Source organism: Macaca mulatta, chromosome 20, assembly GCF_049350105.2.
Source record: "Macaca mulatta isolate MMU2019108-1 chromosome 20, T2T-MMU8v2.0, whole genome shotgun sequence".
Taxonomy (NCBI): Eukaryota; Metazoa; Chordata; class Mammalia; order Primates; family Cercopithecidae; genus Macaca; species Macaca mulatta.
This window is the reverse complement of record NC_133425.1, coordinates 1,961,518-2,235,514: the sequence shown is the minus strand read 5'-3', so window position 1 is coordinate 2,235,514 and position 273,997 is coordinate 1,961,518. Positions and strand designations below refer to the sequence as shown.

Sequence of the window (273,997 nt, the reverse complement as noted above, 5' to 3'; positions counted from 1 at the left end):
GGACATCGTCACGCAGGGACAATGCTGGGGTCCGAGCGGGGCGGCCTTTGAGGGAACTGCCCTCACCCTTGGTTGAGTAAATGAAAGAACACTATGTGTGACGGGCAACGGGGTCAAGCAGATGTGGGGTGTCCCTGAAAGAGCGGCCGGTGATGTGAGACGTCACGGAAAGATGCCCCCAGGAACCGGGGCCGGAGCAGGAGGCAGGGTGGTGGGAGCATTAGCCCTCCCTGCTGCTACGGGCTGAGTGTGTCTCCCCAGGGGTCCCAGCCCCCGGCAACTGCACGTATTAAGGACAGGCCGTTAAAGACACAATTCTGTTACAACGATGTCTTCCAGGGGACCTAATGAAGCCTCAAAGTGCCCTTCCAGGGAGCGGAGGGTTGGAGACGCGCACGCAGAGGAGAGGCCTGTGGGGACCTGGGAAGGAGCCATCTGCGAACCAGGAAGAGACGGCGGGAGAAGCCCACCCTGGTTCACAGGCTCCAGTGCGGTGAGGGGAGCGATGTCTGCTGTGAGAGCTGCCCTGTCTGTGGTATTTTGTTTTGGGTGCTCCCAAATGCAGCTGCTTTAAACAACTGAAGACCTCACTGTCTCACACGGCTTCTGAGGTCTGAGGATCGAGAGGGGCTTGGCTGGGCGGAGTGGCTTAGGGGGACGTTGCCATCAAGCGGTCAGCCAGGGCCGAGGTCACCTGAAGGCTGGACTGGGGCTGAGGGAGGCCTGCCTGGGGTCCAGCTTGCCCTCTTCTCTCAGTGCTGGGAGTCAGGAGGTCTCAGCCCCGACGTGTGGCCCCCACACGTGGCCCCTCTATGGCGCTGTCTGGGTCCTCCCAACATGGCTGCTGGCTTCCCCTGGAGCAGGAGGCAGGGGCCGAGCCCCCTCACAGCAGTTACCCGCCTCGCGGGACCAGGCCTGACCGGGACCGGGACCCTCCTGGTGCTACCGGCTCAGGATCTGTCCCTGCCTCTGACTTTGGCTTCTTTCTGCCACAGCCGCAACCGGCAATTACCAAAGAGAAACCACAAACAACTGTACATAATCTCCCGAATCCCCAAAGCAGCACAGGAGGGCTGGCGGTCTCCAGGCAGATGCCATCACAGCCACAGGCTTCTCCTGCCCCCCACGAGCAGCCCCGGGCAGCCCCTCCACCCTGCCCCCCACGAGCAGCCCCGGGCAGCCCCTCCACCCTGCCCCCCACGAGCAGCCCCGGGCAGCCCCTCCACCCCACGGCTTTGGGATTCCTGGCTCCCTCCTGGTTTGGGCGACTCCAGGATTCCGGGATCATCCTGGCTGGGAGGCGGTGGGTGTTACCTTGGAGTGGGCGAGGACGGAGTGGGCCCTTCTAATCACCAGCGTGCTGAAGACCCAGCTCCTGGACACGGGGGTGGGGGCAGGGGTTACAGGCTCAGGAGCTGCCGAGCACTGTCCACCGAGCACTGAGATGAGTCACGGCCATGGGGCCACTTCCCCGCATGGCTCTGCCCACCGCTGCCTAGGCTGCTGGACCCACACACGGGGCTACTGGCCCCTGGGGAGTGACAGCCCCGTCCCAGCTAGAGTGTCTCCCGTAAGCTTTGAGGTTCCTGGGTCGGCGAAGGGGCTCCCTGGCAGAACCCCAGGTAGGACACCCTGGGCCAGAGGCCACACTGGCCCCCGGGCTGCCCACGGCACACACAGGGAGAGTCCCCTGAGGAGCAAGGGACAGATCAGGGCGGAGCCAGTGTGGGGAGCACCCTGCTGGGGCGATGGCAAGCAGGGCCCCACGGGCGCGCTGGACCACAGGGACATGGGACAGCGTGGGCCGCTCCTGGGTGCTGTTCAGGTGCAGTTCATTGCCCTGGAAGGGTGCAGTGGGAGAATCACCATCTGGGGGTCTCTGGAGCTGAAGTTGGAGCCTCCACCAAGGCCCCTCAGGGACAGAAACCACAGAAACCCACATCCGGGACAGGGTACAGCGCCAAGCTCCCCCGGGCGGTGGTCCCTCACACCCCTCCCTGGGGAACCCCTCCTTCAGGGGTCCCTCAGCCTGGAGGGGGAGGAAGAAGGGCTTCCTGGGTCCCTCCCCACTCCCAGACCCGCAGAGGAGCAGCCGCACACACGGACAGTGACGGGCAAAACTCGCTTCCCGCTCCGCCCCGTGGGGCCCCACTAAGGGTCAGACCCCGGGCAAGGCCTCAGTGCCAGAAGCTCGTTTGCAGGGGAGGAGGGAGCGGCGAGGAAGCTGGCCGGGCTCCGTGCACCAGCTCCCAGGCCCTTCTGGTGACTCAAGGGCACCTCAGGCTGACAGAGCTCCTGGGGAGTCCCACTGTGCCACCCTGGGGTCTCTTCCCGCCAGGCCTTGGTGCCCTGGTGCAGGGGCAGTGACCGAGGCCCCAGTCCCAGGACCTCAAAGCAATCCCATATGTGGAGCCCCCGCTAGGCAGCCAGGCACACAGGAGGCACCTAATAAATGCAGATGCTCTTGGGGTGGGGGCAGTAAAGAAAGTAAAGGAAGTCCCCACGCCAGCAGCACGGGCAGTAAGAGCCAAGTGCAGACCCGCCATCACTGTGGCCAGCGTGCCCTCCCTGTGTCCACGACTGGCCTTGGGCGGTTAATGATGGTGGCCGTGGGGTCCTCAACCCCTCAGGCTCTTCCCCTCCCCTCCTGCCCACTCACCCAGCTCCTGACAGGGCCGCGTTGTCCACTGAGGCCCACGCAGGGAGGATGGGACATAGGCCACGGCCCTGCTCAGTGGCACCCTGGGCTGGCGGCTGTGGGGGCCTCAGGACAGGGTTCTGGCCAGACCCGTCACCTCCACCTCCTCAGTGGCTTCTGTCCACAGCAGTGGCATAGGCCAGCTGAGAAGGTGGGCTCCACCACTTCCCACCTGCATGGCGCCAAGCCTCAGCTTCCCCCCAGCACCTCCGGGGAGGTTGGGAGGTGAGAGGTGCTATGTGGCCGGTGCTGAAGTGGCCTAAGGCTAACCATGTGTCCCCTCCCTCCCCTGGCCCTCCAGAACCCAGGAGCCCTTCCTAAGCTATGGTTTCAATGCTGCCTCCCTCCCCACAGCCCCCCAGAACCCAGGAGCCCTTCCTAAGCTATGGTTTCAATGCCCCCTCCCTCCCCACAGCCCCCCAGAACCCAGGAGCCCTTCCTAAGCTATGGTTTCAATGCCCCCTCCCTCCCCACAGCCCCCCAGAACCCAGGAGCCCTTCCTAAGACATGGCTTCAATGCCTGGCAGTATCCTCTGGCTCCCCATTCCTCACAGTCCCCAGACTGGCCCCTCCAGACACCCGAAGGTCACTTCTGTGGTCAACAGCCTTGGACCCCCAACCCTGCCAGCCCCATGAGACTTGGAAGAGAGGCCAAGACAGGGTCAGAGGGTGTCGGTCACTGCACCCCAGGAAGTGTCTGCTTGGGACCAGGCAGCCCCAGGACTCTGCCTGTCCATCCCCTCCCCAGAGATTCTGCCCCTCCTCTGCCCAGCCCCACACTGGCTTCCAGGGCTTGGGCAACTGGGCCATGTGGGCCAGCATCTCAGCCAAGCCCACCCGCTCGCCACCCAGGCGGCACTGTGCCCTCAGGCCCCAGCAGAGCCCCAGGCTAGGACGTTGCAGGCACAGGGGAGCTACCCCACCTTGAACCCCCCCACCCTGGCCCAGCCACCTCCACAAACCCCAGTACTCCCATCCAAAAGCCTGTCCTCTGGAGTCTGAATCCACTTGGACCAGCAGTCATGTCTTCCCTCCCTGAGCCTTCCCCATCCAAAGGAGGGCTGAGTAATTAGGTTGCTATAAACTGGAAATGCTTTTCAGCTGCAGTGGCAGGAGCCAGTAGGTCCAGTCTCCCACCCAGGGCTCACAGCTGCAGGCTGGGCTGCCTGCCTGGTGCCGGCAGAGAGGCCAAGGCCCTGGGAGGAGGGTGGACTGTGAGGGCCGGGGCATGACTGAGAATCCCCTCCCCTCCCATTCATTGCTTACCAAAGTCAAACATGTGAAGGGATGGACAGATGGACAAATGGACAGATGGATGGATGGGTGGATGGGTGGATGGATGGATGGATGGGCTGGTGGGTGAATGGATGGATAGATGGATGGATGGATAGATGGATGGATAGATGAATGGACAGGTGGATGGATGAGTGGATGGATGGATGGATGGATGGATGGATGGATGGATGGATGGACTGGTGGGTGGGCAAATGGATGGATGGATAGGTGGATGGACAGGTGGATGGATGAGTGGATGGACAGGTGGATGGGTGAGTGGATGGATGGATGGATGGATGGGTTGGTGGGTGGACGAATGGATGGATGGATAGGTGGATAGACAGGTGGATGGATGAGTGGATGGATGGATGGATGGATGGATTAAAGGATGGATAGGTGGATGGATGGATGGATGGATGGATGGATGGATGGATGGATGGACTGGTGGGTGGACGAATGGATGGATGGATAGGTGGATGGACAGGTGGATGGATGGATGGGTGGACAGATGGATGGGTTCGTGGGTAGACGAATGGATGGATGGATAGGTGGATGGATGAGTGGATGGATGGATGGGTGGGTGGATGAATTAATGGATGGATAGGTGGATGAATGGACAGATGGGTAGATGGATGGACAGGTGGATGGATGAGTGGATGGATGGATGGATGGACTGGTGGATAGATTAATGGATGGATAGGTGGATGAATGGACAGATGGGTAGATGGATGGATAGGTAGATGGATGAGTGGATGGATGGATAGGTGGATGGATTAAAGGATGGATAGGTGGATGAATGGATGGATGGATGAATGGATGGATGGATGGATGGATGGATGAATGGATGGATGGATGGATGGATGGACTGGTGGGTGGACGAATGGATGGATGGATAGGTGGATGGACAGGTGGATGGATGAGTGGATGGATGGATGGATGGACTGGTGGATAGATTAATGGATGGATAGGTGGATGAATGGACAGATGGGTAGATGGATGGACAGGTGGATGGATGAGTGGATGGATGGATAGGTGGATGGATTAATGGATGGATAGGTGGATGAATGGATGGGTGGATGAATGGATGGATGGATGGATGGATGGATGGATGAATGGATGGATGGATGGAAGGACTGGTGGATGGATGGTGGATGGATGGACTGGTGGATGGATGAGTGGATGGATGGGTGGGTTGATCAACAGTTAACAGGGCCTGGGAGATAGTGTCTGGGATGTGGGGTTGTCTTGGGGCAGAACCCCCAGCCTGGGAGCAAGCCGGTCCTTGTCCATCACTGGAGTGGTCACGAGAGGAGTCACCCTGGCCCTGCCCTTGGACCTGGGGGTGGTTCTACAAGGCACATCCCATGTAACCAAGATGCTGGCTCTGGCCTCTTCCTGGCAAGGATTTGGAGGTTGGGGCAGCTGCCTCCATCCCCCAATGCTGAGGACGATGGGCAGCCATCCAGCCCATCTGGAAAATCAGTGTGGACTCTAGTTTCCCTCAGCTAGAAGTCAGCCCTGGGCCCTGCCTGTGTGCCCGGTGGCCCTGGGCTCAAGGGTGGCCCCCAAAAGGCACATCATCCAGGAACTGTGAAGGTAGCGTTGTTTGGGGAAAGGGTCTTTGCCGATGTGAGTACATTAAAGATAACTAGATGAGACCACCCTGGACTGGGTGGGCCCCAAATCCTCATACGGTGACCTTGTAAGAGACAACAGTGGGAAAGATGCAGACGCAGAGAAGGCCATGTGAGGACAGGCAGGGCTGGGGCGATGCGTCCACAATCCCAGAACCGCCAGGATGGACGGCAGCCACCCCAGGGAGCCACTCCCTCAACCTGGGGGTGTAGGCCCCCACCTGGGCATGTTTGCCACCCTAAAGTCCACCACAGCCTGTGCAGTCCCGGCAGCCGACGTGGGGGCCGCTGTGCCCACAGTCCAGGGCAGGTGGTCAGCCCCACACTGCCCACCGAGCACTGCATTGGGTAGCCGAAGCTGGGCACCTGACCTCTCTGAGCCTCAGTTTCCCTGTCTGTATGGTGGAGGTAGTAACTGCTGGAAGCAGAGCCTGGAAGCTGCACCTGAGCCCAGCACCTGGCTGGCACCGAAGACAGCAGCTCCCCTCCCTGCCCTGCTCAGCCCCGGGCAGTCCCCAGAGAGGTGGGCTTTGTGGGAGACCAGGGTCGGGGAGGCTGAGACCCCCTGAAATTGTCTCAGCAGCATCAGGGCTCCAGCCCTGGCTCCCACCTGACAAGGAACAGTGTCCCAGACTCTGCCAGGTGACCAGTCTCACCCTCCGATGGCCGTGATGGATGGAGGCCTCACTCTTCCTCTGAGCCCCCATCAGGGACCCCCAGCTTCTCCTGGTCTACAAACCTTGGGGAGGAGCAGTTACCTGGCGGGTCCCTGCCTCAGAGACCACTGTTATCAATATTGTTATCCTGTCAACGGGACGCCACTGGCTCCCACCCGGCAGTGGGACCACAGCATCTGAGCCCACTGTCCATCTGGCCGAAGGGACCACAGACACCCTCGGTGAGTCCCAGTGGGTGAAGCCCTCACACCCAGGCCCTGGCTGAGTCCTGCCAGTGTGGCCTGCAAGGTGGGCAGCCCCAGGCACCCTCCGGCCAGCTCTCGGGTCCAGGTGGTGGGAGCAGAGCCCACTTCCAGCCCCAGCTCATGCCCTTCCGACAGACCCATGCCGGGCAGCAGGGCCAGGCACAAGCAGCACTGGGCAGTGGCGACACTGGGACCTTGTGATGCGCTGGGCACTCAGGTACCCTCACAACACAGATCCCTGAGGATGCCAGGCACAGAGCTCACGGAGCAAGCCCATGGTGTGGGGACCCCCCTCTCCGGAGCCCCCTGAGCGCCCCAGGCCTGCCAGCCGCCCCACCCTCTGAGGTCATTTTCCAGCCGGCCCACGCCCACTGGAAAGAGAGCCCAGAACCAGGAGGGCGCCCGCCTCGCCAAGCCGGAGGGGAGCCACGGGGGGCGGGGGAGGCAGTGGGAACCCGACCAGGCGGCAATTTAAACAGGAGGCGCGGCGGCCGCCGGGGAGCGGGCTGTCGGGGGGCCTCATGGCAGGGTCCTCAGGCCGGGAGGAGCCAGGGGCCTGGAGCTGGCTGTGTCAAGGACAGGCTTCCTCGGAGGCCTCACTGACACGGCGGGGGTGGGGTCTGCGGCGAGAGAGGCCAGCCAGTGCCGGCAGCAGCCCTGAGCCCTCCTGTGGCCTCAGTCTGGGCCCCTCCCCCACCCCCTTTTTACAGATGCGGGAACTCGTGCACATGGAAGATCCCAGCTGTGGCGTGACCCACATTCAAGCCCAGTGGGCTGTGCCCGGCTGCATCTGTGCACAGGGCCAGCCTTGGGGACCGACCCGGAGCCGAAGTGGCTGGGCCATGCATCTGTCCTGGGGCTGCAGGGACTGCGCCCCACGACAGGACGCCTTGAGATGCCAGAAATGCATTCTTTCTCCGCACTGGGGGCCGGAAACCCCAAATCAAGTGCTGCTCCGAAGCCTCCTGCGGCTCCCAGCTTCGGGCGCTGCCTGTGTCCCAGGCTCATGCTCATCACTCCGGGGTCCTCGGCCGGCGTCTGCCTGTCTCTCTCTCTTCTTCTTTTTTATTATTTTTTGAGACGGAGTCTTGCTCTGTCGCCTGGGCTGGAAGGCAGTGGCGCGATCTTGGCTCACTGCAAACTCCGCTTCCTGGGTTCACGCCATTCTCCTGCCTCAGCCTCCCGAGTAACTGGCACTACAGGTGCCCGCCACCATGCCCGGATAATTTTTTGTATTTTAGTAGAGACGGGATTTTGCCATGTTGGTCAGGCTGGTCTTGATCTCCTGACCTCGTGATCCACCCGCCTCAGCCTCCCAAAGAGCTGGGATTACAGGCGTGAGCCACCGTGCCCAGCCTCTCTCCTTTTCTTCTAGAGACAGGTCCTTGGAGTTGGGGCCACCCTGACCCCGCACGCGTGCCCCTGCCTTGATTACGTCTGTGAAGACCCCGCCTAGGCCGTGTTCTAAGGTTTTGTGTGGATGTGGATGTGGATGTGGCTGTTGGGGGCTCAACGCAGCACTCCGGGAGAGCTGGAGCCCTGAGGCCTGGGGCCGGCCCGCTGTGGGCCACATCGGGAGAGCAGGCAGTGTCTCCTGGGCCTGGGTGCACAGGCTGGGGGGAGGCAGTAGCCCGGGGTCCCAAGGCTGGACTGGAGTCGAGGCACCTGGAGGGCAGTGGGCTGCTAAGCCCAGGGTAGGGGGAGAGTGGGCGGGACGCCCGCAGCCCCGCAGCCTCACTCCCCGCGCAGCCCCGCAGCCTCACTCCCCATGCAGCCCAGCAGCCTCACTCCCCGTGCGGCCTCACTCCCCGTGCAGCCCCGCAGCAGCAGCCCCCAGCCGGTGCTTGAGGATTGAGCGGTGCCCGGGGAAGGGAGCAGGGAGGGGGTGGGGTGGGTCCTGGGGTCCCAGCAGCAACACTCAGCGCCAGAAGGTTGGGGAGGCAGCCGCAGGCCCCAGAGGGGGCGGCCAGGAGAGTCTGGGGACAGTGAACCAGAGTCCGGAGTCGGCCTCCCTGGTGACCGGCAGCCTCGGTGGTGACCAGAAACAGCCAGGTCCACCCTCCCAGTGGTGAGAAGAGGATGGGTGGGGCGGGGGCTCCACTCTGGGGAGGGGGCCGAGGCCTCCAGAGGCCCGTCCGGATGGGCTTGGGCTGGGGCAGGGGCTGCGTCTGGCAGGCTGCAGACGTCCTCCCGGGGCTCCACAGCAATGGGCTGAGGGGAAGCAGCAGTGCATGCTGGAACGTGGCCCTGGGCCCCGCACCCGCACAGAGCATCCCAGGACCCCGGTCCCAGGCTCTGCAGGAAGAGGGGCCATCTGTTTTCTGTCGGGCAGACGGTCGAGGGGCCGCCTCTCCCAGGTGGGAGGCTCTGCAAACCAGGCGCCCACCTCGACGGGAACGTGAGGAAATGGCGGGAGCGGGGCCGGCAGCCCTGAGGTCAGGGCGGGTTCCCCTCCATCCTCCTCGGCTGCCCCCATGGGCACAGTCCACATCCCCGCCCTGCGGTCAGGAAGCTGAGCCTTCTGGCAGGTCCCAGGTGCCCGTGGCTCAGTCCCAGCCCCCACTCCCACCAGCCACACCAGCCTCTCAGCCTCGCCTCAGATGAGCTGGTCCCTGGGCAGGGTCTTGGATACGGCGTCCGGCGGCCTCTCAGGGGCCCCTAGGCCCTCCCGCTCTTGCTCCGTGGTTACTGGGAGAAGAGCTCGGTGGGGCGTCCTGGAGGGGCCAGAGCTTCCATCCAGGCAGGAGAGTGTGGGGGGTGGGGTAGGGGTCCCCAGCCAGGGTTGGGGGGCACGGCTCCAGGGAAACGGTGCAACCGCTGTGGGACCCGCTTGGAGTTCCTCAGACAGCCGCGCAGAATCTTCACACGTGTGGGCGTGTGCCCTGAGGAGCTGAAGGCCGACACAGACACCGCGATCACCGCAGCGCCATTCACAGGAGCCGGGCCGGGGATGGGACTTCATGAGAAGGGAAATACCAGCACAGAGAAGCCAACCTCCCAACAGGACCCAAGCAGCCACAGAAGGGCTTCGTTTCTGGAGGCACCTGCTGCTTCTGTGGGAGGTGGGGCCCGCCGGACCCCCGGGGACCCTTGGCAGCACCGCGCCTGCCTCTGCCACCCAGTGTCCAGTGGCCAGGCCTGCTCTGGCCAGCGGGGCCCCAGACCAACCGGCCCCACCTCCCTCCTCCCCCGAGAGCAGGCCGGGGTCTCTGGCTTTCGGGAAGGGCCTGGCCCAATGTCCTCACCTTGCCCATCCGTAAAAGAATACAATAGCTGACTTTCTTGTGTTTAATAATTATTATAATGATTATATTTAATAGCTAATAGAACGCCAGCCACCGTGAGAAAGAAGTCATTCGCTACGGTGATGTGGTCAACGGTGCCTGGCCTGCGTGTGCTTAGGGACAGAACGACGCCACCCTCCCTGCTCCCACCACCGTCACCGTTGTCACTGTCATTTGGAAACTTCCAGAACTCACAGCCCACAGGGGAAAAAATAGCGCAAGAACAACTGTTCCCTGAGGCAGGCGTTGATATCTGAAATAAATTTGCATCCGTGTTCACTGTAACGCGTTCCCAGAATGGGAACAAAAGGGAGATTTTCTGTGATCTCCCGCCGAGGATTTTGAGCGTGTCTGAGGGTGGGTTTTCCCTGACACAGGCTGCATCCGGCTCACCCCCAGCCCCCCTCCCCTGCGGGTGGCTTTGGGCCGGTGTCTGGGCCTCCCAGAACCTCCGTGGTCAGGTGGGAGATGAGACTGTGCGGCAGGTCCCCGGGCCGGTGGGTCACTCAGGGTGTGCGGGTACAGAGAGCCGTGCCACATGGTTCGGGATTAGTGAGCTCCAGCGGTCGGGATGGAGGGCGGTGTGTGGCCTGAGAGGCTGTTCCAGCCATACCCAGGCAGCATCTCCAGGCGGAGGCGCCTTCCTCTCTTAGGGCTGCTGTGGTGAATGACCACACGCTGGGTGGCCTCTAACCACACAAATCCCTGCTCTCCCAGCTCCAGAGGCTGGAATCAAAGCCACAGCGTCGGCCGGGCTGTGCGTCCTGCGAGGTTCCTTAGGGGTCCTCCTGCCTCTCCTCGTTTCTGGCGGCTGCCACTGTCCTGGGCGGTCCTGGCTGGTAGCTGCCCCGCTCCAGTCTCTGCCTCCATCCGCGCTTGGCCTCCCTGGACCTGTGTCACCTCCTCTCCTCCTAAGGACCCAGTCACTGGATCCACGCCCACTCTCAGCCAATATGACCTTAATGCTACCAATTACGCCTGCGAAGGCCCCGCTTCCGAACACGCTCACGTCCACAGGCACGCTGGGGTGAGGGCCCTGGCACGCAGCAGCACCCATCCGTGCTCACCCGGCAAGCAGAACAGAAGCCGCCCCCACTGCTGCACCTGCGCCGCACCGGCCCCGTTAGCTGCCGCGGTGCAGGGGACCTGGCGTGGGGACCGGCTGTGTCCTTGGTCCGCTGGGCAGGACCCCCTTACCACTGCCTTGCAGACAGACTCCAGCCTGGGAGTGGCGCTGGCAGCCTGCGGGGCGGGGGCCTGTCACCACGGCGACGAGGGAGCGCCCCCACATTGCCTGAGCGCTGTCAGGGCCTGGAGCAGCTCCACAAACAGAACTCCAGCCACGAATCCCAGCTACGTGGGGAACTGCGAATGTTCTGGCGTCCACACCGAAGACGATGAAATAGAAGACGTGAAATTCAAGTTCATGCTAATATTTCACTTCGCCCAGTTTATCCACAGTGTTATCATTGCAGCGTGCCATCAATATAAAAATCATGAATGAGATGCTTACATTTTTTAAACAACAGCCCTGTTGCGATGTGATGCACACAGCACGCCACCCAGCCACGGAAGCACGCAGCTCGAGGGGCCTTTACCGTATTCGCGGGGCTGTGCAAACGTCTTCACGGTTGCTTTCAGAACATTTTTATCACCACAAAGAGAGTCCCCCCACCCACCAGTCACTCCCACCCCTCCCCAGCCCCCACCAACCAGCGGGCTCCGTTCTGTCTCCGGACTTTCCTGCTCTGCATCTGTCGTGTAAATGGAGTTGCCATGTGCGTCCTTTTGTGTCTGGCTCGTGTCACCACACGCCATGTTTCCCGGACTCATCCGTGGGGTGTCTGTACGTCTTTCCCTTTTATGGCTGCGTGATACAGCCAGTCGGCCGCGTCCGTGGGCTCCACTTTTGGGGATTCCACCAACCTCAGATGGAAAATATATCTTTCGGTGGACGGCTGCGTCTGTGCTGAACACGGACAGACTTTTTTATTGTTGCTGTTGCCCAAGCCACAGTGTGGGAACGGCGTCTGCGCGTGTGCCTGGCATCGCGGTCCGCAGATGATGTAAAGTGCCGGTTGCACGCGCAGTCGCACCCTCCACACCAGGGACCTCAGCACCCTCCACACCAGGGACCTCAGCACCCTCCACGCCGGGACCTCAGCACCCTCCACGCCGGGAACTCAGCACCCTCCACGCCGGGACCTCAGCACCCTCCACGCCGGGGACCTCAGCACCCTCCACGCCGGGACCTCAGCACCCTCCACGCCGGGGACCTCAGCACCCTCCATGCCGGGGACCTCAGCACCCTCCACGCCGGGACCTCAGCACCCTCCAAGTCGGGGACCTCAGCACCCACCGCAGCGGGGACCTCAGCACCCTCCACACCGGGGACCTCAGCACCCTCCACGCCGGGACCTCAGCACCCTCCACGCCGGGGACCTCAGCACCCACCGCAGCGGGGACCTCAGCACCCTCCACACCGGGGACCTCAGCACCCACCGCAGCGGGGACCTCAGCACCCTCCACGCCGGGGACCTCAGCACCCTCCACGCCGGGACCTCAGCACCCTCCACGCCGGGACCTCAGCACCCTCCACGCCGGGGACCTCAGCACCCTCCATGCCGGGGACCTCAGCACCCTCCACGCCGGGACCTCAGCACCCTCCAAGTCGGGGACCTCAGCACCCGTGGACCCTGGTGTCCTCCTGGGTCTGGAATGGATACTGAGGGACGATGGATGCCGCCGTATTTTTTTTTTTTTTTTTTTTTTTTTTGCATTTTGACAGTTTGTGGAGACCCTGGCCGGCCGCATTGCCTGGTCTCAGCATTGCGGTGGAGCCGGAGCTGTGTGAACACCCAGGCAGCACGGGGCTCCGGCCCGAGCCTCAGCAGGTGATGGCTGACCCCAGCAGTACCTTGAGGAGATCGTATTGCAGCCAGGAAGAGTCAAAGCCTCTGGCTTCCAAGAGGAAGGAAAGTGTGCTGCCCTGCAGAGACGTTTCCTAACCGGCTACTCATGTATAGTTTTTTTTTTTGTTTTTTTTTTTTTTTTTTTTTTTTTTTTTTTAGACGGAGTCTCGCTCTGTCGCCCAGGCTGGAATGCAGTGGTGCGATCTCAGCTCACTGCAAACTCCGCCTCCCGGGTTTACGCCATTCTCCTGCCTCAGCCTCCCGAGTAGCTGGGACCACAGGCACCGCCACCTCGCCCGGCTAATTTTTGTATTTTCAGTAGAGACAGAGGGCGGTTCACTGTGTTGGCCAGGCTGGTCTCGAACTCCTGACCTCAGGCAATCCGCCCACCTTGGCCTCCCAAAGTTCTGGGATTACAGGTGTTAGCCAGCGCACCTGGCCTTGTGTGTGGTTTTCTAAACAGAACGAGCTGTAAGGTTTCAGGGAAGCATGGAAGGAAACATTCCGGATCTTCTGGGGTGGCATAAACACCGGCCCCGTTAGCTACCGTGGTGCAGGGCCCGGTGTGGGGACCGGCTGCATCCTTGGCCTGCCCCCTGTGCCCTCGCTGTCCCCTACCCGTGTTCCTTCTGTGCTGGGCAGTGGCCATCTCCATGGTGACGACAGGGCAAAGGGGACCTTCTCAGGGGTATCAGGCGTCCAGGGCTGGGAGCTGCTGTCAGCTGAGCCCCACCTGTGACGGGACAATGTCACCTATCGGGTGGCACCCGCTCCTCTCTTGGGGCCCTGCCAGGGAGCAAAGAAGGGGCAGCGGTGGGAATCAGGCCGGAGCCACGTCTCCACCGACAATGGCTGGCAGCCGTGCACTGCCTCCTCTGAGCCCGCAGCCGGACCCCCAGAACACGAAGGCCTTGAGGAATTACCCTCTCCCTGACCCCCAACGATGTCTGTGGCTGCCAGTGGGGGCCAGCCTGGGCAGGAGCCGACTCGGCTGACATCCCCGTAGTCCTTTTAGATTGTAGATGCCGCCTCCTTTCCAGACAGGGAAACTGAGGCACAGAGGAACAGACCATTGTTCAGGGTCACCCCGCCTGAAAGGGCAGGGCTGGGGCTCCCCCACTCCAACTTCACAAGTGTGACGGTTCATCACACCTGGGGTGCCTCGAGGGCCCGAACCCCGAGGGCGCTCCTCCCGCTCCCGTGGCCAGAGTGGACTGGCCGGACAACCAGGCTCGGGAAAGTCAGGTCCTCTTTTCAGCCTCTGCTCATGGTTAGAAGAACCTACGCTTTGGAGCCGGGAGGACTTAGAACCCGAGACTGGGATTAGCTCCAGGGACTTAGAGATTTCTGACCACCCCAGTTGGGTCCCAGACGCACCTTCCTCCGAGGCTGCCTCCCTCAAGGGCCACCCGACCACGGGGACGCCACCCAGAACGGGAGGAGGAGCCAGGACCCGGGGTCTCGGGGAGACTGTGCTCTGGGGATAGACATGGGCAGAGAACATGAGTGGCAGCTCCGGCCTAAACACACATCCAGCCGCCTCCTAAACCTGTCCGGCAGACCTCAGAGCCAAAGCCCACGCCAGCCACACGGGTGCCAGAGGCCCAGACCCCGACTTCTCTGGAGGGGCCGTGAGTGTAACTCCAACCAGCAAAGGCCTTTCTTGCTGGAAACTGCGGCATCTTGCTGTGACCTGAGGGACCCGGGGGGAGTGGGTGTGGTGCTCAAGATCCTTTCTCCCGCCCTGGCCCAGATGTTTTCCCCGCCTTTCACAGACGGGAAACTGAGGCACAGAGGCCTGGCCGCTGCCGCAGGGTCTCCCCAGCCTGGCATCGTGGGGCTGGGACTTGGACCCAGGGTTCTCCCAGTCAGGTCTTCTCTGCCTGCCAATTAATATTCGCAACATCAGTGCCCGGACCCCTCCCTAGGCCGGCACCGCCCCCTGTCCCCTGCCCCCCTCCCTAGGCCGGCACCGCCCCATGTCCGCTGCCACCCCCCCAGCCTGGCACCGCCCCGTGTCCCCTGCCCCCCTCCCTAGGCCAGCACTGCCCCGTGTCCCCTGCCTCCCTCCCTAGGCTGGCACTGCCCCGTGTCCCCTGCCACACCCCCAGCCTGGCACCACCCCAAGTCCCCTGCCCCCCTCCCTAGGCCGGCACCGCCCCGTATCCGCTGCCACCCCCCAGCCTGGCACCGCCCCGTGTCCGCTGCCACCCCCCCAGCCTGGCACCACCCCGTGTCCCCTGCCCCCCTCCCTAGGCCGGCACTGCCCCGTGTCCCCTGCCCCCCTCCCTAGGCCGGCACTGCCCCGTGTCCCCTGCCCCCCTCCCTAGGCTGGCACTGCCCCGTGTCCCCTGCCCTCTGCGAGGCCGAAGTAGCGGCTTCTGCTCTGCCCACTTCACAGACGTAGGTGCTGGGACTCGGAGGAGCAGGAAGGGGTCTGCCGAGGACACCAGCTCGGAGGTGGGTTCCAACCGCACCCCCCTCCTGGCCCCCGTGTCGGGAATGGACTCGGTGGACGGGGACTTCCCCTAGTTGTGATGGGAAGGACCCCACGGGGACCAGGAAACTGAGGCATGGGGGGAGGGCGTGGCCTGCTCTAAGTCACTCCCCACCAAGCCTCAGCTGGTGCCGCTCAGCCTGCAGCCCCCGGCAGCCCCACCACACCTCGCCCTCTCTGCCCGCGCTCGGGCCAGGGCCCAAGACTCTCCAGGCAGCTCGCCCACCAGGCCCAGGAGGCGGCCTGAACCTGAGCCTCTGTGCCTGTGTGAGACTCGGCACCCGTCAGACCCAGACTCCCTCAGGTGGAGGCTCCCCCAGCCGCACTGTCTTCTCCCAGGAAGCAGGAGCCAGTGTGTCCTGGCCTCGGGCACCTGGGTCCTCAGCCCGTCCCAGCTCCGTCTGGCCATCCCGATAGGGAGACGCCACAGCTTCTCAGGGACTCCGGGCGTTGCCCCAGGGATCCCGCCTGTGCGCCTGGGTGGGCCCGGCTGACCCATCACGCTGGAATCGGAAGGAAGCTCCTTGCAGAGGTAGCTCGGCTGCTGGCCAAGCGGATTCCAAGGGTGTTTTCCAAGCAAATCAGGAAGTGGGATCGGCACCTTCATCCAGCCCCCAGGAGGGGCCCCACCTGGCTCCCTCCCCTCTGAGAGAACCGAACGGCCCCCAGCTGCAGGTCCCACAGAGCAGCACTCAGGCCTTCCTCCCCTGGTCAGCCAGCCCTGGCCAGCTCCTCAGAAAAGAAAAACCAGCCAGGCGCGGTGGCTCAAGCCTGTAATCCCAGCACTTTGGGAGGTCGAGGCGGGCGGATCACAAGGTCAGGAGATCGAGACCATCCTGGCTAACACGGTGAAACCCTGTCTCTACTAAAAATACAAAAAAATTAGCCGGGCGCGATGGTGGGCGCCTGTAGTCCCAGCTACTCAGGAGGCTGAGGCAGGAGAATGGCATGAACCCAGGGGATGGAGGTTGCAGTGAGCCGAGATCGCGCCATTGCACTCCAGCTTGGGCGACAGAGCGAGACTCCGTCTCAAAAAAAAAAAAAAAAAGAAAAACCAGCTTACGCTTCACTGGGGTCCCTGACAGCTGGACTCCGAGCCTGCAGCCCTCACAGTCCGGCCACAGGTGCCCAGGGGCTCCGGACAAGCCCGGGACCCACCTCAGCTGGGGAGGGGACAGGAACGGGTGCCATGGGGGCGCAGGAGCAGCTGAGGCTGTGCTCAGGTGTGGGAGGGGCCAGATAGCAGGGGGTGCTTACACTTGAGGTGTCAGACCCCCGGGGTGACGTGTGGAGACCCCCGCTCTGTAGGGAAGACAGGGACCCAGGTTGATGTGTGGAGACCCCCACTCCCTAGGGAAGACAGGGAACTGGGGTGAGCAAACCACTGACGTGTGGAGACCCCCACTCCCTAGGGAAGACAGTGACCCGGGATGAGCAAGCCGCTGATGGGGTCCAGGACCCAGCCAAGGGGTCGAAGCCACTGTGAGTCCAATTCCAGGACTTGGGCCAGGAAGGGCTGGGCCGCTGGCCAGGGTGGGGACGGCTCAAAGGCAGGTGGACCCCAGAGTCCTCCTGTGGCCTGTCGTTGGCTCTCAGCTGCTGCAGAGACTCCCCGACCTCTCTATGTGTCCAAGCACCGCCTCGAGCCCAAGGCAGGCCCCGGCTCCACCCGGACTGCGCCCCTGCGGCCCTGCCATGCCCTCCACGGCAGCCCCACCAGGCAGGCAGGGCCACCTCCGCGGCTGAGCGCATCATTCCAGCCAGGAAAACCCCACGTCCCTCCTTTGCCGGGGAATTTTCAGAAGCAGAAGTTTGCTCAGATACCTCGAAACCCCCGGCGAGGGTCACGGTGGGGTGAGGGCTACAGGGCTTTGCTCCCAAGTTCCCCGTGGGCCTCAGGAACGGATGCCTTGGAAGCAAATTCCGGGAACTCCCAGCTCCCAGGCTCAGAGGTGAGAGGAGCGTCAAGGCGGGTCTCGACAGCACAGCCCAGGTTTTCTTCCCGGGTGTGGGGACACCAGGCCGTGGGGGCAAGGCCGGGGGAGGCGGGGGCAGGCGCAGCCCCTGTCCGCCGTGTGACTTGGGCGAGTCACTTCTCCTCCCTGAGGCCGGGCTCCCGCCTCCACCTGGGTCCGTCTCCCAACTCACGGGCAGCATCCGCAGGGGCGGCCGCCATGCTTCCCTGCACCCCACCTGCCCGCTGGGAGTGGGCCATGGCCTTGCTAATCTATCAGCCCCTGGCGTGGGCTGGGACGGGGCTTCCCCCGCCCCTGCCCCGCTGGGCCGTGTCTGGCTCCAAACAGTCAAGGAATAATGGACGTTCGCATGGAGCCGATAAAAAGCCCCTCCTAGGATGACCCCTCATCAGGCGGAGCCAGGGCCAGAGGTCAAACTCGTTAGCTCAGGAAGCATCTGCTGCCTCCACTCCTGTCCCCAGGACGTCTGCAGGGCCTGGTGCCCGCTGGCTTTGTGGGGTGACCGGAGGTGACAGAAGGGACGTGAGAAGTCTGGTCCCCCCCAAGGCTCTCCCCCTGCCATGGGGGGGGTGAGCCTCCCCGCCCCCTGCCCTTCCTCCCCCTGCCTTCCCCCCACCCTCGTGGTATGAAAGGCCCCCCCATCCGGGGCTGCTGCCCTCAGGCCCCTTAGCCTGCCTGGTTCCCCTCTCCCCCCAGCCCTGTGAGCAACACGCGCTCGCACGCTTCCCTGTGTGCCGGGACGGTGCAGAGCTGCCAGTGGGCTGCAGGTGCCCCCAGAGAGACGTCCCTGTGCCCCACAGCCCCACACATCAACCTGGGTCCCTGTCTTCCCTGGGAATACCCCACAGGTATTCCGGGGCCCGAGGGCAGCCAGAACGGGTCCTGCAGGTGGAGAGGGACTGTGGGGGATGCATTTTTCTGGGAGGGGTCTGCTGGTTCCTGGGACATCGGGAAGCCGGCCACTGCCCCAGAGGCGGCCTGGAGGGACCTTCTGCAGACAGCTGCTCTGCCTCCCCTGACTGTGTTCTCGCCTGCAGATCCCGGAAGGGGCAGCTTACAAGGCATGGAGTCAGCTCCGCCCGTGGTCCTCACGTATCTGGCCAACAGGCGAACCCACAGGGCTGTCACCTCTGCTACCCGATGGCCCGACAGGGAGCTCTCGGCCGTGTCCCGGCCAGACCCAGCGCCTCCAGACGCCAGCAAACAGCCACATGCAGCCCGGCTATCAGCCACACGCGTCTGACGCTCTCAGACCAGCCTGCGGAGCCTGGGGAGAGGCTCCGGGATCCTTGCAGCAGGAAGCTGGCCAGAAAGGCGGCCCAACAGAAAGTCACGGCTGCCAGACACCCGAAGGCACCTCGAAAGAGAAAGTCAACGGGGCAGGGCCCAGGCATGTTGAGGGGCCGCAAAGCCCAGCTGCACAGTGGGGCCCCCGTTCGCGAGGCCTGCAGGGGCCTCTGCCCTCCACCGCCTTCCCTCGGGGCTCCGATGGGTTTGCCATTTCCTAGCACGTGGATGGGAAAGGGCCCGTGGGCTGGGGGTGACCGGATGGTGAGGGGTCAGGACATCGCCTGTGGGGGTGGCCTTCCGGCTCAACTCAGCCGAGACGCCAGCGCAGGGCCAGGGCTGCTGCCGGCCGGACACCCGCGCTGTGAGGCACTCCTCGCCCCGGGGCTTCATCTGCCCTTGCCGGAGCCTTCCCGGCTCGCTGATTTGTGGCAGACTTAATCCCGCACTAATTAGATTTCTGCACTGGTGATGAAAGGGCTCCGTGCGTGCCAGCCCGCTGGCCGGCCCAGCCCACTGCTTGTTTTGCACAGAATTTTAATTGTTTCCAAATTAATCCTCGGAATCGAGTGAGCTCAGCGCAGATAAGCCAGCCGCAGGGAGGGCAGAGTGCCGCGTTCCCATCTTCCCAGCCAGCGCGGCCGCCGCTCCCGTGGGGTGGCACGGGGAGGCCGCCTTCGGACATGACGCGATCGTCCAACAATGTCCCGCGCCTCTTCCCGCTCAGCGGCTCCGAGAGCCCCGCCAGGCGCCCGGCTCTCGGGGAGTTTTCCTTCTGTTTGCTCTTGGCTCAGCTTCCCTCTTAATCCTATTTTCGCCAGTTTCTATCCAATTTAAGACAGCTCCTGTAAGTCAAAATTAATTACCCGGTGTGCTTCCAGCCCTGTGGTCTCGCTGCTCACCGTTCCTGCAGCTTGGGGCTGGGCTCCAAAAGGAGGAGGGGAACACGCCCCCAATGTGAGGGGGGCTGTGGGGCCCCACCCCCGAACCAGACTGAAGGGGAGAGGTCCCCACTCCACATTTCGAAGGACCAGCCTCCTCCATCAGGAAGTCCTCCCTGACTGCCTCAATCTTCCTGAGCTCCCCTGACAGCTAATGTTGGGCACGCTCTTCCCACCACACCTGTGCCTGCCCATGCCCACATCCACACGTGTGTCTACCCAGCTCACCAAGGGCCTGGGCTCCTTGCAAAATGTGTTCAGCCACATAGAAATGAATAAAGGCCAGGCACAGCGGCTCACGCCGGTAATCCCAGCACTTTGGGAAGCCAAGGCAGGGTTGTTTGAGCCCAGAAGTTTGAGACCAACCTGGGCAACATAGCAAGACCCCATCACTACAAGGAATAAAAACATCAGCCGGGTGTGGTGGTGTGCACCTGGAGCCGTGACCACCCGGGTGGCTGGGGCAGGAGGATGGCTGAGCCCAGGGAGGTCGGGGCTACAGGGAGCGGTGATGACACCACCACACTCTAGCTGGGGGAGTGACAAAGGGAGACCCTGTCTTGAAAAAGAAATAGAATAAATAAGGATACCAAAAGCAACAAAAGGCAGCACAAGATATAGAGAGATACTTGAAGTTACAGACTTTTTGTGCCTCACAGGCCACCATCAAGAAAGCAAAAGGACAACCCACCCAGTGGGGGGAATATTTGCCCGTCATTTATCTGATAAGGGTATATTTAAAATCCATAATACATAAAGAGCCCTTGCAACTCAACACTAAAGCCCGGGCGTGGTGGCTCACGCCCGTCATCCCAGCACTTTGGGAGGCCGAGGTGGGTGGATCACCTGAGGTCAGGAGTTCAAGACCAGCCTGACCAACATGGGGAAACCCCGTCTGTACTAAAAGTATAAAACTTAGCCGGGTGTGATGGCAGGTGCCTGTAATCCCAGCTACTCGGGAGGCTGAGGCAGGAGAATCGCCTAAGCCCAGGAGGTAGAGATTACAGTGAGCCGAGATGGTGCCATTGCACCCCAGCCTGGGCAACAAGAGCAAAACTCCGTCTCAAAAAAGAAAAAAGGAAAAAAACAAACAAACAAAAAACAGTAAAAACACAAGTCACCTGATTTAAAATAGCAAAGGATAGAAACAGATATTTCTCCAAGAAGATACACCAGGGGCCAACAAGCTCATGAAAAGATGCAAAGATGCTCCGTGTCACCAGCCACCCGGGAAACCCGGATCGAAGCCACAGAGAGAGGCCACGTCACACCGGTGAGGATGCTTACGGTCAGGAAAACCAGGATGTCGGTGTTGGTGAGGATGCAGAGAAACGAGGCCTCGCGCACCGCTGGTGGGAATGGAGAGTGAGGCAGCCAGTTTGGAAAACGATGTAATAGTTCCTCAAAAGTCGGAACCTAGAATTAACCCATGACCTGGCAATTGCATTCCTGGCTGTCTACCCAATATAAGTGAAAATATATGTCCACACACAAATTTGTATATGGATGTTCATAGCACAATTCACAATGGCCAAAAAAAAAAAAAAAAAGGAAAAGCGTCCCAAACAGTCACAAGCAGTCGAATGGGTGGATGGGGTACAGGTCACCCAAGCAACGGGACACTAGCCTCTCAGAGGAACGAGATTCTGACCCTCGCTACCGGATGGATGAACCTGAAAAACGTGAGCTCCCTGGGCAAAGCCAGACACAAAAAGCCCTACATTGTGTGACCCCATTTACGTGAAATGTCTCGAATAGGCAAACCCGTAGTGACAGAAAGCAGATTGGTGTTTGTCTAGGGCTGGGGGAATCAGGCGTGGGAGGCCCCGGAAATGATGGCTAAAGGTTCTGTGATTTCTTCTGGGAGGTGATAAAATGTTCTAAAATGGATCATGCTTCGTTCGCACCGCATGCCGGCATCAAAACCTCCGATGTGCCCCCTAAATGTAATACCTGCTGTGTATCTGCAAAAATTAAAAAGGAGATAAAATCGATGGTGATAATGGTTACACAATCCCAGTACATTTAGTGGGTGTGCTAAAATCATTGAGCTGTACATTTTAAAATGGTGACTCTCATGTGAATTATGTCTAAGAAACAAAATTATGAAAAAATTAATAAAGAGCAAACAAGGAAAGAAAAAAAATGCCAAAGAAACTACGAAATTCAGAGACTGCCCAGAAACCTAAAGAGAGGCAGCCAGTGCCAGGGCAGTTAACACTCTGCACAGAGCTTCCTGGCAGGCAAAGCAAAGATGGAAACACCCACACTATGGCGGGCTGTGGGGTCCCATTTGTTGACGATTCACTCCACTGAGTGTGTCCAGGTGTTTGTCAGGTGTCAACTCGGCTAATCCCAACAAGGTCCAGGCAGGAGGAGGGCTACGTAGATGGGGAAACTGAGGCAGGCCCAAGGTCACCAGTTGATACATGGCAGAAGCCAGACCAGCGCCTCAGTGATTGGGATTGGAGCCTTTGCTCCCAGCCCTGTGACGTCTCCCCACCCCACCCACCTGCCTGCTTCACGGTCTTATTCCCTTGGAGGTAGATGTCACCCCCCAGGATGTCACCCCCTGCAGGGGCCACCACATGCCCCCTCTTTCCAACCCGGGGCCCTCTGTAGCCTGTTCTTTCTTTCTTTCTTTTTTTTTTTTTTTTTCAGAGAGAGTCTCGCTCTGTTGCCCAGACTGGAGTGCAGTGGTGTGATCTTGACTCACTGCAACTTCTACCTCCTGGGTTCAAGATTCTCCTGCTTCAGCCTCCCGAGTAGCTGAGATTACAAGCACTTACCACCACACTCGGCTAATTTTTGTATATTTAGTAGAGACAGGGTTTCACCAGGTTGGCCAGGCTGGTCTCAGACTCCCAACCTCAGGTGATCCACCCGGCTCGGCCTCCCGAAGTGCTGGGATTACAGGTGTGTGACACCGTGCCCGGCCTGCAGCCTGCTCTTAAGTTCAAGGGGACGCCGCTGTGGGTGACCCTGTCAGACCAGGCCTGCAGAGCTTGGGGAGAGGGCTCAGGGATCATTGCAGCAGGAAGCTGGCCAGAGAGGCCCTTTCCAGCAACTACCACGGCTAAAATCTGAAAAATATTTCAAGCCTCAAGGATTTTATGAACGTGAGGGCCAGGAATGGGTCTGGAGCTTGTTGGTGGCCTGGCTGGGGGGACCCCGGTCCCCCATGAAGGCTGTATAGGGCGGAAGCATGCGGCCTGCGGGTCTGGGCACACGGCTGTCCCTCTGGGGCCAGCTGCTGGAGGAGGCCTGTCCCTGGGTGGACATCAGCAGGAGGAGACGGCTTCGAGTGACCACAGTTCCCAGGGCCAGCCCCGCACGGAGGCCCCTCAGACCCACAGCTCAAAGCGGAAGGGCGCGGGGTCCTCGGCCAAGCCCCCTGCTCCCTCAAGTACAGCCCCGCCCTGTCCACCTCTTGTCGGCTCTTCTGGAACCCTCTGTAGTGGACTCTACACGATCCTCAAACACCAGCATCTCCCAGGGCCTGCATGAATGTGCTCCCACCGGGTCAGCTGGCTTAGACTGGGCGACAAGAGTTCTGTGTGTGTGTGTGTGAGAGAGAGTGTGTGTGTGTGTGAGAGTGTGTGTGTGTGTGAGAGTGTGTGTGAGTGTGTGTGTGTTTGTGTGTCTGGGGATGGGGACTGAGGCCTGGGGACTATCTCGGGGGTGCTGGGGCTCTAGAGATCCACGGGAAACCGTGGGCTGGACGTGCTCTCCTGTCCTGCTGCAGGCCTGAGGGCTACAGTCCTTGGCGAACTTGGCACCAGCTGCTGGCCTGCCTTCTGCTCTAAGCAGACGTGGGGGTGGGTGGCATCTGGCCACGGAGAGTGGGCCGGACCCAACACACACAGCCTCCAACCCGGGGCAGCCTCCCAGGAGGAGCCACCTCCGGCCCTCGCCACGTCACCTCCGGCATCGGGACTGGCCAGGCCACATCCTCTCCGGACCTGGCCATCCTTCGCTGGAACCTCGGAGAAGCTGCCCTCCTCCTCACCAGGCAGCACCTGCCCTGAGGAGCTCTGCGTCCCACTCACCTCCAGCCTGGCTGGGACAGGGAGACGACTCCGGGCCAGGGGAGCTGGCCCTCCCCGCACAGGCCCTGCTCAGGGCTGGGAGGGAGGCATGGCTCTGTTCTCCCTTAGGTGAATAGGGAAGCCGGCCTCGGGCACTGAGTCCTCTGGCAGGGCAGGCCAGCCAGCCAGACGGGCAGGTGGACCCATGGAGGCCACAGCCCACACTGTAGGAGGCCCCCTCGGCCAGCATCAGAGAACAAGTCCACCCCACTCCACAGACCGGAAGACCGAGACTCACAGGGGCCTGGGGCCGCCCCTCAGACGCCCATACCCAGAGCCCTGGCACTACAGACACGGCTCACCCAGTCAGCTCACAGGACTGAGCCCAGGAGGGGCCGAGCGGACCTGGAAACCAGGCCTAAAATCGAGGTGTGAGCAGAGGTGGGCTCCTCTGGAAGCCCCAGGGGAGGGTCCTTCCTGCCTCTTCCAGCTTCTGGGCCCCTGGCCATTCTGCCCTGCGGGTCTGCCCCTGGCCATTCTGCCCTGCGGGTCTGCCCCTGGCCGCTCTGCCCTGCGTCTCTGCCCTGCCGCTCTGCCCTGCGTCTCTGCCCTGCATCTCCTCTGTCTCCCTTCAGGGAGACTCCCCCAGGCGGGGCTGCTCCTGCCTGCTGGACCAAGCCCCGTGCCCACAGCCCTGACCTGCTCACTGCCGGCGCTCCTGGGACCACCCTGGAACCCAGCGTAGGATGCACTTGTCCAGCGTCTGTCTCCCCAAGTGCCTGGAGACCAGCAAAGCCAAAAGCCTGTGGCAAGGTGTACAGACCTGAGACCACCTGCCCCGCCTGCCGTGCGTCTCTCAGGCGTGGGGGTCTCACTTTGCCACAGACACCGAAGCCACAACAGTGCAGGGGAACCTGATCAGCCCTGTCCCGGGACGGGGCCACGGCCATGTGGACACACAGCGGACGGCCCCCGAGTGAGAACAGCCTCAGCCCGGGCCCGTGTGGTTGGAGCCACCGGCATGGCCACACACTGCAGCCCCTCCCGCCCGGCGGGTGCCGCTGGGTTCCATGTCACAGCCACACACGTTTCCACACATTCTTCCGCTTAGGAATGGGCCGTGCCTTGCACTATGGGGTCACTACCGTGTGGCCGCCCGGGCCCTCCACTGCAACGGAGCATGTCCTCCAGGGCCCCTCCGAGCCTGCCGCTGCCTCCGCCCGGCCTCCGACCGGCCGCTTTTGTGGGCTCACAATCACAGACGGTGGCTGTGACGCCCGGCCCCTCCCCCAGCCGTGGGGAGGACTTGCCGAACAGGGGGCCGGAAAGGGGCCCTGTCTCTCCTAGAGACGCCGGGAACGCAGCCTGGCTTCCCTGTGGCTGTGCCTGGGCAGCTGCCGGGTGAGGAAGCAGAAGCAGGTTGGGACCAGACGCCAGGCTCCCCACCTGTGCAGTCGCGTCCCTCTCCCTGCCGCCTTTGCCACAGGGCAGTGCTTCCTGGTGGCCTTTCCCCACAGTGCGCCCCACACCTCCCCTCAGGCCAGGCCCCTCCATCCGCAGTGGACACAGTGGCCTGGGAGCGTTGGGTCCCCCACTCAGCTGAGAGGCACAGGGAGGCCCAGGACCCTGCAGAGGCCCCCGCATAGCCTCTGCACTGCCTGGGGTACCCTGCTCAGCCCCAGAGGCCCATTTGCAAGCATCATCAATGTGCAAGGCTGGCCCGGTCCCCGCCCCGCACGCGGGGTACCCCCTCTTCTCCTAGTCCCGGCCCCCGCCCCGTACGCGGGGTACCCCCTCTTCTTCTAGTCCCGGCCCCCAACCCGTACGCGGGGTACCCCCTCTTCTCCTAGTCCCGGCCCCTGCCCCGCACGCAGGGTACCCCCTCTTCTCCTAGTCCCGGCCCCCGCCCCGCACGCAGGGTACCCCTTCTTCTCCTAGTCCCGGCCCCCAACCCGTACGCAGGGTACCCCCTCTTCTCCTAGTCCCGGACCCGCCCCGCACACAGGGTACCCCCTCTTCTCCTAGTCCTGGCCTGTGCCCCGCACGCAGGGTACCCCCTCTTCTCCTAGTCCCGGCCCCCGCCCCGCACGCAGGATACCCCCTCTTCTCCTAGGTCCCTGTGGGATTTCATTGCTGGCTGGGCTAGAAGGCCTCCCAGGCCCAGCCCCTCCTGGTGTCCTTGGCTCCTCCAGACCTGTCTCCCATCTCCCTCACGTACTGAGTTTCAGGATCCGTGCACCCCATGCCACTTCCTGGGGACTCTGAGTGCCCCATCGCACCGCAGAGCCCCGACACCTGCTCCTCCCCCAGCACTGGCGCCGGGCTCCGCTCTGCTTGCAGGCTGGGCGGTCGCCCGGCCTCCTGGAGACGCTTTGCCTCCCTCCAGAACAACCTGCTGCTCTCGTTTTCCGTCCCAGAGCCCGGCGCGGCCTGGGATTGACAGGCGGGCGCAGATGGGAGCTCTCGGGCTCCTGCCCACTCAAATTCCTGGAGCCTGGGGCAGCTCCTGGGTCAACCAGCCCTGCCTCGCTGGTGTCTCCCTCTGCCAGCCCCACGCTGACACTTCGCCTCCTCTCAGCAACGTGCTTCCTGCTGGCATCCTCTGGGCACCTGCTGTGTGCAGGGCCTGACCCATCCTCCGGGCCTGGAGTCTCCCTGCGTCATTCCCCCACACACTCCCTTCCTTTATTTATACCGATTCTCCTGCCTCAGCCTCCTGAGTAGCTGGGATTACAGGCGCCCGCCACCACGCCTGGCTGATTTTTTTTTTTTTTTTTTTGAGACAGTCTTTCTCTGTCCCCCAGGCTGGAGTGCAGTGGCACGATCTCCGCTCACTGTAAGCTCCGCCTCCTGAGTTCACGCCATTCTCCTGCCTCAGCCTCCCGAGTAGCTGGGACTACAGGCGCCTGCCACCGTGCCCGGCTAATTTTTTGTATTTTTAGTAGAGACGGGGTTTCCCCGTGTTAGCCAGGATGGTCTCGATCTCCTGACCTCGTGATCCGCCCGCCTCGGCCTCCTCAAGTGGATTTTTGTATTTTTAGTAGAGATGAGGTTTCACCATGTTGACCAAGCTGGTCTCGAACTCCTGACTTTAGGTGATCCACCCGCTTGGGCCTCCCAAAGTGCTGGGATTATAGGTGCTCACCACTACACTCGGTTAATTTTTGTATTTTTAGTAGACACAGGGTTTCGCCATCTTGGACAGGCTGGTCTCAAACTCCTGACCTCATGTGATCCGCCTGCCTCGGCCTCCCAGAGTGCTGGGATGACAAGTGTGAACCACTGTACCTGGCCCCTTCCTTTATTTAAATCGCAGCCCAACGCCACCTCTCAAAGCCCAATTCCAGCTTATCATCCGGCCTGCTTCATGGACGCTCAGCCTCTTACCATCCCCGAGACCTCCAGGTCTCCTTGGCAGACACCTACCTGAGGCAGCAGCCCTGACCACTTTTTTCCAGTTCCCTGTGTTCTCCAGCTCCCTGGGTGACCCCCTAAAACCAGATCACTCCCACCAGTGTCTGGGGGTCTCCACCTGTGACAGGTCCCCGGTGTGGGTGAGTCTGGGGGCTCCCCCATCTCTCTGAACCTCAACTTCCTGAACTACAACTGGGCGCTGTAGTGGGTTGAACTGTGTCCCTCAAGACTCACGTCCTCAGAGCCTCAGGACCTGCCTTTATTTGGAAATAGCGTCATGGCAGGGGTAACTGGTTCAAGGCTGGGGTCAGTGGGTCTTAGCCCAAGTGCCCTTATAAGGAGAAGAGAGGAGAGGCTCACGGGGTCCCACGGACACGCAGGCAGAGCAATGCGGCCGCCAGCCAGGGAGCACCAGCAGCAGGTGCTGGCAGAGGCCAGGAGGATCTTCCCCGGGGCTCTCAGAAGAAACCAGCCCCGCCAGACGCTAGACTTTGGCCCTCTGGCCTCCAGAGCTGTGAGGGGCACACTCTGTTGTCCTGAGCCTCCTAGTTTGTGGCACTTTGTATGGCAGCTCCAGACACAACCACAGGTGTCCTCATCAGGGCCACCGCCCTGTGGGTCCTCACTGGAGACTCTCAAAGGCCATCCCCTCCCACAGGCCCCAGGTCCCTGCCCTCTGTGCCCCTGTCTGTGAAGCAAGAGGTTGGAAGATGAGGTCATTTCCAAAACTCGGCCCAGCTTGGCGACTGCCTGGTGGGCACTGACGTCCACCCCCATCCATCACCCTGCTAGGTCCTGGGGCCTCGGCCCTCACGGTCCCCCTTGAAGGGACCTCCTGAGTCCTCCAAGGATGTCCTAGTTTTCCTCTGCCCAACTGGGAAGCCTGGGCCCCGGGACTTGGTGATGAGGAGAGGGGAGTGAGGGGTTGGAGCTCCATCAGGGATAGAGATAGGGTGTACCAGGAAACGGGGCCAGGGGCCGTGGGGTCAGCCAGGGGGGTTCAGACAGCAGGGATCCCTGCTAGAGTTTGGAGGCCCAGGTGGGAGCATCCCAGGAGCCCCCACCCCTCCCGGGCTGTGGGAAGGATGCTGCCTGCTGGGAGTTACAGCACTTGGCACCAAGCTGGCCAGGTTCCCCTCGAGGGCACAGCAGAGCCAGGCAGGAGTGGGAGAAGGACGAAGGGCTGTAATGGGGAGGGATGGGGCACGGTCGGCTCCTGGCTTCTGGGCCAGAGAGTGTGTCGCTGGGCGGGGTCCCAGTTACCTGGAAGGGCTGCTGCAGCTCTAGCCACGTCCGTCCTGCAGGGCATCCACACCCTCTTCCCTGAGCTGGATGCCCCAGAGAGCTATTTCAGGCGCCTGGTGGAGACATGACCTGTCTGGCCAGACCTAGGCACGGCCGCCACCCGTGGCCTCCCCTGTGTGCCCCAGTGACTCACACCCACAGGACCAGAGAGGCACTGGGATCCCCTTAGAGCCAGGAGCTGCCACCTGGAAATGCCCCCTCCAGCCTTCACTTGGCCGCACCCCAGAGCGCTGAATAAATACCTTTGCAGGCTCCCAGAGGCGTGAGGACCCCGGGTGTGTTCCCTGAGGACTGGGAGGCATGACTTGGTGGACTGGCTACCAGGGCCTGTCCTTCCATGATCCCGGGGCCCAGCCCTCTGCCCCCCAGCACCAAAGCCTGTCCCCATCTAGAAGAGGGCATCGGACTCGCTGCCCACCGCCCCTCCCGCCTTGCTCCCCTCCATCCTACTCTGGGAAGGCTCCAAGTCCTCACAACCCACAGCCACGGAGCCTTGGGGAACCCGCTGCCCCGGTCTGGAATGTGGAGCAAGCTCGGGTGACGGTTTCCGTGGACAGGGCCGACGGGGTGGTTGGATCCCCTGCTCAGCTCCAAGCTCGGGTGACGGTTTCCGTGGACAGGGCTGATGGGGGGGGCTGCATCCCCTGCTCAGCTCCAAGCTCGGGTGACGGTTTCCATGGACAGCGCCGACGGGGTGGCCGTGTCCCCTGCTCAGCTGAGGGGAGCTCTGTCTGGGAGGTGGCTGCAGAGGGAGCAGGAATGTGAGGCTGGACTGGCTGACGTGCTGCAGGAACAGGACAAGTCCCAGGACGCATCCAAGGCCCAGTGACCCTTCTGTCCCAAGAGCCCACATCAACCATCCCAGGACAGAGCCCTCCCCTGGCACGGGGGGCTGGGGCTGAGTGGTGGATGCAGGGGGCGTCCAGCTCTCATAACCCAAACCTCACCCTGCGTGCCCAATCCCTGAAGCTCGGCCCCAACCCGCTCTGAAGTCCCATCGGCCTTGCGATGCCCGTGGGCCAACGCCTCACCCCATTCCTGATGGGGAGGGAGGCAGGGGGCCCAGCTCCCGGTGGATGGTGGAGCGTGGCACGGACCCCCAGCACCACCGCCTCCCCTCCCCACACCGTTTCCAAAAAACAGAATCAGCACACAATCAAGAAATAAAATCATCACTGCCCACTTCAGATGGAAATTCCCTTTTACCCCCTAATTTTCTGGTGGCTGGAAAGTAAGTTTTACAAATGTCTTTCTGTAAAGGACTTGGTTTGGGTGAGGGTTTTTTGTTTTTGTTTTTTTTTTGAGATGGAGTCTCACTGTGTCTCCCAGGCTGGAGTACAGTGGCGTGATCTCGGCTCACTGCAAGCTCCGCCTTCCGGGTTCACGTCATTCTCCTGCGTCAGCCTCCTGAGTAGCTGGGACTACAGGCGCCGCCACCACGCCCGGCTAATTTTTTGTAATTTTAGTAGAGATGGGGTTTCACCGTGTTCGCCAGGACGGTCCCTCTGTTCATAGAAAAGTCTAGAGCTGCCTTCTGTGAACAGGCGTCCTGCCCCCGGGCGCTCAGGGCAGGTATTTCTGCATGAAATACGTCCGGCGGCCGGGCGCGGTGGCTCAAGCCTGTAATCCCAGCACTTTGGGAGGCCGAGACGGGCGGATCACGAGGTCAGGAGATCGAGACCATCCTGGCTAACACCGTGAAACCCCGTCTCTACTAAAAATATAAAAAACTAGCTGGGCGAGGTGGCAGGCGCCTGTAGTCCCAGCTACTCGGGAGGCTGAGGCAGGAGAATGGCCTAAACCCGGGAGGCGGAGCTTGCAGTGAGCTGAGATCCGGCCACTGCACTCCAGCCTGGGTGACAGAGCGAGACTCCGTCTCAAAAAAAAAAAAAAAAAAAAAAAAAAAAAAGAAATACGTCCGGCGGCAGGGCGTCACTCTGAAGCAAAAATGCAGGCAGTAAATTCTGAGGAGGGATTTGTTGAACCTGTCACCCTGCGGCAAAGCGTGGCGCTGCCTGTTCTGACGTACTCTCCCGTGTTTTCATAACGCTCGGCTTGGCCGCCGTGGATGCTGGAAGAAAACCTGCCAATCGGGGCCTGTGGGGCGGGTTCACTCCTCTCCGGACAGAAGGAGCGCCGAGTCCTCCTGGGTCTACACCGCACATCCATCCGCCCATTTTCCCATTCGCTCAATTGTTCACAGCCACCTCCCTCGCTAGCCTTGCGGGGGTTGCTGGACAGGACCACAAAAGCTGGCGTCCAGCCCCTTCCCCAGCACGCCTGCCCTGACACGGCGAGGGGCTTGGTCACACGCCCAGCTCTGTTGCTCCAGACCCTGGGGGCACAGCTGAAGGAGGAAGAAGGAATCAGACACTTTGCCACACTCCAAGCCACCCAGCCCCAGCACAGGAGGCCTGCACAGGGAGTGAGCTCTCTGTCTCAGGAGGTAAGCAAGAAGAAGCTGAAGAGTCTTTGGGTTCGGGATGCTGTGGAGAGAGCCAGCCGGGCCAGGGGAACCTGGGGTCTCTCCAGGAACACCCCCATCTCTTCTTCCTCTGTCCCCTCCCCCATATCTACCCCCTCCCCATCTTTTTTTTTTTTTTTTTTTGAGATAGGGTCTCACTCTGTTGCCCAGGGTGGAGTGCAGCGGTGTGATCTCCGCTTACTGCAGCCTCTGCCTCCTGGGCCCCAGTGAACCTCCTACCTCAGCCTCTGATTAGCTGGGACTACAGGTACACACCACCACGCCCAGCTAATTGCTGTATTTTTTGTAGAGATGGGGTCTTGCCATGTTGCTGGGCTGGTCTTGAACTCCTGAAATCAAGCAATTTCCCCTCCTCGGTTTCCCAAAGTGCTGGGATTACAGGCGTGAGCCACGGTGCCCAGCCCCCCTATCTTCTCACTCCCCCATCTTCACCCACTCCCCTGCCTGAGTGTCTCTATGGATCCCTGGCTCCAGGGGTCTCTCTGGGCAGCCTCCTGGGGCACCCCACCCGTCCCCCTCACCACGGGCAAGGCTGGAGCCACCTTTCCTGAATGAATATTGACCCAGGCCCAGGAGTGGGGCTGGGGCCAGGGCCAGGCTTGCCGGTCACTCCTGTGCCCGCCGTGCTCTGGGCTCCGAGACGCGTGGGAAGCGTAGGAAATCGCCTGGGCCTCCTCGCAGGGCGCTCACGCTCACCTTGGGAAAAATAACAGGTTTTGGTTTTGTTTTCTTTTTATTTTTCGTAACCACAAAACACTCATGGATGGTTCTGCGGGGACAGGAAACCTCAGGACTGAGAGTTGTCAGGAAATTGAGCTCCCGGGGCCACACTCGGGGCTGGCGCAAGCCAGGGTGGAACGTTCCAGAAGGGCTGCTCCATCAGTGCCACCCACTGCCCCGTGTGCTTCACTCCCAGGGGGTCCACACAGGCCAGCAGAGGGTCCTCGGGCCAGGTCAGTGGGTGACCTCGGGGGGGAAGAGCCCTCCAGACCCCTGAGGGGCCCTTGGGCTGGTCCCTCTGTGCCTGCCGCGGCCCCTGCCTCCTCCGCTAAGGACATCAGCCTGTGGGGTCGCAGACCCTGTGTCCCTCCTCCTCTAAGGACAGCAGCCTATGGGGTCGCAGCCCCCCGTGTCCCTCTTCCTCCAAGGACAGCAGCCATGAGGGACTGTGGCAGCAGGTGGGGTCCAGCCGTGTGAGTGCAGGGTCTCTGGGTCTCTGGACCCCGCCCGGTTCCCCATTTGAAGCTCAGTCCCTGGACATGGCCACTCTATGGGGATGCCAGGATGCCCCCTGAGGCCATGGCCAAGGCGCTAGAGGCTGGGGACCCCTCCTGTGGCCTGTATAGCTCCCTCTTACCCAGCACCCCCTCCCCATCACTCCATGCCAGCTGCGGGGAAGGCCCCCGGGTCTCTCGACCCAGCCCTGGCTCCAGGATCCCACCCCGGCGGCCCACCCTCCCATGGGACTTTCATTTTTCCAAACTTAGAGCCGCCCCCGGCCAGGGAGGGTTGAGCCTGCGTCCCCTGCTTGGCAGAGGAAACGTCTGCGCTTCAGGCCTGTCCCGTGAGCTGGATGAACACCGGCCCCTCAGCACTGCCCTCCGCCGTGGGAGGCCACTGTGGTCTTGAGGCTTCTGGGGAAAGATCAGGCTTGTCTTTAAGCGACGTAATGCCAGTGGCCTGGATGAGTCACCCCTGAACCTGAGTCATCTCGGCTGCTGGGAATCTTCCAATTCTTTGATTGAGGTGAGATCCACATAGCATAGAATTAGCCGTTCACAGCATGCGGTACCATGGCATCCAGCAGAGCCGCAGTATCTTGTGGCCACCTCCCCCTGTCCCGCATCTCGTTCCAGGGCAATTTCATCCGGAAGGAAACCCCTCGCCCCTTGGCCGTCCCCAAAATCCAGCTCTCGCCTCTGTGGACCTCCCTTTCTGGCATTTCCGCAGGTGGAATTGCAAGTGGCCTCTCAGGCCTGGCTTCTTCCGCTCGGCATGTGTTGAGTCCGTCCCTGCGGTGGCTGAGCTGAGGCCTCCCCTTTTCGTGGCTCACATTCCACGGTAAGGATGAGCCATGTCTGTGGGTCCCTTCATTTGGGGATGGACCTAAGGCTGCAGCAGGTGCACAGGTGTGGGTCCCTTTCTCCGGGATGGACATCGGGCTGTGGCAGGTGCACAGGTGTGGGTCCCTCCCCGTGGGGATGGACCTCAGGCTGCAGCAGGTGCTCAGGTGTGGGTCCCTTCCCCTGGGGATGGATATCCGGCTGCAGCAGGTGCACAGGTGTGGGTCCCTTTCTCTGGGATGGACATCGGGCTGTGGCAGGTGCACAGGTGTGGGTCCCTCCCCCCGGGGATGGACCTCGGGCTGCGGCAGGTGCACAGGTGTGGGGTGCCACGGTCCCACAGTCTTGCTCGGTTTACCTGTGTGAGTCCTCAGGTCACCACCAGGAATTCAGCCTCTCTCCCCTCCCAAGATTAGTGGAGTCTCAGGGAGCCCAGAAGTGGGGCTGGGCCTCCCTCCCGCCACATCTCCAGCTCCGAGGGACCCTGAACTGCGCCCAGGTGACAGGGCCCCCAGAGCAAGGAGCTCTCCACACACGGCTCACCACCAAGAACTCCCGGAGGCGTCAGCTTCCCGCCGGGCCAGGAGGGCAGCAGCGGCGGATCCGATGTACAGTTTGGACAGACCCCTCGGGCAGCAGAAGCCCCTGGGAGACCCAGGGGAGCACTCCATGCCCCCACCCCCAGGGCTCCCTGGAAAGGCACACGGTGCCCTGGGAAGAAAAAACGCTCCTGAAAATCTAAACAAGTGAATTCGGAAGCTCAGGTGTCAGAGCTGGGGCCCCATGACAGGCCAGGGGCAGCCATCGGCCCCTCTGTGGACATCCAGGGTTCCCTGGAGAAACGGTACAGGGCAGTCGGTGAGAACCTGAACTTCACCTCCATGGTGGCGATGGGAGGTGTGGATGAGATGACGTTTCAGGCTGAACGGTGTCCACAGCTGACCCTGGAAATCTGTGACTCTGGCCTGGTTGGGAAGTGGTCTCTGCAGATGTAATTGAACAAAAGATCTTGCAGTGGGGTCATCCTGGGTTATCTGGGTGGGGCCTAAATCCCGCGAGGGGTGTCCTCATAGGAGCAGAGGAGAAGACAGACGTGCAGAGGAGACGGCAGCGTGAAGCCGGGGCAGAGGTTGGAGCGATGTGGCCACAAGCCAAGGGGCACCTGGAGCCACCAGGAGCTGGGACAGGCAGAAAGGATCCTCCTCTGGAACTGTGGGGAACGTGGCCCTGCCCAAGCCTCGATCTCAGACTTTTGGCCTCCAGAGCTGTGAGACGACAGGTTTGTTTTGTAAACCACCCAGCTCTTGGCACTTTACCCGGGCAGCCATGTGGCACTGCCACACACCCGCAGCCAGGCCCTCAGCTCCAGGCATCTGGAACCGCCCACCTCACGGTAAATGCCGAGCTGAGGAGGCATCTCCAGGCCACCTGGGCCCCAGGTCTGGGGGCCCTCAGCGCTCCAGCCAGGTGCTCTTAGCTGCCGTGCCCGGGGGCACTAAGGCAGGGCCCCACCCCGCCGAATTGGAGGGGCAGCACCTCCAGACCTGAAAGGCCAGCGCCTGGGGAGCTGAAGAGGGGAGACCCACCGTCTACAGGTCTGCCTGGGACTCTCCTGGCTTTAGCCCTGAACGTCCCACAGCTTGGGGACCCCTGGGCCGAACCCCGACAGGCTGATCCTCAAGTGGACACTCCCCAACCTCCAGGCTTCACTTCACAGCCCCCATCTCTGCCCCTCACACCCAGCAGCTTTTCCTGGAGGCGCCACTGGGCAGCCTGCGCGTCGGAGCCAAGGACGCCGTGGCCAACAGTGGTTCGGATTTCACAGACTTTAGACAGCTGCAGGTGTCAGGGTCCTGGGGGCCTTTCCCGGCCACCCCCCCGAATGGAGCCATCAGCTCCCTCTCCCCAGTGATGGAGACAGCACTGCTATCCTTCCTTCTAGGCCGGGAGCAGCCCCTGCTGTGTGATGAGCTGGGATGTGTGTCCTCACCTGTGAAACCTGCTCTGCACGGCCTGGTCTTCAGGACAGGAGCAGCCCAGGTGGGCTGAGTGAGGAGCCCACGGCCCACAGCCCCTGCGCAGAGCCAGGGGCACGTGTTCCCTGCACCCCCACTCTGCTTGCCCTCCCACACCCCCAGCCCGGCTTCCTGCCGACTTTCCTGCTGGCATTCCGGGGAAAACGGAATCTCCTGGGGAGAAACTGCGTCTGTGTCCAAATGAGCTTTCCGAGTCCAGGTTCAAACACTTTGGGGAGCTCCAGGAGCGAAAATACGGTTTCGATTTTCCAAAGCAGGTCAAGATCCCCGAGTTTAACCCACATGGCCTGAGAAGCGAGGTTCCCACCCAGACCCGGGTCATCACCCAGCTGAGGCCACGGGGAGCGCACTGCGTACGCGGCATCACAGGGGCCTGGGGTCTTCTGACTGGAGGTCAGGGAACTGGGGTCCCCGTCCCGGGTCCCATGGCCAACAGCACTCCTTCCTCCGGCCCCAGCTGGAGAGCCAGCTGTTCGGGCCACTTTTCAAGGTCACTAAGAAACTTGGGCGGGAGAAGGAATTCATCCCAAACTTGGGAACCTTTCTGGGGTGGGGAGACACTGCACTCAGCGGCCTCCCAACCGGCACTTCCCAGGGACGGGATGCGGCCCTCACAGGGGGCGGCAGGTGCAGCCTCAGCTCTCCAGCTGCCGGCCCTACCTCAGTCTTGTCTGAGGTTAAATCGAGTCCCGGCCCCGTGCATCTTGATCCGGGGGCCCTGAGCCTGCGGGCACCAGGGAGGGCCAGGGAAGCACCAGCAGCTGTCCCAAAGTGTGGGCACCCCCGGGGGGCACGGCCCGTGCCACCCTCCCAGGCCAGGCTCTCAGAAGCCTCAGGGAGCCCACGCTGCCCGGATCTGCCTGGCCCCTGCCGGCTGGGCTGCCCCAGAAGAGCCTCCCTGCTCTTGGGAAGCCCTGAAGGTCCACAGAGCCCTACCCCACATCAGCCTCTGACCGCCGGTTCCAGCAGCTCGAGGGACCTGTCCTGAGCTCAGCCCAGGGCCAGGACATGAGTCTCCAACCCAGACTCCGGCCCAAATTCCAGCCTCCATTCACCCCTCAGTGGCTTGAAGTCGCTCAGCTGGTCACGGGGGCTGGTGAGCAGCTCCGTGTGCCTGGCATGAGGCACCAGGGTCAGCTGTGACTTGACGGAGGAACAGCCTGGGGATGGGGAAACTGGGACCCACACAGTCCTACCCCTCACAGTGGTTACTGACGGTGACCATGGCCCTGAAGGAGACCATCAGAGGGTTCCATCTGGGCCAGTTTAGGAGGGCTTCCAGGAGGAGGCAGCATGTGAGCCGAGAGTGAGAGGCACGGACAAGAGAGGCAGGTTCAGGGCTAAGGACACTCCAGGGCCCAGGAGAGTAGACACCGCTCCCCCTCCTCCCAGGAAGAGAAATGTCCCTTCAGGCAGCTGCTTCCAGGGGCCCCTTCCTCCCCCTGCCAGAGGCAGACACGTGATCCGACTCGGTTCCCATCCGGCCCCATGGGAATGCCCGTGCCGGCTTGCTCCGTGGAACCAGCTGGCTTTTCCTCTTTCCCCCTTCCTCTTTCTGAAATCTGGATGCAGTTTGCTGCGCGGCCCCCCTCAGTCCTGGCCAGGTGGTTCACCCTGGCTCCCATGCCGCCTGTCAGCTTCCTCCCTGCCTGCTTCCCCACCGGCACCAGCTGGCTGGGCCTCTGGGCCTTCCTGCCGTCCTCCTTAGAGAGAAGAACCTCCTTGGGCCTTGGAGAACCCCTACGCTCGGTGCACTCGGCCGTTTGTATAAATGGGCTAGGCAGGGGCCCTCACGCTGCCGCTCACTGGGTTCCTTCTGTCCTGCACCTCCCCAGGAGGCAGTCCCCAAATCTAGTTCACAGCTTCCAGCTGCTCCCACTGTGGGGCACCTGGTGTGTCCCCCCTGCCTGCTCCAGAGCTCCCAGGGCCTCCTGCGGGCACCGAGGGCACCTACGCCCTTCCCTTTCTGTCCATGGGTTCTGCGAGGCTGGCATCACTGCAGGTGAGGACCTGCCAGGGTCATGGCCTTGAACCCTGATCTGGAGTCTGAGCCCTGTCCAGGGGTTCTTGACATGGGCCCAGCACCGCCCTGGCACCCAGCAGCCTTCACGTGTCCCACGGGCCTGTCCAGCCGGCTCTGGGTGCCACCTGCCTGGTTCCAGCCACAGGCTCCTCTCCTGCTGTCTGTCCCGCTGCCCTCTGACACACCATGCAGGGGGCCCAGGGCGCCCATTTCCCAGACACAGTAACGGCGTCTCAGCCAGCTCCTGGCAGGCCTGGCCTGAGCTAGCCGGCAGGGACCACCAGGAGCTGCCCCACCTGGGGTCCCTGCACCCCTCCGACTCCAAGCAGAGCTCCTTCTGCCTCAGCATTTTTGGAGCTTAGGCTGGGGGATTGGGGGTGGGTTTAGCAGACGTGAGCTTCACAGATTTAAAATAAAGGAGGATTTGGGTGGGGACTCTCTGGGGGCTTCCTGCAAACCAGCCCCCGCGCAGGCTGTTTGGTAACCAAGGGCACCGCAGCAGTGAGGCAGGAGCAGTCCAGCGCCCACACGCCGGATCTGCCGCGCCCGCTGCCACCCACAGCCCTCCGGCGAGCTCTCAGATGGGAGGAACAGGTGACAGGGAGCCCTCCCCAGGGGAACCGCGCCCCGAACCTCACAGGCGGGCATGTGGAGCGGGAGGCGGGGGTGGGGTGAGGCCTCCAGACCCCATGGAAGATTGAAATGTCATCTGTCTCATTTTCAAAGGAAGCTCAGCTGGTTCCGTCCCTGCCCTGCAAGAAGATGACTTTTCTGCCAGATGGGAGCGGACGCCCACCTCCGCCACGCCAGCTTCTGTCTTCCTCCCGGTGACGGCACCGCAGCTCCCCTGACACCCCGTACATTCCTGAAGCGGTGAGGCCCGGGACGGCCTGTGACCTGCCTCCTCCCCTGGCGGGGAGCCGGGCGGGTATTTAACGAAAGGAAATGCTCCAGCCGGATGCTTCCTGCTCAGGTTGCCCGGCCTCCCTGCAGCTCCTGCCGCCGGCAACCTCCCGTGCTGGACACCGTGGAGGAGGCGGGCAGGCTCAGCACCCAGGGCCCCTGCGGGCACCGGCAGCTCTCAGAGGTGCCTGGTCCCTGGATGTGCTTGTAGGGCCCGGCCTGGGCAGCCATCTGTGCCTGTGGACCCTCCCCCTCAGGGGCCCAGGGAGAAGCAGGGGCTGCTCTGAGCCACAGACCCTCCTTTTCCCTAAGATACCCAAGGACCCTTCCCCGAAGGGGCTGGTGTGGGGCTGACAGGGCACAGGAGATGCTGCCCAGGCGTGTCCAGAGGGGAGACAGAGCTCTGGGGTCTGCGCTCGAGAGCCCCCTCCCATTCAGAGACACAGCACGCTCCTTTCTCCTCCCTGAGAGGGAGGAAGCCCCGTGCAGGGTGTGGGTGTGGCCCCGGGCGTGCTGCGGCCTTGGCAGGGAGCAGACCCTGGCCCCATCCCCACCACTCCTCTTCCTGGGCTTGGGCCCCGGCTGTGAGGGGCGGACTGTGGGTAAATTACTAAGAAGTGGAGTCAGGGTCCCTCTTCTGTTAGATGGGGTGAAAACTCGCACCAGCCCATGAGCCCTCTGTGCCTTTGTTGAGATCAAGCTGGGAAAGGGCCGAGCACCCAGACGCCCTCCACACATCATCACTGTCACCGTCACGGCCCCCATTCCCTTCCTTTCCCCTCTGCCCCCAGCCCTGACTCTGGGGTGCTCAGGGCCCCATTTCAGAACAGATGAGCACCAAAGCCCTGACAGAGGCTAAGTCTCCTCTTCCTCACAGAATCTTCTTCCCCTGCCAAGACATCTCTGGTGCTTAGAGAGATGAGAAACTCACCGTGCAGGGGAATCGGGTGGCTGCGAGCCGCCTCGCCTCCTCCCTTCCTCTTCACTCCTGCAGGTGCCCCCATGAAGCCTCAGGAAGTACCCATGACTGCCCTCATGGCAGTTCACCTGTTTGGGGGTATTTTATTCACATCTGCAGAGTAGAGAGGAACATTCTAGAATGTGAAGACTTCAGAACCTGGACCCTGGGTTCTGGAGAGAAGCTGGCCTGATTTTTAGCTGGAAGCTGGGGGGATATACCCACCCACAACTCAGTGGGAGGAACCCCAGCTGCTTTGGAGACCTGGCTTTCCAGTGGGTCTACATAGCTCTGAATTGATTTTGCAAGAAACTGACCTGAACTGTTTTTCTCACTACCCTGTCTGGGAAAAAAAAAAAATCACCTTGTAGCTTTATGCAAATGAGCCACCTAGCATGCTCCTTTGCAGGAGGGGCTCAGCATGCCTGCCTGGTTCCTCCTTATTACTGAGCTGGATCTCAGAGTGGGAAAAGACCGTAGTTTATCTACCCACTCTTGAGGGGTGTGTGAAAAGTTCCCTGTTTGAGATCTACAAAGAACCTTCTCTCCTGGTGAACACAAGCATGCATTTCACCTGGATGGACTTCTGGCGGCAGAATTGCTGGGTCGTAGGTCACTGGCATGCCAGCTCTAGGTGGGACCACAAACCATCTTTGGAGTGGTTGTGTAATACAAGCTTCGATCAGGAGGATGAGGCTCTACTTGCCCGTGTCCTTACCAGGACTGGATGTCTTCCCTCTGAACTTTAGCCATCCTGGTGGGTGCTGCATCTTTTAGAGAAATGAGCTTGACACACACTTCTACCACGTCTTGATAACTCAAGGTCGCAGTCATTAGCATTAACCACAGTCCTAATGATGTACTCAAGCTGAGCAGTCAGGTCTCCCATGTCATGCACTCAGGGACCCCCTGCTTAGCAATGACTCCACCTGCACAGAACCCACAATAGCTGCCAGATGACAGATCGGAGCTGCCTGGGGCTCCTGAGGTCTCTTCCATGCTTACCTCCCTGTTGGCTACCCCTTTGCCCTTCCTACCAGTGGGTCTCCTGTAGAAATTGCTCTCACCACTGGAGCAATTTAAAGAGAGCAATGATGACCCTGAGCTTCCTGCTGCTGCCCAGCCTGTTTTCGTTACCACTGAGCCTTCCTTTGGTTCAATGCTCCGTTCAATGCTCTGAAATATCTCAGAGACTTGACTCTGTTCTGTCTGGAGCAAACATTCCCTGTGTCACCTTCATTCATTCATTCACTCATTCACTTATGTGTTAAATCAGCAAATACTCATTGAGTATCTGGTCTGTGTTCAGGATAATTTAGGTAGTGGGTGAAGGCCAAGGACAGTCATGGCCCCAAGCTTGTTGAGCTCGTAAGGCCACCCAGGGACACATGGCTCATGTTGTGAGCCACGGCTCATGTTCCACCCCCACTCCACACCACATCCACAACACAAAGCATGTTCTTCTCCACAGATGGGCATGGGCAGTGGGGAACCTTCCATACCTGCCCACTAGATGATCACCCATCCTGGTTCTCCCAGGACTGAGAGGCTTCCCAGGACATGGGACTTTCAGTGCAAAAACTGGAAACGTCCAGACAAACCAGGATGAGTTCGGCACCCTAGTGCTCACCGAGTCCTGGGACCCACAGCTGTGAGAGGGCTGTATATGGAACCAGTGGTTCCGCCTGCCTCAGGCATGTCTCAGACCTGTTCCAGGTGTCTCCTAAGCACTACCACTCACTCAGGTTCAGAGAGAAAAGAGCAAGATGGAGTCATCCAGGTAGGATCCTTTAGACTGAGTGAAGAAATGAAGGGTGATGATATCTAACTGAGTGAGAGATGAGCTGCTCAAAGACAAGACTCAGTGGAAACTCTATCCTGGTGAACACAAGACTCACCAGAACCCTGCTCAAGACTCAGTGGAAACATCTCAAGGGCCCCACTTCCTCAGAAAGCCTCCACTGACCACAGGGCAAGTTGGGTCCCTGTGCTGGTTCTCATGGTCCACTGTACTTGTCCTGTTTTGCCCTTTCCTGATGTATTGATGGAGCTCAGGGCTGAGTCTATCTCCTTCTCCTTTAAAGCTCAGCACCTACTACATAACAGTCAAGGAAGGAAGGAAGGAGGGAGTGAATGGGTAGGTGGGTGGGTGGATGAACGGATGGATGAATGGGTGGGTGGGAGAGTGGATGGATGTGTGGTTGTGGTGGATAAATAAATGGATGAATGGGTGGGTGGGTGGATAAATGAATGGGTGGATGGGTGAGGGGGTGGTAGTTGGATGGATGGGCAGGTAGGTGGTGGGTTGATGAATGGGTGGATGAGTGGATTGATGGGTGGGTGAGTGGGTAGATGGGTGGGTGCATGGATGGAGGAGTGGGTGAATGGATGGATGGGTGGATGGATGGATGAATAAATGGGTGGGTGGATGGGCAAGTGGGTGGATGGATGGATGGATGGGTGGGTGGGTAGGTGGGGATGAATGGGTGGGTGAGTGGATGGATGGGTGGGTGGATGGATGGGGGGGTGGATGGGTGAGTGGGTGGATGGGTGGGTGCATGGATGGTTGGGTGGGTAAATGGATGGATGAGTGGGTGGATGGGTGGGTGGGTGGATGGGTGGGTGGGTGGATGGGTGGGTGCCTGGATGGATGGATGAGTAAATGGGTGGGTGAGTGGATGGATGGGGCAGTGGATGGGTGAGTGGGTGGATGGACGGGTGCATGGATGGTTGGATGGGTGAGTGGATGGATGGGTGCGTGGATGGGTGAGTAGGTGGGTGGATGGATGGGTGGGTGGGTGAGTGGGTAAATGGGTGGGTGAGTGGGTAGATGGATGCATGGGTGGGTGGGCGAGTGGGTAAATGAGTGAGTGCATGGATGGATGGATGGGTGAGTAAATGGGTGGGTGAGTGGATGGATGGGTGGATGGATGGTTGGGTGGGTGAGTGGATGGGTGGGTGAGTGGATGGATGGGTGAGTGGATGGATGGGTGGGTGGATGGGTGAGTGGGTGGATGGGTGGATGGGTGGATGGATGGGTGAGTAAATGGATGGGTGAGTGGATGGATGGGTGTGTGGATGTGTGAGTGGGTGGATGGGTGGATGGATGGGTGAGTAAATGGGTGGGTGAGTGGATGGATGGATGGATGGGTGAGTGGGTGGATGAGTGGATGGATGGGTGAGTAAATGGATAGGTGAGTGGATGGATGGATGGATGGGTGAGTAATTGGATGGGTGAGTGGATGGATGGATGGATGGATGGATGGGTCAGTAATTGGATGGGTGAGTGGATGGATGGGTGTGTGGATGTGTGAGTGGGTGGATGGGTGGATGGGTGGAGGATGGGAGGTAGGTGGATGCGCGGTTGGGTGGATGGGCAGGTGTATGGAGTATTTGCCACCATTGTCCAGCAGGCAGACTCTTTGCTGATCATATGTAGGTGTGAGTCCTGTCCCTGTGGCTCAGTGACAACTTCAGGTGACGTGTGCTGAGTGGCTGTTTCTAACCAAACCCCGTGCTGAGCACCTGACCCACCAGCACCCTGTGTTCCTGAGCGCTGTTGCTGGGGAGTTGGGCACCATTCTCCGCATTTTGCAGATGGGCTACTGAGGCCAGAGAGGCCAGCAGCTTGTCTACGGCCGTACACACCAGGGCGTTTTCGGGGAGCCGAGTGTCTCACTCCTTTCTCAGTCTCAACCCCTAGACACAGGATGCCACGCCTCAGGATGAATTTTGACCCTTCCTTGACACCCTTTTTCCTCTCAGGGGAAAAGGTACAAGACATGGGTTTCTAGAGCCAGTCCCCCAGGCCCTCTAATCACCTCTGTCCACCCCGTCCTTTTTTTTTTTCCGAGATGGACTCTCACTCTGTCGCCCAGGCTGGAGTGCAGTGGTGCGACCTTGGCTCACTGCAACCTCTGCCTCCCGGGTTCAAGTGATTCTCCTGCCTCAGCCTCCCGAGTAGCTGGGCTTACAGGCGCCCGCCACCACACCCGGCTAATTTTTGTATTTTTAGTAGAGACGGGATTTCACCTTATTGGCTAGGCTGGTCTCGAACTCCTGACCTCGTGATCCACCCGCCTCAGCCTCCCAAAGTGCCAGGATTACAGGTGTGAGCCACCGTGCCCGGTCTGTCCACCCCTTCCTTTAGCAAACAAAATCCCTGGGCGACCACAGTGACCCCAGAAATTGGAAGAGGGCAGAGACCCCCATCTTTGGAGGTGATGCGGAGGGTGTCCAGGCCCACCTTCGTCTCACAGGCGCACGCCCTGTCAGAGGCTGAGTGTCAGAAGCGATAGTGACACTGTCCCGTGGTGTCCAGATGCCCAGCAGTGCCCGCAGGATGCTCAGAACCCAGAAACAGGACCAGCCTCTGCTCTGTGTGGAGCCCACCCATCTCAGCGTCCTCTACCCAGGGACCCCCAGGCCCCTGCCCGCATGCAGAACTGTCCTCTGGGCATAGCAGCCCCCTCCCCATGAGAGTCGCGCAGGCCCAGGACTCGCATCCAGCAGCTCCTGGACATGGCCTTGCTGCCTGGCCAGGGCTCAAGTCCGTGAACAGAGAATAGCGCGTGTGATCTGCTCTCTCATCTGTCTCTCGGGGCTGCCCGTGTCCCTCTCCAGGACCTCAGTGCCAATTGCAGGAAAGGATGTTGGCACGGCCCCCGGTGGACAGGCCAGCCACATTAGGGGCTGCTGCGCGGCGGAGCCCACAGCGTGAATGTCACCTGCTCTTCACACCCAGCCTAGGAAGGGCTGTTGACTGGAGGCCGACATACCCATTGAGACCTCTGACGTCCCTATCACCCTCTAGGGTGGGAGAGGCCCCTCTTCCAACCTGTCTGGGGCCTTTCCCCTCCCTACAGCCCAGCTTAGGAAACAAATGCTCCTTCCAGCAGCAGACAGCTGCAGAGCTGGGACTCCAGGCAGCTTCTGAATCCAGCTCCCGGGCTACAGATCACAGGGCCAGGACGGGAGCCTCCCACACAGAAGCCAGACAGCAGGACCCCGGGCACGTTCCTCCACCAGCCTCTCCCTCCACCCTCCCGGCTGGGCGGCTCTGTTCTCGATGCTTCCTGATCACGGGGAAGTCTGCAGACCCACGAGAAGCTTGAAGCCTCTGAGTGGGAGAACCGGGTCTGCGGGGGGGCTCGGGGGACCCTTCTTCCCGATGACGTCTGAGTCACCATGGTGGCAGCAGCTGACGCTGGCCCAGCCTGGCTCCGGGGAGGGCTTCTCCAGATCCTCTGAGACTCCCCTCCCGTCTCCTCGCCTCTTCTCCCTCTCTTCCCCACACCCCTGCTGCCTGCAGTGTGCAGAGCTCCCCCACCACACCCCACCTCCATGTCTGCTCCCACGCTGGGAAGTCAGGTCCAAAGGACAGAACCACCTGCCCAAGTCCCCTCCACGTCTGAACACGCACTGCCGTGTCTGGACCCAGAAATTCATACTCGGATTTTGTCCGGCATTCCCACCCCCTGCCCTGCTCGGAAAGGCAGGACCACAGGTCTGCCGGCCACAACAGCAGCGCCACAGGGCCCGGCACAGAGGCCTGCTGGTCGTGCATACAAAGCACCCAGCGGCCATTATCATTCCGGAGCCGGCCAGAGCCTCCCGGCTGCATCTCATCGGTCATTCAGCAGCCCGTAATGACTTGTCAGTTCCTTGCCCTGCCATTTTCTGTCTAATTAATTCTTTTATTGTGCACCGGATAAAGAAAGACAAAGGCCTCACCGGCAATAATGATTCATTAAAATGCAGCGCCTTCGCCCATGCTCCTGGCCCAGCACCAACCCGGCTGCCCCGCCCCACTGTGGGCACAGCCGCCCGCGCCCCTTAACCCTTTGTGGAGTCTCCTGGGCTGGGTGCCCGGCCTTTGCCAGGGCCCTGGGGGAGCAGGGATTATGCAGCTGCCAGCTGCCCTGGGGAGAAGCCGGGCCTGGGCCCGTCTGGGCGCTGCCAAGGAAGGGGGTCCTGGGCGTCTATGCTTGTCCGTGGCAGACCTCAGTGGGCCTGGACCTGGGAATCCCGGACGGTCCCCTGGCTGGAGCAAGTCCCTCAGTCCTGGCCCTGGGCCCATGGGGAAGGCGGGGGCCGGGGAGGGTGGGGAGGAGCGTCTGCCACACACAGGACCCAGGGTCCTGGGACAAGTCAGCTTGAGATTTGACCAACAAGAGGGGTAGGACCAGCGTGCTGGCCACAGCCACACCAAGCCCAGCTCAGTTAATCCCTGGGGCAGCTCAGCAGAGCTCTCATCGCCTCGGGGTCACGGGGGAAACTGAGGCACAGGTCAACTGGCAAGCAGCCCATCCTGCCTTCCCGTGGGGTGGCTGTGTGGATGCCCCGGACACAGCAGGAGGCAGCAGGAGGGGCGCCCACTGGGTCTGAGTCCCGGGGCTGTGAGGCTGGGGAGGAGGCCGGCACTTCCTTCGCCAGTTTCACTTTGATTTTCTTGCTGCCAAACCCACCTTATTTTGCCGATAAGCAAAAGGGTCATCACGTGGCCCGAGGTGGTCATAATACCACCAAGAGCACGACAGCCCGTCAGGCACCTGGGGGCACTGCTGGGGGAAGGCCCTGGTCTCACCAACAGCACTACGGCCCGTCAGGCACCTGGGGGCACTGCTGGGGGAAGGCCCTGGTCTCACCAACAGCACGACGGCCCGTCAGGCACCTGGGGGCACTGCTGGGGGAAGGCCCTGGTCTCACCAAGCTCCCCAGAGCTCCAGGGTCATTCCCATCGTGCCGGTGAGGAAGCCCAGGCCCCGGAGGAGGCCATCTGCCCCAGAGCCGGAGAGCAGCAGCAGAAGACACAGGGCGGCCGGGCGCGGTGGCTCAAGCCTGTAATCCCAGCACTTTGGGAGGCCGAGACGGGCGGATCACAAGGTCAGGAGATCGAGACCATCCTGGCTAACATGGTGAAACCCCGTCTCTACTAAAAATACAAAAAACTAGCCGGGCGAGGTGGCGGGCGCCTGTAGTCCCAGCTACTCGGGAGGCTGAGGCAGGAGAATGGCGGGAACCCGGGAGGCGGAGCTTGCAGTGAGCTGAGATCCGGCCACTGCACTCCAGCCTGGGCAACAGAGCGAGACTCCGTCTCAAAAAAAAAAAAAAAAAAACAGAAGACACAGGGCTTGGCCCCACACTGCTCTGCTCCAGGACGGCCCACCCCTCTCCCCGGAGGGCTCCTGCCACCCTGGGAGCTCCACAGCTCCCACAGCCCATCCTGGAGACACAGTCGATGCTTCCTCTAGAACACAGGGGACAGCAGAATGAGAGGGGACGCCGGGGATGTTAGATGACGTCTCTGAACGCCAGATGGGAGGTGGAGGGACAGCCAGCTCCTCCTTCCCTTCCCTCCCCTCCCCTCCCCCAGCTCTTGGAAATATTGGGGTTCCCAGGTGGTAGGCCCGGGTGGGTCCCTGCAGCTCCCAGGCAGCCGAGGGCCAGTGAGTAATCAGGAGGCCATAGCCCCCTTGTCTGCAGTGGCCTCAGGACTGGGCCGGCAGAGCCAGGCTGTGGGGAGCAGGGGTGGGGCCTCTGGTCCCAGGAGAGAGAAGCACGTGTCGTCGCTGGCAGGGCCTGGGCAGCAGGTGATCTGAGCCTCTGGCTTCCGTCACCTGTCTGAAGCCCCTGCATTCCTGCAGGAAAGGTCCAGGCTGAGGCTTGGGTGCAGCCCTGGGTCCTGCAGGAAGGGCCCGGCTGAAGCTTGGGGGCAGCGCTGAGCTGCATTTCTTTTCCTCAGGGGTGCTTCTTTGCCCGAGTCGCTGGGCGGCCACCCATCTCCATCTGGGGTCTACACTGCCCCTGAGGGATTCAAACCAAGTGCTGGCTTCGCTGCCTGAGACTGGGTCCTGACTGGCCCAGCTCTGCTGTGAGCCCGGTGGAATGTGCCCAGCGGCCGTCCACACAGGTGACCAGGGCTTGTCTGGAGTCTGGGGGTCATGACGTCACCACCAGGAAGCACGACCCTCAAGCCTCCAGCCGCAGCACCAGCAGGTCCAGAGCAGCTAGAGATGGGGTCAAGAAAGGTCCTCTGTCCTGGGCTGGGGAGGCAAGACTGGGGTCCAGACAGCAGGCCAGGACCCCAGGTCCACGACACCCAGCATTCCATGGTCCTGACTGTGGCCCAACGGCACAGCATACCGAGCAGGCCCCTGAATCTCACTGCCCAGGAGAGGTGGGCAAGTGGGACCTCAGGCCCCTCCCAGGCAGCTGCTGGGAGGACACAGGCCCTCTTGGGAGGGAACAGCCACGCAGCTGTGACTCACACCCACACCAATAACCTGGTCCTAAGGCCGCTTCTGTCCTAGGAAGACCAGAGGGGCTTTTCCAGTCTTTTAGAATCCAGGGCGGATCACCAACGCCATTTCCCCTTTCGGGGCTGAACAGGGCCTTCTGTTCAGCTGAGATCAGAGGCAAGGCTCTCTGGAGGGTGAGGACATGGAACACGAGGAACTGTCCTGGCTGGCCTGCCCTGGGACGCAGCACTCTTGGGAGGACCGGGCGCAGGGAAGCTCGGGCTTGGGACGGTGCCAGCTTGGAAACAACGTCGTCAGCCTGGCGTTCTTGGAGGACTCGTCTCCAGCAAAAGCCCCACCAGCCAGAGACCAGGGCAGAGCGGCCCGACCCCCGGGGCACCCACTCCGGCCGCCTCTTCCCTGCAGCACGGGGGGAGGGGGACCAGCATCTGGAGACTCCCAGGGCCAGCGTCCAGTGCCGAAGGCGGAAGCCATAAGCCCTGCCAGACGGGGACCCACGGAGAGGAGGGATGGGAGGGGCAGGGACAAAGGGCGGGGCTGTGCAGGGGGAGGAGGTGTCGTGCGCCCCTCAGCTGGGCAGGGTGTGGACGCGCCAGGACAGGGTAGCACTCCCTGACCTTCACGAAACTCAAGATACTGGAAACCCACAGGACACACCTGGGACCCAGGACAAGGACGTGAGGTTTTCCTCCCCCAGGGCACACACCAGTGAGACGCAGGGCCTGGGCCCCCAGGAGTTAACTTGCAGCAGCCCTGCCAAGTTCACACAAAACTGGCAGGGCCTCCCAGCCCCTGGGAACCTGGCAAGCCCCAAAGCGCGTCCCAGGGCAGCCCAGGGGCAGAGCTGGCTTTGCCGGCTAGCCGGACGCTGGGTTCTCCCCAGGTGGTGTGTCAATGTGTGAGCTTTGAGGGACATGTGGGCCTGGACAGCCCTTGGCTGGACACAGGATGGGCTGGGCCGGTTCTGCGGAGGCCATGGGTGTCTGTGAACCTGGCTCTCGGCACCGCTCTCCCAGCCTCCTCCTCGCCTGCGGGGCTTGGCACACCCCACCCCCCAGGCACCGTCATAAATCCGGACAGCCCCTCCCCCGCTGCTCTTGGCAGGTCCTGGAATGGGATCCCCACTGTGGGGTGAGGGGCAGAGCGGCCAGGCGGGCGAGGAAACGGGTTGGGCGGCCCCCTACCCAGGCCACTCTGTTAAAATCGTAGATGCAGCTGCCTCTCGAATCCGGGTTCCTTTGAGCAGTGCATCCTCGAATTTGGGTTCCTGTGACCGAGATGCCTTGAGAAGCCGGGTCTCTGCACTCCGGGGGCAGCCCCCAGCCCTGAGACGCCCCCACACCAGCCTCGGGTGCCCGGGAGGCCTGGCAAAGGGACCGGCTGCCCCTCACTGGCTGTCACTCCCACAGCCATTTTCTCCCTAGAAACTTTCCTCCAACCAGACAGCTCTGCCAGCTCCTGCAGGGGCTGCTTTCATCCGCTCCCAGCCTGGCTCCCTGCCAAGGCCCGAAAGATGCCGTCGGCTTCCCGGCGTTGCACAGCCACCCAGAAACCAGCTCTGGGATTCGCCTGGGAGGAAAAACACAGCCCCGAATCGGGCCCATCTGGACCCGTTTTGCCTACCAAGGAGGCCCTCCAGGAAAGAAGACGAGGAGTTCACTTCCCAGAGGCCGCGACGGGATCCGCGAAGGACACAGGTGTTTCCATTCCGACTGAAGCCTGTTGACGCTTTGTGGCACGACGGGCTGCCCCTGCCGCTCGGGGTCCGGGTGGGCTTGCGGCTGCCCTCCTTGCCGCCCGGCGTGGAGGGCACTGGGGTGAGGCCAGCAGCCGTGTGAACGGGTGGCACGGCCTGATCCTGCCTCTGCTGGACACCTTTGCCCCGGGAGCCCCAGGCTCACACAAAGCGACACACAAAATGCAGCCCACGTCCATAAAAAGCACTTTGTTTAATTTTATCAAATCGATCTGTACAAAAGTTAGCGTTGGTCAGAAAGAAGCGAAGGCAGCAGGCGAGTGAGGGTGCGTCCTCCGAACGCGGTGCCGAGGGAGACACTGCATAAAACAGGTCTGCGGCGGCTCCCTGCCCCCACTCCCAGAGAAATAGAAGCAGAGACATTATTTTTTTTTTTCTACAAAAAGGTAGGAAAAGTAGAAAAAGTAAAAAGAAGCAACTTCTCGGGTGTATTTAAATTTACAAAGTTTAAAGGCACAAGTTTGCGTGAAGTAGGCGCTATCGTATGCTCTGTGCTCGGCACACGGGGAGCAGTGCAGGTAAATCAGATATTATTCGTCTAGAACTAAGGCCCTAACGACGTTTAGTGGAGAAGGTTTAGTTTCACAGCTTGGTACGTGGCATTGGTGCCTGCGAGCCAAGATCACTTCTGAAGCTACCACTTCCCAGGAATTCCTGTGTCCTGTGTCCTAGCACGTGGCATAGTCATGGGCAGGGACCCAGGAATTCCTGTGTCCTATGTGTCCTACCACGTGGCATAGTCATGGGCAGGGACAGAGTCCTGCTTCTTAAACCCCAAACTGATACTGGGTGCTGGGCACCCCAACCTGATCAGAGATGCCACAAGGCAAGTCCCTTCTCCTCCCTCGAGTTTTCAGCTGCCAAGCTGGAGGCATGAGGGGCCCCGTCCTCCCAGGGACCTTGGGACCTCCAGGCCTTCCAGGGCGGCCTCCCAGAAGCTGAGCAATGTGATGCCGGCCAACAGCTGCAACGCCACCTCCTGCCTGCCCTCCAGGGAAGCCTCCCAGCTTCTGTTTTCTCTTAAATTCTACTCTTTGCCCAAATTACCTAATTAATTAAAGATAAAATAATACAGAACATAAATACATCTTTAACAGCTTTCAAAAGAAACACATTTAAGCTTCAAAAATAAAAATTATCAAAAACATAAAAATAAAAGAGAGACGTGTTAATCCCAGCCAGACCTTGCGTGGGCGCACTCTGCCAGCAAGGAGACGCCTCAGATCTGACAGGCGGGTCCCGGAGATGCTGGAGCAGACGCGTCCCAGAGGGTCTGCAGACGGACACCCTGGATCCCGGACAGCCCGTGCAGCCGTCGTCGAGGGAATGAGGCCGTGCATGCAGGGGTTCTCAGCACCGAGGCCAGCCTGGACCTCAGAGCGCCCTGCAAGGCCCCTGCCACCCCCTCCTTTGGTCCTTGGGCTGCGCTGCCGTTTCTCCTCTACCGAGATGCAAACCGAAGGTGCTGTTGCCGCCAGTCCTCACAGAAGAGGCACCAAACGGCAGCCCTTCTTTGTGAAATCATCCCGCCACCTCAAAAAGAGAGAGAGAAGGGAGAGCGAGCTCGTCCGTTGGCGGAGGTGTGGCCATCTGGAGGCTGAGGGCCACGGGAGGCAAGCACATTTCCCTGCAGACTTCAGCAGGCACTTGACGGAGCTCAGCCACCGCGGCCCGCCTGCCCTGGCCACGCGCACTGGGAGGCCGTCCCTGCCAGGCCGGGACAAGGCTGCCCCCCAACGCCGGCGAGTCCCTCCCTGCAGCCGGGCCCTCAGGGCCTGCTCAGGGTGGTGTACACCGGCTGGTCCCAGTGACCGGTGGGGCTGTGGGAGGGCGGCAGGGCCAGGCTGTTGAGCAGGGGCGAGGCATAGGGCCGGCGCGGCGAGTGGAAGCAGGGGTACTGGTAGAGGCCGGGCGCGTAGCCAGGGTAGGCTCCGTAGTAGCTGGAGGCCTGCAGGTCGCCGTAGTCGCCCTGTGCGCCGGTGAAGGGGCCGGCGGGGGCGGCCGGGGCAGCGCTGGCCTGGCCGCTGCAGGAACCGTAGTCGGGCGAGCCTCGGGGCTGGTCGCCGTAGTGGCCGGGACTCGGCTGCTCTGTCTTGATGTGCGGCCGCGGAGGACCCGTCTCGGTGGGCGACGCGGAGGCTGATGGGGCACTCTTGTGGGCCCACACGGGGGACGCCCCGGCGTGGAAGTAGGCGCCCCCGTAGGCCTGGCCGGGCTCGGGTGGGGCGGGGCCGCCCAGGGGCAGGTACTGGTCGAACTCGTGGACGTCGAAGGCGTCCATGGTGCCCATGACCTCGCTGCTGAGCTCCGAGATGTCCACGTTGCTGAAGTCGATGTTCTGGCGCCCGCTGTCCGCCGGCCGGCGTCCCTCCAGCTTCAGCTCCGGCTTGGCGCCCGCCTGCTGCAACTCCGTCTTGGGGGTGGTGGGTGGGGTGGGCGGCCCGTGGGTCTGCCCTGGGGACAGGAGAGCAGGCTTCAGGGATGAATGCCCCTTCTGTGGGGCGGGTGGGGCCGGCCAGGCTGGAAGGGGAGGGACACCCGCGCTAACTGCCAGGGGGGATCAACGGCTTTTTGTTTCTTTACATTTCCCAGAAATTCCAGCAAAGTCAGACCTAGACCTCACTCCTCGGCCGAGAAAATTCCATGAAGCGCTGTGCTATGGGAAGACCTGAGGCCCCTCCCAGAGACCAAGGTGGGGGGAAGAAGCCGACAGGCCCAGCCTGGCCAGAGCTGGCGTTTACAGGGCGCTGGGGGACCACACAGACCCTGTTCCTCCCCGGGCCAGCCAAGCACTCTGAGGCTGGCGGGCGTCAGCCAGCCTGACCGAGGCCCCGGCAGGACTCCACCCTGTCAGTCTGGCCCTGAAGCCGGGGCTGCTGAGCGCCGTGTGGGCAGCGGCTCGGTGTGGGAAGAGGAGCCCACATTCGACTGAGTCCTGCTGCAAAACACCACGTCCCGGGGTCCCTGCCAAGCAAAGCTGTCAGCCCCTCAGCACTCGAGGCGGCTAAGCAGGTCCCTTGCGCACCAAAAACAGAGGTGGCCGGGGCCTTGGGAGGTTTTTCAGGGGACCCGGGGAAGGCCTGGTTCTCTTGAGGGCGCCTGCCCCCCTCCACCATCATGCACCCATCTCAGCCAGAAACCCCATGGTTGCCTCCCCCACCAGGGACCCTCAGATATGCCGGGGGTCTGGAGCCCACCTGTGTGGTCACCGTGGTGGTGCGCGTCTCCAAGCCCCGATTCGGCCTTGTACACGGCACCGCCGCCAGGGTGGGGTCCCAGCTCGGCGCCGGAGTCCGAGTCGCTCTGGCCGGCCTTCGTGCTCTTCCTGCGCCGTGGCTGGTACTTGTAGTCGGGGTGGTCCTTCTTGTGCTGCACGCGAAGCCGCTCTGCCTCCTCCACGAAGGGCCGCTTCTCACTCTCGCTCAGCAAGCTGCAGCACAGGGCAGAGGCAGGGATGGCCAGGGCGCCCACTGTGCCCTCGGCATGGGCACACACCACGGGGGGACCGGCAGCAGAGACCACGGCCGGGAGGCTCTGACCACGGAAACCCGCCTGCCGCAGGCTCCGGGGCCTCCCGTGGCACCAGGGAGCAAGCCCCTCTGGGAGAACCGGCTGGCGGGAGCCCGAGGCGCCTGTTTGGGGAGGTTGGTATGCTTATGACAGCCAAAGAACAAGGCCCACACCTCCCATCCTTCCTCCTTCTACTTCCCCCTATTCCGGGCCGGCTGTTCCCTCCCTCTGGGGCTTTCTAAGGGAGGCGGGGGAGGCGGGCAGGACCCAGCCGGCGGTGGACAAAAGCGAGGCTTCCCGGGAACAGTGCCGGCCTCCAGCGGGCAGCTGGGCTGCTGTCCCTCCATTCCCAGACACCCAGAAGCCCTGGCAGGGCCCAGGCGCCCGTCCTCACTGAGCCTCAGGACACATTCCCTGGGACTCTTTCGAGGCTCACCTCCAACCGCCTGTGCGGCAGGACTTGGGGGAGCAGGGGTCTGCAGTCTACAGCGCCCCATGGCTGCGCCCTAGATACAGACAGAAGGCAGGAGGTGCAGATACGCAAGCTCCAAGCTCCCATCTTCCAAGTGAGGAGCAGGATACAGGAACCAGAGCCCCAAACCAAGAGAACCATTTTAAACTCAACACTCGGTGAGGGCTGCCTGTCCTGAGCAACAAGTTCTTCACACTGCAGTCCTAATTTCTGGAAAACTGACCGGCTCCACCACGCCAAGGCGTGCACAGGCCGCATCCCATCATCTCCACTCCTGCCCTCCTTGCGTCGGACAGAGAGTGGCCAGGAGAGGGAGAAGCTGCAGGGAGGGTACTCGCAGGCAAACCTGATGCCCACCCACACGCCTGCCCCACTCCCTCCCCATGGGTGGTCCAGGAGCCAGAGGAGCTGAGCCCTGTCTAAGGCGGGCGCACCTCCAGAGAGCCGCATGCAGCTTGCACTCGTGCCGGGGGGCCTCCTGGGGCTGGGGCCACTGGCAGCAGCTGGAGGGTACCTCGGGGTGCCAGCCATGGCCCTCCTCAGGGTGTTCCCCGACAGGAGAACTGGCTCCAGAGCGCACCCGCCACGAGGGTGGATGCCCCAGGCGCTGCCCTCCGCGGACCCCGACTCCCATACCTGGCACTGGACCCCGGCTGGCCAGAGGGTGTTTTTCCACGGGGATCCGCCCTGACACCCGCCCCGGGTGCAGAGCCCGGAGCCTGCGTGTGGCCGCCACTTCCAGCCCCCGCTCACAGTCCGAGACCAGGGGCCGCCAGGGTCCCGAACCCCGCCCCCAGGGCGCAGGTACTCACCGCCACAGCTTGCCCAGCGTCTTGCTGAGCTCCGCATTGTGCAGGTGCGGGTACTGGTCGGCCAGCTTGCGGCGCGCCGCCTGCGCCCACACCATGAAAGCGTTCATGGGCCGCTTCACGTGCGGCTTGGCTTTGAGCGCGCCGCCACCGCCGCCGCGCACCGGCATGGGCACCAGGCTCCAGTCGTAGCCCTTGAGCACCTGCGACACGGCGTCGCGGATGCAGGCCGGGAAGCGCTCGTCCGCCGCCTCCGCCGCGTCGCCCCGGGCACCCCCCACCGCGCCCCCCGCGCGGCCCAGGCCCTCGGAGCCGGCGGGAGAAGGTGGTGCGTCCGAGTCCGAGTCCTCCACGTGCGACATGGAGCTGGCGGTGCCGGACGGGCTGCAGGGCGGCTGGGAGCGGGCTTCGCTCATGTCCAGCATCGGGGCCGCGCGCGGAGGGGCGCGCACCGGAGACGCGCACCGGGGCCGGCGCCCGGGGGTGCCCTGCGGCCGCTCCGGGACCCGAGGTCGCCGCGCGGTAGCCCCGACCCTCGCCCCTGCTGCCGCCGATGCCGCCGCCGCCGAGGCTCGGTTCCCGCTCCGGGACCCGCAACAAGTTTCTTTAAGCGGCGGCCCCGCGGCCCCGCCCCGCGCCCGGCTGCCCATTGGCGGAGCGCGCCCCGATCCCCCGGAGGCGGAGCCCGGCCGCCCCCGCCCCCCACCCATAAAGAAAGCTCCGCCGCTCTCGCCGCGCCCCCGCCCGCCCCGCCCGGCGCCGCACCACGTGGGCCCGACGCCCCACGCCTGGAGCTCCCCTCTCCGGAGCCCCGGGAAGGGAAGCAGGGCAGGGAGGCCTGGGGGGGGGGGGTCTCCGGCGCTCCCTCTCCTCTGCGGGCGCCGCGCGGCTCCTAGGAGTCCGCCCCCTGTCCCGAGGCTCAGCTAGGAAGCGGGTCATCGGGCCCCTCCCCCGACACACACCCACACACACACTCACACACACTCACACACACTCAGCCCGTCTCGCACCCGAGGTCTCGCCCGCAGACCGGTGGCGCGGGGTCAGCTGCTGCCTGCGGTCCAGGACAGGGTCGGTTCCGCCGCGCAACGCCCAGGCCCAGCTCGTCCAGAGTCTGCGGGCAGCGCACGTCCAGGTAACGCGCGCCGAGGGGCCGCGGCTCGGAGCTGGGAGACCCCGGGCCGCCCTCCCCATACGGGTGCGAGCGTGGAGAGCGCGGGCGGGGGCGCGGTCCCGGGGGCCGGGCCGTTGGAGGGGCGGGAGTGCTGGGCGGGGCCTGCGCTGAACCCGGCGCTGAGTCTCTGGGGCCGCCGGGCGGATGGCGTGGCCGGACGCGGGGGCCCCGGGCCTTCCGGGCGTGACCCAGGGCTCGGGGGCGGGGAGGCCTCTCCGGCGGGGCGGCCCTGGGTGGTCCGGCAGAGGCGGAGGCCGCTCCGAGCCTCTGAGCCCTGGGCGCCTGCGGAGGCGGGAGAGGGCGGGGTGTGCTGCCCTGGTGGGGGCCGCGGGGTCGCAGAGGGGACATTGCCCTCCGAGGCGAGCGCCCAGCCGCGGCTCCGGGTCCCCGCCCAAGGCCGCCCCCGCTAGTGGCCTCGGCCCGGCCGTCCCCGAGGGTGGCTCGGATCCTTTCGACCAGCGCGCTGGAGATGACGGGGCTGCGCCATTTCGGGTCAGGCAGCCAACGCGGAACACGCGCGTCTCCGAGGTTGCGGCCCGCGAAACTCGGGTGACCGACCGCGCCGGTGCCCCTAAAGCGCCCACGCCCGGGCCGGTGGCCGCCGCAGCCCCTGAGCCACGCGGTCTCCCCGGCCCGGACGGCAGAAGGAGCTGGTCCGTTACCAGAAAAGTCCAGATGCGAAGTCGGGGGTCGTGCTGCCACTTCCTGCCCGCGCACCGCACCCACCTGGGGCCGCCACCGACCGCGCAGGACTCGCCTCCTACCCCGACTCTGGCCTGGCCGAGAGCTGGGCTCCCCGGTCCGCAGACCCCGGGGCCGCTGTTGCTTTGCATTGGGAACAACCCGAGCCAGGCCCGGAGCTGAGGGGGCCAGGCCTTTGGAGGAAGCGTTGACCTCCGGGCTGAAGAGCAAGGGCCGTGCCACCTGCCGGGAGGGGGGTCTCATCTCTGCAGCCCCCCTTGGCCAGGTCAGAGGAAGCAGCTTTGGGGAGGCGGACTGCGCGCTGGGAGGCTCCACGCATCGTAGGTGGGAAGCTGGCTGCCAGCCTGGCCTGCCCACTCTTCTCCGCCCCACCGTCTCGCTTGGCTCTGGCACCTGCCTGGGAAGACCCACACCTCCGTCTGCAGTGCACCTTCCCTCTGGAGGCCCTGCCCTCCGCTCGGGGTCGCGCATCCTTCCGTGGCCCTCAGAGAATCGCCTGGGGCGCTCACGGAACTCATCTGTTAGGCCTGGGATGCAGGCAGGCAGAAGTGGGGTTTAAGTGGAGGCAGTGAGGGTGGGAGGTCCAGCCCAAACTGTGCCACCTTCCACCCCCTGCCCCTGGGAAAGCAGACACCGTCCACTCGGGCTCGCAGTGCTATCCGGGTGAGGACCTCCCTGGAGAGCTCCTCTTTGCCAAAAAAAAGCAAAGTTGCATTAGGTCTGTGAGCAGGCAGGGCGGCCTGTTCCCGGCTCCCCACCCACCACCGAGGCTTCAAGTCCCTGGGACAGAGGTGGGGGACTCCAGCGCCCCTGGAGGAAGGGAGACTGAGGTGGGGGGGCGTCCAGGGCCTGATTCAGGGGCAGGGTGGTCTGTGCAACCGAGCCCCTGCCCTGGGTTCCACCTGCTCCTTTCCCCAGGTTGTAGTGACCACCAGGGGAGGTGCCAGGTGTGCAGGCTGCCACAGGAGGGGTGGGGAGGTGGGGAGTCGCTGCGGTGGGAGGGGGGGACCTAGGCCAGCCAGCTGAGGATGTGTTGCTGCACTCCCGGCAGTATATGCGGGTGAGGGTCCCCATACAGGGTGGCGCCCAGAAGCCTCCCTTCCAGAATCGTCTCTGGTCCACCTTGAAGTCCCCAGGAAAATGCCCTTGTCCTCCGCAGGTGTGAGCCACTAGGCCTGACTGGACGCCAGGACGGGGCTTTCAGAGAGGGAGGTGTCAAGTGGTTTGAGTGTCGCCAGGTATTAAGTAAGCACTTGCTGTGTACCAGGCACTTTCCCACACAGGACAGAGCCGGACCACCCTCACAGCCCCTGTCCCGCAGACGCTGGCCTTGTGGAGGGAGGCGGGCAGCAGGTAGCCCCAAAAGCACCTCTCAGAGGTGGGGACTTCAGGAAGGATGGTCTGGTAAAGCATCTTTGGTGTCATTTAAGCTGAGCCCTGAAGCTTCTGGCCTGCAGGGAGACGCCAGCGTGTTCCCTGGGGAAGCTAGAACAGTGTCTGATGATAAGAGAGGGACCCAGGGGTGGAGGGGCAGCCATCGGAGCCACCTCTGACCCCACCTGATGGGCCCATGTCCTCATCCGGGGGGACCTGCACCCCCTCCTCCCCTGTCTCCCATCCCTGCCCCAGCCCTTCAGCTGGGGCTGGCTCTGCCGTGTCCGCATGGCCCCGCCCACCCTGACCTCACCACCTGCTAGTGGGCCTTGCAGTTTCAAGGGGAGGACCTGACGGGGGAACCTGGACCAGGGCTGTCCCCTGGCCATGAGTGCCGGGCATGGAGAGCTGGTGTAGACGACATTTGTAGCTCCACATACCCTGGCCAGGGTGCCAAGGGCAGCTGCAGAGAAGAATGTGGGTGGGCAGGCTCTACTGCCCACGAGATGGGGCAGGGACGGCCCGGGGGACACTTCCAGACGAGAGATGACCCCACCCCATCCGTGGCTCCTAGGAATGGCGACCTCGGAGGCGCATGTGTTCATGTGTATGTGTGTTTGGTGTATGTGTGAGGTTATACGTGTGTGGTGTGTGTGGGGGATATATGTATGGGTGCGTGTATAGTGTGTATGGTGCATGTATAGTATGTGTGGTGTGTATGGTGTGTGCTGTGTGGTGTGCAGGTGTATGATGTGTGTGGTGTATATGATATGTGTGTGTGGGGTGTGCATATGGTGTGTATATGGTGTATGCTGTGTGTGTGGTGTGCATGTATATGATGTGTATATGATGTGTGTATGGAGTGTGTGGTGTATGTGATGTGCATGTGTGTGATATGTGTGGTGTATGTGTGAAGGGTGTGTGTGTATGGTGTGTGGTATGTGGTGTGTGTGTGGTGTGTGTGTATGATGTGTGTGGTGTGTGTGTGCAGGGTGTGTGTGTATGGTGTGTGGTGTGTGTGCAGGGTGTGTGTGTATGGTATGTGGTATGTGTGTCATGTGTAGGTATGGTGTGTGGTGTGTATGGTGTGTGTGGTGTGTGTGTGTGGTGTGTGTGTATGGTGTGTGTGGTGTGTGTGTATGGTGTGTGTGGTGTGTGTGTGGTGTGTGTGTATGATGTGTGTGGTGTTTATGTGCAGGGTGTGTGTGTATGGTGTGTGGTGTGTGTGCAGGGTGTGTGTGTGTGGTATGTGTGTCATGTGTAGGTATGGTGTGTGGTGTGTATGGTGTGTGTGGTGTGTGTGTGTGGTGTGTGTGGTGTGTGTGTATGGTGTGTGTGGTGTGTGTGTGTGGTGTGTGTGGTGTGTGTGTATGGTGTGTGTGGTGTGTGTGTATGATGTGTGTGGTGTGTATGTGCAGGGTGTGTGTGTATGGTGTGTGGTGTGTGTGTGCAGGGTGTGTGTGTATGGTGTGTGGTGTGTGGTGTGTATGTATGGTGTGTGGTGTGTGTATATGGTGTGTGTGGTGTGTGTGTATGGTGTGTGGTGTGTGTGGTGTGCACATGTATGATTTGTGTATGGGGTGCGTCTGGTGTATGTGATGTGTGTGGTGTATGTGTGCAGGGTGTGTGTTGTGTGTGTGCATGTGTATGATGTATGTGGTGTGTGTATGGTATGTGGTGTGTGTGGTGTGCATGTGTATGATTTGTGTGGTGTATGTGTGCAGGGTACATGTGTGTGGTGTGTGGTGTGTGTGATGTGTATGATGTGTGTGTGTGTGGTGTGTGTGTTGGGCCCAAGGCCTGAGGAGGAAGCAGGGCTGCCGAGGAAAATGCCACCCTGGAGAGGCCCCTATCCCTCCCTGCCTGTCCTCCCTGTCCCCCTCCATCCCTCCCTGCCCATCCTCCCCTGTCCCCCGCCATCCACCTCCCAACCGTCCCTCCTCCTACGGCGGGCGGCCCGTCTTTTGTGCTGCCTGTGAGAAGCACAGGGAGGGCTGGGCGGGCGTGAACCCGCTGGCAGCCAGTGTGTGCACGGCCCTGGCCCGGGCCTCCCAGCCCCTGCATCCCGAGCACCCGTGGGGCAGTTGGCAGCGTCCTGGCACAGCCGGGGAGATTAATTGGTGCTTTTAATGACGGCTGGTCTGGCGAGACCACAGTGACTACAGGCTGGGCCGGCACAGGCTGTGAGCAGAGGCTGGAAAGGCCCCACCCCCGGATGGGTCTCCAGCGGAGAGGAGGGGTTCGCAGGGCCCCTCTCAAGACCCTTCGGGAGTCAGCTTCCTGGCCGCGCACACTTGGAGCTCTGGGCTGGGTTGCAGCTCCCTGTGCTTCACTGTCTCGGGTGCTGACAGTTCCAGCTGGGACACGAGTTCCGGTTTGGGTCAAGGCTGGCCTGTTGGCCGGGGTGGCGTCTGCCTGAGAACTGGCCTTGTCTGTGCCTTAAGCTTCCCGGCGCTCACAGGGCAGTGGAAAACCACTCAGTGAGCCTTTCTCGGCACCCTGCAGGAGCAGTGCTTTCTGGGCCCTTTGCGGCCAGAGCTGGCCCCGCTGCAGCTCACTTCTGCCTGCAGCCCAGACATCCTCCTGGTCCTCCTGATGCCCCCGGCCTCCACGGAGGACGAGCGTCTCCAGCCCAGCCCTCCCCATCTCCATCTTCCGCCCCCCCGACACACTGGGAGCCTCCTGATCCGTGAACCCGTGCTGGCGGGGGTAGCTACTGACTGCTGAGGACCCCTGCCCGGGCTGTTCTCACGTGGAAAGGATTCGGGGAGCGAGCGATGCTTAGCTCAAAGCATGGAGACCAGCGCTGCCCTCTCCCCAGTGACAGGTGCACGCTCAGATCACGGATGTGTCGGGAACAGCTGTGACTCCTGCTGCTCAGCGTCTGTCACTCCAGGCTGGGAGCGGGTCCCCAAGCTTCCGGCTGGGCCCATCCGTCTCCCCTCTCAGTGGTGGGTGGGGGGAGCGCCAACAGCACGCATTTGCTCTCCGCACTTCTCATCTGACAGTGGGCAGAGGGCCCTTCTCCAGCCCTAAAACATCCCCAGGCAGCGCCCTGGGGCTCCAAGCAGCCAGGGAGAGGTGAGTACCAAGGACCTCCCCACGGGCGTCATCTCCTGCCGAGGGAGGCCAAGCCTAGGGGCGGTGTCTGTGACGTGGAGTCAACACTTTCACTGGTGGCAGTAAATGCTGTCCCTAACCCTGCAGAATAGATGTGGGTTTCTGTGCCCTGTACAGGAGGGTGCTATCTGACACCAGACACCCAGACTACAGATCGCAGCCCCATTCCTGGTCCTTATGCCACTGAACCCCAGACCCCAGCCTCATTCTAGGCCCTCATCCCCTAGATCCAGGGACCCCAGCCCCATTTCAGCCCTTGGGCCCTTGTAGGATGCTAGGCCCTGGCTCCCCTGGGCCCCAGCCCCCAGTCCATCCCAGGCCCAGGCACCAGGGGGGCTGAGGTCCTCTGAGAAGGGACACGGGGTCTGGGGGGGCTCTCTCAGCCCATCAGCAGGAGAGGACTGACTCCAGAAAAATCAGCCTTTGTGCCCACTTAGGCTGCCAAGACCTGTGTCCGTCCTTCCACACTCAACCTTCAGATTTCATGAGGCTCCTTGCCCGGAATGTCCACGTTTGAAACCTCCCAACACCAAGCCCCATTTCAAATATAACCGGGAGGGAAAATGGTGCTTGAAATAAGCATGCCGCAAAGGAAAACCCGCTTTCTCAAAATGGGCTCTGGCTGCTCAGGTCCTGACCTCCCCGGCCAGGATGGAACGTTCCAGAGACCCATTAATGCCAAAGGCAAATTAAAACACACCCTGTAAAAATGTCTGCTGTCTCCCAAGTATTCATTTTTCTGAATGTGTTTCCTCCGCGGTCTCGGTTCAGATGAGAGCCTTCAGCAAAGCTTTGCTCTAGAGGCTCAAAGAAAGGACAGAGGGCACAGGCCCAGCTCTGCCTTTGCCCTGCCTTTCTTGTGGCCTGGGCTTGGGTGGCACCACCGGGTGACACACAACGCTGGGCTCCGACGCTGTTTGTTACGCAGCATTACTGTGGCCGTTGGTGACCGCTACACTGACTGACAACTGCACTGTGGGTAGAGCTCAGCCCGCAGGGCTCTAGTTTGTGGTCTCTGGGCCAGGCAACTTCCAAGGCTTCTTCCAGTGCAGAATATGATTCCTAGAGGAAAAAAAAAAAAATACATATTCGTTTCCTCACACAGGGTCCTGCAACCAGAGAACATCACCACATTGGGTGCTGTGCTTTCTGCTCTGCCTAGAAACCATGGCTTGCCAGCTTGCAGGGTCACATGGAGCCGCGTCTCCTTCTGGGATGCAGGGGTGGGAGCACTCGTGGCCTGTAGCTGAGGATGCAGGGAGAGGACAGGGTGAGCCAAGCAGAACAGCCGTCTGTGAGTCATGGTCCCAGGACAACCAGCAAATGGTACGACACCTGCTCTCTCAGCCCCCACCCGCACCTGCCAGCCTCACGTGGGGGAGTTTGGCCGCTGGACAGTCACGGCAGGATCTGCCCAAACCGACCACCCTTCCAGAAGGCGGCGACAGACGTTAGCATCGATGGGTCCTGGGCTCCCCTTCCATACACAGACTCCAGGACATGAAAAATTGGGGTAAATGAAGGGTGCACGATTAGCTTCGGGCCCACGCTGGGTTCCTGTGGGTGCCAGAGACAGCTGCAGCCGCATGCCAGGGACAATGGCCCTGATGCGGCAGGAGCTGCCAGGCCGGGGTGCTGGGGGACAGCTGGACGAGGTGCCGACAGGGGCTCATTCCTCCCTGAAGCGGGCCCGCAGCTGCTGGGAGCGTGGCCAGCCATGGGCTTGTGTGTGCCTGGGTCCCAGGGGCCGTGCTGGCGCAGGCTGGGATGGTGGGGACAGGGTCCCACCCAGGGCAGGCTTGTCGGTGGGTCTCTGGGGAGACAGCCCAGTCTTCAGCCTGCGTGCTCTTGGGGAGTCCCTCCCTCCCTCCCTCCCCACTCTCCTCTTCTTCTCAGCCTCTTCTTCCCCAGCACCGGGCAGCCCTGGGGTGGCCGAGCCTCATCTCCACTCCCTCAGGCCTCTTCTGGGTCAGCCTGGCTTTTTTCTTAGTTTTTGCTTGACAGGTCAAACTCAGGACGCCCTCCTCCTCCTCCCGCCTCAGGTTGGTGTGAGGTGCTCAGGGCAGAGCCCGGGTTCCTGTGGCCGCCGGGCGCTGAGCTGCAGGGTGGAAGGACCCCACCTGGCCGATTTCTTGGCCGCTGCAACTTGCTCTGGGTTTGCGGAGAAGCCTCTATTTTTAAGTGAAGCGCCTTCTTAGGGAATAAGACACACTTGTATCTAAATGTTATTTTTAAACTGCTAGATGCTGCTTAATACAGATGAAGAAGTAAGGTGAGTGTAAATAATACGATGTATTCCGACAGGTGACAGCGCCTTCCGGGCGATTCTGAAACACCAGTGCAGGGCTGTCTGTCGTTCTTTTGTTTTCATTTTACTTTTTTTTTTTTTGAGATGGAGTCTCTTGCTGTGTCGCCCAGGCTGGAGTGCAGTGGCGCGATCTCGGCTCACTGCAAGCTCCGCCTCCCGGGTTCACGCCATTCTCCTGCCTCAGCCTCCCGGGCAGCTGGGACTACAGGCACCCGCCACCGCGCCCGGCTAATTTTTTTTTTTTTCTATTTTTAGTAGAGACAGGGTTTCACCATGTTGGCCAGGATGGTTTTGATCTCCTGACCTCAGGTGATCCACCCGCCTCGGCCTCCCAAAGTGCTGGGATTACAGGCGTGAGCCACTGTGCCCGGCCTCATTTTGCTTTTCTAAAATTCGAGGCGAAATTCACATAGCATGAAATAAGCCACTTTCCGGTGAACGACTCAGTGGTGTTTAGCACCTCGCAGTGCTGGGCCGCCATCACCTAGTTCCAGAACATTCTCATCAGCCCAAAAGGAAATGTCCTACCCACGGAACACCCGCTCCCCATTCCCCGTCCCCAGACCTGGACCACAGAGCTCCCTCCTTTCCCGGTGGCTTTGCCCGCCCTGGACATTTCGTGTAAATGGGTTCACACAACATGTGACCTCCGCGTCTGTCCTGGCCCACTAAGCTTGATGTCCTGAGGTTCATCTGTGTTGTAGCATGTGTCAGAACTGGATTCCATTTTTTTATTTTATTTTATTTTATTTTATTTTATATATTTTATGTTATGTTATGTTATGTTATTTTAGAGACAGAGTCTCTCTCTGTGGCCCAGGCAGGAGTGCAGTGCTCAGTCTCGGCTCACTGCAACCTCCACCTTCCGGGTTCAAGCAATTCTCCTGTCACAGCCTCCCAAGTAGCTGGGATTATAGGCGCCCGCCACCATGCCTGGCTAATTTTTTTGTTTTTTTTTTTTTGTTTTTTTTTTTGAGACAGAGTCTCGCTCTGTTGCCCAGGCTGGAGTGCAGTGGCGCGATCTCGGCTCACTGCAAGCTCCGCCTCCCGGGTTCACGCCATTCTCCTGCCTCAGCCTCCTGAGTAGCTGGGACTACAGGTGCCCGCCACCGCGCCCGGCTAATTTTTTGTATTTTTGGTAGAGACGGGGTTTCACCGTGGTCTCGATCTCCTGACCTTGTGATCCGCCCGCCTCGGCCTCCCAAAGTGCTGGGATTACAGGCGTGAGCCACCGCGCCCGGCCTTTTTTTGTATTTTTAGCAGAGGCGGGGTTTCACCATGTTGACCAGGCTGGTCTTGAACTCCTGACCTCAGGTGATCCACTCGTCTTGGCCTCCCAAAGTGCTGGGATGACAGGCTTGAACCACTGCGCCCGGCTCCTGGATTCCTTTTTATGGTTGAATCATAACCCAGTGCACTTTTGATTAAATTCAGGCTGAAATGGGCATGAACAGAGCCGCTGGTCCACCTCTCCTCGGTCCAAGCCCTGCCCCCAGTGACCTGCTCTGGAGCCATTCTAGGCCGTGGATGGGACCCCTGTGGTCAGCGTCCCAAGAGAGCAGACCCCGAGGGAAACTTGAGCTCAGAGAGGACAGGAGCTCCCAGCAGACCCTTCCGCTGACTGCTCCCACCCTGGGCAAACGCAGAGCCGGAGCCCGGAGCGCTGGAAGCTGGAACAAGAGGCCCTTTTCTGCTCTGCACAATGCCCCATTGTGCCCTTTGCGGGGAGAGCAGCTCGGCCCGGCGAGGGGAAGCTGTGCACAAAGGCTCCTTGTGACGGCAGCCCCACCTGAGGACAGCGCAGGGCCACACCTGTCACAGGGCAGTCCTCTCGCCGTCCGTCTCCGAGCAGGCCTGGCATCCAGACAGGGCCCGCTCTGCAGGCGTAGCCCGAGGGTGTGGGGCTCCCTGTTCCCCACAGAGGAGGGGAACAGTGTAAGCTCTGCTGGCCCTTCCTAAACTGGCCCCCAGATCATGAGGAGAGGTATGGGTGGTGGGTTCTGCGGAGGGACCTGGGTGCTGGGCGCCTGCCAGGGCCAACGGCTCCTGCAATCCCCAAGGCTCTGAGCCCTCAGGCACACACTGTGCTCCCGGAGCCTTGGCCAGCATGTGGAGGATGTTTGCGTGTTTGCACCCATGGCAACATCTTTTACAGGGTCCCATTGCACAGCTGGACTCCTAAAGGGGTTTTCATAGAAAAGAAATGGAAACTAAAAATGAATTAAACCCTAAGATGTACAGGTATGCTATGACCCCAGCAACTCAGGGAGGCTGGAGGCTGAGAGGAAGCTCTGGCCACTGCTGCTCAGCCCTGGATTTGGGGACCTGATGTCCACAGTCAGTCCCTGCCCTCACAAGGCTCACACTACAGGTGGTGAAGATATAATTAAACTAGTTACAAAGACGGGTCATTTGACCATCCGAGTGACAATAATTTATATGCCAAAACACCAGGAACACTAGAGAGGCGAAAGACAAGAATACGTAAAAACAAAAACAAAAAGCCAGGACAAATATTTCCAATATACACAAAAGAACGATTTTTCATATGTAAAGAGCTCTGACGAATGAATAAGGAGAAACCTGCACTGCCACGATTTCCTTCCAAGTGCCCCACAGTTTATTCAATAACTCCTAGGTCTCCAATGCCTACTCTGGCCTCACACCCTTTCTTTCCTCTAAGGAATGCCTGTGACCTCAGCCTCTCCCAGCACCCACTTCGGATCAGCCCCCAGAACCCCGCTCCAGTCATTAGAATGTAGAGTTGCTGGCATCCTCCTTCAGGTTCTGTTTGGGGCAATGGGCAGTTAGCCCTTCCCTCTTGAGTCCTGAGTCCCCCTCTTCCCCCACAGCTTGAAGTCCAGTCCCAAGGGCTGGCAGGAGCTGGGCTGTGCAAAGGCGTAAGGCTGGGAGGAAGGGGAGGGAGGGTCCCCCCAGCATTCCAGGCCCAGCCCTGCCTACTCTGTCCCTTTCTGGCTGCGACGATCGCCCAGCACCCTCCGCGGATACTGGGAGTGAGTGTCAGCTGTGAGGCAGGGGCACGCTGTGGCAGTGGGGCTCCCTGTTCCCCACAGAGGAGGGGAACAGTGTAAGCTCTGCTGGCCCTTCCTAAACTGTGCAAGCCCACATTCTGCAGCCCACCTTCCCCAGGACAAGAGTTGGGAGGGAAGGCGCCTGGCTGGGGGAGGGCACCTGGGCCTCTGCAACGCGGACTGACGGAAGGCACGCGTGCATGCCCCAGTGAGTTCGGGTCGGGCGACGCGCACCACCTCCCAGGTACCCGGTCCCACACCCTACCCGCAGCAGCGCCCAGCGAGGACTGCGAGGGAGGCAGGCTCCGGGCACCAGGTCCGGCGCGTGGGCGGGGCCGGCTGGAGGGGGCGGGGCCTCCGGTAGTGTGGGTGGGGCTTTCGGCCGTGGGCAGGGCCGACCTGGGAGAGGCGGGGCCTCCGATAATGGGCGGAGCCCCCGGGAGTGCGCCCTCCCCGCACATGCGCCCTGACGGCCCAACAATGGCGGCGCCCGAGGAGTCGCTGAGGAGGCGGAAGACCGGGTACTCGCACCCGGAGCCTGAGTCGCCGCCCGTGCCGGGGCGTGACCCCGCAGTCTCTCCGGCCCACCTCCACGCGGGCACCTTCTGGCTGACCCGGATCGTGCTCCTGAAGGCCCTAGCCTTCGTGTACTGTGAGTGCCGGGCGGGCCCGGGACATCCGCCAGTGTCACCTCCGCGCCCCACGACCCCCGCCCTCCCTCGAGACTCCTCCGCGCGGTCCCGCGGCCGCGGCGCCCCCACGCAGCCCTCCTTCCTGCCGGGGCCGGGCGGGGCGGGGCGGGGCGGGGCGGGGCGGGCGGGGCAGGACGAGGCTTGCTGTCGCCGCCTCGAGCCTCCGACCTGGGCGCCCGGGCTCCCGGCTCCACCTGCAGCCCCGGAGTTGCTCGGCCGCGCCCGCCAGGACCGGCTCGGGGCAGTGCGAGGCGGGGCCGGCCCGGGCCCTGGCCCAGGAGCTCGCAGGCGAGCGGGACCAGTCGGGCGGCGGGTCGCCAGTCCGCGGGCAGGTCGGGGGTCTGCGTTCCGGCTGCGGGGCGGGGAGGCCTGGAGAGGGAGGCGCCCCTGCTGCCCCCGCACAGCGCTGTGCCGACGGTGGAGGTTCCCGCTCTTGCTGGGCCCCCGCACGCCGCATCCCCACCGCGTGCGGCCCCTGCCAAACTCCGAGGAGCCGGCCCGGGAGCCTCCCCCGCGTCTCCCGAGGGCTGAGGGAGGGTGACGGGCTGGTGGCCGGACTGGAGTTTCTCCTTGAGTGTTCTCGGCTAGCTCAGCCTGCCTTCGGGGGGATTCCCAGCGGAGGCCTGGGGGCAGCTCTGGAGCCTCATCTGCAGGTGAAGCCTGCGCCCCACTCTGGGATGTGGTTGGCGGGGTCTGCTGGCTGAGACCCTTCACCCCACAGCGTGCGCAGCCTGCAGGGCAGAGCTCTGAGAAAAGTCAGTTCGTGCTCAAAACCTCTGGACCCCCTGGCCAGGGGCAGCTGGCGATTCCAACTCCCACCCCCCCTCCCCAGTCCGGACTACGCACAACTGGTTTGGAAGAGAACGGTCCTGTGATCACAGGGACATTAGTGGACACACGGATACGTGTTTCATAAGCCCAACCTGTTAGTAGCAACGAAGCCCAAACTCAGGCTCTCAGATGAGCCTGGAAGTGAGGGGAGCGTGCCAGGCCGAGATGGAGCCAGCGGGGTGCGTGGGCAGCCACCCTTCCAGAGGGCCCCGGAGCCACTGGCTCTGGCGTTGTCCACGCGTGGTTGTAGGCCATGGACATTGGACGTCTCCATTTCCTTCCGTCGTCTACTTCCCTCACGCGTGGAAGGAAACGGTCGGATTGCAGAAGTTCTTGTTTGCACAGCTTTCGTCCCACACACATCACGGGAAGTTTGGTAGCCTGGCTGTGCTGGAGTGATGCTCAGTTTGACGTTTTGTGTGACGTTTGTGTGATACTTTCCACCTCCTGGTGCAAAGTGACGAGATGTGCTCATCACTACAAGGTTTCCTGTGGGATTGCAGTATTGGCTTCAACTCGGTCTCTCTCTCTCTCTTTCTTTAAAGCAATTATTTTTATTTTATTGTATTTTATTTTATTTATTTTTGAGACGGACTCTCACTTCAGCCCAGGCTGGAGTGCATTGGCACCATTTCGGCCCACTGCAACCTCTGTCTCCTGGGTTCAAGTGATTCTCCTGTGTCAGCCTTCCAAGTAGCTGGGATTACAGACGTGCACCACCACGCCTGGCTAATTTTTAAAAATATTTTTAGTAGAGACGGGGTTTCACCATGTTGGCCAGGCTGGTCTCGAACTTCTGACCTCAGGGCCTCCCGAAGTGCTGGGATTACAGGCGTGAGCCACCGTGCCCGGCCTGCAATTATTTTAAAATGTAGTTCTTCCCAGGTTGCTTTTCCCTCCACAGTATTAAACAGTCGTTCTAAACGTTGGTGCTGTCACTTAGCAAACGATGAAGCAGAGATAAAGCGAAGCTGTGAGGCTCTAATAGGCCTTCCACAGGGGAGCCCGAGATACAGCGGGAAGTCCCAGCGGCGTTGCCTCCTGAGCACAGCTTCATAAAACCAGCTCAGACTCTTTCAAACGAGCTGAGGCTCCTTTGATCTCTGCAGGGATTCCCTGTTCAATTCAGAAGGAACCACTTTTAAGCCACTGGGTCAAGCAGATATTTTAAGCCTGGTGCCCAGCATTGAACATTTCTCCTTGACATATGCATGTTCTTCTATCTTGTGAGTATGTTTAGGGTAGAATCAGTGTCTGTCTGCCGTATCAAGGAACCAGTTTCCCATCTTCCAGGATCTTCCAGGGACATGGTTTTCTGAGTGAGCTGGCCCAGGGCAAGCAGGCAGTCATCCTGTATTTATCTCCTTCTAGAAAGTTCTGGATTTTACTGGGACCGTGCGCTCCTTCCTGTTCCTCAGAATCCCAGGGTTTTTCCAAGTTGCCATAGGGGCTCTCCAAATAGTTCACTTGATAACTGAATTTTACAATGTTTGTAGCTATTGAACACTTGTAATTAAACACGTAATCAAATGTATTCTGTGGAAACTCCCCTTGTTAAAAGACATTGAACTGAGGCAGGCTTACCCTTAGGCAGATTGTCTCAGCAGACGTAGTAAAAATGTACAGATCAGGGGAACACAGAAACGCTTACTCTGTCGGCGAAGCTTCGAAGCTAGACACGGAGAGGCCGGCTGCCAGCGACAGGCCTCTGCATTCAGCCTGACTTTGCGTCCGTCCTGGGGCTGGCTCCTTCCCCCCGTGGGCCGGGGTGTTTCCGTGTGCTGCCATCGAGGTGTGTAGGTGCTGGGGGTGTGCTTACTGCACACAGACGTGTGTACCACGGGCATCCTGGGGTGTCTGCCATGCCCTGCTGTGCTGTGGGAGCCGGAGTGTGGTGTTAGCGGAAAGTGGCATTTTCACAGGGCTCAGAGTTGAAGACACACTTGTTATCCTGACGTGTGGACTCCAGTCCCTGGTGCGATTACTGTGTTGAGCAGATGCTGAAGTAGCACCTTGCCCGGTGCCGACCTCCTGGTGACAACGTCACTGCCCCCGGTGGACAGCGAGGAAGCAGGGTAGCCTCCGGCCTGGCTGTGCAACGAGTGTCCATCTGCCCTGGAGTTCAGCCCTGCCCTTCATTCACGTCGCTGTGCAGCCTGCGTACCCTGGACACCCGGTTCACATCTGGGCAGTGGCGTTCTCGGGCCGGGACGGCACCTAGGAGGACCAAGGCCGCCCGAGGTGATCGGGGACATGTGACACTGAGCATCCCCTCAGCCCAGATGCCACTCCCAGGAACGGCCGAAATCCGGATGAGTAAAAGCTCATGTGACAGGAGTTTCCGGCCTAAGCAGCGGGACCTGGGTGCTGTGTTCTTGGTGTGTAGGGGCAGTGCTGGCCGCCCATGGGTGCTGGTGCCTCCTGCACTCAGGCCTGCTGCCGTCTGGATATGCGATGAGGAAACTGAACCCAAGAGCAGGCACCATGCCCAGGGTCACTGGGACAGAGGGCAGAGCAGCCTGGTCAGAAGCCCTCGCTGTTTTATGGCAGGGACCCCCAGGGTCGCACACCAGCGTTGTGGCCCAGCGTTCCCCGCGGAAGATTGAGGCCTGCACTGGTCAACCCTGTAGTGCAAGGGCGTGTGTGGCAAACAGCTGGTTTGGAGCCTTGTCAACCAGGCCGGTTCCTTGATGCTTTGAAATCCCTCTCCCAGGGGGCCTGGGCAGGTCGGTCCATGGGTGGCCACAGGCAGCTGGGGCTAGACTCCTGGAATTTCCGGCAGCCCTGCGTCTGTTACAGCGCCAGTGGGTAGAGCTGGATCCCTGACAAGGCCGGGGAAGGACAGCCTCACAGGTGCTACTGAAGACGCCCTAGGCTAGAGCTGCCCATCCCGGCTGGGTTCTCCTGGACTGAACTCACGTTGGTTTGCTATTGTTGAGAGTCACATAGAATATGTACACAATGCATTTTAACTGCCTCAGAATTCAGGTGTTATCTGGAAACAGTGTAATTACAGTTGGTCAGAATTGGGTTGATAGCTGTTCACTGCAGAGAACTTTCTGGAAGCTTGTGACAGGTGGAAGTAGTGGGGCTCCAAGTTGGTGGGCCACACCTTAGCTATGTGGCCTTAGCCAAGTTGCTCATCAAGACCTGCCTGTCACTGATGAGACGAGACTGACCACTGGGCCATCCTGAGGCTGACATGGGATTCCCCGCCTGTGCACACTTCCCAGAAGGTGGACGGAGGACACGCTGGCGCGGGAGATGGCTCGCAGGCAGCCACAGAGTCTATCTGTATATCTGAACCTTGGAAAGGACCTTTCTTTTGAAGCTCAAACGTTTATGAGACACTGTTACAATTTGGAAGGGATTTGTGGGTGAAATGTGACATGGAGACTGGGTAATGTTGGCATTTGCAGACTGACTTTGTGACTGGCACTTTTCGTGGCTGTCATGGCTTCGGCACAGAGACCCTCCTGAGGGATTTGGTCTGTCAGTTCACGTGTTTGTTGGGTCCGAGTCCTGGACAGGCCCAGGAGGGAACTGCCCTGGCCAGGGCCGGACACTTGGCGCCTGCACAGGGCACGAGTGCTGGCGGCTTTGGGGCACACGCTCCCTGCTGCCTCTGGGGCAGATGTCCACCTGCACTGCTTGCAACAAGAGGCTCGGGCCCCAGCAGACGAGCCGTGGTGCCTGAACTGCTCCCGCTGTGTCCCTGCCACGTGAGGCATCTCTTCCTGACCACGGTCCTGAGACCACCTGACCTCTGCCTTCCTGGGGTTGAACTGTCCTTGTTCTCTCCATGGCTGCCGATGCCCTTCCGGTCTTCAGACTTAGCCCCCATCACTCGTGGACTCCTGACCACACCCAGGACTGACCACCAGAGCCCTGCTCTCTGCTTCCTTTGTGGCTGATGTTGTCCCCTTTCCAGTGTTGTTGTGCCCGTCTACCCTCTGGCTCCTTGCAGTCAGGGAGAGGGCTTTCTTTATACCTCTATCCCCTGTCTTCTAGGGGCATTTCCTGCTCAGTGAAATGTGCCTGACCTGTAGCAGGTGGTCTCTACCAGGGCTTAGTGTCAACACGGGGCACTTTTCCAGCCATCACCCCTTCCTCCCCCTCCGCCCGCCTCCAGCCCTGAGGTGTGGCCCAGCAGGAGAGAGACTGCCGCAGCCCTCCCTTGGTTGCGTTCATACTTCCTGGGCTGCTCGTGTCTCCGTTTGCTGGCGGATTCTCTTTCTGCTGGAGTGTGTCCCCAAGCAGCTTTTCCAGAAAGGAAGAGGACCAACTTGCCGGGATCTGTAATTCTCCGTCAAAGCCACTTTCCCTCCGAGCTGTGCAGCATCGAGGAGGCGTCTTCAAACATGTGACTCTCCTTCTCCCCGGAAGCTTGTGGAGTCTCAGTGCCTCGCCCTCCTGCTCTCCACCTGTGCTCTCTGTTCTGGTTATTTACTGAGGAGTCTCTGAGGCTCTTTTTCTTTCTGTCTTGTAGTGGCCTCGGTGAGCTCTTCAGCCTCAAGGCTCATCCTTGGCTCTGGAAGAGGCTCTTCTGGCCTCACCCCAATCTGCCCACGTGCTTCAAACACCGCACGCCCCAGCTAGGTTCCAAACAGGGCGGGTGGGGCCACTCTTCTGTGTAGCTTCCTAGCATGGGCTGGAACCCGGAAAAGCCTCTCCATGAAGCTGAATGGAGAAGAACATGGGTTCCCCAAGGCCCTAGGAGCCAAGCACCACACAGAACCCACCGCTTGACTATGATCCCGAGTAACGTGGACAGCCTGGGCTGCAGAAGGAACGCCCAACGCTGGCGGGAACGGAGGGGTTTTTCTTGCTCGTCTTTCCAGTTCCACATTGTCACGTTGGAGTCCTCGGGTGAGATTTGTGTTGAAAATCCAACCTCTAGGGGATCTCCGCGCTAGTTTTGTCCTTTAGGCGTGGAGGCATGCGTGCCGCACTGTGGCGTCTATTCTGTGCGCCCGCTCACCGCCCTTTCTTTTCCACATGGGGCAGTTTTATCGCTTCTCCCCTGCAGCTGCTCCAGCGAGGTGGGGCCGCGGTGCCATTAGTAGCGTGTCTCTGAGTCTCGCCGCAGCCCTTGTAGCTTGTCATCCTCCTCAGATGACACCCAAGGCAGAGTTGACATGGCAGGCAGAATCATTTGCACCCATATTTGCTAAACTCTCAGCTGTTCTTCAGAAAATTTGAGGAGAAAATTAAACCAAAAAGAATACTTGAAGCTCAGCTCAATTTGTTTTGTTCTGAGCTTTCAGTGGCTCTGAGAGCTCATGGGAAATGAGTTCTTTTTCTTTTCTCCAGGCCACTTGAATTCTAATGAAATGCACCACTTGGTTTTACAAGGTCTTCTGTAAAAATACTTCTTTGTTTAAAAAGCAAACAGCACTGCCCTACCCCAGAGCTCTGCAACACATACCTTTAAAGACAAAATACTTGAGGTCACTGTGCCAAGGCCCAGAATTTAACCATGGCCAGTACGAACCATCGAGAATGGCATTTCTGCATTTCTGGGATGACTGTTTTAATTTTACAACAATTTATCCAAAAGGAGAAAAGAGAAAGCTGATTTTTTTTTTTTTTTTTTTGAGACAGAGTTTCACTTTTTTGCCTAGGCTGGAATGCAGTGGCGCGATCTCCTCTCACTACAACCTCCTCCTTCCGGTTTTAAGCGATTCTCCTGCCTCAGCCTCCTGAGTAGCTGGGGCTACGGGCTCAGGCTGCCACACGTGGCAATTTCTTTCTGATTCTGAAGCAAAGTATTTGCTGGCCATGCCTGCTGTTGGCTGCTTGGGCGACATGGCTGCAGCTCCCAGGTCAGGCTCAGGGTCCCTGTGAGAGGCAGGTGGTCGCATGGCTGTGTGTTGCCTCCTGTGTGGGGCAGTGACGGGGCCTTCCGAAGCTTGACTGGTTGGTTAGTTTTGCTTTGAGAGCCTGTGATGTTTCAAAATTTTTGCTGCTTCTTTTTATGTAGCTATTTTTATAATGTGAGTAGAGGTTGAAATAGTTTTTTTTCCCCTGAAATCTCAGTTCAGTCTGTCATCCTTTTTCCTAATAAGCAGGAAGTACCCTATGCTTCTTGCCTTAGAATTACTGATTTAGGCTATTGCTTTGGTGAGGCCACATCTTGTTTTCCTCTGTGGCTCTGGAGTTTGCGCTGTGGTGAGGGGCAGAGCACATCCATCCTTCAGCCAGCGCCGATTGGGTCCCTGTGGGAAAGGGCCCTCCTAGCACCGATGAGGGTTGGGCCCTGGAGTGTGCAGTGGCTGAACAGTCCCCACCTGTGTCTCTCCCACCTGCAGACGTGCCAGGATATACGCACATCCCTGAACATGCGCACATACATGTATACATGTGCACACGTGCACAGACACATGCACACACCCCTGTGCACACATGTACACACAGGCATGTCATACCCACATGCACACACACTGACCTGAGCTCCTGTGGAAGCTGCTGGTGCGGTCCCTGCGCACGTGGCCGCCGGGGCTGAGGGTCCCTGCGCACGTGGCCGCCGGGGCTGAGGGTCCCTGCGCACGTGGCCGCCGGGGCTGAGGGTCCCTGCGCACGTGGCCGCCGGGGCTGAGGGTCCCTGCGCATGTGGCAGCCGGGGCTGAGGGTCTCTGCGCATGTGGCCGCTGGGGCTGAGGGCCTGCTGCAAGGTGTCCTCGATGTTGCTAGGAGGTCAGCGCTCGCAACTCAGGTCCCTTCCACCTGGAGGTGGAGGCAGGAGGGGTGTGGGGAGTCTTCTGCTGCAGCCCTGTTTCCCACCCTGTGTCACGCCCCATGTCCACTCTGTGTCCCACCTCGTGTCCACCCTGTGTCCGGCCCGTCTGTGTCCAGTCTGTGTCCCGCCCCGTGTCTGCCCCGTGTTCACCCTGTGTCCATCCCGTGTCCTGCCCCGTGTCCGCCTGTGTCCACTCTCTTCCTCCTCACTTGGAGCTGCCCCCTCCCACCTGCCATCCCCAGCCCCTTTAGAGGTCACCAGCGCTGGCCCTTTTGTCGCCCAGGACCCTGCGGTGCTCTGCCTGTGGCCCTGCTCCCGCTGCCCTGGAGGGAGGCTGCTCACAGCGCTTCATGCTGGGCACTGAGTGATGCAGAGTCTTCAAGAAACCTTTACTTTTAAAACTTTTTTTATTAAAAATAAAACTATTAGCTAAAACTGCAGCTTCTGTGGCTTTTCCACCCATGCCTTTTCCCAGAAAGTGTTGTCCTGGCGTCTCCTCCCTCCCTTCCTGTCTGTGACAGTCTCCCAGCCTTTCCTGTGTTGTCCGATCTTGGCAGTGTCCAGCCGGCCTGTCATGGTGTCTGTAGAGCGTCCCTCACGGTAGGTCCGCCTGGTGTTTTCTCGCGATTAGACTGGGTGTGGGTTTTGGGAAGATGCCCACAGAGGTGTGGGGCCCTTTCCGTCCCACCGTATCAGGGTCCTGACGTCCGCATGGCTTTCTGATCACCTGGCCGAGGTGTGTCCACCAGGAGTCCCCTCTGTCGGGTCCCTGCTTTCCCGCCCTTTCTGTCCTCTGGAAGCCACTCACTGCCCCCGCCTCCCGGAGGGAGTGTCCGCAGACATTATGTGGAATTCCTCTGTGAGGAAGATCTTGTTACTTACTTGTTTGTGGTCACTGATTTTGTCACTATGGACCTACACCCATTTATTTTCCCTCTGGGCTGTTATCCAGTGTTTTCACCGTGAGTCTGTGTCTGGGCTGTGATGCAGTGTTGTCATCGTGAGTCTGCGTCCGGGTTGTAATCCGGTGTTGTCACCGTGAGTCTGCGTCCGGGTTGTAATCCGGTGTTGTCACCGTGAGTCTGCGTCCGGGTTGTAATCCGGTGTTGTCACCGTGAGTCTACGTCCGGGTTGTGATCCGGTGTTGTCACCGTGAGTCTGCGTCCGGGTTGTGATGCGGTGTTGTCACCGTGAGTCTGCGTCCGGGTTGTGATGCGGTGTTGTCACCGTGAGTCTGCGTCCGGGTTGTGATGCGGTGTTGTCACCGTGAGTCTGCGTCCGGGTTGTGATGCGGTGTTGTCACCGTGAGTCTGCGTCCGGGTTGTGATGCGGTGTTGTCACCGTGAGTCTGCGTCCGGGTTGTGATGCGGTGATGTCACCCTGAGTCTGTGTCCGGGTTGTATTCCAGTGCTGTCACCGTGAGTCTGTGTCCGGGTTGTGATGTGGTGGGTTGTGATTCAGTATTATCACTGTGAGTCTGTATCCGGGTTGTGATGCGGTGTTGTCACCATGAGTCTGTGTCCGGGTTGTACTCTGGTGCTGTCACTGTGAGTCTATGTCCAGGTTGTATTCCAGTGCTGTCACTGTGAGTCTGCATCCGGGTTGTGATGCGGTGATGTCACCGTGAGTCTGTGTCCGGGTTGTATTCCAGTGCTGTCACCGTGAGTCTGTGTCTGGGTTGTGATGTGGTGGGTTGTGATCCAGTATTGTCACTGTGAGTCTGTAGCCGGGTTGTGATGCGGTGTTGTCACCATGAGTCTGTGTCCGGGTTGTATTCCGGTGCTGTCACTGTGAGTCTGCGTCCGGGTTGTATTCCAGTGCTGTCACTGTGAGTCTGTGTCCAAGTTGTGATCCAGTATTGTCACCGTGAGTCTGTGTCCGGGTTGTATTCCAGTGCTGTGACTATGAGTTTGCTGCTCACCTTCTCCAGCTTTGAACACTGGTGGCTTTCCTGTCCTTCCCCGCAGGGATGCTTCAGGCCCAGCTTCTGTTTCTCTGCCCCAGCCCTAGAATGAGCTGTTTCTCCAAGGAGCCCTGGTTCTCTTTCGGGGAGCACAGAAACTCTGATCTGGGTACTGGGAGGGCCATTGCTCCCAGGGTCTCATGGCTGCTGGCCCTCTTGCTGGGCAGAGCTAGGCTCTGTATGTCACTGTCTCATTTCACACATGTGGTTGCTTCTCTGTTGTATCCAGCCATCCATCCGTAAGTACACGAAGGTGAACCTGGTCCATGCCAATGACTCTGGCTCTCACCTGGCACACGGTGTATTTCAGCCGTCTGTCCTGACACACGGTGTGTTCCAGTCTTCCCTCCTGGCCCATCTGAATCCTCCCTCTCTGCTCGTGAGAACCTGGCTCCCCCAACTCGTCTAGCGTCTGCTCAGCCCTGGTGCACGTGTGAGGATTGTCCTCCCAGGCCAGGGGGAAAAGCCCTGGAGCGCAGTGTTTGTGTGCGGCTCCTTCTGGCCTTGCGGTCTCCACTCAGAACGTTTTGCGGAGTTGCTTAGGCAGCTCCTGCCCTCTGGCCAGCGTGGTTCTGATTTACATTCGTGGGTGTGGAGCCTGCATTCCGTCTGCATCCGCTGACCTCCTGGTTGGGTCTTCCCCCAGTAGTTTGTCCGCATTAAAGTTCATCTGGTGTCATGCTCAGTGCTGTGGGCTTTGCTCCATCACCGCAGCTCCAGCCCCTAAGTCCCTGTGCATGGGAGTGACCACGTCCCCCGCACCAGCCCCTGACACGTCCGGGTCCGTCTCCCATCCCTCTGATTTTGCCTTTTCCATTCCATATGAATGGAATCATGCAGTACGTAGCCTGTTGGGTCTAGATTCTCTTACTTAGCACAATGCACTTAAGATTCATCCGTGTTGTTGCCTGAACCAACAGCTCCTGCATTCTTACCTCTGATTATTTTTCTGTTGCACAAGTGCACCTCTGGTTATTTATCTACTTCCACCGTGAAAGACGTTGTCCTCGTTTCTAGTTTTTAGTGACTATGAACAGAGCTGCTACGAGCATCTGCACGAGGCTTCTGTGTGAGCACGTTTTCAGGTTGAAGGCCTGAGAGGCGCAGTAGCTGGGTTGTAAGGTAACCCTTCATTACCTGGGTCAGACGCCACCGTCTGCCGTCCACAGCAGTATGCCACAGCATCCCCAGCACAGCGAGGGCACTCCTGCTGTCCCGAACCTTCCACAGCATTAGGCACTGTCCATTTTCTTTCCTTTTCTTTTTTTTTTTTTTGAGATAGAGTCTTACTCTGTCGACGAGGCTGGAGTGCAGTGGCACTGTGTCGGCTCACTCCAACCTCCGCCTCCTGGGTTCAAGCGATTCTCCTGCCTCAGCCTCCCGAGTAGCTGGGATTACAGGCGCCCACCAATACACCCGGCTAGTTTTTATATTTTTAGTAGAGATGGAGTTTCACCATGTTGGCCAGGCTGGTCTTGAACTCCTGACCTCAGGTGATCTGCCCGCCTCCGCCTCCCAAAGTGCTGGGATTACAGACGTGAGCCCCCGCACCCGGCCTGGGCACTGTCCATTTTCAAACACTTTGGCCACAGTGACGCGTGTGTGGTGACAGCACGTTGTGGTTTTCATTGGCATTTCCCCAACGATGAATGATGTTGAGCATCTTTTTACGTGTTATTTGCCAACCGTGCACCTTTCCTGTGTCTGTTCAGATCTTGTGGCCTGGTGTTTTTCTTCACACCTTTAACGTTAAGTTGTTTGTTTTCTAATTATCGAATTTTAAAAGTTCTTTAAATATTCTGGATACAAATCCTTTATCAGATGTGTGATTTGCCAGTATTTTCTTCTAATCTGTGGCTTGTGTTTTCATTCTGTTAAAAGTAGCTTTTGACCGGGCGCGGTGGCTCAAGCCTGTAATCCCAGCACTTTGGGAGGCCGAGATGGGCAGATCATGAGGTCAGGAGATCGAGACCATACTGGCTAACAAGGTGAAACCCCGTCTCTACTTAAAAATATATATATATACAAAAAAGTAGCTTTTGCAGATCAAAAGTTTTTCATTTTGGCCGGGCGCGGTGGCTCACGCCTGTAATCCCAGCACTTTGGGAGGCCGAGATGGGCGGATCACAAGGTCAGGAGATCGAGACCATCCTGGCTAACACGGTGAAACCGCGTCTCTACTAAAAATACAAAAAAAAATCACCGGTAGCGGGTGCCTGTAATCCCAGCTACTCGGGAGGCTGAGGCAGGAGAACGGCATAAACCCGGGGGGTGGAGCTTGCAGTGAGCCGAGATCGCGCCACTGCACTCCAGCTTAGGCGACAGAGCGAGACTCTGTCTCAAAAAAATAAAGAATAAAAATAAATAAAAATAAAAAAGTTTTTCATTTTGATAAAGTTCAATTTACAGTTTTTAATTTCATAGATTATGCTTTTGGTGTTGTATCTAAGAACTTGTTGCCAAACCCAAGTCACATAGATTTTCTTCTATATTTCCGTCTACAAGTCTTATGCTTTTATGTTTTACTTTTAGGCCTATGATCCTTTTTGGTTAATTTTTGTGTAAGGTGCGAAGTGTGTTCAGGTCCATCTTTTTGCATGTGGACATCCATTTGTTCCAACATCATTGTTAAAGGACTAGTCTTTGTTTTTTTATTTACTTTGTAGAGACTGGGTCTCACCTTGTTGCCCAGGCTGCTCTGGAACTCCTGGGCTCAAGCGATCCTCCTGCCTCGGCCTCTCAAAGTGCTGGGATGGCAGGTGTGAGCCACCGCGCCCGGCCCAAGGCCTCAGCCTCCCGAAGTGCTGGGATGGCAGGTGTGAGCCACTGTGCCCGGCCCAAAGCTGCTCTTTGTCTGTGGAGTGACCTTTGAACCTTTGTCAGCATTGTTCACTCTGTGTGTTGGGTTGGGACAGCGGGGCTATGTCTGGGCCCTGTCTTCATTCCCCTGAGTTCTGCGGCTCTTCTTTAATCAGTGCTGTGCTGTCTTCATGTGGTCTTTTTTTTTTTTTTTCTTTTTTTTTTTTGAGACGGAGTCTGGCTCTGTCGCCCAGGCTGGAGTGCAGTGGCCGGATCTCAGCTCACTGCAAGCTCCGCCTCCTGGGTTTACGCCATTCTCCTGCCTCAGCCTCCCGAGTAGCTGGGACTACAGGCGCCCGCCACCTCGCCCGGCTAGTTTTTTTTTGTATTTTTTTAGTAGAGACAGGGTTTCACCATGTTAGCCAGGATGGTCTCGATCTCCTGACCTCGTGATCCGCCCGTCTCGGCCTCCCAAAGTGCTGAGATTACAGGCTTGAGCCACCGCGCCCGGCTTCAGGTGGTCTTGATTAGCTTCTTAGTAAGTCTTGAAACTGGGTAACGTGAGTCCTCCACCTCTGTTCTTTTCCAAATGATTCTGGCTATTTTAGTCCCTTTGCCCTCCCATATACATTCTAGAATCGGCTTGTCAGCCTCGGCAGAAGCACTGACTGGGTGTTTTGGTTCAGATTGTGCTGAATTTATGGATCAAATTGACACCTTAATGATTTTGATTCTTCCAATCCATAAACATGGTCTGTCTCTTCATGTAGTTAGATCTTGTTTCATTTTTTATATCAGTGTTTTGTAGTTTTCCATGTGCAGATTCCATTTATACTTTTTTAGATTTATAAAAGTACGTGTACTAGCTTCCTCCCTGTCTACACAGACAGCGCTCTGAACCAGCACGCACAGTCGCAGACGCGGACCCCAAGCCAGCTCCCGACGCGTAGTGGGAAGCCGCGTGTGCTTCTGGGGTTGCTCTTGTGGTGTTTTTATCATTGTGCAATATCTTCTTTCATCCCCGTGTCATTCCTTGTTCATAAATCGACTTTCTTCCTTTTGAGACAGAGTCTCTGTTGCCCAAGCTGGAGTGCAATGGCGCCATCTCGGCTCGCTGCAGCCTTCTGGGTTCAAGTGATTGTCCTGCCTCAGCCTCCCAAGTAGGTGGGACTACTGGGGTGCACCACCACACCCAACTAGTTTTTGTATTTTTAGTAGAGACAGGGTTTTGCCATGTTGGCCAGGCTGGTCTTAAACTCCTGACTTCAGGTGATCCACCTGCCTTGGCCTCCCAAAGTGCTGGAATTACAGGCATAAGCCACTGTACCCAGCCCTTAAATCTACTTTTTTTTTTTTTTTTTTTTTGAGATGGAGTTTTGCTCTTGTCGCCCAGGCTGGAGTGCAGTGGTGTGATCTTGGCTCACAGCAACCTCCGCCTCTCAGGTTCAAGCCATTCTCCTGCCTCAGGCTCCCGAGTAGCTGGGATTACAGGCATGCAAGACCACGCCCAGCTAATTTTTGTGTTTTTAGTAGAGGCAAGGTTTTGCCACGTTGCCCAGGCTGGTCTCAAACTCCTGACCTCAGGTGATCCGCCTGCCTTGGCCTCCCAAAGTGCTGGGATTAGGGGCACGAGCCACCATGCCCAGCTCTTTTTTTTTTTTTTTTTTTTTTTTTTTGAGACAGAGTCTCGCTCTGTCGCCCAGGCTGGAGTGCAGTGGCGCAATCTCGGCTCACTGCAAGCTCCGCCTCCCGGGTTCACGCCATTCTCCTGCCTCAGCCTCCTGAGTAGCTGGGACTACAGGCGCCCGCCCCTGCGCCCGGCTAATTTTTTTTTTCTATTTTTAGTAGAGACGGGGTTTCACCATGGTCCCGATCTCCTGACCTTGTGATCCGCCCACCTCGGCCTCCCAAAGTGCTGGGATTACAGGCGTGAGCCACCACGCCCGGCCCTGCCCAGCTCTTAAATCTACTTTTTATGATGTTAGTAGAGCCACTTCGGCTTTCTTTTGTTTATTTTTTTATTTTTATTTTTAATTTTTTTCAGCTATAGTGAACTAGATCCAGCTTTCTTTTGATTCACATTGCATGGTGTATCTTTTTTACTTTTAACCTACTTTTTCATTCTTCACCTTTACACATGGGAGTGTGGTTCTCTCCCCTGTCGTCCTCTCTGGGTAAACATTCAGTGTTCTTTTATTTTTTTATTTTATTTTTTTTTTTTTTGAGACGGAGTCTCACGCTGTCACCCAGGCTGGAGTGCAGTGGCCGGATCTCGGCTCACTGCAAGCTCCGCCTCCCGGGTTCACGCCATTCTCCTGCCTCAGCCTCCCGAGTAGCTGGGACTACAGGCGCCCGCCACCTCGCCCGGCTAGTTTTTTGTATTTTTTAGTAGAGACGGGGTTTCACCGTGTTAACCAGGATGGTCTCGATCTCCCGACCTCGTGATCCGCCCGTCTCGGCCTCCCAAAGTGCTGGGATTACAGGCTTGAGCCACCGCGCCCGGCCAAACATTCAGTGTTCTACAAACGCTGACGTCCAGAGGATGTGAGAGAGCCGGTGTGGGGTGGGCACCGTGAGACATGGACTCGGAGACCTGTGGATGTGAGCGTGCCGTTGTGGGGTTTGTGTGGAGGCTAAGCGTGGCTCACCTGTGGGCTGTAAGTGTCAAGCCCTGCAGCGTGTGCTGGGAGTGACGCCATTGTCCAGAGCGGGGTCATCAGGGTGTGTTTCATAATGGGGAATGCAGAGTGCCGTCTGGATGGTCAGCCGACTGTCTGTGTGCAGCCAGGCACGCCTTTTATACACACGTCTAGTTTGCGTCCGTGTGTGCGTGTATGCACACCCTACTTGCACACTGCTTGAGTCCGTGTGTATGCGTGTATATGCACGCTGCTTGCGTCCGTGTGGGTGCATGTATACACACACTGTTTGCACACTGATTGAGTCTGTGTGTATGCGTGTATACATACACTGCTTGTATCCATGTGTGAGCATGTACACACGCTGCTTGCTTCTGTGTGTGTGCGTGTATACACACCCTGCGTCTGATGCAGGTTGGGTTTTCCCATATTTCCCCCAAGATGTTGAGAAAGTACTCAAACTCCTGAGTCTGGGGTTTGGACCCCAAGCCGTTGGCCAGACTCTGCCTCCCCTTCCCTCCCCGCCTCACCCGGCAAGTCTGAGCCACACCCACGGTGTCCACATGTGGTTTGTTCCTAGTCACGCTTGTTTTGTCTTCCTGTCCTTCCAGTCGTGGCATTCCTGGTGGCTTTCCATCAGAACAAGCAGCTGATCGGTGACAGGGGGCTGCTGCCCTGCCGAGTGTTCCTGAAGAATTTCCAGCAGTACTTCCAGGACAAGACGAGCTGGGAAGTCTTCAGCTACATGCCCACCATCCTCTGGCTGACGGACTGGTCAGACACGAACTCCACCCTGGACTCGCTCGCTCTTCTCGGACTGGGCATCTCGTCCTTCGTCCTGATCACGGGCTGTGCCAACATGCTTCTCATGGCTGCCCTGTGGGGCCTCTACATGTCCCTGGTCAATGTGGGCCATGTCTGGTGAGTAGGAGGAACACGGCAGTGGGACCGCAGGGCTTGCTGTCACTTAGCACACATGCCGCAGGTCTCCTGGCACTTGGAAAGACTGGACGAGCATTCATCTTAAATTCATTCAGGAGGGTATCATCATTTTGCTGAGGCTACCTCAGAGCAGCCAGTCCACCAGCCACAGCCGCCACCCATCCTCAGGGTTAAAACCCCACCTCTTTGCAGTAGCACGTCTTTACTTAAAGGACTGCATTGCCATCCTGCTGGAGCCAGAGGCACAGAGAAAGGGAGGCAAAAGCAGCGGGTCCGTGTCTGTGTGGACATATAGGAGGCTGGTTTGGGGTCCGTGTCTGTGTGGACGTGTTGGAGGCTGGTTTGGGGTCCGTGTCTGTGTGGACGTGTCGGAGGCTGGTTTGGGGTCCGTGTCTGTGTGGACGTGTCGGAGGCTGGTTTGGGGTCCGTGTCTGTGTGGACGTGTCGGAGGCTGGTTTGGGGTCCGTGTCTGTGTGGACGTGTCGGAGGCTGGTTTGGGGTCCGTGTCTGTGTGGACGTGTCGGAGGCTGGTTTGGGGTCCGTGTCTGTGTGGACGTGTCAGAGGCTGGTTTGGGGCGGGTGTCTGTGTGGACGTGTCGGAGGCTGGTTTGGGGCGGGTGTCTGTGTGGACGTGTCGGAGGCTGGTTTGGGGTCCGTGTCTGTGTGGACGTGTCAGAGGCTGGTTTGGGGCGGGTGTCTGTGTGGACGTGTCGGAGGCTGGTTTGGGGCGGGTGTCTGTGTGGACGTGTCGGAGGCTGGTTTGGGGTCCGTGTCTGTGTGGACGTGTCAGAGGCTGGTTTGGGGCGGGTGTCTGTGTGGACGTGTCGGAGGCTGGTTTGGGGCGGGTGTCTGTGTGGACGTGTCGGAGGCTGGTTTGGGGCGGGTGTCTGTGTGGACGTGTCGGAGGCTGGTTTGGGGCGGGTGTCTGTGTGGACGTGTCGGAGGCTGGTTTGGGGCGGGTGTCTGTGTGGACGTGTCGGAGGCTGGTTTGGGGTCCGTGTCTGTGTGGACGTGTCGGAGGCTGGTTTGGGGCGGGTGTCTGTGTGGACGTGTCGGAGGCTGGTTTGGGGCGGGTGTCTGTGTGGACGTGTCGGAGGCTGGTTTGGGGTCCGTGTCTGTGTGGACGTGTCAGAGGCTGGTTTGGGGCGGGTGTCTGTGTGGACGTGTCGGAGGCTGGTTTGGGGCGGGTGTCTGTGTGGACGTGTCGGAGGCTGGTTTGGGGCGGGTGTCTGTGTGGACGTGTCGGAGGCTGGTTTGGGGCGGGTGTCTGTGTGGACGTGTCGGAGGCTGGTTTGGGGCGGGTGTCTGTGTGGACGTGTCGGAGGCTGGTTTGGGGTCCGTGTCTGTGTGGACGTGTCGGAGGCTGGTTTGGGGCGGGTGTCTGTGTGGACGTGTCGGAGGCTGGTTTGGGGCGGGTGTCTGTGTGGACGTGTCGGAGGCTGGTTTGGGGTCCGTGTCTGTGTGGACGTGTCAGAGGCTGGTTTGGGGCGGGTGTCTGTGTGGACGTGTCGGAGGCTGGTTTGGGGCGGGTGTCTGTGTGGACGTGTCGGAGGCTGGTTTGGGGCGGGTGTCTGTGTGGACGTGTCGGAGGCTGGTTTGGGGCGGGTGTCTGTGTGGACGTGTCGGAGGCTGGTTTGGGGCGGGTGTCTGTGTGGACGTGTCGGAGGCTGGTTTGGGGCGGGTGTCTGTGTGGACGTGTCGGAGGCTGGTTTGGGGTGGGTGTCTGTGTGGACATGTAGGAAGCAGGGAGTGCGCTGGCTCTTGCGTGCCCAGCTTGGTTCCACTCTCGATGGGACAGCCGGGCTTTGCATGGAGACTGAGGACGGCTCTTGTGTCTTTTGTGGGCGGGAGACAGGAGGCGGCCAGCTCAGGGCTGAGTGGTCGGAACCAGGACCCTGTCCCAGGATGGAAGGCTGCGATGGTGAGTTGGTGCAGGCAGGGCTCAGCCTTGGGCATTGGGGCCTGTGTTTTCCATCCTGGTCAGCACGGCTGAGCTGAGGTTGGAGTGTCTGGGGCCGGCTGTGCTTCCGGGAGCCTGAATGCTCTGCCTCCAGCCCAGCTCCTGTGGCTCTGGTGTTCCCCGGTCGGAGGCTCGGGTCGCTGTGATCTGGGCTTGGCAGCACAGCCCAGGCCCTGCAGGCTCATGCAGGGAGGGCTGCAGCTGGCATCGGGGCACCTGTAGGGAGGGTCCCCACTGTGTGGCTGTGCTGGCGTGGGCACTGCTGCCAGGTCCAGTTGCTGGTGTTTCCTCAGGTCTCAGCTACACTTGAGTGTGTCACCTCATTCAACAAGCAGGTCAGACAGTGTCACCAGGGCAGGGCAGGAGGCCTGGGGACGCCTTGGGCATCCACGACGTGGCTCCGCTTCGGGGCCCCTCCACAGCACACAGGCCTGACTTTGCCGAGGGCCCATGAGCTGTCTGCACAGGCTGAAGTGGTGTGCTGGGGTCAGGCGCTGTCACGGGAGTGCGCAGGGCTGGGGCAGGTGCAATGCATATGGCTGTTTGTGGTTTGCCCCTGAAGCCTCAGGCCCTGTGACGCACGTCCCCTACACATGTCATTGGCCTGAGCCGTCTCTGCGAGGGTGGCCTGGTGGGGGCTGTACTTGTAGGGCGTCTGGACAGTGAAGCGGCTTTTTCCCCTTCACCCCCTCGCTCGTGGTGAGGACGTCACTGTGCAGGCTTCACTGGAGGAGTGGGGTTCCACCCGCCTCTGGGGGGTGCAGGAGTCGCGAGCCCGCCTGCGCAGGAGGCTTCTCTCTGCTCCCTGTTTATCGTTCGCCTGAGCGTGGCTTGTGGCAGCGTGGACTTGCACGTTTTTGGTTTGGTACTTTGGGGGTCTGTCTTCTTGGTCTAGAAATTTAAACATCTAGGGGTTTGGCAACATTTATGACAGAGCGCCACAGCTTAATAACTGTTGCATAAAACTCTAAGTGACTTTAGAGAGGGACTCTGACTCTGCTCAGAGCTGGCCTTCGTGTCACATAAAGCCACTCAGCCTTGCAGGACGCTGGAGCCCTGAGCACAGCGTCTGCTGCAGTGTCTGAAGTCGCTTCAGCTTTTCCAAAACGCTGGCTCTGGCTCTGTCGTCTGCCCTTGGCTTTGGCAGTGGCCCTGCGGGCTGCTTTGCTGCCCTTCAGTACGGCAGCACCGCCATCCCTTCCCCACCGTCTCAACCCCAGAAGGAAGGAAAGATTCTCTCCAGGAACTTGGACCAAAGTGGGGACACCTCAGGGGTCCTCCTTCCTGTGGAGGGAGCTGCCCTTGGAGCTTCCTTCCTGGGCAGGAGGGATGGCGGCTCCATTTCAAAGAGTGCTGAGAGCAGCGCCAGGGCTGGAGGGGACGCTGGGAGGCCGCCAGCGCCCAGGGACACCGCCCTCGGTGCTCCATTTCTCACTGATGATTAACACATGTTTGGACTCCAGGACTTCGATGTAAGGAGGTTCCACAAGTACCTGCAATACCTTTTCCACCACCTGCCCCTGCGTCGCCCCGACTGGGTGAGTGGGGCCCTCCCTGGCTGGGCTGCAGCCAGTGTCTCTGTGTTAGCACATGGGAAGGGATCTGACAAGGCGTAGACGTATTTGATGGTAAAAGTGACATCCTCTTCATTTCACAAGGTTCAGGGACCCCGTAGTGGGAGGGGTGGCGGTTGCCACACAAGGCCAGGCACTGAGAGAGCCCACCCTAGGCGTCTCCTCTGTCAGCCGGGTCATGGTCGTGTCCTGCTTCCAAATGGCGTGGGAAAAGCCAGACCCTGGGTGTCTTTGTCTGCGGTGTCTGACTCCTGCGTAGCGCTCGGTTCCTGCCTGTGAGCTGACCTCTGAAACAACAGTTACCTTCCCGGCTAGACGGGATTAGTCTCCAGAGCCCGGCAGGTGGGTGAGCGTCTCTCATGTGGGAGCCTGTGTGTGTCTGCTGGCAGTCTCAGCACACAGCAGCCTCAGCGTCCCGGGCTCAAGCAATGCTCCCTGCGCAGCTTCCCAAATAGCTGGGACTGCAGGCGCCCAGCACCACACCTGGCTAATATTTTTATTTTTTGTAGAGATGGATGTCTCACTATGTTGCCCAGGCTGGTCTTGAACTCCTGGGCTCAAAGTTTAATACTCCTGACTCAGCCTCCCAAAGTGCTAGGATTACAGGCATGAGCCACCGTGCCCAGCCAAATATTTTCTGGGGTTTTTTTTTGTTTTCTTTTTTTTATGAGACTGAGTCTTGCTCTTGTCGCCCAAGCTTGAGTGCAGTTGTGTGAACTCAGGTCACTGCAGCCTCCATTTCCTGGATTGAAGTGACTCTCCCACCTCAGCCTCCCAAGTAGCTGGACTTATAGGCACCTGCACCACACCTGGCCAATTTTTGTACTTTTAGTAGAGACAGGGCTTCACCATGTTGGTCAGGCTGGTCTCGAACTCCTGACCTCCAGTGATCCACTTGGCTCGGCCTCCCAAAGTGCTGGGATTACAGGCATGAGCCACGGTGCCCAACCCCCTAATTTTTTTTTAACCTAACAAGAGATATGTATTTCTTTGACTCCAAGGAGTACATCCCATAATCATCAGGGCGCACTAAAGGGGCAGGGATGACGCTTGAGACGAGATGGGGCATTCAGGGCGCTGGGGCCGTAGACAGGGCAAGACTTAAGCAGGCAGCAAGGAGGCCAGGGGCGGACGTGGGGAACACAACTGACATCTGGCCTTTGCCCACGTGGGGTGGCTGTGGTCCTGTGGACTGGGATAGTGGGGCACACTGGCAGGGGCAGTTTGAGGGAGAGGATGTCTCACATTGAAACAATACTTTAAAATAAGAGATTTGTCTTCATGGCTTCCATGCCTGTCCATGGCGGAGTGGCAGGTACAGGACCAGCCTCCCCACTATGAAACCGTCAGCAAGTGAAATACCAGGTGGCACAGGTGCCCCGGACTGCTGTCCCTGGAAAGGAGATACATACAGCGTGGCCTTGGTAGCCCCAGCCTTCTGCCTTGAGCACCTTGTACACCGCAGCTAGGGCACCCAGCAGAACACAAGGCGTCTCCGAGCTCAGGAGGCAGGGGTCAGAGTTGAGGGTCGCTTGCGTTTGTGCGGCAAGGCACCAGAGTAAAGGAGCTAACAGAGGCATCACCACAGAAACCTACACGGGTTCCCCTAAGTTTTTGGGTTTGTTCTAAGCTATGAACATGGAGAGTGAGAGTCTTTGAGGGTTGGTGGAAAGCGGCAGGTAGGGAGTGGTGACCTTAGTGGTGAGTCTGAGGGTCCCACAGTGCTGGGAGATAAGCCTCCCCATCAGCCGGTCCGGAGGCGACTTGCGTAAGACCCTAGGCACTCAGCCCATGCCCCCAGAAAGGCCACATCTTAGGAAGAGGGTTCCTCTCGCCCTAGAAAAGCTCTGTTCTAGACTGACCCTAATTGAGCTTTTGGAAAGACCAAGTTTGTCTTCCAGTAGCTCAACTGCTTACCAGACAGACTCATTCATTCACTCTCCAGAGGAAGCAGACAAAATTAACCTCTCAATGATGTTATGATCTTTCATGATAGCTAGAATCAGAAACTACTTCACAGGGAAAGAAACAGGAAAATAGGGTCCCTATACAGGAAACTAAAGAGGTCACGAGAAACTGACTGGGATAGCCGAGAAAAGAGAAAAGAGGGTTTGAGGCCGCCATTATGGGTACACACAAGGGCTCAAGGGAAGTAGTCCTCTTTTTTTCTTTTTTCTTTTTCTTTTCTTTTGAGACAGAGTCTCACTCTGTCCCCCAGGCTGGAGTGCAGCGGTGAGATCTCGGCTCACTGCAACCTCCACCTGCTGGGTTCAAGCGATTTTCCTGCCTCAGCCTCCCAAGCAGCTGGGATTACAGGTGTGCGGCTCCACACCCAGCTAATTTTTGTATTTTTAGTAGAAACGGGATTTCGCCATTGTTGGCCATGCTGGTCTCAAACTCCTGACGTCAGGTGATCCACCCGCCTCGGCCTCCCAAAGTGCTGGGATTACAGGCGTGAGCCACCACACCCAGCCTAGTAGCAGTCTTAATGAACGAACACATGGGAAATTTAGCAGAGTCTCTGAATCTTTGAAGAAGAGCCAATTGGACATTTTAGAACTGAAAAGTACAGTATCTGTACTGAAAAATCTGTTGCATGGGCTTAATAACAGGTTGGAGATGGTAGATGAAAGCCTCAATGAATTTTAACAGAAATCTTTAGAAATTATCCAAGCTAAAGAAAAAACACAAAAAAAGATTGAAATGAGCAGAGCATCAGTGATGTGGGATAACACCAGGTGGTCTAACATACATGTGATTGGAGCCCCACAGAGAGAGGACACAGAGAATGGGGCATAACAAGTATTTAAAGAAATAATAGCTGAACTATGTAGATGTATAAATGCAAGAAGTTCAGCATACGGTAAGCAGTAGAAGTAAGAGAAAACCCTGTCTGGGCATATTGTAGTCAAACTACCGAACACCAAAGACAACCTCTTGATCGCATCCAGAAAAAAAAGACGTTACACTCAGAGAATAAAGATTCCAATACGTCTGGTTTCTTATAACCACTGGAGGTCAGAGGACGGTGGACTGGCATCTTTCCAGTTCTGAAGAAAAACGATTGTCAACCCAGAGTTCTGTCCAGTGACAATATCCTTCAAAAACGAAAGCAAAATAAAGACATTTTCAGATAACTGAAAACTGAGAGAAAGCTTTGCCAGCAGGCACACTGTAAGAAATGTTAAAGGAATATCTTCAGGCTGAAGGAATTATTGCTAGGCAGAAACTCATCTATAGAAAGGAGTAAAATCCACTGGAAATGGTAAAGGTAGGTAAATATGAAAAGTTCTCTATTTCTTTTTTTCTTAATTTATTATAGACACAACTGAGGCAAAAACTGTAATATACACGACATGAGCACAAAGGAGGGAGGGGATCCTTCCTGAATCTGTAACGTCACTGGCTCTCTAAATTCTACATGAAGCGGAAAATATTAACCCCAGGTCTGTTGTGAGCAGGCGAGAATGCCTATTGTTAGCCCTCGGGCAGTCACTCAAAGTAGTGCGAAGATATGGAGCTGAGGAGCCCGTGGAGTGACTGAAATGGAGTATTAGACACATTTGCTTATAGTAAGAAGGCAGGAACAGAGGAGCGGACGAAAAACCAGATGAGACTCTGAAGACAAAAAAATAACTAATCAGCCGTATCAATGATTACATTAAATGTAAGTGACTAAATCTTCCATTTAAAAGACAGAGATTTAGAATCAGGCCAGGCACGGTGGCTCACTCCTATAATCCCAGCACTTTGGGAGGCCAAGGCGGGTGGATCACCTGAGGTCATCAGGAGTTCAAGACCATCCTGGCCAACATGGTGAAACCTCGTCTCTACTAAAAATACAAAAATTACCTGGGCGTAGTGGCTCATGCCTGTAATCCCAGCTACTCGGGAGGCTGAGGCAGGGAGAATCACTTGAACCCAGGAGGCAGAGGTTGTAGTGAGCTCAGATCGTGCCACTGCACTCCAGCCTGGGCAACAGAGTGAGACTCCGTCTCAAAAAAAAAAAAAAAGGCCGGGCGTGGTGGCTCAAGCCTGTAATCCCAGCACTTTGGGAGGCCGAGATGGGCGGATCACGAGGTCAGGAGATCGAGACCATCCTGGCTAACATGGTGAAACCCCGTCTCTACTAAAAAATACAAAAAATTAGCCGGGCGAGGTGGCGGGCGCCTGTAGTCCCAGCTACTCGGGAGGCTGAGGCAGGAGAATGGCGTGAACCCGGGAGGCGGAGCTTGCAGTGAGCTGAGATCCGGCCATTGCACTCCAGCCTGGGCAACAGAGCGAGACTCCGTCTCAAAAAAAAAAAAAAAAAAATCAATTTGAAAAAATCAAGTATCAAGTATATGCAGTTTTCAAGAGATATGCTTTAAATATAAAGGTACAAATTTAGTTGAAAGAGGAAGGATAAAGATAAAGAAGGATAGACTACATAAACGTACTGGAAAGCTGGAGTGGCTGAATTAACTTTAGACAAAGTTAAGTTGAAGACACGGAGTATTACTGGAGGCGTGCAGAGACATTTTGTGGTAATGAAAGAGTTCATTGATCACAAAGACACAAAGGCGTCACATACTGGAGCTCGAAATGTATGAAGCACAAATTGCAGAAGTCAAGGAAGAAGTATACAAATTCACAATTCTGTTTGGAGATTTTAACATCAGTCACTTTCAATAATTGAAATAACAACTACACAAAGAAAATGAGGACACAGAAGATCAGAACGATGCTATCAGCCACTTTGACATAGTCGATGAACCCCTTTACCCCGAAGAACTTCCGAGTGCGTTCCTAAGAAGAGGGTTCTTTCCATTCCCGCAGGGATCCGCTGCAGTAAGTTCAACGTGGTTGCCGTTCTGTGACCGCATCTCCCGCTCGTTTTCCAGTTTGTCATCTGACCTAAGAATAATCTTCACAGCATTTACTTTCCAGAGCAGGGTTAGGTGCTGGGTTTAGTTGTCCGGTCTCTTCTGGGACGTCCATCTTTTATGACACTGATATTTTAAAGTTGTGCATCCCTTTAAATAAACGGTGTTCCTCTTCGGGGTCTGCCCGCTGTTTCCTGTGCTTGTCGTCCCGGGCAGGGTGCTGCTTGTGGGGAGGACCCTCCCACGCCACCTGCCTTGTCCTCCATGACGCTGGTCCCCGGTGGGTGAGCCTGTGCTTCGACGTGGTCATCCGGGAATGGAGATACGTCCACACCACTTCCCATGGCCTGAGAGACGCATGGCGGCCTTCCGCAGCCATGACAGTGACCACGTGGGGAGGCTTCAAATAAGAAACATTTACTCTCCCACAGTTCTCGAGGCCAGAAGTCCGAAATCAGCGTGTCGGCAGTGCCAGTTCCCTCCGAGTCTCTACGGGAGGGTCCTTCCTCGTCTCTTCCAGTCCCTCGGGGCTCCGGGCGTCCCCGGCTTGTGGGCACATCACTCCAGTCCCTGCCGCTTTGCCTCCTCCTCTTTGGTCTGTCTCAGGGTTCCTGGTACCTCTCTGTGATAAGGACGCCTGTGATCAGATAATCCAGGAGGTCCTCACCTCGAGATCCTTAATTACCTCCACAGAGACGCCCTTTCCAAATAAGACGGGGTTCAGGAATTAAGATGTGGACGTGTCTTTCTGGGGACCTCCTTTTAGCCCACTGCCTCGGGCTTCTCTGTAACAAAAATGGGCCCAGATGGCACATCCTGTTTTATTCCGTCTATTCACTTAATTCTTAAACAATTTTCATTACCTAGTCCTTATGACAATATTGGAAATAACTAAACTTTTTTTTACTTCCCATCAAATGGCAAGCATCTTCCCATCTCGCCGACGTTGTCTGACAGCAGCTTTGGGCAGCGTGTCCCGCTCCCGACAGAGGCAGAGGCCGCATGGAGAGCGGTCCGGGTCGCCGCAGAGACAGCAGGGCCAAGGCCTGGCGCTGGCAGCCTCAGCAGTGCACCGGTCAGGGCCTCAGATGCCACGCGCCCATCTGGATTTCCGCTGCTTGGCGGAGCGTGTGGTGGCCACAGGGCGGTCTGTTACATGAGTTTGCTCATTGCGCCAAGCCCACTGGCCGGCACGTCGGTGGTGGCTCCTGGTTTTTTACTGCTGGAAGTGGCGCCTCAGTGGCCGGCTTTGTGGCGCGGGGATATTTTGCAGGGTTGTGACTTACAGAGTGAACTAAGCTCCCAAGGTGGGCGGCTGGGTCAGGGTGTGCGTGGTGCCTGGTGGACGGGGTTCCGCCAGCCCCACCCAGGGCTGCACGCTCACGGCGGGGGCAGCGTGCTGTTGTCCTGTTCCCTACTCAGAACATCCCATTTCCGAAAAACCAGAGCGTTTGTAAGTGAAAATAATGTTATTTAAATACACATTTCTCTGCCAAGGAATTTTTCTTGGTTTTGCTCTTTTTTGTTTCTCTGGGGATTTGTGTTTTGCCTTTGCCGTTCCCTTTGGTGTGAACGTTCTTTGTTTATCCATCTGTAAGAGGCCCTGCTGTCCGGGAATTGGGCCTTTGCCTCCAGCAGAAGGTAAAGGCACGTGGAAGGTGTGAGCCCTCGGCCGCATCCCATTCTGCATGCAACGGACTGTGCTTTCCACACGGGGTTCCTCTGTGGAGTCCAGTCTACCGTCTTTCCCCATTTTCACTGCTGCCTTTGGTGCTGCGTCCAAACAGCCTCCAGCACTTTTTCCTTACACTTTTAAGGGCTATTTACATCCTGTTTTAAATTGCTCACCTGTAGTGAATGGAATATGTACTGTGAGGTTGGTTTTCGCACAGTAATGGGAGCACCGCCCATCCATCTGTTCGTCTATCCGTTCGTCTGTCCATGGGAGCCGCGCACGCACTGGGTGCTCCCTGCTCTGCCTGGCTTCAAAGCCTGGGTCCTCCCAACAGCCCTGGGACCTGGACTTCCTCTTGGCAGCTCCAGTAAGTGGCAACAGGCAACAGATGTTTGTGAAGACACCTCTTGTTATTACCATTTTATTTTCTCTGTTGTATGAACTTAAACGTTGGGGTGGCAGCAGTCATGTCTGCAGTGAGCCAGTTGCCTCACTGGTGCTGATGACCTGGTATGTGTGGTCCAGCCCCGCCCCCGCCCCCGCCGTCCCCGCGAGCCACCGTCCAGCCCCATCCCCGCGAGCCGCTGTCCAGCGCCGTCCCTACCGTTCCCGCGAGCCGCTGTCCGTCCCCGCGAGCCGCTGTCCGTCCCCGCGAGCTGCCGTCCAGCCCCATCCCCGCCGTCCCCACGAGCTGCCATCCATCCCCGCGAGCCGCCGTCCAGCCCCGCCCCCGCCATCCCTGTGAGCCGCCGTCCAGCACCATCCTTGCCGTCCCTGCAAGCCACCGTTCAGTCTAGCACTTCCCTGTGCCAGGCAAGCCATGGCCCTGCACAGTGGGACCCAGCGTTCCGACATTGCCAGTGCTAGCCGGCACCCCGTCCTGGTGACTGGGTGGGAGGCACAGCCGTCTGATGGGTGCTGCACCCCCTCCCCTGTGAGGTGGGTAGACATGGAAGCCCCCCAGCTGTTCTCACCCAAAGGTGCTGTTCTTTTCCTGTGGTATTTTTGTTGGTAACTTCTGTAAATAAATCCACACGTTTGGCCTTCACCACATGACAAAGACTTTAGTCCTGATGATGTGGTCAGCTGCAGACACAAGTCAGGAACCGGGCGTGGTTCAGGAGAGCATGGTTCATGATTAAGTTCCTACTACACACTTTCTAGACAGGCCTCCAGCAAAGTTCTTTGTGCTAGGCCAGAAGGTGGAAGATTTCTTACAAATTTACAACTAGCCTGCCCCAAAATGGGGAGCATAAAATTTAACAAATATTTACATGAGGCCTTTTTACAGATGATAAATAGCTGGAACCAAATGTGCTTTTAAATCAAAGGCTTCCTGTAGAAATGGGAGGCCTGTGAAGTGCAAGGGGGCAGGGCCTGTGCGGGGGCCGTGTGCAGCATCTGCAGGCCATCCGGGGTCTGGCTGCCTCCCTAGCACAGAGACCCCAACGGCCTGTCAGTCGGGTGTGGGGGCTCACGGGGGAGCAGGTTCCTGACCTCACAAGGCGGTCAGAGGGAGCGCGTTAACCCCGACCATCCAAAAGCAAAGTCTACGTCCCACCGTCCGAGGAAGGACTTGAGTTTCTTTAAAGAACAAAACAGCAGAACAAACCCCAAGAGAACTGCATGGAGTCGGTGTCTGCTAACGTAAGTCCCAGCTGTTGAGAATATAATAAAAGCTGTGAAAGTAATAAGACGTTTTAGTTTTTCATGTCATTGCCTTAGCTCAAACCTGCTATTTAAAGAATCTTTTATCAGGCAGCCTTGAAATTCAAAATTCAAAGCAGGTGAAGTGACAGAAGAATGCGTTTTGAAACACCCTCAGCCGACGTGAAGGCAGCTGCATCTGGGCTCACCCCTTCTCCACTCAACACTTGTATTTTGGTGGCACTGAGTCACTAAAACTCTTCCAGGCCTTGGTCCCTTCTGATAAAAGCGTGAGGCTGCATCTTTTTAGATCGGGTCTCTTGCCCTGTCGCCCAGGCTGGACTGCAATAGCAGCGCGATCTTGGCTCACTGCAGTCTGGAACTCCTGGGCTTAAGCCATCTTCCAGCCTCGGCCCCAAAGCCACTGGGACTACAGGCGTGCGTCACCACACCTGGCTAATAAAAGAGCAAAGCTTTTATTCTTTATGGATTTTAAAAATCAGCTCCTTTTCCTTTCTCTGTTCAACTAAGGTTATGTATTGGGAACATTTTGGGGATAAATTTATTTCTAGCATTAGCCAGTATGTATAGCGGCTGCTTGGAAGGTTTTGGTCATGGAAATGGGGGCAGGGAGTGCATCCTGCAGCCCATGGGGTGCACTCTGTCCCTCCCAGCCTCCTTCCTCAGCCCACGGGGTGCCCTCTCTCCCTCCCAGCCTCCTTCCACAGCCTCCTTCCACAGCCCACGGGGTGCCCTCTCTCCCTTCCATCCTCCTTCCTCAGCCTCCTTCCTCAGCCCACGGAGTGTCCTCCCTCCCAGCCTCCTTCCTCAGCCCACAGGGTGCCCTCTCTCCCTCCCAGCCTCCTTCCTCAGCCTCCTTCCTCAGCCCACGGAGTGTCCTCTCTCCCTCCCAGCCTCCTTCCTCTGGAGTGAAAAGCAAATCCAGACTTAATCCTCTTTTACCTATAAATACTGTGGATCTCTACCGGGTAAGGGATGGTTTAAAAAGACATCAGAGCCGCTGAGGCAGCCACACACCTGATGTGGTTGAAGAATGAGCCTTCCAGCGCTCTGTCCCCACCCACCTCCCTCACAGCTCAGATGTCGTTTGTCATGGCCTTCGCTGTGCTTTTATTGTAATGTCAAGGGGGCAAATCACAGACATATCCAAAGGTCGGATGGTGTAGGGAGCCCTGGGACGGGCAGTGGGCCCTGCGGGCCGTCCCACACCCTGTAGCCTTTCATTCCTACAGATTTCATTAGGCAACGTTGCTGCTTAATGTCTTCAGCGAGATGTAATTCACATACCGTAAAACTGCATTTAAAGCAAGCTTGTCCACACGCGGCTCAGGATGGCTTTGAATGCGGCCCAAAGCAAATTCATAAACTTTCTTAAAACATTATGAGTTGTTTTGTTTTTAGCTCATCAGCCATCAGTAGTGTTAGTATATTTTATGTGTGACCCAAGACAATTTTTCTTCTTCCACGGTGGCCCACGGAAGCCAAAAGATTAGACAGCCCTGATAGAAAGTGTACAAGTCAATGTACATACTCATGGACTCTGACGCCATCGGCACCAAGTTTAAAACATTCTGGCCGGGGCAGCTCACACCCGTCTTCCCAGCACTTAGGGAGGCGGAGGCAGGAGGATCGCCTGAGTCCAGGAGTTAGACCAGCCAGGGCAACGTGGCAGAACCTCTATAGAAAATACAAAAATTAGTGGGGCATCATGGTGCAGACCTGTGGTCCCAGCAACCCGGGAGGCTGAGGCGGGAGCATTGCTCCAGCCCAGGAGGTTGAGGTTGTAGTGAGCTTATGCACCACTGCACTCCAGCCTGGGTGATGGAATGAGACCGTGTCTCAAAAAAAAAAATTCTGATCAACCCCAGAAGAAACCTGGCGATCTACGGCCTGTGTCTGTGGACTGGCCTGTTGTGTACATTTCATGTCCACGAGCCACATACTGTGCCTTCTGCGTCGGGCTTGGCACTGAGCACCTGAGGCAGGGCTCCTCACACGGGCATCGGTGCGTCCTGCCCGCCTCTTGCAGGACCATAGGTGGCAGAGGGGGTTTCTTCTAGAGTCCAAGGGTAGGTCTTGAGGTGGGGTGGGTTAGAGAGGCCAGAGGCTGAGGCAGGTGTGGGATGTGTTGGAAGCTGTGTGTTCGGTGCATGTCGGGGGACTCCACGTTTGTGATTTGGGGTCCTGTAGACACGCGTGCTACTTGCCCGCAGCTCCGCTGTCTGAGGGTGAGAAGCCGGTCACAGCATCACTGAAGCCCCTTTTGGTTGCGATTCAGGCCTTTCCCAGCCTTTCCCACCAATTCCTTTCATTTAAGATCCATTTTCTAATGATCTGCGCTCGACGTCATGTGATGTCCTTAAATTTTCAGATTCCAAAGGGTGACATTTTTTGTGGCATTTAAGTGATGCTGCAAAAAAATAAGCATTAATTCACTCATCCGCAAAATACGTATTTTTAATTTCTGTGGGTACATAGTAGGTGTATCTGGGAATGTGTTTTGGTTGCCTGTTCTGGGCCTGCCTGTATGCGGGCCGTGGGGAGGGGCTGCTGTTCCCCTAATGCCCGGCGGGCAGGTCCCCCTGGCAGGATTTCCCTGACCCCACACTGTCCTGGGTGCCGGAGTGGGCTTCACTCAGGGGGGAAACTGGGTTTTGGTCGAGACAAGCCAAAGTGTTAATACACGTTTCTTCTTTCGTTTTTCAGGTACTCCTTCGGTAAGTGAGATGCATTTAGAGAAAGCTCTGCGAGAGTTGAGCGTTGTGTGTTTGGTATGTATCTTCACACACTTTTCCTGGCCTCTCCCGTTCCTTAGCCTCTGCCATCAGCCTTCCCAGTATGCACGGATGGCAGTGGTGAGCGCTTGTGATCTGATCCGTGCCTCCTTCCTGGATGTGGGAGCTCCTGGGCTTCCAGGTCCCAGGCACCTACAGACGGATGGCCGCACGTGTGATCGTAGGCATCTCACAGGTGTGGTCTCCCCACCGCTGCCCTGGAGCAGAGGCAGAGCACCCACGGGCCCATCCCCCGTGGACACTCAGGCTGTGTGCACCTCGGCATAGAGAAGGTTCATGTTGCTCACGGCGCTAACACTGGGGGGCACTTTGGCTTGTGCTTCATTTGGTGGAGGGGATCGGAGGTCCTCCCCATCCACACAACGCAGTCAATACTGGAGGACGGGAAGAGGGCAGCTGTCCAGTGGGCAGGACAGGATCAGAGGACAGTGGGTGCACCCTCCATTGGGCCCAGAGACCTCCAGAATGTCATGGGACACATGGTGGCTTGATAAGTGGACCTGATTCCAGGACCTTGGGAAGGATGACCACTCCCACCGCTGCCTTTCTCCCTGACCTCAGGGCGCAGGTGGAAGCGCCGGTCTTTGCTGGTAAAGGCCCTGGCCTGGGCCTCTCACTCAGGCTGTGTCTGCCCTGACCTCTCTGGCTCTCGGCCCCTTCCTAGGAGAGCAGGGGCGGCCTGTCTGGGCGTGGATCTCTGCCTGCCCCTTTCACTGTCTCAGGCCTTAGGGCCTGTGTCCTTGTGGTAGAGGTCACTGTCTTCATGCTTTTATTCCTCACATATTTTCATTCCTTTTGAGCACCAGAGATGCTGGAAATTTGGTTCGAATCAAAGAAAGGAAGAACATCAGAATCTGTTAAAATGTAAATATAAAAGAACCTTATTCCTGATTTTAATCACCTTAAAAGGCAGGTTCCTGTCATTGCAGAGGACCAGGCCACCTCGGTCACTGTCACTCATGGGTTTCCTGGCTGCTGGGTGCTACCTGGCTCAGTGTGCACCGTCAGGGCGTGCGGCTCTGCATGCTTACATCTGTTCGTTGTTTCCGTGTTTTTCTTAAAGCAAGAAGCAATGAATTATTTCAGGAATTCCTTTTCAATTTGCATAACACGACCTGGTCGGAACCAGCTGGTTCTGTGCCCTCCAGTTGCGTGGCTGCATCAAGGGAGCAGAGTGCCCACGAGTGTGGGAGTGAGTAGACGTAAGGAAGCTTGTGCGGCGGCTTGAGTCCCCGGGCTCCCCCAGAGTGTGTCAGGAGGAGCCAGTAGATGTAAGGAAGCGTGTGCGGCGGCCTGAGTCCCCAGGCGCCCCCAGACTGTGTCAGGAGAAGCCAGTAGATGTAAGGAAGCATGTGCGGCGGCCTGAGTCCCCGGACTCCCCCAGACTGTGTCAGGAGGAGCCAGTAGATGTAAGGAAGCGTGTGCGGCAGCCGGAGTCCCGGGCCTCCCCCGGAGTGCGCCAGGAGGAACGAGCAGATGTAAGGAAGCTTGTGCGGCGGCCTGAGTCCCGGGCGCCCCCAGACTGTGTCAGGAGGAGCCAGTAGACGTAAGGAAGCGTGTGCAGCGGCCTGAGTCCCGGGCTCCCCCAGAGTGCGTCAGGAGGAGCGAGCAGATGTAAGGAAGCCTGTGCGGCAGCCGGAGTCCCGGGCCTCCCCCGGAGTGCGTTAGGATGCATTCAATACCAAAATGCCCACAGAGAAAACTATACTCTTCAACACTTAGATAAACAAATCTTTTCTTAGTAAATTTTATTTATTTAAAATTATAGCAGGCCAGGAGCAGTGGCTCATGCCTATAATCTTAGCAGTTTAGGGGCTAAAGCTGGATCACTTGAGCCCAGGAGTTCGAGACCAGCCTGGGCAACGTAGCAAGACCCTGTCACCACAAAAAAACTTTAAAAAATTAAAATAGTAAATTATAACAGTACTATTTTTTCCCAGTTCTTATGAGCAGCGAAACCTTTAGGTCCTAACACCTGTATTTAGCAGGAGAAGTCCCTGCTGTCTGATGCTGTGAATCCTGAGCAGTGATGGCGAGACCCAGTCCTGTGAGGCCAGTGCACATGGCCAGCACCGCTGGGGCCACGCACAGGCGGGGGCAGGCTCAGGGAGCAGCAGCCCATGCGTGTGTGTTCCCCGTGAGCGGGTGGGCCGGGGCAGGCTCAGGGAGCAGTGGCTGAAGGTTGTGTGTTCCCCATGAGCGGGTGGGCCGGGGCAGGCTCAGGGAGCAGCAGCCCGTGCGTGTGTGTTCCCCGTGAGTGGGTGGGCCGGGGCAGGCTCAGGGAGCAGCAGCCCATGCGTGTGTGTTCCCCATGAGCGGGTGGGCCGGGGCAGGCTCAGGGAGCAGCAGCCCATGCGTGTGTGTTCCCTGTGGGGGATGGGCCTGCGAGTGCTGCCCTGTCTCAGCACCGAGGCCACAGGACCCATTGCTGAGGATGAGGAGGCCTGGAGCCCACCCTCCCCGTGCCCTCGCCTGTGAGGCCTCCTGGGGAACACAGCCTCTCAGTAGGGTGTGGGGGAAGCGCCTGGGGAAGTGGACTCCCAGAGGCAGTGCTGGAGCGGCAGAGGCTGTCCAGGGGCCGGGTGACTCTGGAGCCACCTTCCCGTGTCCCCAACCACTTGCTGAAGCAAAAGCAATGGGGTGTGCATGGGGGGTGGGATGTGAGCCTGTGGGGCCGCCGTCAGGGGCTGTGTTCGCGCTCCCAGCCAACGGAAGCCCATCTTCTGTGCCCGCGTCTCCCTGGGCGTTCTCAGGTGCACATCGCATAGTCTACCTGATTCTTTGCGTCTCCCTGGGTGTTTTCAGGTGCGCGTCACACATTCTAACGGATTCTTTAGTGGCAGGTGGTAGTTGTAGGGACTCAGAAGCGAATCGTTGACTCGTTAATGTTAATGTTTTCCGCCTGGGAGCCCTCGTGAGCCTGAGTTTCATGTTGTGTCTGACCCTGCAGCGGCTCAGCACGTCACTTTGGACTGTCGCTCAGAAATTCGAAAGACTCATAGTAGCTTCGGCAGAGCTCTCCCTGCCTTCCGAGCGGCCACGCGTCTTTGAACTCTCTTCCCTGATATTGGAGAACGTAGAGCTGCCAGTTACTGAGGTATGACGCTGGGCGCTGGGCCTCAGAACAGCTAAACCAAAGGCACTGGAGGTCAGGCTTCCTGACCTGAGACCTCTGGGGAGGCTCCTTCCCTGTGGCCTGTTCGGGGCGGCCTGGGAGAAGGCAGTTTGTGCCTGTGCTCCTCACCTCATCCGAGCCACGTGTGCTTCTGTGTCCATCTCATGCCGTCCTTGTCTTCATTTTGCACAGTGGGCTTTAGTGGAGATCAGGTGGCTCTGGGCATGGGGGGGTGGGGGGTGGGGGCAGTTCCTGGGACCCTGCGGCCAGGAAAGCAGCATCCTCCGGCAGTACGCGCCCCCAGGCAGCAGCCAGCTGGCTCCAGGTGGTCCAGGCTCCCAGGGCCCCCACCCAGCCCAGCCACTGGCACATGTTTTTACAATTAATTAAAGCTAAGTGAAATGAAAACCTCTAGTCTTTGGTTGCGTTGGCCGCACCTCACGTCCTCTGCAGATAGCTGTGGCTTCCCTGCTGGGCGGTCCCATGCCTTTTTTTTTTTTTTTTTTTGAAACAGAGTCTCGCTCTGTTGCCCAGGCTGGAGTGCAATGGCGGCAATCTTGGCTCACTGCAATCACCGCCTCCCAGGTTCAATTATCTGCCGCAGCCTCCCGAGTAGCTGGGATTACAGGCACCCGCCACCAGGCCCGGCTAATTTTTGTATTTTTAGTAGAGATGGGGTTTCACAATGTTGGCCAGGATGGTCTCCATCTCCTGATCTCAGGTGATCCGCCCGCCTCGGCCTCCCAAAGTGCTGGGATTACAGGCATGAGCCATTGTGCCTGGCCCCAGACCATTCTCAACCCAGCACAGTCTGCAGAAGCTGCCAGTCAAAGATCCTAACATTTCACCAGCAGCAAATCCTATCTTCTGAGGGCTCACGGCTGGGTGTGGGCTCCCCGGGACATGCTCTCATGATGCTGTGGGCGTGAGCGGGACCAGCCTGAAATACACACAGCCGCTGTTAGTGAAATGGCTGCCGGCTGGGGAGTCCGTACACCCCGCTTCGCTAGTGTCTTCCTTTTTCTCAGGATGACCACACCATCCACAGAACGTTTACGTTTCTTTTCTTTTCAAGTCAGGGTCTTGCTCTGTCGCCCAGGCTGGAGTGCAATGGCACAATCTCAGCTCCTTGACCTCCCAGGCTCAGGCCATCCTCCCGCCTCAGACTCCTGATTAGCTGGGACTACAGGCACACCGCCATGGCCAGCTGATTTTTAAACTTTTTGTCAAGACGGGGTCCCACTGTGCTGCCCAGGCTGGTCTTTGGGTCTCTGTTTGCATCTCTCTCCTGTTGTAAGAGCGCCTCCGGTGAGCTCGCCTGCTGCTGTCCTGGGCTTTGTGTCCCAGGGCCCTGCGCCCCATTCAGACGGACACGACTGCTGGGCAGGAGGAAGCCACATTCGTCGGGGCTGCGCTTTCCAGGACACAGGAAAACCACAATATTTGTTAAACCCCATTCTGCCGTCCGTGTTTCTGCTGGAGTTTAGATAGAGCTGAGCTTTGAGGGCTGCTGAGTTTGGTAACATTCACTTCAAAGAAGGAGCCTGACGGTAATGAATTCTGCAGCCCCAAGCGCGGCTGCTTCCTGCCGCCTGCGGCGAGTGCACCTTTTGATATTCAGTGAGCCTGGATCTGGGAGTCTCTGGAGCCTCCAGCCGCCCTTGTGCATTGGAAAGGATGCAGGAACCCGAGAGGACCCGCAGCAGTGGGTGGCGGGGCTCCGTGGGGCGGCTGCTTTCCCTCCAGGACCAGGCCGCTTTTGCCGGCAATGCACCGTCCCCCAATGTGTGGGCCTGTCCCCCCAGCTTGGCCCCATCCCCCGAGTGTGGGCCCTGTCCTCCAGCGTGGTCCCTGTCCCCCCAGCACTGTTCCCATCCCACATGGGGCACCATGCCTAGCGCCTGGTTCTGTGAGGAGAGCAGGCTCTAGGAAGGGGCTCCCGTCTGCAGAGTTTGGTGAGGTTGAAACAGCAAAGGCCACAGCCGCTGTTCTGGGACTGAGACCAGGGCCGGTCCGCAGTGCTTCTGGAGACACTTTCTGGCCCCTCCCAGGCCTGGGCAGCTGGAAGGGATGGCCGGGCTTTCAGGCATGGGCACGGGATGGGACAGCATTGTGACCCCACTGGCCGCTGGGATGTGACCAGGGGAAGGAGAGACTCATGGTGAGGGGTCCTGGAACCAGGGCGCAGCCTTTTGTGAGGAGGGGGCAGAGGCCACAGGGGCCGCGGCAGGGCAGGGCTTCCTCCGGCTCAGCTCCCGGGCCATTTTGCAGGGTCCTCGTGCCCAGATAGAGTCCCAGAGGAAGACCAACAGGTTCCCAAGGCCTTTGGAGTGTTTTAGGCCCCCAAAATGGTTTTGTAATTTATTTGTGATTTTAGCCTGATGGACTTGGGTGTTTGTAGGTGTCTGCCTCCAGGCGATCCTACCCCATCTTGCACCACTGGGTCCCCTGGGGGTATTAGGTGGGCTCGTGGGGTGTGGGGATGGGCTCGTGGGGCCGTGGGGGTGGGTTCATGGGGCATGGGGTGGGCACATGGGGCATGGGGATGGGCTCGTGGGGGCGTGGGGTGGGCACGTGGGGGCGCGGGGGTGGGTTCAGGGGGCGTGGGGTGGGCACGTGGGGGTGCGGGGGTGGGTTCATGGGGCACGGGGTGGCTCGTGGGGAATGGGGATGGGCTCGTGCAGGGGACCAGGCGGTTGGTGGTGACTGCCTGAGGGGAGGGGCTGGACGCCTTGCCCCGCTGCTGCCTCAGGGTGAAGTGAGGGTGTCAGCTGGGGACGTGCACAGGAGTGAGGGTCCTGGGATCCAGGGAAGGGTTCTGGAAGTCTCCACCTTCCCAGGATATTCCTTTGTAGGAAGTGGGTTCTGTTTCTTACTACAGTCCCATCCAGGTGAGCGCTGGACACGTCAGGGCCTGGGGGAATTTGGGGTCCTTGGAGTAAGAAGCTTCGTTGATGAATGACTGGTTTATCCTCATCTTCTGCAAGGCCAATGCCAGCTGGTCTGGGGCGTTCGTCTCTGCTGGGCCAGGTGTCCGCACAGACACACAGGCGGCCCGGGTCTCATTGGGACTGGACTGCGGTTAAGCTGAAAACACGTGGAGGCCGTGGGGGGACGTCCACGTAGCGGGTGTGAGGAACGACTCTCAGCAGCAGCAGTGCTCCTGTGTGAGCCGTGGAGGCGGGACCAGGGGCTGTCCCAGCGTCGGTGCCTGTGCGGGGCAGCGGCCGGGTCTCATTGCAGGTTGTGCTGGAACTCAGCTGTGTGTCGCTACGTTAGGAGGCTTTCCCAGTGCCCCGGGCCCCTCCTGGGTTTTGCTGCTGTGCTCTTGCCAAGAGGGAAACTTCCCCACCTCTCAGGTCTGCTTTCTGGGCTGTCCCCACGCAGGCCGAGTGTCGCCAGGCGTGTGCGGGGCCCCAGACACCCCAGACACTAGGGTGTTTTCCATTGCAGCAGCACCTCTCGCCAGCCGTTGTGAATTAAATGCTCCGTGTGACCCTTCACCCTTGCCGCTCTTAAATTCATGCTTTAAAAACAGCGTAATGAGGGGTTTACTGGCCCAAGTGGAAGTTTTTATTAAGCCCTATTAGTGCTGGAGCAGAGCCTGCCTGCAGGAAGCGATTGCTGGGTGAGCTCTGAGCCTCCTGGGCTGCGCCAGGCTCCACCAAGCAGCCCCAGTCCCCGCCATGCAGAGCCCTCCTGCCCCTTTAGCTGATGGCCCTTCCCTCCCCTTCCCAGCTCCCAGGGTCAGGAATGCAGTTTCTTTTAATTAAATTATTCCCTAATCAGTGGCAGCCTTGATGGTCTCTGCCGGGAACTGGCCCAGCTGCCAGGCTGCAACCAGTGGGCTGAGCCAGCCCCTCTCTGGGTCCTTTCCTTCGTACTCCTGCATTGATTTAATTGCACGGCCCCTCCCTGGGGGAGAAGCGTCCTGTAGAGTGTGGTTCCAGAGGGTTCCCGCAAACCGCGAGGCAGAGCCCTTCCCCATCACCTGGGGCGGGCGTGACTGTGGTCCTGCGTGTCTCTGGTCTCAATGTCTGGTTGTGTTCTTCATAGGAAGGACAGGGAAGCCCACTTGGGTGACGTTTAGAGCCCCCACGTGACATGAGCTAGCCGTGAACCATTTCCACGGGCCATTTCCAAGATGAGAAAGGGCTCTTGACCGGCTTCTGCTGCGTCCTCACCACGAGTGGCCCTTGGTTGGCATGAGAGAAGGAGAGGCTGCCCTCAGACTGCACTCCATCTCTGGAGGCCTCTGGGCCTGAGTCTCCGCCTGGATGCAGTAGCCCTTCTGGACCCTCCAGTGCTCTCCACTGGGGTCTTGGGGTCTTTCTTGGCTCCAGGAGTGGTGTTCTCGCCTGGTGGCTTCTCTGTCACTACTTGCCAGGCTGTCTGTCTTCTTGGGCTACTGGAACACCACCGTAGGCCCGGGGTGCTGCCTAGGGAGGACTCGGGGAGAGGAGAGGTGGCAAATGGGGACCTGAGGAGCAACTGGCATCCTGGCCGTGACCTGCAGGCTCCCTGGGGTGCTACATGCAGCCAGCACAGTGAAGGAGAAGAGGAAGCCTCTGGGTGGACGCCAGGGCCCCTTAGGGTGTGTGCCGTGGTGCCGGGTTCCACCTTCTTCACACGTGTGCGTGCACATCTGTGGTGGGCACTTGTTTTCAGTGTAGTCTTTTTTCATCTAATTTTCATCCACCCTATGTTAACCTCCTGTTCTGTCTGTCCTTATCTTTATGCCAACTCAGATTTGTACCCAAGCGCAGACATATGCAAACACACGTGCACACATGCACACACAGAGACACACGTATGCAGATCATATGCAAACACGTGCACGCATGTGCACACAGACACGCAGATCATATGCAAACACACCTGAATGCATGCACACACACGCATGCAGACCACATGTAAACGTGAACGCATGCACACTTATGCAGATCGTATGCAAACGTGCACACATGCACACACAGACATGTATGCAGATTATATGCAAACACATGCACATAGGTGCATGCAGATCATATGCAAACACGTGCACACGTGCACACACCCACACATGTATATCATATGCATACACGTGCACACATGCGCACAGACATGTATGCCAATCATGCAAACACGTGCACGTATGCACACAGACCCACATGAGGATCATATACAAAAGTGCACACATGCGCACACACGTATGCAGATCATATGCAAACACGCACACATGCACGCAGACACGTATACATATCATATACAAACACATGCACACACGTGCACACATTTGCAGATCATATGCAAACACATGCACACACGCATATGCAGATGATGTGCAAACAGCACACACATGCACACAGACATGTATGCAGATCATATGCAAACACATGCACACGCACACAAGGCACGTATGTAGATCATATGCAAACACATGCACACAGACACATGTATGCAGATCATGCAAACACATGCACACATGCAGATCATATGCAAACACGTGCACACATGTGCACACAGAGACACATGTAGATCATGTGCAAACATGCACACACGTAGACACATATGCAGATGCACACACAGGATTTAGGGGTAAATGTTCGCTTTACTCAAACAGGGCCATATTAGATACATTTCTTTCATTGCCTTTTTTCCATTTACTAGTATCTGATGGAAATTATTAAGTTGAACCTAGAAGAAAACGATGTATATATGTATATATAAATTATATATATATATATATTTTTTTTTCTGAGACAGGGCCTTGCTCTGTTGTCCAAGCTGGACTGCAGTGTCACAATCACAGCTCGTTGCAGCCTTGACCTCCCCTGACTCAAGTGATCCTCCCACCTCAGCCTCCCAAGTAGCTAGGACCACAGGCGTGAATCACCACATACAATTTTTAAATTTTCATTTTTATAGAGACAGGGTCTTGCTATGTTGTCCAGGCTGGTCTCGAACTCCTAGGCTCAAACCGTCCTCCTGTCTTGACCTCCCAAAGTGCTCCAGGGGATTACAGGCATGAGCCACCACACCCACCGAGAAAACAGATTTTAAAGTCCGTTTTGTCTCATTCACGTGAATGTTAACTTTTTGTTGGTTTTGAATTTCTCCCATCACATTGTTATCCATTGCTATTTCAAAGCCATGGTTCTCTCTTTACTATGCAGGATTCTCAGCTCCTGAGGAGCGGTTTTGTCGCTGTAATTCATACTTCCAGTCCTGAATCCGCTTGGGTGGCTTTAATCTAGAATCTTCCGCATCGCTTTTTAGTTGTTTTTATGTTAGACTGTGTGGAGGCCGGATGTTTGGTGGCATCGCTCTTCGTTCCTGTGGATTAGTGGCAGTGACAGTGAGCTTGGAGCTTCCTGTGTGGCCCTGTGGTGGCTGAAGAGGGCGGTTTCATCACCACCCGTTCTGCAGGGGGCAGCTGAGCCCAGCAGGCGTTCAGGGACTTGCTCCCAGCATCCCACGGATGAGGGTCTGATTCGCGCACTCCTCCCCTCCACCCTCCCGCTGCCAGCCACAGGGCATAGTCTGTGCGGTGGCCTTGCCGCCCCCTAGCAGGCCTGCGTCCGTTCTCCCGCCTGGGGCTTAATACTTGTTTCCTCCTTTTCCCCACTGCCCATTGCCAGAACCGCCGTAGATCATCCCCTTCGTGGGTCTTTTCAAAGAGCTGGTTTTATCTATCAGAATTTTAAAATATACTCGAGCTCATTAATTTTTGCCTTTTGTAGGTTGCTTGCTTTTTCTGGGAGAAAGGGGTTTATCATTTCCACTGCCTGGAGTTGGTTGATTCAGCTGTTTTCCATCTCTTCTTCTCCGCTAATGAAAGCCAACTGGAGGGCGGCCACCCTCTTCTGGCTGTGTCCCTGCCCCACCCCATCACCTGAGGCCCCGTGCTGCCCCGACAGTGGCCGATGATGTGGTTTTATAACCTTCAGCGCTGATGCCTTTAGACCAAGGACCACCTGCAGAAATGCTTCGAAAATGCCACACGCTCAGGGTTTTACAGGTGACCTTTTGTTTCTTAACTTTGATTTTATTACACTGTGGCCAATGTGGCCTGAGGATTGTTCTTTTAATTATTAAAAAAAAAATTCGGCATGTGTATGATTAGTCCAATTGTATTACCTGACTTATAATACTAACAGAAGTACCTGTCTTATCAGTTCTCAGCCAAATGCTGTTCTCCAGACAACCCTTTTATCACTTCCAGCACTTACTCCGGTATTTATCTGTCTTTCTGACTGATGGGTTTATATGGATTATTCTTCGCACATCACAGTTAGACACTGTGTATACGTGTCCTCTTATGAATGACAGGGATTGCCCTCACACACCCTAATGTTCTTCTCATTAGTAAGCTATGTCACAAATACGATTTTTATTAGTTTAATAGTCTTTATTTTGACTCTGTAAATATTGTGACTGCTGAGCCAAGTAGTGAACTATAATAACTTCTTTTCTAATAACGCTTCCTTTTTTTTGGAGTTCATAGTTGCCTCTTCTTTTTTGATTGGCTTGGTTTTTCATCGCTGATCATCTCTCACTAATGTCTTCCAACCGTACCAGTGCAACTGGTCAACCCTTTCCAATACTGTTGTTTTTACAGAATCAAACACATTAGACAATCCATCAGTTTTTTCTCTCCACTTTGTGAAGATTTCCACTCGGGACCTCATTGTTACTGCTTGGAGCAGATGCTTTGTAGGTCTGTGGATCTGGAGATTGTGGGGCAGGTTCTCTGCCAGATGGGGTGCCACTGACGAGTTTGTCCCTCTGCCCATCCCAGGGATCCTAAGATGGTTCCCCGGAGCAGGTGACCTCACTGCACTGAGGGTAAGCCTCAGAGTCCACAGCCCTTCCTCCGCTTCCTTCTAAAGCAGTGTTCTTATGGAGGATTTCTTTTTTTTTAGAGATGGGATCTTGCTATGTTGCTCAGGCTAGTCTCAAACGACTGGGCTGCAGCTGTCCTGCCACCTCAGCCTCCCGAGTAGCAGGGACTGTCCGTGCAAACCACCAGGATCCTTTTTAAACTCTTTGCGTGATCACATTTATAGAAAGACATGTAAAAGCAGCTGCTGAGATGGGTCCTTCTCTCGGCTTGTCCAACCGTGGTGGTCACTGTCTGGTAGGGTGAGCCATTGTCGTCCTCACACGGCCCTGTAGGGCTGCCCTGCCGGGCAAAGGCCTGTGCGTCCGGAGTTGTGCGAGCAGCAGAGAGGCCAGAAGCTCTTTTGGTCCCATCAGACACTGTTGTGGCCACCAGCTGGGGGAGACGCAGACACAGGTGCAGGTTCGGTGCATGGCCCCAGGCAGGGGAGACAGACAAAGATACAGACTCTGGTCCCCACGCCCTCTGCCGCCCGTCCTGCGCCCGCCCTGCTCCCTGACTCAGGCCCCACGCTCTCTGCCGCCCATCCTATGCTTCCCCTGCTCCCTGACTCAGGCCCCATGCCCTCTGCCGCCCGTCCCGCGCTTCCCCTGCTCTCTATGACTTGGGCCCCATGCCCTCTGCCACCTGTCCCGCGCCCCCCCGCTCCCTGACTCAGGCCCCATGCCCTCTGCCGCCCGTCCCGCGCTTCCCCTGCTCTCTATGACTTGGGCCCCATGCCCTCTGCCGCCTGTCCCGCGCCCCCCCGCTCCCTGACTCAGGCCCTGTGCCCTCTGCCGCCTGTCCTGCGCCCCCCCTGCTCCCTGACTCAGGCCCCGTGCCCTCTGCTGCCCGTCCTGCACTCCCCCTGCTCCCTAACTCAGGCCCTGCACCCTCTGCTGCCCGTCCTGCACTCCCCCTGCTCCCTAACTCAGGCCCTGCACCCTCTGCTGCCCGTCCTGCACTCCCCCTGCTCCCTAACTCAGGCCCTGCACCCTCTGCCGCCCGTCCTGTGCTCCCCCTGCTCCCTAACTCAGGCCCTGCACCCTCTGCTGCCCGTCCTGCGCTCCCCCTGCTCCCTAACTCAGGCCCTGCACCCTCTGCCGCCCGTCCTGTGCTCCCTCTGCTCCCTAACTCAGGCCCTGCACCCTCTGCCGCCCGTCCTGTGCTCCCCCTGCTTTGTGATGCTGCCAGACAACCATCTCCTGTTTTTGTCTTTCCAGCCCTGGATCAAGCTCCCTGAGAAGTCTAGTGGGGAAGGGTGTTCAGAGACCAAGATGTGGGTGCTGGGGTGCCTGTTGCTACTGGGGAGCTGCGGCTTCTCGGCCCCTCAGCGGGCAGAGTTAGGAAATATGTGGCTGTTCAGGAAGCCACGCGATGGGGAGGAATGAACTGTGGACAGCTTGGGACCCTCGCAGGCCACAGTGCGCCGTGCCGGTGTCAGCAGCTGCCGCGTCCTCCTCGCCCCTGCTCTGTTTTATCATGAAGCAGATTCCAGGCATCACATTCCCGCATTGGGAAACGTTCCTCATACACCTGAAGACAGGGCCTTTGCAACAACACAACCACCACCACATCACACCTGAAAACCGAGCGACTTTCTTCACGTCCATGTTAGTAATGCCTTTTCTCCGCTGTTTGTCCACACGAGGGCTGGCCGCGTTGGGTGGACGCCCACACGCTGTCTCCCCGCTTCAGGTCCTGCTGGGTCAGTTCTCCCGTGGCCACTCTGCCTGCCTGGCTGCCGGTCACTGTGGGCTGGGGGGGAGAGCTCACGGCTGGATCAGAACCCACTCTGTGGCCCCCTCGCGAGGTGGCTGCCTTCTCCCACCTCGCCGTGGAGGTGAGATTGTGCGGGGACCAGCGCTTCCCTGATCTGCCCGTGAGATAGCCCCTGGGTGGTTGCTGCCAAGGAGCATGGCTGGGCGGGACAGGGTGCCCCGGGCTGCCTGGACGTTTGGCTGGGCCCGCGGGACAGGGTGCCCTGGGCTGCCTGGATGTTTTCTGTCCAGGCCACCCCCCCTCGTCGCCTCTGTCCCATGTCGGCTGTTTGGAATGTGTCGCTCTGGACTTCATCTGGGATAAACAGCTGCTTCTCTCCCCTTACTCCTCAGCTGCGGGGGAACGCTGCTTTCCAGGCCTGCCCGCAGGGTTTTTAATGTTCCACCCAGACCTTGCTGACACCTCTCAGTGGCTGAGCCTGTTTCTGTAGATTCTCTTACTTGTGTTTTGTTTTTAAATTTTCTATGTAGTTAATCTTCTTTACATTTCAAACCTTTTAACCTTTATTGTTTTTCTCCTAAGAACTGTATAGTAAAACCCGCATAGGAACCGCCTGGATGCTGTGGGTTCTGTTTACAGGGTTTGCTGTGTCATTATTTAGTGGGTCTGCTCGCCCGTGACCCCCGTCCCTGCGTTGGTGCTTCAGCGCACGTCAGGGTGGGGCTGGCATCAACGCTTCCCCAGGTGCTTCAGCCTGCACATCGTTAGCTGGAACTCACCGCACATTGCGTCTTTCCCTTGATAAAAAACTTGCATGAGCCCCATCAAGGTATAGAGAGTGGCCGTCGCCCCAGAAATTCCCGTCATCCTCACTCGTCACCACTCCCATTTGTACGAAGATACAACTGTCTTGTTCTAAGGTTGAGTCCCTGTGAGCACTTGTGGAGCGTTTTGTCTCCGCACCCACACACTCCGCCGGGGGTTTGGCTTTGTACCAGTGCCTGGCTCGCAGGTGAACTTTGCACAGGGCCTGTCTGGTCAGCATCTCTGCAGGAAGCGCAGGTCCATGTGCCCACCCAGGAGGTTGTGGACCCAGTGGCCCCTCAAGAAGGGCTGTGGTGACTGTGTTCACCACAGGAGGGCTTTGCGCTGTCTGAAAAGGGGAAGAGACTGCCCCAGTGGAAGCAGATTTGTAGGTGATATTAGGGAAGCTTCCTCCTGTCTTCTACTTACCTGGACTTCTTATCATCCAAGGCATCTGACTCACAGTCTTACCTTGTTGAGTTACCTCCAGAAGAAAATGGTCCTTGTTTCACTGAGTGCCTTCTAAGCGCAGTCTGTGATGGGGCCCGTTCTGTCCTGTCCTGGCCTTGCTGAGCACTGAGACAGAGACCCGGGCAACCTGCTGACTGAGGCCAGCTCCCGCCACACCTGCACTGGGCCACATGTGCCGAGTTGCTTCCTCCTTCAGGCTCTGATGACACTGGAAGCTCCCCGGGGAGAACGCAGCGTCCTTTGCTGCTGGAGACGCCTGCAGATGCCCGTTCTGGGCACGGGGGGGCCCCTTGGGAAGGGTCTGCGCCTGGCTCCCTCTCTCCATCTGTCCCTTGTTTCCGACGGACAGGAAGGCGACGGTCATTCCTAGCATTCCAATGTAACGTGTTACTTTTCTCTGATGACTTTGGGGATTTTATCTTCGGTTGCCAGTTTTTTGACTACGATAGGCCTACTTTTTACCAAATTTGGATAATTTTTGCCCATATTTGGGGGAGGGGTTGCCCCATGTTCTGTCTCTTCTCCTGTGGCTCCGCCAGCGTGGACGTCAGGCCTCTGCCTGCCTTTCACCAGCTCCCGGGCCCTGTACTTCTGTTTGCTGTTTTCTAAGAGTCTCTCGTCTCTAGAGTGAGTCACTGGGGCTGCTGTGTCTTCATGTTCACTGCGTTTTCTTTCTGTTCTCCACGCTGCTGCTGAGCTCATCCAGGGCATTTGTGCTCTGGAGATTTTCGTTCTCGCTCTGGAGTGGGCCTGGCCTTCCTCCGAGGCTGTGCGTCTCTGCTGAGCTCTCCGGCCCGCCTGCCTAGCAGCGCGTTTTCCTCCACTTCCTCACCCTGATGCTTTCCTGCGTCCGTGTGGAACCGGTGCTTGGGGTGCATTGCTTAGAGAGGGGAACGTGGACACGCAGTGCGTGCTGTGGGGGCCGATGGGCCGGGGCCAGTGTGGATGCCTTGTTGTGGGCTGAGCCGGTGGGCCGGGGCCGGTGTGAATGTCCTGTCCAGCAAGGCCGTGGAGGTGGCGTCCAAACAGAGTCTTGACCAAGGCCAGAGGGATGGTGCTGGGGGCAGGAGCCTGACTGCCTGGAGGAAGGGTGTCCCGGGGTGAAGCCGTGCGGTGGGGACCCCAGCATGGGTGCTGGCTGCCTAGAGGAAGGGCGTCCTGGGGCGAAGCTGTGGGGTGGGGACCCCAGCATGGGTGCTGGCTGCCTGGAGGAAGGGCGTCCCGGGGCGAAGCCGTGGGGTGGGGACCCCAGCATGGGTGCTGGCTGCCTCACCCTTGCCCCCAAGTTCTGACTGTGGGTCCCCGTGAGGCTCCTACCAGGGTGGCCCTACCACCTGACGTAGCTGAAACCCAGTCCTCTCTACATGCCAGTGTTTCTAGCAAAACACTTGTGTCTTTCTCCCCAGTACCTCCAGGATGTGGGCCTGAGGACATCGCTGCCTCCTTCAGTTGCTGCTAACTGAGGCCCCCCAAGAGTGACCCACATGAGACTGCGGCCCAGACGCCCTTCCTGCCCTCAGGGGCCCACACTGTCCAGAGCGGGTCTGTGGGTGGGATGCCCACAGCAGCCTCCAGGCCCCTTGTCTGTCGGGCCTGTGCCCTGGTGCTGCGGGCACTGCTGTCCTCATGGGAGCACTGGAGACGTGAGCTTTCCCATGGGGGCTCAGCGGTGATGGAGGTGGAGCGGGGAGCTCTGTGTGTAGGTCCTGACAGAGATGAGGCAGAGGCCACAGGGCTGCCCTGACCCCTGCCCCGGGCATGTCGGGTGATTCCCGCCCACTTCCCAGGTGTGCCAACCCCCATGTTCCTTCTCTGAGTGTGTGAGCTCACACAACCCCCGAACACACCGCCGTCCACGTAGGGTGGGTCCTGCCTGCTGGCCACACTGAGCACAGCTGGAAATGCCGACCGCCGAGTGTCAGGGGAGGGTCTGGAAAAGCCGCGAGTGAAAACAGACCGTCCCCGAGACTGTGTGGTGAGGGGAACACCCGCTTCTCAGTCTGGGGGCCCACGCTGACACTCTGACAGCCCACGTGGGTGTCACAGCAGGGACATGGGCACTGCTGGGCTGTGAAGCTCCAGCCCAGGAGCCCCCATGGGAGGGGCAGGCAGATGCCGTGAGCTCATCCCACGGCTGCTCGGGAGTGAGACCCACATCCCACAGGTGTCTCTGAGCAGGTGCCCACCCCAGGACTGGCTGAGAGTCGGGGTGCACCCCAGGACCCCGGCCCCGCATGAGAGTCGGGGTGCACCGCGGGACAGTGGCCCCACATGAGAGTTGGGGTGCACCCCGGGACAGGGGCCCCACCCCAGGACTGGCTGAGAGTCGGGGTGCACCCCAGGACCCCAGCCCCACATGAGAGTCGGGGTGCACCCCGGGACAATGGCCCCACATGAGAGTTGGTGTGCACCCCGGGACAGGGGCCCCACCCCAGCCCTGGCTGATTGTCGGGGTGCACCCCAGGACACTGGCCCCGCGTGAGAGTCGGGGTGCACCCCAGGACACTGGCCTCACATGGTCACTTAAATTCACATCCAACTGAACCAAAGTTAAATGCAATGTCAAATGTGCTTCTCAGCCACGCGGGCTGCCTTTGAGTGCTTCAAGGCCTGAGGGGCCGGGGCCCTTGAGGCACGCTGGGACCAGGACAGCTCCGTGGGCACAGCGTCCCCGCAGCCCATGATGGCCAGCACTTTTCTGGGGTCTCATGAGTCACTTGGAGGCTCGGCATATTTCAGCCATTTTTCACTCCCAGGACACAAAAAACAAAGAAATGGTCATGTGTGGTGCCTGCCAGCCTGAGGTAGGTGAAATACTTGGAATACATTAATCCTAAACACTCTTTGCCGCGAAGTCTAATTTCCGTGGACGGGAAGCATTTTCGTATTTATCCAAAACCAATAAAGATAGCTAAGGTCGTTAGTGTGAATTTGTTTCCCGAGAGCTGGTGACACCTGCACAGAGCTGAGCCACGGGGACACCTGGGGCTGGGAAGTCTGGTTGTCACGGCAACCGAGTATGAACAAGCCGCGCGGCCGGGTGCAGGGGTCACTGAGGCCACTTCCTGTTTCTCAGCAGCGCCCACGGATAGCCTTAAAATATGTAACAGTCCACTAAACTCCTCGTAACTGAGAGTGTGTAGTTAACATAATTTTATCTAAAGCACGAAAGCCCTCAACCAGCGCTTTCGGAGATGTCTGCTTGCTAGAAAATGCACTCCCGTTTGCCATCTGATCTCTGGTTTAACCCAGCCAGCCGCCCCGCGCCACGGCCCGATGCCACGTCCCCAGCTCTGCACCTATATGTCTTGTGGGCAGCAGAATGGCGGCCCTCCCATGAAACGTCCTCAGGACGTGAGACGTGGCCAGCGGGCAGATGCAGCTGTGACAGCTCAGGCCGGTTCTGGAAGTTCCTGTGCAGAGTTTGGCTCTGGGTGACCGCAGGCCAGGGAGCTGCAGCCCACTCCAGACACAGCCTGGCCAATCCCAGAGGAGGGAAGGAGCCCACGGTCCAGAGGGGGCTGGGGGTGCTGGGTGAGCACAGCAGCACTCCTGTCCCCTGGGTCACCTCTGGGGTAGGGCTAACATCAGGACCCCCCAGCACCCCTGCAGACAACCCCGGTACAGGGGTGGGCATGTCTTCTGGGGGAGGGCAGCCCTGCCTGGTCATCTCCAGTGAGCCGGAGGGATCAGCAGGCCTGGCCAAGCCCCCAGAATGGCCCCTGCCCACAGTGCACAGGTGCGGCATTTCTTCACATGGGCTTGCGGAGCATATGCTTGGCGCGGCCACACCATGGCTGAGTGTTGCCCGTGTGCTTGGGGGAGGTGAGGTGGTGACGATACCATGGCTGTGTGTGGCCCGTGTGCCTGGGGCAGGTGAGGTGGTGACGACGCATCCCCATGGTACCAACATGAGAGTGGGCTTTGGGCCTGGTTCCCCACAGGATTGCGTCTGTGTGCTGGGCTGCGGATGGGCCCACACGTGTGACGTTAGCTCTGCCTTCAGGATGAGTTTGCAGCGTGGCAGCCCCTGGGTGGCGTCTCCATCCCCAGCGCTGAGCACAGTCATGCTCTCGGAGCTGGCTGCAGAGCAACCGCCGTAACAGACCCAGAGCCCAACACTCAGAGGGTCTGCAAGGGGACACCCGGGACGCAGCCAGCTGCCGGGAGAGGGTGTTCCTGACGTACCTTCAGCTGCTGCCGGGGAGCCAACGAGGCATCCCAAGGCCGCAGGCCTCAGTGGCAGAGCCTCCGCTTGTCCCTCTGAAGCCTTTTCAAACATGGTCATGAAAGATGTTTTCCCTGTGGCCGGAGACGTGGAGAAGTGGGGTCTGGGGCTCTGCATGTGGGTAGGTCACAGACAAGGCCACCTGGTGTCCCAGGGCCATGTGGGTGTGGCCTACCAGTGCCCACCCCCGCCACTGGCTCGCAGCCAGAGCCCATCTCCCCAGCCGCCATCATCCAGCCCCAGGGGTGTCTGTAGCCCACAGCCCTTCTGTTCCGTGATAGTGCAAAGTAAGATTTGCAGTGCTATTTCATAACTTTTCATCCTCAAATATAACCTGTGAAAACGAAGGAAACTTTTAAAAGCTCCCAGCTCTCTCTGGGGCCGCCATTAGAAGCCCCTGGGGTGGCAGAGGGCGGCCCGGCGCAGAGCTGAGTGACAGGCAGTCAAGAGGGAAGCGCTTTGCTCCCTCGTCCCAGATTTTAACAGCGAACTTAATGGATTTCCTATTTCTAACGTGGATGGTGGCTGTCATTTTTGAAGGATCCATCTGTGCTATATTTAATGACTCTCTCTTAGTAACTCAAATAGTTTCCACAGAGTTAATGAGGCCTCAACTGGCATTCTCTCCTACAGTGGCCATTGCAGTGACTTGCACCTCCAAAATGTGTTAAATCACGTTTCTTCCCTGGTCAGAGGCAGCTCAGCCCACAACCCACTGGCCCCATATCCCTCCCTGTGCCTGAGGCTGGCTGCCCTCGCCCTGCACACCTTCTGCACCCTCCGAGCCTCTGCCCCTCACCGGTGGCCGAGCAGCACCTGGTTGTCACCTGCCCTGGCCCCCCCACATCCCACGTGCCCCGGCCCCCCACATCCCACGTGCCCCATCCCCACATCTCACCTGCTCTGGCCCCCAGTGATGGTGCTCGTCTCACCTGCCTGAGGCACCGCAGTCATCCCACCCTGCATCTGTCTCGTCCCACATGACTGCTGGCCTACAGGACTTCCATCTGGAAAACCCCAGCTCAGGCTCCACCCCAGCGCTCTGCCTGGCCAGCAATGCACCGTGTCCCTAGGCTGGCCTGGGACTCTCCATCCTCTGATTGAGGTCCCCAAGGCTGGTGGTGCATGAGTGTGCTGCTGGCCGCCCAGCCTAGCCCTGCCCAGAGCATCCTCCAGGCATCTCTCCACGTGTTCCCACGTGCCCTGGGCTGCCAGGCACAGATCGCGCCTCTTGGTGGCAAATCTTCTGGTTCTTCAGTGGCAGAGGGTCCCTCCTCAACCTCTGATTCCCATAAATGGAAAAGGAATGTCAGCATGCACCTCTGCCTGGGTTTTATTTGGGGAGCAGGTGCCTAGGAGCTTAGCTGCAGACTGAGGGATCCCGGCCGTTGTGAGGATGAGGAGGGCTCTCTGCTGCACCCTGTGGTCTCTGCCTGCCCTCTGCCCCCATCCTGCACCTGGCTTCTCTGGTGGTTCAGACCCGTCCATACCCATGCCTCCTCACACCTGTGCACACAGGGCCCCCCCAGCCTGAATGTCCCCGGGAGTCGCCCCTCGGTCGCCCCTTGGCTCTGCAGAGCCAGGTCTAGGGTGAGTTTTTCTTTGGCTGTTTTAAAAACGGTGTTCTTAAAACAAGTAGCACAGGACCCTGCAATCTAGGAGGCGAGCATGGGACGGTGAAAACCGTACAAGCCCTCAGGCCTCAGGGGACACCCTTCCTGGGCCAGCCAAGCAGGCAGCAGCGAGGCCAGGGTCCTCAGAGCCACCGATTTAGGGCTGAGAGCTGTGTGGCCCTCTGCGTCAGTCACTACTTAACATTAATGATTCGCACTTGGAGATTTAGTTCAGAGAAACCACAGTTCCATCTGATTCCAGGGCAGTGAAATTGTGTCACCAATGGTCACGGGAAGGGTGGGAGAGAGTGTGTCTGGTTTTCCACTTGGAGAACTGGAGCGATCACGGGCCTCAGGGCCTATAGCGGTGTGCGTTCTCTTGTACGAGCAAGCGTCCGGTCTGTGTCCTGCAGGGCAGGAAGGTCGGGTGTGGGGAGCCTCCCTGGGTCTTGGCCTGCCCGGCCTCTACCCATTTGGGTCAGGGCTGTCTTCACAGGGTGCCGGAAGGGTTGGTACTGAAGCAACCTGCAGTCCCCCTTAAATGTGGAGACGTTTGCTCCCCTCCCAGGAGGGGTCGGGGCAGCCCAGGGCGCAGTGGTGGGGATGTCCGTGTTCCCGGGGCTCAGCATCTCGTGGGGCCTCGGAAGACAGTACGTGCAGCTGCAGCCGCCAGGCCTCGTGCCCCGTCAGCGATGGTGAGAACTGATTCCAAGTCTAGAGCTCTGGGGAGCCGCTCCGAGAGGCACCGTGTGGCAGTCGCCATTGTCTGCAGATTTTCTTTTCCCAGCATTTTGGGGTGCCCCACACCTCCTGTGGCTCCAGACCTGACGTGCAGAGCCTTCAACCCTAAACCGTCTCCAGCAAGGCAGTTATGAGGCTGCATCCTCGTTTCTGCCTGTTCTGATGCCCTGAGATGCCTATGAATGGCACAGTACGGTTACCTGCAGCGCTGGCTGGGCCTGCAGGCCACAGGCTCCTGCCTTGGGCCCCAGCCTGGCTGTGGATCTGTGTGAATCCTGAGCGGAGGGCAGCTGAGAGGCACCGGTGCCCACCTGTGCCTGGGTGCTGGGGCACTTGCATCTCCTCTGCACCAGCATCGGGGCATCTAGCAGGCAATGAGCAATTAATATGGTGCACCAGGCGAGGTGCCAGGGCAGGAGTGGGGCGTCGCACCCTGTCCAGCGGGCAGGGCTCAGGAGCGTCTCCCTGGGCCCTGCACAGGCAGCTTCTCTGGTGATTGGACCAGTGCTGTCTGTGTCACAGGAAGGAGAGCAGTGGCCGTGGAAGTGAACGTTCCCCACGAGAGCTGCTGCCCAGTTCCCCAGGCAGGGCGTGCCAGGCTCCTCCTGGGGCTGTGCTCAGTCTCCCGGAAGGCCCAACACAGCACGTGGTGGAAACGACGCCGGGGTAGTGGAGTGGAGCAGGGGCCCTCCTGGAGCCATCCCCCTGTTAAAGGGAAGGGAGGTCCCTGGGGAAGAGCAGGGCGTGCAGATGCTGATGCCCGGCGGGCAGTGCGTGCAGCTGCGCAATGGGAAAGGCGCCGAGGGGGCGAGGACTGCCCTCACCAGCAGCGTCTGCTGTGGCCCTGCATGTTGCCACCTCGTTCGGGTGCCTCAGGCTCGCTTCATACAGCGCTGGTGTTTGCTGGGTGAGAGCTGCCTGGAGAGCCCTGGCCCTGGCGCTGGCGCTGGCGCTGAGGCCGCCCTGGCAGCGTGCTGCTTATTGACTTTCCTGGGGACGCGTCGTCCACCACGCTGAGGCGGAGAACAATGGCAGCCCTTGTGCATGCCGCGCAGCTGCTGGAATTCCACAAGACCCAAGCAAAGAAAACAGAAGCAGGTGGGCCCAGGGCAACCCTTTCCTTCCCGGGGCTTTCGCAGGGCCCAGCCAGCTGGGCAGCTCTGGCTTCTGTGGGGAAGATGGGGCCCAGTGAGCCTGGGGCGTAGGCGAGGTGGAGGGGGTCCCGCTGCAAGACCAGCAGGCGTCAGCTTGGCAGCCTGTGCCCTCCACAAGCCGGGGCAGCATAAGGACTGACCGTCTGTCCGTTCAGAGACCAGGGCCGCGCTGCCTCCATGCACACCCATCTGTTTATTCAGTAATTGGCACACATCAGTGTGGACTTGCAGGCGTCTATTTTGTACTTTGGGTTACAATCCAGTGCTGCTGTAGCAGCTTCTTCACAGGCTTTTGACTTTACCATAATATCTCAGATACAGACGAGTTGCACCAATGGTTGGAGGAAGCTCCCCATGAGCCTCCGTCCGCTTCCCCTCCGCACTCTCCCATCCTCTGTGGTGCGTAGACGCTGCCCCCACAAGCCTCCGTCCGCATCCCCCCTGCACTCTCCCCTCCACTCTGTGGTGCGTAGACGCTGCCCCCACAAGCCTCCGTCCGCATCCCTCCGCACTCTCCCCTCCACTCTGGCGCGTAGATGCTGTGGTGGTGTGAGTCGTGTGATCGTTGTCATGCTGGGCAGTGGGTGGCCTCTGTCCCATCCGGCATCCTCAGAGCCCAGGAGGGAGCCTGGCCTGTGGAGTCTCCGGGCCCCTGGGATGTGACCTGCCATGGACAGACGTGAGCTGTGGGCAGTTTCCAGCAGCCACATTCATGGTGGCTTCACCTCTGAGAACAGCACTGGGATGGCGACCCACATCTGCATTCTTTTTTTTTTTTTTTTTTTTTTTTTTTTTTTTTTTTGAGACGGAGTCTCACTCTGTAGCCCAGGCTGGTGTGCAGTGGCCGGATCTCAGCTCACTGCAAGCTCCGCCTCCCGGGTTCATGCCATTCTCCGGCCTCAGCCTCCCAGGTAGCTGGGACTACAGGCGCCCGCCACCTCGCCCGGCTAGTTTTTTTTTTTTTGTATTTCTTAGTAGAGACGGGGTTTCACCGTGTTAGCCAGGATGGTCTCGATCTCCTGACCTCGTGATCCACCCGTCTCGGCCTCCCAAAGTGCTGGGATTACAGGCTTGAGCCACCGTGCCCGGCCTACATCTGCATTCTTATGCCGGGTTTCCAGTGGGAAGGATCTGTTCGGCTCCCACATGTCCCCCACATCCAGCAGCAGAGCTGCTGCCTTATCCTGGGCCCGTGAGGGACTGACCAGTGTTGGTTCCATGTGGACCGACCATGACCTGCCTCTGCATCTTTGCCTGGCTTCCATGCCCGCCTGGGAAGGACAGGGCTAAAGGGAGACACTGCCTCACACAGAGGCCGGGCTGCTGCCCCAGTGCTGCTGCCCCAGTGCTGCTGCCCCAGTGCTGCTTCCGGGCTGGGGAGAAGGTGAAAGCTGTTTTCATGCAAACCTACGGGAGGGCAAAGGCTTCCCCCAGACATCCGCTGGCAGCACGTGTGCTGGGCGCATTCTCAGATGTCAGGTCTGTGCAGCGTCCTGCAGGGTGGCAGGTGGCGGCCCTCAGAGCGGGGGCCTTTCCCTCCAGGGCAAAGGGTGCCGAGGTCACGGGAAGCCCTGACCTGGGCCCCGGGTCCCACACCAGAGCTCCCACTCCTGCAGACCTGAGCTTGCATGTCGGTGCTGAGACTAATACGTGGGGGTTGGTGCCTCTCCGTAGTAAGGTCAGCCCTGTTTTAAGGACCGTTTCCATTAAACTGAGTTTCTGAAATGATTTCTTTGTGAAATGTGTGGCTTCCATTAACTCACCCTTGGTATGTCTCATTGTCGTTTTAGGATGGGAGTCCCAGCTTCTGGAAACAGGGTTCCTGGGGATCTTCCTGTGCCCGCTGTGGACGCTGTCGAGGCTGCCCCAGCACACCCCCACATCCCGGATTGTCCTGTGGGGCTTCCGGTGGCTGATCTTCAGGATCATGCTCGGAGCAGTAAGTGGAGCTCTTCTGTGTGGTGTTTGGGGAGTAACGGTGGCTCTTTAACCTGTGCGGCTTCTAGGAGAGGTGAGCGTGTCTCGCTCCTCCCCCGCCGCCCTCTGTCCTCCCGTCGGCATGGCCTGGCCCACAGCCCGCTCTTCTGCCCCTTCTGGGCCTGTGTTTGAACACTGGGGGCTCCGCTGGCTTTTCCCAGGCGTGTTCATGGTCACCGTTTCTGGGAAAGAACCACACCTCTGAGTCCATTTCAGGAGACTCAGGAGCACTGGGCGCCCTGCTTCCCCCCAGCCCTCCTGTGCTTGCTGGAGTGTCCGAAATATTTCAGAGCTCGTTTTTAAATGAGAGTCTCAGGCCATAGTGGGCCCGTTGGCAGACATATTCGAGGGGGAAGGAGGCATGAGACCCGCCGTCCTGATGCTCAGGGAAAACGCGGCCTCCTTGCGTGTGGTCTCTCCACTGCGTCCTTCCCGGGTGCCTGGCCTGCTGGGCTTTGGCGTCTCTTAGGACAGCCAGACTGTCTGGGTTCGCTGCCGAGCCCCGGTGTGGGGGTGGCGCGTTCCCTGTGGGGCCCCGGCGTGGGGGTGGCGCGTTCCCTGCGGGGGCCCCGGCGTGGGGGTGGCGGGTTCCCTGCAGGGGCCCCGGCGTGGGGGTGGCGGGTTCCCTGCGGGGGCCCCGGCGTGGGGGTGGCGCGTTCCCTGCGGGGCCCCGGCGTGGGGGTGGCGCGTTCCCTGCCGGGCCCCGGCGTGGGGGTGGCGCGTTCCCTGTGGGGCCCCGGCGTGGGGGTGGTGCGTTCCCTGCGAGTTCCCTGCCGGGCCCCGGCGTGGGGGTGGCGGGCTGTGTGTGCTTCCTGCCCAGCCAGGGGCTGCCCATCTGCGTCTGCCCTGCGTTAGGTGAGGACACGTGCCAGCCCTGAGTTCAGCTTCAGTAATGTGACCTCTGAGTTCACAAAGACATGATTTGCACTTTACAATCAGGAGTGACGTGGCCCTTTTGACGTCTGCTGCACTGACCAGAGCTACGCAGCTCTCACTGTCTCTTCCACTTCACATGCTTTGTTAGTAAGATTTTAATTTTGTGCTGGAATGATAAAATCTTCATGTTTTTGTGTTGGAAACCACGTCATACAGATACGCTCTCTGAGCATCTGTTCGCTTAAGTGTTTCGTGGAGGATCCGCTGAAGACGTACAGAAGAGTTGGGCAAAGCCCCAAGGAACTTGTCCCCGCCCCACCCGACAGCACGTGCTCACGCCAGGGCCACGGCCAGAGCGTGCCGCCATCTCGGCCACTCCTTCAGTCCGGAATGTTCCTCTTCTCTCCCTGGCTTTGAGGCGTGACTGCTGTGCCTGGGTTCAGCTGCAGGTCATTCGGGTAGGGGGCCCGAATGCTGGGCAGCCCCTTTCACCCTGTCCCCCGGGGCAGCTTCAGACACTTCGGACACCCAATCTCGACACAGCACCAGCCACGGACTCAGGAAGCCACGACCTCACGTGGCTTGGGGTATCATGTAACGTGGTTCACTATAGCATGAATTGTGGTTCAGTGTAGCGTGTAGTGTGGTTCAGTGTAGTGTGTAGCGTGGCTTTCTATAGTGTGTAGCGTGGTTCTGTGTAGCGTGCTTGGTGTAGCAGGTAGTGTGGTTCAGTGTAGTGTGCAGTGTGGTTCAGTGTAGTGTGTAGTGTGGTTCGGTGTAGTGTGTAGTGTGGTTCAGTGTAGTGTGTAGTGTGGTTCGGTGTAGCGTGTAGCGTGGTTCAATGTAGTGTGTAGCGTGGTTCGGTGTAGCGTGACTCTGTAGTGTGTAGTGTGGTTCAGTGTAGTGTGGTTCGGTGTAGTGTGTAGTGTGGTTCAGTGTAGTGTGGTTCAGTGTAGTGTGTAGCGTGGTTCGGTGTAACATGTAGCATGGTTCAGTGTAGCATGTAGTGTGGTTCAGTGTAGTGTGTAGCGTGGTTCGGTGTAGCATGTAGTGTGGTTCGGTGTAGCGTGTAGTGTGGTTCAGTGTAGTGTGTAGCGTGGTTCGGTGTAGTGTGTAGCGTGGTTTGGTGTAGAGTGACTTGGTGTAGCATGTAGCGTGGTTCAGTGTAGTGTGTAGTGTGGTTCAGTGTAGTGTGTAGTGTGGTTCGGTGTAGCGTGTAGTGTGGTTCAGTGTAGCGTGTAGTGTGGTTCAGTGTAGTGTGTAGCGTGGTTCGGTGTAGAGTGACTTGGTGTAGCGTGTAGTGTGGTTCAGTGTAGTGTGTAGTGTGGTTCAGTGTAGTCTTTAGTGTGGTTCAGTGTAGTGTGTAGCATGGTTCTGTGTAGCGTAGCTTGGTGTAGCGGGTAGTGTGGTTTGGTGGGCTGTGAGGGGCTGTCTGGGCCCATTCCTCACCATGTGTTCCCTGCACCATGATGCCATGTCTGGCCATAGCTCTTCTTTTTGTCTCGTTCAGCTCAGAGCTCCATCCCCCTGCGGCTCCCATCTTCCCCAACGCCCTCCTTTTCTGCCCCCCTCACCCACATACCTTGTGTCTCACCAGCACCAGCCCTTCACCAGTGCTGCAGAAACGTCAGCTGTGCATGGAGTGGACCGGCCGTTTCTTGAGGAAAATGGGGCTCCCTGGTGGTACGCGAGCACCTGATTCCCTTTATTCCTTTTCTGGGAGGGTTACATGGCATCTCATGATGAGCACTTGCCGGGGTTGGAAGGGGTCACTGCAGGCTCAGCTGCACGAGCAGGAGACCCGCAGAGAGGGACCTCAGCACCAGGGCCCCTCTCACCCCCCAGGACAAGGTGTCCGGAGGGTTGTCCCGGGCAGGGAGGCTCCCGCTTTCCTCCCTGCCCTCTGCGGCATGCCAGCTTCAACCCAGGTGTTCTGCCCCAGCCTCACAGGGGTGGTGGGCACCCGTCCATGACGTCACTGCACACCTGTGGATGGTGGGTACCGGGGCATCCCTGACAGGTTGGTTTTCTGGGGCTGTGGGGAGTCTTGGGTGTTTACTCTAGGTCGGGCCGGGTCCTGGCTGAGGGGTGGGTGAGTGGCTGCAGAGCCTTCTGGAAATGGTGTCAGGCCGGGTCCTGGCTGAGGGGTGGGTGAGTGGCTGCGGAGCCTTCTGGAAATGGTGTCAGGCCGGGTCCTGGCTGAGGGGTGGGTGAGTGGCTGCAGAGCCTTCTGGAAATGGTGTCAGGCCGGGTCCTGGCTGAGGGGTGGGTGAGTGGCTGCGGAGCCTTCTGGAAGTGGTGTCGGGCCGGGTCCTGGCTGAGGGGTGGGTGAGTGGCTGTGGAGCCTTCTGGAAGTGGTGTCGGGCCGGGTCCTAGCGGAGGGGTGGGTGAGTGGCTGCGGAGCCTTCTGGAAGTGGTGTCGGGCCGGGTCCTGGCGGAGGGGTGTGTGAGTGGCTGCGGACAGTTGGCCATGGCTTGTTGGAGGAGGGCATAGCTGCAGCCAGCGTCCAGATCCCACAGGAAAGTGGGATGCTGACTCCGGGTTTATTTTTCCATTTAATTAGAAAGACTAGAAATGTTTCCATGGCTCCTTTTCACGGGACATTGAAATGCTTCGTTGTCTCCAGCCAGAGTACAGATACTCTCACAGGCTGTGGGTCCTGATCCGTCCGGGACTTAGTTTTAGGTTCCACCCTCTGCTGACTTGAATATACACAGAAGCGTATGCGGCATTTCAAAGGGCTCTGTGCACGGCAGTGTCAGGCCGAAGCCCTGGGAGAGAAGCAGAGCTCCAGGGAGAGGAGCCAGCCCCACAGAGGAGCCGCCAGGCGCTTGTATGAAAGCTCCTGGTGCCAAGAGTTGAACAGCTCCCACAATGCCTGGTGGATGCAGGGATTCATCGGCTCATCGGAAGCACCTTTTATGGCATTTTGATTGACTGTTAGTGCCAGCTGGAGAAGAAATTATCAGTGCACTAAAAGGTGTAATTACTTGATAGACTCTTACATCGGTGTGATTAATGTTCCTTTGGTGGAAAGCAGAGGGTGAGTTGATAAGAAAGAGCGATAGCAGCAGAGTATCCACCTGTTGATGAGGAACTGCCCTGTGGACAGAGCCAGCTAGGAAGGCAGGCACACCCTTCCCCGGCTTGTGCGCCTGGGTCAGAACCAGCGCCACACCGTCAGCTTGGCAGATTCACTCAGAAACCAGCACCTGTGGTTCTGTGGCCTGGGGGGTTTCAGATGCCCTGACCACTGGGTTCCTCAGAGCCATCTCAGGGGGAGCCCCATGGCCCTCCAGGTGAGGGTGACAAGCAGAAGGGAATGAGAAGCCATAGCTTCTGTGCCCGCCTGAGCTGGACGTCAGCTGCAGGCCTCAGGGCCACCACACAAAAGTCAGTTATATTTCTTTTTTTTTTTTTTTTTTTTTTTTTATTGAGGCAGAGTCTCGCCTTGTCGCCCAGGCTGGAGTGCAGTGGTGCATTCTCAGCTCACTGAAACCTCCACCTCCCAGGTTCAAGTGATTCTCCTGCCTCAGCCTCCCGAGTAGCTGGGACTACAGGTGCCCGCCACCACACCCAGCTAATTTTTTGTATTTTTTTAGTACAGACGGGATTTTACCATGTTGGCCAGGACCTCGTGATCCGCCCACCTTGGCCTCCCAAAGTGCTGGGATGACAGGTGTGAGCCACCGTACCCAGCAAGTCAGTTGTATTTCTATATGCTAGGAGAAAATGTCAAAATGAAAACGTTAAGTATAGCATTTATAATAACATTCAGAACCATAAAATAGGAAATTTTAACAAAAGAAATGCAGCCTGTATGCCTCGAAAGATACCACACATTGCTGAAAGTAAGGAACACTTCAGTAAATGGAGAGGTATACCATGTTCATGAATCAGTCTTCATATTGTTAAACTGTCCGTCGTCGCCAATTTGAGCTATAGATTCCATGACATCCCAGACAATCCCAGAAGGATTGTTTTTTCCAGAAATAGGTAAACTGACTCTTAGATGTATGTGGAAATGCCAAGGACCTAAATAGCCAAAACAATTTTGAAGAAGAATAAAGATGCAGGAGTCACACTACTTGATTCCAAGATTCACTGAAAAATGATAATAATGGAGACAGTGTGACACAGACGTTGTTAGGGTTCCCTCGAGGGACAGAACTAATAGGATGAATATATATATAAAGGGGAGTTAATGAGTATTAACTCACACAATCACAAGACCCCACAATAGGCTGCCTGCAGGCTGAGGAGCAAGGAGAGCCAGGAGAGGCAGTCCCGAGTCTCAGAGTGGAAGAACTTGGAGTCCGATGTTCGAGAGCAGGAGGTGTCCAGGACAGAAGAACGATGCAGGCTGGGCGGGGACACCCGTCTCATCTCTTCACCTTTTCCTGCCTGCTCGATATTCGCTGGCAGCTGATGAGATGGTGCCCACCAGATTAAGCTTGGGTCTGCCTTCCCCAGCCCCCTGACCCAAGTGTTAGTCTCCTTTGGCCACACCCTCACAGACACACCCAGGATCAGTACCTTGCATCCTTCAACCCAATCAAGTTGACCCCCAGTGGTAACCATCACAAGGCGTGAGGACAGATAGCTGCATCTGTAAAACAGAGAACCAAGAAACAGTCCCACACCAAAGTCAGGATCAAATGATTTTTGGACAAGCCACCAAGTCAATTCAACTGAAAGAAAGAAGCCTGTGCAACAATTGGTGCTGGAAGTCCTGGATATCCATCTGGGATAAGTGAACCCCCTCCATCACCACATACAAATGTTAATTTGAGATGGATTGCAAACATAAAAGCTAAAACTATTAACACTGCTTGAAGGTAACATAGAATGTTTTGTAATCTTGTGATAGGCAAAAGTCTCTTAGGACACAGAAAACATTAACCATAAAAGAAGAAAATGGCCGGGCGCAGCGACTCACACCTCTAACCCCAGCATGTCAGGAGGCCAAGGCGGGAGTGTCCCTTGAGCTCAGGAGTTCAAGACCAGACTGGGCAACATAGTGAGACCCTGTCTTTAAAGAAAAAGAAAAAAAATACATACATTGGACTTCCTTAAAATTAAAGTCTTCTGTTCTTCAAAAGACACCATCGAGAAAATGGCAAGGCACAGATCAGGAGAAAATATTCACAATGCTGTTATGCCTGACAAAGAACCTGTATCTGGAATACATAAAGAACTCATAAAGTTCAATAATAAAGATAATTTGATTTTTTAAAGAGGGAAAGGATTTTAGCAGGCACTTCACAAAAGGAGATATGCAAATGGCTATCATAGCACTTGAAAAATCCCTCAGATGCATTGGCTATTAGGGAAATGCAGAGCAAATCTACGCTGAGATACTTCCTCCCCACAAGAACGGCTGAAGTTACAGAGGCTAGCGAGTCAGCACTGGCACTCGTGTTCGTATGCTGAGGCGGCCATGAAAATACCACGGGCCAGGGGCCTTCAGCCACAGGGATTGATTTTCACAGTCGCTGGGGCTGCAAGTCCGAGATTGAGGCTCTTCCAGATGATTTGGTTTTCAGCAACGATGTCCTCGCAGCTTGTGAAAGCGCCTTTCTCCGTGTCCTCACGTGGCCTTGCCTTGCAAGGACACTAACCCTGTCGGATCAGGGCCTCCCCTTATGACCACATTTAACCTTAATCAGCTCCTTAGCAGTCCCATCACGGGGGTTAGGGCTGCAGCCTGTGAACTGAGCGGGACACAGGCATTCAGCCCATCGCAGCAGGGTGAGAGGCGGGGGACGTGCCGCCTTGCCGGGGAGCAGGTATGGGCTCTAGCATGCTAGGAGAGAGTTCACCTGCTCCCAGCCTGCAGCCCAGTGTTTCCACTCATAAACAGTTACCCTAGAGAAACGAAACGCTTGTAACAGCACTGTCCGCAAGAATAAGGACTGGAAACGGCCACAGCCCGTCAGCAGGAGAGCGGATAACACACGGGGCCACATTCCCAACACGGCTGTGGCTCCTCAGCGTGAAGAGGAAGAAACTACGGATGTGGAAAGCGTGCGGTGGTCTCAGAGCTGGCGAGACACCAAGGAGTGTGCCCCGAGCGAGTCCCTTCGTGGGAGGGTCAGAACAGGCAAACGGTGCGTGGGACGCGCTCAGAGAGGTGCCTTTGGGATTCAGGTGGGGGCTGACGGGGTGGAAGTTTGGGAACTTTCGGAGCGATGGGAGTGTTCTGTGTCTCGATGGTCAGCCCGTGGTTCAGAGGAGGAGCTGGCAGGAGCACTGGGGAGGATGAGTAGCGTCACTGCCACACAGCAGAGACAGGCGTCCCTGGGGGCAGCGCAGAGGTCACCACACCGAGCCAGACTGTCCTCGGCCTTCCCTGGGTTCAGCACCAGATGAAAACCATGTGCTTTGAACCCTGGAAAGACAATCAGCCCAGTCAGAGCCAGAGCCTGAGACAGGCGGCCCCCAGGGCGCAGCTGCAGGAAGCTGCATCCTCTCGTGGGCTCGAACAAGGCGGGGGATGATGTGTTCCCTCAATGGCTTCTTGGTGTCCCTTGACATCCAGGAGTGTGAGGTGAGGTGAGGGCTCTGAGCCGGGAAGCTGGCAAGTCAGGGAGAATGCCAGGCCAGACGCATCGGCCTGTGGGGGTGGAGCAGAGCCTGGCACTCACTGTCCTTGCTCCGTCTCACTCCGGCTGCAGCCCTGGCCCAGGCCTGCCCACCCCAGGCATGTGGCAGAGCAAGCCTGGCTCCCAGAGCTCCCCCCAGGCCCTGGAGCGGCAGGTGGCGGGCATCCTCATCCCAACCCATGGCCGTGCCATGCACAGGATAGCCGAGCTTGCCACTGCCACAGGGTGTCGGCGGGTTGGGGCAACAAACAGGGCCCAGGTGCTGGTGGCCAGGCTGGCTGTATGTGTGGGTCGACTGTCACCTGACTGCGCTGGAACAAGAACCACCCCCACCCACCCCCGCTGCTCTCCACCCGGTTCTGGGCCGGCCCTGGCTGGGCTTTGTGGATCCTCAGGTTGTGCGGGTCATGGCTTCCTGGGGCCGGGCTGGAGCCATCATGGAGTCACCATGGTTCCTCACGGACACAGGCGGGGCTGGCGGCGCCCCTCCACCCTCCTTGCCTCAAGCTGCAGGGACAGCACCGAGAAGCCACACAGACCCAGATGGCCTCGCCCGACTCGGACTCAGGGCCGTCTCCAGCCTGCATCCCACCGGGCTGCACACACAGACGGCCTCTCCTGGAGCCCTGGAACATTTCCCTCGTGTTTTGTCTGCGTTTTCTGCTTTAAATGAGTTTATTTCAGTCGTGTCAAAGTGAAGGTCTCTTTCCCTCAGGACGTGATCAATGGCGTTGCCGTCAAGTCACAGTGTTTAGGGCAACAGATGGCCTTTAATGACGCTATATAAAGAAATAATTTCCCCCTTCTTTTCCCTTCTTGGTTTTGTGAGGACAGAGCATTTGTGTCTCGGGGCGGGGGTGGGTCTGCATACTCTGTGGCCAGCAGGCAGCAGACACCTGTTGGTGGAGCCCGCAGCTCTGTGTCCCAACATCTCTGTGTCACCTGCATGGGGCAGAGGGTGGGTTTTCCGGGAGGCCCCTGGAGCCAAAGCCTCCCTTGATCACTTCCTGCTGATGACCTGGGCTGTGTTGGGGTGCAGAGCTCTCGGCTGCGAACGTTCTGGGAATTGAGTTGGGGTCCTTGTTGCTGGGAATTCTCAGACCTGGACAATATTAGAGAGGAGACCACTTGATTTTTAGTTTGACCCCTGGAGAATTGAAAAGCTGGAAATGTGTTTTCTGTACCTTCCCGCTCCCAGCCCTCCCCTCACTCCCCACCTGGCTTCTGTGTGGAGGGGGCGTCTGCATGGGCTGTCCTGCTGTGGCTGCAGGGGTGCAGACGCCCACTGCCACTGTCTCCCGCTTCCTGCTGGAGCCCACCTTGGCGTGAGTGTTGCCTGGCAGAGGCATCTCAGGCCCACAGGAGGATAAAGAGAAGCCAGAGAACTCATCATTCCAAAAACTGGCCAAGTTAAAACATAATGTCTGGCCGGGTGCAGTGGCTCATGCCTGTTATCCCAGCACTTTGGGAGGCTGAGACAGGCAGATCACCTGAGGTCAGGAATTTGAGACCAGCCTGGCCTACGTGGTGCAATCTTGTTTGTACTAAAAAACACACACACACATAAAAATTAGCAGGTATGGTGGCGGGCACCTGTAATTCCAGTTATTTGGGAGGCTGAGGCAGGAGAATTGCTTGAACCTGGGAGGCGGAGCTTGCAGTGAGCCAAGATCGCACCATTGCACTCCAGCCTGGGCGACAGAGTGAGACTCCAGCTCAAAAAAATAAAATAAAATATGATGTCCAAACTCACACCTCTGCAGCTCACGGCTCCATGGGGCTCACACCTGTGCAGCTCACGGCTCTGGAGGGCCCACACCTGGCTACAGCACCCACAGGTAGGGCCTTCTAATGCTCCTTATGTGCAAACTGTCTTGTCCTCATTAACACAAGAAGAAAAAGCAACAACTGAAATGTGGAATATGTAAGCCCACAGTGTCCACAATTTTTAGGTCAGAATCGAGCAAAGGCCAGGGAGCTATAGCCAGGCTGTATGATTGCAGGTGCCGCGGAAACTCCAGTAACTGAGATGCCGCCATGAAGAGCTGCCTGGGATATTACAGAAGCCTTAGGCCAGTCAATGTGACCACTTAGATCAGATGGACAAAAGCCTTGAAAAAAGGTGCAGGGGGAGTGCCCTGCACAGTGACTTCTTTTCTCAAGGAAAGCCGGGATTCGGGACCCGCGTCAGAGCTGAGCCCCACGTCTCTCTTTACACCCAGACCTGCTCACCTTTTGTGGGATTCAGGCCCAAGTGTGCGGCATCGTGCAGTGGAGACCCCGACCCTCACGGGCCAGGGCAGGAGGTCTCCCGCGTCCAGGGCCCGTGCCTCCCACGTGTGTGCTGCCGCCCCAGGCCTCATGGGGTCGGAAGGAAGGTGCCAGGGGCTCAACAGGTTTGCACTTTAATGTCTGCTGTTTTCCCACAGGCCCAGGACTGTCTGCAAAGCTCTTGATGCTGAGCGTGCTTCACCCCCAAGCGTCCCAGAGGGTCCGCAGCCCATGGGAAGTGTGGGTCATGGGCAGCACTGAAAGGCCAATGTGGAAAGGCGCTGCCGGCACCCGGGAAGAGCTGACTTTGAAGTCCACAGGCTGCTGCCTGGCATCAGAGCCACTGGTGAAATCACATTAAACGTAACGGAATCAGTATCGGCATGCAGCCCTGTGAGGCCAGGATCAGGCGGATGGAGGGGGCGACAGGCCTGCCCTGGTCCTAGGCAGCCACACTCCAGAACCAGAGCGATTATCCTAATGGCTTTATTGCATCAGTATGGGGGCAGCTCAGAGGAAAGGGGCTGCTTTCAGGCCCATCGCCTTCAGGGCACCACCCGGAAGGGGCCGACCTCTGACTCCAGCACGGAGGCATCGTGGGAATTTTTAGAAAATGATGTCTATGGCATCCTGACCTCTGGCCCCGGCTGCCGCCCCCTGTGAGGCTGAGGCCCAGACCGGAGTCCTCGAAAGCGCTTTGTGCCTCTGACCTCCAGCGTCTGTGGGCAGAGCTGGGGCAGGAGCCGGGGTGCTCCTCGCAGCTGAAGCACATCAGCCTCCAGGGCGAGCGTGTCTCAGATCCCCGCGCAGCCCCCGGGACGATCACACAGGACATGCTCTCCTGTAATCTTCAAAGGATCTCCTGGGTTGTGGGTGCAAAATAAAACTATGCTAAAAAGAGCACTAATAATTCCTCTTCCCAGCCGCACAGTCCAGCTCAGGTGACCTCCCAGTGAGAGAACCAGCCGCCGTGCTCACCACGCACGCGCCTTTCTGGGTTCACGCTGGAAGTCTCTATTGAAGTGCACGTTGTTTGCCAGAAAACAAAAATAAAAACACCGTAAGTCCAGAATCTCTTCTGTCTGATTTCTAGTGAAAACTGTGATCACAGCAAGAGGAATTCACGTGGTACAGTGACTAGAGCAGCAACTTCCGGAAGGCAGACCGATCCCGTCACAGAGACAGGCGACTGAGAGTCCACAGCAGACCTCGTGCTTCGGAGATGCCACGCCACGGCGAGAACTGCCCTCCTCTTAATTCCCCTCCCCTGGCTAAGCTCCTAAGGCGTGGTGATTCTTGGGGTCTTCGTGGTGTCTGGTGACCTGAAAGCTCGTGCCCCAAGTCTTGGCACCTGCATGGCCTGGCTGCCACCCCTTGGCTCTGCCCCCGCCTGGGCTTCTCTGGGCCCCAGCTGCCACCCCTTGGCTCTGCCCCCGCCTGGGCTGCTCCGGGCCCCAGCTGCCACGCCTTGGCTCTGCCCCCACCTGGGTTGCTCTGGGCCCCAGCTGCCACCCCTTGGCTCTGCCCCCACCTGGGTTGCTCTGGGCCCCAGCAGCCAAGGCCTCAAGGGCACCCAGAGCCAGGGGAAGGAGCACTTCCGGTGTTTTGAGACAGACAAGCCTCTGCGAACAGGCCTTAGGTTCTGGAAGCCCAGGCTCTCCCGGCTGGCATTGGTCAGGAAGTCAGTACCCCTGCCCGCAGTGTGGGTCCCCTAGGCTCTGCGGCGGCCCGACTGTCAGCTTGGGACAGCCTTTTCCAGGTGCTTGGGGAGCAAACAGCTGCCCTCAAACTCATGGGAATTCACTTCCAGGCAGCAAGCGAGCCCAAGGAGTTTGTCCAGGCCCGGGTCCTTTGGTCTGCAAGTTGGAGCCCAGTCAGTGTCAATGAGCCAGTCAGCTGCGTGTCTGAGGGCAGAGCTTTGTCCTCAGTGTGAAGCCACGGGGGCCCTGGGTCCCCTTCGTCAGGAGCCACAGAAACCCTGGCCCACCACACTTCGATGCTCAGACCACTGTTCTGAGGCGTGAAGTGGCCCAGAGGCGAGGCCCCTCCTCGAGAGGATGCCCGCCACGCAGAGGATGCCTGCCACGCAGAGGATGCCCGCCACGCAGAGGATGCCCGCCACGCAGAGGATGCCTGCCATGCACACAGCTCCTGGTGCAGCTGTGCAAGGAAGTCTGCATGCTGAAATGAAGCGCTCGGGGGCACAGCCCACCTCCCATGCCAGTTCTCTCTTGCATGAGGGCAAGAAAGTGCGGATACCATCCCAGGAAAACGGGAGAGCCACGGAGCCAGGCGGGACCCCAGGCACCACCCCTGCCGCAACTGGGCCACCCTCAGATATGGAGACGAGAGGGCCTTGATAGACCCCACAGTGCCTGTGCCCACGGAGCCTGCTGGTCACCCTCACCCTGAGACACGGTTTCCACCCACCCCCAGCTCTCAAAGCACTTGGGGAGAAGCAGTGGCTGCTGTAACAAGCCTGAGACCCCTGCAGCTGCTCACAGGGGCACCAGGCTGTGACCGAGCTCCAGGGCGAAGCTCTCCCCTTTGAGTTTTCTCCTGCGGAGGGAGGACCTGTCGCGAGTAATTCCCTGTGTTTACAGGTGGGGGGGAAGGGCCACTGATGTGGGCGAGGGGACCGTAATGCCAGGAGGGTGGAGGAGGCTGTGGCTCGGAGGGAGGCCTGGCGGCGCCGCCTCCTTGAAACACCACGTTAGCCGGTGCTTTCGGGTACTGGGGGCTTGGGTCTGTCCTGAAGCACTGTGCAGGGGGCTATCACTGCAGGGTGGACGGCAGGCCTCTGGGGGCCAAGGGAGAGAAACGGGGTATCCACAGGACATCTCCTTCTGCCGCATAAGACCGTCAGACGCTTCGAGTTTCCAGGTGGCAGATTTGGGGACCTGTGTCCCAGGACACACGGGCACCGGGAGAGGAGCTGCTGCAGCCGCACACTGCAAGGCTGGAACGTCGCCGACGGGCCTGGAAAGTTCCAGCGCTCCGAGCAGAGCGGGAGGGTAGCACGGGCAGTGGGTCCCCCAAGCAGAGCGGGAGGGTGGCACGGGCAGTGGGTCCCCCGAGCAGAGCGGGAGGGTGGCGCGGGCAGTGGGTCCCCCGAGCAGAGCGGGAGGGTAGCACGGGCAGTGGGTCCCCCGAGCAGAGCGGGAGGGTGGCACAGGCAGTGGGTCCCCGGCTCCCTTTGGGTCTGGTGCGTTTATCGGCCTGTCTGTGCCTTTTTTTTTTTTTTTTTTTTTTTTTAAGAATTAATTTTGGGCTGAAAAGCCTCAAAGAAGGCTTTGTTCCTTTGACACTTGCTCTGGAAGAAAAAAAAAATCCGTGGAAAATCTGACATCTGCAATGTAGAGATAAATCAATAGATGGGAGGAATATAATTATCTTCCACTCCTGAAACAATTTTTCAGATTTTTAAGTGTCTCATATCAGCTTAGAATTTGAATGACATTTTAATTATTTTGTTTTTTTCTTCTTTTCCTGGTTTGAATCTCCATAGAGTTCCACTCTCGGATTCTTCAGGGAGCAGAGCTGGTGCTCATGTGGGAGGAGCGGGGGCGGTGGCTGTGCCCCTGCCCGGTGGAGCTGTGCGTTTCATCAGAAGCGGTGGCTGCCCTGGGCATGGGCAGTGCCTTGAGGAGTGGGGCCTGCTCCACCCGGTCAGCTGAACACCCTCGGCTGTTTTCATGCACGTTTGCAGGACAGGAGCCCAAGCGGGAAACAGTCTCTGGTGTTTTTGTGATCTCAGCAAACCCAGCTTCCAAAAGACCTGACTCGGTTTTTAAGGCAGTTCACCCTTCAGGTCTTTAAACAGTAACACTCCTGGGTGTTTGGTGCCCTCCCTGCCGTTGGGGGTGCAGGGCGTGTGAGGGCGGGGGCGTGCAGCGAGACCCTAGAGGCGGTGATGCCGGACCCAGACGTGCCCCCCTCAGACGCAGCCTTCACAGTGTGCGGGGTGGCGGAGCCTGAGAACCCCTCCGAGGCGCGTCTGTGGACGGTGCAGCCTGCGTGTAGGTGGTGTCCCATCTGGCTCACACGCGGAGCAGGTGCCTGTTGCTTGGTGTTCCTGTAAGGCCAGGCTGGGCTCTTGGTCCCACTCCCCTGCCGTTTCTCATTCGTGTCCCTCTCAGCCACGTGCCGTCCTTCAGGGCGCAGCGCAGCCTCTCCTGGCTCTCCCACTCCCCCGCCAGTCCCACGGGCCCCATGTTCCAAACTCGTCGGAATTGGACACGCCCCTCCCCTGCCCAGGTCGTCCTGCACAGATAGCAGCAGAGCCTGCTGCCTTCTCGGTCACATGTAGCCAGAGAACCCGGCGGCTCCCGTGCTGCCTGGCCCTGGCTTGGAGCCCGCAGCCACCCCGAAGGCCCTCCCGTGTGTGGTCGGTTTTGTGTCAGCCTGGCTGGGCTGGGGTCCCTGGTCCATCACCAAATGCTGGCCTCCGTGCTGCTGGGAGGTATTAATGTTTTGCTGACGTGGCTCCAGCCCGTGATGGGCTGACCTGGAGAGGAGGAATCTACTGGGAGCCTGAGGCTGACCCGACCGGGCAGGAGACCGAGGCTGGAGCTGGGGCTCCCTGGAGAGGAGGAAATTCCACCCCAACAGCAGCTCCGGCCTCTGCCCTGGAGGTCCTGATGGCCCCCACAGGCCTCAGGCTGCACCCCCGACCGTCTGGAGGCCGGTCTCCCACAATGGGACCGTGACTGGCACCGTGGTAGAAGGGACCCTGCATTCCAGGGACTCCTGGGCCTCCCGCTGCGGCCTCCTCAGCCCTGCTGTGCCTCGTGCTCCTGCCTGAGGAGTGCACCCTCACCCTCCTCTTCTTCCCTCATGGCCATGCCCACCCTGCCCCGGGGCTCCCCGCCCAGGCCAGCCCTGTCAGCTCTGTCCAGATACGAGCCAGCCTCCGCTGTGAACAGATCGTGTTCCCTGAATTCCGTTTCACATGGAAACCCTGACCCCAGTGTCATGGTACCAGGAGCCAGGCCCGACACCCCAGCACACCCACAGAGGGAGCACTGGCTGATGGGAGGCAGCCGTTACGAAAGTGTCCCCAGAGAGACCCTCACCCTCTCCCCACCATGTGGGCAGCAGCGAGACAGCACCACCTGCAGCCCAATGCAGCTGCCCCGGAGCCCACCATGCTACGCCGACCGTAGCCGTCGGCTCTGAACCTGCGGCATGGATTCCTGTCCTTTATGTGCCGCCGCGTCTGCCACGCCTGGTGGCTGTCCTGCCTCTCTGCACCTTGTCGCACCTGCGCCTGCAGCACACGGCCTCTATGGGGTGGAGCGGGACCCGGCACCTCATGGGCACTCAGTGCTTATGTGCCAGGTGGACAGTCCGGTGGACAGGGGACGGGTGGGCGGACAGTCCGGTGGACAGGGGACGGGTGGGCAGACGGTCCGGTGGACAGAGGACGGGTGGGCGGACGGTCCGGTGGACAGGGGACGGGTGGGCAGACGGTCCGGTGGACAGGGGACGGGTGGGCGGACGGATGGTCCAGTGGAGAGGTGGATGGAGCCCGGGGGATTTGGCCAGGAGTGGTTGTAGCAGCAGAAACCGCCGTCATGGAGGAGGGCTCACTTCCGCGTCTGTGCAGTCTCACCTCGGACGCACCCAGCGTGTGAGAGACGCTAGATGTGAATCTGTCTCAGCGGTGATTTTAGGGTGGGCGGGAGGAGGGGGCAATTGTTTCTGACTTGTGAAGGAATCATCTGAAGCCATGAGTGCCCCAGGGAAAGCGGATGGGTGTGGGAGCCGACCCCTCCCTGGATGCTTCACTGTGGCCCAGCACTGCAGAACTCCCACCCCCACAGCCTCCCTGCACCCCCACAGCCTCCCTGCACCCCCACAGCCTCCCTGTACCCCCACAGCCTCCCTGCACCCCCACAGCCTCCCTGCCCAAGTCCCACCTTCCCCAGTGCTGACGGCTCCCTCTGCAGGCCCCTGGAAGCCTCTCCCGTGCCCCAGGCATCCTCACAGCAGCCAGTTGCAGTGTGTGGGAGACACACGGGGCCTGCGCCTGGGCTCCCTTTGTGCCGCAGGGGGCGTGGCTGAGACCCGTGTGCACTGGGCGCTCCCTCCTGACTTTGGGCTCATCCTGGAGGCTCTGAGAAGCTTCCCTCTGACACTGTCCGTGGGGTCTGTGCAGCGCATGGTGCATTTGTGCTCTTTAAAGACACGCAGCTTCTGTAGCGTGATGAGGCGTGGAGCTCTGAGAATGAGTGTTGGGGAAGGCGCACCAGGCGCTGACTATAAAAAGGAAGCCGCCGTTGCTCACGCCCGCGGTGTGCACTTAACTCCTGTTCATCAAAGCAGCCCTGAATCTGCCCTTCCCAAATTCCCCCTTCCCAAGTGTTTCATACGTAAGGTCCCCTCCCTCACGGCACCTGCAGCCCAGATCCACGGCCTTCGTGGACGGTTCGTCTTCCCGGGAAGCTGTTTCTGTTGGGGCCGCCGCGTCCCCAGCCCCCGTGACTGACTCTCCCTCTGCCGTCTTCCTTGCAGGGCCTGATCAAGATCCGGGGGGACCGGTGCTGGCGGGACCTCACCTGCATGGACTTCCACTATGAGGTGAGCGCGCCGTGCAGGGTAAGGGCAGAGCACCCGGCCTCACGCCGTCCCATTCCCACTCTTGGTGGGCGCAGTCCTGCACACCCTGGTGAGCGGTTGCGTCACAGGGTCACCCCCAGTTGATTCAGGACACCCTCTCCTTCCTTTCTCCGGGTGGGGTGGTCACACGGGGGTTTGCAGGTGCCCCTCACTTGCTGGGGCCGCGGGGACGGGGTCCGTGGCCCTCCATGGTCTCGAGTGCAGCGGGTTTGCTCTGGTTCTTGCACCGGCACCCTCTGCTGCTGTCCTCGGTCTTGCCCAGGCCTCCAGGCCAGCCCTTCCTTCCTGGAGTCCACAGCTCCCCACCGTCCCGGCAGATGCCTCTTGGGGGCTTCCTGGCTGTGTGCCCAGCCCCTGCCATGCGGAGCTGTGGCTCCATCATTACCTGGACACGGGCAGGTGTGTCCCACAGGGCAGGTGTGAACCACAGCATAGTTCCACTGTGCTTGGCCCCCAGGCCCAGGCTGAGTCCCTTCAGACACCCCGGTTCCTGCCAACTGCTCACAAGTTCATGTAGGGGCTGGGAATGACCTGGGGCCTGGAGCTTGGATAGTCATTTGTTCTCAGTCCATGTGGGAGCCTCCTGGTAGCAGCATCCCCACCCTGGGCCTGTGTGGTTGTGGCCACGGCGCACCTAGAGCATCTCAGGCCCGGACACCCCTTCCTGCGTCCGGCCAGTGCTCACACCTGCACTGGAAGCCGTCGTTGTCCGCGTGCCGCCGACAGCCAGTGGCAACTGTCTCATTGCCTTTGCGTTTTCTGCCAGGGTTGCTCTGGCACTCACCGCCTCCACGCGTGGAGCTGGTGCTGTTCTCACGTGGCACCCCTGCTGCGGTTCTGTGTCTTGGTCCACGTGCCAGCCTGGGACGGGCGTTTATGCCTGCATTTACATTTAGTGGCTGTGTCCTGACTTTATTCTTCAGGCTCTTGAGATCTCCCCATACCCCATCAAATGCTCCGCCTTGCTGAGGACCTGTGAGCTCCTCTCGGTCTGAGACCAGGTTCTGCTGACGGTCGGTGAGATACCAGAAAGCAAACGCTCTCAGCTCTGTGGCTGGATAGTCCCAACACAGCCGTGACAGGCAGCAGCGGCAGAGCACACATGCGTGAGAGGCTATCGCCAACAAAGCTTACACACCGCAGCCCACGCCAGCCACCCTGCCCCTGAGAAGGTCCAGCGCCCTCAGCCCAGGTCAGGAAAGCTGAGGGGACCCGTGTGTCCAGACACCCTCAGGACAGGTCAGCAGAGCCGAGGGGCCCTGTAAGGTGCCCTCAGGACAGGTTGGGAAAGTGTGGGGAGGTCCCATGTCTCCAGAAGCCCTCAGGACAGGTCAGGAAAGCTGGGTGGGCCCCTTGTCTCCAGCCCAGAAGCTCCACAGCGCATCTCACGGAGCCCGCTGGCTCAGCACAGGGGGGCACAGCGGTGGTGCACTGGGCTCAGGTCCACGAAGGCTGGGGGCTGGTGAGGACCATCCCATGCAGGTTTCCATTGGCGAGAGACACTGAGGTGCCCACCCGTGTCCCCATAAACACCCTGATTCCTTCTCTACGGAGCGGCTGCATTTTAAAGCTGGTGTCAGGCATCCTGGGCTGTGTCTCTTCAGTGAACGTGGCTGCTCTGGGCCCGGGAGGGTCTCGGGATCCGCAGGACTCTCCCGGTCAGGACCACCAGGGTGTGGTGTTTCTGAGGGGCGGGTCACGCCACAGCTGCGCTCCAGCGAGGACGCAGGTCGCAACTCTTGGGGAGGCTGGCTGGGGGGCCCCACAGCTGCCTGTCAGCACTGCCTTCCCCTGTGTCCACGCGGCCAGCTGGGATGCGGTGGGTCCCTTCCCGCCCCTGTGAGCACCCAGTTCTTCCTGTGCCCCAGAGGCCCAGGACTGCCCCTCGCCGGAGCTCTCTGCTGTGTTGTGTGTGAGGAGTGCTCTGTGTCCGCCGCCAACTCCACCAGTTCAGACATGGCCCGAGACAGTGGACAGAGTGGGCCCAGCCTAGAGCACAGAGGCAGGGGCGGCCCGGGCCTGAGGGATGGCCCTGGATGTCTCGAGGCACCCTCGGTGTCACTGCCACCCGGAGGGTCGGCCGCAGCGGTGTCCGGGCCACAGACAGGGCCTGCAGGCAGGGCCCAAACCCACTCTCCCTGTAGCTTGCAGCGTGGCTTTATCTGGGACCGCCTTGTGATTAGTTAAGATGAAGTCAGCGTGGACTGTGCTGAGCCCCAAATCCAACGACTGTGTCCTTAGAGGAGGCCCAGACACATGGGGGTCCTGTACCCACGTGGCTGAGCTTCTGGAAGGTTGGATTGTGGCTGGGGCCACTCCCCTCTCCAGACACTGAGGCTGCAGTGCAGGGTGTGCAAGGTCAGGGCCCTTTTCATCCACATCCCAGGACAGGCTGAGCCTTGGCTCACGGAGAGCCTCGAGCCTAATGTCCTGATGGTCACATGGGGTCCAGGGCCAAGCCGGGCGGCTTGAGGCTCTGGCGGCAGCTGCTGTCCCAGCGGGTGGGGCCACCCCCTCCCCGCCCAGCTGCAGAGACTGTCCTCGGGGAATCGCGTTTCAAGTCCCACCATCACCTGAAGAGGCATGGGGGAGCCCCACTGAGCTGGGAGAAGGCCCAGGAACCCCTTTTCTTACATCCCCAAGGGGGCCCCTTGGGGCTGTAGGAGCGAGTACCTGGAGTAGCCAGTGTTCAGAGCAGTGCGGCGCCGTGCCTGCAGCGGGTGGACCACCGTGACAGGGCTCTTTGCGGTTCACTGTGTCCCCTGGGGCAGGGATGGCCCACGTACCGGCCTCAGGGGCCTGGACTCCACTCGACAGACGGAGCAGTGCCCATGCCCAGTCTAAGGCCAGGTACAGGGGCAGTGTGTGGGGAGAGCGAGGACATCACGTCTGGGGACAGCTACGTGGGGGCCCTGGGAGAGGGATGCACAGGTGGGCGGCGGCCATGAGGCAGAGGGGCCCTCAGCTGGGACGGGAGCCGCAGCCCCCTCTCACCTCAGACTTGTCTCTCAGACAAGGATGCTCCCTCCCATGTGTGTTGAGGACGAGGCACTGGTGAAGGTTTCAGGAAGTCAGGATGTCATCTGCGCGCCCAGGGCCCTGCATGAATCCTCTCTCCGAGGAGGACCTGATTCCGGAAGGTGGCAGGCCCCTGCCTGCAGCCCCCGAGCCGCGCCGTCTGCCCCACAGCATCAGGGGTGGGGGCCTCAGGCCCTTTTGCTGTCTTTCCGCTTCTTGCTGGTCAGATAAGGAGTCAGGGGGGTGCCCCTTTCTAGGAGAGTTGCCCCTATGCTGTGGGGGATGCTGAGCCCCTTCAGGAGCCTGGAAACCTCCGGAAGTTTCAGCAGCACAGAGCGAAAGGCAGCCATGCACCCCGGGGACTCTCCCTCCGGGCTGGAGCTCCGAGTGTGCGGACTTCTCTCCCCCGAAGGAACTGCTCGGCCGTGGCCGTCCGCAGCCTCACAGCCCAGACTCGCGCTTTTTTCATCTGCTGGTAACGAAAGGCAGTTGCCAGCAAATTCTGTCGGTTAAGCCAGAAGCAGCGGGGGAGGCGTCCCCAAGTTCCAAGAGAAGAGGCCAGTTCCCCGGAGGGTGAAAGGTGACGGGGCAGCTCTGCCTGAAACTCCCAACAAGCCCTGTGGCCTTCCACGCGTGGTGTTCCCAGATCTCCGCAGACTCCACCAGGATGCCCTGCAGCTCACTCAGCTCTGACGCCCTCTACCCAGAGTGAGTGCAGATCCTGCAGGCCAAGGGCTCGGTCCCACGAAACACTGGGGATGCACTGATGGCTGCTTGCTCTCAGCCAGGAGAGGGACCAGAACCATGTCCTCAGCCCTGTCCCCAGGACCCCCAGGATCCCAGGGCCAGCACAGGACAAGGGTTGGTGACCGGGGACGGGCGCCATCTGGAATGCCGCGGGCTGTGGGGAGGGTTGCTGCGGTTCCCACGTCACAGTGGTCTCCTGACGACACGGATGCAATAGCAGGTTGTGAATGCGGGGGTCACGCAGCTGCTTTGAGCAGCAGGGATGGCGCTGGCTGCTGAAATGGAAAGTCCAGGCCTGTCCTCTGCACGTGGGTTTTAGGAAGTCAGCTGTCATCGAGAGGGATGGGGTGAGGACTCCCACGGATGATTTTGATGCAGAGAAGACTCACTGGATCTGGAGTACATGGACCCCAAACGTTGCAAACAAGTCTCCGTTGCTTTTTAGGGGAGTTGAACGTGACTCTGTTGCTAGAGAGCTGCGGGAAGTCTAGCACCATCATTCAGTCCCACGGTGCTCCTTCCACGCCCCGTCCAGAGCTGCTTCCCAGACGTGGCACAGGGCAGCCCCTGCCAGGGCCTGGGCGGGCAGGGACCCACGGCCACTTCCCTTGCTGCCGGCAGGAGTACCCCACTGAGCTCCACCCCCTGCTCCACCCCAAGGCTTGGCCCGAGGTCAGGCCTGTCGGTGAGTTTGGCCCGACGTCGTGGAGAAGGACAAGTCTGTCTGCTGAAGGACGCTCTCAGGGCTACAGACAGGTCCCGAGATGGCACGGAGCCTCCCAGAGTCGGCTCACTACCGGGGACCAGGCCACGTACCACAGACCCTCGGGGAGCTGCCTGGGCAGGGCGCGGGTCCCCTGGATCTGCCTGGGGCCACCTGACACTCCTGGAGCCAGGGTCTCCCAGCCTGCGGCCGGCAGCCTGCGGCTTGGGGGTGCGTCTCTGGCTCCCACACATGCGGGTGGAGTTTTAGACCAGTGGTTAGAGAGATCCGGAAGCACTGCCCCTGCCCGTGGTCACTCTCTGCACCCTGACTCCAGGCCCAGGCCACGGCCATGCCTTCCAGGGTGCCTGCGACAGCCCTGCTCACCCCGAGGTGCTCACGGGGACCAGAGGCCATTCGTGCTAGGAGCGCGCACTGTCTGCGTGCGGCGGGCCGCACAGAGCAGCCCTCACTGGACTGGGCTCCCAGAGTTCTGCGGGGCCTCCGGGTGTGGGTGGGAGTGACAGGGGGGTGCAGAGCTGCTGTGGATGCCCCCGGGGGACAGGGCCCTGCTGCCCAGAGCAGCCTTGCTGAGAGAAGCCTCCGCTCATGCGCCCTCCGCCCAGCTCCGCCACAGGTACCGAGGCCACGTGTGTGCCACACTTCCGGCAGGAGTGCGGGAGTCCGTGCTGACGTGCTCAGCCTGGCCTGGCCAGCTTCCACCAGTGTATTTTGTGGCTGGTGCGTCCCCGTGTCAGGCAGGCGCCCCTTTCCAGCTTGCCCCTCAAGGCTCACACAGAGCACAGCGGCTGGGGCTGCCCCTGGCTGAGTCCCAACAGGGAAGCTCAGCACAGCCTTTTGTCCTCCTGTGTCCCAGGACCCACCCAGCAAGGGTTTGGGCCAGGAGGTCCTGTAATGCCTTTAACTACGACTAGGGACCGTGGGCTGCCAGCCCCCTCAGGCTGTGACTGGATGTGAGTCACCAAGCGCCCTCAGATATGGTGGCCCGCTAATGTGGGAATAATATATACCCAGGTTGGCGTTACCCTTAAAGACTGTAAATGTCATTGTTAGGGGAACCGTGCCTGAATCCCATCCAGCATGCTGGGAGCTGAGGCTTCTCGCCTTGTCTCCTGGCTGTTTTATTGGTTATTGTAAGAAAATGTTTTCTGTGTGTGCTGGGGGCTGGGGAGGAGGGGCAGTGCCGGCCTGTGGAATGTCAGGAGCCCGGGTGGGAGGGGCCTGGGGAATGTCCAGGGCCTCGGGTAGGAGGGGCCTGGGAAGTGTCCGGGGCCTCGGGTGGGAGGGGCCTGGTAAATGTGGGGGGCCTCGGGTGGGAGGGGCCTGGCCTGGCAGGTGGCCCACTGCAGGGTGGTTTTGGCAGGGCCCGGCTGACAGCCCCAGGCCCATGCCCTGGCATCACCCGGCAGAGCAGCACACCAGGCCAGTACAGGCCTGAGGAGACACCGGCCTTCCCTGGGCCTGGATTTCCCGGTTCTCCTGGGGTCCTCTTGCCAGGGACAGCCGCGGTATGGGAGGCAGGGGTGCCACCTCAAGGTCAGCAGTGCTCACGGCTCTTCTACCCACGCAGCCGAGGATGGCAGCGCCTGCATCTGAGCCCTGTTCTTACGCAGCCCTGTGCTGCCCACCCTCCACGCCCCCTTACTGGCTTGTGTGATCCCGAGCAAGTTCTGTCTTTCCAGCTTTAAACTGATCACCCACTACCCTAAGGCGGTTGTGAGAATCAAATGTTGTAACCCGCACTGAAACGGAGGTTCTGTAAAGGCTCCAAAGGGATGGGGATTTTCCAGATCTCTTTCTGTTATTGGTTTCTAATTTAATTGCTTTATTGTCAGAATGTATCGGATCTGCCCTGAGTCTTAACATTTAGTCAGATTTGTTCTGTAGCCCAGAATGTGGTTCGTCTTAGTGAAAGTTCCATTTGAGCTAAAAATGAACAGTGTTCTGCCAGGGTTCATTAGATCGAGTTGGCCAATAGTGTTTTCAGCTCTCCGGTACGTCCTCATTTTCTGCCTGTGTTATCGATTATTGAGATGACGGAGATTGAGATCGCCAACTCTAATTACGGATTTGTCTATGTCTGCTTGCACTTCATGTCTTCTGAAGCCCTGTTATCGGGCGCGTACATATTTGAGAGTCTTCCGACCTGATGAACATTGTGAAATGGCCTCCTAACTCCTCCTCATATTCTTTGCTCTGAGTTGTGCTTTGTCTGGTGTGAAGGTGGTCAGTCCAGCCTTCTCGTCACTCACGTTTATATGCTGTTTTTCCACCCTTTACCTTTCAGCCTGTGTGTGTCTTCGTATTTGAAGCAGATCTCTTAGAGCCAGAGTATGCTTGGGTCTTATTTTTCAATCCAGTCCAACAAGTCCCGCCCTTTATCTGGGTGTTGGGCCATTGGCATCCACTGCAGTCTTTCCTGGGGAAGGTTTCAGCTGTTGTCTTGCGATTTCTTTTCTGTTTCTCCCATGTGTTCTCTATTTTATACCTTCCTCTGGATTAATTGAATATGTTTGTGACTCCTTTTTATTTTCTTTCTTGGCTGTAACTTTTTTGTCTTAATTGTGTGGTGGTTTTAGGGTTTATAGTACATACCTTTAATCCATAACAGCCCACCTTCAAGTTATACTAAGCCTATTTCATAAATGCTGAAAGAATTTTACAACAATATTCTACCAACAGTATTTTCTCCTCCCGGTCTTTTGCTATTATTGCCAAACAGTTCGATTAAACAGTCCAATTATCTTTCAGAGACATTTCATACAATTGGAAGAATAGCCTCATTGTGTATCCGTATACTTACCATTTCCAGAGCTCTTCTTTCCATCTGTGATCATTCTCCCTCCACCTCATGTTACCATTTCTAGACTCCTCACTCCTGCGTGGAGACCCAGGTTTCCATCTGTGATCATTCTCCTTCCACCTCATGTTACCATTTCCAGACTCTTCACTCCTGCGTGGAGACCCAGGTTTCCATCTGTGATCATTCTCCTTCCACCTCATGTTACCATTTCCAGACTCTTCACTCCTGCGTGGAGACCCAGGTTTCCATCTGTGATCATTCTCCTTCCACCTCATGTTAACATTTCCAGACTCTTCACTCCTGCGTGGAGACCCAGGTTTCCATCTGTGATCATTCTCCTTCCACCTAACAGACTTGACATTTCTTCTAGCATAGGTTTGCTGGTGACAAGTTCTTTCAGCTTGTCAACGTCTAACAAAGTCTTTATTTCACCTTCATTTTTGAAAGAGATTGTTGTTGGGTATAGAATTCTAGGTTGACAGGTTTAGTACTTTAAAGATTGTACTCTACTCTCGTCTCATTTGCATTATTTCCTATGACAACTCCTTATCTACATACTCTGTAACATCTTTCTCTATTTGCATGTAAGATTTTTTCTCACAAGTTTTGAGCAATATTCGATTATGATGTGTAGTTTGTAACACTACTCTAAGAGATACGCTTCAAATACGAAGACACACACAGGCCGAAAGGTAAGGGGTGGAAAAACATACCATACAAACACAAGTGACAAGAAGGCTGGACTGGCCACCTTCACAGCATACAAAGCAGAATTCAGAGCAAAGAATGTGATCAGGAGTAAAGAGGCTATTTCACAGTGTTCATCAGGAGGTCAGGAGACTCTCAAACATCTATGCACCTGGTAATAGAGCGTCAAAAGACATGAAGCAAAAATGGATAGAACTGTAAGCAGACGTAGACAAATTCATAAAGTTGGAGATTTCAATAACACATAAAGCAGGTAGATACAAAATAAGGATATAGAAGAGTTGAAAAACACTACCAACCAATATGATCTAATTAACATAGGCAGTTTGTGACAATTTGATTACTTGTCAATCAAACTACAATCAAAGTGATCGATAGTGTCATACTGTCATGCAGTAAAATGTGGCCATTTGGTTAGTTGGTGTCATTTTCCTCATGTTTTTTGTGCTTGGAGTTCGTTGAGTTGCTTGAATCTATAGGTCTATCATTGTCATTACATTCAGAAAATATTTGGCCAGTGTTTCTTCAAATATTGTTTCTGTACCTCTCCAGGATGTGAGGAGGCTTACACAGCTGTGAGTGCTGAGCCGTGTCTGGGGTGGAGGGTGTGTGAGTCAGTACTAAGTATCTGTTACCCAAAGACTCAGAAAAACTTTTACTTTGGTTTCTCTAAAATGGGCTTTTCCCACTAACATCAGAGTTCCACACTCTTTGGCTTCTGGATTCAGGCTGTTTCAGAGATCTGCTATCGCACAACACACCCCAAGCCTCAGTGGCTTAGAGCAGCAGCATCTTTCTCCTGGTCCTGTGATGGACTCCGCCGGGCGGCTCCTCTCTCCCCTGGTCCTGCGATGGACTCCGCCGGGCGGCTCCTCTCTCCCCTGGTCCTGCGATGGGCTCCGCCGGGCGGCTCCTCTCTCCCCTGGTCCTGCGATGGGCTCCGCCGGGCGGCTCCTCTCTCCCCTGGTCCTGCGATGGGCTCCGCCGGGCGGCTCCTCTCTCCCCTGGTCCTGCGATGGGCTCCGCCGGGCGGCTCCTCTCTCCCCTGGTCCTGCGATGGGCTCCGCCGGGCGGCTCCTCTCTCCCCTGGTCCTGCGATGGGCTCCGCCGGGCGGCTCCTCTCTCCCCTGGTCCTGCGATGGGCTCTGCCGGGTGGCTCCTCTCTCCCCTGGTCCTGTGATGGGCTCTGCCGGGCGGCTCTTCTGCTGCACGTGGTATCAGGTGGGGTCATTCACGAGCTGATAGCCAGGCTGAGAGGTCCAGGGAGGCTTCACTTGTTCTGGAACTTAGTGTGTCTCCTCATGGCCTTGCCACATGGCCACCATGGGCTTCCTCACAGCTTGGTGGCCTCAGAGTAGAGGGATCTTTCATGGGGCTGGATCTGCCTCTTCAAGGACTGAGCTTGAGAGTTCAGAACATCACTCACTGCATTCTCTTGGCCAAAGCTGAGCCCCAAGTTCAGCTGGGGAGGCGAACCCCGCTCAGGGGGGGCCAAGGTTAGCTGGGGAGGCAAACCCCACTCAGGGGGGGCCAAGGTCAGCTGGGGAGGCGAACCCCGCTCAGGGGGGGCCAAGGTCAGCTGGGGAGGCGAACCCCTCTCAGGGGGGGCCAAGGTCAGCTGGGGAGGCAAACCCCGCTCGGCGGGGGCAGCAGCCACCACAGCTGGGCCTGAGGCTTTTCTTGTTTTAACACAGCGTTGGGTCACATCAGCCCCGTTTCTGTCACATTTGTCACCGTCTTTGCCACTCACTGTCGTTTTCCTCCATCTGCAATTGCCGTGATGGGAAGGGGGGTTGCATGTCCACAAAGGCATCACACTGTGCGCCTGCCGTGGCCCCTTCCCAGGTGAGGTTCTCAGCCAGTGGCAGTCACCACTTTGGGACGCAACATCCAAGGGCCGCTTCCCACAGGGACCTTCGTGATTGGCTTGTTCCTGGAACACATGGGACCTGCCTTCTTCATCCCAAGACCCTCACCTGATAAGCATAAGCAGCCTCCTCTCCCCTCCCACACGTCAGCAGCCCCAGCGTGCAGGAGGGAAGGAGAGGTTCAAGTCCCCCACCCCAGAAGCCAGACCGAGAGCTGGGACTTCGGGTGTGGGCCTAGCCCTGGAGATGCTTGTTCCCAGCACCTGGCCAAGCCTGCCACCTCCTGCGTGGGTCTCGCCACAACCCCAAACACACAGTGAGCAGCAGCCTACAAGGGAAGTGGCAGCCCAGGCATTCTGGTTCTTCTCTGGCTTTTCACTGTGGGCACTGGGGGGTGGGTCCCAACAGACAACACTCCTTCTCCCCCAAGATCTGCTGCCTTCTAAGTCCCTAAACAGGTGTCATCCCCTTCACACTTTCCTCATGTTTTTCTTATTTAAAATTGTCTTTTAGGAGAAGTTTGCGGACTGTTTCCTAAGGTCTGGGCCAGCAGTCCCGACATGCCCTGACCCACCATTCCCCTGGCCGCGCGCTGAGTGTCCCGGCCGCACGGGAGCTCCTGGCCTTGCCGTGCAGTGTGACACTGCCACACCCACCTCATGGCTCACAGCCGAGTTTCAGGTCATGATGTTTTCTCCCAGCCTCAGTGTAAACAAAAATAACTCTTTGCCTTGTAAGCAAATGAGCAGAGGCCTCAGGACCCTCCCCAGCCCACGGCTCTCGGGTACTGGGGCCCTGTGCCCAGACGCCCCCTCTCGGGTGTGCACGTGGCTGCCTCCTGCACATCCCACACCCCCACCCCGGAGCGAGTGCTGCTCTCGGGTGTGCACGTGGCTGCCTCCTGCACATCCCACACCCCCACTCGGGTGTGCACGTGGCTGCCTCCTGCACATCCCACACCCCCACTCGGGTGTGCACGTGGCTGCCTCCTGCACATCCCACACCCCCACCCCGGAGCGAGTGCTGCTCTCGGGTGTGCACGTGGCCGCCTCCTGCACATCCCACACCCCCGCCCCGGAGCGAGTGCCCAGCACGGCCCCTATGTGCGCTTTCTGCCACCCGAGGGCCCCGACCTCCACGCAGCCTCTCTGGACCCCGGGAGTCCCAGGACCAGGGTGCGGACTCTGAAGCGTCTGGGGGCTGCCTCCGTCTCTGCAGGGCTTGTGATTGTTGTCCCCAGTGGGGCTTCTGTGGCTGTGCCGGACCCCATGGCTCCCGCGGGTTGTGCTAGCAAGGCCTTCAGCCCTGAGCAGCATGCGGGCAGGCCCCTCTGCAAAGCCAGGCAGAGCGTGCAGCATCGTCCATCACGGGTACTTTTCCCACCACCACCCTGGGCTCACCGACTCACATGGCCCTGGCAGTGCCACTCCGGGTCCCATCGTCGGGGGTTTCCAGGAAACAGCGTGTGGGGCCTGGGCCCCGTTTGCCAGTCGGGCGTTCTCACTCCAGACAAGTCTGCACAACCGCTCTGATTTGATTGATGGATCGATTGATACAAGGTCTTGTTCTGTCGCCTAGGCTGAGTGCCGTGGCACAGTCATGGCTCACGGCAGCCTCCACCTCCTGGGTTCTAGCGATCCTTCTGCCTCAGCCTCCCAGGTGGCTGAGGCTACGGGCATGCACCACCATGCCCAGCTAATTTTTTATTTTTATAGAAATGGGGCCTTGATATGTTGTCAGGCTGGCCTCAAACTCCTGGGCTTAAGTGACCTGCCTGCCTTGGCCTCCCAAAGTGCTGGGATCACAGGCCTGGCCTTGATAGTTTTCAGTTATGGTGCAGAGCAAGTTCCTGCCCTTCCTCCTGACAGGGCTGCCGAGTGGGACCCAGGTGTGCGGACTCCTCTGTGGCTTGGCCTGGGAGGCTTCAAGGTCCCCACAGCCAGGTTTTGCGCTTAGAGCCTTGAGCTGGGCTCGGGGCCCAGGCCCCCATTCCTGCTGGTCCCCAACCGGCACATCCCCACCCACATGCCCATCCCCAGGGAGAGGGCATCCTGAGCCTGAGGGGCCACCTGCGGACCCCAGCTCTTGGGGGTGGTGTGGGCAGCGTTCTCCGACCGCCTGTGTTCTCGCGTTCGGCACGGATGGTTCCAGGTGTTGTCTCCTTCAGTTAGGGTGTGTATTCTTCAGTTAGGGTGTGTATTCTTCAGTTAGGGTGTGTATTCTTCAGTTAGGGTGTGTATTCTTCAGTTAGGGTGTGTATTCTTCAGTTAGGGTGTGTATTCTTGGCTTTTAGATGGTAAAGATTTTAAGACAAATATAAACACTTTGCTTTTGCTTTAAAAACTCGCTTCCCCCTCAGTGTCCCTTGGCTCTTAGGCTGGCAGGTGGGCTCCGCGTGTGCAGGGTCAGGTGAGCCGGGGGGATCCTGTGTGCAGTAGGGGTTGGGGTCAGGGTCAGGGGGCCGGGGACCCACATGCCTATCCCTAGCCCCACCCCCTGAGATCGGCCAGGCACCTCAACAGCCCCTCCTGTCCCTGCAGACCCAGCCGGTGCCCAACCCTGTGGCATACTACCTACACCACTCACCCTGGTGGTTCCACCGCTTCGAGACACTCAGCAACCACTTCATCGAGCTCCTGGTGCCCTTCTTCCTCTTCCTCGGCCGGCGGGCCTGCATCATCCACGGGGCGCTGCAGATCCTGTTCCAGGTGAGCCCGCGCCGCCCGCCGGCCCCCATGTCCACAGACGCTGGTCCGTCGCCCTATTTCTGGCTGCCCTGCTGTCTGGGAGGCCCCTGGGGCATTACAGGCCCCCTTTCTTGGGGACAGCCTGTCCTCCCCAGCCATTGTTGGTGTCAGGGCCTCACCAGCTCCTTCTCATCCCCTGCAGGGGCCCCACTGCGGCCCTGTCCCGGGCTGGAGGCTGAGGGTCTCCTTCCCAGGCGTCCTCCGAGGACTGGCTCCTCCCAAGAGCATTTCCTGCAGCTGCGAGAGGCCCAGCCGTGTCCTGGGCTCGGCAGCGGGACGGGGTCAGGCACGCCAAGGCCCTGTGTGGACACCCCCACATTCCTGGGATCCTCTCCTACGATTCTTCCATTCTAGAGGTTTCCTTTCCCGTGTTTGTGTCAGTCCACCAGGAACCAGGGTCTGCGAGAGGCGAGGGTCATTTGTCTCCATGTGGTTGAGGGACTGCCTCCCCTGCCCCCGGAACCCAGGCACCCCTGAACCCCCGTCCTGCCCACGCTCACTGCCATCCCTGCCCCACAAGCCCCCTGCATTGAGGACGCCTCGAAGGGCAGGGCACCCCCATGCCGCCTCCGGCCGGGCTGGGCCAGTCTCGGGCGTTTGCTTTTCCCTATAAACGCTACATTCCGATTGTCAATTCCCAAGGAAAACGTGGTGGGGATTTTAAAGGTGGTTCTGTCTCTCGATTGTTTCGATGGAGGTGTAACAGACATCCAGGGCAATGCACAGGTCCTGGGGTGGCATTCCACGTGCCCTGGAGAACAGATGGACCTGGGTGTCCCATGCCCCTTCTCCCGCCCTGCCCCATGCCCCTTCTCCCGCCCTGCCCCATGCCCCTTCTCCCGCCCTGCCCGCCCTTCCCCTGCCCTGCCCACCCCTGCCAGAGCACCACAGCCTCTAGGGGCAAAGCTCCATCAGCAGGCGCGGGTGCTACGTCACGTTGGTGCACGTGGGGGCACCCACGGTTGTTGGCCGGGCCCCGTTTCATGGTGTGCGTCCTGTGGTCAGTCCGTCTGTCCTGTCTGTGCACTTGTGGTGGTTTCCGGTTTTCATCACAGCCTGCCGTGCACACACGCGATCTCGTCATCCCGTGGACGTGTTTTCAAGGGCTCTGCTGTACCGTGAGCAGACCTGTGATTCACTTTACAGGAAGCTGCACGTGTCCCAGGGTGGCTGTGCCGCTCTTGGCCCCTCCCCGCAGCAAGGACCCTGGCTGTGGTCGCAGGGGCCCTGAGCAGCTCCTGACGCCCTCAGTCTTTTCCACGTTAGCTGCTCGGAGGCAGGTGCCGGTACCCGTGGGGTGATTTCTCTGGCGGGCATCGATGTCACTGTGAATCTAAGTGGGAAGAACAGACTTGCTCACAGATCAAGCCCTGTCCAGGACCGCACGTTTCTCTCTGCAGCTGCTCAGGGCTCCTGGAATAGTTTCAGTTGGTTCCATGTAGCCGTACCCCACACATGTCTGCGGGCTCTTGGAATAGCCATATGCCACGCATGTCTGCAGGCTCCTGGAATAGCTTCAGTCGATTCCATGTGGCCGTACCCCTCGCGTGTCTGCGGACTCCTGGAGTAGTTTCAGTCAATTCTGTGTAGCCGTGCCCCTCGCGTGTCTGCGGACTCCTGGGGTAGCGTCAGTCGATTCTGTGTGGCCGTGCCCCTCGCGCGTCTGCAGGCTCCTGGAGTAGCGTCAGTGGATTCCGTGTGGCCGTGCCCCTCGCGTGTCTGCGGGCCCCTGGAGTAGCGTCAGTGGATTCCGTGTAGCCATGCCCCTTGCGTGTCTGCGGGCCCCTGGAGTAGCGTCAGTCGATTCCGTGTGGCCGTGCCCCTCGCACGTCTGCGGGCTCCTGGGGTAGCGTCAGTGGATTCCGTGTGGACGTGCCCCTCGCGTGTCTGCAGGCTCCTGGGGTAGCGTCAGTCGATTCCATGTGGCCGTGCCCCTCGCACGTCTGCAGGCTCCTGGAGTAGTGTCAGTGGATTCCGTGTGGCCGTGCCCCTCGCGTGTCTGCGGGCCCCTGGAGTAGCGTCAGTGGATTCCGTGTGGCCGTGCCCCTCACGTGTCTGCGGGCTCCTGGGGTAGCGTCAGTCAATTCCATGTGGCCGTGCCCCTCACGGGGCAGCAGCACCCAGGTGACTTCTTTTGTTGATATTGCAAATGGTGCCCTTTTAACTCACACTTCCTCCTCTTGGTTGCTAAGTGTGGGACTCTGGTGACCTCAGCCTTTCTCGGGCGACCTCTGCACTGGTGCTACCCTGTCCGTTCGCGGGTCCCTCACAGACGTGTCCTGTGGGCGATCTGGGGATTCTGCCGGTTCTGCGTCCATCCCTTTCTCCCCTGCTGGGCAGGGTTGAGTGCCGTCTGGGTCTAGGGTCCCACAGCAGGGAGGGCCCCCGCCCTGCACACTGTCTGTCACGATGCCAGCTGTGGGTTGTTTTCGTGGCTGCTTTTATTCACTTCTCCTTTGTGGTTTTTAGCCATGAATGGATGCTGAGTTGTAGAAAGTGTTTCTCCATCAGTCGTGAGATGCTCGTTCTTCCATCCGTAACGTGGCAGGTTACGTTCATGCTGCAGGTGCTGAAGCAAGTTCACATTCCCAGCACAGCTGAGCCTCTTCCTCTGCGGGTGTCTGGAAAGCAAAGGTGGCCATCCTCACACCTGGCAGTGCTCCCGTGTGAGGCCGCCTGTGCCGCCGGGGTCTCTGACTGATCACCCTTGGGGGCCACAGGACAGGTGGGCTTTCGACTCCTTCTTGAGGCAGTTTTTGTGGTGAACGTTTTCCTGGGAATTTGTTCATTTCATCTGTTTTCAAATCTTGGCAAAAAAAAAGTCATCATATTATGTTAGTTTTATAGCCTCTCGAGTAGCCAGGACTACAGGTGCCACCACGCCCAGCCATTTTTAATTTTTTGTAGAGACGGGGGTCTCACTATGTTGCCCAGTCTGGTTTTGAACTCCAGGGCTCGAGTACTCTTCTTGCCTGACCTCCTAAAGTGCCATGGCTGCAGGTGCACGCCCGGCCTCAAGGCCTGTGTCCTCACCGATACAGCTCCTGAGACAGCGGGAGCAAGGTCATGCTCAGGGTCAGCCTGGCCCTCTGTCTCTGTTAAGGGCCATACATCTCAACTGACGTACTTGGACGTATTGCCACATCTTTGTGTTTTTCTCTTTGTTCTTAGTATCTTCCGCATTTTTTCCTGTTATTTTCCCTCCGTTTCCTCAGTGGTTATCAGCCGGGTTAACTTACTGGAGGTCTCAGTTTGGGCAGCATCTTTGCCACCATGACCTCCTGAGGTCCTCAGCCCACCTCTGCCCCCCCCCAAGCCACCTGCGTCCGTTCCTCCGGGGTTTCAGCTCTGTTTTATTAATTAAGAGACTTATTTTAGAACAGTTTTAGGTTTTCAGAAAAACTGTGCAGACTACAGAGGCTCCCTTATCCCCATCTCAGTTTCCCTGCGCTCAGCACCTTGCACTGGCCGGGACATTGTATAATTGATAGGCAGGACTGATAAATTGTTGCCAACTAGAGTCCCCAGCTGACAGGAGAGTCATGTGCAGTGTTGCTCATTCTGTGAGCTCCGACAAACGGACGATGGACGACAACGCGTGTCCCCGTCGCAGCTTCACGCAGTCGCTCGTGGCCCTGGAAGTCGTCTGTGCCCCGCCGGCCCTCCGTCTCCACGGTGCTGCCTCTGCCGGACATTGTGGAGTGGGAAGCATCGTGCGGCCTCCACAGACTGGCTCCCTTCCCTCCGCATCTGCACGGGGGGCTCCCCGCGCCTCCTGGAGCCTCCACTGCCCGTTTCTCTTCGGCACTGAGACCCCCGTGGTCCGCACGCGCCCCGGTTTATTTCTCCACTCAGCCTCGGAAGGGCCACAGACGGAGCCCCGGGCACATGTGCTTCCCACACGGGGCATGAGGAAGGTTGTGCTGAGCACAGGCGTGGGGCCAGGGCTGACTGTGCCAGGCCTGGGTCCCACTGCCACCCAGGGAGGGGTGTCCAGCCTGAATGGAGTGGTCTGTTCCAGGATTCCTAACCTGGGTGGGGCCGCACACGGGCGACTCCTGAGCCGTCTTCAGCCATGTGGTCCTGGGGTCCCAGCCGCTGGAGGAGGGCCGGGCTGAAGACTGCCAGGAATGCCCCCCACTCCCCAGCACCCCCCGTGTGGGCTGCGCTGCCCCAGGCTCCCGCCTGCCCCTGCCAGGCTCAGGTCTGGTTCGGAAGCCAGTCCAAGGGCACCCCTGGACTACGGCCAGGTCGGAGTGTGGGCCTGCTTGGCTCCGTGGTTGCCTGGCAGTGGGGGGTGCTCAGGATCCCACCTCCCTCTTCCACGGCCCGTGTACCATGTAGCGTCCCTCCCTCAGGCTGTGGTGGCCAGTTCCACCACTGCCCCTCTCCAAATAAGCTGATCCTGGCTTGGAGAAGCTCTCATGAAAAGCAAGGTGCTAAGTTACTTAATCAAGAAAGTTGGAGTCACTTGAGGGTTGAGTTACCATGACATGGAATGGGGGAGGTGACCTTTGAACCAGAGGCCTCAAAAACATCCTTGTTTATTCAGAACGCAGGAACCTGGCCGGGGGTCGGATGAGAATTGGACTAACAGGCCCTGGTGCAGGCAGACAGGGACCCTCCCAGGCATGACGGCGGGGCTGCGGGTTCCCTCAGTGCCAGTGCTGGCCCAGTTCTGGAGTCCGCTGCCTGGTGGGGGGAGTGGCAGTGGACAGTAGGGATGCTGGGAGGGGAGGGGACAGAGCTGGGTCTCATTGCACCTGGGCCTCTGAGCACCACCCCCAAAGACCCAGCACAGGCAGCGCCTCCCGTCCAGGCCTCAGAGGTCAGGCCGTGTCATCCTCTCCAGCCCCACACCATGTCCAGGATGAGGTGGAAGCAGCCGGGGTGGTGGCTGTGCTCTGCAGCGTGGCCTGGCGTCCCCCTCAGAGGAGAGGACGGTTGGCCACTTGTCCCGTCCGCAGGCAGTGTGGGGTCTTCAGCTAGGGCTTTTGCCCCCACAGGCGTACAGGGCAGAGGGTGTGTGGGGGATGATGCGGTGTGGGACTGAGAGTGACCCGCGCCCTCTACCATTGTAGTGCCCTGGCCGGGGCCACGCCCTCACCTGTGGCCGCCGAGTGCCCCGAGACCCAGGGCCGCCTCTGAGCGTTGCCTCCCTGGAGCGCGTCCTGGGTCCGTGTGTTCCCGTGTTCCTTCCGTTGGGGAGCTGAGGCATGAGCAGCCTCCCTCCTCCTACGCGCAGTTTACACAGCTGTTCCGGAGAGTTCCACGGGGCCCTGGGGCCACTGCTGCCTGGAGAGGTGCACGTGAGCAGTGACCGCAGAGCCCGGCCACCCAGCCAGCACCCACGGGAGCCATCAGCCTCCACCAGGGCACTGGGGACAGGGAGACACACCTGGGGCCGCCAGGGTGGGAGGGGCAGGGGGTGAGCTCAGGTCTGGAGCCTCTGAGTCGCCTGCTCACAGGGGGCTGTCCGGCCCCACCCCACCCACTCCGCCCAAAGGGCTCCTTGCCCTGTGGTGGCTGCACCTCACGCCCCCTCAAGACAGAGGCCCGGAGGCCCTGTCAGCCCCGTGCGCAGGCCGGCTATCCCGAGGCTGTCCCGGAGGGAGCTGGGCTCACGGGCCCCGAGCTGTGTGTGGTTGTGATGAAACAACACAGATAATGCAAAGTTCACACTGGGTTCATGCCCACCAGAGTGCCCACCTGGGAACACAACACATTTCCTCAGCGGAGGGTCCCCGTGAGCTCCCTGCGAGCAGGCTTGTCGTCCGCGGAGGGTCCCCGTGAGCGCCGGCGTGTCCTCAGCAGAGGGTCCTCACAAGCGCACCTGTTCTCTGTGGCACCTGACAGGCGGGAGGCCCCAGAGGCATCCAGAGACCCCAACCCCGCTCTTCCTTCTTGGGGCCACGCGCCACTGGCCTCGGAACCCCTGCTGCTCCGTCTCTTGGCCCCAGGATTCCATCACCTCAAGCTCCTCTTCCTGTGCCGGCCGTGGGGACCCCTCTGGCCCCGCCCCTGCTCCCAGCCACCGGCTGGGTCATCTGTGGGCTGCACGGCCGTGTGAGGACTCTGCCGGCCGGGGGCGAGCACAGATGGGCTCTGAGCAGATTGATTTCCCTCTGAGGAGATGGCTCAGTGACGCTAGAAGAAAAACAAGGAAGACTAGGTCCCCCAGGAGCACTCAGGCCGTGCACTCTACACGGAACTGCGTTTTCATAACAAAACAGCCGACCAGATGGAGGGCGAGAGATGCAGCAGAGCAGCTGAACGCTGCGCGGCGGGGTCGCCTCCGCACGGAGCAGGGCCCCGAGGCCCCGAGCCCTGAAGCTTTCTTAGAAACGGGATTTCACACCCAGATCTGTGCTCCATGGAGCCCTAGTTCCCTGAGTCTAGAGCTCCCCACTGAGCTCCCATCAGGATGACCACAGGTCGCTTTGGTCCCATCTGCCAGTCAGGCTGGGCCCAGGGAAGGGCCAGAAAGGCTGGAGCTTCTCCCACCAGGAATGGATGGCAGGACATTCCAGTGTCACCTGGGGCGCCCCCTCCAGAGCACCCCAAAGAGTGGGTCCAAAGGCCAGACCTCAGTGCCCAGCCCTGCACCCTCCCTGTCACGGGAGCTCAGGGGCTCCCAGCCGCCCTGCCCCGCCCCCGACCAGCCCTGGTCACACTCAGGACAGAGGGCATGGGGGTCTGGCCCGCCAGGGAAGCTGCTGGCAGAGGTGGCTAACCCCAGGCACGGCAAGGCGGGGCTGGTTTTAGCACAGGGGGTTAGTAACATTGTAGACAGTGGAGAATAAGAAAGTGTTCATTTGGGGCTCAGAACCAGGAAAGGTATTTTTCCAAATTAACCCAGGGAGAGCCGTGAATGCACAGTTCATAAAACGCTGTCATCATCTATAAAACTGATGCAGCTGCCCCTGCGAGACCCTTATTAGACATCGGGGTCCATGCCCTCAGCCCTCCTCCTGAGTTATGGGGACAAAGCCTGGGCTTTAGTGCATCAAATCTGGCCGACAGACCCGTCTGAGGGAGCCACGCCCGGGTCCTGCCCGCCCAGGGTCCACCGGCTCAGCCGCAGACCATTACCCACGTGGGGCAACCGGCCACGCAAGCCGCCGCCGTCTCCCTGACGCCTCCGCGGCAACGGCCAGGGTGAGGTTTGGCACCTGTGACATCACCTGATGGAGCTGCAGGGACAGCGGCTCAATCTCCAGTTTCGTCACCTAACGATCACTGGCCTGCAGGGTGTCCAGAAGCAGCCCTCCGAGTCCCTCCTGCCGCGGCTTTGCCCACTGCTGCTGCTGAACCGTTCCCCGGAGCCCTCCCGGCCGTGCTGCCCGGCCAGCCCTGCATGCAGCCCCTCCCCTCTCCTGCTGTCCCTCTCTGGGGCACAGGGGCCTGGGCCTGTGTCTCGCTTCCTTGCACTTCGTATTTTGAACTGGGAGCGTTACTGGTGGCCCCCCATGCTCCCTGTTGTCCGTGGCACCTGTCGGCTGAGGGGCGTCCCCGGCACCCACTCTCCAAGCACAGCCTTCTCTGTGTGGACACGCCAACCCTCCCTGGGCGTAACCCCGGCAGGCACCCTTTGCAGGTGAGGAGTTCCAGGAGGGCACAGGGTCTGGTCCAGCCCCAGACCTTGCGCATCACTAAAGCAAGGGACAGAACCTGCACAGAAACGTGCAGTCATGGGAGGAACGTTCTGGAAGCATCTGTCAGAAGGCACCTCTGAGGCGTCTGCTGTCCCCTCCATGAAGGCACAGCCGGGTTTCAGTTGTGATGCCAGGGCTGGGGGATGGCAAGGGCAAAGCTGGGTGCAGGGCCCCCCTGCTCCAAGAAGGGAGGATCCAGCCGCCCAGGGGCCCTGCACGAGGCTCAGCTGCAGCGTCTCCACAGGCCATCCTCATCGTCAGTGGGAACCTCAGCTTCCTCAACTGGCTGACCATGGTGCCCAGCCTGGCCTGCTTCGATGACGCCACCCTGGGGTTCTTGTTCCCCTCCGGGCCAGGCAGCCTGAAGGACCGAGTCCTGCAGATGCAGAGGGAAATCCGAGGCGCCCGGCCCAAGCCCAGATTCGGTAGGTGGCTCAGCCGGGGGGCCCTGCCCCAGTGCCCACGGGCATGAGAAAGCTGGGTGGTGCCAGCCCTACAGCCTGCCCCTGTGGGTTGGGGGTGCCAGGGCAGGAGGTGGGTCAGTGTCGTCCACTGTGTAGCACGCCGGGAACAAGGTGCTTGACGTCAGCTGCTGCTCCATCCCCGGGACCCTGGACAGCTGACCCTTAGTGAGCACCAGCTGGAGTCTCCCCGGGACAGGCCAGGGGGCGGCTGGGAGCCCCACCTGGAAGATCTCACTCCCCTGCCAGGCTCTGTGGTGCGGCGTGCAGCCAACGTCTCGCTGGGCATCCTGCTGGCCTGGCTCAGCGTGCCCGTGGTCCTCAACTTGCTGAGCTCCAGACAGGTCATGAACACCCATTTCAACTCTCTTCACATTGTCAACACTTACGGGGCCTTCGGAAGGTATGGGCCTGGGGTCCCCGTCTCCCGGAGCTGGGTACGGAGCTGGGTATGTGAAGAGACTCAGCCCTGAGCAGCCACATTCAGGCGGGGTTGGAGTGTGGGCCCCCATGACCCCAAGTGTCCCCTGCCCCACCCCAGCATGACCCAGGCACAGGCTATGCTGTCCCCATTACCAGGCCTGGACATGCAGGCCTCCTCCGTCCTGGTCGCATGAGGCAAAGGGGTAGGGCCCGAGGTCACCAGGCAGGTGGGCTGTGGCCCTGGAATGCCTACTGGGGGCGTAAGGAAAAGGCGACCAGGCCCTGACTCCCTGGGTGGGAATGCCAGGCAGTGCTGCCTGAACACAGGTGCTCTCCCTGCCCTGGGCCAGCCCCTGGCCTCTTCCCCCTCGTGTCCACCCCGAGCTGCCAAGGGGCATGGGGCACATGCCGGCTGTGGCCAGGTCTTCAGGGGCAGGGAATGTGCTCTCAAATGAGCCCCTGGGGCCAGTCCCCGAGACTCCCCAGCCCCACCCAGCCTCGCAGTAGCCCCTGACCAGGAGGCAGGTGGGGGTGTAGGCCCTCCACCTGGGCCAGGATGGTCAGTCGGGGAACCCCCATGCACCCCACTCAGCCCAGCCAGTGTGTGATGTGGGCCTGGCCTGCCTCGGTCTCCCGGCAGCATCACCAAGGAGCGGACGGAGGTGATCCTGCAGGGCACGGCCAGCCCCAACGCCAGCGCCCCCGACGCCGTGTGGGAGGACTACGAGTTCAAGTGCAAGCCAGGCGACCCCAGCAGACGGCCCTGCCTCATCTCCCCGTACCACTACCGCCTGGACTGGCTTATGTGGTTCGCCGCCTTCCAGGTGGGGGACAATCCCCGGCGGGCACGGACCCGCCTGTACCCCGCCCTCTTCTGCCCTCAGAGGACAGGTTCCTAGAGCACCCACCGAAGGGGCTGGTGGGGAGGGAGGCTGGGGGGATGGGATCCTGCCTGAGCTGAGAACTGAGCCCACACGACATCCAGGCCCAGCCCCAGCGTCCCCCAGGATCCGCCAGGTGGAGTCTCATGCCAGGAATCCCAGCCTGGGTGCCATAGCGAGACCCTGAATACAGAATTAGCAGCAAGTGAGGGCAGCGCCTGTGGTTTCAGCTACGTGGGAGGAGGAAGGATCAATTGAGCCCAATCGCTGCAGCCTCAAATCATGACGCCATTGCACTCGAGCCTGGGAACAGGGCCAGACCCTGTCTCAGAAAACAGGAAGGTTCGGTTCCCGGTCAGGGAACTGTTGGCCGGGCGCGGTGGCTCAAGCCTGTAATCCCAGCACTTTGGGAGGCCGAGACAGACGGATCATGAGGTCAGGAGATCGAGACCATCCTGGCTAACACAGTGAAACCCCATCTCTACTAAAAATACAAAAAAATAAGCCGGGTGAGGTGGCGGCACCTGTAGTCCCAGCTGCTTGGGAGGCTGAGGCAGGAGAATGGCGCGAACCCGGGAGGTGGAGCTCGCAGTGAGCGGAGATCTGGCCACTGCACTCCAGCCTGGGCGACAGAGCGAGACTCCGTCTCAAAAAAAAAAAAAAAAAAAAGCAGGAAGGAAGGAATCCTCAGGGCTGGGGTAGCAGAGGCACTCACGGACAGAGCTGCTGTTTCTGTCCTCCTGGTCCCATCTCAGCCACCAGAAAACTGAGCCTCAGGGAGGCAGGGCCCAGACAGAGGGAGCTGGGGCAGACAGGCTCCGAGGCACCCAGGCAGGGGAGTGAGGCCAGCGGCCAGCCTGGGAATGAGTGGTCAGGGCTACAAGGAGCATGCGAAGCAGGCGGCCCCTTAAGGGGACCCCAGCCAAAGAACTGGGGTGTGACCGCCCAGGGAACCCACCTCCAGGAAAGCCTCAGGACCACATGCTGCTGGACAGACAGAGAGGCTGGCGCGGGAGGGAGTGGAGGGCACGGCTGAGCATCTGGAGGGGCTGTGCCTGGACAGCGCGTGGCGCAGCCATCTCCAGCCCGACCTCTCCTCCCAGACCTACGAGCACAATGACTGGATCCTCCACCTGGCTGGCAAGCTCCTGGCCAGCGACGCTGAGGCCCTGTCCCTGCTGGCACACAACCCCTTCGCAAGCAGGCCCCCGCCCAGGTAAGACGCTCTCCGCTGTTCAGGGGCCTCCCCCAAATCCGGGTGTCTGCTGGGGTCCCACCCAGCTGTACCCACACCCCACCTGTTTACAGGAAGTACCCCTTCCCTCCTGCAGAGGCAGAAGGTGGGGCCTGCTGGGAGCAAAAAGGGCCCCCCCCATCAGCCTTGGCATCAAGGCTGGTCCCACCCCTGCCTCATAGCCCACCTCAAACCAAACCTGCCATGGTGAGAGGAGCCAGGACAGCTACTCTGGACGCCACGGCCAAGGTCCCTGGCCAGGCAGGGCCCCGCGGTTCACACCTTTGTTGAGGCGTCCTCCGGGTGCCTGCTCTGCTCCTGGCCTGGAGAGGCAAGAAGGACAGGCGGGGCCCTCACTCCAGGAGCCCCAGGGCCCATGGTGAACTGAGCAGGGGACTCCTGTGGGCCCTGCAGCCTGGCCCACCCTGGGCAGGGACTTGGTGACATCCCAAGGAGGGAGCCCTGTGGGGTGAGATTCTCGGGAGCCAGAGGTGGCAGCCATCGGGGGAGGTCAGCCTCCTCCCCACACCGGGGCTGGCTTTCCAGACTCCACCAGGGGAGCTGGGGTGCAGGGGAGACGCCAAGGACCCTGAGCACTGTGACCAGAAGACAAGGTTTTGGGGGAGAGCTAGGGCCTCCCAAAGAGGAGCAGGAGGCAGGGATGGGGCCCCACTGGGGTACGGGAGGGGATCTGAGGACAGTGTGGGGTAGGGTCCAGGGTGGGGCAGAGCATGGGGGATTGGAGACGCCCGCGTGGCCAGACCTGGGGTGGCGACTCTCACAAGCGTTTGCATCCCCTGCCCCACATGGTTGGGACTGAGCAGCCCCCTGGAGGTTGTAGGAACAGAGTCTGGACTGCCCACCCCTCCCCTGCACCATCAGCCGCCAATTCTGACGGAAAACATAGCTCTGGATTTTCCCTCCAGGAACACTTGGGAGCCGGGACAGCTGCACCCTCTGGAGTTGCTCACAGCTGTCTGGAGGCCCCAGCAGAGGAGCTGGAGGGTAGGGGTGGGAGGGGGCGCTGAGGTCCAGAGAGGCAGTGGAGCAGCTGGGCCCTGAGTCTGGCAGCCCGGGCAGGGTGCTCCTGGCCAAGCGATGCTTCCAGGGCTGCTTCCCCAGCACTGGTATTACGGGGAGCTGGGGCAGAGGGGCGATGGGGTTCCCTTCTCATGGGGAGTCTCCATCCCAGAGCCTCTGGTGGGGAGGCTGCCCTCCTAGCTGGTGCCCTCAGGCCACCTTCCTGTGAATTAGCGTGAAGCCCCAGGTAACTTGCCTGCCATGTGTCCACCAGCAGCCCTGGGAGCCCGAGACCTTGGAGCCTGGACAGGCAGATGTTCACCTCCTGGCTCACTGGGGACCTGGCCCCAGGACTCGTCCTTCCAGGCTCAGTATGGGTCTTCTCTGTTACTGCCCCCATCTCAGCAGCCTTCAGAGCCCCTCAGCCCCCACCCCAGATCGCGGCCTCCTCGGTGCCTGGGGACCCTGGAGCTGGCCCGGAGGAAGGTTTGCCATCGTCAGGTCGTGAGGGAGGAGCGCACAGTCGGATCGTCTGCTTCTCAGCCAGGAGGTGCTGAAACAAGGAATCATGTCAGAGCAGTTTCAGGTCCATCCATGGGTCCCAAAGTACCTAAAAGGATGGATACTCTGAAAACCAAGTGTGAAACGCAGGAACTATTTTATATGAGCCAGTAATGAGTTAACATTTAGGGAAAACATTCAAAACATCTGAAATATTGAACATTGCCACACAGCACACCTCTCCCCTGTCTCCATGATACACGCGTTTGGCAGCTGGAGCAGGCGGTACCATGACAGGCCATGGCCTAACCGTGGGCCTGCATTTAGTTCGTCATTGACTTTAAAACTGGAAGATGGAGCAGACACTTATCCCTGTTCCTCCCACTAAGGGCGACCAAGATCGCTGGACGTTATATATAAAACAGGAAGACTGAAGGTGAGAGAAGAGAGCCCACCAGCAAGGCCCTCGGGACGGAGCCACAGCCCCAAAATGGCCGTCTTGCCTGGGCTTTCTTTCTGCCTCATTTTCTAGACTTGGAGGTGAGGAAACTGGAAACCCAGTAATGCCAGCAGATACAGACAAAAAAACACCTCAACAAAAATCTGCTCTCTCGCTAAAGGGCCAGAAAAGAGCAGCCTAGCAAGACAGGAAATTTACAGAAAATAATCACCGCTCCAGCCAACACCACAGAAAAAACCACGGCCCCACCCACACCGGCAAGGCATGGAGGAGGGAGCCTGGACTCCTCCTAACGGCTGTAAGGGGTAACCACCCCTCGCTGGGGTGCTATCAGAGGAGGCCAAATAGGAAGCTGAGATTTTCATCTAAGTGGGTAGGAAGGACCCTCCCCCCGCTGCTTCTGTGGTGGTGTCAGTGGAGACCACAGGAGGAGCCTGGCCTCCCCCAACCCCTGGCAGTACGGAGGGGTTCCTCCTCTGTGGAGTGGTATTACATACTGACTAGCAGAAAGTCAGGACCTTCACCACCACCCAGCGGTGACTAGGCCACCCCCGCCACAGTGTCATGGAGGCCTAGTGCGGAGCCAGGACTCCCATCCTACCCGAAGCAACAAGGAAAACCCCAGTCAACAAGTAATGCCCCCAATCAACAAGGAATGCCCCCAATCAACAAGGAATACCCGCAATGTATCCACCGGAGTTCTACCCCAGCCTGGCTGTAGCAAGGCAATACCCCCCTTCTCTACCAGCATGACGTCAGAAGTAGTCATCTAAAGCAGAAGGTTTAAATAAGATCCAAAATCTCCTAATACACAAAATGTTTGGTTTTCAGTGGAAAAATCACTTGTCGTAGCAGGAACCAGGAAGACATTGAACTGGTGAAAAAGGGCAGTCGACAGTTGACAGCACCAACATAAGAGAGGTGACTTCACAGAGGTGTGAATGCAGCCGTCGAAAAGGCATTCAGTAAGCAATTATGAACAGAACTGGTAAAAATACAGCCTCAGCAAAGAAATAGAAGATTTTTTAAAGAACCAAATGAGAAGATTAGAAGTGAAAAAATAACTGATATAAAACACTCAACATCTGAATGGAAAGGACAGAGGAAAGAATCAATAAACTTAAACATAGAAAGTACCCAATGGGAACAAGAGAGAGGACATAGAAGGGAAAAAACAGCAAGAGCCTCAGGGATCTGTGGGACTGAGACTGTAACAAAAGATGCAGAATTCATGTCATCAAAGTCCTAGGAGGAAGAGAGAGAGAGCTTTAGGGCCAAAAATGTACTTGGAGAAATAAGAACTGAAAACTTCCCAATTTTGGCAAAAGGGGCAAACCTACAGAGTCAATAAACTGAGTGAACCCTAAATAGGAAAAACCCAAAGAAATTCAAATCTAAACACATCAAAGTCAAATTTCTAAAAACTAAAGATAATAAGACATTGCCAGCCTGGCCAATATGGTGAAACCTCATCTCTACAAAAATAAAAAATTTGAGTATAGTGGTACACGCCTGTAATCCCAGCTACTCAGGAGGCTGAGGCAGAAGAATTGCTTGAACCTGGGAGGAGGAGGTTGCAGTGAGCAGAGATCACACCACTGCACTCCAGCCTGGGCAACAGAGCAAGACTCTGTCTCAAAAAAAAAGGAAAGGAAAAAACATGGGTAAACACAATAGACCTTCCTTCTCTTGGGTTCCCAATCATGTTGATGGTTAAGTAAAGGCTATAAAACCGTCTGAGGTAGTTCAAAGTTTATGTAGAGGAAGTATTTAAGATAATTATAAATGGATGAGGGCAAATGGACACAGAGGTAAGGTTTCTATACTAAACTTGAAGTGCTAAAATGACATCAGTAGACTATAAGTTATGTGCCAAGAACAGCCAGTAAAAATCAACCTATACTGAGATACATTGGAACACGCTCTTGACAAATCAAAATGGGATTCTGAAAACACGTAACCCATAGGAAAGCAGGTTGGGAAAAAGAAAGAAATCAGAAACAGAACAGATGACAAGAAGTAAAATGGTGAACTTTATATTAAATGTAAATGGTCTAAATAAACCAATTAAAGGATAAAGATTGGCCAGGTGCAGTGGCTCACTCCTGTAATGTCAGCATTTTAGGAGCGGAGGCAGGTGTATCACTTGAAGTCAGGAGTTCAAAATCAGCCTGGCCAATATGGCAAAACCCTCTCTCTACTAAAAATACAAAAATTAGCCAGGCATGGTGGTGCATGCCTGTAATCCCGGCTACTCGGGAGGCTGAGGCTACGGTGAGCCAAGATCATGCCACTGCACTCCAGCCTGGGCAACACAACAAGGCCCTATCTCAAAAAAAAAAAAAATAGTAACTTAAATATATGCATAATGAGCTTATGCCCTGATAAATCCAGCATAAGTTAAAATATAAGTCAAAAAGTGTTTAGTACACCTACCAAACATTAATCGTAGCTTAGCCTAGCCTACTACCTTAAACGTGCTCAGAACACTTACATTAGACTATAGTGGGCAAAATCATCTAACAGGCCTATTTTATAATAAAGTGTGGAATAGTGGAATATCTTATGTAATTTATTGAATACCATATGAAAGTGAAAACAGGATAGTTGTCTGGGCACTCAAAGTGTGGTTTCTACTGAGTGCATATCACTCGCACCATTGTAAAGCTGAAAAACCGTCAGTTGAATTCTCATAAGTTAGGGACCAACTGTATAGGCAGGTTGCAAGTAAAAGGATAGAAAAAAATATCGTGAATAGGGCCAGGCGCGGTGGCTCAAGCCTGTAATCCCAGCACTTTGGGAGGCCGAGACGGGTGGATCACGAGGTCAGGAGATTGAAACCATCCTGGCGAACATGGTGAAACCCCGTCTCTACTAAAAAAATACAAAAAAAAACTAGCCGGCTGAGTTGGTGGGCGCCTGTAATCCCAGTTACTCGGGAGGCTGAGACAGGAGAATGGCGTAAACCCGGGAGGCGGAGCTTGCAGTGAGCTGAGATCCGGCCACTGCACTCCAGCCCAGGGGACAGAGCGAGACTCCGTCTCAAAAAAAACAAACAAAAAAAAAGAAAAAAGAAAAAAATATCGTGAATATTAATGAAAATAAAGGATTCATTGTATTAATGTCAAAGTAGACATCAGTGCAAAAATTATCAGAGACAAAGATGTCCAATGAGAAAAGGCCCAACCCACCAAACAGAGGTAGCAATCCTAAGTGTGTGCACTAAGCACAGATCTGCAAAATACGTGAAGAAGAAAAAGAACTGAAAGGAGAGCCAGACAAATCAACAATTACGGTTGGATGCTTCAACACCCTTCTCTCAACAGTTGATAGAATAAGTAGATGGAAATTCAGCAAGAACATAAAAGAGCACCATCATCAACAAACAGGACCTAATGATGTTTATAGAATATGCCACTCATTGAACTGAATAATATGTCACATTTTCTGGGATGTAGTTAAACTAGTGATGAGAAAGAAAGCATCAAATGCATACATTAGAAAAGAGACATGAGAGGTTAGAAAAGAGGGAAGATCTCAAATCAATAATCTTACCTCAGCTGGGTGCCATGGCACGCACCTGTAGTTCCAGCTACTCAGGAGGCTGAGGTGGGAAGACTGTTGGAACCCAGGACGTTGAAGCCAGCCTCTTGCCATGAGGCAACACAGGAAGACCCCATCTCTTAAAATAATAATGATAATAATAATAATAATAGGCCGGGCGCGGTGGCTCAAGCCTGTAATCCCAGCACTTTGGGAGGCCGAGGCGGGTGGATCACGAGGTCAGGAGATCGAGACTATCCTGGCTAACATGGTGAAACCCCGTCTCTACTAAAAATACAAAAAACTAGCCGGGCGTGGTGGCGGGCGCCTGTAGTCTCAGCTACTCGGGAGGCTGAGGCAGGAGAATGGCGTAAACCCGGGAGGCCGAGCTTGCAGTGAACTGAGATCCGGCCACTGCACTCCAGCCTGGGCAACATAGCGAGACTCTGTCTCAAAAAAAAAAAAATAATAATAATAATAATAATCTAAGTGCAAGATTACATGAATAACTAGGAAAAAATTCAAGGAGCAGTAAGAAAACAAAAGCAGAAAATGAAATTGAAAACAATATAGAGGCCGGGCGCGGTGGCTCAAGCCTGTAATCCCAGCACTTTGGGAGGCCGAGGCGGGTGGATCACGAGGTCAGGAGATCGAGACTATCCTGGCTAACATGGTGAAACCCCGTCTCTACTAAAAATACAAAAAACTAGCCGGGCGTGGTGGCGGGCGCCTGTAGTCTCAGCTACTCGGGAGGCTGAGGCGGGAGAATGGCGTGAACCCGGGAGGCGGAGCTTGCAGTGAGCCGAGATCACGCCACTGCACTCCAGCCTGGGAGACACAGCGAGACTCCGTCTCAAAAAAAAAAAAAAAAAAAAAGAAAACAATATAGAAACTTACTGAAACAAAGAGATGGTTCTTTTAAAAGACCAATAAAATCAGCAACCCTCTAGTAAGAATGACAAAAGGAGAAGATATGATTGCCAATTTCAAAGGTGAAAAAAAGAGGCCGGGCACAGGGGCTCATGCCTGTAATCACTGCACTTTGGGAGGCCAAGGTGGGTGGATCACCTGAGCTCAGGAGTTCAAGACCATCCTGGCCAACATGGTGAAACCTTGTCTCTACTAACAATAGAAAAAATTAGCTGGGCGTGGTGGCAGGCACCTGTAGTCCCAGCTGCTTGGGAGGCTGAAACACGAGAATCGCTTGAGCTGAGACCGCACCACTGCACTGTAGCCTGAACAATACCACGAGACTCTATCTCAAAATGAAAAAGAGACACCACTACAGACCCTGCAATCCTGAAAAGGATAATAAGGGAATACGACAAACATCTCTACATACATAAATTTTACAACTTGGATGAAACAGACCAATTTCTCGAAAAACACAAACTACCACAACTCACTTGGTATGAAATAATTTAAATAGTCCTATAACTAGAAATTGAATTTGTAATTTTAAACTCCAAAAAGAAATATCCAGGCTCAGATGGTTTCACTGGAGAATTCTAAGATTAATTTCCCAGAAAATAGAAAAGAAGGAAAAACATCAATTTATGTTTTATTTTTTCCTTTCTTTCTTTCTTTTTTTTTTTTTTTTTTTTGAGACAGAGTCTTGCTCGCCCAGGCTGGGGTGCAGTGGCCGGATCTCAGCTCACTGCAAGCGCCGCCTCCCGGGTTTAGACCATTCTCCTGCCTCAGCCTCCCGAGTAGCTGGGACTACAGGCGCCCACCACCTCGCCCGGCTAGTTTTTTGTATTTTTTAGTAGAGACGGGGTTTCACCGTGTTAGCCAGGATGGTCTCGATCTCCTGACCTCGTGATCCGCCCGTCTCGGCCTCCCAAAGTGCTGGGATTACAGGCTTGAGCCACCGCGCCCGGCCTTTTTTTTTTTTTTTTTATGAGACAGGTTCTCACTCTGTCACCCAGGCTAAAAGTGCAGTGGCACAAACATGGCTCACTGCAGCCTCGACCTCCTGAGCTCAAATTATCCTCCCGCCTCAGCCTCCCAGGTAGCTGGGACCACAGGCCCACACCACCATGCCTCACTAACTTTTTTAGTTTTTGTGCAGACAGGGTCTTGCCATGTTGCCCTGGCTGGTCCCAAACTCCTGGGCTCAAGCAGTCCTCCCACCTCAGCCTCCCAAAGTGCTGGGATCACAAGCGGGAGCCACTGTGCCCAGCCTCAATTTATTTTATGAAGCTAGTGATTCTTTGATACCAAAACCACACAAAGATAATACGAGAAAATAATATTACAAGCCAATATCCCTCAGCGATATGGACACAAAAGTTTTTAACAAAATATTACCAAATAGACTGGGCACAGTGGCTCACGCCTGTAATCCCTACACTTTGGGAGGCTGAGGCGAGCAGATCACCTGAGGTCAGGAGTTCAAGACCAGCCTGGCCAACATGGTGAAACCCCGTCTCTGCTAAAAATACAAAAATTAGTTGGGCGTGGTGGTTCATGCCTGTAATCCCAGCTACTTGGGAGGTGGAGGTTGCAGTGAGTGGAGATCATGCCACTGCACTCCAGCCTGGGCAACAGCGAGACTCTGCCTCCAAAAAAAAAAAAAAATTACTGAATAGAATTTAGCAATATACAACAGTTCTACACTGTGACCAAGTAGGGATTGTTCCAGGGATGAAGGTTGGTTCCCTGTTTGAGAATCAACCAGTGTGATCGACATGTTACCAGCTAACGAAGATAACTCACATGATCACATCCGTCACTGTGGGGAAGCACTTGACAAGTTTAACATCCATTTGTGATTTAAACCTGGGAAAATAGAGGAGAGGAACTTCCTCAGCTGGATGAAGAGCATCTGCACAAGCTCTGCAGCCAGCATTCTAGTCGGGGGGAAGGAATCACCCTTCACCACTCAGATCCGGAACAAGAAAGGATGTCTGCTCTAACCATCGGATCCAGCACGGTGCTGGGAGCACTGGCCACTGCAATACAGCAGGACAAGGAAATAAAAGGCGTGTAGATCACAAAGGAAAAACACGAAACTGTGCCTGTTTAAAGATGACATCGTTGTCCTTGTAGGAAATCCCAAGGCATCCACCAAAAACACGCCTAGAGGCCGGGCGCAGTGGCTCAAGCCTGTAATCCCAACACTTTGGGAGGCCGAGACGGGCGGATCACGAGGTCAGGAGATCGAGACCATCCTGGCTAACACAATGAAACCCCGTCTCTACTAAAAATACAAAAAAATTAGCCGGGCACGGTTGCGGGCGCCTGTAGTCCCAGCTACTCGGGAGGCTGAGGCCGGAGAATGGCGTGAACCCGGGAGGCGGAGCTTGCAGTGAGCCGAGATCACGCCACTGCACTCCAGCCTGGACGACAGAGCGAGACTCCGTCTCAAAAAAAAAAAAAAAAAAAAAACACACCTAGAATTAAGTGAGGTCGGCCGGGCGCGGTGGCTCAAGCCTGTAATCCCAGCACTTTGGGAGGCCGAGACGGGTGGATCACGAGGTCAGGAGATCGAGACCATCCTGGTGAACACGGTGAAACCCCGTCTCTACTAAAAAAAATACAAAAAACTAGCCGGGCGAGATGGCGGGCGCCTGTAGTCCCAGTTACTCGGGAGGCTGAGGCAGGAGAATGGCGTAAACCCGGGAGGCGGAGCTTGCAGTGAGCTGAGATCCGGCCACTGCACTCCAGCCCGGGCGACAGAGCGAGACTCCGCCTCAAAAAAAAAAAAAAAAAGAATTAAGTGAGGCCGGGCGCAGTGGCTCACACCTGTAATCCCAACACTTTGGAAGGCCAAGGCAGGCCAGTCACCTGAGGTCAGGTGTTTGAGACCAGCCTAACATGGAGAAACCCCATCTATACTAAAAAAAAAAATACAAATTAGCTGGGTGTGGTGACACATGCCTGTAATCCCAGCTACTTGGGAGGCTGAGGCAAGAGAATTGCTTGAACCTGGGAGGCAGAGGTTGCAGTGAGCTGAGATCGCGCCACTGCACTCCAGCCCAAGTGACAGAGCGAAACTCCATCTCAAAAAAAGAAGAAAATTAGTAAGTGAGTTCAGCAAAGTCAGAAGACACAAGATCAATATAAATGATTCAATAGTATTCCTGTATACTAGCAATGAACACACAGACACCTAAATTAAATATGCAGAACCACTTAACAACCACTCCAAAAAGTGAAATACTTAGATATAAACCTGACAGAACATGCGCAGAACTTACATGCTGACAACTCGGCAATGCTGCTGAAAGACGTCAGCACACACCTAGAGAGACGGCCACGTTCGTGGGTTGAAAGGCACAACAGAGTGGAGATGACAGTTCCTTCCAGATTGATGGACAGGTTTAATGCAATTCCTATTTAAAAAAAAAAACAAAAAAAAAAAACTCCTAGCAAGATGTGTTAATGGGTAAGGACAAGTCATCCCAAGTTTTCCACGGAAATGTAAAGGAACTCAAATAGCTAAAACCATTTTGAAAGAGAACGAAGTGGAAGGAATCTCTAGGCAGTTTGAAGACACAGAACCACAGTAGTCAACACAGTGTGGTACTGACAGAGGGACAGACGTGCAGATCCATGGAACACACAGAGAACCCACAAACAGACCCACACAAACATGCCTGGCTGAGTTTTTTTACAAAAGCGCCAAAGCAATTGCGTGGACAAAAACAAAACCTTCAACCCAAGTCTAACACTACACAAAAATAACTCAAAACAGATCCTGGACTTCAATGTAAAACATAAGACAATCAACTTTCAGGGCCAGGCATGGTAGCCCACACCTGTAATCCCAGCACTTCGGGAGGCCGAGGTGGGCAGATTGCTTGAGCTCAGGTGTTTGAGACCAGCCTGGGCAACATGGCAAAACCCTGTCTCTACTAAAAATACAAAAAATTAGCAGGGTGTGGTGGTGCATGCCTGTAGTCCCAGCTACTCGGGAGGCTGAGAGGCAGAGGTTGCAGTGGGCTGAGATCGCACCACTGCACTCCAGCCTGGGCAACAGAGCGAGAGCCCATCTCAAAAAAAAATAAAAATAAAAATAAAAAACTTTCAGGAAAAATAGCAGAAAATCTTTGGGATACAGGGTCAGGCAGAGTCATTATACTTGATACTAAAAGGATGATCTGTAAAAGGAAAAATTGATAAACTGTAATTAATTAAAATTAAAAGCATTTGCTCCATAAAAGACCCTGTTAAGAGGACAAAAATAATTTTTAAGCTACAGACAGGCAGAAAATATTTGCAAGCCACGTATCTGACAATAGGCTAAAATCTGGAATATGTAAAGAAGTTTCATAACTTAACAGTAAAATAATCCCATTAGAAAATGAGCATGGACAGGAAGAGACATTTCAGCAAAGGTCCACAGATTGCAGATAAGCCCAGGAGAAATGCCTGTCATTAGGGAAGCAAGAACCACTGTGACACCACTCACACCCATCCCGCGACACGTCGCTCACACCCATCCCGCGACACCGCTCACACCCGTCCCGCGACACGTCGCTCACACCCGTCCCGCGACACCGCTCACACCCGTCCCGCGACACGTCGCTCACACCCGTCCCGCGACACCGCTCACACCCGTCCCGCGACACCGCTCACACCCGTCCCGCGACACGTCGCTCACACCCGTCCCGCGACGCCGCTCACACCCGTCCCGCGACGCCGCTCACACCCGTCCCGCGACGCCGCTCACACCCGTCCCGCGACGCCGCTCACACCCGTCCCGCGACACGTCGCTCACACCCGTCCCGTGACACTGCTCACACCCGTCCCGTGACGTCACTGCACACCCATCAGAATGGCTGGAATAAAAGTAGCAACAACCCCACATGCCGGCAAAGACGCCGAGAAATCTGGTCACTCGGCTGTTGCTGGGAGGGTAAAGTGGCTCCTCAAAAACGAAACCTGAAATTGCCGTGGACTCAGCAGTTGCTTCCACGGATGTTTAAACCGGAGAGTTGAAACCCAGGTTCAGGCAGAAACCCCTGCAGAGGTTTACGGCAGCTGTAATAGACAAAAACTGCAACAAGCTCAGCTGTCCTTCCACAGGAGAGCAACCGCACAAACCAGGGTGTGCTCACGCCACAGACGCTGGTCAGTGACAAGGAGGAAGGAAGCCTCCATCACGCAACCTGGCAGAACCAGAGGGCTGGCACGGATGAGAACCGCCTGCCCCGCGGGTACATGCCACAGCGTTCCACTCCTACCACATTCTTGAACTCATACAAGGAGGCCGCAGGGCGGGGGTGGGTGCGGAAGGACACGGGGGTCCGGGCGTGGACGGGGCCTATGTCTGTAGTCTCAGTGTCAGGCCCTGGCTGGGATCCCTACTATAGCTGTGCCAAGCTGTTGCCAGTAGGGTCTGTTCAAAACGGCTGGGAGCTCCCCTATTTTAAACACTCAAGCTTTCTGTGGGTGGTGCCATGGCCTTCTCGGGTACTTTGCAGGAATGAAATGCAATCTTCAGGCCGCTGGGGGCCTAGGGCCCCTTCCCACCAGCCTGCCAGTGGGCACAGAGGCTTCTGACCCTTTCCAAATCCCTTCCAAACTGCAGTTCCAGCTCTGGACGTCAGAGACCAGGGCCTGGGCCCCCAGGCTTTGACCCTGTCCTGGAAAGGAGCAGAAAGCAAGAGCAGGAATTTGGGAAAGATGGGCGATCCCACTGCAGAGGCCCTCCCGGGACCCCTGCCCTCCCAGCACCCCCGCCCTCCCGGGACCCCCGCCCTCCCAGCCTCGCTAAATGCAGGGTTTGGGAGAGGGTGGGCTGCGTGGGGTCTGCATTGCCCCAGCAAGGCCCAGGAGAGTGTGCGGGGACCATGCTGCCAGCACAGCCCAGCGCCCTCACGGCCGCACCCCAGCCTGTCCCTTCAGCTGCTGCTGAGCTGCTCAGAGGTCCGTCTCGGGGTCCAGTGTGACCTCTGCCTGGCACCACCTGGCTCAGTCCCCATGCTGGCCGCTGCCGTCCATATAGCCGAGAACAACCATGGCGGCCTGAGGCCCAGGGGGTCCAGGAAAGACCCCTGGGGCCCAGGGCAGTGGGCAGTGCCCTCCTGGAGTAGACAGGAGCCAGCAGCTGCCAGCATCGCCCTCAGTCTTGGCTGCCCGGGAGGTTTTCCAAAGGCCCGACCCCACTCCTCTTGGAGCCACTGATCCCTCTCTCCCACCAGACGCCTCCGGGACCCTCCTCCACCCAGAGGGTCTCTGCCTTCCTGGTTTTCCTGGGGCAGTTCAGACCTGGGGGGAGAGGAACCATCGTCCAGCACACCCCAGACCCACGCAGACCCAAAGCAGGGAGGAGCAGGGTGGACCCAGAGGCCTCATCCCGCCAGCCCAAGGTCTCTACCCGGAGCCCCGGCGCACAGCTGTGTGCAGGTCACCAGAAGCCCCGAATCATGACAGCACCCAGAGAGCCGGCACCAGGCCCTGGTGCAGTGTGAAGCCGCCAGCACTTGCCTGGGCTCATTCCAGGGGCCACCAGAGGGTCCTGTTACGGCTGCACCCTCACACTCACCAGGCAGCTGGGGCCCAGCTCTGCCATGGATCCCAGCCAGGCAGCAGCCGCCCTGCAGGCTGAGAAGCTTCCGCTCCTGCTGCACAACTGGGAAGGGGCCTGGAGGCCGGGAGCTGGCGATGGCCACAACGCCGTCTGGCGCCTTCTCCTCCGGGGCAGCCGAGCAACCCTGGACACGAGGGGCTTCGTCTCACCCCCAGGAGAAAATGCCCAGTCCTCCGAGAGTCTAGTGAGGGCTTGCCAGCCGGGAACCAAGACCCAGCGTGGCTTAACCCAGGCCCGGTCACCATGGTCAGGCAGGACCTTATACAGAGCTCAGCGGAGAGACCTGCCCGCTGCCGCGGTCCAGAGGAGATGGGGGAGGGGGCCTTCATCCCACTCGGGCCTGTCCGAGGAGAGCAGGCAGCCAGCATCTCCACATCTCAGGCAGGAAAGGGCCTGAAGCCCTGGGAAGCAGAGGCTGCGCCCTCAGGAAACAGGTCCCAGCCTGGCTCCCTCACAGCCTCGGGCTGCCCTGTGGACCGAAACCCCCAGGCACCTTGCGGCAGGGCTGGCCTGATGGTGGAGATGCCACGCCGTGAGCAGCAGGTTCCTCTCCGTGCCTTCCCAGGTCGGGGGCACGTGGGGCTCAACCTGGGGCCTTGGGAACTTCCTTGGGCCTGCCCAGTGCCACCCTTGAAGCCCCTGGCCTTCCCTGGGCCGGTCGCTCTGCCGTGTGGGCTCTGCTGGGTCACTTCTCCCGGAGCTGCCCACGTCCGCCCTTCCCCCTGGCTGCACTGTCCCTGCTGAGGTGCGGACTGAAACAGTCGCCCTGCCTGGGGTCTGCTGGGGGTCTGCCTGTGCTCGGGGTGGGGGCTCCTCATGCAGCCGCTCTGTCCGTGGAGGACCCCTGTGAGCAGCTGCAGCTGAGCAGCAGGCCGAGGAGCCGGGTCGGGGGCCGGGAGTCCCAGCAGGCCCTAGGCTGACACATGCCCCCTTGCAGGTGGGTCCGCGGAGAGCACTACAGGTACAAGTTCAGCCGTCCTGGGGGCAGGCACGCCGCCGAGGGCAAGTGGTGGGTGCGGAAGAGGATCGGAGCCTACTTTCCTCCTCTCAGCCTGGAGGAGCTGAGGCCCTACTTCAGGGACCGTGGGTGGCCTCTGCCCCAGCCCCTCTAGATGTGCACCAGAAATAAAGGCAAAGACCCAGCCCCTGGCGGCTCAGCAACGTTGGCCCTTCCCTGCGCCCGGCCCGAACTCGGCACCGCCAAGAGAGACGTGGAGAGAAGAGCAGTGGGAGCCAGCGCCCAGCACAGGGGTCCTGGGTGGGGTCTGCTGTCACACACTGTGGCGGCTCCCTGGCCCTGCCCGCCTGGCGCCCCACATCCTGGCCAACCCTTGTCCCAGGCACCAGCCTTCTCGGGGCTCTGATCTCCCGTCCGTCCCTCCCTCCCTCCTCCCAGAGGCCCAGCCTGGGGCTGTGCCGCCCACAGGAGTTGAGATGATGGCCATCCTGACACCTTCCTCCACTATAGCCCTGACCACAGGTCCAGCCAGGGAGCTCTCAGGGTCCCCAGCGCCCCAGCAGCTGGTTTCTGTTCCCCCCTCAATGGTGTGTTCCCAGCCAGGTCCTGACCCTCAGAGCTGAGTCCCCGTCACGTCTGAGGCAGCCGAGCCCTTGCCCCCCCAGGGACCTGGACGTGCCCAGCCTGGATGTGGGGTTGGACGGGCCATTTTCTGTGCTGTCCCTCATCCCCACCCCTGCCACAGCCTACACGCATCCCACACATGCAGGCACACACAAGGGCACACACAGCCCGTGCACACGTGTGTTCTGGGCCCGGTTTCATCCCCCAGTGACTGGTGTCTATGAGGTGCAGACGGACACACCACACGCCCAGCGCCACCCTCCAGGCTGTGACCGCGCTGCCTCCGAGGCCTTGACACGGCCCCTCAACCACAGGACCGCCGGACGCGCACACTTTCATCATCGTCACACAAACCGTCTACTGCACGTTTTCCTATTATTCCTATTCTTATGCCATATCTATTACATATTTTTCTACTGTTCCTATTATATCATTTACCAGCTGACTCAAAAACAAACTGCTTAAATGAAGTTCTTGTGCCTCCCTCCCTTTGGCAGTGGCCGTGCCCCCAGCCCACACTGTGGTGCTGGGGCAGCGGGTGACGGAGCGGGACTCAGGCTTTGGGGGTTGAAAGGTGAACAGGTGGTGCTTTGCCTGGCGACCCTTCCAGTGCCTGCTGGGTGCGGGAATACTTGGAGTTAAATGGGAACGAGCGGGGGTGCTGGCCTTGCTGGAAGGAGGCAAAACTCTGGGGCAACGTCTCCCCCACCCAGCACGCTGTGAGGCTGGGTCCCGGGAGAAGTCAGAAGTGGGTCCCACCGCAGGACAGAGGCCCTCCCCTCTCCCCAAGCCTGGGGGGCAGCCACCCACCCCTTCCCCGTCTCCATCCACGGCGCCTGGAACCGTGATGCCCACGGCTGAGCCACTGTGGGGGGCCCCGGTGGGGACAACACGGTGGTTGAGACAGAGGAGGCCGGCTGCGGTGGGCACAGTGCGGGTCTGTGTAGAGCCCCCCCTCAGCCTGGCCGGGGGGCGGCCAGCCCAGGTGCGAACAGAGGGCCCGTGTTCCAGCTCCCGGGGAAACAGGGCGCCCTGTGTCTGTGGAGGGACAGACGGGGCCTCAGAGGGACGCGCTAGGAGCCAGCCAGTCTACTGGAGCAACCACGCGGAGCTGTCGGCCACAGGGGCCTGGGCGGCCCTTCCTGGGGGGCTGTCCCAGGGGCTCTGCTGTTGGTGGGGCTCAGCCCTGTGGCACAGCTCAGAGGCAGGCATCTGGGGCAGCGGCAGGAGTTGTGGGGACCCGAGGGACCCATCACCCGGGAAAGGCTGGTGCCAAGGGGTGCCCCTGCCCAGCCTCTGCAAGGGGGAGGCCAGAGGAGCCAGCAGCCCTCCGTGCCCCCTGCCCGGAACCCTCCCGTGCGGCCGCCCTCCCCATGGTGGGTCCCGAATCCCACAGCCCCTCCTCCCAGGCTCCTCCACCCCGCCCCAGGCTCCTCTTGTCCCAGGGCAGGTGTGCACCACTGGTCTCCCGGGTACCCCGCGGTGGGGCTGCAGGTCCTGGGCAAAAGGGCAGGGCAGGAGCCCATGGCAGGAGTGACTGGGCAGCCCGTTCACGGGACCCACAGCCCAGAGGCGCCGCAGCACCGTCCTGGGACCACGGGAAGGGCCTGCAAGAGCCCTGGAGCGGGCACCCTCATCCTCCATCGGGGATGGCAGCTGTGACTTCCCAGGGACCTGGCGGCAGGGTCACAGGGCATGTGGGGCCAAGTCACACAGTATGAAGCGGACCAGTGGCCGTTGTTAAGCGAGTCATTTGTGGTGTGGAGTGCGCTCCCGAGGCTGTGCATCCACCACCCACTCCATCCGTCCCGTTTCCATCTTCCAGACAGAGCCCTCAGCCCCAGGGAATCCATCTCACGCCTCTGTGGCTCTCCCTGTTCAGGACGCTTCATATAAACAGAATCGTGGCCCTCAGCCCTCCCATCGGGCTTGTCGGCTTCTTCCCGTGTCTGAACTCTCTCCACAGAGCCTGTGCGAGACGCCCCGCCCCCACCCCCCGCCTGTGTTCTGTGTGACGGAGGGTCCTGCCTGCCGGTGCGGGGCAGTGAGGCCAGCGGCCCCCACACAGGTCAGACGGATGCCTGTGGTCAGGAAGTCCCCTGGGACCCTGGGGGCGGAGGCCTGGCATCTGAAAGGGTGCTCAGCAGTGGGGGCCATGGTGTGATCTGCCCGCCCCCTTTCAGCCAGCCTCGGGGGCTTGTCACTGTGGAGGGCAGGTCTGCTAACCCCCGAGTACCCCACCAAGGTCTGGGGGCCTCGGGGACCCACTCCATGGAGCCCTTGGCTCCGACCTGTGAGTGTCCAGCCCTGCTCAGGGAGACCCCCTCACCTGGCAGGCAGAGGGGCCCTAATGGTGGTGGTCCAGTCTCCGGATCCAGAGTCCCAGAGACGTCCACTCACCCGGGGCCGACAGCTGACCTGAGGTCAGGTTGTGACAGCCTTGGCTGGGATGGAGCCTGCACCCTCTGCAGACCCAGAGCCCATCACACCTGACCCTTCCGAGGCTGGGTTCCCCTCACCCCATCAGTCCTTGGCAGATGGTCCCAAGGTCTCACCGCACTGAGCCCATCTCCCCCAAATGTCTGGGGTCCCTGTGTGGTCAGGGCCGTGGGGCCTTTGCACTAGCAACCACTGCCGGCACCACAAGGCAACCCCCTGGCTCGCCAGAGCTTGCTCTTGCTCTGACACCAAGCGGCCCCTCGTCCTGCGCCAGGCCCTCAATGTGGGTTTGCTGGGTCAACCATGGGCCCGGGGGAAGGGAGAGGCACCCTGGAGTCCCCGGAACAGCCTCCCTGGCTGGCTCAGACTCTCAGCCATTCTCACTGCAGCTTGGAGGTCTCAGGCTGCCCAGGTCCTCATCTGGGCAGGAAGGTTTGGGAGAACGGAGGCTTTGGAGCCTTAGATCAGCAACGCACAAGAATACCACAGACGGTGGCAGCTGGCCCACGGTGGCAGGAAAAAAAGCTCCCTTGTCAAAACAGTGTGGCAGCAGCACAGAGACCTAGAGAAGGGCGGGGCACAGTAACCACCTGAGAAATTGTCCCACGCGTGTGGCCACATACCTTCCAACGACAACAACCCGAGAAATCGCCCCACACGCGGCCAGGTACCTTCCGACGACAACAACCCAAGAAATCGCCCCAGACACGCGGCCAGGTACCTTCCGACGAGAAATCGCCCCACGTGCACGGGCTTCGAGACCATTCAATGGGAAGACGATGGTCTTTTCAGCAAATGGTGCTGGGAAAGCGTTATCTCCACATGCAAAATAATGAATGAAGCTGGCCCCTTACCTAACAGCATACACAAAACTTAACCCAAAAAACAGGATGAAACACCGAAACGTAGGACCTAAAACTGTAAGACTCAGAATAAAACCAGGGAAAATCTTTATGACATTGGATTTGGCAGTGATTTCTTGGCTAGGACACCAACAGCACCGACAACAAAACAGAAAATAAATTGGACTTCATCAAAATTTGACATTTCTGGCCGGGTGCGGTGGCTCACGCCTGTAAATCCCAGCACTTTGGGAGGCCGAGGCGGGTGCATCACCTGAGGTCAGGAGTTCGAGACCAGCCTGGCCAACATGGTGAAACCCCATCTCTACCAAAAATACAAAATTAGCCTGGCGTGGCGGGCACCTGTAATCCCAGCCACTCGGGAGGCTGAGGCAGGAGAATCGCTTGAACCCGGGAGGCAGAGGTTGCAGTGAGTTGAGACCACACCACTGCACTCCAGCCTGGCCGATAGAGTAAGATTCTATCTTTAAAAAAAAAAAAAAAAAAGTGGCTGTCAATGAGGCTCGGCAGAGCTGCCCTGAGCCGTTGTCTGTCTGCGGGAGCCCCGCCCTGCAGGAGCAGCCACAGCTGTAACCCCGCTCGCCCCCTTTTTTTTTTTTTTTTTTTTGAGACGGAGTCTCGCTCTGTCGCCCAGGCTGGAGTGCAGTGGCCGGATCTCGGCTCACTGCAAGCTCCGCCTCCCAGGTTCATGCCATTCTCCTGCCTCAGCCTCCCGGGCAGCTGGGACTACAGGCACCCGCCACCTCGCCCGGCTAATTTTTTTGTATTTTTAGCAGAGATGGGGTTTCACTGTGTTGGTCAGGATGGTCTCGATCTCCTAACCTCCTGATCCACCCACCTCGGCCTCCCAAAGTGCTGGGATTACAGGCATGAGCCACCGCGCCCAGCCCCCAGACCAGACTTTTCTAAACTCAGCCTCTGAACCCACCACAGGCCAGACACGCGGCGCCCTCCCCCAGCCTCATGGCTTCGAGAGGAGCTGGGGGTCCCCGGCGCCTGCCTATCCAGGACACCTTGTTTTAAGGGCAGTGAAAGCCAGGAAAGCCATGGCCAAAGCCAACGAGACCCAGCGAGGCCCACGCCGCCCTTGCTCCTGTCGAGGGGCAGGCGCCCGTTTGTCCTCAGGGAAGGTGGTCTTTGCCGCCGGCTCTGGTCAGGGCTGCATCTGGGCCGCCAGGACGTTCGGTGCCAGCCCTGCAGCTGCGGGGCCTTCTGTGGTGGGCACGCATTTGCATCTCAATGACCCTGATTAATATTTAAGGAGTCAGCTGTCTGAGCCTCACGGAAAAAAAGGGTGAAAAAAATGCCTTGTTCCTTTAAAGGGTGGGCTGCAGGCTCTCCATCAGGTGGCCTCATCTCCCCCACGACGTCCACACTCACAATTCTCCCCCATGCAAAAGATACGTGGCACCATTAGCCAGATCAGGGCCTGTGTCCCCGCCAGGGCCGGCCCTATTGTGAGCCACACAGCTGCGGGCTGCTGCCCCGGCCCGTCTGCCTGCCCTGCCCTCTCACAGCCCTGTCTGGTGGAGGTGGACGGTACAGCCCATAAGTCAGGGGCCGTCCTCAGGGGTGCCTCAGCCAACCCACCCCGGGCCCAGGGGCATCCCCTACTTGGTCACTGTCACCACCCCCAGGGGTCTCCCCATCCACTGTCCACGGTGCCTCTGGGGCAGGCGTGGCCAGGCCGGCTGTTCCTGTTGTCCCCTCACTGGGTGTCAGCCCCCCGGGGAGGGTCTGAGGGTGGGCCTTGACCCCAGGACAGTGGGGACACACTGGGCGGAAGGCTGTCTCCCTAAATTCACGGCCACCCGGAATCTCAGAACGGGACCTCTTTGGAACTAGGGTCTCCACAGATGCGATTAAGAGGAGGGCCTTGAGATCAGGTCATCCTGGATTGAGGGCGGCCCAGACACAATGACGGCTTCGTAAAGCCAGGGACTACAACACACACCGAGGGAACGAGGCCGCGTGAACACGGAGATTGGAGTGACCCACCCGCCCCGGGGGGTCCGGCCACGGGAACTGGAAGGAGCAGGAAGCATCGTGCCCGGAGCCTCCAGAGAACACGGCTCCAAGACACCGAGACTCCCTTCTGCAGAGCTGGGGCGGCGGGGACGCCTCACCGTTGCCTGGAGACACAACACAGCCCTGAGTTTTGCCGCAGGCCCAGGAGGCGGCGGCACCTACAGGCCCAGGAGCCCCACAGACCCGGGTCTGACCAGGAGAAGCACTCAGAGGCCCCCTCCTCAGCCAACCGTCCCACCACCCCCTCAGCCTCCTGCAGCAGCCCCACCCGAGGCCCAGGGTCAGGTCCCCAAGCCCAAGTCAGAACCCACAGCCCAGAGTTCCCCAGCCCAGGGTGAGGTCCTGTGGCCCAGAGTCAAAACCCACAGCCCAGGTGAGAAGCTGTAGTCCAGGGTCAGGCCCCAGAGCTGAAGGTCAGGCTGGGCCTCTGCAAGCCCCGCACCCCGAGAGGAGCCAGTAGGCGTCCCCTTCGCACACTCACGGGGACCCTGGGGAGGCCAAGACGCAGCAGCACTGAGGGACGCACAGGGCCCTCCTGGGAGGAAGGCTCTGCCCGGGCTCGAGGCTGTGGCTGCAGGATCGGGGCACCCGAGGCCACCTATGCCCGTGAGGGCACCAGTCTCCCGAAATGCAGTAGCAGGGGCGGTTCGTTTTGCTTTCACCTGCCTGAGGTGCTGAGTGGACAGGCCCTGGGGGACCTGGGGATGGAGGGAACTGGTCCCTGGTCCCTTCCTGCCATCCCTGGTCCAAGTGAGTCTGGGAGTTTGGGGGCTTAACGGGGGCTGGTCGGCGGGGCCTGGACAGCCCTGTGCAGGGACCTGGGAGAAGACCCCCCGATTGTGACTATTTCCCAGGGAGAAAAATTCCATGTTCCCTGGGAGGGAAGGGGAGGAAGCGGGGCTAGTGGCACCAGGACACACAGGCACCGGTGACGCCCCTCTCAGGCCAGGGGGACACACGGCACCTGCGTGGAAACACGTGCACGCACCAGCTCACGGCACACGTAAGTACACAGCCGCGGGTGCGGCACCTCCTGCGAATGTCACAGTGTGGTAAATTGTGTGAATGGAAAGGTATTTTGGAAATAGGAGTGAGGCACGTGTAGCGGAGCCTCTGCCCGGTGGTTGCTCTTGACCCCGGAGGTGACCACACCCCAGCCATGTCCCTGAACCAGCCGCTGCACGGAGCGGCCTGGCCGAGCCTTTTCCAGTCTCCAGCCCCTGCTGCTGGGTCTGGCTTCTGCGGGAAGAGCCACCAGGTCCAAGACCTCAAATGCCCACCTGAGAAAGGGGCTCACGGCTTTTCTGTCTCGAGGGGAAACGTGAGCTTCCAGCAGCCACAGGACACCTGGGGAGCGGCTCTTTTTCTGGAGCTCGAAGCCTCCTTTGGAGAAAGGTCCGGCCTCCAGGGGGTGAGGACACCTCATCCAGGGCACGTGTGGTGCCTCCCGAGGGCTCCTCACCCTGCGTCACTCTGACTGTCCTCAGGCTGCCCTGCCCGTCGCTACCCTCCACGCCCGGTGTCCACTACCCCCTTAGGGGGACGCTGTCCACGGCAGCCCCCAGCCCCCTATCCAGAGCTGCAGCAGGGCCCATGGGAGCCCCCACGGTGGAAGGCTCGTGTGTTCGTTCCACAAACACCTACGGAGCCCCTGCCTTCCGGGGGCCGTGGAGCCAGGTGCTGAGGACTTGCTTGGCCCCAGGCTCCTGCCTGGCAGGACACGCTCAGGGCCTCTGTTGTCCTGAGGGCTCTGGAGTAGCAGCAAAGCCTGGGGTCCTCCAGGTGGTGGCAGCCAATTGGATCCATCCACACATCCCTGAGTCCTCACCCTTCTCCTGTCCCAGGGCCGGCAGTGGCCACCTCACAGGGGCTTCACACCTCCTCGGGGTGGAGCCTCCCCAGCCCAGCCCAGTGATCTCAGCCAGAGGCAGAGCTGCAGCAAAGGAGGGGTCCACACAGCCCCTAGGGCTCCTCAGCCCGGCCACAGCAGGACGCCATGTCCCTGGGGCTTGAGGCATCTGCCAGTGAGACTCCTCTTCCCTGGGGGCAGGTGGGCAGGGGGAGGGGGGAACGAGAGGCCAAGAAGACCAGGCCCACCTGGGGACACAGGAGAGGCCAGGCTTCCCCTCCACAGGGAGCAGGGGTGCAGGCAGGTGAGGGTTAAACCCACAGCTCGGGGGTGCCTCCCCCCACCCTTCGCTGGGACCCTGGAGGGACAGCTGGCCCACCACCGTCACCTGTCGGGGCTCAGGCAGCACAGCTGTGCGAACGACGCACGCCCAGGCCTCTGATCCAGGCTGCTCAGAACACAGGGCCCACACGTGCACCCAGCCCCCCGCTCTGGGCAACAGCAGAGGCCAGCCTGCAGGGCAGCACAGCTGGGACCGTGTCCCCCGGCATCCCCCTGACCCGAGTGCCCAGTGTCCCCCCAGTGTCCCCCCAACCCGAGTGCCCAGCGTCCCCCCAGTGTCCCCCCGACCCGAGCGCCCAGCGTCCCCCCAGTGTCCCCCCAACCCGAGTGCCCAGCGTCTCCCCAGTGTCCCCCTGACCCGAGCGCCCGGCGCCCCCCGGCGTCCCCCTGACCTGAGTGCCCAGGGTCTCCCAGGCATCCCCCCAACCCGTATCCCCCAGACCCAAGTGCCCAGCATCCCCCAGGGCATTCCCCCCAACCCCTGGTGCCCAGTTCACAGCACAGAGCATGCTGAGTCCATGGCCCCACAGGCGGCACCAAAAACCAGCCGGTCCACGTGCCCTGGCCACGTTCACTCAGCACAGGGCAGCGCGTGACCAGCACCCTCGGCCCTTTCTGGATACCATGATGGGGACCCCACCGCCAAGCAGCAGCCCCGGCCACTCAGCGGCAGTAAAGGAATGAGCCCGGCCACTCGGTGGCAGTGAGGGGACCAGCCCGGCCGCTCGGTGGCAGTAAAGGAATGAGCCCGGCCACTCGGTGGCAGTAAGGAAATGACCTGATGATGACGGTGAACACGCTGAGCTTTGTCCTCAGGCCTATGAGGTGGGAACCAGACACCGAGCACCTTGTGAATAACTTGCCAGCTTCGCTGACCTCCTCGTCCCACGACCCCTGAGCTGAGAATGAGCAAAACCCCCACGGGCTGGAGAGCCACCTTCTCCCACCTCCACAGCGTCTGCAGGTCCACACTGGGGGCAGGGGGGTACCCTTTCTCTGGTCGGGCCGTGCACACCCACACCTGGACAGGGTCAGAGCCACCCACAAACCCTGGCAGCAGAGGGGCCGACCCGGAGGCCTAGAGACCGTAATAAGTAGGAGAATGATGAACCCCGAAAAGAGACGTCCGTGTCCTCACCCCAGAACCTGTGATGTGACGTTATTTGGAAAAGGGTCTCTACAGATGTCAGTAGGTTGAGGGCTTTGAGAAGAGACTGTCCTGGAGTAGGGTGGGCCCTAAATCCAGTGGGAAGGGTCCTTCTAAGAGACAGGCGAGGAGAAAACACGGACAGAGGATGTGGTCAAGTGAAGTCAGAGGCAGAGACGAGCAATGCGGCCACAGGCCGAGGAACACCTGAAGCCACTGGGAGCTGGAAAGGGCAGGGGGACCCTCCCCTGGAGCCTCCAGTGGGAACACGGCTCTGCCCAAGCCTTGAGCTCAGACTTTCGGCCTCCAGGACAGTGGGGATGGGTTTCTGTTGCTTTAAGCTCCCCAGTTTGCTACAGCAGCCCAGTCGCCGTGCCCTCCTGACAGCCGTGTGGCTACTCTGGGACGGCTCCATCTTCCCAGGCCCCGTCTGGCTCCTCCCGTCAGCCTCGGGGCACAGCTGCCCCTCACAGCCTCAGTCAAATCTCATCTTTGGTCTAGGGGCTGTCCAAAACACAAAGTCAAAGGCACAAACAGCTCCCCTCTAGCCATGTAAATTTTATAACTTAGAAGAAATGGACCAATTCCTTGAAAACCACAACCAAAACTCACCCAAAATGTAACTGATACCAAAGAGCCCTTTGGCTATTAAAGAAATTGAATATGTAAAGATACGAAAAGGAAACGTCCGGCTGGGCACAGTAGCTCACGCCTGTAATCCCAGCACTTTGGGAGGCTGAGACGGGCGGATCACGAGGTCAGGAGATGGAGACCATCCTGGCTAACACGGTGAAACCCCGTCTCTACTAAAAATACAAAAACTAGCCGGGCGAGGTGGCGGGCGCCTGTAGTCCCAGCTACTCAGGAGGCTGAGGCAGGAGAATGGCGTAAACCCGGGAGGCGGAGCTTGCAGTGAGCTGAGATCCAGCCACTGCACTCCAGCCTGGGAGACAGAGCAAGACTCCGTCTCAAAAAAAAAAAAAAAAAAGAAAAGAAAGAAAAAAAGAAAACCTTCATATCACGCAGCTGCTGGGAGGTCCCCGTGTTGGCGCGATCCCTCCCCTGGACCCAGCCATGGCTCTGGCTGAGATGACCTGGGTGGTGCCCTCGGCTCAGGCACAGCTTGCGGAGGCTGCTTCTCAGGGAGAGCCGCCAGGGCTGCTGTCCCCAACCCAGCCTCCCCGTGTGGCTGGCCCTGGGCTGTCCGGCTTGATGGCCCCCTCGCTGGGGCAGAACCTTCTCTAGCACGGAGCAGGTGCCTTTGTCCACAGGCTCCCGGGCACGAGCCCCCTGCTCTCCCCGATCCCAGACGCAGACCCCAACCCAAGCCGTTCTTCCAGGAATAAAGGGGCAGCCACTGTGGACTAGAGGGATTTGTGAGCGAGACGGGCTGGACGGGTGACGGCGAGCGGGACACCCTGTCTCCCTACTTCCAGCCTCGTGCCTCGCACCCCCTCCCTCCCTTTGCCCCTCCTGGCCCACTCAGCCTCACCCAGCCCAGCCATTGTCCCAACGCTGCCCTTTCAGAGTAGGGAGTGATGTTCAGCCAGACCCCGGTTCCCCGCGCCCTGAGTCCCCCACAGCTCCTCACAGTCCCTGTTAACAAACGCGCATGCAGGGGGCGGCCGTCCACACACAGAGCCCTCGCTGCCGTGATGGGGCCAGCCCAAGAAGCGGGGGCTGCAGCCGCTGCTGTCATGAGGGTGGCGGGAGATGCCAGCCCGGAGCCAAAGTGTCTGCAGCGGCTCATAAAGGGTGGTTCACGGGGGTGCCGCCCAGCACTGCAGTCCACCCGCTGAGCTCCTTTGTGATGGCCGTAAATTTTCACGAGCGCCGGAAGAGCTGAGGCCTCACCTTGCCAGGGAACAGACTCAGAACAAATGCTGGAGGTGACTTTCCTCCTGTTCTCGGAGCTGCCGTGAAAAGCCTCTGCCACAGGGTGGACGGGAGGGATGGGGCAGCGGATGGGCTGAGGACCCACAGGGTGGTCAGGGCCCGTCTGCCAGCACAGAAGATTGCTGCTGCTCAGACCACCTGGACAGAGACGGCGAGGACAGGGCACCAGCTGGGGGCAGAAGCCACTGTGACAGCCGTCCTGTCCCTTCCACACCAGCACCCCGGCCACACCATCCTGCAGCCAGCCCTCCTGGCTCTGTCAGCTCAGCTCCTTTCAAAGCCCAAACATCCCACAGCTAAACCTGGAGGTGGGCACAGTGACTTACACCTGTTCTCCCAGCACTTTGGGAGGCTGGACCGGAAGGGATCACTTGAGCGCAGTGAGCCACGATCTTACCACTGCACTTCAGCCTGGACAGCAGAGCAAGACGCATCTCCAGGAAAAGAAAGAGGCAGGCAGGGCGCGGTGGCTCACGCCTGTAATCCCAGCACTTTGGGAGGCCGAGGCAGGCAGATCACGAGGTCAGGAGATCGAGACCATCCTGGCTAACACGGTGAAACCCCGTCTCTACTAAAAAATACAAAAAAAGTAGCCGGGCGAGGTGGCGGGCACCTGTAGTCCCAGCGACTCAGGAGGCTGAGGCAGGAGAATGGCGTGAACCTGGGAGGCGGAGCTTGCAGTGAGCTGAGATCCGGCCACTGCACTCCAGCCTGGGTGACAGAGCGAGACTCCGTCTCAAAAATAAAAAAAGAAAAAAGAGGCCAGCCACTGTGGTTCATGCCTTCACCCCACATCCTGACCACCCCACACCCTCCCCTGCCTCACGCCCCTTCCCCACCTTATGCCCCATCCCCCTCATACCCCTCCCCCTCACGCCCCCAACTCGCGACCCCTCCTCCGCCTCACGCCCCCTCCCCCATCTCACATCCCTCCCCGCCTCACACCCCCTCACCCCTCCCTCCCCCTCCCCCACCTCATGCCCCCTCTGGTCCCTTTGTCTCCTTTTTGTTCGAGTCTGGGAGACGCACCTGCCTGGCCGCTTCCTCTTCCTTTCTGGAACATTTGCTCCTGAAGCTGCTGGTGGCACAGGGCAGGGTGGGTGTCTCGCCAGGGAAGGAGCTGGGGCCAGAGAGCCCTGAGCAGGGCCGGGGCAGAGTCCACAGGCGGGGCCCGCCCATTGCTGGTTCATCCATTTGTTTCTGTGTTAATTTTGCTTTTTTTTTTCCCTAAGAACTTAATAAATGCCCCCTGCCCCAGCCCTGCCCTGGCCTTAGAGATGGGTCTCAGAATCCCGGGGCCCGGCTGGCCTTAGAGATGGATCTCAGAATCCCGGGGCCCAGCTGGGAGGAGAGGCCCCGGTCCCTGCTTCTGCTCAGGGCACGCAGCCTGCTTTCAGGGTGGTGTGGCCTCGGGAAAGGGTCTGAGGGGCCGCCCTGCCCTTTTCTGTGAGTGCCACGGTGGCCAACTGCCAGGAAAGTCAACATCTCCCAGAGAGAGAAACCCACAGGGCGGAGGCTGCCAGGGTGGCCCAAGAGGTTCCCGACCGAGGGGCTGAAGGCAGCTCTCATCCAAGGAGAAGCCCTTCCAGGCACCTGCCGGTCAGAGCTGGGCCCTCACACCTGTTCCCAGCGGGCGAGTCCCCGTCCCCGCGTGCCCGGCAGCCTCTGTGACGTTCAGCAAGGCCACTGAGTGCTCCAGGCGCCTGGCTGGGCCAGAAGGCGAAGGACAGAGGGCTCAGCGGGGCGTTGCTGACACGTGATGACGGTGGGCAGAGCCCTCCCTTGAAACCAACCCAGCCATGCCAAGTTCATCCACCGGTGGGACTAAACCCCTCTAAGGAGAGGGGACCCTTCGGGGACACAGGCTGGCGTTCTGGGGAGTGAGGTTCTGTGAGCCCTGCCCCAGGACCACCACACAGCCGGCCCACAGGCCCAGGCAGGGGCTGCAGCCACAGGGCTGTGCAGGGCCGGGAGCGCCTCCTCCTGGGACCCCTGCAGCCCCCGCCCCACGGTCCCAGGCTCAGGGGCCTCCTCCCGGATGTTTCTTCTGGAGCCTGACCCATAGGCTTTTCCTCACCGCCTTTGAGATAAAATCAGAAACAAATCTTTAAAGGCCATCTCCAAAAACCAGAGGCCGGAACGAAGTCAAAACAAAGTTCCCTGTCGGCAGCTTCCTGCTTATCTAAAAACGCCCGCGTCAGCAGCACCTTCCAGCCCAGCAGGGTCCCTGGGCCTCAGTCTCTGGCGGGGGCCGGACCCAAGGCCATGTGAGCCACGCAGAAGGTGCCAGGCCCTGGCATGCGGTGCCACAGGAGGGGGATGGTGACCAGCCCTGTGGCTCAGTGTCAATGTCCACGTGTGTGGAGTCTCCTGCTCAAAGGCAAAATGCCCTTCAGTCCTACGAGGAGGCAGCAAGGTGGCTCAGCAGCGCCCCCCACCACTCAAATATCAAACAGCCGCCTTGTCTGGAATCAGGGTCCTTGCAGATGTCATTGAGATGCGGTCACACCGGATCAGGACGGACCCTAAATCCAAAGTCAGAAGACACGGTGCATGACGACGGAGGCAGAGGCTGGAGCGACGAGGCCACAGCTAAGGCACAGCCGAGCACCAGGGGCTGGAAGAGGCGGGAAGGCTGTCCCGTCCCCCGGGGACCCTCCATGGTGCAGGCCCTGCAGCCCCCCGGTCTCAGGCTCCCACAGCCTCGTTCCACAAGCCGGGCTGGGCTCCAGCGCGTCCAGGGCAGTTTCCCCTCCTCCCTGCGGTCAAGGCTCCAAGCCTGCCTCCTTCCCTCCTTCCCTCCTTCCCTCCTTCTCTGCCCAGAGCCCCACCTACCTCGGAAAGGAGGAGATGGTGTGACACTGGCTCTGCCTACAAGCCCGGCCCGGGTGTTTTGAAACCAGAGGTCCATGAACGTTTTTAATCCGTAGGTGGACGGTACCAAACCCCAGTAAGGACCGTGCGTGGGCACCCGGCATTCGAAGACAGAAGGAGATGCCGGCCAGGAAATGCAGTGAACCAAATGCCCTCCGCCCAAAGCCACAACACCCACAACGCCCACACCACCACCCACAACACCCACAAGTCCCACAAAACCCACACCACCACCCACAACACCCACACCAGCCACAACACCCCACAACACCCACACCAGCCACAACACCCCACAACACTCACAATGCCCACAACACCCACAACGCCCACACCACCACCCACAATGCCCACAAAACCGCCCACACCACCACCCACAACACCACCCACACTGTCCACAACACCCACAAAACCCACACCACCACCAACACCCACACCAGCTGCAACACCCACGATGCCTACAATGCCCACAACACCCACAAAACCCACACCACCCACAACACCCACACCAGCCACAATACCCACAATGCCCACAATGCCCACACCACCACCCACACTGCCCACAACACCCACACCGTCCACAATGCCCACAACACCACCTCCCACAACACTCACAACACCCACACTGCCCACAACACCCACAACACCCACACTGCCCACAACACCCACAATGCCACCCACAACACCCACCCCAACACCCACAATGCCCACACCACCCACACCACCATCCACAACACCCACAACACCAACATCCACAACATCCCCCCACAACACCCACACCACCACCCACTACAACCACAACGCCACCCACTACAACCACAACGCCACTTCTGGGTACACACCCAGGCACCACGAAAACCTCCGTCCAACAAGAGCTGGTGCATGGACAACCATGGCAAACAGCCCAGCTCAGCGTCCACCCACAGATGAGCCACGAAGTACAGGCAGGCCGGCCACGTACGGAGCGCCACTCAGCCATGAGAAGGAAGGAGGCACAAGCACACACCACACCGGGATGAAACCTGAGGCAGGAACCCGACTGACGAAGGCTGGGCACAGAGGGACACAGCGTCTGATGCCATTTCTACAAAACATCCAGAACAGGCCAAGCCAGAGAGACGTGGATGCTCCCAGGCCTGGGGAAGGAGTGGGGAGCCAGTGCTGATGGAGACGGGGTTGCCTTTTGGGGTGATGAGGACATTCGGGACCCGACAGAGGTGAGGGCCGCCCAAGTGTGCACTTTAAAATCAGTTAACACCGGGCCGGGCGCGGTGGCTCAAGCCTGTAATCCCAGCACTTTGGGAGGCCGAGACGGGTGGATCACGAGGTCAGGAGATCAAGACCATCCTGGCTAACACAGTGAAACCCCGTCTCTACTAAAAAATACAAAAAAACTAGCCAGGCGAGGTGGCGGGCGCCTGTAGTCCCAGCTACTGGGGAGGCTGAGGCAGGAGAATGGCCTGAACCCGGGAGGCGGAGCTTGCAGTGAGCTGAGATCCGGCCACTGCACTCCAGCAAGGGGGACAGAGTGAGACTCCGTCTCAAAAAAAAAAAAAAAAAAAAAAAAAAAAAAATCAGTTAACACCAGCCGGGCGCGGTGGCTCATGCCTGTCATCCCAGTGCTGTGGGAGGCCGAGGCAGATGGATCACCTGAGGTCAGGAGTTCGAGACCAACCTGGCCAACGTGGCAAAACCCCATCTCTACTAAAAATACAAAAAACATTAGCCGGGCGAGGTGGCGGCACCTGTAATCCCAGCTACTCAGGAGGCTGAGGCAGGAGAATTGCATGAACCCAGGAGACGGAGCTTGCAGTGAGCTGAGATCGGACCACTGCACTCCAGCCTGGGCGACAGAGCGAGACTCCCTCTCAAAAAAATAAATAAAATAAAATAAAATAAACTTGGCCCCATGGAAACCGTTTTTCTTTCCTAATGGTGGGGGGAGGAAGATTTTTCCATTCCCCGCCCTCCCACGTCACCCCACACAGAAGCCAGAGGCCCAGGGCCCCTCAACTCTCTCTGAGAGCACCTTGGAGAGACTCCAGGGAAGCCTGGCCGCCTCACACAGCAGCAGGAGGCACCTCCGTCCAGCACCAACGCAGACAGCACTGCCCACTCCACAGCCCACCCGCCCACTTCTTCCCGGCCAACAGGACCCAGGCCTACCAGGATGCAGGCTGGGTGTGTGCCCGGTGTGGGGTGGGCATGTGGCCGGGTGTGTGCCCGGCGTGGGGTGGGCATGTGGCCGGGTGTATGCCCAGGTGTGGGGCAGCCTCATCCCAGGGCAGTGCCCGAGTGGGAATGGGCAAAGGAGGTGCCAGGCTGGTAGTGGTGAGGGGACACAGGACACGGGAAGGACGTCTGTCCCGGCCGCCGTGGGTGGGGTGTGGGCCTCGGTGGGCAGTGGTGGTACAGGCAGGGCCACGCCTCTTCACCCCGTCCTCACCCCAGCAGCCCCGGAGCAGCAAATGGACTCAGAGAGCTCCCAGGCAGGGGCCACCAGCTGATGCGGGAGGAGGACGGAACTGTCACCCCTGGCTGGGTGGGAACAGAGGGACAGGACCCCACCCACCATCAGAGGCCTGCTCGTCACAGGGTCCCATGGACCCCACCCGGAGAGCAAAGGACCTTCCCAGAGGGCACGGCGCTGCCACGGTGACAACCCCCAGCCTCCCAGGGCAGGGGCCTTCCCATTGTCGGCCCCCCAGAGGCTCCCGGTGCACTCCCCCCATTCCCCACTCCAGCTCACGGAGCCCCTGAGGGTAGAGTCCTGAGTGCCCCCCAGGCCTCGGTCTTCCCACCCAAAGTGGCTCCTGTGCTCCACATCGAACCTCCGCTCCCGAGGTGCCCCTGCCCACACACCACCCTGCACCAGTGGGGTCAGAGCCTCCAGGAGACGAGGCCTCGGCCCAGCGTCCCTCCCGGCCTCCTGCCTCCAGCCTCAGGCCTGAAACACGAACCCTGGGTCTGTTTCATCACACAAGTCTCAGTGTTTGACTCTAGCTTCATAACGGCCCTGTTGTAGGCAGGTGTCTGCTTTTGAACAAACTGTTGGTTCACATCCCCAAGGCCCTGAGTGCATCAATCTCGGCACATTTAATGCACCTGACTTCCAGCCTCTGGCAGGATTTCAGGATGTGCGAGTGACTCGTCTGACCTGGGTCCAGGCACGGTGGCCCCAGCCATACCCTGGGGGCTGAGAGTTCATTTCCTCCCACTAGGACTGGGCCAGACCCCTGCCTGGCTGCCCGCGCCCCAGGCCTGAGCTGGGCTGTTCCCCGGGCCTGGGATACCCTTCCAGGTCCTGTCCGCTGCAAGGTTCCTGGAGCACATTCTCCCAGGACACAGGGGCAAAGACGGAAACAGCAGGGTCCCCCCAGGATGCACAACTGGGCTCCAGTTGTCACGTGTGTGGCATGAGGGGAGGGGCGTGTTCCTGTGCATGACAGCGTGTGTCCATGTGTGTGCACATGTGTGTGGTGTCTGCACACGTGTGTGGGCACCGTGTGTCCGTGTGCATGTGTGTTGCGTTGTCCGTACATGTGTGTGGGCACTGTGTCCGTGTGTGTATGCGTGTGTGTGCATGTGAGTGTGTTGTGTGCATGCACCACGGGTGTGCATGTTGTGTGTGTGCATTGCGTGCCATTGCGCCCCCGGCATAAGGTGACATGTGCAGCTTCCAGAGCTACCCGTGGGCTCCAGCACAACCCAGGGAGCAGAGGCCAGCCCATTTCCATCCCGTGTCTTGGTTTCCTTGTTTGTGCAACGGGGACCCTCCCAGAACCCCCAGGGTGACTCCGGGGAGCGTAGTGACAACCAGCAGGTCTGTGAAATCCCTGGGCGCAGTGACTGGCACCTCCCGAGTGCAGCCCGAGGGCAGGGGTTTCCCCAGAGCCAGCTTTGCAACCACTGGGAGACCAACCTGCTCAGAAGACCACGGTGTGCCCAAGAATCAGGAGGCGAAACCCGTGAGACAGACGCCAGGAACTGAGCAGAGACGCCTGAGCAAACAGGCACGGTGCCAGGTCTGAGGCCTGGAGGCGACAGGGTCAGGCAGGTGGGGAGAAGTCGGCCTGAGAGCCACATCCTCAGTGTCTGTGAGCAGAGGCAGAGCCAGGGCCAGGTCTCCCAAACCACCTCACACACATGCACAGACACACGTGTACACACACACGTGTGCACACACACGTGTACACACACAGACACGTGTACACAGACACATGTGTACATGCCACACACATACACATGTGTACACGCACAAACACACGTGTATACGCACAGACACACGTGTATACGCACACATGTACACAGACACAGGTGTACACGCACAGACACACGTGTACACACAGACACACGTGTACACAGACACACGTGTACACACAGAGACACACGTGTACACGCACAGACACGCAGAGACACCCGTGCGCACCCTCCCCTCCCCAACGGCACAGCCGCTCCTCAGGGAACCTCCCTCCTCGGCCTGTTGAGTCTTGAAACAGCTTTTACATTTTTTAGTTTAAAACTCACGTATTTCCCCCACCCTCTTATTCTCTTCCCTTTTTTTGTTGTTTTTTGTTTGTTTGTTTTTCTTTGGTGAGACAGAAAAACCCAGGCTGGAGTGCAGTGACTTGATCTCGGCTCACTACAACCTCCGCCTCCCGGGTTCACGCCATTCTCCTGCCTCAGCCTCCCAAGCAGCTGGGACTACAAGGTGCCACCTCTGCGCCAGGCTAATTTTCTGTGTGTGTGTGTGTGTGTGTGTGTGTGTGTGTGTGTGTGTGTGTGTGTCTGTGTATTTTTACTATGGACGGGGCTTCCCCATGTTGGCGAAGGTGGCCTCAAACTCCTGACCTCAGGTGATCCACCCGCCTCGGCCTCCCAGAGTGCTGGGATGACAGGCGTGAGCCACTGCGCCCGGCCTGACATCTGTTTTTAAAATTCACCATCCACAGACACAGTGGCAGCCACGGCACACGCAGCCCACAGAAACCCGGCCAGGTTAAAAAGCAGCAGTTTTGTGGCAAACCCTGAATTCTATTTTGGTGGCCAAGGAGGCACGTTAGCACATCAAGAAGAAAGAGAACTGGGGAGGGAGAAGTAGAGGTGGACGGGGAATCTGATTAATTTTGCTGTGCGAAATATCTTACCAGCTTTAGCTGTAAAATTCTGACCCGGTTTCCTGAAGGGGACAAAGAAACCACAAGTGACTCTCACTCTCATGCCCGCAGCGCTCGGCGCCAAAAGCCGTCCCAGACTTTAAAAAGTGGAATGAAGGCGAAATTACACAGAAAATAAAAGCAGAGGCTCAAAGGAAGCAGCCGTACGTAATTGCTTTTAGCGAACAAACATTTTTGAATCCCGGTTTGCAGGGAACTGAGGGAGAAAAGCACAGGTTTTAGGAAAGAACAGAGGGGTGGGGGCTGGGAGCTAAAAGAGGCATCTAATTTTATCTGGCTCCTTTCCAACAATAAAATCTAATCCATCATTTTCTCCGGATGAAGGCTCTTAATGAAAATTTAGAGAGTGTGACTGAAATTTAGAATTCCCCAGGGATCCTGCAAGGAAGATGTCTAGCAGCCGTGCGAACCTCCCTCCAGCCCGAGCTGCCAAAGGGCACGGCCGCGAGGAAGCAGCGGGTTCTCATCTGGCTCTCGGACCACCGTGCCCCTCGCCACGCGGGGAACCTGTCCCTGAACCGAGGCTGCGTGCTTGAGCTTGGCAGTCCGGCCTCCCCCTGGGCTGGGCGGGCCCGGGGTCTGGCTCTGGGATCCACGGCCGTTTGCTGCTCAGGGCACGAAGCCCCGTGGGAAGGGGGTGGGGGCCACGGGTCCTCCTCTCAGCCTCTCAAAGCAACACATGGGCCCCGACGCCATCGGACATCACCCTCCCGCTCGGAGAAGGATGAGGAGGAAGGAATCCCGCTCTCCTCAGCTTCCCAGCAGCTCTCACGGTGAAGAACAAAAGTCAGCCCACATTCTGGGGTGCACAGAACGGGATCTGCGGGGAGGGGGAAACGGTGGCGGCAGCCGGCTGAGCACCCAACGCTTGGTAAAGAGGCAGCGCTTTGTGACGCAGACAGAATCGGCACCAGTGCCCCGTCGTGGCTTCTCACTGTCCAGAGAAGAACCTGGGTGACTCTGCCCGCCGGGGCACCCCGGGGCCATGTGGGATGTTTCTGCCCATCCCGAACCACAGATGCTGCTGGCATCAGGGGAGTGGAGGCTGAGGAAGCTGCAAACATCCTCAGAGCAGGGGCAGCCCCCCACAGGGATGCATCCTGGCCAGGCCAGCAGTGGTGCCGTGGACGGGACGGTGGCGTGCCCACCAGGGCTCTCAGCAGGCCCAGCAGGGGTGGGGGCTCAGCCAGCATCAGAATGACTGGTGTTACGGGCTCACAGCTCCTGACACCTTGCAGGGATGGGAAGCCCCTCCCCCTGCCCCCGTCCCCAGGACCAGGTTGGACACTGGGGTGTGTCCCTGATGCTGTGTCCCTTTCCCGACACAGCACGAGCACGCTGGGCATGGCGTCCACTCTCCCTGAGTTTCGTGGCTTGGGAGGGGCTGGTGTCCCCAGACCACATTTGTCCACAGACTCGGGGGACCCAGGCCTCCCTGCACGCTGCCAGGCCTGGGGAGGGGACAGCTGCAGGTACAGCAGGGGTACACATGGTGGATCCATACCTCCCCACCAAAGGTCCTACATGAGATATTTTGAAACCAATTTAAAACATACACAAGAAAAAACGAAAATATCTTTTTAACATTTTCCTGTATCCAGCCCCCCAAAGCTGCCGGGGGTCACCACCCCACAGGTGCGCACCTGGCCCTCCCCTGCCTCCCAGGACCTCTTCTCTCAGCTACCTGCACAAGGTGGCAACACTTCGTTCTCATGAAAAGCCAGTGTCTGCCCAGGGATCACAGGCAGTCCTCACCTCCCGGGTTTGCTGGCAAGTTCCACGAGCTTGTCACATGTAAGGTGAGGGAGTCAGTGGGGCTGTGGGGTCCTCAGTCCCAGCTCCCACCCCGCCATGTCTGGCCAAGTTAGGGAAAAAACTATTCCTCTATCCTCTTAAATTCAGTGACTGGGGCCTGCAAATTAAACTGACAAAAGACGGATCCATAGGATGAAAAATTTGATTGACAAGCACAAGGCAGCCAACGAGAGAAAGCGGGTGGTTCAGCAGTGTGCAAGCCACCGCCTCCCATCCTCACTAGGTCAGGGAGGGGGCAGCAGGAGAAAAGGCTTCTGAGGGGAAGAACAAACAGGTTTCTTCAGAAAGACAAAAGGGGTTTTAAAAGGACAATAGACAAAGTTTATCTGGGTGCCTCATGTCTGTAATCCCAACACTTCAAGAGGCCGAGGATGGCAGGTCTCCTGAGATCAGGAGTTCCAGACCAGCCTGGCGACCAACACGGCCAGACCCCACCTCTACTAAAAATACAAAAATTAGCCGGGCGTGGTGGTGAGTGCCTGTAATCCCAGCTACTCAGGGTGCCGAGGCAGGAGAATGGCATGAACCCAGGAGGCGGAGGTTGCAGTGAGCTGAGATTGAGCCAGGCACTCCAGCCTGGGGGACAGAGGGAGACTCCGTCTAAAAAAAAAAAAAATTAGCCTGGCGTGGTGGTGGGCACCTGTAATACCAGCTACTCGGGGGGCTGAGGCAGGAGAATCACTTGACCCGGGAGGCAGAGGGTGCAGTGAGCTGAGATCGTGCCTCTGCATTCCAGCCTGGGCAACAGAGCGAGACTCTGTCTCAAAAAAAAAAAAAAAAAGAAAAGAGAGTTTGTGATAATACAGGCATAAGTGGTGTCTCTGTCTTGGTCCCCCAAGCAGAGATTCGGGGCATGTTTTATTCCAACTCTCCCTTCTGGGAACGGAACCACCCTCACCCTGAAGAAGGAATGTGTAGCAGCCTCAGGTCCCAGGAGTTGCTGGTTTTAGTCAGGAGAGAAGCTCTGAGAAGCCGTTTTTCTGCCTCTGTTGATTCTCAGTTGCCTGCAGCTCACAATACTCCTGATGTCAACAGGGCGTGTTTTCGGGCCATGTATCTCGCTCCCTTCGAGGCCCTCAACCACAGCACACCGGCCCCTCGCTCAGTGCTGCCACCCCATCCCGTGGACGCAGGTCTGCTTCTCCTCTAAGACCAGGCCCTAGCAGATCTTCTAGGAGCCCCTCAGTCTCCCAAGTGAGGATATTTCTAACACCCAATGAGGCAGGAACCAGGAGGGGAATGTAGGCTCCACAGTGTGGAGTTAGGTGAGGAGCTGCAATGCGCCCTCACTCTAGGAAGCCACCAACAGAGCCCAGGAAAGGAAGTGCCGGACACCAGAGGGCCTCCCCAGGCCAGGCCAGCAGCCCCCAGTTCAGGCTGTGCTAAATAAATGCAGGCCACAAGGACACACTCAGAGGGAAACCATTTCGCCGATCGTTTCCTGAAGGCCCCATGGTGCCGACGACACACACACGTCAGACAAGCATCCCACCTGCCGTCACTCCACCCCTTCTCCACTTCCCACTCCAGCATCTCCTGGGTTTACTCTTTCGGTGAAACAGAGCTTGTGCTCCGAGCATCTGATAAATTATCGTGAGTAACATCACATCAATGTTCCTTACACCTGGAATAATGAATAAATTCCCTCCCCCAAAATAGGCACAAATGTTCTCAACTCCCTGCAAGTAACATGGGCTTAGAAAGCACACGACCCAGAGCTTCAATATGCAGGAGGCCGCCAGGGAGGACCCAACAGTGAGCCTTTCCAAGACTTAACAGGAATCCTCTAAGTTGAGCTTTGTTGCTTGAGTTTACACTCAGCTTGCTCGTTTTTAAGTAGGACCCACTAGTACATTCCTTTCACGATGCCTGTTTCCTGATTTAAGGGAAATGACTCCAGGGAGGTGAAAAGGAATATTGTTACTTCACAGTCCACATGTATTCCATAACAAAACTCAGGTGGTTCTGCAACATGGGGGTCTGGTATCCTCAGGCTGTGTCCTGACAGCAACCTGGACGTGGTACAGCCAAAATGGTGAGGGCCATCATCACCATCACCATCACTACAATCTTCACCACCATCATCACCATCACTATAGTCTTCACCACCAACATCAGCATCACTACACTCCTCACCATCACTATCACTACAGTCTTCACCATCGTCACCATCGCTATAGTCTTCACCATCATTACATTCTTCACCATCATCACCATCACTAGTCTTTACCACCATCAGCATCACTACACTCTTCACCATCATCACCATCGCTACAGTTCACCATCATCACCATCACGACAGTCTTCACCATCATCACCATCACTATAGTCCTCACCATTGTCACCATCACTACAGTCTTCACCACCATCATCACCATCACTATAGTCCTCACCATCACCACCATCACTACAGTCCTCACCATCGTCACCATCACTACAGTCCTCACCATCGTCACCATCACGACAGTCTTCACCATCGTCACCATCGCTACAGTTCACCATCATCACCATCACTATAGTCTTCACCATCATCACCATCACTATAGTCCTCACCATTGTCACCATCACTACAGTCTTCACCACCATCATCACCATCACTATAGTCCTCACCATCATCACCATCACTACAGTCCTCACCATCGTCACCATCACGACAGTCTTCACCATCATCACCATCACGATAGGCTTCACCATCATCACCATCACTATAGTCCTCACCATTGTCACCATCACTACAGTCTTCACCACCATCATCACCATCACTATAGTCCTCACCATCACCATCGCTATAGTTCACCATCATCATCACCATCACTACAGTCCTCACCATCATCACCATCGCTACAGTCCTCACCATCATCACCATCACGACAGTCCTCACCATCGTCACCATCATGACAGTCCTCACCATCGTCACCATCACGACAGTCTTCATCGTCACCATCGCTACAGTTCACCATCATCACCATCACGATAGTCTTCACCATCATCACCATCACTATAGTCCTCACCATTGTCACCATCACTACAGTCTTCACCACCATCATCACCATCACTATAGTCCTCACCATCATCACCATCACTACAGTCCTCACCATCGTCACCATCACGATAGTCTTCACCATCATCACCATCACGATAGTCTTCACCATCATCACCATCACGATAGTCTTCACCATCATCACCATCACTATAGTCCTCACCATTGTCACCATCACTACAGTCTTCACCACCATCATCACCATCACTATAGTCCTCACCATTGTCACCATCACTACAGTCTTCACCACCATCATCACCATCACTATAGTCCTCACCATCATCACCATCGCTACAGTTCACCATCATCATCACCATCACTACAGTCCTCACCATCATCACCATCGCTACAGTCCTCACCATCATCACCATCACTACAGTCCTCACCATCGTCACCATCACTACAGTCTTTACCATCATCACCATCACTACAGTCCTAACCATCATTACCATCGCTACAGTCTTCACCATCATCACCATCACTATAGTCCTCACCACCATCAGCATCACTACACTGTTCACCATCGTCACCATCGCTACAGTTCACCATCATCATCACCATCATCCTTGGTTGACACATGGCACTGACCACTAGCCCTCTCCATGTATCCATTTATCTAATCCTCACACCTGTTAGGTAGGAACCATTAGCCCCAATTCACAAGTGATGAAACCAGAGCACAGAGAGGTTAAAACCACGTAGGCAGAAGATACCACCACCAGAGTGTGAACCCTGGCAGTCTGGTTCCAAAATTAGTCCTGTCCCTGAGCCCCTGACTCTAGGTGAACCAACATTCAGGCACGGCAGGCTTGTGGGTGCACAGTCAGCAGGGGTGGCCTTGCTTCCTTCCTCCTGCCTCCTTCTGCTTTGGCCCGTGTCCTGCACAGTGAAGGCTCCCCCAGGCCCTGTGGGGGCAGGAGGGGGCAAGTGGGTGTTAAAATGGGAAGGTCGGCCAAGCACGGTGGCTCACGCCTGTAATCCCAGCACTTTGAGAAGCCGAGGCAGGTGGATGATGAGGTCAGGAGATCGAGACCATCCTGGCTAACATGGTGAAACCCCATCTCTACTAAAAAATACAAAAAAAAAAAAGTAGCCGGGCATGGTGGCGGGCACCTGTAGTCCCAGCTGCTCGGGAGGCTGAGGCAGGAGAATGGTGTAAACCCAGGAGGCGGAGCTTGCAGTGAGCCGAGATTGGGCCACTGCACTCCAGCCTGGGCGACAGAGCGAGACTCCATCTCAAAAAAAAAAAAAAAAAAAAAAAAAAAAAAAAAAAAAAAAAAAAGGGAAGATCTCGGGCCGGGGGCAGTAGCTCACACCTGTAATCCTAGCACTTTGGGAGGCCAAGGAGGGCATGAGCTCAGGAGTTTGAGACTAGCCTGGACAACACGGTGAAACCCCATCTCCACTTAAAATATAAAACGAGCCGGGTGTGGGGTGGGCGCCTGTAATCCCAGCTACTCGGGAGGCTGAGGCAGGAGAATCGCTTGAACCCAGAGGCAGAGGTTGCAGTGAGCCGAGATTGCGCCACTGCACTCCAGTTTGGGATAAAAGAGTAAAACGGTCTCAAAAAGACCAAAATAAAACAAAAAACGGGGAGGTCTGGCTCATGTCATTCACCCGCAGCTAGAGCGCCCCGAGGAGCCGACTCAACATTTGCGTTTCTGATGATGAAGCCACAGAAGTTCAGCTCCTGGGGAACACGGCCAGTTCTTTTAATGCTGGAGGAAACCTCGCCAGGGAGGCCGCGGGCGAGGGGCCGCAGACAGGCCGAGGGTCTGCAGGAATCTGCAAGTCGACAGGAGAGAGGGGATGAGAAACGCTGCCGTCATCTCCTGCCTGGGCCGCGCGGGGCCGCCCGGCCGCCGCCATGCAGATGGGGTGTGTAAAACCGCCGGTCAGCCCGCGTCTGCTGGTCGGCAGGGAGCGGAGGCTCGTTAAGAACGTCTGTTAAAAGCCAGGAGCCTCCATCGTCACTCAGTTGAAGATGTGTCAGTGGAGAACGGAACCAAATGTGCTTTTTCTAGGGGAGGAAACAGGCTTTTCACACACCATCTGTCGCCAGGAGCAGGGAGGTGTGGGCCTGGCGGGCGATGGTGGGCAGCAAGGGGACAGCCAACAGTGAAGCCAAAGCATTGCGTCTTGCCAGCGCCTCCTCCTCGCCTCCTGGTCAGATCCTCACCCTCCCCCACCACAGTACACCTGCAGCCACGCCCGCCCCTCCTGGCCTTGGCCGGAGCGTCCTCCAAGGCGCGAGGCAGTAGACAGAGCCCCAGTGCCGGCCACCCTCCCCCTCTCATTCCATCTTGCCAGGTGACTCTGAGTCTCCAGCAGCAGAACCGGGTCCTCCATCCCCGGGCTCCCTGAGCTGTAATGCAGCCGCCTGAGGCTGGGGATGGCCCCGAATAGCCTCAAGGGATCTAAGGAATGGCCCGGAGGAGCCCCCAGTCACCAAGAAGCAGCCTTCAGCAAAGCCGGAGCAGGTTCCAGGCAAAGGAGACCTGAACGTGCATTCCCGTGAGATCGCCTGGAGGGTAAGCCCTGCTATAGGGGACGAGGCCGGCTGCGGGGCAGGGGGTGCCTGATGGAGGCTGAGGCCTGTGCAGAGAGGCCAAGAGGACACCTGGACCCTCGGCTGAGTCCAGCCACCAGAGACCCAGAGCCCCCCATGGAAAGCAGAGCCTCTGCCCCTGCGGACAGCAGGTCATCCCAGGCCGGGGGAGGGGGCTGCCCAGGTGTTCCCACCCCTTCCCCCACCCACAACAAATGGGGCACAGCAGGTGTGGAGGGGGCGGCCTTCTGCACCCCTCCTGGTGCTCAGCTCTGTCCTGGGACCCCCGCACCCCCCAAAAGGCACCAGGCCTCCCCGGCCCTGTTCCTTGTTGGCTTCCAGGCCTGACCCTACGTGACCTCTTCTCTGGGTTCCCCCCACCTCCTCCCAGTGCCAGGGGAGGGACATGGGTGTCTACAGGGAAGGCGACGGGTCCCTTCTAGCCTCAAGAAATGCATGGCAAGCCCTGCTTGAGGGACCTTCTAGGAAATCCTGACCTCCCTCCTCAAAACTGCCCAGACCACCAGAACTAAGGGAAGTCCGAGCAATGGCCACAGCCCAGTGGGAGCTCAGGCAGCTGGACGGGAACCGTCCCGGGATGGGGAAAGGCCCCTTAGTGAAGGCCAAGGACTCCGGTGAACCGTGTCCATTCTGGTTCGTGCCGGTGTGGGGCGTTACCTCCACGGGACCCTGCAGGGAGGGAGGGCACAGACGGGGGCTCGGCACTGTCTCGTTGGTATTTCTGGAAACCCACAGCTGCCCAAAAGAAAACCTGTTATTTGCTTAAAGTACTAAGATTCCTGTCATCCCAGCACTTTGGGAGGCCAAGGCAGGAGGATCATTTGAGACCAGAAGTTTGAGACCACCCTAGGCAACACAGTGAGACCTCGTCTCTATCAAAAAAAATTAAAAACTTTTAAACATTAGCCAGGCATGGTGGTACCCACCTGTGGTCTCAGGAGACTGGGGCAGGAGGATCACTAGAGCCCAGGAGAGGTCAAGGCTGAAGTGAGCTAGGATCGCACCAATGCACTCCAGCCTGGGTGACTAAGGGAGGCCCTGTCTCAAAACAATATATTTTTTGGCTGGGCGCAGTGGCTCACACCTGTAATCCCAGCACTTTGGGAGGCCGAGGCAGACGGATCACTTGAGGTCAGAAGTTCGAGACCAGCCTGGCCAAGATGGAGAAACCCCATCTCTACTAAAAATACAAAAATTAGCCGGGCGTGGTGGCACGCGCCTGTAGTCCCAGCTACTCGGGAGGCTGAGGCAGAAGAATTGCTTGAACCCAGGAGGCAGAGGTTGCAGTGAGCCAAGATCATACCACTGCACTCCAGCCTGGGTGACAGAGCAAGACTCTGTCTCAAAAAAAAACTTTTTAGGGTCGCGGGAGTCACCCATAATTACATCAGCCCGGCATTTCCAGAGACGCCAAAAGGGAAGAGATGGGCCTGGCTGAGCCCCGGCGGCCCACGTGCTACACTCCGAGTTTCTGCACAGCCTGGCTGCGCGCGCAGGCCCCCGTCTCAGCCCCACGTCTCCTCAGCTGCTTCTGGGGTTTCTGTGAATAATTCTCCAACAATTCAGACCTCAGTGACTCTGGACTAAGGAGTCTCGCCTCCCAGAGTGACTGTGCTTATAAATAGGATTTTCTCAAGCTGGTTTCCACTCTGAAAACTGTAATAACATATGTCTGATCCTCGTTTTCAACAAAAAGATTTAAAAGCAGCAAAGCAGGGCCAGGCACAGCGCCTCACACCTGTAATCCCAGCACTTCGGGAGGCCAAGGCAGGTGGATCACTTGAGGTCAGGAGTTTAAGACCAGCCTGGCCAACATGGTGAAAACCCATCTCTAATAAAGATACAAAAAATTAGCCGGGCGTGGTGGCGGGCATCTGTCATCCCAGCTACTTGGGAGGCTGAGGCAGGAGAATCGCTTGAACCCCAGGAGGTGGAGGTTGCAGTGAGCCAAGATCGTACCACTGCACTCCAGTCTGGTGACAGAGCGAGACTCCGTCTCTGAATGAATGAATGCAGCAAAGCAAGGTTGGTAAAGACTCCACAACAGGCATCCGACCCCACAACAAGCATCTGACGGCTGTGTCCAGACCATGCTTCTCAAAGGGGATCCAGAAACCTTCGGGGGTCCCCGAGGTCAAACCTGTTCTCATGACACTTCTGAGAGTGGTTTCCTTCCCATTCTTTTGAGACTGTCTCTCGCTCTGTTGCCCAGGCTGGAGTGCAATGGCACAGTCTTGGCTCAATGCAAACTCCACCTCCCGGACTCAAGCGATTCTCGTGCCTCAGCCTCCAGAGTAGCTGGGATTACAGGCGCCCGCCACCATGCCTAATTTTTTGCATTTTAGTAGAGACGGGGTTTCACCATGTTGCCCAGCCTGGTCTCGAACTCCTGACCTGAGGTGATCCGCCTGCCTCGGCCTCCCAAAGTGCTGGGATTACAGGCGTGAGCCACCGTGCCTGGCCTCCTTCCCATTCTCCTGAAAGCGTGGGGCGGAATGTTCTGGAGGCCACAGGCCTGCAGGCAGATGCAGACATAAGAATCCAGCACAAACAGCCACCCCTCCTTTCTCTTCCCACCACATTTTTTTTTTACGGGGAAACAGTTGTTTTTCATTAAAATGTTATGTTCCCATGCAATGGATTTATTGCTATTTTTACGTGAAAAAGTGAACATTTTTAAAAGCTCTATTTCTAGTAGAGTGAATGTCCTCAGCGGCCGCGCACGTAAACAAAAGCTCAAAAGGTTTCAGGATTGCGAAGGGTCCTGAGACCAGAGTTCAGGAGCCGGGCTGGGCCAGCTTTGGGTGAGGATCCTTCCGGAACCCGGGATCACAGGGACGATCACACGGACCTGTGGCTCCACCCAGTGGTGATGGCGAGGACGGCAGGAGACCCCAGCAGGCAGGAGCACGGCCTGAACCGCCTGGCCCCGGGGATCTGCCCAGGGCAGGCAGGGGTGTCCCGGGCCCTGGGGCACTGGGGACTCAGGGCTGGCCGTCCTCCACGGCGGGACTGTCCTGCGGGTTGCAGGGGCCGGGACAGCCTCCCTGGGCTCCACCAGCCAGATGCCTGCGGCAACACCAGCCAAGACCACAGACGTCTCCACTTGCTGGCCAGCGTCCCCTGGGGACAGAACTGCCCCCCGTGACAGCTGCCCAGTCCACAATACAGACAGGACGGTGCGAGGATGGAATCAGCAGGGAGCAAAACATTCGCACATGATGGCCGAGAGCTCCAGGCACTTACCCCACCTCCACCCTGTCCCATGGGGGCTCCAAGGCGGCCCCTCCCCACCATGGGAGCCGGGGTGGACCCAGGGAGTTCGGGGCACTGGAGGGGGAGGCTGTATCCGCCCGGCATCCTTCCCAGTCCCGCAGCAATGGCAGAGGGGACGTCTGTGTGGTCACCGCCCGTGGCATGGCAGCAGCTGCAAGGTCAGCAGCACTGGAGGGGTTCAGGCCTGGGCGCTCCCTGGGGGTCTTGGCCTCTCCTCGCCTCCTGCCAGCCTCACAGACCCCAGGGGCTCCCACGCGGTCCTTGAGGCCCCCAGCCACGGCTGCACTGAGAAGCACTGCCTGAGCTCTCAGCCCCACTCCTCCCAGCTGCCCTCTGTGGTGCCCAACCCTGCCCACCCACAGCAACCTGGGGGTCCTCTGTGCTCGCCTCACAGACGGGCAGGCAGCACTGGACCCCCAGCTCGAAGAGGCTGGGCCCTGCTGCCGTGGCTTCCCGCTTAGCTGCTCCTCCAGCACGTGGGACCCGTGCTGCCTGCCTGCTGCTCCTCCACACCCACCTGTAGAGGTGCGAGGGAACCTTCCACAGCTCGCCTGAGCGCTGGGCAGGGGCGGAGCCTCTGTCCTCTGCCTGCCTCTGCCAGCTGGTCCCCAGGTTCAGGCTCAGCAGGCCCCCAGGTGCCCGTCACACAGAGGCTGCCCGCTCCCGTGGGGAGGTTGTTTGCAAGCTGCTCAAGCAAAGGCCTCCTTGCCTGCAAACCTGTGGTGACACCGCAGCTCATCAGGGTCCGGAGTCCCAGCCACCGGCGAGGTCACTGTCGGAACTCTTTGACCGAGTGCCTCTGGAAGACGAGCTTTGCCGATTTCCACCTGTGGGTCCAGCCTGTCATTCCCACGCCCACCAGTGCCGAATGTCCAGCCCCAAGACAGACCTGCAGATTCACGTGAAAAACAATCGTGTCGCCAGCACTGCCATTAGGCTTCTAGAACGGTCTCTTTGGAGGGAAGAAAAGTATCCACTGCTTTGAAAAGAGGCCACAGGAGATGGGGAGACCTGAGTGGGAACCTCGCCCTGGCTCTGTCTCCTAACAACAGGGTCCACAGCCCTCTTCACTCGCAGACGCTTCTGCTGGAACGGTCCAGACCCCCAGAAGTCATTTGCCAAACTTCAACTGGAGCACAGAGAATTTACTAGACCAAGGGATTCCACTCTGGGGAAGTTAGCTGAAAGAAATAATCTGAAAGTCTCTCTCTCTCCTCATTCTCTCTCTCTACATACATATATGTATACATATGACGTATATATACACACATATATATGTATATATGTATGAGTATATATACACATACACATAATACACATACATACCTATATACGTATATATATATATACACACACACGTATATAAAGTTATACGTATGAAAAGGTTCACTGTGGTATTTTTTGGTAGACTGGTTTTTAGTAGGATGAAAAATGACATGGTTTTATTCTATATCTTACAAAGCCAAATGTTTACGCACAGAAAAGCAAACAAATCAACCTGGACAAGCCCCTACCTGACCCAGTGAGCGACTGTTTCTCCCTGTGTGGGGGAATCTCCCTAGTTCTGTCAAGGCTTATTCCTTCACTCCAGAGCAGGGACTCATCTGTCATTCAACTCATCGGTGAGGTTTTACTTATACAGCTATGTTATGTTATGTTATGTTATGTTATGTTATGTTATGTTACATTATGTTATTTATTTGATTTTTTGTTTTTGAGACGGAGTCTCGCTTTGCCGCCCAGGCTGAAGTGCAGTGACGTGATCTCGGCTCACTGCAAGCTCCGCCTCCCAGGTTCATGCCATTCTCCTGCCTCAGCCTCCCGAGTAGCTGGGACTACAGGCGCCACCACCACCTCGCCTGGCTAATTTTGTATTTTTAGTAGAGACGGGGTTTGTCAGGCTGGTCTCAAACTCCCAACTTCAGGTGATCTGCCCACCTCGGCCTCCCAGAGTGCTGGGATTACAGGTGTGAGCCACCGCGCCCGGCCACAATTATGTTTTTCATGTGAAGGTGGCTCCTTGTTCTTTTTGCATGTCTGCCTATTCTTGTTTCTCTGTTGCTCTTCCCTCATTTATCTCCTTGGGAACTGTAAACATAGCTCTTTCAAGGCCCCCTTCATGTTATTCTTGGCTGCAAATCCCCAATATGCTACTCTCTGGGCTGACCACATGTGTGCAGCCTGCACGTCCTCCGATGTTGGAATCTATTCGGTTGTTCTTTCCTGCACCTGCCCTGATGGAGTAGGCATCCGTGGTTCCAGGCAGAGGATTTTGAGGATTGTCTCTGACCAACCCCATGATGTGCTCTAGCCTTGAACTGGGTCTTCACAAGAGTGTCTCAAGTCTGAGTTGTTTACACCCCACGCCTGGGAGCAGCAAGACCATGGTCTCTTCTCAGACTAGCAGCCTGGCCGCCTGCTCCTGAGGTGCAGGGTGCCTCCACCCCCAGCCCTGCCCGCTCATTCCAGTTTTCTTGTCCTGCTCTTGTGGGTGCAGAGGCTCTCCGCAGTCCTCCACCTCCCCATCTGGGGAGTGGGACTCAGCCCACACCATTGCAGGCATCTCTAGGGGCAACTGAAGACCATAGTAAGAATTCTCACCACAGAGCTTGAGCCCCCACCAGCCACTGAGTCTCGCCAGTGCCAGCCTCTCTCAGCCTCTCGCATAGGACTAGGCAGGTATCAGACCCCAGCGTTCTGAGGCTATGTCCCACCCTCAATCATGGGAGTACTTGGTACTTTCTATTTTCACCTTTAAGCCTTAGATACGATTTCTAGGCAACAGAAAAAAACCCCATCCAGAACCATATAACCTCCAATTTTTTTTTTTAACTTTTTTAAATTTTTTTTTTTTTTTTGAGACCAGGTTATGAGACTGGCTAATTTTTGCATTTTTGGTAGAGACAGAGTTTTGTCATGTTGCCTGGGCTGGTCTCAAACTCCTGGACTCGAGCAATCCACCCACCTCAGTCTCCCAGAGTGCTAGGATTACAGGCGTGAGCCACGGCGCCCAGCCAAAGCCCTGATTTCAATTAACAGTTTCCATTTAAGTTCACCTATGACTAAGAGCTTTGCATACGCCAGGATTCATGTGTTTTGGTTTGTTGTTTTTTTTGTTTTTTTTTGAGACGGAGTCTCGCTCTGTCGCCCAGGCTGGAGTGCAGTGGCCGGATCTCAGCTCACTGCAAGCTCCGCCTCCCGGGTTTACGCCATTCTCCTGCCTCAGCCTCCCGAGTAGCTGGGACTACAGGCGCCCGCCACCTCGCCCGGCTAAGTTTTTGTATTTTTTAGTAGAGACGGGGTTTCACTGTGTACCCAGGATGGTCTCGATCTCCTGACCTCGTGATCCGCCCGTCTCGGCCTCCCAAAGTGCTGGGATTACAGGCTTGAGCCACCGCGCCCGGCGTGTTTTGGTTTGTTTAGAGAGAAGGCCTCGCTCTGTGGCCCAGGCTGGAATCAGCTCACCGTAGCCTCAAACTCCTGGGCTCAGGTGATCCTCCTGCCTCAGCCTCCTGAGGAGCCCAGACGATAGGTGTGAGCCACCATGCCCAGCTAATTTTTCTTTTTTTGAGAGATGGGGTTTTGCTATGTTGCCCAGGCAGGCCTTGAACTCCTGAGCTCAAGCAATCCTCCCTTCTCAGCCTCCCAAAGTGCTGGGATTATAGGCATGAGCCACCACCGCCAGCCTGGATTATTTTTAATGATGCCCACCTTGCCCCTGGCAGGTACTGCGCAAACACTTTACGCAGTGTCTCAGCCTACCCTCCCGACAGCCCTGGGCAGCATCGTCCTCCCCGTCCTCTGACAAGCAGACCTCAGAGAAGTCGGGCCACTCACCCCTGCCACCCACCTAAGAAGTGGCAGAGCCAGCCAGGAGCCCAAGTCAAACACAGCCACGTGGACAGCCGTCCCTCCACACCGCACCTCCTCCCCGCTGAGGGAGAGGCCAGCCAGTCCCTGCCCACATCAAGTGTCCTGAGAACCAGGTCTGCCTCCCCGCAGGGCAGTCCTCTGGCCACTGGCTCCTCAGTGTGGGAGTCTCCTTTTGGGCGGAGAGCAGCCTGGTGCGGCCCAGAGCGCACTGGACGTCCCAGGGAAGCTCCAAAGAAAAACCCTCCATAGATCCGAGCCTGCTCCAGAGACCAGAGGTTCCGGATCGAAGGGGCACACACAGTTCGGGTTTGTGTTACTTCCCTGGGACATCCTGATGTGGCCTGTTGGGGAGAAGCAGCCAGGGACACCCTATCCTGTTGGCTCCATGTCCCAAGTCACCCAGACCTGTCCTACACCCTCCCCGCTACACCATCTCTACTGAGACCTCTGCAGGATCCATCTGCGACATCATGAAAGGCTCTGCTAACCCTCAAAGCCCAGGTACCATGGGGTCCAGATGTGGGCGACATTTTCCTAGAAAATCACGTAAGGAAGACCTCACTACATCTCCCAGCACTCCTCAGGGAACCGGAGGGGACCCGTTCCTCCCGCACAGCAACCTCTACAGCCTCTCCTCAAATCCCCCAGCCTCTACCACAGCCTCCCTCTCCCCTCCCTTCCTTCTGTTAAATGAAATCTATAGGAAGCCCTTGGTGGCCGGGCACGGTGGCTCACACCTATAATCCCAGCACTTTGGGAGGCCAAGGCAGGAGGATCACTTGAGGTCAGGAATTCGAGACCAACCTGGCCAATATGGCAAAACCTTGTCTCTACCAAAAACACAAAAATTAGCCAGGCGTGGTGGCACGTGCTTGTAATCTCAGACACTTGGGAGGCTCAGGCAGGAAGAATCGCTTGAACCCAGAGACACGGAGTTTGCAGTGAGCCGAGATCATGCCGCTGCACTCCAGCCTGGCCCACAGAGCAAGACTTCATCTAAAAAAAAGTTCGACGTCACCAAACTGAAGCTAAGTTGTTTATCTGAACTTCTGAGAAATCAGGGGAGTAATAACAGCCAAATCCCCAAACAGGCCGGTCCTGGTTGGTACATTAAGGAGTTCTCCGCTTTCACCCTTACAAGAAAAGCAGTTTTGAAGGGAGCGATCCGTGTTTTCTGTCTCTGCTTTCCTCGGCCCTTCCGTCTAGAAAACCAACCTCCTCTCTTCACCCCCCGGAGCACTCCCTGCTCTTTGCAGAGCCCAGCGCTGCCCGAATCGAGCATCACGAATGAAGCCAGAGGATCTTTAAACTAAATTCATCATTTTGTCTTGTGACAATTCTCTGGACCGGCTCATGCCGGGAGGGAAAGACAGCAAATCAGACACTGTCATAGCGGATGAGGAGGGAGATGTCCGACCCGCCGTGGGTCATCTCAAGCACCTACTTGGCTGGATGAAGGGACCCCTAGAGACCTCATAAAGCGCTGCTTCTGGGTGTGTCTGCGAGGGGGTCTCCAGAGAAGCCTGCCTGGGGGTCCAGGTCCTGAAGTGAAGACCCTCCATATGGACGGATACCATCAATCACCTGGGGGCCCAGAGAGAACAAAAAGGGGCCGGACGTGGTGGCTCACGCCTGTAATCCCAGCACTTTGGGAGGCTGGGGCAGGTGGATCACCTGAGGTCAGGAGTTGGAGACTAGCCTGGCCATGGTGACACTCCATCTCTACTAATACAAAAAAATTAGCCAGGCATGGCGGCATGCACCTGTAGTCCCAGCTACTCCAGAGGGTGAGACAGGAGACTTGTCTGAACCTGGGAAGTGGATGCTGCCATGAGCTGAGGTCACCCCACTGCATTGCATTGTCTGTAGCCTATGAGACAGAGCCAGACTCTCACAAAAAAAAAAAAAAAAAAAAAAGAGGGAAAAGGAGTTCTGATCTTGTTCCTGGCACTGGGACTCTCTCCTCCTCCTCCTGCCCTTGGACATCAGAACCCCAGGGCCCCCAGCCTTGGAACTCCAGGACTTAACACCAGCGGTTCCTTGGATTCTCAGCCTTCAGCCCTGGCCTGAGAGTCACACCTTTAGCTCCCCGGGTTCTTCCGTTTCCTGACTTGGACTGAGCCAGGCTGCCAGCATCCCAGGTCTCCAGCTTGCAGACGGCGTCCCTCCCGGGACTTCTCAGCCTCCCTAACCACATGGGCCAATTCCCCTAACAAACCCACTCTCAACCGTCTATCGATCTCTCTCTCTCCAATACAATGGTCTGCCTCTCGAGAATCCCTACTGATGCAACGCGTTTCTGTACACTGGCTTCTGCCTGGGATCTCACAGGTGTGCCGGGGAATAAGCATTCCACAACCCATTTGGGAAACTGTGGAGGACGGTGTGAAAGGAAAGGAGAAGCTCAGGACCCCAATTCAGGCTGCCAAAAGGACAAAACGAAGCTGAAGACCGAGCCGGGCAAGGGACTGCCTCTCCCTGTGTTCCTGGACAGGTAACTACAGACGCCGGATCAGATCGCACTCTCCGTTCCCCTCATCTTGGGGACGCATCATCAGCGATCCCCGCTCCCCGCCCACTCCTTTTCTCTTCCCACCATGGGCTCAGAAACAGGATACCCCACAGCCCACTTTCCCCCTTTTAATACAGAGGCTCAAAACCATCGCTGGAGAAAGACCTCGACCTTGCCGAGACACGCTCCGAAGCCCACCGAGGCCTGTCCCGGGTATTTCTTGGTTTACAACTGAAATGGACCAAAAAGACAGTGGGCATCCTTCTGGATCATCTGATTCTGCAGGGGCCTACGCCTTTCGCCATCTTCGAGACATTTTACGGTCCTGGAGTTGCAGAAAACTTCGAGCAATGCGAGCGACTCTCGACCAGCGTCGCGACCGTCAAGTGCAATCGATCATCGCCAGTGGAGAGTGACCGGATATGAGACCCCTGCCCGACTCCAACATGGCCGCCCAGCCCACGACCGAGGCCTGGGCCGCCGCTGCCAGGAGCCAAGATGGCTGCGTCGCGCGCTGACGTCGCGCGCGCCCGGCCCCTTCCTGCCGGGACCCGGAAATGATCTCCCAAGGCGGAAGTAAACGGCACGCGACGGTCGGTTGAAAAGTTGGCGGGCGCGGGCGAAGGCTGCGAGCGGGGTCGTCCGGGTGGTCTGGGCGACTGCCCCGAGGGCCCGACACGCCCTGCAGCCAGCCCCGACCGTCTTACCTCAGTTTCCTCACCTGTAAGAGGGGTCAGCGGGCGGGTGCCTTTGCCATCGTCCTTCTCTAAATGCAGGGACGGAAGACGGGCGCTGGCGGGACGGCCACAGGAGCCCAGGCCCGGCGCCTGCACGCGGGGCTCGTGCCCGGGAGTTTGACCAGATCGGGAGGCGGCAGGGGGCGGCGGCGAGGGGCCCTGGCGAGGGCACAGGCGGGACAGGGGGCAGCGCTGGCTGAGGCCCGGCGGCCAGAGGGAGCGGGAGGGAAGGTGCAGGGCCTGGGCTGCTGTTTCCTGGGCACATCTAGCTTTCGAGGGTCACACCGCGGGGAAAGGTGACCTTTTGAAAAGGTAATGGGGGCCGCGATCCCTCCAGAGGCTGTAGGGAGGATCCTTCCTGCCTCTTTGAGCTCCTGGGGGCTCTGGGAGCTCCAGGCGTCCTTAAAAGGGTGGTGGCGGCGTGACTCCAAACTTCCCCCCCTCCCCCGAGACGGAGTCTCCCTCTGTCGCCCAGGCTGGAGTGCGGTGGCGCCATCTCAGCTCACTACAACCTCCGCCTCCCGGGTTCAAGCGCATCTCCTGCCTCAGCCTCCCGAGTAACTGGGATTACAGGCGCGGGCCACACCCCTGGCTAATTTTTGTATTTTTAGTAGAGACGGGTTTCCACCGTGTTAGCCAGGTGAGTCTCAAACTCCTGACCTCAGGTGATCCGCCCACTTTGGCGTCCCAAAGTGCTGGGGTTACATATGTGAGCCACCGTGCCCGGCCTCAACTTTTTTTGAGACAGAGTCTTGCTCTGCCGCCCAGGCTGGAGTGCAGTGGCTATCTCAGCTCACTGCAGCTTCCACCTCCCAGGCTCAAGCAATCCTTCCACCTCAGCCTCTCTCCAATAGCTGGGACCGCAGGTGCACACCACCACACCCAGCTAATTTTTTTTTTTTTTTTTTTTTTTTTTTTTTTTGAGACGGAGTCTCGCTCTGTCGCCCAGGCTGGAATGCAGTGGCGCAATCTCGGCTCACTGCAAGCTCCGCCTCCCGGGTTCACGCCATTCCCCTGCCTCAGCCTCCCGAGTAGCTGGGACTACAGGCGCCCGCCCCTGCGCCCGGCTAATTTTTTCTATTTTTAGTAGAGACGGGGTTTCACCATGGTCTCGATCTCCTGACCTTGTGATCCGCCCACCTCGGCCTCCCAAAGTGCTGGGATTACAGGCGTGAGCCACCACGCCCGGCCTAATTTTTGTATTTTTTTGTAGATAGGGTCTCACTGTGTTGCCCAGGCTGGTCTTCAACTCCTGAGCTCAAGGGATCCTCCCGCCTTGGCCTCCGTAAGTGCTGGGATTACAGGTGTAAGCCGCTACTTCCTGCCGCCTACTTTATGTATTTTGCAAATAAAAGGTTTGCAGGTCACATCAAATATCAAGTGATTGATCTGTGGGGACGCAGGCGCCTTCCTCAGAGGCCCCCCTCCCTCCCTTTCTCCCGCCCCAGCCAACCTTGTGCATCTGCACGCACCTGGGCTGCTCAGGGGCTCTCTGCTGCCCACTGAGTGCGAGAAGTCTGTCGGTGCAGGGACCTGGGTGCTGCCACACGGGTGGAGAATCCATGGTGGCCGGTGGGAGGCCTCCAGCACAGACCCTGCACACCTGGAGGCTTCTGCTAGCAAAGCCCTGGGACCTAAGACCAGATTCCCAGGGCTACGGCCCACTTGGGATGACACACAGGGTCCCCAGATGGGTGCGTCTACCCCACTGACCCCCTTTTTGGGGTGCATGTGTCTGTTCTGGGGCTGCTTTGGGCCCCAGCGATTGGGGGTGGACGGTGTCGCCTTGTGAGAAGGAGCCCGTGTGGTAGGAGTGCCCTGTGGGCGCAGGCCAGGCCCTGGAATGGTCTGTGCCTCGCACACTGCTTTGGCAAGTGACTGCGCTGTTCCCGAGCTGTTGAGGAGCTCAGAAATCCAGGCCGGCATCTTTCTGCCCCACGTGGTGGTAGAGATAGCCAGGAAGTGAGTGCCGGCCGCCCAGGGCCCCAGGCCCGTTTCCCGAGATAGGGCTTGGCCACCTGTGGTCTGGTCTCCACATGGCAGGATGCGCATTCGAGGCCTGTGACCCATGGCGTGGGAAGTGGGGCATGCAGGAGCTCCACCCGTGTTGGGGTGACCTGGCTGTCCCCAGCAGCCGCCTCTGCACGGGGCCTTCTGGTCAGTTTGGGCCATCCTAGTGTCTCGCTGGGCTCTGCCAAACCCACCTGCCAATCCGATTTGGAAGACGGTCCCGTCTACATGGTTTCCCCAGGCCTGGAAGCAGCAGCGGCACCACCCCCTGCACTGGGGGTCCCAGGATCCCCGATGGGCTGTGGCGTGACCCATCCAGGCTCTTAGAGGCCAACCTGGACTCACAGGACGTCCTGTGGGTCGTGGTGCAGGAAGGTCCTTGGGCCCTGACGCACTCACAGTGGTGGCCAGGGAGCCCGGAATGTTCGAATGAAGCCGTGGGGACGGACAGAGGCCAAAACACACCATCTTAACTTCTAATTTTCCTTGGGCAAAATCACTGGACCTCTGTCATCCTTTTTTTTTTTTTTTTTTTTTTTTTTTTTTTTTTTTTGAGACAAGGTCTCCCTGTTGTGCGCTGTGGCATGATCATAGCTCACTACAGCCTCCACCTTCCAGGCTCAAGGGATCCTCCAGCCTCAGCCTCCCAAAGTGCTGGGACGACAGGTGTGAGCCACTGCACCCAGTCTAGTCATCCCAAAGCAAGTGTCTGTCGGTGTGGGTGGGGACTCTCCCAAAGCCAGAGGCCCTGTCAGCCTGCTACACGACTCTGGCCACCACCCTGCGGATTACGGGCTCCTAGGAAAGCTGCCCCAGGGACCACGATACCGGAGGTGGCCTGGGGCAGAAGGCGCGACTCTCTCTCCCTCCTCTTCCCCCACAGACCTTGGAAAGGTCTCGCCTCAAGGCCTCCCACCACCTTCAGCTGAGCAAATGTGTGTCTATTTTGGAATATCTGCAACGTCTTTGAGCTGGCGCCCTTGAAAGAGAGTAATTTGGTGTAGCCGGCGGTGGGGCCCTCTGAGCCCAGCAGGCTGTTATTTTGCCCATCGGTTCCCCTTAAACACATTCAAGCTCGGAGTGGGGGCAGCACCCCATCCCCAGGAGCCCAGCTGGCATTGTTTCCGGGGACACACTGACCTCCAGTCCTCAGGCCAGGAGCTAGGGCGTCCGAGGCCGTGGGGATCCACTGCTCAGCCTGCTTCTGTGCTCCCAGGGCCTCCTGCCTCAGGCCAAACTTCTGGTTAGCAAAGAGATACCTGGGTTTTCAGGAGACGGCGTCTCTTAAGCAGGAATCCTCCGGTAATTGCAAATTGTAACCACGCACCGACCTGCAGCTGTTCTGAGTAAACTGAGCTGCGGCAGGCACGCTACCCCGAGGCCGCAGTGCAAGCGTGGCTACGGCCTGGCCCCTAGCAGGCCCCTGACTACACAATGGAGGTCAGGTGTGGATGACAACCATGCACCCGGGATTCCCTTGAAGTTTTCTGTGCTTGTGTTTAAGAGCTTAAATTGTTTTTGAAAATCACTTTAAAACTTTCACAGAGGACATAAGTCATTGCCGTGAGCTTCCTTTGGTTCAGAGGAGCTTCCTTATTTTCCTGGGCCCCACGTTTGCGGTTTTGTTTGCAGGGACTGAGCGAAGTCAGCGTGTCCACACACACATTCACCCATTGCACAGGCTGCCTGGGGCCGGCAGACCACAGGGTCCCGCTAGGACAGCCAGAGCCCTCTGCAGAGCCTAGGGTACAGGCTGGTGGAGGACGGGGCTAGCCCTGGGTCCCCAGCTCAGCACTTTGTTCCTCTGTTCCCTGGGGAGTTGACTGGTGTTGGGGGCTGTCTCCCTCACCCACTCGGAGTTGAGGCCACAGGCAGAGGCCAGTCCCGGGAGACCTTGCGGCCACAGCTTCCCGCTAGGAGGGGGTCAGAGACCCCTGTGCCAATGTGGGACCAAGCCCTAAGGTCAGTGTGAACGCCCCTGGCCTCACGTGCTTCCCCCGCGGTCTCGGCTGGCTGTAGATGGGGTCTCAGGCCCAGCTGCACAGCCCCATGTCTGGCGGGGCAGGAGCCCCTCGGGCCAGGGACAGCCATTTCTAGGCCAGCGGAAAGAGCCCTGCGTGTCTCACCCAGCGGCCCAATTAGTGGCCTAATTTCAGAACGGAGCCCCTGGCCTCCCGGGAGGCTGCAGTCACTCAGGTGGGGAAATGGCTGCCGTTCTTCCCAGCAAGAATCACTGAAGCCAGGTCCAGCTGTGGGGCCGGGGGAGGGAGGTTCTAGACCCCAAGGCTGACTCCAGCTCGAGGGGTCGGGGCCTGGATGTGTTTGGGGGTGTCCAACTTTGGTAGGAAAAATTGGTAGGAAAGTAGAAGTCAGTCTTCGAGACCCCCGTCTTACTGAGGATGGCGTCTCACAGCCCCTCACACGGGAGTGGAGGTTACTGCACCCGCCCAGGTCAGCACAGGACCTGCTTCGGATTCTGGGGGTCCACACGACACGGGGGGGATGACTGGTGCCCCCCACCCCCAGAGACCTGAACCACCACAGAAGTGGGGTGAGAAACAGGACCTACCACACGCCTGGGACATGGGCCTGGAGCAGACCCAAGGCCCTCGGCTCACCCTGGCCCTGCCCCCACTTCCCTCAACCTCCTCCTGCCCTCAACCTTGGGCAGGTAGGCGGGCCAGGTCCACCGTGCAGGTACACACAGCCGCTTCTCCCCTGAGACGCTGAGGACCGGCAGGATGTGCCTGGACCACAAGGCGGTGCTCACTCCAGGACGTGGTGCCACGGCCTGTGTCGGCTGTCCTGGTGGCCCACACCGCACTCCAACCTGTGTCCTGATTTGCTGGGGGCACTGGCAGTGCTGGACATAACTCAGGCACCCTCGGTGACCTTTACTGGGTCCAGTGAATTGCCCAAAAGCCAGAACCTGGAGCCTTGGTGACCCCATTAGAGACCCCCTAGGTCCTTCCAGATGAGCAGATGCAAAGGCCGTTTGGGGTCCTGAGAGCGGCCACAGAAGCCCCAGCTCTCACAACTCAGAGCTCAGGGTGTCCCCACCCTGGCCGTGGCTCCAAGCCACCTGCTGTCCCAGTGAATGCAGGGACATGTCCTGGGGTCCCCCCACCTTGCCTGCACCCTGGGGCAGCACACGCCCTTCCCCCAACAGTCATGCCACCCTCTGGCGCCAGGTGCAGTGGTGCCCCCAGCCATAGGGACAGCCCCCAGCAGCCCAGATACTAAGGTGCATCCGGAGTCACAGCACCCAAGGGCACAGGCAGGGCAGGCACCAGGGCCAGGGGGAACTCGTCTAGCCCCCACCGTGCCAAGAGGAGCAGCCATCTGCCCTGAGGAGGAGGCCTGGTGCCCTGGGCTTTAAGCTGCCCCACCCCACCCCCAAATCCGTAATAAAAATAATCCCTTCCCTAATGTGCCCCAGTTCCGGAGGCGCCTCTGATCCCGCCAACCCACATCAGGGCGGGAGGTGCAGGTGGCCCCGATTCACAGTCACAGCAGCGAGGAGGCCTGCTGAGTGGTTTCAGGGGCCTGGGCGCCCGCGAGGGACAGGCCCACCTCCCCCCAACCACCCCTGCAGGGCTCTGGGCCACCCCAGGCAGGCTGGGCAGTTCCTTGTGACACTGGGGAAGGCAGGACCTGCTCACAGGCCCCTGGCCCTGGCCCAGGCTTCCCCGGGGGTGGCCCAGCCTCTGCAAGGACTGAGTTTGGGGAGCTTGGCCCTGTGCCCCCAGAGGCTGCTGTCGCTGCCTGGGGGCCCCCACCTAGGATGCAACCTGGTGTGTGCGTCACCTGCTGGTACACGGCGCAGCTCCCACAGGAGCCCAAGGGGTGCACCCAAGACACAGAGAAATGTGTCAGAGGAAAAGGGGCCAGTCTCAGCTCTGCAGGCTGACAGATGCGGAACCCCAAAGGGAAGCCCCCTCCCCAGAGCCTCGAGGCCACACAATCCCTGCCAAGTGCTGCAGCTGGATGCACCTCTCCCGAGGCAGCGCGCCCCACAGCACCCACAGTGGGCTGGTGTTGGAGACGCCTCAGGCCGCCACTCTCAGCTCAGATCAGACTGAAGAGCACGGCACCCTCCTGCCCTCCGGAGCTGGCCGCTGGTCTGGGAAGGGGGGATCGGGCGGAGCAGGGAGCTCCACGGAGACCCGGGGCGCCTAGCAGGAAAAGGCTCACATCCCAGGGTGAGCCACATGGCCCACACAGGACGCCTGTCAGGGGCACAGCTGAGGGTCACCTGATCCCTGCAGGCTGCAGAGGCCCCAGAGGGTAAAGGGTCCTAGTCCCATCCCCACTCCTCCGGACTGGCCCAGGGCACTGGAGGGGGAAGGCCCCTGGTATGAAGCTGAGGAATCCACCCCCCCAAGTGGAAGGAGACCTCTCCACCAGGCCCAAGCTGGTCCCTCAGGGAAACTGGACCAGCCCCACTCTGGCCCCTGGCTGCGTGTCCACCCGCTGGGCGAGCCCTGGGCAGCACAGGCTGTCTCTGGGGTCAGCCCAGCCCTGAGGAGGGGGTGGGGGTGGCGCCAGGGCCCAGGTGGTGGGAGGGGCGGGGCGCAGCCAGGGCTCTGCCTGGCGGACTCCCGGCACATCACTTGGCCCTCGCTGTCACTCGCGGTCGCCTGGCTTTTGTCATCATTGTCCCTCCACTGTCACCTTTCAAGGTAGGTCCGACGAACAGGCCCCTGGGGCTAGGGAGGGCCTTGAGGCTCCGCGGCTCTTGGCTGGCCCAGGTCAGTCCCCTGGGCTCACCTAACTCCCGAGGCGAGGGCGGCTGCCCCACGGACAGCGAGACCCAACCCGAGCCGGTGCTGCAGGCAGGGAGGCGGCTCACGCGGTGCGGGGGAGCTGTGTCCATCTGAGCGCCGTGCGCCGCCTGCAGTGCCCACCGAGTCCTGCGGCTGGGGGCGTCCACAGGGTGCGTGGGGCAGGTGGCTGGGCTCGGCGGCAGCTGCGCGAAGGTAGGGCTGGGCGGTGAGGACCAGGCTGTGGGCGGGGCACCAACACCCCAGGCCTGGGAGGACCTGCACGCAGCTGGTCCCGCGCCCACATGGCTGAGTGTAGGGTCTCCGAGGAAAGACCCGAACTGGGGAAGGGGGCAGGTTGGGTGCTGGAACTCGAGGATCTCCAGGAGGGAATCCTCCCTCTGCACGACCCTGATCATTCCCCCAGAAACTCGCCCCCACTTGTTCCCCAAGCTCCCACCCCGGGTCTGCCGGCTGCTGGGAGTCTGCCCACTTCACCAACCGGGATCCCACCAGCCCCAAGCCCTGGGCCCCTCCCTCGCTGGGGAGCAGCTGCGAGACCAAAGGGATAGGGAGACTGTTGGGCCAGGAGCCCCCTTCACAGCCAGAGGCAGCCTCCTCCAAACTCGACGCCAACCCCCAACCCAACCTCCCAAGGTTCAGCCCTGTCTCCCAACCTTGGGGATTGGGGCCAGGGTTGGGACAGAGTAAGGGACTCCCTGGGCCCCTGGAGTGGGCAGGGGGAGAGGCAGGGGGCATCCCACCCCTACTTGCCTCGAACTTGTGGCAGTTCTGAGGTGTCAACCTGTGGCATTCCCAGGCTGGCCACAAGCAGAAAGCATGCCGGTGACGTGTGTGTGGTTGCCAGACACACTGGGGACCCAGGGGCCACCAACAGCCCGTGTCCTACACTCAGGTCGTGTAGCCTGAGCCCCCGAGATCCTCAGCACACACCCCACCTGCCGGAGATGCAAACTGCAGCAAAATGTTCCCGTCCAGGAGTCCTGGCTCTGGACTGCGCTCTGCCCATGCAAAGCAGAGGGGCATGCCGCGGGGCGGGGCAGGGGCCACCTCCTGAGGACCTCACCCCACGCCTCACAACGTGGTCTGAGTCGGCCTGCATGGGCCTCAGTGGGAGGGTGGGAGCTGGGGGCCTGCCGTGCTGAGCACCCATTCTGCTGTCTGCAAGGGACCTTCTTAAGGTGTTGGGGGGGTGTGGGGAAGTAGCTAAGAATGTCTTGCAGTTAATTAGTCCCACTGGGGGAGGCGGGAGCTGGGGCCTCATGGGAACTTGCCCTGTGCCCTAAACCCTAGCAACGCATGTGGACCTGGGAAAGACACGAGTGGAGAAAACAAGGCCCAGGGTACTGGCCCAGGCAGTGATGGGGACTCTCGCCCCTTCATCCTGGGGCGCTCAGCTCAGGCCTGCCGGGAGGGAGCAGTGGGGATGGGGACTACAGGCTGGCAGCCTCGGCCCTGTGGCTTCCTCCTGTGCCCTCCAGCCCCAGGCTGGCTGCTTCGGAAGCCCCCGACGCCATGGAGGAGTGGGACGTGCCGCAGATGAAGAAAGAGGTGGAGAGCCTCAAGTACCAGCTGGCCTTCCAGCGGGAGATGGCATCCAAGACCATCCCTGAGTGAGTGCCCCACCCGCCTGATTTGCCTCTCATTTGTCTGCCCTGTGCTGGCCGCTCATTTTCATAGCCATGACCACCACCGCCGACGGCAGGTGCAGCAGGAGGCCCTTGGGGGCCAGGTGCCACCACTCACCCACGACCCACCCACCCGCAGGCTGCTGAAGTGGATCGAGGATGGGATCCCCAAAGACCCCTTCCTGAACCCCGACCTGATGAAGAACAACCCATGGGTGGAAAAGGGCAAATGCACCATCCTGTGAGCCCCGCACCCGGCCCCACTCACGCCGTCCTGTGAGCCCCTCTCCCGGCCCCACTCACGCCGTCCTGTGAGCCCACGCCCAGCCCCACTCACGCCATCCTGTGAGCCCCGCACCCGGCCCCACTCACGCCGTCCTGTGAGCCCCTCTCCCGGCCCCACTCACGCCGTCCTGTGAGCCCACGCCCAGCCCCACTCACGCCATCCTGTGAGCCCCGCACCCGGCCCCACTCACGCCGTCCTGTGAGCCCACGCCCGGCCCCACTCACGCCGTCCTGTGAGCCCCTCTCCCGGCCCCACTCACGTCGTCCTGTGAGACCACGCCCGGCCCCACTCACTCTATCCTGTGAGCCCCTCCCCCAGTCCCACTCGTACCATCCTGTGAGCCCCTCTCCCAGTCCCACTCACTCCATCCTGTGAGACCACACCCGGCCCCACTCACTCTATCCTGTGAGCCCCTCTCCCGGCCCCACTCACTCCATCCTGTGAGCCCCACTCCCGGCCCCACTCACTCTTATCCTGTGAGCCCCACTCCCGGCCCCACTCACTCCATCCTGTGAGCCCCACTCCCGGCCCCACTCACTCTATCCTGTGAGCCCCACTCCCGGCCCCTCACTCCATCCTGTGAGCCCCACTCCCAGTCCCACTCACTCCATCCTGTGAGCCCCTCTCCCGGCCCCACTCACTCCATCCTGTGAGCCCCACTCCCGGCCCCACTCACTCTATCCTGTGAGCCCCACTCCCGGCCCCACTCACTCCATCCTGTGAGCCCCACTCCCGGCCCCACTCCCGGCCCCACTCACTCCATCCTGTGAGCCTCTCTCCCAGTCCCACTCACTCCATCCTGTGAGACCACGCCCGGCCCCACTCACTCTATCCTGTGAGACCACGCCCGGCCCCACTCACTCTATCCTGTGAGACCACGCTCGGCCCCACTCACTCCATCCTGTGAGCCCCACTCCCGGCCCCACTCACTCCATCCTGTGAGCCCCTCTCCCGGCCCCCCTCACTCCATCCTGTGAGCCCCACTCCCGGCCCCACTCACTCTATCCTGTGAGCCCCACTCCCGGCCCCACTCACTCTATCCTGTGAGCCCCACTCCCGGACCTTCTCACTCTATCCTGTGAGCCCCACTCCCGGCCCCACTCCCACCATCCTGTGAGTCCCACTCCCGGCCCCACTCACGCCATCCTGTGAGACCACGCCTGGCCCCACTCACTCTATCCTGTTAGCCCCACTCCCAGCCCCACTCACTCCATCCTCTGAGCCCCACACGTGGCCCTACTCACTCCATCCTGTGAGACGGCACCCAGCCCCACTCACTCTATCCTGTGAGCCCCTCTCCTGGCCCCACTCGCACCATCCTGTGAGCCCCACTCCACTCGCGCGTGACTGCAGTCTGTAAAGGCGTGACTTTATAAAGACATCAGGTTTCCGTCCCTCTGCATACTCTCGGGGAAGCAATGCGGGGGCGTGTCCGCGGGTCAGAGAGACCTAGAGCAAGTCCCTGATGTACAGGCTGCGCCGCACAGCATTGGAGACACCCTCGTTGAAGCGGAACCAGACCTCGCTCCTGCCCACCGCCGTGCCCATGCGCCGCTCCACTGAGTCCTGCTCCGGGGCCGTGTCCCCTGCGGGGCCACAGGGTTGCTCCTCAGCTGGACCCCAGCACCCCAGGCCCCCCACAACCCCACAACACGCCCCACACACACCTGCACTCCGGGCTGCTGTGCTCCTGACAACCACACGTCCAAAGAAGTCCCTCTCAGGCTGATGGGGAGGAGGAACTAGTCAGCCCTGTAGGACAGACGCCCCGTCCAGCCCCTGCCCAAGACAGGAGGACCAAGAGCCTCTCCAGGGAGGAGGGGCTGGAGCCCCTCTGAGCCACCTTTTCCAAACCTGGCCCAGGCCAGCTGCCCCTCACCCCTCACTGCCATCTGCTCCCCACCAGGTGCCAACCAAGAAGAGCCAATATAGCCACTCTTCTGCCCAGACGGGAAACTGAGGCCCGAGTAGAACCCTGGTCATGCTGAGTGTAGGGAGCTGGTCCTTCAGAGCCCCACCCTCAGCCAGACGACTCCTGTGGCTCAGCCCCAACCGCAAAGACACCCTGGCCCCACCCCTGAAGATACCCTGGCCCTGCCCCTGAAGATACTTGGCCCTGCCTCATGACTGCCCCAGCCCCACCCCCAAAGGCACCCTGGTCCCGCCCCCGTGGCTGCCCATTCCACACCTGTTCCTCCCGGACCGCTCGCCTCATGATGTGCTCCAGCCGCTGCTCGTGGTTGCGTGGGGCAGGTCGGCACACCCCTTTCTCCCCACTGCCCCCCAGCAGACCCTCGAGCCCTGGGGAGCTCCCGTCCACCTGCAGGGAGCAGGACTGTGAGGTCTGGTCATACAGAGCTATAGTGGGGATGGTCCACGCCCAGGCCCCAGCCTGCTCCAGAGCCTGGGTGGGCTCACCTGGGGGCTGTTCTCTGCCTGGGCCAAAGCCTCCGCCCGCCGCATCTTCTCCACCTCGATCTCGCGGGCGATGAGCTGCTTGGCCTGGTAGGTCAGGGGCTTGCGGGCAGGCAGCTCGGGGAAGCGGCAGAGTTCCTCCACGTTCCTGCTCAGCGCCGGGGGCACCAGGGCAGGTCAGTGGGGCCAGGCCCAGGACCAGAGACCCGCCAGGCGCTCCACCCGCAAACCCCAAAAGTCACAACGCCAGAGCGAGAATGTAGGGTGAGTCCTGGTGCCGCCGCACCCCAACCCCACAGCAGCCGGGTTTAACTGCCCCGAGCCTCAGTTTCCCCAACTGCAAGTACACGTGGGATGATGAAACCTGCCGGGGGCTGCCACGACAGCGACTTAGTGTCCTGCACATTGGTGCTGTTGCTGGGGCAGCAGGACCCTGGGGCTACTGCCCCGTGCCTCACACCCGCCACCCCCGTGGCCATCCCACAGCGGGAAACAGCGTCGGAAAGCGCAGTCCCTCTCGGGGCGCCCCAGCTCCAGCTCCATGTGGGGGCACTAAGGTTGGGAGCAGCTCTGCAGCAAAACTCAGGTCCCAAGGCCAATCTCAGGTGACTGGGGGTGACCCCCCTTCACAGTCACATCGTAGTGAGGGACACACTGGGGCCCGACACCCCAGACACCATGACTGGGCTTTCAGACTCCCGGCCCTATGCGGGCCCTGGCACCTGCAGCACCTCCAGGCCCCCGCCCCAGGCACTGGGGGACTCACGGCTCCAGCCTGTAGATATACTGCCCGTCGGGCGTGCGCTCCTGGTGGTAGGTCAGGCTGTAAGCGAGCATCGTGCCCACCAGGCTGGCCAGCTGTTGCTTCTCACGGGTGCTGTACAGCTGTGTGCTCACCTGGGGGCCGGGGGCAGCAGGCGGGGGCTGAGCAGGCTGTACAGCTGTGTGCTCACATGGGACGGGAGGACAGCAGGCGGGGAGTCCCCCACCCTGGGGACGGCACTCACGGGGCGGAGCTTGGGCGCAAGAATGTCCAGGAGCAGGCAGAGGGCGTCCAGGAGCAAGGCCTGGGGCGTGGCCCGGCTGCGCGCGGCTGGTGCGATGCCGGACACCAGCGTCTGGATCAGGTTCCTCATCTGGCTCATCCGGTTCTGAGCCTGGGGCAGGGGGCGAACCAAGGCCTGGTCACCGGGGCCTCCCAGGCCAAGTGGGGGAACGGTGGGTGGGGGAACGGTGGGTGGGGGAACGGTGGGTGCGGGAATGGTGGGTGGGGCCGGGGGCAGCCACACGGGCAGCACGGGGGTGGGCAGCAGTGGCGCAGAGGCGAGCACACCTCCTGCTGGCTGCTGGGGAAGGTGATCCTAGGTGTGTGGCTGGAAGCAAATAGCACGTGGAAGGCCACGGGCAGGAACGGTGGGTAGCGCAGCAGCTGGAAGCTCTGGCTGTGGTGAGCAGCCCCCGCCAGCAGGTCGTCGAAGGCCAGCCAGTCGAGGGCCGCACACACGGCGCCCAGGCTGGAGTCTCGAAGCCGCAGGCGCAGGAAGTTGTCAAACAGGCCCTGCAGGCAGCCAGCAACCCCTGAGCTCCTGCCCCTCACGCCCCTGCCCATCCCAGGAAAAGTGCACCACCACAAACCCTCCACCTCCGGCCCGCGGACCCTCCACCTCCTGCCCGGCATGCCGCCTGCCCCACAAGGGTCCCCACAAGACTGGGCGTCGGGCAGCAGCACACACCAGCAAGCGGCCATGGGGTCTGGGGGTTGGAGGAAGGTCCACCCTGAGCATCCTCACTCCAGCTTGACAGAGACTGAGACAAGGGGGTGAACTGCCCACCAGGAGGCCTCCAGGAACCAAAGAGGTCCAGCCTCACTCAGCCCCTCCTTAGACTGTCTGAGGAAGCTCCGCCCACCAGCGTCTCTACCCCGTTCCTCGGGGGACTCTATCCACGCTGCCCCTCCACGTCGCGAGTTTTGGGATTTGGGGATTGACTCTGGATCCCCAGCTGTTAATCCAAAGCTGCTTAGAGTCAGTCTGCAGCTTAGGCAGGGACTCCCGGGGGCAGGGTGGCAAGAAGCCCTCACCGCCTTGCTCTCCACCCCACGTGCACCCTAAGTCCAGAATCCAGCCCCTCACAGCCCCAGGCCACGCCATCGGGCAGAGGCTCCACCCCAACCCGCTGAGTCCCAAGCAGCCACCAGAGCAACCTCCCCCGTCGGATGGCCGCCCCTCCCGCCCTGCCTGCCAGCCCGTGCCCTGCCACCCCTCCCGCCCTGCCTGCCAGCCCGTGCCCTGCAGCCCCTCCCGCCCTCCTAGCTCCTGCTCCCCACCTCAGAGGCCTCCTGGCACCCCATCTCCCGAACCTGGCTCTCTCAGCACCCACAAAGCACCTCCCCGTCCACACGGGAGGGTCGGCAGGGGCAGGGGCACAGCCCAGGTCCTGAACAAGCAGCCCCCGGGCAGGGATTTTGGGGGAGGACAGGTACCTGGACCACCTTCTCGTGCTCGCCCGCGGAGGCGGCAGCATGCAGGACACGGTAGAATCGCTGCGAGGCGGAGGTCAGGGAGCCCGCATCCCCGTCACCCAGCAGGAGCGTGTCAGCAGGCAGGGTGGGGTCCTGGCCCACACGGCGCCTGCAGATGGGATGCTGAAGCTGGATGGGCCCGTGTAAGAGCAGAGGTAGCCGCACTGTCTCCCAGGGAAACTCAAAGGCCCCATCAGAGCCGCCACCCACTTCGTTCTTCTCAGCAGAAAGACAGCCAAAGACATGCCCGACCTGAACTCCCTGAAAAATTCCCTCGAGCCGAGGAGGAGCCCCACTCTGGGAGGAGCCCTGCCCTGACCCTCTGGGGCTAGCCCCACTCTGGGAGGAGCCCTGCCCTGACCCTCTGGGGCTAGGGAACCCCAGGGAAAGTCACCCCCCAGGGTCCAGGCCAGGAGCAGCACATCTCACAGGCCCAGGCCGGCGTCTCCCATGTCCTGCGGCACGACCAGGCCAGCATCCCCTGGGGTCCCATGCCAGGTCAGGACGGAGACACGCTGGCTGCTCCTGCCTGCAGGAGGCCTCGTGGTATGGAGAGGCAGGAGCTCAGAGACCACAGCCCAGGCCAAACGTGGCAAAAATGTGGGTGCAACTGGGGCAGGGCCTAGGTCAAAGGGCGCCCTGGACAGGGACACCCTGGAGGCCCCACCACATCAGGGGTGTCCTTCCCACAGGGGGCCCTGGAGGTTTCCCTGGCTGACCCACCAAGGCTGCAGTGGCGAGAAAAAGCCAGGAAAAGGCTGAGGAGGGCCCTGGAGGCCGGACCAGGCAGCCACGGGCTCAGGACAATGAGTTCCCACCTCAAGGATCGTGCTGGCCTGCACGCAGGGCCAGCGTCCTGGGGTCTGGGCACCGTGGGCGTCCAGGCCAAGGCTGTGGCCGCCGCCTACCTCTGGGCTCGAGGCAGCTGGAAGACCTCCTGCCACACCGAGAAGAGCCCTCTGCGCTGGTCCTTGAGGCCCACGCGTGTGGCCTGCACGTCTCGCACACTCAGCTCCCGCTGGCCCCGACTGTACAGGAACTGGACACAGGGCGGGGGCATGAGAGGCGGCTGACTCCTGACCCCACCCCACCCCACCTGATGCCTGCCGGCCCCCACCTGCAGGGTGTTGATGCAGGCCCGGATGTCATTGTCAGTTTTCTCACAGAGGGCCGCCAGCACCCCCGGGTCAGTCCTCATGCCCTGCCGCAGGGAGACCTGGGGGAGGAGGGCTGCTGGAGGGCCCGATGGTATGCCCCATCCTGCCGGGGGTTACCAGGGCTCCATGGGGAGGGGCAGGGAAACGGCCAGAACGAGGTCACACCCCCAACCCTGCCCTGAGCCACGCTGCTCCCTGGGCTCCACCGACCTCCTGGAGTCGCTGCACCAGCCTCGAGGGCAGAGTCGGCGGGAAGTGCAGCAGGAGCGCCTGCTGTTTCAGCTGCCGCAGGGACGGTGCGAACCTGAGGAGAGGCAGCAAGGCGGGGACCCCGGAGTCGGCACCTCAGCCCAGGACACAGGGACAGGCCGGGTCCCTCCCTCCAGGCGCCGGGGCCTCTCCTGACTGTGGTGCCCACCCGTGCACTCACTGGTCGTTGCAAATGCAAATAATGGGCCTCATGAGGAGCGCCCCCTCTGCCCGGCGCCGTCGGCCGCCACCCGAAGGCACAGCTGGGCCCTGTGGCTCCGCCTCCTGTGGCCCCTTGCGGTTCAGGATGCTCAGGAGGACGTTGATGGCGGCCTTGGGGGAGGTGCAGAAGACACAGTGAGTCCAGGCCCTGCTGCCCACCTGCCTGCCCGCCCACCCACCCACCCAGGCATCAAGGAGCCCACCACGGGGGCCCCGTCGATCTCATCAATGACCAGGCAGTTGGGCTTCCCACCAGCACCCAGCACCGACTCCATCTGGGTGGCCGCCTCGATGCGCGTGCGGAAGGCCTCCGGACTACGGTCGTCACTGGAACAGGGAGGTCAGAGGTCGTCAGGACGGCGGGCATCCCTGGCCAGGCAGCCTCCCGAGGCCGGGGCTGCTGCACTTGCGTAGAAGCCGCCACATGACACAGCCGTGCCGATCCCGTGAACCCCAAGGAAGGCCACATTTCCCTGGCCCACACGCCCAGGCCCCCACCACCCTCGAGATGGGAACATCCACACCCAGTTTCAGGTCCACGGCCAAAACTCAAACACATCAGGACAGAAGGAGAGCCAAAGACAGGCCTCACGTCACTCACCTGGCGTTCATCTCCACCACAGAGTACCCCGCGTGACGTGCAATCACGTGTGCCAGGGTGGTCTTCCCCAGCCCCGGAGGCCCACACAGCAGTGCCACCTGCAGCCCAGGTAGACGGAGGCGTGGCTTGCACCGCACCTACAGGATGCTCCTGGCCCAGCAACCAGGGACTGCCATGTGTGCCCCACAGGTTGGGTGCTCCCCCCGCCCCACTCCGGCCATCAAATAAGAACAAAATTCAGCACGTTCATGCACCAAGGTGGCAACAGAAAAAAACCCTGCACAGAACAAGGTTCATGCAGACAAAACACAGCTGGTCCCCAAGTGACAGCCCCCAGAAACCACCCACCTTCCACCCAGACCATCTTGGCCAACTATAAAGCCCTTCAGGGACACTGACTTCCCCCAAGTTGTTACCGGAACATACCCAGTTCTAACTCATGTTAATGGCACTTCACGCCAAGACCCACGTGTCATCACACCCACGGCTCCTGGAGAAACTCAACAGGCTGCCAAGGTGCCGGCCGCCAAGTGCAAAGCCTCAGGCTTATTGCTGGCAGCATGGCTGGCAGGGCTCACCTTCTGCCTCGGTCGCTGGCTCGGGTCCAGCCCAGCCTCCAGCATCTCCTCCAGCACCTGTTCGTGGCTCTTCCACTTTCCTGGGGCCGTGGCCTCCTTGCTGACCCGGGCCGGCTCAACACTGGGCCTGGGCTTCCGGGAAGGCCTCTCGTGGCCAAACACCACCAAGTCCCACAACTTCAGCCACTTGAGCAGGCAGCGGTTGGTGAACTACGGGAAGGGAGGCATAGCCTGAGGGCACTGCCTCCAGGCACGGCCAGTCAGCCTGCAACCTTGAGCCCCATGACCCCATGGGACGCTGAGCCGCAGGATGAATGGCCACTCCCATCTTCCTGCTGGTAAGTGACCATGAGGCTCACACCAGGGCCTCTGTCCCCACGGCTCTGGCCACAACCCATCTGGGAGGCACCTGCCCTCCCCAGGGGCACCTCAGTGTCAACTGCTGCAAAGGTAGGTAAAGGAACTGAGACTTGGATCAGGTGACACCCTGGACCCCTGGCCTGCCTCACACATCATAGGGGGCCAGTAGCACACAGCCCTGTGCTCGGTTCCCCGCCTACAACTCAAAGGGATAAACCAGAGCCTCACTCCATCTCCGAAGCTCTGTGGACTAGCTGTGCAAAAATCACTGGGCCCAGGTTCTTCCCTCCTGGGAACAGAGGAAGCCAGTCACACTTGAGCGAGAACGAGATCTCACGTCATCACTGAGCAGCTCCGTGTAGTGCCGGGGTGCAAACTCATCCACCCAGAGGCAGTGAGTGCAGGTGTCTTGGCCGTCAGCTGGCTCCTCCTCAGGGGCCCCCACGGGCTGGGCTGCCTCCTCCTCCCCTGACCTGAGACTGGAGAGAACCATGTCCTGAGCCACAAACCCCTCGCAGGGACCCTGCCTGCCCACACACCACGGAACATGAGCTAAGAGATCATGCAAGAGCCAACGAGAGTCCCCAGGGCGGAAGGGCTGGCAGAGTCACCTGCGCAGGGTGTCTGAGAGCCTCTGGGCCTCCTGAAGCAGCCGCTCCCGCCGCTGTGCAAACAACAGGCTGGGATCAGGAGGGCTCAGGCGGCCCTGCCACCACCCCCCAGCAAACCCGCAGCCCCAACCTCGCCGTCGACCTGCTCCTTCAGGGAGGCGAAGGACACACCCAGCAGATCCAGCTGGCCACCGCCTCGCCACGGGACGTGGAGCAGAGAGCTCTGTGGGGAAGGAAGAACAATTGCCCATGGGCTCCTCCCAGGTCACAGGGTTCACCCCAGCCCCCATCTGTGCTCACGGACCCAGGTGGGACAACCCCAGTAAGCTGGCCAGTGAGCGGTGGGAGACAGGGCAGGGGGGCCAAAAGAAAAAAAGCCATCCCGACGAGACAGCTGCAAAGAAGAAGCTGCAAAGGTGGGCAGCTTGAGGAGAAAGGGAGAAAAAGCAAAAGCAGGAAAGGGAAGCAAGGAGGAGACCCTCTCCACCCCCAGGCCATGCAAACAGAATGGACAGCAGCCTGGGGTGGGAAGACTGTGTCCTCTAAAGCTACGCCCCACGAAGCAGCCTCCCCCGAGGAAGCCCCTGGCAGTGTGCACGGGATTGGCTGTGAGCAAATGGCACAGGTGAGGGCTCCCAGGACCCTTTCCTGAACAGCACCAGCCCACCCACCGTGCAAGAAGGACGGCCACCCACCTGCACCCCTGTGGCGACAGGGTCAGCACGCAGCACCAGATAGGCCCGGATGCCCTCCGTGGATGTCACATGGACGTAGTCCTCCAAGATGGGGGGCCGCCTCAGGACGGGATTGCGGGCAGCTGGTGAGGCCCGTGTGAGACCCACGTCAGCAGCAGCGTCTGAGGCTCTGAGGAGAGACCAGGAATCAGTGACAGAAACTCAAACCTCAGGTCACCCTTGGATGTGGGTGTCCAAAGCCACCCTCAGCCATGGAACCCTCCCCACCCCCCAGGCCTCATCCAGGGCACCGGATGGGCTCCACCTGCGTCCCCCTGGACAGATGGGATGGAACACCCATGTCTGAGGCACACACTCGTGGTCCCACAGCTCAGCAAGGTCCTCAGGGCTCGGCGGCGGGGTGATGTCCATCGGCGGACAGTCGGGAAGAGGCAGCTCCTCCATCTCCTCCGACTTGAAGTTCAGCCTCTTGACCGCCTGCAGCCTAGGCCGTTTGATCCTGGGGGCTGGGGGAGACACATGCAGGGGACCAGAGGCCTCCTCAGCCTCGCGCCCACCCCGGAGGCCCTGGGGCAATGCCGCCGACCTACCGTGGGGAAGAGACCCAGCCGGCTGCAGGTCGGCGTCCACCTGCCTCTTCCCGGCGCGGCCCTGGCTGCTGCCCAGAGATGCGGCTGGGGCGGGGCGGGAGGCCGCGTCCCCTCTGGCGAGGGCCTCCTCGAACGTCCGCGGGGGCCGGCCCGCGGTGGACAGGGGGACCCCGGAGGGCGACGGAGTCGACGCCCCTGCTGGGAGAGGAGATTGTCAGCGGCCGCCCCGAGACAGCAGCTCCCGCCAGCGGCGGCATGAAGGGCCCTTCGGCTCCCGGCACGCCCTCCCCGAGGTCGCCACTGTCCCGGCTTTCGCAGCGGCCTCGCCTCCTCCCGACATCCCTCCTCGACAGCCCGGCGCCGCGCCCCACCTTCCAGCTCGGCCAGCACCTCCAGCTCGGCCGCGAACTGGCTGTGGAAATCGTCCTCCACGCCGTACAGCTCCTGCTCGTAGTCCTCCATGCCGTCCGCGAGCCCGGGTCCCGCTCCAAACCTCCCGCTCCGAACCTCCCGCGCCGCCACCGCCGCCGCGTACCACCCGCCCCGAGCGTGCCGGGCGCCGCCAATCAGCAGCCGGCGTGCTCGGCGGCGCTCGCCATTGGTCGGCGGGGCGGAGGCGGGGCTGCGCGCGAGGTGGGCGGGACGAGTTCCTGCTCCGCAGCCCCCGCGGCCTGTCCGGGGGAGCTCGCCATTGGCCGGCGCAGCCGCCCTTCCGCGGCGGGGGCGGGCCGGGGGCGGGCCGGGGGCGGGGCTGCGCGCGCAGCGGGGCAGGGCGGAAGCGCTGCTAGGCATCCGGAGCGAGGATTCCAGGGTCTCTGGGTCAGGAGCGCGCGGGCGCGGGGCTGGAGCCGGTGTCGGTCACGGCATCGAGGGCCTGGACTGCACGGCCCGGCAGCAGGTCAGTCTGGGCGCGGGAGGGGCTCGGAGCCGGGGTTGGCCTGCCCACCGGGCCTGTGCGGGGCGCCGGTCTGCGCGGGCTGCGGGGAGCGAGGAGGCCCCAGCCCTGCCCCGCGCCCCGGGCAGACCTGGCTGCCGGGCCCCGGGAGTGCTGCTGCCCCTCCCCGCCCCCACCGTCGGGCGGAGGCCGTCATGTGCATCCCTTGGAGGGGAGGGTCTTTGGGGAGGCTCTGTGGGGCAGGCTCGGAACGGGCTGTTTCTCCAGCCTTGGGTCAGGCACGTCCCAGGCTGATTCCCTGATCCCCCAGCTGACGCCCCGGCCTGATCTTGGGGACTGAGTATGCAGGTGCATAGTAGGGCTGCGCACCTGGCTTGTGGCTTCGCACCGGAGCCCGAGTGAGGGGGTGCGGGGACCTCTGTCTGCTGGACTGGGCGCCCCCCACGTGCTCACAGCACACGCACCCACGCGTGGCTCGGCAGGCCGGCCATGGAGCCGGGCAGCGTGGAGAACCTGTCCATCGTGTACCGGAGCCGCGACTTCCTGGTGGTCAACAAGCACTGGGACGTTCGCATTGACAGCAAAGCGTGGCGGGAGACTCTGACGCTACAAAAGCAGCTGCGGCACCGCTTCCCGGAGCTGGCCGACCCGGACACCTGCTACGGGTTCAGGTAGGCGGAGCGGCCACAGCCCCACGGCAGCATCTGTGGAGGAAAGTGGCTCAGACGATGGACTCTGCCCCATCTCAGGTTCTGCCACCAGCTGGATTTCTCCACCAGCGGGGCACTGTGTGTGGCCCTAAACAAGGCAGCCGCCGGCAGCGCATACAGGTGCTTCAAGGAGCGGCGCGTGACCAAGGCTTACCTGGCACTGGTAAGACCTGGTCAGTCCTGGGGTGGGGCGTGGGGACTCAGGACTCCCACCCCACTTGGGCAGGCCCTGGCTCAGAGCCTCCCACCAACCTCTACATGGCTGCCTGGTGTTAGGTGGGCTCCCCAGCAGTGGCGGGCTGCCCCGTGAACTGTGTGACTCCTCCTGTCCTGCAGCTGCGGGGGCACATCCAGGAGAGCCGGGTGACCATCAGCCATGCCATCGGCAGGAACGGCACGGAAGGCCGGGCCCACACCATGTGCATCGAGGGCACGCAGGGTGCGGCTGGCAGGGACCAATTGGGCGGGCATCGTGGGTTAGGGTTGGTGAGCCTGGGCCTCAGGCTGGTCCCGCTGACCTCACACATGCCATCTGCGCCCCAGGTTGTGAGAACCCAAAGCCAAGCCTCACGGAGCTCGTGGTTCTGGAACACGGGCTGTACGCAGGCGATCCTGTCTCCAAAGTGCTGCTGAAGCCACTCACGGGTGTGTCTGGGGTTGGCAGTGTCTAGGGTGGGCGGTGTCCTGGTGGTGACAGAAGGAAAACTGAGACACGGGGCCACGTAGCCCGTGTTGGGCCACCCTGAGCATCAAGGCAGAGTTGGTAACAAGCACTCCTGTGTTCTTAACTCTACGTTCTGCAGCCTCTCAGCTTCTCCCCTGACACAGTGTCCTTGCTGGCTCCTGACTGAGTCCTGGGGGGTCTGACTGGCCTGGATTCTCCAGGACCAAGTGCCACCCCGGCCCTGTCCTCATCAGTGGTGACCTGAATGCAGTCTCCTGTCCTGAACACTGATGTCCTTGCCCATGGCAGAGGACAGGGAGAGTTCCACCCCAAGGGGCTGCTCCAAGGCTGCAGTGGGGTCATGACAGGAGGTGGGGCCTGGTCAGGGAGGCCCGTGTGGAGCAGCCCCGCCCCCCACTTGATCCAGCGGCACCCTTGCCTTGCAGGCCGGACACACCAGCTGCGCGTGCACTGCAGTGCCCTGGGCCACCCCGTGGTGGGCGACCTGACCTACGGAGAGCCCTCGGGCCAGGAGGACCGACCGTTCAGAATGATGCTGCACGCTTTCTACCTGCGCATCCCCACGGACGCCGAGTGTGTAGAGGTCTGCACGCCTGACCCCTTCCTGCCCTCCCTGGACGCCTGCTGGAGCCCCCACACCCTGCTGCAGCCGCTGGACCAGCTTGTGCAGGCCTTAAGGGCCACCCCTGACCCTGACCCCGAGGACAGGGGCCCCAGGCCAGGCAGCCCCTCCACACTCCTGCCTGGGCCTGGCCGGCCCCCTCCACCCCCCACCAAGCCCCCTGAGACTGAGGCACAGCGGGGCCCCTGCCTGCAGTGGCTGTCAGAGTGGACGCTGGAGCCGGACAGCTGAGAGCCGTGGGGCTGGGCGGGGGGTGGCGGCTGCACAGCAGAACTCTAGGGAGACGGACGAGCAAGCGTGTGATCACCAGCTCTGGGGCCTCCAGGTGCCCGGGAACATCAGGCCGGCTGGGCTGCCCTGGCCAGACCTGTGGGGAAGGGCTGAGGTGGGGCCGGCAGGGGGCGCCAGGCAGCCGTGATCACAGGCGACGACATCGTACTGCGGCCGTGGGACTGATGCTGGATCCTGAGGACCTTCCTACCCATGTGGCCCGGGAGAAACCGAGGTCCTTCCCTCCTCCTGGAATAGCTTCTGGATCCCAAGCTTCACCCCAGGGGCGTCAGTTTTACGGACTGAAGAGGCAGGGCCAGGTTTTGGCCTTGCCTTTGCTTCCAGGGTGGGCCACTCCTGGGCCCAGTCAGCTACTGGCCCCAACCTATCCCCTAGAGGGGCTGGGAAGGGCCATTCTGAGCTCACCTGGCCTGGGAGACACATCTGGTCCCTGTGTCCTCTGCCCCTCACTGCTCTGCAGATCCTCTTGCCTTCGGCTGCCTCCGCTCGAAACCCAACAGTTCCTGCTGGGCTCAAGTGTGCAGGCCTGGCCGTGTGTGCCTCGGCCTCACTGTATCTGTGGCTCCCTCTCCGCCCGGATTCTGAGCTCAGTGTGGTGCTTGCTGCACAGACATTGGTCAGGGGCAATGGCCAAGGCCCTGCCACGCACGCCCGTCCCTCATATCCGCTGTGAGCACCAGTCTGCTGCAGTCTCCTGGGCCCCTGCTAACAGTTCTGCCACGTCACCACTTGCCTGGCTCCCACATAGCCGTGCATTGTTCCTCTGCCTCCGGGCCCCCAGCTTGGGAGCTGTGGGCCTGCCAGGTCTCACCTCCTCTGTCCCCCACGCTACAGCCCGGGCTCCTGGTTACAGCAGGGCTCCAGGGACTCCAAATAAATGCTCACTGACTGGCTTCAAGGGTGACCGTGAACGTGTCCAAAGCCGGGCTTCCGAGGGACAGGTCTGGCTACCCAGACCCTTCCTAGCTCTCTTTCCTGCCCCGAGGTCCCAGCAGGACCCGGGACAGACACAGTGCTTCTGGCTCGTATCGGCCTCTCCTGCAGACAGCAAGCACTCTGCAGCTTTGGCCTGGGCAGGCCCCCGACGACCCCCAGCCCCCACAACCAGAACCGCGGGAGCACCCAGCTAGGCCCAGCCAGGGACCTTCGTAGAGCCCAGGCCCTTGGGTCAGCCCAGGCGTGGGGCCAGAGAGCGGCCTGGCTCCCCGCATCTCAGAGCTCTGTGGAACGGGCGTCTCATGGGCCAGCACTTGGTCTTAGGTCTGCCTGGCCCCTGCCTGCCACTGTCCAGCTCCAGGGCCAGCCCTGGAATCCTGGTTAGGACCCCAGCAGTGACAGCAGCAGGGCCTGGACCAGAGGCAGCTGCCGCTGTGCCTTCAGCCAAGACACGGGTTCCAGACCCGGAGTCCCCACTAGGCCCCAGACCGGAGGCAGCTGCCACCGTGCCCTCAGCCGACATACGGGTTCTAGCCCTAGAGTCCCTGAGGCGAGGCCACAGGCCCTGGGCTCACTGCTGCTGCTCCCATGACTCAGTTTCCTCATCTGTAAAGGAAGGGGCTGGTGCAGATCCGAAGAGACCACATAACCCTCAAGTGGCACCAATTGGGCGACCCCAACAGAAAGCAGCAACAAAGCCCTCCCGGCCAGCACACCCGTCGCTCTCCAGGCCCCTCCCTGGCCAGCCCGGGGATGTGTCCACTCTCGACGCCTGGCCCCGGCCTCCCCTCCCCCAGGGCTGGCTTGTCTCCGGGCTTCCTCCTGGTCCTTGTCTGAATCAGCCCAAGTCGGAGCCAGGCACGGCTCTCCTCTCCAGTGGGACTGTCTCCCCACCTTGCCCCACAGGACCCCACCCCTCTGGACTGGGGGCTGCTGACCTCACTGCCCCTAACTGCGACCGGTTGCAGCTGTTGGAGCCGCTGTGTCCAGCTGGGCTGGCCCAGCTGGTGGCCGGCCAAGGGGCCTTCAAGGCCTGACCTGAGCCGGACCCTCCTCAACAAGCCAGGCCTCCTGAGTGCCGTCCCTCGTGGTGCCCATGCCTCAGTGTCAGCCTGGAACTCTCAGAGAGGCACCTGGGTTCCCGTGGGCCTGTACAGGCCTGGGGAGCGGTCACCCACCACTCTCCCCGCTGTCAGCCCCCACAAGACCCAGAGCAGGGATTAAGTCTCACCTTGACCATGGGGCTGGCTCATTGGGCACCCATAGCTCTGGTGCAGGGGGTGGTCATGCCACAGCTGAACCTGAGCTGCAGGATCCCAGGGTCTTGGAGCCCTTGTGGTCCTGCCAACCAGGGGCTGAGCCCCTCCCAAGATGAGAGGTGGGGTAGGTGGGCCAGGTTGGGGCTCAGCCTGGGACACCCAGCACCCCGTACCAGTGAGGGGAGAAGCCTGGCAGGCGGGCTGGGAACTCCCTCCTGCCTGTCCTCCCGCCCTGGCCTGCCTGGTGGAGCCCCACAGTGCTCACACGGGTGTTCCTGCCTGCCCAGCTCTGTGTTGTGGTACCCACAGAACGACCGCAGCTGTCACCATGCCTGGCTACCGCATTGGGTCGTCGTGTGCCTGATGTCCCCACAAGGGGACACAGTGTGTCCGTGTCCATGTTCCTGGGCACACAGACCAGGAGGCCCGAGATGCACCTATACACGCAGGCACCAGCAAACACGACGGACTCAGATGCAGGCGTGCGGCACGACCCCTGGGGCGCAGAGACTGCAGAGCAGAGCCCTGGTGGGCAGGGAGGAGCATGAGCTGGGCCGCTGCCAGCTGTGAGCTCAGCCTTCGCTGTGGGGGAAGGGAGTAGGTGCCTGTTGTGCCCGAGGTCCCCAGGGGCTGACACGGTGCATCACCGGGCACAGCCTGGGCCTCCCCCACAGGACTGCCAAGCGGGCATCACTGTGGGAGTGGGGCGGGGCGGGGCAGTCCCATGCCGCCTGCCAGGCCGGCGTGGAGGTGAGCAGGGACCCCAGCATCCCCCCTGCACCGTCTCTGCACCCGGGCGCTCAGCAGCAGCAGCTGATGCACTTGGCGGGCTGGGATTGCGTCTGGAGCACCTGGTCCGCAACTCCCTGCCCGGAGCAGCCACCCCACAGCCCGGCAGCACCTCCCCCGCCGCACCCAGGGTTCCTGCTCAGGTGAGAAGGGCGGGTGGGAGCCACCACCAGCCCACCGCAGGGCCGGTCCCAAGCCGCTGCATTTGCCTCTGCGTGGGGCAGCCTCCCTGTCTCCCTCTTGGGCCACAGTCAGGAGGCCCAGAGGTGCCCAAAAGCCATCAGGCTGGTTCCAGGAGGAGGCAGTGGCCCGCAGCAGTACCGAGACCCTGACTCCTCTGGCCTTGCAGCTTCCATTTCCAGCGTGGCTGAGGCTACCCCAGCTGCCACTGGGGGCCAGATTTCAGCGACAGAGCCGGACATCTGGGGCTCAAAGAGGGAAAGGGAGCTGCCAGGGCCGCTGGGTGTGGGGACGAAGCTGGGGTGCACGAGGCTGCCTGAGGCACTCGCTGTTGGCTCGAGACGCAGCAACCCGTGGGTCCCCTAGGCCCCTACCTGTGATAAGAAAGGCCCAGAGTTTCGCCAGCTCCTGGTCCTTCTGCTGCACTTTACTGTTTATGGGATCCTTCCCCCTTGAAGGTGGGAGAGCCGCAGCTCTGGCCCCGCCGCCCCGGGTGAGCCCGGACTGCACCCTCCCTCTCCACACCCCAGGGGGTGGGAGGCAGTGTGGGGCCAGCCTGTGTCTCTCACCTGTGTTTGCCTGTGTCACGCTTCTCCAGCTAGTCCTGGACCCACTGCCCGTGGCCCCAGCACCTTCCTGCCCTGGAACGTCTCAGCCAGGATGACCAGCACGCGCCGCCGCACAGACATGGGCCCCAGAGTGGGTGAGACGAGACCTCCATGCAGAAGGGGGACCTCCAGAGTGCCAGGCCCACGTGGCAAAACCATCCCACAGACGTGGGAGTGCCCAGGGCCCTGGCCACCCCATTTTCCTGAGCCAGGGTCTGTCCCAAGCCAAGGAAAGAGGAGGCGGGCCCTGCCCAGCAGCAGCCGGCCAGGGGGAGGGGGGGGCTGCCAGGGCACAGTGAGCCCAGCCCACCCCAGCAGGCATGGGGGTCCTGGGAGGGTGAGGCAGGGCAGGCAAGCTTGGCTAGAAGGGGCCACTCCTGGCCCAGGCAGGTGGATGTGGCTTCTGGGGAAATAGTGGGGGCAGGGGTGAGTGGAGACACCGTTCTCTTGGGCAGCCTGGGCACAGGCAGGGCCAGGCTCTAAGGCCAGGGTGGGGAGGGACCCTGGCCATGCCCAGGGCTGCCCAGTGCCTCACCCTCCCTGAGAGGGGTGGGCCAGGCCCAGCAGCCCAGGAGGCCGTGGCAGATCTGTGTGGGCTGCGGCGACTCCCGCTCTATGTCTGCTGGAGAAGAGGCTTCACCACATGGTCTCCCCAGGGCCAGCAAGATAAGGGGGCTCCCCTGCACCCGAACCCCCTTCCTGGGCTGGGTTTCCAAAGCAGGAACATGGGCTGGGCCCCCAGTTCCTGCGAGGAGGCCTTGCTGTGACCCCCACTGCAAAACTGAGCAGTTGGGGCCCTTGAAGGTGGCTTCTGCCCCCACACCTCCTCTGTCTTGGGGGTCTCAGGGCTCCACTGTGAGGACACAGAGCCACGGGGCATCTGGCTAGAGGGAGAAGGAGTTCACACATACATCTGCCATCTCACACGTGTGCAACACGGGTGCACATGTGCACACGCCGCCAGACTCATGCACACGACCGTCACCTACCGGTGCACACGGTCACCTACCCGTGCACAGTCACCTACACATGCACAGTCACCTACCCTGCACACCGTCACCTACCCATGCACACTGTCACCTACCTGTGCGTACTTGCACATGTCCACAGCCTCATGCCTGTGCTACCCGTGCACACTGTCACCTACACATGCACAGTCACCTATATGTGCACACCATCACCTACCTGTGCGTGCTTGCATGCGTCCACAGCCTCACGCCTGTGCTACCTGTGCACACTGTCACCTATCCATGCACACTGTCACCTACCTGTGCGTACTTGCACATGTCCACAGCCTCATGCCTGTGCTACCCGTGCACACTGTCACCTACCTGTGCACACTGTCACCTACACATGCACAGTCACCTACATGTGCACACCGTCACCTACCAGTGCGTGCTTGCATGTGTCCACAGCCTCACGCCTGTGCTACCTGTGCACACTGTCACCTATCCATGCACACTGTCACCTACCCGTGCACACCATCACCCACGCGTGCACACTGTCACCTGTACGTGCACACCATCACCCACGTGTGCACACTGTCACCTGTACGTGCACACCATCACCCACGCATGCACACTGTCACCTGTGCGTGCTTGCACGCGTCCACAGCCTCACACCTGTGCTACCCGTGTACACTGTCACCTATCCGTGCACACTGTCACCTATCCGTGCACACTGTCACCTACACGTGCGTGCCTACACATGTCCACAGCCTCTCACCTGTGCATACACCACCAGACACGCCCCGCACTCAGGCCCAGGCTGTGCACAGGTGGCCAGTGCTGTGGGGCTCCAGAAGTTCCTCCGTGTCCTCTGGTCTCAAGGAGGCCCCCATGGTGGGGGTCACAGGTCCACCCTGGGATCCGGATGCCCCGGCCCCTGCTCCCACCGAGACCCTCACGGCCCGCCTTATTCCAGGTGCCCTGCAGAGCTCGGGCCTCACCCTCCTCCTGTCCCTCGCCGCCCACTGCTCTGGGCCCCAGGCCAAGGGTCTTTCCCCAGGAGGGCTGGATGCCAGTGGGGCCAACCTGTGGGCCAGGTGAGTGCAGCCCTCTTGCAGTGGGGGTCTGCTTCTCGGTTGGGCTGGGGGAGGGGTCTGACTAGGGGATGGGGAGGGGTCTGGGGGTGGCCGCCGGCAGTCTGCTGCTGAGGCTGTCATCTCCTGCTCCACCCTGGGGGGCCCTGAGATGACTCAGTGTCCAGCTTTGGACCTACACGGCCGGGTGTGGGTCCCTCGGCCACCGCCGAGGCCTCAACCATCAGGCCCAGCCACGTCTGCCCACCCCAGAGAACACTGTGTGGTTTCCCCGCACTGCCTGGAGCCTCATGCGGGGCTCAGCCCTCCTCCCCGTCCTTCAGAGTTGGTGACAGTGACAGGCTGGTCAATTGACTAACCAGGGCGTCTGTGAGGCAGGGCTGGGGTCCTGAGTGGCACAAGGCCCGCTCTGTGTTGGACTGGATTAGAGTCACACCATAAGGAAGGCTGGGGAGACGGCTTACCCAGGGCTGCCCAACGGGTGCCGAAGCCTTGGGTGGGGGTGCCTCTTCCTCAGGTGCCTCAGCAGCCAGCAGGGGTGGTCAGGGAGCAGCCTGAGCTCCTGGCCACCTGGGACCCGGCCTCAGGAGGAAGTGCTGCCTCAGGGTCTGGGTAGGGGCCACACCTGAGGCCCTGCGTGCAGCCGAGAGCCTGGCCCCACAGGGTGCTCTGGAGAGAATGAATGAATGAGTGAGTGAATGAGTGAATGAGTGAGAATGAGGGAATGAGTGAAAATGAGTGAGTGAATGAGTGAGTGAAAATGAGTGAATAAATGAGTGAATGAGAGAGTGAAAATGAGTGAATGAGTGAAAGAGTGAGTGAGAGAGTGAATGAGTGAGTGAAAATGAGTAAGTGAATGAGTGAAAATGAGTGAATGAGTAAAGAGTGAGTGAGTGAATGAGTGAGTGAATGAATGAATGAAAATGAGTGAGTGAAAATGATGAGTGAATGAGTGAATGAATGAGTGAATGAGTGAGTGAATGAATGAATGAGTGAAAATGAGTGAGTGGAAATGAGTGAGTGAATAAGTGAAAATGAGTGAATGAGTGAAAATGAGTGAATGAGTGAAAATGAGTGAATGAGTGAAAATGAGTGAATGAGTGAAAATGAGTGAGTGAATGAGTGAAAATGAGTGAAAGAGTGAAAATGAGTGAATGAGTGAAAATGAGTGAGTGAATGAGTCAGTGAAGCAGGATCTTGCCTGTCGGGGGCACCACCTCCCGCTCTCCCTCCCTCAGTGCTGGGGGGCAGTGGAGTCGGACCTTGGTTCTGCAGGCTGCGTGCAGCCCGTGCCCTTCTGCTGGGCAGCCGCGCTCAACTGCTTCCACCCCTCCCAGGCCCTCCCTGCCACTATCTCCTCCTCTCTGCCCAGTGCCAACTGCTCCCTGCTGCAAGGCTTCTGGTGCCAGCCGGCCGGTCAGCTGCCCCGGGACCAGCTCTCAGCCCTAATCCAGAGGCTGGCCTTGCTGCAGGTCCCCCTCCAGGCCTGGCAGGTGAGCGGGGAAGGAGTGCGGGTGGGTGGGTGGGCCAGGCGCTGAGGGACGGGCCCGGATAGGGAAGGGCACATGGGCTCCGGTGTGAGAGGCGAGGGACGGCTAAGCGAGAGCTGGGGCAGGACCCAGTGTGACCACAGTCGGGACGGGGTGTGCAGCCCCCCAGGACGGGAGGGTCCACCCAGGAGGCGGGGGGACTTTCGGGTGCAGCCAACCTACTTCCAGGACTTTTCAGCCAACTTCCCTGCAGATGCTCCACCCTGTGTCCGCAGTGAGGGCGAGGGTTCACCCTCCCCTCCCCACCCACCGCTGTGGGGAACGATGCCCGACTTGGGGTACATACTCCGGGCCCCCAGAGTGGATTTTACAGCCCGCTGGCCTCTCCGTGCATGGGCTGCAGGATCCTGGCCTGTGAGGGGCCGTCCAGGAAAAGGGAAAGGCAGAAAGACCTCCATTCCTTCCCGGGAAAACCAGACAGTGAAATAGTTTAGAGGATTATCTGAGCAATATGAGTGACCCTGGCCTGAGGAAAGTCTCAAGAGGTGTGAGCGCACCTGAGGCCGGCAGGCTGCAGGTTGGTTTTCTAGGCATCGGGGAGGTAGGAGCGACAGGCGGGGAGGTAGGAGTGACAGGCAAAGAGGCAGAGAACACGGGGTAGGCAGACATCAACCCGTTCTCCCTGAAAAGGCAGGATATCTCGAACTGGGGGCTTCTAAGTCACAGGTGGATTCAGAGACTCTTTCCTTTGTAACCGGTTAAAGGAATAAAGCCCTAGGTAAAGCATGGACTCAGTAAATAGGAATGCTTTCAACTCAGACAAGCAGGCCACAGGAGGGAAGGAGGGAGGGCCAGCAGGCACTGCCTCCCCTCTGCCTGGCACGGCCGTAGGTCTCTTTTATAACTTGGTATCTTATTGCCACGCAGTCTGTTTTTTCTCTCTTATGTATTTATTTTTGAGACAGAGTCTCACTCTGTCACCCAGGCTGCAGTGCAGTGGCACCATCTCAGCTCACTGCAACCTCTGCCTTCCGGATTCAAACAATTCTCCTACCTCAGCCTCCCCAGTAGCTGGGACAGTTGTTGTTTGAGATGGAGTCTCTCTCTGTCACCCAGGCTGGAGTGTAATGGTGTGATCTTAGCTCACTGCAACCTCTGCCTGCTGGGTTCAAGCGATTCTCCTGCCTCAGCCTCCCAAGTAGCTGAGACTACCGGCGCCCGCCACCATGCTCGGCTAATATTTTTCTTTTTCTTTTTTTTTTTTTTTTTGAGACGGAGTCTCGCTCTGTCGCCCAGGCTGGAGTGCAGTGGCGCGATCTCCACTCACTGCAAGCTCCGCCTCCCAGGTTCACGCCATTCTCCTGCCTCAGCCTCCCGAGTAGCTGGGACTACAGGTGCCCGCCACCTCGCCCGGCTAGTTTTTTTGTATTTTTAGTAGAGACGGGGTTTCACCGTGTTCGCCAGGATGGTCTCCATCTCCTGACCTCGTGATCCGCCCGCCTCGGCCTCCCAAAGTGCTGGGATTACAGGCGTGAGCCACCGCGCCCGGCCTATTTTTGTATTTTTACTAGAGACAAGGTTTCACCATATTGGCCAGGCTGGTCTCAAACTGGCCTCAGGTTATCTGCCCGCCTCACCCTCCCAAACTGCTGGGATTACAGTCGTGAGCCATGGCGCCCGGCCTAACTTTTTAATTCTTTTTAGAGACGGGGGTCTCACTATGTTGGCCAGGCTGGTCTCAGACTCCTGAGCTCAAGGGATCAGCCGTCCTCAGCCTCCCAAAGCGCTGGTATTACAGACATATTGCACCACACCTGGCCAGCTTTTTGCCCTTCTTTTGATAATCAAACAGGCTGAACATTCTGTTCCAGCTCACAGGCATTCTGGGTGTTTGTGAGTCAGGGTTTTTCTTCCCCTCCCTCTCAGCCAGGAGGACCTTGCCCTGCAGGAGGCTGGCAGCCCATGCTCCATTCCCTGGGGCTGCTTTCAGGCTGCAGGAGGGTCCCCGAGCCCCCACCCTGAGTGGGCTCCTCCTCAGGGATGAGACCCTGGTGGGGGCTGCACAAAACTCTGGGGCCATCCTTGTCTGCCTCAAATCCCCTCCTCATATGCACAGGATGTCCCAGGTGCTTGGTTGACATAAAATCGGGCAAAGGGCCCTCTGAGGAATGGGCTAAAAACCCTTGAAATGACCTCAAAGGCCAGGCTAGACAAGCCTAGGTGGGGGGTGGCTGAGGCTGGGCAGCGTCCTGCATAGGCTGAGAGGAGTGAGCAGAGCCTCAGGGAGCATGGAGGGGCGGAGGCTGGGCCTGGCAGAGCCCCAGTGCCAGGAGGAGGCTGTCAGGTGGAGCCCAGGGGCACCACCCAGGGTCCACTTGGGAAGCTGCCAAGGGGCTGCACTGGAGGAGACCCCCAATCCCGGCGTTGTGGAGCCTCCTTGGTGGGGATAGGCAATCATCCACACCCGCCCAGCATCCAGACACTTCAGCACTCCACCAGTGAGGAGGTGGCACAGGGGCCTGGCGGCCGGGGAGGCGGCGGAGGGGCCTGGCGGCCGGGGAGGCGGTGGAGGGGCCGGGGGCAGCCGTTTGGAGGCCTGTTCTGCTGTGCAGGGTTCCCCTCCAGGCGGAGGGGTGGGCACGGGTGGCCACGGGGAGGACCCGACATGTGGGAAATGGGGCCCAAGAAGTGGGTGGGGACTGGGTCCTGAGGCCCGTGCAGAGGGGACGGAGACCACGGGCTGCCACAGCGAGTCCAGAGTGGACGAGGGAGTGACCAGCGCCCTCCTGCCCAGCTCAGCTGCTTGGCCAACCTGGCATCACGGTGCGGCCTCCAGGACGACTTCACGCTCCACCCGCCCAACCTGCTGCTCTTCTACAAGTGAGTGTCCCTCCCTGCCCAGCCACAGGAGTCCTGGGGGCCCTCAACACCCCAGGGGCATCTCAGGGCTGCTGGGAGTTCCGACCCCGCCCCCCGTCAGTCTGACAGCCTCACACTCACCTGCAGCCTGAGCCAGGTGCGGGAAGTTGACTGCCGGGCCTTCATCCGCCGCGCTGCTCAGGGGGACGTGGAGCTGCTGAGCCATCTACCCGACCAGAGGGTCGCCCTGCAGCGTGTGGCTGTGGGCTGCCTGGTGGGCGCTGGGCGGGGTGGGCTGGGGCGCGTGGGGAGCGGCTGTGGCCTGCCTGGTGGGCACCTGGGCGGGATGGGCCCGGTGCCTTGGAGGCAGCCTCCTGCTGGGTGCCGACCTGCTGGCCCTGCAGGGGGGGGCCCGCCCACAGCTCAGCGCCTCCAACCTGCCGCTGCTCGGGGCCCTGGTGTGTGACATGGACGCGTCCAGCATCGGTGCTGCGGACCCCCATGTGCTGGAGAACCTGCAGCGCTGCCCCCGGCTGACCACCGCCCAGCGCATTGCCCTCAACTCACTGCTGGCCGGTGGGAAGACCTCGCTTGGGTGGGTGGGGTCACGGGGCCAGGCGAGGAGGCGGGGATGAGATGGGAGGCAGCCTGGGGTTGGCCCTCTTGGTCACTGATGTCCACAGCCCACTAACATCTGACCTCTGGCCTCAACCTCACTGGGTCCTGCAGCCAAGGGGGCAGAGGGTCGGGGTGCTGCCCCACTAGCTGTGGGGGGGGTGTCCCTCCCGTGGGTGCCAGTCAGGGGTCTGGGTGGTCAAGCACCTACTGAGTGCTTCTCCTGCCTGCTGGGTGTCCATGGAGGGGCAGGGGCTCCCAGGGGGGCCTGCCCTGGACCCAACACAGCGCCCCTTTCTGTGTACCAGGCCCCCTGGCTCCTGGACACTGGAGGGGCTGCAGGCCCTGGGTTCCCTGGCCACATACATCAGCCCTCACCTGTGGGCACAGGTGCAGGAGGTAGGAGGGGGCCCCAGGGTGGACACAAGCGAGCCTTGCCCGGGCCACCAACCTCAGCGCACACCTGCCCTGCCAGGCCGTGGGCCTGGGCTTCTTCAGTAGCATGGTGGCGGCATGCCGGGCAGGGAGGCTCAGCCAGCACGAGGCCAGACGCTTCGTCACCAGCTTCCTGGAGTCTAAGACCAAACTGGTGTCCTCCAGGCCCAGGCTCAGCACAGGTCAGTATGGCCACTGTGGCCTGGGACGCTGCACCTCCCCAGTCCGGCTCCTCCCTCGGGCCTGGCTGACTTCAGAGAAGTCGTTTGGCCAAGTTCTTGGTTAGAACTCTGGGAGGCCGGGCGCGGTGGCTCAAGCCCGTAATCCCAGCACTTTGGGAGGCCGAGGCGGGTGGATCACAAGGTCAGGAGATCGAGACTATCCTGGCTAACACGGTGAAACCCCGTCTCTACTAAAAATACAAAAAGAAAAACTAGCCGGGCGTGGTGGCGGGCGCCTGTAGTCTCAGCTACTTGGGAGGCTGAGGCGGGAGAATGGCGTGAACCCGGGAGGCGGAGCTTGCAGTGAGCCGAGATCACGCCACTGCACTCCAGCCTGGGAGACACAACGAGACTCCGTCTCAAAAAAAAAAAAAAAAAAAAAGAACTCTGGGAAAGCCAAGGTCTGACCAAGGTCAGAAGTGGAGGGGAAGGGGTCAGGGAGGGGGCCTGGGCCAGGCGCGGCGGCTCACACCTGTAATCCCAGCACTTTCAGAGGCCGAGGCAGGCAAATCACTTGAGGTCCAGAGTTCGAGACCAGCCTGGCCAACATGAGGAAACCCCGTCTCTAATAAAAACACAAAAATTAGCCAGGCGTGGTGGTGCATGCCTATAATCCCAGCGACTTGGGAGGCTGAGGAGGGAGAATTGCTTGAACCCGGGAGGTGGAGGTTGCAGTGAGCAGAGATCATGCCACTGCACTCAGCCTGGGCGACAGAGTGAGACTCCACCTAAAAAAAAAAAAAAAAAAAAAATCCGGGCACAGTGGCTCAGGCCTGTAATCCCAGCACCATGGGAGGCCAAGGCAGGAGGATTCACTTAAGGTCAGGAGTTCAAGACCAGCCCAGCCAACACGGCGAAACCCCATCTCTACTGGAAATACAAAAATTAGCCGGCGTGGTGGCGCACACCTGTAATCCCAGCTACACAGGAGGCTGAGGCAGGAAAATCGCTTGAACCCGGGAGGCAGAGGTTGCAGTGAGCCGAGATCAATGCCACTACTCTCCAGCCTTTGATGCCCTGCTGCTAGGCAACAGAGCAAGACTCTGTCTCAAAAAAAAAAAAAAAAAGCGGGGGGGCGCCCTGGAGCCGGCAGTGGTGGTTGGCCCAGGCCCCGGTTACCAGCCCGGGCCGCACACACCCCCAGGGAGATCCTGTGTCCGAGGCAACATCACGGCGGCCACGCTGCGGGACAATCTCTTGCTGGTGCGCTACAACTGTGCACAGCTTGAGTCCTGCCTGGACGGCCACGTCCTCAGAACCAACCTGGAACTCCTGCTGCAGCACCCGCTGCCCGCTGAGTGCCAGCGCGTGGTCAAGGCCAAGCTCGCGCAGGTGCACGGCTGGGTGGGGGGGATGGGGAGGCCCGGTGGGCGCAGCACCTCTGCTGACCCTGCCCGGCCCTGCCCACCTGCTCAGATCTACCCACAAGGCCTCCCGGAGGATCAGTTGCGGCTCATCACCTCGTTGGTCTACCTCTACTCCTGCACCGAGATCGGCCAGTGGAGCATCACCTCCTGGGACACGGTTGTGGCTCTGCTGGCCTCTGATGTAGCCCTGGAGAACCAGACAGAGGTGAGGGCACCTGGGCAGGCGGGCAGGTGGGTGGTCCCAAGCCCCAGCCCACCCCACCGACCCTGGCTCTGCCCCCAGGCTGTGCTGCAGAAGTTTCTGGAGCACAATGGCACAGTCTCCGGCGCCCTGCTGCTGGCCGTCGGGGGCACCCGCCTATGCTGGATGAGTCCTCAGCAGATCCAGACCATCCATCCCCAGGAGCTCCGGTGAGCCAACCCCCCACACTCAGAGGCAGCTCCCGCCTCAGCCCAGGCGGACCACGAGGGGAAACTGAGGGCAAGGAGGGCAGTCCAGCCAGGCCATCGGGTGCATTAATTGTAGGGCTGCCCTGGCTGGACTCTAGCTTTTTTTTTTTTTTCTTGAGACGGAGTCTCGCTCTGTCGCCCAGGCTGGAGTGCAGTGGCGCGATCTCAGCTCACTGCAAGCTCCGCCTCCCGGGTTCACGCCATTCTCCTGCCTCAACCTCCCGAGTAGCTGGGACTACAGGCGCCCGCCACCTCGCCCGGCTAGTTTTTTGTATTTTTTAGTAGAGACGGGGTTTCACCGTGTTAGTCAGGATGGTCTCGATCTCCTGACCTCGTGATCTGCCCGTCTAGGCCTCCCAAAGTGCTGGGATTACAGGCTTGAGCCACCGCGCCCAGCCTGGACTCTAGCTTTGAGCAAAGGACACAAACTGGGTGACTTTATTTATTTTATTTATTTATTTATTTATTTTGAGATGGAGTCTCGCTCTGTCGCCCAGGCTGGAGTGCAGTGGCACAATCTCGGCTCACTGCAAGCTCCGCCTCCCGGGTTCACGCCATTCTCCTGCCTCAGCCTCCTGAGTAGCTGGGACTACAGGTGCCCGCCACCTCACCCGGCTAATTTTTTTTTTTTTTTTTTTTGTATTTTTTAGTAGAGACAGGGCTTCACCATGTTGGCCAGGCTGGTCTCGATCTCCTGACCTCGTGATCCACCCACCCAGGCCTCCCAAAGTGCTGGGATTACAGGCGAGAGCACTGTACCTGGCCCTCAGCTTTCCCTGTCCTTAGAAGGACCCCAGGCATTGAGTTAGGGCCCACCTGATCCAGTCTGACCTGATCCCATCTGCAATGACCCTATTTCCCAACAAGGTCACATTCTGAGGTTCTGAGTGGATGTGAATTTGGGGGAACCCTGTTCACCCCAGGACAGAGGGTGAGAGGAAAGCTGTGGCTCAGGAAGGGAGGGCCATGCCCAGCTGTTGGAAGGGTCGGGGACTGGTGGCCAACTCCTCAGCCTCCCGCCTCCCGCCTCCCCCAGGCTGGCCGGGGCCCTGGACGTCTCTTCCTGCCCCCAGAGCCGGAAGGATGTGCTCTACGCCAAGGCCCGTGAGGCCTTCAGCAGCAGCAGCAGGACCCCAGCTGCCTACTACCACTTCATGCGCCCCTACCTCGGTGAGCCCTGAGCCCTCACCTCTGTCCCCGCAGCGGCTACCCCATTGAAGCCCTGCCCCTTCACCCCCCCGTCCCCCCTGGGTGGCTCCCCCCGCCCCGTGGAGCCCCACCCCCTCGCCCCTGTTCCCCCAGCGGCTCCCCCGGTGGAGCCCCGCCGCCTCACCCCATCCCCCTGGGTGGCTCCCCCCCCACCGCCTGTGGAGCCCCAACCCCTCACCCCCGTCCCAGCTCCCCACCGCCCCCTCACCCCCGTCCCCCCAGGCGGTGCACCGGTGGAGGAGCTGCAGCACCTGGCCCAGGCCAACATCTCCATGGACATCGACACCTTCACCAGCCTGAACCCCCGCGTGCTGCAGGTGGGGCCGGGCTGCCCCGTGAGGGTGGGGGTGCAGGGCTGACCCAGGCGGGGGAGCCCCTAGGTCACAGGTCACAGCCAGCATACCCCCACTTTCCCACTCCAGGCCGTTTCTGGGCCTCTCACTCCTGCCACTGCCCAATCCTGGGTCTGGCCCTCTCCTGTGGGTCTTCCCCTGGCCTGGAAGGTGGCCCCATGGCCCCTCTGCCCCGCCCCTCCCCGCAGAGCCTGGATGTCAGCAACGTGACTGCGCTGCTGGGCCACAACGTGGGAGACCTGCAGAAGGCCCGAAGCCACCCCACCGTCAGGTCCTGGCTGTACAGCCTCAACAGCTCCGCCCTGGGCCAGCTGGGCCTTGACACCAGCCCCGCCGGCCCCGCCAGCCCCACCGGCCCAGCCCACGGCACCAGCGGGCCCCCCAGCACCACCCACCAAGCGCCTCATCTGGTCCACACCTCAGGCCTGCCCGGGAACGCTGCCCAGGCCTCCACCTCAGGTATGGCCCCCACACCCCTCCGGCTTGGCCCCCTCTGCCCAGGGCCCTCTCAGACCTGTTCCCCGCCTCGTGGCCACACCCACAGTCTGTCCACCAGCTTTGTCCATTGCCTCCTGGGATGACACTGGCCAACCCTGGCTTCACCCTTCATTGCCTACTGAGTGAGAGACGCAGCTGTCTCCCCTAAAACCCACTGACCAGCAGAAAGTGGGGGCAGGGGAAGCCTTGAGACCTTTGTTGGGTCCCAGAAGAGCAGCCGCAGACGGGTGTCCTCGCCGGCTGTCCCCACCCTCCCCAGCCAGAGGGAGGGGCTGCCCAGGCCTGTCTGGCTCCAGGGGGTGGATATGGGGGTAGTGTCTGAGGGACTGATGGTGTCCTCCCTGTTCCATCTACAGGCAGCCCGTGGGCCCCCCTGGGGTACCTGCCCCTGGCGGTGGCCCTGCCCTCTAGCCTCCTATGGCTGCTGCACTGGGGGACCTGCACCCTGGCTTCTGTGGACAGTGCTGCCTCGGGGTGGCTGGGTTCACAGGGGTCAGGTGCAGGAAAAACAGGGCTGTTAGATTCAGCTGGACGCCCACTTGGACTGAGGGGCCGGCTCTAGGCCAGGCCAACCTGCCCAAGCCCCACCTCGTAGGCTGCCCCGCCCATCCCCGCCTCCAGGTCCTACGAGCTGGACTGAGGACCAGGCCCTGAGGAGGTGCCTCCCGCACAACCACAGGCCCAGGCGGGACACAGAAGACGCTGCCCCGGCCCTGCAGAGGGCTGGGGCTGGGGCTGGGGTTTGCAACCACTGACTTCGTTGCTGGTCATGAATAAAGTCCAAAGTCGTGGTCCCGCCTGTGTTCGTGCTCAGGGTCTGAACAGGGGGGCCTGGGAATGTCCTAGCCGGGGCCCAGCCTGTGGGGATGGGGGCACGGGACTCCCACCGCTGTCTACTGGGGCCACCCTGAGTGCTGGCCTGGCCCTTAGCACAATGGCAGCAGGGTCAGGAAGGCCTCCAAGGGCCCCCCCCTGGCCTGAGGGCCCAAGACCAGAGGGAGAGGAGCCATGCTGGTGGGGTCACAAAGTCCTTGGAAGTCACAAGGCGTGTCTGCAGGGGGCATGTTCGCGTTTACTGAGCGCAAGTTCTCCTGGGGTGGAACAGGGACCACCCATGCCTGCTCCTGGCCAGGCGGGGATCCCCAGCAGGGCTGGGGCCAGCAAGGGAGTAGGGTCCTCAGGCCAGGGTGGAGGCCAGGAGCAAAGCCAGGACGGTGAGTACAGGTCCAGGTCCTAGGAGGCAGGGCGTCCCCGAGAGGGCCTCTACGGAGAGAGCGGTGACTCAGAGTGCCCAACTCCACGTCCCCAGCCCTGCCCCCAGCCCTGCCCCCAGCCCTGGCTGCCCCGCCCCTCCCACCTCGCACACTGAGGTCTAGGATCAGGTAGCCGTTGGGGATGCCGCCCTGTAGCCCCAGCCCCAGTGTGTCCAGGTCGTCCTGCCGCTGCTTTAGGATCCAGTCCCGCACGGGGCTGTGCTGCTCCTCCACCTTCAGGCCCTCCACGTGGGGTCCCAGAAGTTTCTGCACCTCAGCCACAGTCAACGGCTGCCAGATCCCCCGGGCAGCCATCAAGGAGGGTCCCCTTCCCCCAGCGCCCCCAGAGGGTTGCCAGGCTCTCCTGTGTCCAAACTGCCCCACCCACAGATGCCCGCCGCAGCTTCTTCAGACTTTGAAGGTCTCCGGCCGGCTGACCCCAGTTCAATGGCTGCCCTTCCCTAGGCCCCACCACAGTCCAGGACCCTGCCCTTCCTAAGGCCCCGCACCCCCACCCCCCAGCAGGCCCGCCTTACACGCCTTCCCGCCCACGGTTGTCCCCTCCTCCACTCGCCCCTCCTCCCGCTCGCCCTACCAGCACCGCTTCCCTCCGCAGCTTCATGAACGTGGCCAAGTCCATGCTCACATTCTGCTGACTGAGAGCCTTCACATCCTCCGTGGGGGCCCCACCTGCCCTCAGGGAGAGACGCCCAAGCTGAGGCCGCATCTCACACTCCCAGGCCCTTGACCACGGGCTGCAGAAAGCCCAGTTGTGTGAAAGGATTACAGGGCTTCCCTGTTTCCTTAGGGCTTCCAGGGCCTGGGTTTGCCTGGTCGCCTGACCCCCGGGCGTGGGAGACTCTGGAAGTGGCTGGCGCCCCAAGCTGGGGTCAGAGCCCACAAGCTCTAAGGCCACACACATCCCGGGGGCAGAGGGCCGGTGACCACCCAGTTACCCTGGCAGTAGGCGGCCCAGGAAGGCAAAGGTCTGGCACCCCCTCAGTGGAGTCTGTGGCCCCCCCGTCGTGGTGCCCACCCTGTCCAGGAACTCCCTGGCTCACCCAGGAAGGGCCGGATCTTCACGAAGTATTCGGACCCGCTCATGTTCTGGAAAGCAAGGCGGGCCTTGGGATAGAGGACGTCCAGCTGCCTCGGGCCACACGTGTCCAGGTCCTGGGGCCTGACCGCCCTGGGGACAGGGTGGGTGGACCGTGAGCGCCAGCACACAGACCGACCTTGCTGGGCAGAGCTCTGGGGACTCACCCGATGACGCTGGGGGGCACGGAGCTCAGCCGCTCGGGGCTGAGGGAGCACAGGCACCCGGGGCAGAAGGCAGTCAGCGTGTCTACGGTGTCTTTGTCTAGCTGGCCCCTTCCCACCACAACGCGGTCAATCAGGGTGGCCACCTGTGGGACGGGCCACTAAGGAGCCTTGTGGCGGGCAGAGACGTACCCCTCCACCACCAGCACAACCTCAGGCTGTGCCCCCGACCCCAGGCCCGCCCAACCTCAGGCTTCGCCCCCACCCCGCCCCCAGACCCGCCCAATCTCATGCCGCATCCCCCCTCGCCCCCGAGCCAGACGGTCACCTGAGCACTCATTTCATGCCCCTTGCTGACTTTGAGCAGAGCCTTCAGGGTCTCCAGGGACGTCACGTTCCATTTGCGAATGTCCTCAGGGCTCATCTTGAGGAAGAGGTGGCCCAGGTGCCGGATCACAGACTCGGGGTAGCCTTGTGGGTAGAGCTGCAGGCCGAGAGACCAGGAGGGCCCACGTCACTCCCAGGGGTCTGGGGATGGCTCGGACGCAGCAGGCCGGCGGGAACCTGAGTCATGAACTACCTCATCCAGTTTATGCTTTAGGACGTCCAGCTGCTCGTAGGTGAAGGGGATGGCGTCCACACGGTCCATCTGGGCGGCCAGCAGGGCTGGGTCCACGCAGGCTTCCAGCTCCCGCTTCTTGTAGAAGATGAGGCTCTCGTCTATCTCGTGGACCTCTTTCTCTGGGGGACAGGTTGTCCCTGCAAGGCACAGGGCACAGGGGTCAGGGGCTGGAGTTCGTTTGACCCCTTCTTCCTCCCACATCTGCCGTGAGAAGAGACCTTGGGCAATTTGTGACCCTCCCCGTGCCTCAGTTTACCCACTGGCAAACGGGGATTCTGTGCACTCTCTGTGGTTATAATGGGACGTGCTGCAGAGCCAGGGAGGGGTAGGTGAGACCCTAAACTGCAGATGCCCACCCCCAAGGATGCTGCCCAGCCTGGTGCCAGACTGCGCAGGGCACGGCACTCACTCTCCACGTCCCGCCGGAACCTCGGCCGGAGGACGGTCTGTTCCGGCTGCTGCCAGGATGGGTCCCGAGAGGAGCGTTGCCGCCATGCGGCCAGGATGCCCTGAGGACGAGCAGGGCCCAGGCTGAGCCTCAGGTGGCCGGGCTCCCCACGGGCTGGGGGTCGGGGTCTCACCTGCGGGATGCTGTGGATGACGGGCTGGCCCAGCACAGGCAACAGGCTCTGCAGATCGTCCAGGGTGGAGATAGACCACGTTGACGGGGGGCTGTGCAGACACGGGGCACAGCTCAGGGACCCCCAAATGCAGCCCCAGACAGAGAGGGAGGAGACGGCCAGGCTAGGCCATACCCCCCGACTGGGGGCATTGACAGGGGTTGTGGCGGGGGTGACCCACCCTGGGCCTTGAGGCATGGCCATGGTTGTTCTCACAGGCTGCTCACGCCACACCGCCAGGCAAGCCTTCGAGGTGCCAGACACCTTCTCTTACCCGTAGGGGGGTCCTCCTCTCTGCAGAGCCGCCCTGGCTGCTTCCTGCTGGTCCTGGTCCAGGGGTCCCAAGCAGCGCACCAGCCGGGGTAGCACCACTTCTGCCGACTCGGCCACAAAGCGCCCAGGCAGGTCGCAAGCCAGGCCTCCCAGAGCCCGTACATCAGCCTCGCTCAGCAGAGACCCCCGCACACCCTGCACAGATGCCGGCCTCAGCGCCTCTGGAACTGCCGAGCCCTCTCCACCCCGCACTGGCCCCAGCTCCTACCCAGCAGGTCAGAGCCGCGGGCAGCAGCCTCTGTCTCTCAGGAGCCCCCCGCGGGAGCAGGTCCACGTTGGCCTTCGCGACGCGGGAGAAGAAGTGGGTGCAGGCCTGGGGCCCCGAGAACGCGTCTGGGCTGTGGAGAGAGGGTGCTGGGGACAGGCCACATTGATCACACCGGTCCCCACCCTGAGAGGCAGCTGGGCTGGCCTCCACGTCTCTGCTGTGGCCTGGGGTCCGAGGCAGGGGGAAGCGGGTGGGGGCTGAGGGCTGGGGGCAGAAGCCGGAGGGCGGGGGCCAGGGGATGGGGCCTACTTGAGGAAGAGCAGCAGGTCCAGCGGGAGGGCGTCCAGGTCCTCGGGGGGCTCAGAGAGCCGGTGAGCCAGACAGCGCAGCTGCAGGGGCAGGGCGTCCAGCACAGAGTGTTTCGGGCGGCCACCCACGTGGTGGGCCAGGGTTGCCTGGCTGGTCCACCCACCACAACACACCCCTGCCCTGGCCACGGGAATCTGTGGGAGTGGATCTCCAGCTGCCTGCAGCACTGCCCCAGGGGATGTGGGCTCCTGTGCCTGGCTGCCGCTGGCTCCCTTTCCCCAGGTCTCACCCACTCCCCGCAAGAGATTCCCCCTTGGGGCAGAGCCTGGAGGGCTGCCCACGGGGCAGAGGAGGGGGCCCAGGACACAGGAACATCTCAGACTTGCCCTGGGGAGCTGACCCCTGATGTGGACGGGCACCCTAGTGGTCAGCTTGGGTGGCCAGAGGAACTCTGGGAAGAACTAGCCGGGGAGAGATGGCAGCGGGGGCACAGGGGATGGTGGTGGCAAGGTGGGCACTGCAGAGCTGCCTGTAAATTCCTCAGCCCCAGCCGTGCCCACCTGCCCCAGCCCAACTGAGACTGACCTGCTCTGCGGAGAGCTTGACATTCTTCTGTCCCAAGGCCACAGCCAGCTCCTGGACGAGCTCTGTGCTCAGGCCGGACACCTCCACACACGTGAAGCCAAGGAGTTGGCGTGGGGAGAGGCTGCAGGAGGGGTCGGGCTGGGCACCCAGGATCGCCCCTCCCCCGCAGGGCCCACCCAGTGCTCCCCAAGCCCCGCAGCCCCACCTCTCCCCGAAGGACCCTGGTGTTCCCTGCAGACCCCCCAACCAAGGCCAGGTGACACCCTCAAGGACCAGGAGTCGCCACCACCTGGGGGCTGTCAGTCCCTTCCGCAGCCCTGAGCCCAGTCAGATCTGCAGTGGAGCAGAAGAGGAAGCAGGAGAGGACTCCGGGGGAGAGGACACAGAGGGAGGGGACGTGGGGGGAGGGGACGTGGGGGGAGGGGACGTGGGGGGAGGGGATGCAGGGGTAGGGGTGCCGGGGGAGGGGTGCCAGGGGAGGGGATGTGGGGGACGGGTCCCCTCGAGCCTCATCCTTGAGGGCTGTGAAGACCCTGGACCCACCTGGCAATGTCAGGTGCATTGGTCAGGATTCCATCCAGGGGCGCGGCCTCCTGGGGGCACAGGGCCTGCTGAACATGGCTCAGACCAGCTCCCTGGAGCAGGAGTTCCCGGGTCCCGCTACTCCTGGGCCCAGGTACTCCCCGAGTTCAGCTACTTCCCAGGCCTGGCTGTGTCTCAGACCCATGGGCTTGGCTACTTCTCATCCAGCTACTTCCCAGACCCAGCTGCAGTTTCGGCTGCTACTCCCCAGACCTGGCTGCTCCCAGGCCAGTCACATGCAGGTCCAGGTACCCCTTTGCAAGCAAGGACCTTGGAAACTGGCAGGCACCATGGATACGTGACACAGAGAACATGGCATGGCACCCCCACCCGGGACCTGAAGACCCTCCCCGGTTTCCCCAGAGGGGACCTTACCTGCCTTGTCTCTCCAGCCAGGACCCTCGAGGGCTGCACCCATCCTAAAGGGGCAGAGGGGACGGCTTGGGGGGGCCCAGGCCTCTGGGGTGTGCCCTGACCCAGGGGAGAAAGGAGGCAGAGCCCGACCACCCCCAGAGCCAGCCCTGTGCACGCCCCAAAGTGGCAGAAGCCAGTGGCTCAGGCCTGTGTACCCCATGACATCACAGTCCCCCAGGGGTCTGCACTCCACGGGGAGCCTGGCCTTCCACATCCTCCCCTGGGACCCGGGTGCTTGGCCGGTCAGACACCCATCCCACACACATCCCCAGTGTGTCCTGAGCCCCATCACTCCATGGCTGGGTCTCCAGCTCCAGTCACCTCTGGGGGCAGAGACTGCTGCTGGGACGTGAGCACCACAGGCACTCCAGGGAGAAGGTAGGGACAGGCAAAGCCTTGCTGAGACCCCGGCCCCCAAGGCCCCCGGGCTGTCCCCGCCTCGCCAGCAGCCCCACCTAGTACCCACCGAGGCTGAAGAGCAGGAACAGGAGGCTGCCGAGGGCGGGGGTCCCACAGGACCCCGACAGGGGTCGAGCCATTGGCAAGGCCATGGTCTGTCTCTGTAGAGGGCAGCGACTCAGGATGGATCCCCTGCCCCCCACTCCTACCCCACGCCTCTGTCCCGGGCCAGCCTGGGGCCCCAAGGGCCCCTCCTGGGCTCCCAGGGCAAACTTCTGTGGCACCTGCAGCTTGCATCCGCACCCTGGCCTTGCCCTTCAGCCACCGAGCCCTCTGTCCCCCTGACTGACTCCTCGTGTCCAGGGCAGGGGCTGGGTCTGAGATCCCGGTCCCCAGCCCAGACAGCCCAGGCATCAGTTGGCGCTCACCGCTCTCCCGGAAGGGCAGGGCAGTGTAAACAGAGCTTAGATCAAGCAGCTGGGGCCGCCGCCCGCTCGGGCTGGCCTGAGTCTTCCCACTCTCGCACAGGAGGACGAGCAGGTCTGGATGGGGTTGTATCCAGCGGCCCCCTCGCCTGGATGTGGCTCCCTCCCCTGCCCTCAGCTGCAGGTGCCTGGGCTTTGTGAATACCCCAGGCCCTGCCAGTTAGACAACGCCCTTGGGGCAGGAGGGGCGCTGTGGGCACAAGGCCACCGCCTCTTCCTACCCACCAGCGTCTTGGGGCCACACGGCCTCTCTGAGCCCACTTTCAGGTGCAGCCCAGGTGGGCAGGGCTGGGCCAGTGAGCAGCCTGGGGATCCCCTTGTACTCGCTAGGGTGGGGCCCAGAGGCCTGTGGGCCAGTGTGGGGTGGTGGGGAAGTGGGTGGGGAGACCTTCCCTGAACAAGAATTGTCCTCCTGGGGTAGGGGTGGGGCCCGCAGGAGAGGGAACCAGCTTCTACATTCACCCCTTTCAGGGAGGCCACCATGGCTGGGTAAAATAGAGCTGCCTCCTGAAAACCTTGGCCCAGGCCTGGTGGGTCCACCCACAGCTCAGAAATGGGGGTAACACACTCATGCTCAGCTGCCCCTGTCCGCAGGCAGAGCCTGCCTGGTCAGCCCGGCCACTGGGGAAGGTCTCGGGAGCCACAGAGCCTCCCGGTGACGGACTCTACTCCCCCAGGCCCCAGAGGAAGTGGGGAGGCCCCTGAGGCTCTGAACACCTTGAGAAAGTGGAAGTAAAAAGACCTCCCCAGCCAGAAAGTGGGTGGTGGGTGGTGGGTGGGACCCCCAGCCCTTGGGGTGCGTGAAGGCAGGTGGGAAATGTGGCCATGGGATCACAGGAGACCTGGGCAGTCCCCACCCCAGTTCCATGTGACCCAAGGACCTCAGCACCTGGGGTTCGGGCTCCCCGGGAGCCCGGCCCTTCCTGCTCTGAGGGGCCTCTGCAGGCCACGGCGGGCCCTGGAATCTGCATCCTTTACACCTGCAGGAGGGCTGGGCTGGGGACATGGAGACACCTGCGCTGCCTTAGGACTGCCGCTTCCAAACAAATGGGTCTGTGTGTGCCCTGCAGGGTGAAATCTGCGTCCCGCTAAAGCCTGACCATCACTCAGGTGCTGGAAGCCCAGCCTGGAGCGGCCCCAGTTCTCCAGATGGAAGGTGCAGATTCCATCCACACCACAACAGAAAGAGCGCAAAGGTTGTTACTTACAGATCCCGGGGGAGGCAGGCACTGTGGGTCCTCCGGCAGCTCTCCGGCCGCGCGTCACAGCAGACGGGAGTGGCCAGCCAGGCAGAAAGACGAGTGCGTGGCGCTGGCAGCGCCCACGGGGAACAGGACGGCCCCTTTCAGGTCTCGGACCAATGCCCACACGTGGTCCTCCAAAGGGCGATGTGAAAGGAGGAGCCCAGCCCAGGCCTCCGAGGCCTTCTGGGGAGGCGGCTTTACCCCTAACGCCCAGGCAGCCCCCAGCCCTCCAGGTCCCAAGTGGCCCCTCCCAGGTCTCAGTGGGCCCTGCTCAGGGTAACTCTGACATGTAGGGTGATTGGCCACACCTGAGCCTCTGCCTCCGTTTCCTCAACTGGGAAGTGGGGGTGGAGAGGCTGGCAGCCTCCCGGGCTGTCAAAGGGAACAAATGATGGCTTTGCCCGGGGCGGCAGGGAGTGGCGGAGCCTCACGCTGCAGGAATGTGTGGGTGGAGACCCCGAGCAGGAGCCTTGGATGGGCAGCGGGCCAGGCCCGGCCACCTGGGGGAGGAGGGGTGCCCGGGAAGGCAAAGCTGCCCTCGGTGGGTGTGGGTGGGAGCCCGGGCCCAGGTTTCACGGCTGCCCTCGGTGGGTGTGGGGTGTGGGTGGGAGCCCGGGCCCAGGTTTCGCGGCTGCCCTCGGTGGGTGTGGGGTGTGGGTGGGAGCCCGGGCCCCACTCTCTTGATTCTCGGGTGGTGAAACCCATGATCAGTGCGCCTGCTCCCCCAGTTGCAGGTCAGCAGGCTCTGGATGGCGGCCACACAGCCCACACAGGACTCCCGGGAGCCACAAGCCTGACCCCAGTGCGGTGTGGGCCTCGCAAGGCCGTGAGCCATCTGTCTCAGGGCTGTGGGAGCACGAGCACACGGGTCAGGGAGGCAGGACGGGGGCCAGCTCCGGGCACACGCACACCCCTTCCCACAGGGTCGCCTGGATCGGAGCTGCCCCCGGTGCTCGCTGGCCTGGCGAAGTGGGAGCTGTCTTCCCCACAAGTCTGCGCTGGCTGCCGGCTGCTCCTGACCTGGGGCCACAGAGGACCCCTCCCTGCCCAAAACCCCTCCCAGAATGTCGTGAGCTCTTATTCCCAGCGTGGAATCTGCCTCCGCTATGAACACCTGCAGAGGTTTGCTTGCTGAACGGAGGTGCGGGCAGCGCGGGGGTGCGGGCAGCGCGGGGGTGCGGGCAGCGCGGGGGTGCGGGCAGCGCGGGGGTGCGGGCAGCGCGGGGGTGCGGGCAGCGCGGGGGTGCGGGCAGCGGTCCTCTCGGGTCTTTTTCCACGGAGCGGGTTTTCTGTGTGACTCGCGGTGGAATCTGACCTTCACGCACACAGAATTCAGCAAGGCTACCGGGTGTAAGCGTCAACTTACAAATGTCAAGAGGGGATTAAGAGCCTTTAAAAAACTCCCTTCCGGCCGGGCGCGGTGGCTCACGCCTGTAATCCCAGCACTTTGGGAGGCCGAGACGGGTGGATCACGAGGTCAGGAGATCGAGACCATCCTGGCTAACACGGTGAAACCCCGTCTCTACTAAGAAATACAAAAAACTAGCCGGGCGAGGTGGCGGGCGCCTGTAGTCCCAGCTACTCGGGAGGCTGAGGCAGGAGAATGGCGTGAACCCGGGAGGCGGAGCTTGCAGTGAGCTGAGATCCGGCCACTGCACTCCAGCCTGGGCTACAGAGCGAGACTCCGTCTCAAAAAAAAAAAAAAAAAAAAAAAAACTCCCTTCCACAGAGAACTGAAAAATTCCAGACACACTGTAGCAAACCAGTTACCCAAGGCTCTGGGGAGGGGACAGAAGGCAGCCGGCTTGGGAGGGAACCGACAGGTGAAGGGGGAGGCCAGCTCAGAGTGGCGTTCTCTTTGTGTCCATGCAGCTTTGCCCTGAAGGAGCCGCAGGTCGGCTGCGGTGCTATGAAGTGGCCCAGGCTCCCTCGGACATCCACCACTTTCCTGGCCGAAGGCCAAAGGAAACCAAGGAAGGAGCCCGGAATACCCAGGGCCCAGAGCTCGCGGAGAGGCCTGAGCCAGGGGAGCCAAGGAGGGGCCCACGTGCCCGGCTGAGCCCTGAACTGAAGGAGCCCAGGAGGGTCCAGGAAGAGCTCGGAGGGCCCCATAGACATGGCTGAGCCCTGAACAGGAGCCTCGGAGGGGCCCACGTGCCTGGCTGAGCCCTGAACCAGCAGACTGCAAGCTGCAGACAATGATGAAAATGTGCTGTGGCCACCCTGGGCTTACCCTTCAACCAGCACCGTGGGAGGCCGACGTGGGAGGGTCAGTTGAGGCCAGAAGTTCAAGACCAACCCGGGCAACGTAGTGACACCTCACCTCTATAAAGAATTTTTAAACGAGGCTGTGTGTGGTGGCTCACGCCTGTAATCCCACCACTTTGGGAGGCCGAGATGGGCGCATCACCTGAGGTCGGGAGTTTGAGACCAGCCTGACCAACATGGAGAAACCCCATCTCTACTAAAAATATGAAAATTAACCGGGAATGGTGGCGCATGCCTGTAATCCCAACTACTCGGAAGGCTGAGGCAGGAGAATCACTTGAACCCCGGAGGTGGGGGTTGCGGTGAGTGGAGATCGCGCCACTGCACTCCAGCCTGGGTGACAGAGCGAGACTCCATCTCAAAAAAAAGGCTGGGCGCGGTGGCTCACGCCTGTAATCCCAGCACTTTGGGAGACTGAGGCAGATCATAAGGTCAAGAGATCAAGACCATCCTGGCCAACATGATGAAACCCTATCTCTAGTGGGAAAAAAAAAAAGAAAGAGGAAAAAATGGGAATATCTATGTGATTTTTTTTTTTTTTTTTTTTTTTGAGACGGAGTCTTGCTCTGTCACCCAGGCTGGAGTGCAGTGGCCGGATCTCAGCTCACTGCAAGCTCCGCCTCCCGGGTTTACACCATTCTCCTGCCTCAGCCTCCTGAGTAGCTGGGACTACAGGCGCCCACCACCACCTCGCCTGGCTAGTTTTTTGTATTTTTTAGTAGAGACGGGATTTCACCGTGTTAGCCAGGATGGTCTCGATCTCCTGACCTCGTGATCCGCCCGTCTCGGCCTCCCAAAGTGCTGGGATTACAGGCTTGAGCCACCGCGCCCGGCCGATTTTTTTTTTTTTTTTTTTTGAGATGGAGTCTCTTGCTGTGTCACCCAGGCTGGAGTGCAGTGGCGCGATCTCGGCTCATTGCAACCTCCGCCTATCGGGTTCACGCCATTCTCCTGCCTCAGCCTCCCGAGTAGCTGGGACCACAGGCGCCGCCACTACACCCGGCTAATTTTTTTGTTCTGTATTTTTAGTAGAGACGGGGTTTCACCATGTTAGCCAGGATGGTCTCGATCTCCTGACCTCGTGATCCACATGCCTCGGCCTCCCAAAGTGCTGGGATTACAGGCGTGAGCCACCACACTGGGCCATATCTATGTGATTGAAAGAACATAGATTCCTGCACCTCATATTATACGCAAAATTTACTCAAAGCAAACCATAGACCTGCGTATAAAAGCTTCAACTATAAAACCTTTGGAAGGAAATTCAAGAGAAAGTGTCTGTGGGCCCGGAATAGGCAGAGACCTGTTAGATGGAAGAGAGAAGAGAAGGCGGAAACCAGGACTGAAGCTTCTGCTCTTTGAATGATTCATTAAGAAAATAAAGAGCCAAGCCACAGAATAAGAGAAATACGTGCAGGACGTATACCAAGAATTTACAAGGAACATTTGCGGTTTAACGATAAGACAGACAGTCCCGTAAAACACAGGCCATACGCGCTGCAACGTGGCTGGGCCTGGAAACATCACACGAAGTGAGAGAAACCAGATGCCAGGACGACACGCTGTTCGAGTCCCTTTAGACGAAACGTCCAAAGCGGGTCAATTTAGAGAGACAGAAAGTACACGAGTGGTTTCGTAGGACCCGGGGGAGGGAGACCAGGAAGGGGGACTGACTGCCGAGGTGTATGGCGTTTCTGTCCTTTTTTTTTTTTTGGAGACGGAGTCTCGCTGGTCGCCCAGACTGGAATGCAGTGGCGAGATCTCAGCTCACTGCAAGCTCCGCCTCCCGGGTTCATGCCATTCTCCTGCCTCAGCCTCCCGAGTAGCTGGGACTACAGGCACCCACCACCACGCCCGGCTAATTTTTTGTATTTTTGGTGGAGACGGGGTTTCACCATGTTAGCCAGGATGGTCTCGATCTCCTGACCTTGTGATTGGCCCGCCTCGGCCTCCCAAAGTACCGGGATTACAGGCGTGAGCCACCACGCCCGGCCTCTTTTCTTTTTTGAGATGAGTCTCGCTCTGTTGCCCAGGCTGGAGTGCAGTGGCATGATCTTGGTTCACTGCAACCTCCACCTCCTGGGTTCAAGCGATTCTCCTACCTCAGCCACCCGAATAGCTGGGATTACAGGCGTGCGCCACCACGCCCGGCTCATTTTTGTATTTTTAGTAGAGACAGTGTTTCACCATGTTGGTCAGACTGGTCTTGAACTCCTGACCTCAGATGATCCACCCCGCCTTGGTCTCCCAGTGCTGGGATTACAGGCCAAAGTCACCAAGCTAGGCCTGAATGGTACTTCAAATGGGTAAAGGGGTGAGCTGTATGGTGTGGATTCTCTCTCAGTAAAGCTGCTGTTTTAAAACGGGCAAAAGATTTAGGCCGGGCGCGGTGGCTCAAGCCTGTAATCCCAGCACTTTGGGAGGCCGAGGCGGGCGGATCACAAGGTCAGGAGATCGAGACCACAGTGAAACCCCGTCTCTACTAAAAATACAAAAAATTAGCCGGGCGCGGTGGCGGGCGCCTGTAGTCCCAGCTACTCAGGAGGCTGAGGCAGGAGAATGGCGGGAACCCGGGAGGCGGAGCTTGCAGTGAGCCGAGACCGCGCCACTGCACTCCAGCCTGGGCAACAGCGTGAGACTCCGTCTCAAAAAAAAAAAAAAAAAAAAAAAAAACGGGCAAAAGATTTAAACAGACACTTCACACGCACACAAAAGGATACAAAAGCCAGGTGTGGTGGTGACTTATGCTGGTGGTAACTGAGTCTCAGCACTTTAGGAGGCTGAGGTGGCAGGATCACTTGACCCAGGAGTTTGAGGCTGCTGTAAGCTATGACCACGCCACTGCACGCCAACCTGGATGACATCATGGGACCCCATGTCTGCCAAACATTTAAAAACTAGCCAGGCATGGTGGTGCAGGCCTGTAGTCCCATCTACTTGGGAGGCTGAGGTGGGAGGATAGCTAGAGGCCAGTTTGAGGCTGCAGTGAGCTATGACCACGCCCTGGGTGAAAACCCTGTCTCAAAAAATACACAACACACGATCAATCTGAATGTCAAAAGAGGCTCATCGTTGTCATTACTCATTAAAGGCCAATGAAATCCACAAGGAGATACTGCTCACTACACACCCACTAGACATGACTCATTAAGGAAATGCAAATTCCAACCACGGTGAGAAATCCACAGTGCGACACCGCGCATTGCACACCCACCAAAATGGCTAAATTTAAAAGGACTGACAATGACAAGTGTTGGCAAGGAAGTGGAGCAACCGGAACTCTCAGAGGCTGCTGGTGGGAGTGCAAATCGATACAGGCAGTTTTCTTTGGCACTTTCTTGAGAAGTTAAACTTGTACCTAACCCTGCCACTTAGCTATTCCAATCCTAAGGAATGTCCCGGGAGAAATGAAAACGTGTTCACAGTAAGACTTATGCATGAATATCCATAGCAGCTCCACTCACGATAGCCAAAAATGTTTTCAAAAAAAAAAAAAAAATATATATATATATACACTCTTCTGTCAACAGATGAAAAAATGAAATATGGCATATTAACACTGTGGTGTACTGCCCAATGATAAAAAGGAAAATACTGCCTCATACACACAAAAAAGAATGAATTTCAAAATTATGCTCAATGAAAGAGGCAGACTCAGAGTACACAATGTATGATTCCTCTTATATAAAAATGTCAAAGGCAAGCTCATCTGTTCTGACTAGAAGCAGATCAACGGCTGCCTGGGGCTGGGCAACTTCGTCAGAATGAAGGACTGCTACTCAACGGGAGCAGGAGAGAGGAAAGGACCAGAGACACTCTAGGAAGTCTCTGGAAGGTGAGGAAGATGCTCTGTGTCTTGATTGTGGTGATGGATTCCTGGGTGTGTATAACTCCCAGGACTGTTTGAATTATATGCTTTATTTTCTTCTTCGGAGGCAGGGTCTTGCTCTGTCGCCCAGGCTGGAGTGCAGGGGCACAATCACGGCTCACTGTAGCTTCAACCTCCTGGGCTCAGGTGATCCTCCCACCTCCACCTCCCAAGTAGCTGGGATTACAGGTGCATGCCACTGTACCTGGCTCATTTTTGTAGAGATGGGGTCTCGCTATGTTGCCCAGGCTGGTCTTGAACTCCTAGGCTCAAACGATACACCCATCTTGGCCTCGCGAAGTGTTGGGATTATAGATGAGAGCCAGCACACCCAGCCTTGAATGATATACTTTAAATGGATGCATTTATTGTACGTAAGTTTAACACAATAAAACTGATTAAAAAATTAACAGCAGTCAGGCCCAGTGGCTACGCCTGTAATCCCAGCACTTTGGGAGACGGAGGCAGGTGGATCACCTGAGGTCAGGAGTTTGAGACCAGCCTGACCAACATGGCAAAACCCTGTCTCTACTAAAAATACAAAAATTAGGCTGGGCACAGTGGCTCACGCCTGTAATCCCAGCACTTTGGGAGGCCAAGGCAGGTGGATCACTTGAGGTCAGGAGTTTGAGACTAGTCCAGCCAACATGATAAAATCCCATCTCTACTAACAATACAAAAATTAGCCGGGTGTGGTGGCGGGAGCCTGTAATCCCAGCTACTCGGGACGCTGAGTCAGGAGAATCGCTTGAACCCGGGAGACGGAGGTTGCAGTGAGCCGAGATCGTGCCATTGCACTCCAGCCTGAGTGACAGAGCAAGACTCCGTCTTAAAAAATAAAAATTTTGGCTCAAGCCTGTAATCCCAGCACTTCGGGAGGCCGAGACGGGCGGATCACGAGGTCAGGAGATCGAGACCATCCTGGCTAACACAGTGAAACCCCATCTCTACTGAAAAATACAAAAAACTAGCCAGGCGTGGTGGCGGGCGCCTGTAGTCCCAGCTACTCAGGAGGCTGAGGCGGGAGAATGGCGTGAACCCGGGAGGCGGAGCTTGCAGTGAGCTGAGATCCGGCCACTGCACTCCAGCCTGGGCGACAGAGCGAGACTCCATCTCAAAAAAAATAAAAATAAAAATAAAAAAGTTCGTAGCTTAACAAGCCCTGATGAGGATGTGGAGGGACAGGAACCCCCATGTGCTACTGGTGGGCAGGTCAGAGGGTGTGGCCTCTGTGGAGAACAGCTTGGTGGTTCTGCAAAAAGTTAAACACAGAATGACCACATGACCCAGCAATTCCAGCAAAACAAAAGAATAAAAAACAAAAGAATAAAAAAACAGGAACTTGAACACATCGTCACACACCCATGCTCCCAGCAGCAGTATTCACAATGGCCAAGGCAGAAACAGCCCGTGTCCATCAGCCGATGGATGGACAAACACAACGTGGTCCATCCATCCAATTATTCATGGAAAAAAACAGACTATGGAAACAAAAAATTTTTTTGAGATGGGATCTTGCTCTGTCACCCAGGCTGGAGTGCAGTGGCACCATCTCAGCTCACTGCTACCTCCGCCTTCCAAGCTCAAGCGATTCTCCTGCCTCAGCCTCCCGAGTAGCTGGGACTACAGGCGTCCGCCACCACGCCTGGCTAATTTTTTGTATTTTTAGTAGAGACGGGGTTTCACCGTGTTAGCCAGGATGGTCGCCATCTCCTGACCTCATGATCCGCCCACCTCGGCCTCCCAAAGTGCTGGGATTACAGGTGTGAGCCACCGCGCCCGGCCAAATTTTTTTTTTTTGAGATGGAGTTTCGCTCTTGTTGCCCAGGCTGGAGTGCAGTGGCGCGATCTCGGCTCACCACAACCTCTGCCTCCTGGGTTCAAGCGATTCTCCTGCCTCAGCCTCCCCGGTAGCTGGGATTACAGGCGCCCACCATCACGCCCAGCTAATTTGTGTATTTTTAGTAGAGACGGGGTTTTACCATGTTGGCCAGGCTGGTCTCGAACTCCTGACCTCAGGTGATCTGCCTGCCTCAGCCTCCCAAAGTGTTGGGATGACAGGCGTAAGCCACCGCACCTGGCTAAAGGTGCGATATCTCCAAGTGGGGTGGGGAGTGTGTTCCTGGTGGATTCAGAGGGTCTTTAACTTGTAATTGCTAAAGGAGTCAGGCTCTACAACTCGTAGTCAGCAGAAAGGAATGTGTAAGATCCCGTAAGGACGCTGTGTCAGAGTCTGCCCCTCCACTGGGTCACAGTGACCCGTGGCGGGAGGGCAGGCAGCAGGTGCAACCTAACCTCTGCCCAGCAGGGCCTTAGGTCTCCGTCATAATTTGGTATCTTATTGCCACAGAGTCTCTTCGTCAGTCTCACAATCTGTACTTTAACATGAATGCCGGGTGGTCATTAAGCCTCAACTCCAGAAGGGAGGGGTACAAGGAGGCTGCCCGAATCCCTTCCATCCCGCTTGGGAACTCTGTTTTAAGGTTTTCTTTGGGGTCCCCTTGGCCAAATGGGGGTCCTTTCAGTGGGTGTGGGATTTAGGATTTTATTTTTAGTTACACAATGAAATATCATTCAGCCCTAAAGAGGAGTAACATACTGACACATGCTACAATGTGCATGAACCTTGAAAACACTTTGCTGGCTGGGCGCGGTGGCTCACATCTGTAATCCCAGCACTCCGGGAGGCTGAAGTGGGTGGATCACGAGGTCAGGAGTTCGAGACCAGCCTGGCCAACATGGCGAAACCCTGTCTCTACTAAAAATACAAAAATTAGCCGGAAACCACTGGAACCCAGGAGACGGAGGTTGCAGTGAGCCGAGATCGCGCCACTTCACTCCAGCCTGGGTGACAGAGGGAGACTCCAACTCAAAAAGAAAAAAAAAAAAGTGGAGATGGGGAGGAAACCAAAGAATAAAGGGAACAGAGCAAGATCCCTGAGGCCCCGGAACCAAACTCCACTGCAAAGCGTTGGTAAATCTGACTTCATCCAAAAGAAGGGGATTCCTGTTTAATGAACAAACTGGCAGCTAAGGCAGCTGTCAAACACACAGAAGACATTTCCCAACACCTGGGAGTCCACGGCACAGCGAGCAGCAGGGACGTCCAAAAACAAGAGAACCGGCCAACGCGGGAGAAAAGCAGGGGCTGAAGGAGAAGCCGGGAGCTCAGAGGAGCAACGGGGCGGCTGGTTCACCATGAGGGGTTTGAGGTTTGACCTCTGTACGTCCGCTGAAATTCAAATTGGAAAAAGGAGCTCTGCGTGAACAGAAGGAAGGGCTGTGGTGAGAGGGACGCTGGAACCCACAGACCTGGAGAGACGAGGCTGCCCTGGCTCCCCCCAACCCTGTGAGATCTCACAGCCCGTGGGCGGTTTTCCTTCTGGTCTCTGCGCCTCGTTCCACGCTCTGGGGGCTGCGCTCACAGGTGCCTCGGCTTCCGTGCTCACTTCACCCCCTCCCTACACCCGCCCCACTCCACGCTGCTCCGTGCCAGGGACGCCAGGGATGGTGGCTGCCAGGGCGCCCTCCCCCCACCCACCCCAGGCTATTGTTGGCCTTTTCACACGTTGAATGAATAAAATAACTTTGGTGTTGTTTGTTCTGCATATTAAAAAAGAAAAAAAAAATACCACCTTTTCTCTTTGGTTTTCACATGGCCGAATCGTCAGCGTACCGGCCGTGGCATTTAAGAAGTTGAGTAAATAGAGATGTCTGGCGTTGCCAGCTCAGCTTCTGGTGTGGACACACTGAATGTTAATCCAATAATCCTCGGAGGGTCCCTCAGCAGGACCCATTTGCAGAGAGCAGTAGTTGTGCTCTGAGTTCAGAGGCTGGTTTCTGCTTCAATCGCTCTAAATTCCACCCCCCATGAGGTCAAAACAGAAACGAGGACCGAGCCCCCTGGCCTGGAGCAGACACATCAATGGGTCTCCGCTCCCCCGCCCCCCCGGTCACCTCTTCCAGGAAGCCTTCCCTGGTTGGCCCAGTCTTCCCGACTCTGGGAGGCCAGCTCCTCTCCCTCGGCCACTGTTTCGTCCACCAGCCAGGCCAGAGCAGGATGTCCTGCGCAGTCAGGGCTGTGGAAGGTGGCCTTCTATCCCTGTTTTACAGAGGAGAGAACTGAGGTGCCGAGAGTTCAAATGAGGGGCCAGGTCCCTCATGGGAACCAGGTCTTCAGCAGAGGAGCATGGGCACAGCTCAGGGACCAGGCACTCCGGGGTGGTCCCGACTCAGCTGATGGAGGGGTGAGCAGTTCCGGAAGCTGAGATTCCAGTTCTGCAAAACGGACATCAGCACACGGAGCAGCAGCTGGCCCAGGGGCTGCGATGCCGGCACACAGCCGGGCCCAGACGGGGCGCCAGGAGGGTGATAATGGAGGAAACCCTGCCTTTACCAGGCCTCTAGCCTCATAAAACACAACCAGAGTGACTCCATCTCAAAGTACCTAGCTTGGCACTCACACGGCAAGTATAAGGTTCATGCTTAGGGTCTGAAAACAGCTACATCTCAAGCTGACCACCAACTGTAACTGCAAAATAGTTACGCAAACAGTTGCAAAACTGCAAAATAGTTAGGGCCATACAGGACATTTCCCAGCACGCCTGAGAATGTCCAGATCTCCAGAGAGTGCAGTCCACTTCACTGAGAGAGCATCAGTGAGCAGGCTGAGGCTGAAGGATGAGTGGTCACCAAGAGAACCAGCAGCCCCGACCTTCAGGGATCACATCTGCACATTTTTTTGAGACGGAGTCTCGCTCTGTCGCCCAGGCTGGAGTGCAGTGGCCACATCTCAGCTCACTGCAAGCTCCGCCTCCCACGTTCACGCCATTCTCCTGCCTCAGCCTCCCGAGTAGCTGGGACTACAGGCGCCTGCCACCTTGCCCAGCTAATTTTTTGTATTTTTTAGTAGAGACAGGGTTTCACCGTCTTCGCCAGGATGGTCTCCATCTCCTGACCTCGTGATCCGCCCGTCTCGGCCTCCCAAAGTGCTGGGATTACAGGCTTCAGCCACCGCGCCCAGCCCCTTGTAGTTTCTCATAAGCGGAGACACTAACAAAGGCCAGTGAGTTCTTCTTCCTGCTCTCTAAGCACGTCTGCTCTGTAACAGAATCATTCCTTTGTTTTGTTTTGGGTTTTTTATTTTTTATTTTTGAGACGGAATCTCACTCTGTTGCCCAGGCTGGAGTGCAGTGGCATGATCTCGGCTCACTGCAAACTCCACCTCCCGGGTTCACACCATTCTCCTGCCTCAGCCTCCCGAGTAGCTGGGACTATAGGCACCCGCCACCACGCCCAGCTAAGTTTTTGTATTTTTTTTAGTAGAGCCTCCCAAGTAGCTGGGATTACAGGCACTTGCCACCATGCCCAGCCCAGAGTCATTTCTAATAAACTTGTCTTGCCGGGCACAGTGGCTCACACCTGTAATCCCAGCACTTTGTGAGGTCCGGGGGTGGGGTGGGGGGGAGTGGATCATGAGGTCAAGAGTTCGAGACCAGCCTGGCCAAGATGGTGAAACCCTGTCTCTATTAAAAATGCAAAAATTAGCCAGGCGTGGTCATGGGCACCTGTAGTCCCAGCTACTTGGGAGGCTGAGGCAGGAAAATTGCTTGAACCCAGGAGGCGGAGGTTGTAGTGAGCTGAGATTGCGCCACTGCATTCCAGCCTGGGCAACAGAGCGAGACTCCATCTCAAAATAAATAAATAAATAAATAATAAAATAAAGGCCAGGCGCAGTGGCTCAAGCCTGTAATCCCAGCACTTTGGGAGGCCGAGACAGGCGGATCACGAGGTCAGGAGATGGAGACCATCCTGGCGAACACGGTGAAACCCCGTCTCTACTAAAAAAATACAAAAAACTAGCCGGGCGAGGTGGCGGGCGCCTGTAGTCCCAGCTACTCGGGAGGCTGAGGCAGGAGAATGGCGTGAACCCGGGAGGCGGAGCTTGCAGTGAGCTGAGATCCGGCCACTGCACTCCAGCCTGGGTGACAGAGCGAGACTCCGTCTCAAATAAATAAATAAATAAATAAAATAAAAAATAAACTTGTCTTTCACTGTGCTCTGTGGCTACCCTTGAATTTCTTCCTGCTTAAAATCCAAGGAACCCTCTCTTGGAGTCTGGATTGGATCCTCTTTTTCTGGCAACAGTCAGCATGTGGGCTCTTGGCTTGGGCAGAGACCTGATTCTCTCCAGCTCTGCCTCCCACAGTCCCGTCTTCTCCTCCAGGGAATGGTCCTGCCTGCATTTCCCCAAGGACACTGCAGTGTGCAGAGGCCCAGTGTCGAAGTGACCCCTCAGCATGCCAGACGTGCCCCTGACCCACCCAGGCAAGGAGAGGAAAAGTGCCTGGTGCCCAGAAGGTGGCCAGGTCTCCAGTGCACCCAGCAGTGGTACCTGGATCTCGTTCATGGGGGCCAGCACAGCCAGGGTTCTGAGGAAGTCAGTCCCCCACTGCCCATCCCAGGGTCAGGGGTGGGGCCAGGTGGATCTCCTGGTGGGCTGTGGTACTGACCTATCCCCAACCCTGGCTGGTCCCTGAGAGGCGAGGTTGTGAGGTGGAAGGATTGTTTGAGCCCAAGAGGTCGAGGCTGCAGTGAGCTGAGGTTGAACCACTGCACTCCAGCCTGGGTGACAGAGCAAGACCCTGTCTCAAAAAGAAAGGAAAAAAAAGATGGGAAAACTTAATAGGGAATACTCATATCTTTGTGTATTGAACCATAGAAATATTTCAACAATGGCCGGGTGCAGTGGCTCATGCCTGTGATCCCAGCACTTTGGGATGCCAAGGCGAGATCACAAGGTCAGGAGTCAGAGACCAGCCTGACCATCATGGCGAAAGCCCGTCTCTACTAAAAATACAAAAGTTAGCCAGGCATGGTGGCGGGCGCCTGTAATCCAAGCTACTCGGGAGGCTGAGGCAGGAGAATCACTTGAACCCGGGAGGCAGCAGAGGTTGCAGTGAGCAAAGATCCTGATATTTCACTCCAGCCTGGGCAATAAGAGCAAAACTCTGTCTCAAAAGGAAAAAAAAGAAGAAGAAAAGAAAAGTTTCAACAATGGCTGGGTGCGGTGGCTTATGCCTGTAATCCCAGCACTTTGGAAGGCCAAGGCAGGTGGATCACGAAGTCAGGAGATCGATACCATCCTGGCCAACATGGTGAAACCTGTACTAAAAATACGAAAATTAGCTGGGCATGGTGGCAAACGCCTGTAGTCCCAGATACTCGGGAGGCTGAGGTAGGAGAATCGCCTGAAACCAGGAGGCAGAGCTTGCAGTGAGCTGAGATTGCTCCACTGCACTCCAGCCTGAGTGACAGAGCAAGACTCCGTCTCAAGAAAAAAAAATTTTTTCAACCAAAGCAGTGCCACATGGAAAACGAATGTGAACATATTCTCTGGGGGTAGCTGTGTCCTAAAAGAAAGAAAAGCAGTTATTCATCTCGATGCAAGATTTCAAAATAAAGCTGAAGATTGTTAAAGCTCGCCAGCTCCTACAGGCCATCTCCATGCAACTGCCCACAGTCAATTCCTGGAATTCCTGTAATAAGCTTTATTTTTTTATTTTTATTTTTTTTTGAATAGAGATGGAATCTCACCATGTTGCCCAGACTGGTCTCAAACTCCTGGGCTCAAGAGATCTGCCTGCCTGGACCTCTGAAAGTGTTGGGATTACAGACATGAGCCACCGTGCCCGGCCAATATGCTTTTTCTTATGTCAAATTTTCTTTTCAGCTTTTTTTCTTTTCTGTTTCCTGTAGTTTTTTTCCACTACTTTATTTTTATTTTTTGAGATGGAGTCCCGCTCTGTTGCCCAAGCTGGAATGCAGTGGCGTGATTTTGGCTCACTGCAACCTCCGCCTCCCAGGTTCAATCGATTCTTGTGCCTCGGCCTCCTGAGTAGATGGGATTACAGGCGTGCACCATCACGCCTGGCTAATTTTTTTGTATTTTAGTAGAGACAGAGTTTCGCCATGTTACCAGGCTGGTCTCAAACTCTTGACTTCAGGTGATCCACCCGCCTCGGCCTCCCAAAGTGCTGGGATTACAGGCGTGAGACACCGCAACCAGCCCTGTCCCGCTATTTTAAATTGTCAGCGTTTTCACAACTCACTGTGCACCTGTGGCAGGAGGCGTGTGTCACACAGGCCTCCTCATTAGCTGCTAATTGCAGCATGTCGGGGCCTCCACCTGTTGACAAGACGTGACTGCCCCCAGGGAAGACGTGTGCGTTGATTATGCTGCTAATGACCCCAAGCTCATCCCAACAGCAATTCCCTTCAACAAATAAAACACCTGCTGGCCAACAGCGAGCTGGAGTCCTGCTTGACAGAGGGCGGGGGTGCGTATGGGGAGGCAGTCCACGTCCGATCGCAGGTGGAAATGGCCATCAGTTGCCCGGGCGCGGTGGCTCAAGCCTGTAATCCCAGCACTTTGGGAGGCCGAGACGGGCGGATCACAAGGTCAGGAGATCGAGACCATCCTGGCTAACACGGTGAAACCCCGTCTCTACTAAAAAATACAAAAAACTAGCCGGGCGAGGTGGCGGGCGCCTGTAGTCCCAGCTACTTGGGAGGCTGAGGCAGGAGAATGGCGTGAACGTGGGAGGCGGAGCTTGCAGTGAGCTGAGATCCGGCCACTGCACTCCAGCCTGGGCGACAGAGCGAGACTCCATCTCAAAAAAAAAAAAAAAAAAGAAAGAAAGAAATGGCCATCAGCACCCCATGCTTTCCTACAAAAACGCACTTTCTCTCCAAATCTTATGAATAACAGGCTGCATGGGGCCACCCACCGGGGAGCCCAGGGCCCGGCAGCCTTTCCCGCGTTCCCTCTGACACCCAGGAGGACTCAGGAGCCCTCAAGCCCCTAAGCCCCAGAGCGGTGGGAAGTTTCTGCAGACTGGAGGGTGTGCCCCCGACGTCCACCCAGCTTCCCATAGTAGCCAGCATCTCCGTATTTATTTTTTACTGTCATTTGAGACGGGGTCTGCTCTGTCGCCCAGGCTGGAGTGCAGTGGTGCAATCACGGCTCACTACAGCCTCAACCTCCCGGGTCCAGGAAATCCTCCTACCTCAGCCTCCTGAGTAGCTGGGACCACAGGCACGCATCACCACACACGACTAATCATTTTGTAGGAACGAGGTCTCAATATGTTGCCCAGGCTGGTGTCAAACTCCCGGGCTCAAGTGATCCTCCCACCTTAGCCTCTTGAAGTGTTGGCATTTCCGGTGTGAGCCGTCACCCCAGGCCTCATCTCCACATTCCTGTTGGGTACTAAGCCACCCCAAGGCCACACGGGCCTACCCTGCACTCTGTTACCTGGCCCTGGCCCTCTGGGAAGCTCGTCCTCGTGTCCTGCGTGTTGGCGGCCACACAGGTGGGGAGTTGGAGGATTCGCCTTCCCCACTTACATGAGTCCATTCCCGCACTGCTGTAAAGACAGTGCCTGAGACTGGGTAATTTATACACAAACAGGTCTGGCCGGGCGAGGTGGCTCCCACCTGTAATCCCAGCACTTTGGGAGGCCGAGGCGGGTGGATCAACTAAGGTCAGAAGTTCAAAACCAGCCCGGCCAACACAGTGAAACCGTGTCTCAACTAAACATACAAAAATTAGCCGGGTGTGGTGGCGGCGGCACCTGTAGTCCCAGCTCCTCAGAGGCTGAGGCAGGAGAATCGCTGGAACCCAGGAGGCGGAGTTTGCAGTGAGCTGAGATCATGCCACTGCACTCCAGCCTGGGCAACAAGAGTGAGACTCTGCCTCAAGAATAAAAAATATAAAAATAAAAGAAAGAGGTTTAACTGACTCCCAGTTCCACAGGGCTGGCGAGGCCCCAGGAAACTTACGATCACGGCAGAAGGCGAAGGACGCAGGCACATCTCACGTGACGGGAGGCGAGAGGGCGGAGGGGGAGCCGCCCCCGTGAGAACTCAGCGTCACGAGAACAGCACGTAGAAACCCTCCTCCATGATCCAATCGCCTCCCTCCCTCGACACGGGGATTACCGTTCGAGATGAGATTTGGGTGGGGACACAGAGCCAAACCGTATCACCCCCAACCCACCCACAACCCACGCACCAGGCAGCTCCTGGGCCCCCAAACCTAAAACCGGGTTCTATGGCGAGAACCAAGAACAGCACTGCTCTTGGAGGGTCGCCCTGCGGGGTGGGGTGGGGTGGGGCGGGAACCACCGTGGGCCCCAGTTGCCGCTCCCTAGCCGTGTGTGTGATGGGGGCATCTGGCCTGGTGTGTCCTTAGGGCCTTGGAAACCACATGGGCTGAGCCTGAGTGCGCATCCTGCAACCCAGCCCGACAGACCCGCAGTGAACCCACCTCTTCTCCTGCCGCCTGGCCAGACAGACCCGCAGTGAACCCACTTCTCTCGTCCCAGTTCCTAGAAGCAGAGGCCTTGATGGAACACAGAAAAGCTCAGTAAACGTTTTGAAATCAGATGTTCAGGAAAAATTAGTTAATTTTGGAGAACTCAGTTCTCTCCCCAGGAACTCCTCACCTGGGATGGGTTTATTCCCCCGTACCGGGCTGTGGCACCTGCTGGCCCACGGGGGCTCCACAGCACCACCTACCGGCCCTCAGCCAACCTGGGCTGCGTCCCCTCCACCAGACTCACAGGCCCCACCTCCACCCTGCCTGCCCCTCGCAGGGCAGCCCAGCCCCCACACAGCCTCCCTAACCCACATACCCGGTTAGGAGGTGAAAAACATCTCTTTGTCCTTCAACTCCTGAGGGTCCCACAAGAACCTGGAAATGAGGGCTGCGGTGGCTGCAGGGCAGCCTCCCAAAAGATATATCCAGGTGGGCCCCAGCGGCTCACTCTGTAATCCCAGCACTGGGGGGCTGAGTGGAAGGATCACTTGAGCCCAGGAGTTTGAGACCAGCCTGGCCAACGTGGTGAAAACTCGTTTTTTTGTTTGTTTTGTTTTGTTTTGAGACGGAGTCTCGCTCTGCCGCCCAGGCTGGAGTGCAGTGGTGCGGTCTCGGCTCACTGCAACCTCCGCCTCCCAGGTTCACGCCATTCTCCTGCCTCAGCTTCCTGAGTAGCTGGGACTACAGGCGCCCGCCACCTCGCCCGGCTAATTTTTTGTATTTTTAGTAGAGATGGGGTTTCACCGTGTTAGCCAGGATGGTCTCAATCTCCTGACCTTGTGATCCACCCGCCTCGGCCTCCCAAAGTGCTAGGATTACAAGCATGAGCCACTGCGCCCGGCCCTACTTTTAGTAAAAATATAAAAATTAGCTGGGCCTGGTAATGGACTCCTGTAATCCCAGCTACTCGGGAGGCTGAGGCAGGAGAATCGCTAGAACCCAGCAGTCAGAGGTTGCGGTGAGCAGAGATCACGCCACTGCACTCCAGCCTGGGCAACAAGAGCAAAACTCTGTCTCAAAAAATAATAATAATAATAAGGGCCGGGCGTGGTGGCTTTCGCCTGTAATCCCTGCACTTTGGGAGGCTGAGGTGGGCGAATCATGAGGTCAGGAGATCAAGACCATCCTGGCCAACATGGTGAAACCCCGTCTATACTAAAAATACAAAAATTAGCCAGGCGCGGTGGCGCGCGCCTGTACTCCCAGCTACTCAGGAGGCTAAGGCAGGAGAATCGC

At 59.1% G+C, this 273,997-nt stretch overlaps 10 protein-coding genes, 7 long non-coding RNA genes and 1 other non-coding gene across 83 annotated transcripts; 11 read left to right on the top strand and 7 right to left on the bottom strand.

The window, feature by feature from the left end:
- Positions 1–48,832: 48,832 nt before the first annotated feature.
- Positions 48,833–59,351, bottom strand: SOX8 (SRY-box transcription factor 8). 4 transcript variants are annotated; one of them, XM_077985204.1, is made up of 4 exons: positions 59,205–59,351; positions 54,460–54,584; positions 51,856–52,088; positions 48,833–51,112 (listed from the first exon to the last, which is right to left on the bottom strand). In XM_077985204.1, the coding sequence occupies exons 1-4, from the start codon at positions 59,349–59,351 to the stop codon at positions 50,427–50,429; spliced, it is 1,191 nt and encodes a 396-aa protein (XP_077841330.1). In that variant the 3' UTR covers positions 48,833–50,426. The 4 variants fall into 4 exon arrangements, with proteins under 4 accessions (XP_077841330.1, XP_077841332.1, XP_014980744.3 ...); XM_077985206.1 differs by lacking the exon at positions 59,205–59,351 and adding an exon at positions 53,453–53,652 and having other exon boundaries at positions 54,460–54,670; XM_015125258.3 differs by lacking the exons at positions 54,460–54,584; positions 59,205–59,351 and adding an exon at positions 53,453–54,030.
- On the top strand, positions 54,217–174,733 carry LMF1 (lipase maturation factor 1). Of its 23 annotated transcripts, none has more exons than XR_013411381.1 (12): positions 65,615–65,811; positions 81,434–81,743; positions 96,213–96,223; positions 119,801–119,949; positions 136,257–136,322; positions 148,770–148,937; positions 156,876–157,056; positions 157,342–157,495; positions 158,156–158,339; positions 159,500–159,612; positions 173,076–173,233; positions 173,632–174,733. XR_013411381.1 is itself a non-coding variant. In XM_077985188.1 (11 exons), the coding sequence occupies exons 2-11, from the start codon at positions 81,568–81,570 to the stop codon at positions 173,804–173,806; spliced, it is 1,377 nt and encodes a 458-aa protein (XP_077841314.1). In that variant the 5' UTR covers positions 54,217–54,584; positions 81,434–81,567; the 3' UTR covers positions 173,807–174,733. The 23 variants fall into 23 exon arrangements, 21 of the variants coding, with proteins under 21 accessions (XP_077841314.1, XP_077841324.1, XP_077841320.1 ...); XR_013411382.1 differs by lacking the exon at positions 173,076–173,233 and adding an exon at positions 146,743–148,638 and having other exon boundaries at positions 173,632–173,855; XM_077985188.1 differs by lacking the exons at positions 65,615–65,811; positions 173,076–173,233 and adding an exon at positions 54,217–54,584.
- LOC106994903 (uncharacterized) lies at positions 54,620–60,529 on the top strand. Its single transcript, XM_077985319.1, has 4 exons — positions 54,620–56,155; positions 56,485–56,570; positions 59,205–59,780; positions 60,257–60,529. The coding sequence occupies exon 1, from the start codon at positions 54,768–54,770 to the stop codon at positions 55,485–55,487; it is 720 nt and encodes a 239-aa protein (XP_077841445.1). The 5' UTR covers positions 54,620–54,767; the 3' UTR covers positions 55,488–56,155; positions 56,485–56,570; positions 59,205–59,780; positions 60,257–60,529.
- Positions 107,883–110,903, top strand: LOC144337807 (uncharacterized). Its single transcript, XM_077985320.1, has 2 exons — positions 107,883–109,212; positions 109,256–110,903. The coding sequence occupies exon 1, from the start codon at positions 108,015–108,017 to the stop codon at positions 108,666–108,668; it is 654 nt and encodes a 217-aa protein (XP_077841446.1). The 5' UTR covers positions 107,883–108,014; the 3' UTR covers positions 108,669–109,212; positions 109,256–110,903.
- LOC144337809 (uncharacterized) lies at positions 121,080–130,809 on the top strand. Its single transcript, XM_077985325.1, has 3 exons — positions 121,080–121,457; positions 122,461–122,546; positions 129,899–130,809. Exons 1-3 carry the CDS (start codon positions 121,335–121,337, stop codon positions 129,999–130,001), a joined length of 312 nt encoding a protein of 103 aa, XP_077841451.1. The 5' UTR covers positions 121,080–121,334; the 3' UTR covers positions 130,002–130,809.
- On the top strand, positions 150,061–152,408 carry LOC144337822 (uncharacterized). The gene is made up of 3 exons (XR_013411418.1): positions 150,061–150,441; positions 150,478–150,598; positions 150,936–152,408. It is a non-coding gene; the product is annotated as an uncharacterized LOC144337822 (long non-coding RNA).
- On the bottom strand, positions 152,129–156,876 carry LOC114674403 (uncharacterized). The gene is made up of 3 exons (XR_013411404.1): positions 154,686–156,876; positions 154,084–154,271; positions 152,129–153,668 (listed from the first exon to the last, which is right to left on the bottom strand). It is a non-coding gene; the product is annotated as an uncharacterized LOC114674403 (long non-coding RNA).
- On the bottom strand, positions 159,830–186,575 carry LOC114674402 (uncharacterized). Its single transcript, XR_013411406.1, has 5 exons — positions 185,870–186,575; positions 169,357–169,491; positions 167,873–167,935; positions 160,907–161,203; positions 159,830–159,953 (listed from the first exon to the last, which is right to left on the bottom strand). It is a non-coding gene; the product is annotated as an uncharacterized LOC114674402 (long non-coding RNA).
- Positions 167,385–169,310, top strand: LOC144337812 (uncharacterized). The gene is made up of 2 exons (XR_013411405.1): positions 167,385–168,564; positions 168,881–169,310. It is a non-coding gene; the product is annotated as an uncharacterized LOC144337812 (long non-coding RNA).
- Positions 174,993–220,812, top strand: GNG13 (G protein subunit gamma 13). Of its 5 annotated transcripts, XM_077984061.1 has the most exons (5): positions 174,993–175,249; positions 217,677–217,699; positions 218,986–219,117; positions 219,272–219,389; positions 219,460–219,567. In XM_077984061.1, exons 1-4 carry the CDS (start codon positions 175,124–175,126, stop codon positions 219,375–219,377), a joined length of 387 nt encoding a protein of 128 aa, XP_077840187.1. In that variant the 5' UTR covers positions 174,993–175,123; the 3' UTR covers positions 219,378–219,389; positions 219,460–219,567.
- On the top strand, positions 199,387–202,949 carry LOC144337835 (uncharacterized). Its single transcript, XR_013411432.1, has 2 exons — positions 199,387–202,024; positions 202,740–202,949. It is a non-coding gene; the product is annotated as an uncharacterized LOC144337835 (long non-coding RNA).
- LOC144337827 (uncharacterized) lies at positions 206,407–209,127 on the top strand. The gene is made up of 2 exons (XR_013411424.1): positions 206,407–206,751; positions 208,445–209,127. It is a non-coding gene; the product is annotated as an uncharacterized LOC144337827 (long non-coding RNA).
- CHTF18 (chromosome transmission fidelity factor 18) lies at positions 220,767–229,990 on the bottom strand. Of its 8 annotated transcripts, none has more exons than XR_013411362.1 (22): positions 229,789–229,990; positions 229,418–229,612; positions 229,183–229,333; positions 228,828–228,996; positions 228,263–228,355; positions 228,133–228,185; positions 227,859–228,000; positions 227,162–227,371; positions 226,584–226,681; positions 226,186–226,309; positions 225,942–226,093; positions 225,722–225,815; positions 225,472–225,570; positions 225,263–225,393; positions 224,316–224,463; positions 223,167–223,391; positions 222,841–222,990; positions 222,600–222,730; positions 221,837–221,981; positions 221,607–221,738; positions 221,086–221,170; positions 220,767–221,004 (listed from the first exon to the last, which is right to left on the bottom strand). XR_013411362.1 is itself a non-coding variant. In XM_001087813.5 (22 exons), the coding sequence occupies exons 1-22, from the start codon at positions 229,877–229,879 to the stop codon at positions 220,868–220,870; spliced, it is 2,928 nt and encodes a 975-aa protein (XP_001087813.3). In that variant the 5' UTR covers positions 229,880–229,990; the 3' UTR covers positions 220,767–220,867. The 8 variants fall into 8 exon arrangements, 5 of the variants coding, with proteins under 5 accessions (XP_001087813.3, XP_028696475.2, XP_077841227.1 ...); XR_013411361.1 differs by having other exon boundaries at positions 229,418–229,615; positions 229,789–229,979; XM_001087813.5 differs by having other exon boundaries at positions 221,086–221,143.
- A 217-nt stretch (positions 229,991–230,207) lies between these two features.
- On the top strand, positions 230,208–233,513 carry RPUSD1 (RNA pseudouridine synthase domain containing 1). 18 transcript variants are annotated; one of them, XM_028840607.2, is made up of 6 exons: positions 230,208–230,315; positions 230,894–230,983; positions 231,062–231,185; positions 231,359–231,461; positions 231,566–231,667; positions 232,133–233,513. In XM_028840607.2, the coding sequence occupies exons 4-6, from the start codon at positions 231,440–231,442 to the stop codon at positions 232,558–232,560; spliced, it is 552 nt and encodes a 183-aa protein (XP_028696440.2). In that variant the 5' UTR covers positions 230,208–230,315; positions 230,894–230,983; positions 231,062–231,185; positions 231,359–231,439; the 3' UTR covers positions 232,561–233,513. The 18 variants fall into 18 exon arrangements, with proteins under 18 accessions (XP_028696440.2, XP_077841406.1, XP_077841411.1 ...); XM_077985280.1 differs by having other exon boundaries at positions 231,359–231,470; XM_077985285.1 differs by having other exon boundaries at positions 231,299–231,461.
- A 1,901-nt stretch (positions 233,514–235,414) lies between these two features.
- On the top strand, positions 235,415–248,725 carry LOC100425124 (mesothelin-like protein). Its single transcript, XM_028840605.2, has 16 exons — positions 235,415–235,747; positions 236,383–236,487; positions 238,316–238,436; positions 239,806–239,926; positions 242,718–242,803; positions 242,930–243,056; positions 243,187–243,377; positions 243,706–243,796; positions 243,873–244,014; positions 245,198–245,385; positions 245,470–245,625; positions 245,704–245,831; positions 246,907–247,040; positions 247,302–247,396; positions 247,621–247,891; positions 248,287–248,725. The coding sequence occupies exons 2-16, from the start codon at positions 236,445–236,447 to the stop codon at positions 248,490–248,492; spliced, it is 2,100 nt and encodes a 699-aa protein (XP_028696438.2). The 5' UTR covers positions 235,415–235,747; positions 236,383–236,444; the 3' UTR covers positions 248,493–248,725.
- On the bottom strand, positions 247,634–247,728 carry MIR662 (microRNA mir-662). The gene has a single exon (NR_032681.1). It is a non-coding gene; the product is annotated as a microRNA mir-662 (primary transcript).
- A 32-nt stretch (positions 248,726–248,757) lies between the features above and the next one.
- Positions 248,758–256,636, bottom strand: MSLN (mesothelin). Of its 13 annotated transcripts, XM_077985161.1 has the most exons (18): positions 256,553–256,636; positions 256,209–256,311; positions 254,583–254,676; positions 254,078–254,121; positions 253,664–253,713; positions 253,121–253,241; positions 252,536–252,615; positions 252,227–252,356; positions 251,960–252,153; positions 251,647–251,737; positions 251,475–251,574; positions 251,024–251,202; positions 250,772–250,927; positions 250,447–250,589; positions 250,245–250,372; positions 249,779–249,873; positions 249,288–249,474; positions 248,983–249,193 (listed from the first exon to the last, which is right to left on the bottom strand). In XM_077985161.1, exons 3-18 carry the CDS (start codon positions 254,665–254,667, stop codon positions 249,108–249,110), a joined length of 1,869 nt encoding a protein of 622 aa, XP_077841287.1. In that variant the 5' UTR covers positions 254,668–254,676; positions 256,209–256,311; positions 256,553–256,636; the 3' UTR covers positions 248,983–249,107. The 13 variants fall into 13 exon arrangements, with proteins under 13 accessions (XP_077841279.1, XP_077841282.1, XP_077841285.1 ...); XM_077985160.1 differs by lacking the exon at positions 256,553–256,636 and having other exon boundaries at positions 253,664–253,731; positions 256,209–256,503; XM_028840606.2 differs by lacking the exon at positions 256,553–256,636 and having other exon boundaries at positions 253,664–253,728; positions 256,209–256,503.
- A 13,020-nt stretch (positions 256,637–269,656) lies between these two features.
- Positions 269,657–273,215, bottom strand: LOC144337789 (uncharacterized). Its single transcript, XR_013411296.1, has 3 exons — positions 273,078–273,215; positions 272,711–272,785; positions 269,657–269,792 (listed from the first exon to the last, which is right to left on the bottom strand). It is a non-coding gene; the product is annotated as an uncharacterized LOC144337789 (long non-coding RNA).
- Between the last annotated feature and the right edge of the window lie 782 nt (positions 273,216–273,997).

Coding starts and splice junctions, on each gene's coding strand:
- SOX8 (XM_015125258.3), bottom strand. CDS start 53,874: ATGCTGGACATGAGCGAAGCCCGCTCCCAGCCGCCCTGCAGCCCGTCC. Junction 52,089..53,452: donor ACGCTGGGCAAGCTGTGGCG/GTGAGTACCTGC, acceptor CCTGTGCTGCAG/CTTGCTGAGCGAGAGTGAGA. Junction 51,113..51,855: donor CCACCACGGTGACCACACAG/GTGGGCTCCAGA, acceptor TCCTGTCCCCAG/GGCAGACCCACGGGCCGCCC.
- LOC106994903 (XM_077985319.1), top strand. CDS start 54,768: ATGGCGTGGCCGGACGCGGGGGCCCCGGGCCTTCCGGGCGTGACCCAG.
- LMF1 (XM_028841041.2), top strand. CDS start 71,329: ATGGGCTGGAACCCGGAAAAGCCTCTCCATGAAGCTGAATGGAGAAGA. Junction 71,552..81,433: donor TGTCACGTTGGAGTCCTCGG/GTGAGATTTGTG, acceptor CTGTCCTTCCAG/TCGTGGCATTCCTGGTGGCT. Junction 136,323..148,769: donor GCATGGACTTCCACTATGAG/GTGAGCGCGCCG, acceptor CTGTCCCTGCAG/ACCCAGCCGGTGCCCAACCC.
- LOC144337807 (XM_077985320.1), top strand. CDS start 108,015: ATGCCCTCTGCCGCCTGTCCCGCGCCCCCCCGCTCCCTGACTCAGGCC.
- LOC144337809 (XM_077985325.1), top strand. CDS start 121,335: ATGCTGGGCAGCCCCTTTCACCCTGTCCCCCGGGGCAGCTTCAGACAC. Junction 121,458..122,460: donor CACGTGGCTTGGGGTATCAT/GTAACGTGGTTC, acceptor GTGTCTCACCAG/CACCAGCCCTTCACCAGTGC. Junction 122,547..129,898: donor GAAAATGGGGCTCCCTGGTG/GTACGCGAGCAC, acceptor GTTTTCCCACAG/GCCCAGGACTGTCTGCAAAG.
- GNG13 (XM_077984061.1), top strand. CDS start 175,124: ATGCCCACGGCTGAGCCACTGTGGGGGGCCCCGGTGGGGACAACACGG. Junction 175,250..217,676: donor CCCTCAGCCTGGCCGGGGGG/CGGCCAGCCCAG, acceptor GGCAGGTGGCTG/GGCTCGGCGGCAGCTGCGCG. Junction 219,118..219,271: donor GCATCCAAGACCATCCCTGA/GTGAGTGCCCCA, acceptor ACCCACCCGCAG/GCTGCTGAAGTGGATCGAGG.
- CHTF18 (XM_015125247.3), bottom strand. CDS start 229,879: ATGGAGGACTACGAGCAGGAGCTGTACGGCGTGGAGGACGATTTCCAC. Junction 228,997..229,182: donor GCTGAGCTGTGGGACCACGA/GTGTGTGCCTCA, acceptor GTCTCTCCTCAG/AGCCTCAGACGCTGCTGCTG. Junction 221,005..221,085: donor CACAGCAGCCCGGAGTGCAG/GTGTGTGTGGGG, acceptor GTGGCCCCGCAG/GGGACACGGCCCCGGAGCAG.
- RPUSD1 (XM_077985271.1), top strand. CDS start 230,802: ATGGAGCCGGGCAGCGTGGAGAACCTGTCCATCGTGTACCGGAGCCGC. Junction 231,186..231,298: donor CCAAGGCTTACCTGGCACTG/GTAAGACCTGGT, acceptor GCCTGGTGTTAG/GTGGGCTCCCCAGCAGTGGC. Junction 231,668..232,132: donor GCTGCTGAAGCCACTCACGG/GTGTGTCTGGGG, acceptor CTTGCCTTGCAG/GCCGGACACACCAGCTGCGC.
- LOC100425124 (XM_028840605.2), top strand. CDS start 236,445: ATGACCAGCACGCGCCGCCGCACAGACATGGGCCCCAGAGTGG. Junction 245,386..245,469: donor TCAAGGCCAAGCTCGCGCAG/GTGCACGGCTGG, acceptor CCACCTGCTCAG/ATCTACCCACAAGGCCTCCC. Junction 245,626..245,703: donor CCCTGGAGAACCAGACAGAG/GTGAGGGCACCT, acceptor CTCTGCCCCCAG/GCTGTGCTGCAGAAGTTTCT.
- MSLN (XM_077985153.1), bottom strand. CDS start 254,667: ATGGCCTTGCCAATGGCTCGACCCCTGTCGGGGTCCTGTGGGACCCCC. Junction 253,732..254,077: donor TGGCTGGAGAGACAAGGCAG/GTAAGGTCCCCT, acceptor AGCCATGTTCAG/CAGGCCCTGTGCCCCCAGGA. Junction 253,242..253,663: donor AATGCACCTGACATTGCCAG/GTGGGTCCAGGG, acceptor CCCCTCCTGCAG/CCTCTCCCCACGCCAACTCC.